The sequence below is a fragment of the Hippopotamus amphibius genome, chromosome 4 (genome assembly GCF_030028045.1).
Source record: "Hippopotamus amphibius kiboko isolate mHipAmp2 chromosome 4, mHipAmp2.hap2, whole genome shotgun sequence".
Lineage (NCBI taxonomy): Eukaryota > Metazoa > Chordata > Mammalia > Artiodactyla > Hippopotamidae > Hippopotamus > Hippopotamus amphibius.
In genome coordinates, this window is record NC_080189.1 from 64,851,309 (window position 1) to 65,139,666 (window position 288,358).

General features: G+C 35.1%; 2 protein-coding genes and 1 long non-coding RNA gene across 12 annotated transcripts; 1 reads left to right on the forward strand and 2 right to left on the reverse strand.

Moving 5' to 3' along the window:
• Nucleotides 1-16,317: 16,317 nt before the first annotated feature.
• Nucleotides 16,318-23,315, reverse strand: NDUFA4 (NDUFA4 mitochondrial complex associated). The gene is made up of 4 exons (XM_057733708.1): nucleotides 23,149-23,315; nucleotides 21,687-21,775; nucleotides 20,923-20,983; nucleotides 16,318-16,535 (listed from the first exon to the last, which is right to left on the reverse strand). The coding sequence occupies exons 1-4, from the start codon at nucleotides 23,188-23,190 to the stop codon at nucleotides 16,479-16,481; spliced, it is 249 nt and encodes an 82-aa protein (XP_057589691.1). The 5' UTR covers nucleotides 23,191-23,315; the 3' UTR covers nucleotides 16,318-16,478.
• A 20,508-nt stretch (nucleotides 23,316-43,823) lies between these two features.
• On the forward strand, nucleotides 43,824-231,872 carry PHF14 (PHD finger protein 14). Of its 10 annotated transcripts, XR_009053119.1 has the most exons (21): nucleotides 43,824-44,300; nucleotides 44,780-44,890; nucleotides 52,129-52,919; nucleotides 59,241-59,385; nucleotides 70,160-70,319; nucleotides 75,164-75,275; nucleotides 78,552-78,689; nucleotides 92,358-92,504; nucleotides 93,294-93,564; nucleotides 93,873-93,979; nucleotides 95,114-95,209; nucleotides 97,070-97,170; nucleotides 99,365-99,496; nucleotides 108,340-108,508; nucleotides 122,472-122,522; nucleotides 122,643-122,764; nucleotides 124,681-124,766; nucleotides 162,679-167,195; nucleotides 167,542-167,566; nucleotides 170,803-170,832; nucleotides 171,592-171,622. XR_009053119.1 is itself a non-coding variant. In XM_057730901.1 (19 exons), coding segments are annotated over exons 1-19 (2,877 nt in total). In that variant the 5' UTR covers nucleotides 43,824-44,299; the 3' UTR covers nucleotides 231,753-231,872. The 10 variants fall into 10 exon arrangements, 4 of the variants coding, with proteins under 4 accessions (XP_057586884.1, XP_057586886.1, XP_057586887.1 ...); XR_009053118.1 differs by having other exon boundaries at nucleotides 167,542-170,832; nucleotides 171,592-171,688; XR_009053120.1 differs by lacking the exon at nucleotides 167,542-167,566 and having other exon boundaries at nucleotides 162,679-163,840; nucleotides 170,806-170,832; nucleotides 171,592-171,620.
• Nucleotides 195,997-208,486, reverse strand: LOC130851072 (uncharacterized). The gene is made up of 3 exons (XR_009053122.1): nucleotides 208,408-208,486; nucleotides 208,051-208,225; nucleotides 195,997-196,099 (listed from the first exon to the last, which is right to left on the reverse strand). It is a non-coding gene; the product is annotated as an uncharacterized LOC130851072 (long non-coding RNA).
• Nucleotides 231,873-288,358: the final 56,486 nt, after the last annotated feature.

Consider the following 288,358-nt stretch of genomic DNA (forward strand, 5'->3'; position numbering starts at 1 on the left):
TTGGTCCGTTACTACATATTTTGCTGAGTCTGAGTGCATCCTATTTTCTTTACTTGCTTCTTTGGAAAAAAAAAACAAAAGTAGAAAACAGAAACCTCTCATCTCCAAAATGAATCCTTCCATCCATTTGGCCTTTCATCAAAACTCCTCTCTGTTCTTTTTCCCTTCTCTCTGGTATCAGTTACTCTGGGACACAGAACTGTTAATGAGAAGGTTGATTAGGCAGCAAGAAATCAAAGTGAAGAGAGATAAACAGTCTTGGGGAAATTTTTGATCAGTGAAATATGGAGAATTGTCCTTGCTCTTCACCAAAGCCATCTCTATGGTGATGAAAGCAGTTCTTCTCTCCAGGTTCCCTGTCACTCTCTCTCTGAGGCTGCTGGACTAACCAGTAGATTCCTGGACTTTGGCCTCCCTTTTCTAGGTTCTATACTCACTATCACCTTCTGTTAATTAATTTCCATCTAGAGAGAAGTAATATAATTATGAACTGGCAAATTTTTTATTTACTAGAGTATATGAAGTTGCAATTTAAATTATATTACAGCTGTTTATATTTGATATGATTCGTTTATGCCTGGAGATTTTATCTACACTGTATCCTTTTCCTCATTTTACACTCATTCCTCAACCTATTCCATAGAGATTGCTCTTCTTGCAATCTGCATGTTGCCAAATTTGATGGTTATTTTGTTTTTTTCTGACTGAAATTTTCAGCAGCAATAGCAAGATTCACCACCACCACTACTCCTTCTTAAAACAGTCTCCTCCCTTGGTGTCCATTATACTACACTATGTTTCACCGAACTGCATCTTCTCAATCTCCTTTCCTGTTCCTCCCTCTCTACAAAATCTCTAAATGTTGGAGCGTTTCCAAATTGACACAGGACTTTTCTTCTGTATCTGTACTTTCTCCCTATTTTTTCTTAACCACTACCTTATCTTACAATATCATCAATATGTTGATGTCTCATAAATGTATACCTCTCCAGGTCTCCAGAACCACATATCCACTTGATACACCCACTTGGATGTCCAACAAGTATATCAAACTAACTGTCCAAGCAGAATTCTTGATTTTTCCACAGATCTTGTTTCTTTCCAAGTTTTTCATAGGTCAGTAAAGGGTACATCCACACATTAGGTTGCTCAAGCCAAAAACTAAAGAGTCATCCTTGATCCTTCTCTGTCTTTCCCCCCTTACAACCATCACCAAGTCCTACTGCTGCTGCTAGTTGCACATTATATCTAAAATCCATCCTCTTCTCTGCATTCCCATTGCCACTGCCCTAAGCCAAAGTCCACTGTGTCTCACCAAGATTGTTAAAAGTGTCTTCTAACTAGTCTCCTTTGCCTTCGTTCTTGCCCTCTTCCATCCATCCTCCAAACAATAATCAGATTACTCTTTGTAAAACAAAAAGCAGATCGTATCACTTACTGAATAAAAATTTTTCTATTATCAAAATGAAGTCCAAACTGCTTACCCTGGCCTGGCTCTTGCCTCCTCTCCCACCTCTTTTTGTAACAATTTTCCCATAGCTACACTCTGGCCATACGGGCTCTATTTGGTTCCTCTTCGAAGCCTCAGTGTCTTGGCACTTGCTGACACTTGTGGCTGTAAAGCTATTCCAGCTCTTCCCTTGGCAGCTCATTCCTACCCTTTAGGTTTCAGCTATATGACTTTCTCACAGAGAAATCCCCTTATGATCCGATTCAAAATTCTTCTACCTCTTCTTTACCCTCTCTTCTTGGTCTTTGTCTCGTCCCCCTGTTTATTCCCCTCATCGTGCTTATCACAATCTATAACTGACATATTTACCTGTTCATCTACCTCCTCCAATAAGAGGGTCATCTTATGTCTACATCCTTAGTCTCTATCACAGTTTTAATCCCTCAGCAAATATTTATTGAATAAATTGATAGATGAATAAATGATTGAATACGATTCTGAACTTATACTCCAGTAACTGATAGACTTGGAAATCCTTGGTTCATTCTCACATTTGCTGAGCTCAAAAAGAGCAATTTTTACAGGTGGCTGATTTGCATTCATGGTATATTCTCCAAAATTTCATTCTCAGAGAGTTGCTGACCTTAAAATTCTACATGTATTATTTCCACCACCAACATGCATATGTATATATACTAACTGCAACCAAGAAGGTACTTGTTGCTAAATTTATACTTCAAAAGCAGATCTGTTATCTTTTGGATCTGACTTATTTTCTTGGTTTCCTTCTAAACATCTGCTTTTATCATTTCTATATTGATTTTATTTTTTATTTGTACAACTTTTTATATGTTTTAATATCTTAAACCACCACAATTTCATTTATATGCTATGATCTGATCAGCTGCTTATCAATCCATTTTGTCTTCTTCCTGGGCACAGAACTAGTGTGGTTGTTCTTTACGCTGTTCACTAAATGTTTCTGACTCTACCTTACAGACACATTGCTGGTTGCTCTTCTCTGCCCACTTTGATTTTAGACAATGTTATCCGACTGACTTACACTGACCAATGAGAGGAAGGAGAAGTGGCAGGTGTCATTACTAGGCGGATGCCTTAAGAATAAGATTTCCTTCCCTACTGCAGTGATTGTGTCGGGTGACCAGCCACCTCAATTTTCCCAGAACTGAGGGATTTCCCGGGACACAGGACTTTCAGATTTAAGATCAGAACAATACCAGACAACTTGTTCTGGTTTGACTGGGTTCGTGGGAAGCAGGGTTTTCAGTGCTAAGTCTGGGAAAGATCCAGACAAACGAGAATGGCTTGGTCACCCTAGGATTTTGGAAGAAATTGTATAGATGAAATCTCCACTAGCCTTGATTCCTTACCGATTATTATGAACAAAACCTCTTACCCAACCCACACTAAGCATGTAGCATGAAAGAAAAATAAATTTGGTTTTCTTTAGAAAGCCACTGAGATTTGGGAGTTTTTGTTTATGTAGCATAATCTGGCCTGTCCTTAAAAATGCAAAAATTAGTACCCACCAGTCAGATGCTGCCATAGCAACAAAACCTAACAAATGTGGCACTGGGTTCAGGCAACAGGTGATGAGGAAACTCTTTTCAGAGGCTGAAAATATGGTTGTCCAATACTACTCCATCGCAAAACATCTGACAGACCCGCCACCTGAAATAACTTAGGTGGAAGATTATATACCTAATGAACTTGTGATCCTAAAGGAAAAGGTTGGAAGGAGAAGTTTAGCAACATGTTCCAGTTGGTGTTGCCTACATTCTACGAGGTATCACAAGAAAATGAGAAGCTCAGAAAAGAATTGGCTGGTAATAAGCAGAAATATATGATTTACAGAGAATGTAAAAATTTAGTGATTTGTAGGGTTGAAAGAGATAACTCTCTTCAAACCCAAATAGTAAAAGATAAAACAGAGAATTAAAACTGATAAAACTGAGACTCTGGCAAAGATCAAAGCTAAGGTTTGTGAATAAACAGAGTTGACACCATGTATATGATTTTAGTTAGTCAAAATGACCCAAGGCAAAAAATTAAGGCTATGCTTCTGCCACTGATGTCTGCTAAGTCCAAGGTATTCCAGTTAAGGTGAAACACTAAGAGATCATAATGAGATGAGAGTGAGAGTAACAGAGAGAGAGAGAGAAGCAGATGATGATAAGAAAGAAAAGATATATAGTAAACCTAAGTATGTCTAGAAAAGAACTGTAGGTGTGTGATAGGCATATAAAAGTAACTGGAATCAGATTAAATGCCTATTAAGTTTACAAGAGCATTTTTCTGTCAAATAAATCATGAGTCTAGACTAGAAATATCTGAGACTTTTTGAATCTTAGAACAACCCCTCACCTCCAACCTTCCTCAACAGAAAATAGGGTGAAAAAAAGCTACTCAGACTCCAGGGAGGGCATATCCTCCAATGTTCATTTTAGGTGAGACCAAGAGGAATGCTGCAAAGGAAGATTCTTCAAAAAGGAAGACTTAAGAGACACAGAGAACAATGGACTGAGCAGTACCTCCCAGAAAGTAGAATTACCCAATCAAGGGACATTCCTTATCCCTAGGGTAGGGGACCCTTATAACATGGAGAGATTTCAGAATTTTAATGAACCAGAGACTGCTGTGTGTTTCCATTCTTCTTTTCTGAATAGGCATGTTTATTGGGGTTATCCTGTATCCTATACAATTGTATATTATATATTATGTGCAATGCAGATGGTTCATCTTGTAGTTCTTAAGTCTCTAGATCAAGAGAAGCTATATTCAGACCTAGCTTAGAAATAACTACACATCACTCCCTGATGTAGAAACTATTATGTATCATGCAGGGATCAATCCCAACTTTGAATATGACCCATATTGAAAACTTCCTGCCAAGTAACATAGGTTGGACTTCGCTAAATTCTATTGTGTTAAGCCATGAGGATTTGGGGTACTATGGACTGAATGTTTATGTTCCCCCCAAAATGTATATGTTGAAGCCCTAAACTCCAGTGTGATAATAGTTGAGATTGGGCCTTTGGGAGGTAATTTGGCTTAGATGAGGTCATGGGGGCAGGGCTCATGATGGCATTAGTGGCCTCATAAAGAGACACCAGAGTTTGCTGTCTTTCCCTCTGTCATGTGATAACACACAGAGAAGGTCATACACTAGGAAGTGTTTGCACCAGAAACCAACGCATGTAGGCACCTTAATCTCAGACTTCCAGCCTCCAGAACTGTGAGAAAATAAATTTCTGTTGTTTAAGCCACCCGTCTGTGGTATTTTGTTATGGCAGCCCGAGATGACTAAGACGGGGGGGGGGGTTTCTGTGTTAACAAGTAATATTTCCCTAATACATACATATAATATAAATTATTTTTAAATAGTTTTTCAGTTGGGCTTTCTGATTCCAATGTCTCCTCTCAAATTCACCACGTACAACTATGCCAGATTAATCTCCCAAAAGTAAACCTCTGATTATGTCCATCATAAACGCTCCTCTTCAGCTACCATATAAAATCAAATCTTATCTTTTCTTCCTTTCTTGATCTGTCCTCAACACACATTTCAGTCTTATCTCTGACTACCAGCTTGCATACCTCTTGCTATAAACCCTTATACCTTATATCCCTATTTGTCACTATCCAAATATACCTTTTGTTTTCCTGCCTCCTACAACATATATCAAAAGCAGGTATGAGCCATGAAACAATCACCAGAGTAATTAATTAAAGAACTGCATTTGAGTTCTCTTCTCTCTGCACTCCCTTCCCCACTTCACCCCCTTATCCTCAGCCACCTTCCCACAAGCAGCATAAATCACCAGGAGATAATGAAATCTGTGGTGAGGAGAAAGGATTATATTTCCTCCTCCATGAGGCTTGGCCTTTTAGCACAGTGGTTAAGTGTGTGTGCTCTGGTGTTACCATTCCTGGTTTCAAATCCCATTTCAGCAATTTGTGTTCTGTGTAACCATAATTTACTTAACTTCACTACTCCAGTTTATTCATCTGTTAATATAGGAATAAAGTACCCAAAGGCAATGAAAAGAGCAAGCTACAGTTGAGGCAAATTTAAGCTATTCCTACCAGGTTGTAGATTTGCAATGCGAGATTAATTTCTCAGTCGCATCAGGACTCAAAATTATCAGCAACCCCTGATAAGCATAGCTGAAAATAGAGGGAATCTTGCCAGAGAAGAGGCATGGTGGAAAAAGAATGGACTTTGGAGCTGTCTTTCCCTCTGTCATGTGATAACACACAGAGAAGGTTATACAGATGTAGATCTGTATGTAGATCTAGATTTAAATGCCTGCTCTTATAAGGTGGTAGTGTGAATTTGAATCACTTATTCAACCAGCCTCCCTGAACTTTATTTTTTTCTAGTGGAAATGAGTCAAATAATGGCAGCCCATAGGACTGATGTGAGAATAAAAAGTGAGATAACCCATGTAAACAGCCTTGCACATTTAAACAAGAGCTCCCTTCTCTCCCCTTCCTATCCATTACAGAAAGCAAGAGAAAAATTAATCTTCCTAATTCCTTAAGCTTTGCTTTTTATCCATAGCAATCTGATTATTCAATATTTCTCCATGTTCTTTGCTTCCTAAGCATTTCTTTCCTAAAAGCATTTTATTAGGCTTTTGCTTTTAAGAAGCAATATAAATTAGCTAAAATGTCTTTCTGTTTTCTTTCCAGTGAACAAATTCTCACTGCAATCTAAAAAATAAAAAGCACTGTATTTCTTGCAATTGTTTATGATCTGTGATCATGTTTACAAATTGATATGCCAGCAAATATGAAACTCATTTTCTCCTCCTGGCAACATTTAGTTGAACTCAAAAATTATACTTATTTGAAAATCAAGTTCAAAACTAGAATTAAAATTATATTTTGTACCAGTAATATGATCTATTTTGTTTCCTTGTTTATGGACCTAAAACTTAATAATAGGCATCTAGTTCTTATTTCTCCATGTAGTAATTTATTCTCACTATCCATTAGGTCCTTTGTTTTATTTGACTGCAGTAAGGAAACTAAAAGAAGAGGACATTTTATGCTCACAGTCATTTTGTTTCAATATGAAAAATAAGTTTATAAATTTATTCATGACTGTTAGGCACTGTGGGATTCTAGTAAAAAAGACGGGGTATATCACCATATTATAATGATAAACTAAAAATGCCTATATACATTATTTTTCTAGAGTAATTCAAATTAGTAGCTTCCATCTAGAAACATCATATAAGGTGTCTATGTGGTAAACTGTTGGTAATTAGGGTTTTTCAATAGCTATCTTACTGCTGTTTCATATATGAAATCTTGGGTGCTTATAAAAAACATTTTATTGCATTTTATTTTCATTTTAATAACCTATAAGCACTTGAGTTTTCACTTCTAAACATTCATTCAAAATTCTGCTACCATCTACAAATTAACTTATACTATCACTCAGAAAATGTCTATAAATCAAAAGCCTCTGCAATCACATTATGTTCTATATATTCAATCAATGAATACTTGCAGGTCTATTAAATGCAAACACTGTCAGGCCCTGGAGATACAATGATAAGCAAAACAGATACAGACTCTGTTCTCAAGGATACAAAGAAAACCTCAGTGCAGCACTCAAGACGTGTGAAATGGGGAAGTAGATTTACTCATAAAGTTTTTGTAGCTATCATAAATATAAAGTCCATTGCCATGTGTTATGAGAGGTGCAAGGGGGAAAAGAATTGCAGATTGGCTGAAAGTCACAGTCTGGAATTTTTTAACCTTCCTTTCCTTTTTTCTCTTCATTTTGTTTTCTTTTTTTTTCTTTTTTTTTTTAGAGCAGTTTTAGGTTCACAGAAAAATTGAGAAGATGCAGAGATTTCCCATATAGCCCCTGCCCTGACACATGCATAAACCCCAGCCCCACCAAAATGGCACATTTGTTACAATTGATGAACCTAAACTGACACATCACGATCATCCAAAGTCCATAGTTTACATTATGGTTCAGCCAAAGTCCATAGTTTACATTATGGTTCATGCATGGTATTCATTCTGTGGGTCTGGACAAACATATAATGACAGGTATCTATCATTATGGTACCAAGCAGAGTATTTTCAGTGCCTTGAAAATCCTCTGTATTCCACTTACTTATCCCCTCCCCCATACCCTACCCGAATCCCTGGCAACTACTGAACTTTTTACTGTCTCCATAGTTTTGCCTTTTGCAGAGTGTCATCCAGTTGGACTCATACAGTATGGAGCCTTTTAGATTGGCCTCTTTCACTTAGTAATTTGTATTTAAGATTCCTCCATGTCTGGGGCAGGGAGGGTGGGGGGGAATCGAGGGGGGGGCGTCAAGGAAGGGAGGGAATATGGGGATATGTGTATAAAAACAGTTGATTGAACCTGGTGTACCCCCCAAAAAAATAAAATAAAATAATAATAAAAAAAAGATTCCTCCATGTCTTTTCATGGCTTGATAGCTCATATCTTTTTAGTTCTGAATAATATTCAATTGTCAGATGTACAACAGTTTATTTACGCATTCACCTACTAAAGGACATCTTGGTTTCTTCCAAGTTCTGACAATTATTAATACAGCTACTATAAATACCCATGTACAGTTTTTCTGTGGGCACAAGTTTACAACTCTTCCAGGTAAATATTAAGGGGAGAAATGGCTGGCTCCTATAATAAGTGTATGTTTAGTTATACAAGAAACCCATCAAGCTGTTTTCCAAAGTGACTGTACTATTTTTTCTGGTTTTTTATTCCATTTCATTAATCTACTTGTCTATTCTTTTCCAGTAACACACTTGATTACTGTGGCTTTCTAGTAAGACTTAAAGCTGGGTACTATCAGTTTTCCGACTTTGTTCATCTCCTTCAATATTGTGTTGGCTATTCTGATTCTTTTCCCTGTCCATAAAAACTTTAGAATCAGTTTGTTGATACCCACAAAACAACTTATCAAGGTTTTGACTGGGACTGCACTGAATCTATAGCATATGATGAAATACAGTTAGTATTATTTTGAACAAACTGTTATCTGTTAAATTACGAAGAAAAATTAAAATTATTTTACCTTCACTTATTCCTTCTTCCATGTTCTCCCTTTCCTTTAAGTAAACCTAAGTTTCTCACCTACATTATTTCCTTTACCTGAAAGAACTTCTTTTCAACATTTCTTGCAAGGCAGATCTACTGGCAAAAAATTCCATCAACTTTGGTTTGAGAAAATCATTATTTCTTCTTCATTTTTGAATGACAGTTTTGCAGGGCACAGAATTCTAGGGTGGTGCATTTTTTTTTCTCAAAATATTTTAAATATTTCACTCCACTCGCTTCTTGCTTGCATGGTTTCCGAGGGGAAGCCAAATGTAATTCTTACCTCTGTTCCTCTATATGTAATTGCTTTTTCTCTGGCTTCTTTCAGGATTTTTTTTATCTTTGACTCTCTGTAGTTTAAAAATGATATGCCTAGGGTTAGTTTTTTGGTATTTATCTGCTCAGTGTCCTTGAGCTTCCTGGATCTGTGAGCTAGTTTATGACATTAATTTTGGGAAATTCTCAGTCATTACTATTCAAGTATTTCTTCTGCTCCTTTCTCTCTTCTCCTTCTACTTCCATTACATGTATGTGTGTAGTTGTGCCATAGTCCTTGGACATTCTGTTGTTTTTTTCAGTCTTTGTTCTTTTTGCTTTCCAGTTTCAAGGATTCTATTGATATATTCACTAGCTCAGAGATTTTTTTTCCTTAGCTCTGCCCAGTCTACATAGAGCCTATCAAAGGCATTCTGCATTTCTGTTATGATGTTTTTGATCTCTTGAATTTCTTTTTGGTTCTTTTGGCTGGATGGTGACTAAAACCAAGTTCTATGTGATTCAAACTCCATTCTCTTTTTTCTACATGATCCTGATTTTTAACTTAGTTTCTGGTGAACAATTTAAAAGAAACACTTTATAAAAGAGCAGCAGTTTTCATATTTGTATAACAATCTAAAACTATATTGGGGACTTAATTTTGTTTAACTAGATAGGACATCATTGTACTGTAGCCCCCCTCAGGAGTTGTTCAACATCATCACTTCATCCCATTTTCTCTCCCCTCCCTAGTTCCCACTTCCTGCCTTCCAGCTGCCTTAGGTTCTAAGAGGAATTTTTTAAAAAATGAGAAAAGTAAATACTAGAAAATAGCTTAATGATAGTATAAGGTTTTCAATTAGTCACATTTTGTTGAGTTTATTATTCTACTATGAAATATAAGGAGAAAATGAACAAAACTTTTCTTATTTGAGTCCACTCAGTGATGTGCTGGAGTCAGTTCACATCAGCTCTCAAGAATTAATTCTTCTCATCTTTTTCCGACCTTTGGTCAATAAAAACTAGATGGTACCTTAAATTCTGCCACAGTGGATGTATTAGTTTTCCCATTGCTACTATAACAAATTACCATGAATTTAGTGCCTTAAAACAACACAAATTTCTGTCTTACAGTTATACAGGTTAGAAGTGCGTCAGTTCTCATTGGGCTGAATTTCTTTCTGGAAGCTGTCAGAGTCCATTTCTATAGATTTTCCAGCTTCTATAGGCTTCCCACATTTCTTGGCTCATGGCCTCCTTTCTCCATCTTTAAAGCTAGCAACATTGCATTTCTTTGACCATTCTTTTATAGTCACACCTCCCTCTGACTTTCCTCTTCAGTCTCCCTCTTTCACTTTTAAGGATTCTTCTGATTACACTGTGCCCTGAATAATCCAGGATAATGTCCCTATTTTAAGGTCAGTTGATTACCAACATTAGTTTCATGTGCAACCTTATTTCTCCTTTGCCATATAACCAAATATATTCTCAGGTTCCAGGGATTAGGAGGTGGACTACTCTAGGGGAAGGCATTAATCTTCCAATCACAGAAACTGGCAAGTGCTTAAAATCAGGATTTTTCCCCTTGGAGAGCTGGTTGTTAAATATTTACCTGCACACCACTGCTAGAAGTAATCATGAGGGAATATGAGACAACCCTTATAAAAATTATAGGATTTAATTTAACAATTTAGCAATTTAACAGGATTCTTCTAACAAAGTTGCTTTGTAATTCAAGATGTTGAAATATACTACATAACAAGGAAGGATAAATTACTCTTTGACCAGTCTAAAACAAATTAGGTTTGCAAAATATCTTCATTAAGGATGGATTAATATGGAGTCTGAAAATCTTGTGTAGTATTAAAAAGATTTGGTTAGAAACAAACAGAAAAGATTATTATAGCGGATACAAGCTGTTGCCTTTTAAGACTAAAAAACAATAGCAGGGAAGAGACCTGAAATAAAATTTTCCAGAAGCTATTTATCATTCAAATAGCATAAAAAAAATTCTTTCAATATCAGGCATGGATTAACTCAGCATCATTTTCAACCAAGGAGAGATGACCTACATATCAATATTTTAATTCACTGAGTCATAATGCAAATCAGAGAGGATGGAACATTATTATAGCATGCTATGTGGGCAGGCATTGCTTGAGCAAACCTAGGGAGAAACATAAATCACATTTTTCAGACTTACAGCTCTGGTATAAAAGGGGGTCACCTTGTCTACATGCTGAAATCAGTGATATTTGCAATAAAGAATTATTTGATCAGATTGTTGGTATTTGGATAAGCTTTTACTCAGCAGTCCTTTTCTTTCCTTTAAGTTTTATAGAGGGCTTTTAGACATTTCCCATTAAAGTTTCTGATGGAAGGAGAGAAAGAAATGAATTCCAGTTTTTATAATAGTTAATATTTAAGTAATACTTATTCTGCCAAGAGATATACTAAGCCTCTTACATATATTATTTAATTCTAAAGACAACCCTATGAGACAGGTCTAGAGGGTCAGGGAATGAACTTGAAGTCAAATTGTCTAAATTCAAAGCCTGGTTCCACCACTTCCTAGCTAAGTTTGACCTTGGGCATATTTTTATGCCTTGGTTTCCTCATTTGTCTAAAAAAGCGGGGTGGGGTGGGGGTGGGGTTGCTGGTAGAGTACTATCTGCCTTACAATGTTGCAATTAGTAGTAAATGAAGTAACACATATTGTGCCTGGCTCAATAATGTTACGCATTATTATCATCAGTTTCATCCTGATATGAGATGCCTTCTTGTCTTTTTTCTTTACCTCCTACCTAACCAAGAAAAGTGAAGATTCCCCCCAAAGATGAATTCTACCAGCCACCCTAGAGCAAAGGGACAAACTGTTACAATGGGAAATACTAAAGTCTTTCAAGTGTATGTATAATTTCTATACATACTTTTACTGGATTGAATATTTAAATTTCATATTTAGAGGTTCTGTTTGCTCTACAGCAACTGCTATTTGTTAAGATAACAGGTTCCTGCATACCATATTTGAGCAATTTTGGAAAAGTGGTTATAGAGTAACATTCTAACATATCCTCTTATACCATTAAAAGCAAGCGTTGGATGTATAAAAATGTTTTCTGTGAATTATTTTAGTTATGCTGAGCATGCATTGGAAAGAAAAGAAAAAAAATGGGAAAAAAGAAAATGGATATTTTTTGGCAATGGTGACTATGGTTTGTGGATTCTAGGAAATTTTTTTTAATAAAAGGAGGACATATCTTTTATTTGTGCTTGTGCGTAATTTTTCCTTTGTTAAGATTCATCCTGACTGAAATGTTATGAAATAAGAAGATAGGCTTCAAATACCAGGATAGATGTTGTTTTAGTACCAACATAATGCTCTAGTTGGAAATTTAAAAGACCTACTAAATCATCCACTGGGGGTGGTGATGAAGTAAAGCTCTGAGCCCTTTCACTAGAGATGTTTCATAATCTCCAGTTCTGATTCTCTGCCTCTATCAAGAATCACCTGTAGCCACGTAAGATTAGCCACTCTAGACACTTGATGAACTGGTTCTTTATACATTTAACAAATATTTCTTGAACACCAGCTATATGCCTGGTACCATTCTAGGTGCTGAGGATACATCAACAAATGAAACAGACAAGAATTCTTGTCTTCATACAGCGTACATTTTAGTGGAAGGAGATAAACCAAAATAAACTAATTACACATTAGACAGTATACTGAGGTGAAAGAAAACAAAGAAGGGAAAGGAGATAAAAGTCATGAGAATGAAGTAGGGTGTGAAATTTTGGACAGTGAAAGCCTCACTGAAAAGGTGGCACTGGAACAAAGACAAGAAAAAAGTGAGAGAGCAAGGCATGCCAATATTGGGGGAAGAGAATCCCAAGCCAGGAAAGGGCAAATGCAAAGCCCTGAGGCAGGTAGAGAATCTAGGATATCCCCTTGGTGGTGTGGGAGCAAAACAGAGAAGAGTAAAAAGTAGAGTCAGAAGGTTTTCTTTTTTAAGTATCTAACTTTTTATTTATTTATTTTTTATTAGCTGTGCTGGGTCTTCATTGCTGTGCACGGGCTTCCCCTGGTTGTGGCAAGCAGGGGCTACTGTTCATTGTGGTGCGCAGGCTTCTCAGCGTGGTGGCTTCTCTTGTTACGGAGCATGGGCCCTAGGCATGTGGGTTTCAGTAGTTGTGGCACTCAGGCTCACTAGTTGTGGTTCACGGGCTGTAGAGCACAGGCCCAGTAGTTGTGGCACAAGGGCTTAGTTGCTCCGCGGCATGTGGGATCTTCCTGGACCAGGGCTCAAACCCGTGTCCCCTGCATTGGCAGGCAGATTCTTAACCACTGCGCCACCAGGGAAGTCCCAAGTGTCTAGCTTTTACTGAGTAAAATATGGAAACGTTGGGTTTTGAACAAAGGAATATATTAAAGATTACTTTGAGTTTTGTAGTAAAGATCACTTTGGCAGCTGCATTGAGAACAATCTTTAGACAGGGAGATGAGCTGAGACATTATTTTAATATTCCAGGTTAGATGATGACAGCTTAGGACCAAGGTGACAGTGGGGGAATTGTGTGTTGAAAATAATGAGATTGTGGGCATTATTCCGAAGGTAGAGCAAACATAATCGATACATTTGATATGGAATGTTAAAGAGTTAATGATGACTCCAAGGATCTTGGCTTCAACTACCGCAAGGATGGTGTTCCTATAAACTGACATGTTGAAAACAGTGGGATTGAAGATTGTAGATGTGGGAATTGAGATGTTCACAAGTTCAAATTGGACATGTTAATCTGAAAAATTACTTTGGACAGCCAAAGCATGGTATTTGAAGACATGAGACTGAATGAAGAGAGTTCAGAAAGTGTTTTTCCTTTGGGGTACTCCAACATTAAAAGCTCATGGAAATGATATCGTATATTAACACATATATGTGGACTATAGAAAAATGGTACAAATCAACTGGTTGCAAGGCAGAAATAGAGACACAGATGTAGAGAACAAACATATGGACACCAAGTGGGGAAAGCTGGGAGGGTTGGGGGGGAATGAATTGGGAGATTGGAATACCAAATTGTACACTCTAAATATATGCAGTTTATTGTCTGTTAACTGTATCTCAATAAAAGTTCTTAAAAAAAAAAAGCTCACGGAAATGAAGGTGGATCACCAAGAGACTGAGTAGAAAAGCCAACGATGTAAAAGGAAAACAAAGACAGCATGTTGTTCTAGACAGTGAAGGAAGAAAATATTTCAAGGTTCTGGGTCAACTGCTACTACTAGGTTAAAGTGAGTAGTGATAATTAACTTCTGAATTTAGAAACGTGGAGGTTACTGATGCCCTAAACAGAAGCATTTTCAGTTGAGTGGTAAGGGTAAAACCTGATCAGGGTGGGTTAATAAACTTGAAACAAGCAAAATTCAGTGTAATTTTTCCTTGGCTTTTGTTTCAAGTACCTACTGGGAAACATCTGTCAATTCTGAAAACTGCAATTTTTCTAATACACATAAATGCTACCCAAGACAACATCTGTATTGAAGGGCAGCTTTGCCTGGTGACCTCTTTAAGATGAGGAACTGACAAAGTAGTCTGTTGTATATTTATATAAGCAGCACAGTAAATGCATATTTCTAAACAAATTCATTTAAGGAAAAAAAAAAGCATGTTATCTTTCCTGGCAGCACTGATATCTAATGCAGTCCTAAATGATAGTCAACGTCCACTGCCACTGCAGTTTCTTGAATAGCAGTAATTGGGTGTAACAGTTTCTTCAAGACATATATCTCATGCCAAATTTTACATTCAGTTTTATGTAGGAAAGTCCAGGAAAACTGAACACAAAGAGATTATTTAAAGTTTAAGAATTTTAAAAGATCCATACAATTGCCTTCAGTACTAGAAAATGCTATTACTAACAATGCATTTATTCAGAACGCTTAATAAAATGTTTGTCTTTCAATTATCTAGCTATTTATAACTAAGGTCTGTATTTCTTTACACAATTTTAAACTTTTGAGGTAATTTCTACCAAAGCACCTAGAGTGGTTCCCAACATGGGTGGGAATGGGGCAATTTTGCCCACTAGGAAACATCTGGCAATGTCCGCAGGCATTTTTGGTTTTCACAGCCTGGACGGGGGAGTGCCACTAGCACCTAACAGCAGAGGATAAAGACGCTGCTAACTATGCTAAAGACAGGCCACTACCACAAACGATCCTGACTCAGAAAGTCAACCATGGCAAGGCTGAGAAACTGCCCTGAAGATTGAAATTATGCAAGAGACACAGGAGCTTAAAGTATGGACAGGTAAGTAACTGATATGCCCTCTACAGTCATTTCAAGACTACCTGGATTCAAATACCGTTGGTCTTCCGCATCCATAGACTGCGCATTCATGAATACAGAGGGCTGACAGCACTATGCCATATTATATAAGGAACTTGAGCATCTGTGGATTTTGGTATCTGCAGGGTGGGGGCGGTCCTGGAACAAATCCCCCACATATCAAAGGACAACTGTATCCACATTTGACTAACAGAATGAACTTGAATAAATTAAATTAATCCAAGTCTTGGTTTCCTCACTGTTTTCAAAAAAATTTTAAGTATTTGAGCTAATCCACGTAATTGAAACATTTAATTCAGTTCCTGACATGTAAAATGTGCTATTACGTTGTAAACACAAAGTATTTATAACATATACCTATATATTAAAAACCAAAGTTGTCTCACTAAATTCCTCAAGTTTCTAATAATGTCATGATTTACACACATCTATGTGGAAACTTGATATATGACATAGTAAATTCTTGATTAGCCATCACCAAACCCAATGAAATGTTTTGCTCATTCGTTCATTTGAGATGAATCTAAAAGTTTAGAGCCATGTAACAGGTAACATGAATATACACATTAATGTTTTCTCTTACCAAATTCCAATTCCATAGCCCATTCTTAAAGAGTTAACTCTCTCACTCAGAGTTGCTACTATCATACTTCCTAGCCTTTGAAAACCTGCCAAGACTCAGCAGACGTTCAAGAGCTCTTCTTGGCCACTAGTTCCATAGTTAGTAGTGATGGACTCAGATCCAACTACAATCCCCAGCCAGAACACAGCAACTGACAACCTTGAAAATCTTCAGCTAAGAGAATTACACCGTAAAAACCAGCATTAACAACTGCACATACTTCAACATCAGCCAGTAACAGAAAGCCAGAGGTTTTCATTTTGCCAATGCCAAAGAGGCCTGAATAATCTTCCCAATCTATCTTTGATTTCCAATTCTAGTTCTTAAATATGCCCTAGTGTTACCAACGGTCTATACACAAAATCAAAGTGTTTTATTAGAGCAGCTTACATTTATTTTCAAATTACATGAATACACAGAAATTCAAGAAATTCCTTAAATTCTAATAGTTTATTTCCTATACCCTAAGTTATAAAGTTCAGAGTAGCATTTCAGCATTAAATAGTGACACATATCAAGTTTCAGACTATTTATTAATCAGTGTAAACCCCAACACAGTACACTAACATGATTTCGTGCATTTAGAGGGGAAATATTTCCTGGTTAAGTGGAAAATTGTGCGGATGGCTTCTGGAAGACCTTCATTTTAAGCAGCTTTATAGTGAAACATTTCATTTAGAAGTCTGGACCTTCTTTCTTCAGTTTGCTGTAATCTACATTCACTGAGTAGAACTTGGAAAAGAAAAAAGACATTTTAGATAATTAATCAAGTACAAAAAGATGGTACAGAAGTTTAAGATTATTTTTATTCAGGTTTCTACAGTAACAATTACAGACATGAATTTTGTAGTAGGAATATTTAACAATATAAAAGTCATTCAAAGACATTAAAATTCCAGTCCTTTAATAATGGTTTTGGTACGGTAAAAATATTCAATCTTCCTCAGAAGAGCAGTGTTAGAATAATCTGTTGGTCGGAACCTATAAAAAAATTCTTCTATTTCAAGGTGAATAATTATAAATTTCTTCTGATATATACTTCCAGTTAATGTTTTTACTTCTGTCTCCATTACCTACATGGGTGAATCTCCAACAGAACAGAGAAATACCAATTACCATCCCTATTTGGTCAGCAAAGTGCTATAAGATGGGAAAGATTTGTAACAATAAAGATCAGCTACTAATATAAAGTAATACTTTGCTGTGTGTTTGTTTCCGTAACCTTTTAGATAAAAACTGGCCTGCTTTGATGGTTTTTCTTTCCATTCTCTCTCTCACTTAGATGTTTCCCTAATTTCCTAACCCAGGACGCATCAAAATCAAATTCGCACCTGACCACCTTTGGTACAAAAGTTTTAAACTGTAGTGTATTTTTGCTTTTAAATAATATTGTACTTTGGAAATTTTATAATTTCCAAAAATTTCCTTATATTCAACTTAAATTCATTTTAGAAATATATCTTACTATCATTGCTTAAAAAGCCTGCCTCTCTCAACAATTTTTAAAAAAATGATTTATATTTGAAACTGCTCTAGAATCCCTACTGAGGAAACATCAGGATTTGTACATAAGCCCATATAAAGCTATAATCTTGAGTTTACTCATTCTTGTGCCAAATAACACTGAAGAGGCTGTGCTATAATTACTTGAAGACTGTGTTATTTAACTCCAAAAGAACCAAAGCTGCAGAATTATCATCAACATTTTCTTCAGTTCTTAAGCAAGAGGCTCATAAATCTGTGTCCATTATTTCTTCAAACCCTTTTATTTCTCCAAACATACCCTTCTTCATCTCTAATTGAAAAATTCTTATTTTATTTGACTTTTAAAAAAAGAAAAATTCCCAGGTTGTGAAGCTTACCCTTGAGATACATACATGGACTTCCATAAACTTTATAAACACAAAAGTATGAATCTGACATAAAGCAGTATTTTTTGTTCTGACAGTGTTCTCCTATGAAGTAAATGAACTAGATAGACTTAAAAAAGAATCTAACTCTATCATCTCTAACATATTAACAAAATATTAAGGGGAATATTTATAAAAGGAACTGCAGGTTATATTTTAAGAAATAAACATCTGTTTGGGCTCTTCTAATAGATCCCAGGCACTGCAGGCAGAATGCTTTATGTTTATTATAATTATCACAACCTCACTCATTCTTATTTTATAATAAAGAAGCCACTGAAGATCAAGTTATTTGACTTGCCAGAAGCAAGATCAAGCCCCTACATCCAAGCAGACTGGAAAGGTCACAGTATCTTTGCTAATTTTCTCAAAACTAAGCAGGCTTCTGATGTATTTGCTTTTATTCGGTGCCACATGCCAGTATCAATACACTCCGTTGAAGTAATTTTCAAATCTGCTTTATTTTTCAGCTTCCATGTCCCCATTCCCTTTCTCAATTTAATGGTGGGTACCTTGAAGCTTTCTGGAACCTGGGAAGGCACAACATATTCTGATCTTGGCTTTGGGGCATTTTATTCAGTTGAGAAGAGTTGCTAGGCCTTTAATGCTTAAATTCTATTTTAGTCCCCTCTCTTGTTTATATTAGTTAGCTTCTGCTGGATTGTGAAGTAGCGAAAAATAACCACCAAATCTTAGTGGCTTACAAGAAAGGTTTATTCTTCATTCACATTATATGCCATTTATAAGCTGACAGCTCTGTGTTCTCTTCATTCTAATCCTTGGTGGAATGAGTAGCCCTTAACTGTCCATATGGTCTCATGACAGATGGAAAAGAACAGTGGGGGAACTGCACACTGGCTCAGAAGTGGCAGATATCACTTTCCCTCACTTGATTTGCCAGGGCAAGTCACATGGCCAAAAGTGATGTTACCGGGCCAGAAAAAAGATTATCTTAGGTGAGGAGAAATGAATGACAGAGAAAGAATAATCTAGTCTACCTCACTGTTTGGGTTTAGAAGCAGTAGTAACCATCATCCACTCCAGGCTCACAAGTTTCTGGACTTTGTCCCCTTTTATTTCTGCCTGCAAACATCACAATTCTTCTAAACTCATCTCTTGGCAAGTAGAGTGAGCAACAGTCCACAAACATCCTGTTTTCCAAAAGTCTTTTTCTATAACAAACTCCTCAGGCACATAGTCTACTTTTCAAGTTACAGCAGTTGACACTTTATCAAATATTTTGCTATTATATGATTCATTTTTGCAGGCTCTAATACCAGTATTAGCTATTCAAGCCCAATCTATGCCACACACATCAGATTTCTGTTGCAGCAGTGTTCCATTTCCAGCTCACATGGCCTCATACTGTCATGTGTTATCATGTTCCAAAATACTGGTAATTAGCTTCATTATCATAATGACCCTGGGAGCTTTCTGAACTACATACCCAGAGACTCCAACACGCTCTTTGGTGGAAGGACCAAGGCCTGGGTTTTTTTTTCTTTTCTTTTCTTTTTTTAAAGTTTATTGGATGTGGAATCATTTACTCCAAAACGGACTTAAATTTATAGGAGAAAAAATAGGATGCCTGTGCATCATTTTTGAGTCAAAATGTGACAGATTAGATGGCTACTTCAGCTTCACCAGTGCATTTTTATTTGTTTCTTGTAGCAAGATCTGTTTAGAGATTTGGAAGCCAAATTATAATCAGAAGGCTGAGTGGAAAGCTTGGAATCAGCACAAGGTGATAATTATCTTAAAAGTTGTCATCAGTAATGATAGCATCCATCTCCATCAAGGAGGTATATCTGCTAAGGGATCCTGGACACTCCTTGGTCAGGACACTTCAAGAGTGCTCAAAGAAATTGCTATTTTTTGATGAAGCACCCTGGTATAGTGAAAAATTCATGTCAATTTATATACCTTAAATGGGTAAATTTGTATGATATGCGAATCATACACTAATAAAGCTGCCCCCCACCCTTTTTGGCACTGTAAGGATTTTTTCTTTGTATGCAAAAATTTCACACTTAAGTAAGGCTGTCTGGGGAACTGATGGTCTCAAATTTTTGACAACATGGATGGACCTTAAGGGCATTATGCTAAGTGAGGTAAGTAAGACACAGAAAGACAAATATTGTATGATAGCACTTAAATGGAATCTAAAAAACCTGAACTTATAAAAATATAAAGTAGAATGGTGGCTACCAGGGGATGGGATATGGGGAAACTGAAGATGTTAAAGGTACAAACTTGCAACTAGCAGATCAACAGGTTCTGGAGGTTTAATGCACAATATAGTAAAGTTCAAAGTTGCCAAGAGACTAGCTCTTAATTGTTCTCAACACAAAAAAGTGATAATTATGTAACATTAGCTAACTCTACTGTAGTAACCATAGTGTAATACATAAAGGTATCCAACCAACAAGTTGCACACCTTAACTTATACAATGTTACATGTCAATTACGTATGAATAAAATAAATAAATAAAAGTAAATGGCCTCAGTCCATGAAATCATTATTTGAAAGAGTAGTTTCACAAACCAGTTTTCTAGACAGCTGTTAAAAAGTTTATCTAGGTTTATGGTAAAATATAAATTTCAACTACTACTAATTCTCAGCTGAATTTCTTCCTACTAATTCTCAGCTGAAATAAGTCAACCATACCAAGAAGAAAGAACAGCCAACCAAACCAGCCACTAGATCAGTGCTACTCAAAGCATGGTCCATGGACCAACAGCACCAATATCATCTGAAACCTTATTAGAAATGCAAGTTTTCAGTTTCCACACCAGATAAACTGAATCAGAAGCTCTGGGGGTGGAGCTGAAGAATCTGTTTTAACAACCTCTCCAGTTGATGCCTATGTACACTGAGGTTTGAGAACCACTGCACTACACTACCCAAGACCGAAGAAAATGTTAAACAAGAACTATACTGTCTCTTTCTTTTCTTAGTCAAATCAGTAGAATTGAGACATTGTCTTCATTTCACATCCACAGTCTAAAACCTGTGAATAAAATCCTTAGAAAAAATATTTATTAGAAAAATATGCCATTTTAATTTCACAGAACAATCTAGCAATTCTTCTAATTTCATTATAACAGACTTTTACTTGCAGATTCAATTTCAAAAAAAAAAACCTACCTCATGACATAATTTATCAAAATACACTTTTCAGCAATTCTGAAGCAATTTTGTAGCTTACCTTGTACTGATCATTGGGACCCAGTTTGTTCCAGGGTTCTGGGTTATTCTTTTTGTCCCAACTGAAAGAAATAAAACATTATAATTGTTTAAGTAATAAAATACTATTTAAAATAGTCTTGTACTCAAGAAGCTAACATTTCGAATAGATTAATCCCATTTCTTATCAGGTGAAGCACGGTGTTATTTTCATTATGGAGTTGAAATAGAGATAGAATCCATAATAAGCAATCTCACATAATCAATTTAGAAAAAGGTACAACACAGAGCCTCCTGGGGCAGTTGTCCTTGTCCCTATCCCTGTGACAAAAACTTGATACTTGGCTTTTACTAATGTTTTCTATTTCATCAATGAAATGATATACAGAAAAGTGTATAGAATAACAATGAAACAACCTTTTCCATGCCTGCTCTTTTACAACTTCAAAAAGAAGCTTTCCCTATTGTGGAAAAACAGGCTAAAAACATTTAAACACAGCAACAATCCTCACTGTTTTATAAAAACGATTATTATTATCTCAATCCTCACATTACAAAATAGGTATTAGCAGTTCTACTCAACCAATGAGAAAATGAGACTCAGAGAAATTTAGAGAATTTCATGAACCAGAAAAAGTAAATGACAATAGAACTGGGATCTGAACTTACTGTATGACAACAAGTTTCAGGTTCTTTCTACCACTTGATGCTGCCCCTCTAGAAAGACTGTGGCGTCTAAATCAGTTTGATAAACCACCAAAGTTCTAAACATTTTTAAGCACTCACCTGACATCTGGATTGAACATTGCCAGGCGCAAGACATACAGTGCTGCTCCAGTACCTCCCGCTCCAATAAATATGAAGAGGGGGATCAACTAGAACCAAAAACAAAATAGATGAGAATCAAGAGTCACCTCAAATACCTACATACTGATAGAAATAAACAGACTACAGCAGTTTCTACACATTGATTCCCAAGTCTCAAACCATCTTTTTATTTTTTGAAATAAAAAGCTTTATTGAAGTTTAATTTACATACCATAATTCATTAATTTCAAGTGTGAAACAATGATTTGCAGTAAATTTATAAAGTTGTGCAACCATCCCACGAAACAATTTTAAAACATTCCCATCACCCCAAGAATCTCTCTCATGGCCACTGCAGTCACTCCCTATCCCCAGCCCCAGCCTCAGGCAACCTCTAATCTGCATTCTCTCTCTATAGATTTACCTTCTCTTCAAACCGTCTTTTTAATCTTGTTTTAAAATGTGAAAAAAGACCTCATACAAGATTCCCTATAACTATGTTCAAAAAACAGAAATGGAATTTCCGAAGAATGTAAAAATAATTCTGGTTTAATGTGGAAAAATTTATATTCAAGTTTTAAACTTCCCAAGAAAATATATTGTCTTCTTCACTTAATATTTTTATGCATCACTCCCATTAAATTTCCCAGTTTCTTTCATCTCAAGGCTTGAAAAACAAGCTCCTGACAAATTTCTTAAGCTTGCTTCGATATAGACGTTACGAAAAAATTCTGTTAAATGAAGAGTCTGAATGAACAAACAGAAACACACCTATTATAAATGCCGGTTTTACGCGAAATCTCTGAAGACTTATCAACGCTTAATGCGTAGTTAGGCAACTTAGTTTAACACAAAAACTAAAGATTGCGTAATTGAGTTTTAGGACCACAGCATGTTGATGTGCAAGAAGAAAATGCAAGATATTAATACAAAAGAACTCAACTGCGATTAAACTCCGCACTACCAAAATCCCCCAAAATATCAAGACGTCAAGACAAACAGGATTCCAAGATCAGAGACCCTCATATTTGCTTCAAGGCCTGGTGGTGCAATGCAGTGATTACATGACTCTTAACAGACAGCACAACAAGTAGGGTACCTGACCTTTCCTTTCCTGGTCGCTAACCCTCACAGCGCACAACTATACCTCTCGGTCCAACCAATCTGCAAGAGGACATACGCCCACCCCACTGTTCCAACATTTTATTTTCCTTGAGAGTATCCCTCACCTTCCGTATGCCAGGCCAAACCTCACAATGCAAGGCATGGAAGGTCAGAGCTCAAGGTCCTGGAGCAACCAGGAGAATAGGACAAAGTGAAGCAGGGTCCACCCGGGAGGAACGGTCAGGGACTGCGAAGGAGGAAGCTCCCAGGAGACTGAGGCAGCCGCAACCTGAAGCAGGAGGGACATGTTAAGACACTGAGAAAGGGTTTAACTTACGCTAGGATGCTTCCTGGCCTGACCGATGATCTGGCGGAGCATGGCTGCGACACAAGCCTCGAGTCCAGACGCAGAGAACAGCAAACCCGCAAGGCCCGGGACTAGACGATCTCAGCGCCGAGAAGGAGCAGACTTCCAAAGTCACCCAGGACCTCCTACCTGAAGGACCCCTGGCTTGGAGGACGGCATGCGGCAGGAGGGCCCGGATGCAGCTGTCCTTAATAGTGCCTGCTTTGATCCAATACCTCTCGCGTCCGCTCTAACCTGCCGAGCCAACCGCGTGCAACTGCAAAGCGAAACATTTTCATTCCTATGCTATGCATACTTCTGACGGGCAACTTTTTGCGTCAACACTAGAACCCGTCCATTGACTATACAGGCACTTTCTCGGGAGGCCCCGTGTTTAAAGCGGGGGCGGGCAGGCGGACGCGCCGGCCTCCCGCTCGGCGAGCCGGGTCCCTCTGCCAGGCTCCCGCGAGCCGGGTCCGCGCGCCGAGGCGCTGGGCGCGCGCGTGGCGGCCGCGCGCCGGCCGCCCTGACTGCCGCTGAGGGAGCTGCGCCGCGCCTCTAGCTGCCGAGAGCCAGGCGCCTGGAGGGCAGGTCGAGTCTCTAGCCGCTAAGGTCAGCGACTGCGGTTTAAAACTGCTGCAGCTGCTTCCTGGCTTTGACCGTCATTTACGGGCAGAAGTTAGAAACCAATAAATGACTTAAAGATGGCAATAGTGTTGTCCGTGTGATCTGTAAACAATTCCTGGTTCTCGTTCAAGCGTTCAGCGCTACGAAGACCTTTGCGACATTGCCACTATCCCCTCTCCCTGGACCTGAAATTGCGGTCTAAAAATGTGTTTTTGTTGGTCGCGTCGCTACACATACTCTTTTCCAGTACCCCAATACAATTGTCATTTATCCGTGTTTTTTTTTTTTTTTTTTAAATCCGAAAATCTTCCCTCGGACAGGCTTTAAGGGACACTCTGAACCCCCTCCAACCTCATACATAGCTTAAAGCATCAATCAAATGATCCCACAAATAATTGGACCTGGAAAGAATAGGAAAAGTCTCCTCCGAAAAAGTAATGTTAGACCTGAAGGAGGAGTAGACGTTAACCAAGTGAAAAGGAAGGATGCAGATGTACAGAAGAGAGATAACAGGTGTGATGGCCTGAAACTAAAGAGACCTTTTGAGAAGCTGAGGAGTTCTGGTATGGTTGGAACTTGAAGACGGAGAGCAAGGGGGGAATCAGATCTGCTGGATCAATGGTCATGTACACAGCATGGGTTTTATGCTCAGAGCATTAGAGAGTTAAGCGAAGGAAGATGTTGTGGTTTTAAATGATTGCTTTGTCTATGAAGAATGAATGAGAGGAGATAAACATGAAAGGGGAGGGACTGGTTAAGGAGCTGTTGCAATAGTCCCTGTGAGATAATGGTAGCTTGGACTGCTATAGGGAATGCCATGATGAAGAAAAGATTCCAGAGATATTTAGGAGGTAGCGCCAACACTTGGTGATTGGTCAAACAGAGGGGAGTGGGAAGAGGGGAGAGTCCAGGATAGTTTCACAGGTTCAGTTCCAGCTGTGTGGATTTTGATGCCAGTTATTTAGATAAGAAACAATAGAGAATGATGGATATGTATTTACATAAAATCCAAGTGGACTTATGTAGGGCAGAAAGATATAAACTAGGACTCAGTTTATTTATTTATTTAATTTTTACAGTGCCACTTGGCTTGTGCTATCTTAGTTCTCCTACCAGGGATTGAACCAGGGCCCTCAGCAGTAAGAGCATGGAGTCCTAATCACTGGAAAGCCAGGGAATTCCCTAGGACTCAGTTTATTAATGGGAAATGAAGCCATATGACTGAATGAGATTGTTTAGGGAGGGAAGGTTCAGTGACAAGGGAGACAAAGGACACAGAGCTGGGGAATGCCAATATGCAATGCTTAGGAGAGGAGATATGGTCAGCAAGGTAGGAAAAAAATAATAAGTGGTGATTATTAAGATGACATGTCATGAAGCTTATGAAGACTGGTGTCTTTTTCATTGATTCAGTAAATATTAAGTACCTACTCTGCGTCTGGCACTGTTCTAACTAGGGAGATAGCTGTGAATAAAAAAATTGTTCCTAGTGGAGTTTACATGCTGATTGGGAAGACAAACCATAAACAAACAATTAAAATAATTTTAGAGAGTAATAAGCCAATAAAACACAATAATGAGACAGAGAAGGACATGGGGGAGTGGAGAAAAGAAGTTTACTTTAATGAGAGTGGACATGGAAGGTTCCTCTGAGGAGGTAATATTTGAGCTGAAACCTAATTGAAAAGAAGGAGGTAACCTGGTGAAGATCTGAGGGAAGAATATTCCATCTGTCAAGAGAAATGGTTTTGAGATTTTAAAAAATAATAAATAAAATGCTCAAGGGAGGCCAGTGTGGCTGACCCATAACAAAATGAGATCAGAAAGGTTATAAAAGCCTCTCTGACATTGACCTTATAAACTATGGTAAGGAGTATGGTTGTGTTAAAAGAAAATATCAGCACAAAAATCATGAAAATACTTAGAAGTGAACACAGAAGCCTAACAGCAATAAGTGTAGTTAGGCTTTCATTAAAGATATTAGAAGAGGAAGACCTCTCCTTGCAATATTTTATTTTTAATGATAACACTTGGTAATAAAATAAGTAAGTAGACATACAAGAATGCCACTGTTAATAAGAAAGTAAAATCTTACTCTTTTGTCATTGACTTAGTTTCTAGAAGTAATAATAATATAGGTAGTTAAGTGATGCCTTGGGAATTGTTAACAAAATAGGGTTAGAGAATATAAATTTCATTAAAAAAATTTTTTTTTGGCCATGTGCCTTGGGGGATATTTGTACCCTGACCAGGGACTGAACCCGGCCCCCCAGCAGTGGAAGCATGGAGTCCTAACCACTGGACCACCAGGGAATTCCCTAAATATCATTAAATAATTAACAAAAATATTCAATTGTGAAAGCTTAAATTTTGCACATTAAATTTAGGAGAGTCTGTGACCAATATTTTAAGCAGAGATTGGAAGATGAGAAGTGACAGTCTGTAAAAAAGAAGCCATAGTAGAATATACCTGTTGTAAAAACAAACTGTAACTTTAGAAGTAAGATTGGTATGTGTTGTAGATTATATTGTGTACAAATGCCTGCTGCCTCTCCCTGGAAGGGGATATCACTTACTTGCCTCATTAATGTTAGGCTTGATAAGATGACTTGCTTTATTCGCAAATGAAATGTGAAAGTAGCATGTGTCATGCACAGGAAGAAGATTTAAGAGCCAACAAGTGCCATGTTCTGTCTTTTCTCTCTACCACAAGATCAGCATTGTTGTAGATAGAGCCTTCTGTGTCAGGCTGGAAACTACTTGGAGCAGATATGTTCCTGACCTATGGAGGACATGTACTGAGAATGAAAAACAAACCTTTTTTGTTGCAAGTCACCAGATTTGAGAGTAGTTTGTTACTGCAGCATAACCTAGCCTACTGTGACTAATACAGAATTTGGCACTGAAAGTGTGGTGGTGTATTATTATGATAAAAATCCTAAAATATGTGACATTGGATTCAGGACCCAGCAACAGGTGACAAGGTAACTATTACCAGAAGCTAGGAGGATGGCAGTCTACGTTATGCAGTGCTGGAACTTTTGGTGAAACATTTCTCAATTAATTAGAAAGCAGTTAACACCCCTGATGAACTCAGAGCTTTCAGTGAAATGGCAGGCAAAGGTTATGTTAGCAATATGTGTCAGTAACTCTTGGCAACAGTTGACAAAGTAGTACAAAAAAAGGACTCAAAATAATTGATCAGTTTGCAAGCTATAATGATAGAGAATGGAGCATCTAGAAAGTTAGAGGAAAAAAAGAGGGAGATTTGCTTCCATGTAGATGATATAGCCTGAACAAGACAGAAGAAATGAACGTTCATAGTGTAAGTGCAGGATGTGTAGAAGGAATTGAGATGAGTTCAGTGTGATAGGAGCTTAGGTTGCATAAGGAGGAGTTATAGAAAATGAAATGGCAAAGGTTAACCCAGATTCTTGAGAAGTTTAGATATGGAACTTTATCTTTTAGGTGGCAAAGATTCGTGAGTTTTATATTAGATGTAAAACACAGGATAAAACAACTACAGGGCATAATAATTTAATAAATGAATTGGAGCTGTTTTTTTTACCATTCCACTCTGAAGACATGTGCCCTCTAGATTTCTTGTTCCTTTAATTTAATTTTGTGGACAATTTAAAAATACCAAAATATTAATTGTTCAAATTAAATGCAAGTTGTTCAATGAATAAATCTAAAAAATCTAGGCAATATGTCAGTAGTAACCCCCCCCATAAAATTATTTCTCTTGCATGTTTTCTCTGAAGATTCAAGCCCAGAAAATTCTGGAAGGTATAGTAATTATATGTTGTTATTAATGTGTGACAGTAAAGAAATAGCTTCTTTAGGAAAGAATAATTTGGTAAGTGAGCCATGGAGTATGACTATATTAATGCAAATTGAAAGCACAATCTTATATTTTTTACTCTGTTTGCATTTAGGCATTTAATTATTTTTCTAGCAGATAAATTGACAGCCAGAGTTATTTTTCTGATAACACAAATACAAATTATACCTTCACTTATTAATAAAGATTCTGCAGCTATACTTAATCTAAAAATAAATACGTTTTTCCACTAGTATCGTGGTTGCTTAGCATAAACTGTATTTAATTACAAAATTTCTATAAGAAAAATGAAAACATATTTTGGTCTCTGAAAGTTTACTTCCACTGTTATTAATCTCAAAGCCTCACATACTGTCATCAGTTTAAATTAAATACCTGAAGCATTTTATGTACAAAATTCAATGAATACTGAAAAGTAAAGAAACTCTAGCAATTTAAAATTGTGGTACTTCTTTTCACTGAGACCTTCTGGTTAAATAATATTTTAGGAAAACTGTGTACTTACAATTTTTGGAAAATTATGCCATGCACTGAGATCTTTAAATTATAGCATTTTGAGAATAACTGTGTTCTGTTCTTCTTCTGTGTTGCCATTTATTATCTCTATGTAATTTCTATCTTTTCTATGAATCTGTTCTTTCAGTCATTTGTTCATTCACATATTCATTAAACATATATTAAATACCTACTGTGTATTGTTCATCATGCTAAGTGCTTAGAATAAAAATAACAGTGCTGTCTTTCTTCAACATCTTGTAGTCTAGCGGGCCTGGGAGTATAATTATTACAAAGCTTTATGATAAGTGCTACAATAGACACTGATATATAGCTTAGGTTACTTGGTATATAGTGTCCTTACCATGGTTAAGAACATAAATTCAATTTTGGAAATGTTGAGTCTAGGATATCTATGAAATATCCAATCAGAGATGCTCTGAAGGCCGGCAGAAATATCACTCTTGAGCTCAAGAGAGAAGTTTGGTCTAGAGGTACAATATGAAAGGAAAGGGCACGTATGTGAGAGTCATGGGAATTGATGAGCTTGGCTACAAAGAATGGGTAAGAAGGAAAGTATAAGGAGAGAAGAGGGTCATTGCTGAAACTCTAGAGAATGTGAACAAAATGAGGACCAAGCCAAGAAGGAGTTAGAACAGAGAAGTTAGAATGAGTCAAAAATGTAGGCAGATATATCCATCAGAGTTCAACCACAGAAACAGAGCTTCTAGGATATACATATGTATAACAAGGGATTTATTATAAGGAACTGACATTATGCAATTGTGGGAGCATTGTTTCTTATTGCATCTTGAAGTCAGCGGGAAAGGTAGTCAAGGAGGGAAGAGGACATGAAGCACAGAAGCAAAGACACATTAGAACCTATGGGGATGGGTGGCACCCATGAGGCCAGAGAGACTGCATTGGTCTCTCATTGCCTCCAAACTCTAAACTTCAAGGATGTGGGTGTCCTGCCAAGGATACTAGAGCCTTTTGTCACAAAACTAGACATAAACCTAGTTCAGGAATGTGGAAACTGAAGGAGGAATTTGGAAAGAACAGAAATTCTAAGAGCTGCCCCAGGAGATCTCTTGCGTTACTCCTCCTTACCCTCATTGAGTTGTATTATCCCAATTTCCCCTTGCTAATCAAAGTCAATTACCCAAGCTAAAAGAGTAACCTCCCATATGGCTATTGATTGACTGGAATGAAGAGCCCCAAGTGTCCAGGTGGCAGTCTCAACTTCCAGTTTAATGGAATCATTGCTCTATGTCCTGACTTTTCTTGAAACTAAGTCTTCTAGACCTGCAAAGCTGCAGTTGCAGGGCAGTCACAATTCACTAGTGGATTAGTAGGCAAAATAATAAGAGCCACTCCCATATTGTTTTTCACTACTGTCCTTCAGGGTCAATCTAAAGTGGAACTAAAGTGCTACAGCTGTCTATTTGATATTGATAGCATTTCATACAGAAACATCTGTAAACCAGGCTCAAATATTTCTTCCTCAGTTAACTGGTCAAAGTGAAATGGATAGGTGTGGTTTCAAGGGCTCCGAGGAGCCTGGTCCTTTATGTCTAAGGACAGAAAGAATTCAGCGAGAGGCAAAGTGATAGGTAAGAAGTAATTTATTAGAATAGGATGCTTGTGAGGGAGGCTTACAAGCCGGCGGGCAAGAGGATACCACGCCGAGAACTTAGTGGGCATAGCTTTATAATCAAAGAAAAAGTGGGGAGGGGAAAAGGATCTTCTTTGTCTTTCTTGAGTTGACATCATATTTCCATCATCAGCTCCTCCTCCAGGTTGGGCAGGAGAGTTTCTTGTCCCTACATGGTCAAGCCAGGACTGTAAAAATTATTTCAGGTCTCTGTACAACGAGCACCTTTCCATAAATTATTGTTTTTTTTTTTTAATGTGTGCAGAGAGCATGTCCTAGGGATCATTAACTTTCTGAGCTCACTGGGCAGGATGTGGGTCTCATGCCACCATTGTTTTATTGTTTTGGGGCATGTCTTGTGCTTGTGTCACATGGTTTTGTTGCTAAGCAAGCCTGCCTGGTTTTGTGGTTAAGCAGACCTGCTTTCTTGAGTAATCATTAGCTTACAGGGGTGTCCCATACTTTTTTCTATTTACAATCTCCTAGTGGGATTAACTATTTAATCACCTATCTTTTCGCTTTACTCTGTCCCTATCAAAAGTGAGCACTCTATGTAACCATAGGTGCAGGCTGAGAGGGGAGGGAGCATCATTGCACGAGTATAGAATATAGGCATCTGTAACACTTACATATGCAATTTACTTATACCTTCAGGACCAGCTCAAACTCATCCTGTTTTCATTCGGTAATGGAATACAGCTCTGCATGTTCTGTCACAGCTTTGTTGGTCAGACGAAACCCAGTTCATGATGGATAACTCAGGTAGCATGGTAATTTGCTTCAAGTACCAACAGATCTGCTAGGCTATTTTTTTTATTGAAGTATAGTTGTTTCACAATGTTGTCTTAGTTTCTAGTGTACAGTGTACAGTGATTGTTATATATGTATATAACAGAGTATATATATATACTTTTTCAGATTCGTTTCCATTGTAGGTTATTAAAAGATATTGAATATAGTTCCCTGTGATATACAGTAGGATCTTGTTATTTACCTATTTTATATATAGTAGTATATATTTTTTAATCCCAAACTCCTAATTTATTCCATCCCCCGCTTTCCCCTTTGGTAACCATAAGTTTGTTTTCTATGTCTGTGAGTCTGTTCCTGTTTTGTAAATAAGTTCATTTGTATCATTTTTTTTAGATTCCACATGTAAGTGATTTCATATGATACTTGTCTTTGTCTGACTTACTTCACTTAGTATGATAATCTCTAGGTCCATCCATGTTGCTGCAAATGGCATTATTTCATTCTTTTTTATGACAGTAATTTTCCACTGTGTGTGTATATATGTATATATATATATATATATATATACCACTTCTTCTTTATCCATTCTTCTGTTGTTGGACACTTAGTTTGCTTCCATGTCTTGGCTATTGTAAATAGTGCTGCTATCAACATTGGGGTGAGTGTATCTTTTCAAATTAGAGGTTTCTCTGAATAAATGCCCAGGAGTGGGATTGCTGGATAATGTGATAACTCTATTTTTAATTTTTTAAGGAATTTCCATACTGTTCTCATTGTGGCTGCACCAATTTACATTCCCACCAACAGTGTAGGCAGGTTCTCTTTTCTCCAAACCCTCTACAGCATTTGTTATTTTTAGACTTTTTCATGATGGCCATTCTGACCAGTGTGAGGTGATACCTCATTGTACTTTTGATTTGCATTTCTCTAGTAATTAGCAATATTGAGCATCTTTTCATGTACCTGTTGGCTAGTTGTATATCTTCTTTGCAGAAATGTCTACTTAGGTTTTCTGCCCATTTTTTGATGGGGTTTTTTGTTTTTTTTGATATTGAGTTGTATGAGCTGTTTGTATATTTTGGAAATTAAACCCTTGTCTGTCACATCATTTGCAAATATTTTCTCCCAGTCTGTAGGTTGTCTTTTCATTTTGTTTATGGTTTCCTTTGCTGTGCAAAAGCTTATAAGTTTGATTCAGGCCCATTTGTTTATTTTTGCTTTTATTTCTTTTGCCTTGGGAGACTGACCTAAGAAAACATTCCTATGATTTATATCAGAGAATGTTTTTGCCTATGTTCTCTTGTAGGAGTTTTATGGTGTCATGTCTTATATTTTATTTTTTAAGCCACTTTGAGTTTATTTTTGTGTATAGTGTGAGGGAGTGTTCTAACTTCATTGGTTTACATGCAGTTATCCAGCCTTCCCAGCACCACTTGCTGAAGAGACTATCTTTTCTCCATTGTGTATTCTTGCCTCCTTTTTCAAAGGTTGTGACCATAGCTGTGTGGGTATATTTCTGGGCTCTCTATTCTGTTCCATTGATCTATATGTCTGTTTTTGTGCCAGTACTATGCTGTTTTGATTCCTGTAGCTTTGCAATATTTTCTAAAGTCTGGGAGGGTTATGCCTCCAGCTTTATTCTTTTTTCCTCAGGATTGCTTTGGTAATTCTGGATCTTTTGTGTTTCCATATACATTTTAGGATTATTTGTTCTAGTTCTGTGAGAAGTGTCATGGGCAATTTGATAGACATTGCATGAAATCTGTAGATTGCTTTAGGTAGTATGGCCATTTCAACTATATTAATTCTTCCAATCCAAAAGTATGGGATATATTTCCATTTCTTTGAATCATCTTCAGTTTCCTTTATTAATGTTTTATAGTCTGCATATAAGTTTTTCACCTCCTTGGTCAGGTTTACGCCTAGGTATTTTTTAATGCCATTTTAAAAGGGATTTTTTTTTTTTACTTTCTCTTTCTGATATTTCATTGCTAGTATAAAGATATGCAACCAATTTCCATATATTAATCTTGTATCTTGCTATGTTGCTGAATTAATTTAGCAGTTTTAATAGTTTTTGTGTGGAGTCTTTAGGGTTTTCTATATAGAGTATCATGACATCTGCATATAATGACAGTTTTACTTCTTCCCTTCCTATTTGGATACCTTTTATTTCTTTTTCTTGTCTTATTGCTGTGGATAGGGCTTCCCATACTATGCTGAATAGAAGTAGCAAGAGTGGGCATCCTTGTCTTGGTCCAGATTTTAGCAGGAAGGCTTTCAGTTTTTCACTATTGAGTGTTATATTGGCTGTGGGTTTGTCATAAATAGCTTTTATTATGTTGAGATATGTTACCGCTATACCCACTTTGGTGAGAGTTTTTATTATAAATGGTTGTTGAATTTTATCAAATGCTTTTTATGCATCTATTGAGATGATCATGCAGTTTTTGTCTTTTCTTCTGTTGATGTGGTATATCACATTGCTTGACTTATGTATATTGAACTGTCCTTGTGACCCTGAGGTAAATCCAACTTGATCATGGTGCATACACTTTTTATGTGTTGTTGGATTCAGTTTGCTGATATTTTGTGGAGGATTTTTGTATCTATATTTATGAAAGATACTGTCCTGTAATTTTCTCTTTTGGTAGTGTCTTTGTCTGGTTTTGGTATCTGGATAATAGTGGCTTCACAGAATGACTTTAGGAGTGTTCCCTCTTCTTCAATCTTTTGAAGAGTTTGAGAAGGATCAATATAAGGTCTTCTTAGTCTATTTTGGTAGAATTCCCCAGAGAAGCCATCTAGTCCTAGGCTTTTGTTTGCAAGGAGTTTATTTTTCTTATAGATTCTATTTCACTTCTAGTGCAGATTGATTAGGTCATACATCTTAGTTGAAGAGCAATTTGCCTGGCAGCTGAGACCTGTTGCAGGGTGCTGCCAAAAACTAGTAGCTTTTCAGGTTACTCAGTAAACGGGCCAGAATAGCACCCAGATGAGGTTAATGTTACCTCCAAAATCTAAAGAGACCCACATGGTATTATGCATTTTTGTGATAAGAGGAACCAAACGCAGTAACAGATCCCTCACTTTGAAAGGCTATCTTGACATGTCCCAGACCATTGGAACCCTAGAAATTTCACTGAGGTGGCAGAAGTCTGATTTTTTAAATCTGATTTTACTTCCCACAATCTAGCTTACAATTATCTTACCAGTATGTTAGAGTAGGTGTTATTTCATTTTTACTAGATCAAATCAATATGATACTAAAAGTGTAACTGGTCAGCATGATTCCTTGTGGAAAAAAAGAGAGAGAGATGATCAAGGACACTGCTGCCAAGTTGATATATCCCTCAGGTGAGACAAAGTGTATTACTAATCAACAGAAAGCAAACTGCTTTTGACAGTCTCTCATAACAGCAATGGAGACAAAAACATTCTCCAGTCTAAGATCAAGGTGCCAGCAGATTTTGTTTCCGGCGAGAAGCTTCTTCTTGGCTTGAAGATGGAGGACTTTTCACTATGTCTTCACATGGTGAAAAGAGAGTTCTGGTCTTTCTTCTTATGCTTATAACAACAGTAATTCCATCATGGGGACTCCACCCTCATTACCTTTCTAAACCTAATTATCTCCCAAGGGTCCCATTTACAAATACTGTCACACTGGGAGTTACAGCTTCAAAATATGAATTTCTGGGGGATATAAACATTCATATGCTGTTCAGAATAGCTACCGACCTTTCAAGGGAGAGAGAATTCCTATGCTGCTAAATGTAACCATAACATTGAAAAAAAAATCTTCCATATTTATAAAAAATTAACCTCATAATAAAACTTGACAAGTTGTCCACCCATGCTTTCTTTAATCCCAACCAGACTAATTACAGCAGTTTTATCGAAGAAATATCAAATTCCTCAAAATGTGGGTCCCTAGTAAAACATTATGAGCTAAAATTACTTGATTTTAAAACCGTTCACAGACTTGAACTTCTAAGGTTGGCATATTAGGTTATGCGGACAATGCAGACTATATTTTTCCGTTCAAAAATGTTGAAGAGTGTAGTGGGTTGAACAGTCTCCACTAAAAATTCATGAACACCTGGAACCTCTGAATGTGAACTAACATGGCAATAGGCTCTTTGCAGATGTAATTAGTTAAAATAAGGTCATATTGGATTAGGGAGGGCCCTAAATTCAATGATTGGTATTCTTATAAGAAGAGGAGGGAACATATAGACACAGAGGCACACAAAGAAGGCCACATGAAGATGGAGACAGAAATAGGATTTATGCTACAAATAAGCACAGGAACACCAGGAGTCACTAGGAATTGGAAGAGGCAAGGAAAGTTTTTCTCCTAGAGCCTCTGGAGGAAACATGGCCCTGTGAACACCTTTATTTCAGACTTCTGACCTTCAGAACTGTGGGAAAATTTTATTTTAAGCCACCCAATTTATACTTGCAGTCCTTGAAAACTAATATAGATTTTGGTACCAGAAGTGAGTTGCTGCTGTAATAAATACCTAAAAATGAGTAAATGTCCTTGCATTGGGTAATGGGTAGAAGCTGGAAGAATTTTGAAGTGCATGATAGAAAAAGCCTATAATGCATTGAAGAGACAGTTGGTATAAATATGGACATCAAAGGCAGTTCTGGTAATGTTCACATGGAAGTGAGGAGCACAGTAGAGAAAGTTTCTATCATCTTGGAAAATATATATATTGTCATGAACAGAACATTGGTAGAAAGATGAAGATTAAAGGTGCTTCTGGTGAGGTTGTAGAAAGAGAACATGTTCTTATACATTGGAGGAAAGGTGATCTTTGTTGCAAGTGGCAGACAATTTGACTGAATTTTGTTCTATTGTTGGGTATGAAGTAGACCTTGTAAATAGTGAACTTGGATATTTAGCTGAGGAGATTTACAAGCAAAGTGCTGAAGGTACAGCCTTGTTTTTCCTTGCTACCTAAAGTAAAATGCAAGAGGAAAGAGATAATAAAGAGAAAAATGAAGGTAGTGCAAGATAGTGCCCAATATATATGAAATTGAAGTCTTGGAGATTAGGAGATTAGAGAAGAAAAAATATTTGGAGCTATTATAACAAAGATTATTTCAAATCTGATGTAATATATCAAACTAAAGATTCAAGACTCTCTTCAAGTACCATATAGAAGAAGAAAACCATACCTAAATACATTGCTGATGAGAGTTTAAATTGGTACTACACTTTGAAAATCTGTTTTCTATTAAAGTTTAATATTTGAATACTATATGACCCACTAATTTCACTTTGAGATATAATCCCAACAGAAATGTGTGCTAATGTGCACCAAGACCTGAGCAAGAATACATACAGAATCATTATCGTAATAGCATATACTGGAAAGAGCCAAAATGTTTATCAAGGGTAAATGAAAAATAAACTGTGGTACATTCAAGCATGTGCTTCCACAATGCAAAGGAACTACAACTACACACAACAAAGGTGATCCTCGCGAAAAGGAAACCGGAAACAACACAACATATACTGTATGAGTCCATGTACATAAAATTTGAAAAAAATAGTGTTAGACTGAAGATAATGACTATTTATAGGCTGTGGAGGGTATTTATTGAGGGGGCTCAAGAGAGACATTTTTGGTCTTGGTGTGGATGGTATTTATAAGGGAGTTTTGTTTCTTGATCCTTTCATCTGAATGTTTAATTTTCACTTTCCTCTGATATTTTCCAATAAAAGTTGTTGTTTTCTTTAAAAAAAAAAACTGAGTTGTGTAGATTTAGAACAATGTTAGGGAGTTTGCTTATGTACTGTCACTTAAAGACCTGATGTATTAAAAAGAACAGAAGGTATCATTTATGTGTTCTTGTTTGTTTGAAAGCTTTGCCACCTTCTGAGTTGATGACATGAAACCTCCTGTCTCTAACTAACCTTATTTGTCTGTCTAACATACAATATTGTACACTTTATGATGTTGCATCACTGATGCTGTCTTTGCCCATCTGCTTTGCTTTCTTGGGACTTGCCCCTTGTGAAACTCAGCCCCTAAGACTGCCATTCATATGCACTGAAACGTAATTAAATATCTCGGCTTGTCTAAGAGCTCTAATACATAGCTATTATAGCAAATATTGAAATACTCACCTCTCACTTTCGTCTTTTCTCCATGCAGAACAAATTCTGATAACATTTCACAGTATCATGTTAGTTTAAAAACAATCTGTTACAATGTGGATGAACCATGAAAACACTATGCTAGGTAAAAGAAGCCAGACACATGACACATTTTTTTATTCCATTTGTATGAAAAGTCTAGAATAGGCAAATCCCAAGAGACAGATAGTAATTTAGTGATTGCCAGGGTCTATAAATAAGGAATCAAGGAGTAACTGCCAATGGGTTTGAGCTATCTTTCTGTGGTGATGTTATAAATGTCCTAGAATTAATGGTGATGATTGTACAACTTTTGAATATGTTAAAAACCATGAATTTTACACCCCAAAAGGGTAAATTTTATGGTATGTGAATTGTATCTCAATAAAGCTATTATAAAAACTCAACCCTGAGCTAATCATCTTTTTTAAAAAAGTTAATCTTATGTCCAGACAGATGACTAACTGGCTAGGGCACAAAGATAAAATGAAAATTTATTTTCATAATGATCTTTTGTACATTAAACTTTTTTTACTGTGTGTACATGTTATCTATGAAAAATTAATTTTAAAATTACAATATTATTCATTTTTTATATATGTGGAAAGTTTTTACTCTGTAATACTAGAGCAGATCCTCGCTGCCTTGGAGAAACTTCTGTAGTCAGTATATTTTACATAATTTAAAAGGTGATTATCAATGAACCCTTTATTAGAAAACATTGAAATTATTTTAGAAGTTCCCAGTCATCCAAAGTTGCAGTTGAGAATTCTGATTCAAACCTGACTTCTATTCCTTTGTAGACATTGTTTTTTCTCTGTGGAAGCATTTAGGATTTTCTTGAAGCTCAGATATTTCAACCCCATCTTTTTGTACTTCATCAATATTGTTTTCTCCTGAATATCTCTGAAAACATTAATTTTTGCAAGATAAAATGAGCCATGGACTCTCTGCAAGGAATACCCTTAAGGGATTGCAATCGATAGCCATTTGGCTAGCTGCTGAATCCAGTCCAACTCAGTATTTCTTATTTTCATCCTAATAAAATAATTTTCATTCTGTCATGGCAAGCACTTGTTACCAAACGCTTGCCTTCAACAGCCACCTTATTCCAGGTGATCACATTTAATACTGTAACAGTTTTACCACTGCATCTGTATCTTATTTTCCACTGGTAATGAAGTCATTACTGCCTTTTGACAAACACCAAATCAATTAATAAATCTTTAATTCCCATTGTTAAGAAGTTTTTCTGAACACCTTTCTGTAGTAAGCACTGTACCAAACAAGAAAGGCTGAAAGAGTGAAAGTCAGTGATCCAAAGAGGCTTTTAGTTCTAAGATCACACAATTGTAGCTGTGATCAAGAAGTCAGAAAACAAAGTGCAGCTGTTGCTGCTAACTTTTTCCAGAACTGGTTTTCCACCATGACCATATACCTTTGAAACTGGTAAGTTAGGTGCCAGAACATAGATTCCATTTTCATGGATAATGGATCTTGTTTAGCTGCTGCTACCGCCAAAAGAAGATGGTTTGTGCCTCCTTTTCACCTTCTAAATCTCATGATATACATAAGAGACCTGACATATACGAATTATATAATTGTCTTAAAGGTTTTTAAAAATTTAAAACTTCTCATGTTGGTAGTTTTACTTGAATATTTATTGATTCTTGGTTGTCTATGTTTCTGTATACATAGATTATGTGGTTTTGGTAGCCAGAATGTATATATGTTGCCTTAATAAAAAGTCCTATTCACCTGGCAGATGATGAATGTAAGTACTGTTTATAATGTCCTTGCTCTGATGGTTGTAGTGGGTGGGAAGAAGATCAGTGATATAGGGAGGGTGCATGTGAGTAGGCTCTCCTTTATGGTTTATGAGTGTTTTATATGCTGGATCTTCCTATTTCTTACAGCAGTTCATGACATTGGTTTCATTATCCTTCTTTCTTCTATAACCTGGTGCCCACTCTGGTAATTTCTGGAATCAGACTTCTCACTTAATAAAACTGAGCTTGAAGTTACATCCTGGGGAGAAACACTGTTTCCAGCTCCTCTGAAAACGGATTGCTATGTGGCTTTTTTCCTTCTTATGAGTTACCCAGCCTATTATCCAAGTCCTAGTTCTCACAGGTCTCATTGCTCTCATCTGAGGGTTATGCAGAGACTTTCCTGGAAAAACTCATTTGTGTCTCATCTCCTTCACCTGGATGAAATTATTCACTTTTTAGTCAGGTAGGTTTTGTTGGAAATCTGAACCTACTTCCATAACTATCAACATTCTTTTCTAGCCCTCAAAAGTTTGCTTGTAACACTCTTCTAAGATTTATATAGCATTATTATGGTTTTATGGCTTTATTTCTATTCTTATATATTTCTTGTGTGATTTCAGCAAAATTTCGGGAGGGTGGAAAGGTAATTGACATGTTCAATTACTCTGCCAGAGCTATTATTCTTAGGTTTAAAACAAACTGATTTCTACTTTTCTGGGTGCTTAAAAAACCAATGAGGATCTACAGCTTCTCTCTCAAACCAGATAAATGCAATTCAATTTTTTTTCATTTCTCTTGTTTTACTTTTCCCGAGCACCCCATCTCTGTATCTCCAAATAGCTTGGATTTGGTTGCAATCATTTTGAATTATGACTTCTAGTTTACTTATCTTTGCTTATTAATTACATTAAAACCTACGATTTTAGTATCAATAAGTATTCACATTTAATTATAACTTTTACTTTCCTTTCCTTTTTACAGCATTTTTTGCCTTGTATGCCCTCCTCTTTCTTGGATTTTTTTCTCTCATTTTCCTGGAGTAATTTTGGAAATAAGTTACTTTGTCATTTACTTCTCGAAAAATTTTATTTAATGAGAGAGGTTATTATTATCATCTCCAGATTCTAAATGAAGAATCAGAGGCTCAAAGAACTCTAGTTGACTTTTTAAAGACACAGAAATTCAGTAGAAAAGCTTTGACTCAAACTCAGTTCTCCAGACTTTGTTGTCTTTTGTTTATCTGTTTTTTTCCTACAGCAAGTGTCCACAACAACAATATGCTGTTTATATCACTATCTTTTGTAGGAGTAGCTTGAAGGGCCATTTCTAAATATAAATCTGCTTTTTAAAATTATTGCTGTTGCTGCTTGTACAATCACATTCAGCTTGCATAGCTGAACAAATTGTGAATATTAACAGTATTCTTCGGCAAAATACTCTATTAAGACTGTGGCTGCAGATGTTAGGAAATAATTGTTCTTATAATATGTGTAGTAATGCATGAATACCTCAAATTTTAGTCTAGAACAAAAAAAAGAAACATGATGGGTTATATAATAAAAATATTTTAACAAGAATATAGCAAATCATTACAAGATTCAAAATTTTCTGAGTTAAGAATGCAGTGATTTATCATGAGTGCCTTCAAAATGTACAAAAAATTTATAGGAGATGATATAATAGCAGTTCATAAACAATACAAATTCTTTATCTGACATAAATATAATATTAAGTAATGCAATATCTCTAATGAATATAGATGCAAAAATAATCAACAAAATACTAGCAAAAATGAATCCAATAACATATTCACCATGACTAAGAGGAATTTAAACCAGTAATGCAAGGTTGGTTTGACATATGAAAATCAATCACTGTATTATTGTGCCATATTGATAAAGTGCAAAAACACATGATCATCTCAATAGATACAGAAAGAGAATTTAATAAAACTCAAAACTCAATCATATAAAAACAATCAACAACCTAGAAACAGAAAGGAAGTTCCTCCACCTGACAAATGACATCTGTGAAAACCCACAGCTAAATATGATTAAATAGTGAAAGACTAAAAGCTTTCCAGAGAGAGAATTCAAGATGGCAGCATCGGAAGATACTGAACTCACCTCTTCCCATGGACACAACAAATCTGCAACTACATATGGACTAATTCCCTCTTAAAGAGACCTAAAAACTGGATGATCAGAACTTATACAACAAAGAGTAAGAGGACAGCACTAAGATGGGTAGGAGAGGCAGAAATATGGTCTCACCAAGGGAAAAAAAAAATCACACCTGAGCCATGGTGATCCACAATCAGGAAGGATTACAAAGGTACAAATCTTTTCCCTGAGGAGCAAGGGATTTGAGCTCCACATTAGGTGTCCCAACCCTTAGATCCTGCACAGGAGAGATGAGCCCCAAAACACCTAGCTATGAAAACCAATGTGGGGGGGGTGGAACACATCCAGGAAAACTATAAAACTGGAGGGTCCATGTGGGGACTCGCTTGACCCAAAATACAGCACAAAAACACCAAATTAAAAAGTGTATGGGACTTCCCAGGTTGTGCACTGGTTAAGAATCTGCCTGCCAATGCAGGGGACATGGGTTTGATCTTTGCTTCAGGAAGATCCCACATGCTGCAGAGCAACTAAGCCCATGTGCCACAACTACTGAGCCTGTGCTCTAGAGCCTGTAAGCCACAACTATTGAGTTCATGTGCCACAACTACTGAAACCCATGCATGTAGAGCCTGTGCTCCACAACAAGAGAAGCCACCAAAATGAGGAGCCTGTGCACCACAATGAAGAGTAGCCCCGACTTGCCACAACTAGAGAGAAAGCCCGAGCACAGCTACAAAGACCCAACACAGCCAAGAAAGAAAGAAAGAAAGAAAGAAAGAAAGAAAGAAAGAAAGAAAGAAAGAAAGCAAGCAAGCAAGCAAGCAAGAAAGAAAGCAAGCAAGAAAGAAATTTATTGAAAAAAAAAAAGTGCATGGACCACAAGTGAAGGAGGTACATTTAGTAAACTTGAAGTATCTACCAGAGAAGCAGGAACTAATTGGAATATTCCCCAGGTACTGAGACACTGGCAGAAGCCATTTTTGCAATCTCAGACTACCTTGCTAATGCCAGCACTGAGAAGCACCATTTTGAAATGCTCCCTTTAACTCTCACCACCAGGGATCAAACCTCACTGAGAGCCCTGCCCAGCCCTGTCCCTTGGCTGGGCGGTAGCTTTGCCCATCAGCATTCTGCAGCAGTCATGGCATCACCACAACAGGAGGGTGCACACAGTCCACGTAGGGAACACCCCTAGAGCACCTGGCTCTGTTGGCCAGACAGGATCTTGGAACTGAAAAAGGACATTAGTGGAAAAACTAGTGAAATTTGAATTTTGCTTAATTATATTATACTAATATAAATATATAAAAACTAATTGTTTTGTATATGTTCCAAGGTTATGCAAGATGTTGACATTAGTGGAAGCTGGGTGAAGAATATACACAAACTCAGTATTATCTTTGTGCATTTCAATAAACCTAAAATTACTTCAAAAGGTTAAAAAAATGATTGCTAATAGTTGATGGCCAGGAGTTTGGAAACTTGGAAAGAACTCTCATGCACTCTTGGTGGTGATATATGTTAATACAGCCTGTTTTTAGAGAACAATTAAGCAGTATTTATAAAATTAAATGTTTTATGTAATTTCATTTAGATAATCTACTCCTAGGATTTTCTCTTATAGAAACTTGAATGCCAGGTTTGGAAATCTCTCTTTTCCCTTTTAAATAATTCAGAATAATTCCTCCCAATGAATGTAGGAGGTTGTCAGAGAGTGGAACATTTGGTTTTATAATTTCAGAGCTGAAACAATCCATAGTATGATTTATGTTTGAAGCAGAATGGAAGTGAAGTTCCTGGAATGGAGTTGGTTAAAAATCTAAGTTGCTAGGCTTTTGATTAGAGAAATAACAGATCTGAAAGCCAGTGGGGAACATTAAGGACTGGATGCCACCTTTGGATGCTGAGAAAATGAGTGGCTTCCATTTGAGGGGGCTGCAGGGTAGCTTTCCACTCTATACAAGGAGGTACAAGAGTGATCATTGAAAGGGAAAAGCATTTACTAAGGTTTTAAAATTTTGGAATGGAAGTTTCCTCAGCATAATAGAAAAGTTTGAGTGGGTACACAGCAGTGGTAGTTAGGGTCAGGGAACTAAAGGTTCAGAGAGATTGGAGGGTCAGAGAGATTACATTTTCAGCAGCAATGAGGAACACAGAAATATGAGTTTCTGTGGGAATGTCCTGAGGCATTAGAGGTAGCCTAGCTTTCAGGAATCTAACTAGTCACACTCTCTTTGTTCTGGTCATTTGCACACGTCCTTTCTTTGGTCTGGAACCTCTGTCTCTTTCTCCTCCCTTCCCCAGCCCAGTTCAGACACTATGTCTGGATCTAAATATAACTTCCTCTAGGAAGATTTCTCTTCTCTTAGAATGTGTACTTTTTCTCTGGCAGCCCTTTTTACAATAGATAGCAATTGCTTACTGACTTGTATTTTCAACTATACCTTAAGCTCTGGCACGGAAAAGATAACTTTCTTACTGAAGGTTCAGCCTCTATGTAACCATCCCGTAAATTGTACTACCTATTTACTAATTTTTCAGATTTATGTTATAAAATTTAATTCCAGTTTACAAAAGAATTCAACACGTTTTCTTTAAAGGATAAGCGCCACTACTGCACTGTATGATTTGATTCCTATATATTTCATTTACAGTCCTCTGTAACACTGAATTTCCCCATATTACAAACATTTCCACTCAACGTATATCTGGGAAATAAATGAATGAATTGAATAAGCTTCATTCAAATCTTCCTTGATCTTCATAAACATTTTAAAAGTATTAATACTGCTCAGATTCTAACATTTTAACATTGTTTTTTAAAATAATTAACCCGTATGTGAATAAACGTGGCGTTTGAGACTGTTGGACTGACAAATCCGAAGTACATACTCTCTTCATATTTTTATGGATTTAAAAATTCACCTTAAAAAAGAAATTATCTAAGTGTATGCAAGACACTATTCCATATTCATGGGGAAACGAATCCTGCTCTGTCCGGTGAGAAACAAAAATCAGCCTCCCACGGATTTGGACTGAGGGCCGAGCCTCAGGGATTGTTGGCAGAGAGTCTAGGAAGCCTCCCTGTCCCCGCTCGCACTACTCAGCTCATCTTGGCTTCCTCTCGGCTTCCGTTCGGCTCCTTTCGGCTCCCTCCGGCTTCGTTCGTGTCCTCCTCCCTGAGGGAGAGTGGCGGCGACGCCGGCGCACGCGCTCTCAGCTCCTGCTGCTCTTAGTGCCGCTGTCGGCCTGGTGTTTTCACTTCCTTGTCTTCAGAGCTGTATCCGGGTCGTTGCTTTCCCTATTGTTTTAGGCAAGGGCCTCGGACTGTGTAAATTCTGGGTCTTTTGTTGCTTTTGTTGCAGGCTAATAAAGTTTTTCTTTCTTTTATTTTTTTTCTAAGAGTTTTAACGGGGAAAATAAACACCCCAGGGCTGCCGGGCTGCCCGCGCCGCCTGGGCCGGAGGGCGCCTTCGGCCGGGGAGCGCCAAAGGCAGGCGCGCGAGCGGCCGGGGTCGGTTCTGCGAGGACCAGGGGCTGGGGGGCGGGTGGGGCACCGCGCGGCTGCACCTGGGGCGCCCCGGTCTGGTCCGCGGCGCAGCCTGTTTTTCATAGCCGCTTTTGGACTTGCTTCCTTGGTCTCAGTCCTCGACCTCGGCGCTGCCTGGGCTCTCGCAGCCTCTCCCTAGGTCTCCTCCAAACGACCGTCTCGGATTCCTTAGTAAGTGTGTCAGAGGCGTCCGCGGGGAGACAGGTCCATTTCAGCCCTTCTAGAAGTCAGGGCCGGCGGGAGCAGGGCGGGGTGGGAGGGTCCTGCGGGAAAGTGGACTCTTCGTGAACTCTCCCCCTCCACGGTCCGTGGGAATGAACGTAGCTTTCTATATTCCCTGGGCTTTGCATTTTCTATTGACTGTTACGATGTTTAAGTGAGGCATTACGAGCGAATCTCAGAAGCAAAGATGTTCGAGAGGGCCAGTTTCAATTTTGGTCGCCCTGGATTCGTATTTGCTGCATCTTGTGCCTGGAGCTGCCCGGCCCTCCCTAGCCAGTGTTCCCATCCTAACCTTCCCCCACACCTTTTGCTGAGAACTGAATTAAGACAAAGGGTTGCACCACCTGCACGAGGTCATCTCAGCATCGCAGCCCTCCGCTGTGCTTTGTGTGATTATAAATGACGATGTAATGTTTTTCTCTTAACAGTGGATCGCAGCTCCAAGAGGAGGCAGGTCAAGCCTTTGGCAGCTTCTCTGCTAGAAGCTCTCGATTATGATAGTTCAGATGACAGTGATTTTAAAGTTGGAGATGCTTCAGGTAAATGTTTCCTTCTCGCTTCCCTTTTCCCAGCTTTCTGGAGTTGGGCTGATTTTCAGACTTTTCATAAAAAGAATCATAATTAAAACGCCAATATAAAGTTAAAGCACATAAATTTTAACGTGTCCATTTGCTTTCTTTAAGATCGTATCACTAGATATTATTACTGCTTCTGTTTTTGTTGATACACAGATAATTATCAGAGGTCTTATTCCAAAGATGCAGTAATATTGTAAATAAACTACTCCGCCATAAAAAACAAAAAGACACAAAGATGCAAAGGTGTTTTCTCTGTTCTTTACTTTAAAATATATTTATGCTTATTTTATGGACAGAGGGGGAAAAAATCTAGAGATATCTTGAAGTAGAGTAACATTCTGAGAATAATATGAGCCATAAACAGCCAGGAGTAGAGATCTCTTTTCAGATCACTTCGCACCCTCTGAGGGGAGTTTTGCTTTTTGTTTACTAGCTCCTTTACCAGAACAGAATTGACCAAAGTAAAAAGCTGTACTTTGGTAGGTGCTGGGCCTTGCGGACTGGGCCTTTTAAAAAACTGAGGTACAGAGCATGCGTGCTTGCTCGTTATATTTTGTGATTTTAAAATCAATTAAGCTTCTTTAAAAAAGTCATATATTAACATTGTGCAAAGTTTAAAAAAGTATGTTTTTTAATCTGTTTATTGTAACACACATATATACATATAAAATTATGTTTAAATATTTTATGTGAAAAATAAATACACGAACAAGAAAAATTACTTAATTCTGCCTCTTTTGACAGAAATTTAAAGTGAAAAATTAAAGCCCTTTCAATTTTATGCTTTTAACAGTTTTAAAATATTTTTCCAGAGAATTTTCAATGCTTAGTCACATCTCTCTCCCCTTTCCTCTGGTTTTTCTTTTTCTTTTTTTTCCTGCTAGGTATAGTAGGAAGGGATGAAATTTGGTTGCGTTTTGTTACTGTTTTACTTTTAATGGCATCAACAAGCAGAATTTGCTTTGTGATTTACTGAGAACTTTTTGTTTCCATAATCTCATTTAATTTTTACAGTAACTCTGTGGAGGAGATATTTTACAGATAACAGGGGCACGGAGTTTAAAGAATTTACATGAGGCCACTTAGGCCTAAATGGGAGCTAATCCAATTCTTCTGACTCCCAACATTTATAATCTTTTCATTGCTTAGATCCTAAAACTAGATAGATGTAATCTTAAATTGAAACTAATTACTTACTGTATCAAGGTGACTAATTGAGGTTACTTCCAGCCATCAGAAGTTAAGTTTATCTTGATTAATTTTTTTAAACCTTTACTTCTCAGCTCTTTCATCTCCCATTTAGTTAACTGTTGTTTGGTACTTCCAAAGAAGTGAAAGAAAGGGAAGGTAAAGGAAATAAAATTCAAACCTATTTTAGGGTTCTTGGTGAAAACCTTGGCAGGAAAGAATATTCTTGGCTAGAATGTAGCTTTGGTTTGTCATGGTTGAGGTTGTAAACTGACAAAAATTGTTGGGTCTCAGAAGTTATGTGACTTAATTTGAATACTATTCGGGAAAAACTCCAAAGCTTAATTTCTTTAAGTATTCCATAATACTTAAAGTATTTTTATTAAAATAAATCCTGACTTCATATATAATTTTTTCTTTGTTTATTTAGATGTATCACTTCTCTTTACAAGGGTTAAAACAATCTAATGATACAAATTACTTTCTCAAAATAATTTTTGGTATCAAGCAAATTAGAGATTCCTAACCTTGTTAAATCTTAATCATGGTTGATGAAATTACCGGTTACTTGTGAAAGTGGTAGAATGAGTTTTGTTAGGTTGAAAATTTTTTTTTAAATCTTGTGAAAGCTCTCAAAAATGTATACTTTCTGTTACCTAGTCTGCTATACTTGTAATTTACTTCCTAGGCCCCAGAGGTGACAAATTTATTTGTATAGTTCTTGTATTGTTATCATAACTGAGAGTTTAGAGAAAATGATTTTGTTTGAAATAGGTAGTAGTAGAAATTGAATCGTATTTTCCACACTTGGTTAAGGTGCATTGTTGTCTCCCGTAGCTGAGATGTTGGCTTACTCTAGATTACCAGTGTTTGCTGTTTGAATCCTATCTCTTCTCTGTGTAAGGTATTTGGACTCTTACAGGCAATAAGACATTAGACTTAACACTGTTTTTCAAACATGTCGAAGTTATGAAAGTAGGGCTAAATAAGCAATTAAACTGGAGGTGGAGAAAATAATAGCTAAATAATAATAATCTTTAATAATAGCCAGTAATAATGTTCTTTCTGATCATAGCTTCTTTCAGAACAGTCTGTGGAAATGATTAACTCAATGAACTACTGACTTCCTTCAAACATAATGTTAAAATGGTTAGATTGGTGACCCTCAATTTTTAACTGGATTCTGTGCATCAGTTTCTTCTGATTTTCATTTTGAATTCTGAAATTCTGAGTATAAAATTTCATATTTCTGTTTGGCTTTAAGAATAAATATAGACATTTCTGAAAAGTTATTACTCTTGCAGGTAGACAAAATTTTATTGTGCTTCTCAGATGATAAATTAGGAAAAAAATATTATTCAAAAATGACCTGCCAATAATGATAATTATGATAATCACTTGCCAATCAGTTAATAACCATCAGGTTCTACTTTTAGAAAATTGTGAACTGAAAATAGATCATCTTTTATCTTTAATATGAAAATAGGGGTAAATTTCTCATTTTTGATTGAGGACAGTCAATAAATATATTTTCAAATTAGTCCTAAAACAGTGTGTAAGTGTATTAGAGTTATGGTGGTAACCACCAGAAGAACTGTATGTAGAAAAGTTAGCCAGTACCATATGAAATTATTAGCTTTATAGGTTTAAGACAGTTGATTATTGGCAGTTTTATGGTTTGGTCTGGTTAAAGTGGTTATATTTGAGACTTGGACTTAAGATTAGGGTTAGGATAGGAGACATTTAAGATAGGATTGACTACATTTAGTAATCTGGTACATAAGTGGAATGATTATGAAAATTAGTGCATATATTACTTTTATGAAACATGGCAAAATAGCAATGCTGTGTCTCCCTAACCGCCTAGCCAAGTAAGAGGGTCAGCATTAGATCTTGAGCCGTAGATAGTTTAATTGGTCCAAATTGCCAGAAAACAATTTAACTGAAAGAGTCAGGCTGAGACATTGCCTTGGGAGTATTTTGTGTTTAACTGATTTTGACTAAGTGGATCAAGATATGTTCATTGACTAACTGTAGCTTTGTTTAAATGCACTTTGCTGGACGTTACAGTGAATTCGCAAAGAAATAATGGTAATATTAGAATAATTAAATAAAAGAGCAGATAGATGTTATAAGGCATGATCGATCAGTTGTGTAGTTCAAGTCTTTCAGAGGAGATGGGACTACTGTAGACTGGATTGATTTAGAATGATTCTTTGAGGAGATGGGAGTCAAACTAGGAACCGAAAGAGAAACAACCTAGGTGGGGGAAGCATTAGGTGTTAAAAGTGTGGAGGATAGAAAACATCGTTTATGTATGGAGATCAGGATTTGAGTAAAAGAATAGTAGAAGAGATGAGCCTGGGAAAGTAGGATGAGCTCAAATTGAGGCCTTACATGCTAGACCAGGGTTTCTCAATCTCAGCAATATTGGCATTTTGTGTTGGTTAGTTCTTTGTTGTGGAGGCTTGTCCTTTGTTTTGGAGGATGTTTAGCAGCATCCCTGTCTACTACTTGACTAAATGCCAGTAGCATTTACTGTACCTAACCTCTACCCCAACCCTGCCCTTCTGTGGCAGCCATTGTCTCTAGGCATTGCCAAATGTTTTCTGTGGGACAGAGTTGTACATACTTGAGAACCACTGGCCTAGATTTACTCAGAAAATATAAAATGACACAGCTAGAACTGGACTCAGAAGTAGAAGATGAGTTGGGTTGACTGACTGGCTTTTTAAAAAGAGATATAGATTAGTTAAAATGTTCCCAAGATGATAATTGAAGAACTAGTACATTGGTGACCTGTTATCTGTTGTACATGTTTATATTCCTAGTAACTGTTGCACCAGATCAGTAAACAGAATAGTTAAATAATTAAGGTTGATGAACAAAGATAATTTTTTATATTGCAAAGCTAACATAAAACTGAATTAAATCATATTGATTTTATTATTTATCATGGGGGAAACAAGCATTGAATATTGTGAAGGGATTCTTGAAGGTTGATTTCTGATTTCTATAACTGTAAAACATTTAACTCTGTTAGTTGAAATAGCTATTGCTTGGAGAGGTTTTGATATTTTGTGTGAGAAAGGTCACCTTTTATTTAACTGAGTAAGAGGCAGGGATTTCAATTTTAAAGATTTTTTTTTAATGTAAAAATGTTTAGTGTAGACTTAAAATTAACTCTCTTCTTATGCCTGATAGCTATATTTGAAATAGCTAGTTTATTTCTCGAGTCTATTATTACTTTTTTCTTTGTTTTAAAGTTGTAAGAGTGATGGATTTGAAACACTGAATTTGTAGGAATGGGAAATTTTTCATTACAGCCTACAAGGAGACAATTATAGACAGCCAAGGACTGATTTTCTCATTGTCATTATTATGAAGTAATGCTGTAACTAAATATTGTTGATCTCCATCCCTCAAGTGCACATGTACTAAAAAGAAGCTATGACTAATCAGTTGAAGAAGTTATTTTTCAGAAATCAAAGAAAGATAAAATTTGATATATTTCTGATCCCAGCAGTTGGAATATGGGTAATGTGTTATATTTGGAGAATGAAGGGTTAGGTAAGCTAGTAGGATTTAATTTGTGGAAAAGTCTCACATTCTTCTAATAATGTTAACAAATACAAAGCATTTAAATCTTTGCTTTCTATTCAGGCATGATAACAAAACAAAAACAGAATCGAGTCTAATTTCCTGTACTTTTAAAAATAATTGATTGACATTGGCAACAACAACCAAAACAAAATCGCGGAAATTCTTGACATTCTGTAAAATTTTCAAGTAATAGCAAAGTTGGATTGGTCTCAGTTTTGATCTGGAGTCCACATTTGTACCCCACTTGATTGTTCTGTTGTATCTACTGTTATGTTTTCATTGGTAAAAATTATTAGGAGTATTTTTTAGTTAAGAAAAAATTCTGCAGGGTTAATCCTGAAGAAAAGTTCCTTTTCTCCATTTCCCAGCGCTCTTAATTAGAGCATTGCTTGCAGGATGTGCCAGTTTCCTTTTGTCAGTGTCCACAAAGACCCATCTTTGTCTTAGAAGCGTGTGGTCAAATTATTTATTATATCCTTATGTAAAAATATCTAGGAACTATTATTTTTTACCAAAGGTATATTTTCTTGGTAGCTTGGGTTTAATTGTTGTGAGTGGTATAAAAAAAAAAATCACTTTTTTCTTAATGATTTGTAGAGCTGTTGGACTGAAAATAAGTCCCCTATTTGTAAGTGATATTGAGTTCACACTTTTTGAAATTTAAGAATCTCACAAATCCAAAGATGTTTCCTAAGTTTGGCATGAATTTATTTGATGGTAAAACCTGACTGCAACTGATAGGAGTTTATTTGTTGTGTTTACTTATCATATTTGTAAATATTTATACTTTTCACTGCAGTTGTAACGTATTTGATTACAGTATAGTACCATAGACGTCACTGGAGGTGTTAGTGTAATATGTCATTCACACACCATGCTACATTTCTAAAATTCTAAAACACATCTGGCTCCAAAAGTTTCAGATAAGGGATTGTTGGACTACATGATACTGCTCTTGTGTCCTTTGCAAGATTGTTCAGGGTGAGAGTTTTTTCACAACAGTCCCAAATAAGATGTCGGTACCTTTATGGTAATCTTGAGATTGACAGTGATTTTATAGGTTCAATCAACATCCACTAAATGTTAGTCTGTATTTTTTATATGATTTAACTTGAAGGATATTCTTTATCAGCCATTCATAAAGGATTTCTGAGATATTTTAGAAACCAGATACTAATTACAGACAACTTTTTTTTTTTACTTTAAACACCAGGTAATTATAGAGGCTAACGCTGGTTGAATTAACAGAAATTAAAATGGTATGGAAACGTGAATTTTTTTCACCATTTTATTATTACCCTTTTCTTGGTTATAGGTGCAAAATATTCATCACCCTACAGATTTTACTATTGATGTTGGCTACGACCTGACTATGACTGGTTTGTTTCCCACTTCCTCCTGCTCCCCTTCCACAAATAACCCTTTCCACAAATATTTTAGAGTTTTATTTTTTGATTATGTGTAAAGAGGATTAGAATGTTACTGAATAGTGTTGGTCTAAGAAGGCCTGAGCTGCCCTTGGCAGGAATGGAAGGCACTTGCTAGAAAGCTTATGGTCCTGCATGAACTTTTTAATGTCCTCAGCCTATCTTTTTAGTGACTACTGTGCTTACTCATTTCCAAGATGGATTAGTTTTTTTAAAATGCATTAATCTCTTTCATTCTAGAGGCTGTGGTAGTTACTGCTTAGAATTTTTGGAAATTTAGGTAACTTTTGTTGATATGAACAGTATCCTAATAAGCAGAAAAATTGATAATTTATCTTGCAACTTCCATTTTCTGTGCCATTGCTATTGTCTGTTTTTCACTCGTGTATTTGGTGCTCCTAAAATTGATTGGTATGTTAGGGATGTGGTACAAGTTGACTGTCATAAATATCTATGTTCATTTTGGTGGGTAAAGAGTGAGGTAAATGAAACAGTTTTTTGGGTCAGATTTTTCTTGTTCTGAATGTGACTCAATGCATGTAAGTCCATATAATTTATGAAAGAAAGATGTAAGAGAAGAACAATTTGGTCTGTATTATATTATCATAAAATTGATTAAAACTAAGTGCTCAATTTAAAAAGAAGCACATTTACTTTTAGACAGAAATTGCCTCTAGGGTACCAAGTATAGCGTGAGATGTATGACAAAAAATAGTGATCCTTGTTTTAAAGCATATTTTAGTTTAGAATTACATATATTCATCTTCATTAGTGCTATTCTGAACTAGAACCATTATTCCAACTTCATTGATTTATTATTAATCAGGTTGGGAATGTCTACCATTCTTTGACTTAAATTTGTTTATATTGTTTTGCAAGTTATTCACAAATTTTGGTGGTTTCATTTGTGTCAGCGTTGTGTGTGTGTGTGTGTATGTATATACATATGTGTGGTTTTTTTTTTTCTCATATTTTCAACAGATTCTGAGGGGAGTGGTAATGGAAGTGAAGATCCTTCAAAGGACAGTGGAGAAGGTTCCTGTAGTGATTCTGAAGAAAATATTTTAGAGGAAGAACTGAATGAAGATATTAAAGTAAAAGAAGAACAACTTAAAAATTCTGCGGAGGAAGAAATACTTTCATCAGAAAAACAGTTAATTAAAGTGGAAAAGAAGGAAGAAGAAGAGAATGCAGAAAGACCTAGAAAGAAGAAGGAAAAAGAAAAGGAAAAAGAGAAGGAGAAAGAAAAAGATAAAGAGAAGGAGAGAGAGAAGGAGAAGGAAAAAGCAACAGTATCTGATAATGTGGCTGTGTCTGCTGCTTCTACCACACCAGCCACAAGTCCTCCCGCTGCTAACACATCTCCTTCCGTCCCCACTACAACAACTACAGACGAACAAGTCAGTGAGCCAAAAAAGTGGAACCTTCGTCGCAACCGACCACTTTTGGATTTTGTGTCCATGGAAGAGCTGAATGACATGGATGACTATGACAGTGAAGATGACAATGATTGGCGACCCACTGTAGTAAAAAGAAAAGGGAGATCTGCATCTCAGAAGGAGGGAAGTGATGGAGACAACGAGGATGATGAAGATGAAGGAAGTGGGAGTGATGAGGATGAGAATGATGAAGGCAATGATGAAGGTCACAGCAGCCCTGCCAGTGAAGGGGGTTGCAAGAAGAAGAAGAGTAAAGTTCTTAGCAGAAACAGTGCTGATGATGAGGAACTGACCAATGATAGCCTGACACTATCTCAGAGCAAGAGTAATGAGGTAGATCAACCCAATTTTTATGATATCTGTCTGTCTGGGGAAAAGGGATTTCTTCTCTAAACCATTCTACCCGTTATATTAAGTGGCTTCCTTGAAATCCTGTTATAGACAGCTGTGGGAGTGAATGAGCACCCTAACTGTAACATTTATTCATTTGGTCAGCCCACCTTTTTTGAGTACCTGCTGTCTGTCACCGTCCTCAAGGAGCTCACAATCACCGTCCTCAAGGAGCTCTGTCTCTATGCTTAGAGAAATATTTCTATGTCCATACCCTTGGGAAATGGTAGTTTTCCTTTCCCTTTTCTGTCCTCTCACTCCGTTGATCGTAGGACTGCTGAATGGTGCTGAGTGGAGTATGAAAACAAAGGTCATCTTTCTTTCGACTTAGTTATATCCATATCCGCATAAAGATTTAGACTTTTAGAATACTTTTGAGCAGGGCAACAGACAACTTAATGATTGTCTCAGGCTTTTAGAGATTCATTTTAAAGGTTAATTCCTGTTTCAGTTGTAGCACCCATCTGAATAGTCACCAAACTTTGCTTTAGATGTATGGGAGTAAATACAAAATATATACTTACATATATTTAGTGAATAAGTTTTCTCTACAAAGAAATGAAAACAAACATTTCTATCCTAAAACAAACATTACTATCATAAAACTACAGTAATGACTCAGTTCTTCCACTTGAAGTTCTACTACTGAAAGTTAGGTTTATCCATTGGGCCCAAGATGCAACATTCAAGACTCTTCAGTCAAACACATTTGTGTCTCATTGTCTGTGTGTTTATGTATATGTTTTTTTTTCAAAAGAAAGATTGAGTTGTCTTACATGTAGATGTACGTATTACATCACATGTAGAACTATAATAATAAAGTCTGTCATTCCATTAATGTGTTTATAGTCATAAAAATTCACTTTAACAAGCACTTATTTTTTGTTTTTTCATATTACTGAAATAGGTTAAACTGCTAGAAAGATTTTCATTCTATGCTTTATTTGTTCTTTTACTTTCTTCTGTTTACAAGTTTTACATAGCAGTGATTTTCTATTTTAAGTTTAATTAAAAAATTTGCTCTTCTACCAAATTAATATGTAGCAGATTAAGAGGTGTTAATATGTCAGTAGAGATGAAGCAGTAGCTTATATTTTAGATTATAAACATTGGTTAACTTCTAGGTTGCCCATTTTCTTGAGAAGAATGTTGCCTGATTCCATTGCTTTCCTGATTCCTGTTTTTAGGTAAAGGAAAATTGTCATTTGGAATATAATATAGTATAATGATGTAGCACAGACAGTTACATATTTCCAATTTAAGGAAACAAGTATGGAAAATCTAATCGTTCATACTTGATTTAAGCGTGTATCCAGTTTATTTTATAGCACTTAATACTAATCTATATCTACTGACTAAGTTTACCTTTGGCAGTGTCACGTTCTTCATTTTTATTAGCCTGACATTCACAAAAGGAGGCTGGCTAGTGATAGAGGCAGTATGGATTAGATTTATGCTAAGGTATGAGAGAACACCTGCATATGTCTAGAAATTTGCCATGTAAAATGTATATAATTACCCATTTGTTAATAATTGTAATATATAACAAATGGCTTATGAGATTGTAGACTATTCTTTATGATGCGTTTAAAAACCACATGTGCTGTTCAGTGTTTTCCCTACTAAACAGAGGAGATTCTAGTAAATAATGGGACTCTATTTATTTAGGTTAACAGTCCCAAAGGAATGAGATTTCAGAGCATTCCTTGGATAAGTGCCTTGATAAAGTTGTCAAGAAGGTGGTTCTTATAGTAACTAAATTAATACCTTTTGTGTTAATTTATGTTAATTTTCCTTTTGCTCTACTCTGTGCAGAAATGTAGAAGAATTTATAGAAGTTTAATTTTCCCTCCACAATATTCTACCTGAAAGCTTGATAACTGGTTTTTTCCGAGACTGTTATTCAAACTCTTTCATAATTTTTGATGATTCTAGTTCTATGTAAATGTCACTCAAATTAGCTATTAAATTTTAATAAAAAACTAGTCAGTTGAGATTATTTTATATTTCTAAATTTCCTATTCATGTAATCTTGGTTTTGTGAAAAGATGACTAAAGATAATCCTTGTTGTCTTCTGGCCAATGTTTGTATTTTAATCTTCCTGGCTATTTTAGGTAGTGATACCTTGCCAAGTGTTCATTAGTTAATATGTATATATTTGATTATATTTGAGGTTTTATTTTCCTATGCTTTTACTTTGTTTTCAAATACTACTTTGTAGTAGAGATAGCTGAAAATGTGGTTTTAGAATACATGATAGAATTGTATTTAGTCTGTAAGCAGGCAAATTTTTTCTTGACTATGTCAGATGCTTTTGTAGAGATATGGTTTTGGATATCATATAAATGATGCACAGGAACTTCACAATTTTGAAATTTCTTAGGGTAATTTGACATTTTTTTTTGAGTGCAGGCCTTTTATAATCATTGGCTCTTAATGGTCTTACCCACGCCTGTGCTGTAGACCTTGAAATGCTCTAGAGCAGTGGTTCTCAAAACTTTTTGGTTCAGGACACCTTCATGCTCTTAAAAACTGAGGATCCCAATTATTATTTATATAGGTTATATCTTTTGATATTTGTGATTGCCAGTTGAAACTCAGAAATTTAAAAAAGAGATAGATACACATAAGTTATTAGATTGATGACACTGTCCCATGTCATATAACGTCTGGAAATGTTTACCATACACCCATGAGAGAGAGTGAAAGGCAAATATCCTTAGTATTTACCTTTTGGATCCCCTGAAAGAGAGTTCCCCAGACCATGCTTTGAGAACTACTGTTCTAGAATTGGGCATTTGATAGCCTGCATTTTCTTTACATGGGCGTATACCTTTGTGAATGGTATTATGGCATTTTTTGTCTTTAGTGCAATCTGAACAATCCCCTTGGAATATGGTTACATGTCTTTTTCAAACTCTTATCTTGAGGTTTTTGAGATTCACCAAGATTATCTTTGCCTTTAACTTTCTGAAATAAATTTTTTGGGGAGGGCTGTATAGTATTTTCAGATAATGGTTCCCATTTTCAAGACTTTGAAACTTGAGCTTTGGATGAGAATTAATATATGATAGAAAATCATCTCAGTAGAAGTTTCCAGATGGAAGTTTTTTGTTTTGTTTTTTTCATAAAAGGCTGTGTTATGTTAAGTGGGTTAGATGTCTTGCCATGTGAAGAAGTAGCAATCGTCATCTGAATTTTGCTAATTAAAATGTAAACATTTTGCCAAAATTTGTAAATAGCTATTTCTTTGGGCAGCTTCTGACTTATCATTTTTTTACACATTTCAGAATAAAACAAATTACTCTAAAGCCTTAAAAAAAGTCAACTTGTAACATTGTACAAAAATTACTTGAGATTCTTGAAAATTTAACCTTTAAAAACTTGGAGGAAGAACTCTTGGTCAGACTTCTTGGTATAATAATTTTTTCTCATTTTCAGAGCAACAGGATTCTTTTAATTCTAGTTTTATATGAAGGGTGCTGGAATTTCCTTCTATAAAACACACATATAACTTAGAATTTACCCTGTTGTATATGTTATTTATAATAATCTTTGTGAAATACATATATAAATGAACATTAAACGTATTTTAGAGCCCATGAAAAACATTGCACAATATCATTTTTGGTGTATATTTTAAATCCCAAGGGGAAAATTTGTAAGAAGTCACTGATTTATTACTATAGTGCCCCATTTAATCTTATCATTACCATTAGATTCCATTAAATTATTCCACAATAGTAAAGTTATACCTTAGATGTGCCATTCAAACCCATTTTCCCAATTTCTATTTTTATTTAAAAATCATATTTTCAAATGATGTATTTTGTGGTAAAAACTTTAGCTTAAATATTTTTTCCGAAAACTTGAAAAATGAAACATGTCTTCAGAAATATGCTAATAAAAATTGATACTGAATTGACTTTGATGTTCTGATCATAAGTGCACTTCAACCCATGTTTGATCTATTGAAGACAACTTAGATAACTTTTTAAGAGAATGTATTATTTAGGTCTTCCCATTGAAACATTGTCAGCCATTTGGTTAGGGTAATATTGTAAGGGCTCTAGTTTCCCCCATTTCTCTCTTTGTGTTTAATTTCTAGTAAGAGTCTCAAATGATGGGGATCAGAGGGCCAGAATTGCCAGTTAATTTTGTTTCCTCTGCCTCTAAATGATAATATGTGTAGAGAGAAAATGGAATAGGGATATAATTTAGACATTTACTGTTTTTCAGAGCAAAGCGGACAAATAGGAAAATAATAGAATTAGAGTTATCTGTTGATGCTAATTTTTCTGATCCATAGAAATTTCTTGTTTCCCACATGGGTAAACCTTTTTTCAAGGGCCGATTCATTATCGTAATATTGGCAGAGCCCATAAACATGAGCAGCCTCTCAATCGTCAAATTCTGGTTATTTGCTAGATTTTTTTAACCTAGATGTGGTATTCTAAGAAAAAAAAATTTTTGGACTTGCCATGGGAAAGTATTTATTTTGGACTTACCATGGGAAAGTACCAGTGCTCATTGAGGCTTATAACCTTTCTTTTGGGGTTCCAAGGAAAATTCCCTAGTGTAATAAATGGTCAGCTCATGTTTCTCTTTTTGGACCACCTACAAAGAAGTACAGAGGAAAGGAGAATGGGATTGAACATTTATTGAGTACCTAGTATGTCTCAGGAACATTCTTGCCATACATTATCTTGTTAATTCTCACAACAACCTGATGAGGTATGTATTATTTTTAGCATCCCGTTTTACAGATGCGAATACTTCAGCTTCAGCTTCGAGGTTCAACAGCTATTAAGTGAGAGCTGAGCATGAAACGGAAGAACATTTGACTTTAAGGCAAATGCTGTTACATTGGAAGCTTTGCTTAATGGGATGAAAATCTAGGCAGATTTTTGTTTTGCTCACTGCACTAAAGTACTTTAAAACATGACTTTTTAGCAAGTTTTAACCTTTATTTGCTAGCCATGTCAGAAGCCCCAAGCAATTGATACTTTAGTTTTGTAACAAAAAGGGGCAAAATATAAAATTTAAAGTACTGGAATTCTCAAGAGTAATGATGTTGCCTCCTTGTTAACTTTTGCATTCTTTTTTGATCTTTTTTAGATAAGCTGCAAGTTTAGATTTATTACACAGAAAATATGTTAAAAGAATGGTATTAATTGTGACAGTCAAGTGTCATTCAAATGTTATTTACAAATTGCTTTTGAAATGCCTCTAAATGTTACTTTTGGATATTGGTCAGTTTAAAAGGATACAGAAATATAAAAAAGTTAATATGAAACTATATTTTATGAATGTGTGATATGGAACTAATTTAGTTTGTTTCTGAATATGGTTAGGTTCTTAAATGAAAATGTGTAGACTCAAGTGCCATCTTTTATTATAATGTTAAGCCCAATGTGTTAAACATGACAAGATTCATTATCTTGATAATTTGTCATTTAAAGTTTAAATTCATAATGCAGAAGGTTTAAATTAAATGGAGCACACTCTTCCCTTTATTTTTTTAATATTCATTAATACATCTTCCTTTCTCCTTTTATATTACAGTTAACTAGGTATTTTTATTACCAGTTTTCACTAGATATTTCTTGACATAAACCTAATAGAATACCCTGGCTCTTATAGCAATCAGTCAATCTGGATTCTTTTTTAGATGGTTTTCTGTACCTGTAGACATAGATTTCCTGAGCATGCTTTCATGGATCTGTCATCCAGTGGTTTGATGACCCTGGAAATTCTGGATTCCCCAGCATTAAAGGAGTATAGTCTGTAACTATGACATCGCATACATATTTGCTTATATGTCATCTTGAATTGATTTTTTTTTTTAACTGTTTAATATGTGTGTGTCTTGTCTCCCCTAGGTAGGATTATAAGCTTCCTAAGTGTAGGAAACATGTCTTATGCTTTAAAAACCCTATATGCTTTAATATATAGGATTAGTAGTTGCTTGTGGGTTAATTTTTCTTTTCTTGTAGTTTCAGGGGTCAGAGTATATCCAGGATGGCAAAGCAGATGAAGAGTTGTTTGTTATAAGCTTGGTTTTATATTTCTTAGTGGAGAGAGAATATGGGACTTGCAGAGAAATGAAAAATTAGAGAATATGCTTAGAGGGTCCTTTTGAAATTGTTAAAATAATTGAGTATGCAGCATAATTTTGGAAATGCATAAAATGATTTAAGGTGAGAATTTTGTTTATTAAAATTACCTTTTAAATATGTGGTTTTCTGATATTTTAATATTAGGACTCGCTGATTCTTGAGAAGAGTCAAAACTGGAGTTCTCAAAAAATGGACCATATTCTGATTTGCTGTGTTTGTCTTGGAGATAATAGCGAGGATGCTGATGAAATAATTCAGTGTGACAATTGTGGCATTACAGTCCATGAAGGTAATTTTGCTTTGTTCTGTTTTCTTGTAGAAATGGCTAGATGACACTGCGTTTATATAAGTAATATCAGCTGTGTTACATATGTACTATACTAAGGTTTTTCTGTAATATTTTATGATACTTGAACTGAAATAAGACATACTGAATTTTGAAAGTATAGTGGGTATTATTTTTCAGATTATGTTCACTTAAAATGTGTTTCAAAAAAATTAAAATAGGTAATTACTATGTGGAATCAGTATTTCTTTGAAGGTCAGTGTTATGATATTTTCCTTCATGGCATTATTTCTAGTTTTTAACTGAAATTTAGATATAGGAAAAAGCCTAGTATGTTAGTCTAGTAGAATGTATTATTTAAAAAGTTACAGTTGAAGTTGGGTGGTATTATAGTTTCTTCTTTCATAGTTATAATTTTTGATTTTGAACTTGAAAAGAGAGTTTGTAGAGCTTGACTTTTAAAATCTGAAATAGGAGCCAACGTAATATGTTGAAAGTGTTTTTCCTGATTATGAATTTTGAACCTTTTTTATGTAACTTTTTTGTTGTAGTTTATGTCAAAACAAATTTTAAATAATTTCTGACTTACAGAAAAGTTATGAAAGTAATACAGAGAATTTCCTTATACTTTTCTCTCATGGTGAAGAGTGACATTTTGCTGTATTTGTTTTATCTTCTCTCATATAACAATTTTTTCCTCATCTCTCTGAGAGTAAACTGTAGACAGAATGTTCAGTTCTACCCCTAATACCTCAATGTGTATATCTTGAGAACAAAGAACACGGGCATTCTCCTACACAATCACATAATTATCAAAATCAGGAAATCAGCTAGAATACTATTATCTAACCTACTGACTATATTCACATTTTGCCAGTCATCCCAATATGTTGATTCTAACAAAATAAAACCCAGGATTATGAATTGCATTCAGTTATCATGTCTGTTTAGTTTCCTTTAATCTAGAACATATTTTGAGTCTTTGTGTTTCATGCCATTAACATTTTTGAAGAATACAGGCCAGTTCTTTTATAGGATGTCCTCAATATTGGGGTTTTCTTATTTTTTTTGTGATTAGGTTCAGGTTATGTGTTTTTGGCAGGAGTGCCACAGAAGTTATGTTGTGTTCTCAATGTATTATATTAGGAAGCATGTAATGTTTATTTGTCCAGTTGCTGGTGATGTTATTTTGATCACATGGTTTAGAGGGTGTCTTCCAGGTTTCTCTGTGGTAAAGTTATTCTTTTTCGTGTCAGTTAATTTTTTCTTATCAGGGCTATGACTACCACAAAACAGTCTTTCTTGTGTCTTTTGCCCTTACCTGCCTTTCTGGTATTATAGCCCTCCTTCCAAATAGTTCTGGGTGTCTGCTGGACTTGTGAGACCTATGGGGCCTATGCTTCTTTAACCAGTCTTCTTGCCTTCATATGAAGTTCCCCTCCCGTGCTGATAAGACTTACTGTGGGAATGTCTTCTATTACTGTTATTCATTCATTTATTTTTTTCAGAAATATTTGTTTAGTACCTTCTGTGTACTATGCATTCTGTTGGTTTTAGGCATGTAAAATAAACAGAATATAGACATTGCTGACCTCATGGGGCTTAATGTATAGTAAGAGAGAGAGGAATGAAAACATAAAACAAAAGTATATCAGAGACTGGTCTGGACTATGGAGAAAAATAAAGCAGGAAAAGGAATATTGGGAATGTAATGAATGGGATTGGTTGAGTGGGTAGGTGGAAGTTTGTATTTGTAAAAGCTTATAAGGAAAACCTCTCTTGATAAGGTGATATTTGAGCAGTGGATGTGAGTGAGCAAGCCATGTGAATATTTGGGGAAAGAGCACTCCAGAACAAGTAAGTAGTGGGTGTAAAGATGTTGAAGTGAGAACGTGTTCGTAGTGTTTGATGACATGGAGGGTAATGTGGCTAGAACTGAGTGAGTGAGCTGGCTAGTGGTGGAGGCAGAGATGGGGGCAAACCAGGTGAGGCCTCTTAGGTCATAGATTTCAGATTTTACTGTGATGGATATGGGAAGACCTTGTGAGTTTTGAGCAGAGAATTAATATGATTTGATTTATGTTTTGGAAGGATCACTCTGACTGCTGGGTCGAGAGTAGACTGAAGTGGGTCTGAAGTGGAAATCAGGGAGACCATTTAGGAGACCATAGTGATCCAAGAGAGGAATAGGTTTTGAGGTAGAGAGTAAAGTTTGGTTTTAAATTTTTAGAGTTTAGGTAAAATATAGGGGCTAGCGAGATAAATTTGGGGCTCATCAGCTTGCATACGTTATTTAAAACTGTGAGCCTAGATGTGCTATCTAGGGAGTAGAGTACCATAAATCTCCTGGGGACCAGTACCGTGTACAAATCAGAATGAACCCTCCCCTCTGACCTCTTGTCTTGTTTATTTTTATTTATTGAAGTGTAGTTGATATATATTAATTTCAGATGTACAAAATAATGATTCAATATTTATAGATTATACTCCATTTAAATTTATTACAAACTGATGACTATTTTCCTATGCTGTACAGTGTATCTTTGTTACTTAATTTTATACTTAGTAGTTTGTATCTCTTAATCTCCTACCCTTATCTTGCCCCTCCTCTCTAATTTCCCCACTTTTTTCTCTATATATTGCGTCTGTGCCTCTTTTGTTACCTACATTTGCTGTTTTATTTTTTTAGATTCCACATATAAGTGATACCATAGGTATTTGTCCTTCTCTGGCTGACTTATTCCCCTAAGCATAATACTTACTCTCTAGGTCCATCCGCATTGTTACAAATGGCAGAATTTCATTCTTTTTAATGGCTGAATAATATTCTGTTGTGTATACCTGATCTTCTTTATCCATTCATCTGTTGATGTACACTTAGAGTACTTCCATATCTTAGCTGTTGTAAATAATGCTGCTATGAACATTGGGGTGCATGTATCTTTTCAAATTAATGTTTTTGTTTTCTTTGGATATACACCCGGCAGTGGAATTGCTGGATCATATGGTAGTTCTATTTCTAGTTTTTTGAGGAACGTCCATACTGTTTTCCATAGTGGCTGTACCAATTTACAATCCCACCAACAGTGTATGAGGGTTCCCTTTTCTCTACATAGGGTTCCCTTTTCTCTATATCCTCACCAACATTGTCTTTGTCTTTGATTTAGATTTGTACCTCTTGATTTCTTAGTATGAGTTCTTTCCCAATAGATTCTTGTTGAAATGAATGTAGATTTCTGGAAGGGCACCCCGTTGATTCTACTGATGTATCTAGAGCTATTGAAGGCTCATAATGAGACCTGTGCCTCAGATGAATAGTCTTAATCATGGCAAATCTACTTTCTTTCTAAGGTAGCTTTGATTTTTTTAGAAACAGCCAAAAAGCCTTTATGAGTCAAGGCAGACAAATAAGATTATCAAACTGAATGGTAATTTCATTTAAGTCAAAAGCAAGTTGTGTCTATAAAGTCATGTAGCATTTTTTTTTCTTGTATTATTCATTTAACTGGCTCTGATGGTATTTGAGCATTTGCTAATGATTGCTCATTTTTCTTCCAAATCAGGGAACTATTTTTATTATGGGAGAAGGAAGAAGGGAAGACAAGGAAAGGGAAATTAGTATTCCTGAGTGGGATGCTTTGTGGGCTTTTTGAGAGCAATCTAATATGTGGAGAAAAGAAATAGGGAAAACTGAATAAATAGAGAAACTGAATAGTTTTCTACCACTTTAGGTGAATCTTTATGTTATGGTATAATTGTCTTTTTGGTAGTATCGTGAATTCTGTGAACTTCAGATATGTTCAAAGTTAAAGAAGCAAATTGTAAATCAAAGTAAAAAATAAATCTTGAGTTTTTTTTTTTTTTTTTTTGTCACTGCTTTCTTCCTCTAGTATAGTTTTCCCTTTCCCTCACTAATTTTGGAGTTTCTGTTGTATGATTGTGATTATATAATTCTCTCTCCCGTTCTTAGTAGCTTTTCTTAGTAGTAGTATTAGAACTAATATCTTGAAAGATTCCTAGTTTTGGAGATTTTAAATGATCTGTTTTGGTTTAGGGGAAAAGTGTTATTAAACATCAATGTATTTTTTTATAAGTGTAATGAATTAAAGTTATGATTAATATAGTGTTCTAATAAAATCATTATTCCCTATTTGTCAGTAAACATTCCAAATATGGTTTTTGGGATCCTTTTTAATGTTATTTCCTATAGGTCATTTTTATCTGACTACTAGTGCCAAAGATTCCTTTACCAAATATAACTGTTTGTTTGAGGAGGGCTGTTTTGATGTGGGTCAAGTCTTACTGACACTGTTATGCACTGTTGGCACCCCATATTAATTAGAACCTGGGTTGAAAAAATAAGTAATGACATGTGACCTGGTCCAGATAACTTAGATTTTTTATTTTTTGTCTTTTTCCAAGGTGGACCATGTTCTTACTTCTTTTTAACTTTTGTCTTCCTCCTCTAAAACAGGCAGCAGCCTCTCAGAAATAAAGTTTCAATCCTTCTGTTGTTTATCCAAATAGGAGCTTTTATGAGTACTTAATTATTTTAGTTTTTAAGGTCTTTCTCACTATATACCTGAACTATTGCTGCATCTGAAGTAAGTAAGGTTTAAAAAATGTTCTAGACTTCATTTAACTTTTAGATTAAAATGTCGCTTTTACCTATTCCAGTAGTTTTTAAAGCTTTGCTACTCAAAAGTGTGGGTCCAGGGATCCACAGCATTAAGTGGTAGTATCTGTATCACCTGGAAACTTGTTAGAAAAGCAGAATCACAGGCCAGGTCTCTGACCTTCTAAATCAGAATCTGTATTATGACAAGATCCCAAAGTGTTTCATATGTACATGAAACCATTAGCTCCATTGATTATATAAAGGAGTGGCTCTGCAGTGCTTACCAGGGTATCTACATTTTGGTATTTGCAAGACTGCCATTGGCTACATTTAGCACCAGCATAGTCAGAAGGATAGAGGAGAAAAAGCACAGCTTGCCAGCAAGGCAGCCTCGCACCTTCCTCATTGTGAGTCTTTGTAGTAGTCCCTACAGCAAACAGCTCACATAGTCATGTGGGAGCTAACATCTCATGTGCATACACATACAGAAATATATTTAAAAAAAAAAAAAAACTAGTGCTCAGTAATATGCAAACTCCTCTTGTACCTTCTATGCCTCTATTATCACTATGGTTCAGTCCTCCACTTCCCCTTCCCGCTATCATCCAGGATATATTCACATATAGTCTCCTTTAGTCTAAAACAAATTTTCTGTCTTTTTGTGTCATTTATGATGTTGATGTGTTAAAGAATCTAAGCCAGTTTTTAGAATGTCTTGTAGAGTATCCCTCAATCTGGATTTGTCTCATTTTATCATGATTAGATTTAAACTTTTTTTTTTTTTGGTAAGAGTACCATGATGTTTACTTACCATTACATCACATTAAAAGACATGAAATACCAGTTTGTTGCATTGTTGGTGATATGTTAAGGTGGCGTCATCCAAACCTCTCCATTTTAGAACTATATTTTACTCTTTATAAGTAATGAATACCTGTGGGGTAATGACCTTGAGACTTTATAACATCCTATTCCCTAACAGCTTTATACTTAGTGGTTTTAGCATCCTTGCCAGAGTCAATTATTATACACGTGGCTGCAGGATGGGCATTTTCTAATTCTATCATTCCTTGTACGTTTACTATGCAGCATTTGTTTTGTAAAGAACTCCCCTTTTTTCCTTTTCAGTATTACTGTGGTCTCATACATTGTTATCTATAACCTGATTACTCTTTCTGATGCTTAACTTGTCCAGATTTGACCAGTGAGAACTCTGTCAGGCTCTTACACGTGTGTGCACGTGTGCATATGCATGTTTCCGCAGTCCCCACCCTGCAATAAATAGGTAAATAAGATAAATCTCATGGAATTCCTCCCCATATAACTCACTTTATTTCACTCATGTCTTAATCTTGAGATTCTTTTTGTATGAGTACATATGGGATATGTTATTATTTTTTTAATGGTATGTAGTTAGCTATAGGATGGTTCAACCATTTTTGTTTCTAGTTTTTCACTTATGTATAGTGCTTACAAATATGTCATATATATTCATGTAGTAATTTCTGTAGGATAGATTCCTAGAATGAATCAAAAGGTAAGTACATTTAAACTTTTAACAAGCTTTGCCAGATTGCGCTTCAAAAAGACTGTATTTATTTGTATTCATAGCAACAGTGTACAAACTACTTGACAGCTCTGCAACACTGTATATTAGTAATTTAAAAAAATCTTTTGGCAGCTTTCTCTTAATTAAAATACATGTTCACCTTATTCATATTGAAGTTTGGTATCTGTGGCCATTTTCTTTTTTTTCCTGTTACTTGCTGTACATTTCTCTTGTCATTTATTATCTTTTTCTCATTGACTTCTTGGAGTTCTTTTTGTTTTTTAATGTTAATCCTTTCTCTGTATGTGTTACAACTAGTTTTCATCCTGCAAATACTTTTTCCACCTTGTCCTGTACCTTTTAGCTTTGTAGTATTTTTCACTGTTTAGAATGTTAATTTTTTATACAGTCACATATGTAGATCTTTCTCTGCTACTTTTAAAGTTCCAAAATGAATTTTTGTCTAAAATTAATGAATTCAGAGGAAGGGAAATTTTCTAAGGCATAACAGGAAGCTAGTATTGCTAGTTTTTGTGGTTTTGGTTTTGCTTTTTAATCTGGTGCCTAAGTGACAGACTTCCATATTGTAGCAAAACCATGCAGCTTTTCCTTAAACATTTCATGGTTAAACATGAACTTCTTAAATGTTTTATTTTAGAGAAAACTAATTGTCCATCATAATATATTGCATGAATAGTAAATAAAATGTGAGAACTGTAGAATAGAGAGAAGATAAATGATTTCTAATAGTCCTAATATCCAGACAACCAGTTAGTGCTTTTGTGTATTTCCTTTATCTTTTTCTTTTTCCCTTTTTAAAAAGATATGCTTAAGTAATTATAATTTAGATAGTTTTTTAAGTTCAGATTTTGCTGAAAGGTAGTTTTCCAAATGTGCTTATTAAATGTATAATGTCTAACTACTTTTCAGAGTACTTATACTTCATCTAAATGTAGATAAATCTCTTTTCTTTTTGGGTTGCAACTTGTCACTTAGTATAAGCACCTTTGTGACAAGATCTTGTAACTGACTTGTAATAATAGGTTACCCCTGACTGTGATGTCAGTTATCCTGATGTATTGATTGTACTGTGTCTAAAGAAAAATGTCACTTACATGTCATAGTACATGACTGAGAATTAGGTAGTGCACTTGCCAGCAATGCATTAAATAAGGTCTATTAAGAGATGTTTTCCCCCCATTTGTTTTTCAGTCTGTGTTAGCCTAGCCCTAGACTATTTTTATTTCTTAGCATATGCAAAAATATATCCTTATGAGTGTTTACTGGGTAGTAAAGTATATTCAAGTTATAACCATTTGGACTTTATATCTTAACAGGTACGTTGGCTCTTTTATAGTTTAGGATATGTTTGTGAGAGGTATCATGCATAAGTTCTTTTCTCATAAAAAACAATATTACACAATTTAAAATCTTATTTTAGTGGGTTTTGCAATCAGAGGTCTAGATATAGGATGTTAAGTACAGAAAAAAATGTTTAAAGTTTTAAAATAGCAAATTTTGTGTTCTTGTTTTTTTCTTTTCTATATTGAGAGATAGTTAGGATAGATAAAAACACTTACTGCAGATGAGGTAACTCAGCCTCAGAGATGTGGTTTGTCCAAAGTTACATAGCTAGAAAGTAGAACACTGTAGGTGTTTTGGTCCCCCATGACAAGTTGAGTGAGGAAAATTACCACTGATTTGGATTATACATATTCTTGTATAACTCAAAACAATTGTAAACACATTATTTTTCATTAAATATGATTTGTGTAAGTTGCATGTACAGCTCAGAGGTTGACTAATTAGCTGTAGAAACATGTTTTCTGTTTATCCATTTAAAAACATGAAAAACCTATATGAAATAAGTTTTAGATGGGTGATGCCTTAGATGGGTGAAATAAGTTTTATGTATCTATAAATTTTTTATTTTGTATATTTATGCATATAAAAAAGACTTCTATAATATTGAAGGTGTACTTTTTGCATCTTTTACTCAAAATTAGATAGGTAGAAGAGAATAAACCTTGTTTTATGGTAGGTTAAATTCTATTTTGTATGGAGGAAAGAAAAAGATTTAAAAATGTATTTAGTCATTAATTAAAATGGATCAGAGTGGATGTGAGTGCTAGACCTTTGGTTTAGAGCTCAGTAAAGCCAACAGGTATGGCAGAGAAATATGGGAAAAGTGGCAAGTAAAGAACTCTGCAAAGGTGGTAACACAGTATGGATCATTTTTCAAAGGCTGTGAAGCTGAAGGAGAAATACCTACTTGCTGGTTGTTCTTTGAGCTTATGTGATGCCAATCTTATAGGTTACAAAGTAGGAATTTCCTAGGAGAGACCCTCAGAAATGACTTAGGTTGTCTGTAGGTAGTTGAATCATTATGCAGATGTTTGTCAAGTATGTGGTATATTCTTTAAAAATTAGAGTTGAAATTTTGTTTTATTCTAAAAGAATGAACTGCTGTGATTTACCTGGATATTGGTGAATGAGATGGATAAAATGGATAGTCACTTGGGGGTTTTATTATCTTGGGACTTTGTGGGAATCCAAAGGAAAGAATTTGCCTCAAAGGAATATTATTTTGTAAAGAAAATAGATTTTTTCCTTGTAGTATTACATAACCTTTTGAGAAATCAAATTGATTATTTTTATTTTTTTATGATTTTTCTTTGAATAAAATATTTTGCTTACTGTCACCTTTACTGAAAAATGTTCTTCTGTTGGTGATAATCAGTAATAACTACTCCCAAGAAGAAAATTGTATTTTTTTCATTTTATAATTTATCATTAAAAAAAGTATCTAAACATAAGTGATGAAGATGATAATTACTACCAAGCACAATTTAATGACATTACAGAAATTAATATGTGATTCCTTTTTTTATCTTGTACATGATAGTTTAGCTCCTTTAAAATCTTTTCTTTCACGTTGTATCGTATGACTTTCAAAGTATGTTAAGAGTCACTATTATAAAGCCTTTGAATAACATAACGTTGACAGTAATTAAGGGATTTGCTTGAGGCAGCTTATGTAAGTCATAGTTGCAAACACCTTTTTAGTTTTCTGCCTAGTAGGATATTTTAATTATAATCTATATGGAGTGGTACTACTGTGTGAATAAAATACTCGTGACTGTTGACCTATTAACGACATCTAGTAAATTAATGTTGGTACTTTAAGATTATTTATTAGTGTGTATGGTTCTTTTTCTTTCTGGGTGATTTGTTTGATTCAGTGTTTTTTACTTAATTGTTTTAAAAGGCATGTCTTTGGTGGTTATGAGAAGACACTTTTCAACAGGCTCACGTTGTCTGTGTAGTGCATAACCAGTTCCAATAATCACACAATCTTACATTGGATGCATATAAACTTACCTACATGGGGAAGCCTTTTGAGAGATGCTTGTTACTGATATATGTTTCTTGTAGTGGTTTTTTTTTTAATGGCTTCAGTTTATTGGAGGGTACTTTGAGTACTTAGTGCCCTTTAGAATTTGGCACTAAGACTACCCTCTTAGAATAAACCTGGTCAGAAGTATCCTGGGATGCTTGATAATAAGTTGTCTGTAGAAGTGACCTTCTTGAGAGGTAATAAATGTGTTTTAGGAGATCAGAGAAATGCCCAAGCCGAAAGATGATGGGCATACATTGAAACTAGAATTAAATTATTTCTCTTAAGTATGTTTTGTCATGGGGGCAGTGTCTTTCTTTTTAGAAAAAAGTTAGATAATATGAAGTTTGTGTTGTATCCAGCATTAAAGTAAAAGAAAACTATTTAGGAGTGATGACTATTGTAGTCATCAGGGAAGTACTCCTTATTATAAGCCATCAATAATAGTCGAATGTAAAGAACTGTGCTACATTATCTTCTTTGTTTGGTATGTTCATCAGGCTATTTAAAAAAAAATTTTAATGACATTAGCTGCTTAAATAATTTAACCCTCAGAATATCGAGTTATCAGTGAGTGAATGAAAAGAGGCTTCATTTCGGTTGTAGATACATTTTTACAGAAGATAGAAGAAACTCACTTGTCTAAGTCTAGTCTGAACAATTCAAATTGTTCTGTAGCCTTAATTTATGTGTGTGCTTGTTTCTGTATTATTTTCCTTTTACTAATACTTACTTTGCGTTTATGGTTATATGAATTTTTGTTTTAATCTGCCACCTCCAAAATTAGATCAGCGGCTTTTTGTTTGTATGTTTTGCATGATCATGGTCTTTTAAAATATATAAGTGTTCAGTACAAAGGGAGCTCAAAACTGTTTACTAATTAATAGTTCCTAGAGTCAATACTGATTTCTTTTAAATGAAAACTCATATTTTTATGTATTTTTTTAATTAAAAATTTTTTTAAAGAACCATAAAATTTCTCCCTTCTGTAATGCTTTCAGTAGGTTTAAAACTATCTTAAAGAGTCACTTATTTCATTGCATATACTGTGGTAGGTGAAAAAATATTTTTATAAAATGATTTCACTTTGTTTTGACTTTAATATGATTCTTATAAACCATTAATTTTTCTCTTTTTCCTTTCCCTTTTTCTTTTGTAACTTTATAAATGTGAATTTAAAAAATAAACTCTAATCATACTTTTTTTTCTTTAGGTTGTTATGGAGTTGATGGAGAGAGTGACTCTATTATGAGTTCAGCTTCTGAAAACTCCACTGAACCTTGGTTTTGTGATGCCTGTAAATGTGGTGTTTCCCCTAGCTGTGAACTATGTCCCAATCAGGATGGAATTTTCAAGGAGACAGATGCTGGAAGGTTGATGTCATAATTCTGTTGGGTTAATATGCCTGCTTTATAATGCATATGCTTCTGACTGTTATTCTGTTTATGATTTTCTGAGTTACTGTCATTTGATTGCGTCTTTGTGTCTTTTTGACATAGTGTAAGTGGACAGGAGGCTACAGATCAGGGCAAGGAAGAGAAGTGATCATTTATTGAGTATCTGCATTTGCCTTTATAACCCATAATCCCATTAAATCTTGTAATGACCATATGATAAGAGAGATGGTAAAGTTTCCTATTTTATAGGTAGTACTTGAGGCTCAGATCATTACATTGTTTTAATTTGAACAAGTCCGTAGTTAAATTTGAACTCAGATCTGTTTGACTTCCAAGAGTATATCAGGAAACAGAACCCATACGGTGATTTTAAAAGGGGATTAAGAATTTAAACATTTAAAGCATTACTAAGAATTCTTTAAAGAATTACTAAGAATTTAAAGAATTTAAATTTAAAGAATTTAAGGAATTACTAAGCTGTGATAAACAGTAACCATAAGATATAAAAGAACTCTAAAGAGTAATACTGTAGGGATGAGGGAGAGTATCCAGGGAATGACAGACTTGGAAGGAAGACACCTTGCCCAAGGCTGGGGTTCAGGCCTTTTTAGAGAAAGCATAGTTCTAGCCTCCTGGATGGCAGAGATGTTGGCTGGTTTACCTGGGCCAGTAAGTGGTCTGCAGTTCTTGGCAAGTGGGTGGCTGGGCAGTGGTTTGAAGCCTGGAGTGTGTGGTGTTTGTGTTGAGAGGGCCACAGAAAGGTGATCTCCAGCCTGGGCCTGCAAGGTCACTGAGGGATGATGCATGTGGTGGGGCAGAGCACTGCAGATGTCCTCTTCCCACTCTGCAGAGAGGCCCCTTCCTCTTACAGTGCCTTCTACCACTCTCTGCTGAGACACTTAGTATCATGCTTACCATAAAGGAGAAATGCTGAAGGGACTCTGTCTGTTACTACAAAGCAGATATTGAAGGGTGGATTTGAGCTGAGAGGCAGTAAATTGATAACTGGCACAAAGACCTGTGTTCTTTTCACTCTGTCCACACGCATCTTTATTACCACATTTGAGCAGTTGTCACCATCATAGTGTTGGCATCTTTCATGTTTTTTCCCTGGAAACTACCAACTGGGGATGGGTGACTGATATGCAAGAGTAGTTCCTAGCCTTTTATATTTTATGGAACACTACTTACCCTCCTCCCCCATGTAAAAGGGGGTGCTCAGTTTTTTATTTTGCTATCTATGTATATTGCAGTATTTTTATTAAACATTTAATATTTTAACTAGAACAACAAAGTAACCTATACAAATTATCACCATTGTTTTTCATATTTTAACATTCTGAAAAGGATATGATACATTTTATACAAAAATAAAGAATAGTCTTTTAAATTGAATATATTTTATTTTAGTAAAGTAAAAAATATTTTTCTTATTTTTCTCATTTTTACCTTAATTGGTGGACAGGCCCTTGAGAAGTATTGCCATATAAGATTGTTGGGATAGCATAGAGTGTACCTTGAAATCTTGGGGAACCCTGTGTGTTGATGTCTAGGAAAAATGACTAAAAATGTTACCTCATTGCTCAGCCTAAAATAAAACATATAACATTATTTGATGTATTGACTTGAGTCTGTGGTGTGTATCATGGACATGGGCATTATTTTATGTTTGGAGTGACTTTGGCCTGGAATTGGGGAATTTAATACAACATTAAAAGTGTGTGCTTTCAAGTTGGACTGCCTATATTTGGATTCTGGTCTTTTCTTACTAACTGTAATTTTAGGCAAGTGGTTTAACCACTTTATGCCCCAGTTTCCTAGCACTTTTGAGAGGATTAAATGAGATGGTTTCTGTAAACAGTGTAGTTTCTGGAGCATAATAAGTGTGTAATATCTCCTTAGTTCTGCTGCTGCTGTTACTACTAGTGCTTTTTATTACCAGTGTTATTCTCTTTACTTAAGGTAATCATAGAATACCAATTGCATAAATTCTTTCTTAGTAACTCTTTAGTCTTGAGAGTTGAAATTTATGGTGATAAATTGTTGTGAATAAGTATGGTAGCTTTGGAAAACAGAGCTTCCTTTTAGGGAAGAGCATTTATTTTACCATTTTTCTTGTCAATAATTTGAAGTTTCTGTTGAAAAACTACTCTAAAGCAGCTCTCTTATCACACTGATACATAATACATACTGATACATAGTCCACAAAATAACTTGTAAAGTTTTTTCTGAATGAAGAAAAGGGAGGCCTCTTTAACCATTTAGTTTTACTGAGATATATATGTATTGATTCCTGTGAATCTTAACATATATGTAGTCACCTCCCTTGGTGATGCAGCCTGGCAAATTTTTTTATACTATTTGAACATCTTATTTGTATTGATGTCCACGCTCAGCTGTAGGCTGCTGCGAAAATTACAGGGGTTGATACAGTTTGAAGGCTGTAATACTAGCTTGAATCAAGGCAAAAAAAAAGCCAAGAAGATTTGACAAGCTATTTAGTATTTTAGCTTAAAATGGAAAACGGATGAAAAGAAAGAACAGTGTATGGAAAGAATGAAAAAGGTTTTGAAATTGACTTCTATTACATAATTTAATTAGACTTTTCCCCCTCTGTTTCTGATGGGAGCCACAAATTCTGCAATAGAAAATGATGTGATTTAATGTGAGAAGACCATCAGTACATTCTTATTAAATTTTTATTTTTTTTCTTAGGGAAAGTATTTTATCCTATCTTAGTAGTATTATAAACCTGATTATAGGAAGTATTAGACATAGCTTAATATAATAGCATACCACACCCTATGCTGCAAGCATTTCACATACATCATTGTAACTTCCAAACTGCCTGCATGGTGCTCTGTTCCTAGTAGACACTTAGTAATTAATTGCTGAATGAATAAATGAAGGAATGAAAATAACATCCTGGAAGTGAATTTTTTAATATGTTATAAAGGCACTATAAATACAAAACATTCCAAAATCAAACTTGATTAATGAATGTAGTTCCCATTCTGAAACGAGTTTTTTGAGAAGTATCTTTCTACTTAGTTTGCTTTATTAAAATATGTAAATTTAAAAGAATCTGTTAATAGCTTCTATGCTACAATGACAATTCTGATTCTTTGTTTTTTGGTGGTTTTATGGGATGCTTGTTTTCTGCTCCTTTCTCTAATCAATGTCTGTCTTCATAGCTCTAAGCAAAAAGGATGGTAAAGTAACAAGGAAGATTATTCCTTTTTTGATTTCTCAATTTGTCTTAATTACAAGATTCTAAAGTACGTGCAACTAAACAAATGAACAAAAAACTGCATACAACAGATATTAAAAAGGACCAAAATTGTCTCATCTGTTTGATAAGTATTTTAATAAAGGCTCAAGTTGGCATCCTCACATGAGTGGTTGGGGGAAATGGTACACTTGTGCGCCAGTCACACTGAAATGGCAGTTTAAATCTGGAGTACTTGTGTGACTTGTACTAAAACATTTTAAGAAGGTCAGTATGAAGCAAGCAGCCAGCTGTTGGGTTTATCAAAGATAAACTCCTACAGAGTACAGCGGCATTTAATACACCAGTGGAGCATGAAAAAACTGTGCAAATTAAATTGAGAAAGCAGCTGCTTGTTGAAGATATGTATCTTTATATTGAATGCCACAGGATGCATTTGGGAGGTTGGATTAAAACATTTTATCAAGAAAATCTCAGAACCTTGGATTTTCTTCCCAATAAAAAAAGATAATTTTTAAAGATTTGTAGCTATTTCCCCCAGTACCTCTATAAAATGATTCTTAGTCTTATTTCTTTAAAACTCATACTGCATCACAAAACAGAATCATGTAGCAATCATAGCCTCTCAAGCTGTGATAAAGCAAAATTTGTTGTTAATATTTTCACAAGGTTAAGAGATATTTGCCATCTCATTTGTACCCTCTTTCTTGCAGAAGTGATAGACATCTGTTTACATTTCAATATCTAGTGATCCTGTATTTTGTTTGATTGTAAGCAAACAGAAAGGATGCCTAATATATTTTTAAAATGTTCAGAGCAATTTTTAAAAAATGGAATTAGAATCAACTCCTATTTATTTTTTCTGTTTAGTATGCTGAAACTGTGAACATTCTTTGTTTAATGTTGTAGCACCATCCAGACTCCAAAAAATAGTTGTATGTGGGGCACAGACGTTTTAGTACATAATAGGTTGTATGGTGAACAATGAGACTTTCTTGTATTATTACAACTGTTAATGTACACTCTTCTAGCAATCATTTCCAGCCTAGGAAGAAAAAAAGTTAAGATGCACACCAAAAATTGTTTTAAAATATGTCCTTAAGGATTACCCAGTAGCTTTTAGAAAAAAGTAACCAGAGGGAGCAATTTTATGTGATTAATGCAGAGGAACTTCACAGCTTTTAAATTAGAATCCTTAATTCTCAGAGTGCTTAAAATAATGAATGTGAATACCTTTCCATGCTATGAAAATGATGTTTTGTTTCATTTAAATAGTGGTTTTGTGCAAATATTTAAGAATAACAGATAAGTACAAAGTGTGGTGAATTTTAAGTGAAAAGCAATTATAGTTAACTCTCGGCTTTGGCTGTGCTGTTGGAAAAGTAGAGCTTATTGCAGTCCCTGTTTCTGTAAATGATTATCATTGTGTAATAGGTGTTCCATATTCTTTAGTTGTGTGTCTGAGATTCTGAGATCTGATCATAAAATTCTTGCAGTAGTTATATGAGATGGCACATATTTTACATTTGTTTTCCTGGTGGGCATTTTATCAGAAGGTTTGATAGCAAAATCATATCTTTTCTCCTTATAGATGGGTTCATATTGTTTGTGCCCTGTATGTTCCTGGTGTAGCCTTTGGAGATATTGACAAATTACGACCAGTAACACTAACAGAAATGAACTATTCCAAATACGGCGCCAAGGTGAGACAAAAGTGTTTTTGATTGTCTAAGAGAAAGTTTTTACTTGTTAGTTTACATGACTTTTTTACTAATGTCATTGTTGACTACAGAAATGCTTATTATTAATTATGCTATTGGAAGGCAGCTCTCCAATAAATAAATCATTTATTTAATAAGTAAATCATTTATTATTGATAGTAATTTTCCCAGAGAGCCAATAATATATACATTCTTCCGTGTATTTGTAATTTAGTATAACCTGTAGGGTAAAATGGTAGTAGGTGCCACTGCTGTTTTCCTGGTATTTAGCACACCAGGATCCTTAGTGTATAATGAATTCTCAGACCAGATCCTTATTTTTTAACCAGTTGGATCAAATACAAACTTAATTTCTGACTTTACTTTTGAAGTAGAATTTATTAAAATTATGAAAAGAGCACAAGAAGCACCCATCATTTTACTCAAATTTCAAAGACTGATTTTATCTTTATGACTACATAACCTGCCTAGCAAATGATTCTCAGCCTCCGTAGTTTATAAATAGGTTTTTAAATATGGCTGAGTTTTAGAATTATAGGTGATAAGATTACCCACTTATGAATTTAAACTTAAATATATAATTATTGCAAACATCTTTAGAATACTAGAACTAATTAGGCACAGATATAGTCTCTTTCCATTAATGTGTTTTGGACAGTTGGGAAGGAAGACTCTTGAAGAGCATTAGTAACATATTGAAGGTGGGGTGGGAAACATAGATTGTTAGAAATCCTGATTTGAAAATTTTAAAATTTGACAGTTTTTGCTGTTATATCCAGAATATCCTTCTTAGGCTCTAACCACTACCCCATCTGTCACCCTCTGCTCTCCAATAATCTTGTGCTTTAGTTTGGGTAATTGCCACTTCCCTGTCCAGAATTAGATAAAGCTTCCAGGCCCTAGTATTGAACTTAACTTTCCTGGTGCTCAGGTAATTGTACACTGTCTTGTTACCTTTCTTAAATGCCTTTAACTATAATTAACAAAATAATAATTTGTCTACGTTTTCTAGTTGAGTAGGAGTAATGCAAATTACCTAGTCCACCACTGTTGGAAATGAAGGTTACTACTTTTTAATAGCAGTTTCCTAATTCACGGGCACAGAACCTAGAGGGAGTAGCTTCCATCATTTTTAATAAGCTCATGTTATTACCATAAATATGAATCTAAAAGCAATTAAAAAACAGTAACCAGATATTATTTCATGTAACTGAGTCCAGCAGTGATCTTTGGAGTGAAAAGGAGAGTCAATAAATGTATAATTATCTGCTGATTTTTTTAATTATCACTTTTGTTTTGAAGTATTACTGGGAAATGGAGTCAAAAAATTACATACTCTTTGTAGCTCATCTGCAAAGTCAAGCCCAGTGCTGTGAATTATACCTGGGACAGCTCTCTAGATCACATTGTCCATCCTTTTCCTAATCCTGATTACTTTCTCCCCTGTATTCTCAGTTGCTTAGTTTCCTAGCATTTTAAATGATTCAAGCAATTGATGAAGATTCTGTTTTCTTTGTCAGATTGTTCTATAGTCTTTTAAGACTTCGTTGTCAGAAATTTTTTCTTTGTGTTCCCTTGCCCAATTTCATCATATTACATTAATTACTCAGGGAACTATCCTAAACAATTTTTTAAAATTAATTAATTAATTAAATTTATTTATTGGCTGTGCTGGGTCTTCGTTGCTGCACACGGGCTTTCTCTAGTTGCTGAGAGTGGGGGCTACTCTTCATTGTGGTGCACAGGCTCCTCATTGTAGTGGCTTCTCTTGTTTTGGAGCACGGGCCCTAGGCGCGTGGGCTTCCATAGTTGCAGCACATGGGCTCAGTAGTTGTGACTCACGGGCTCTAGAGCACAAGCTCGTAGTTGTGGCGCAAGGGCTTAGTTGCTCCGTGGCATGTGGAATCTTCCCAGAGCAGGGCTCGAACCCATGTCCCGTGCATTGGCAGGTGGATTCTTTACCACTGCGCCACCGAGGAATTCCTATCCTAAACAATTTGATTCTGTTCATAGTATTGACATCCTTTAAATAGTTTAATTTCTCCATATCTCTCTCTCCTTCTATCTCTTTCACAATTTTTTTGTTTCGTGTTCAGATTATTATTTGCTGATATTTTATACCATGCATATACTATTGTTGGTGGAAAAAGACCCTTAACTAGACAGTGGAGTGTCAGGTGTTGGCAATGTTTTCACATCTATACCCAGAGTCCTATTCTTGATGTTTTTATTCGTTGCTGATACATCAATTTGGTGCTGTGTACCAAGTAGGTACTCACTAAATGTTATAGTATTAAAATGTTTTTAAGTGTCTGTTGTAACTTTTTTATTTTATTTTTTTAAATGTTTCCCTCATATTTAATTTACGTAGAATACACTTACTAAGCAGTTCTTCCTTAATTGTCTACTGGCACTCTTTCACAATTTAGCAGGTTTTTATGGGAAGGTTCGTATTACCAGAGTAGTATGTATTTTGAGACTGGGTGCTGTTTGTTTTTTTTTCTCTCTGTGGTTTAGTTAAAAGCATAAAAAAATAAATTGGGGCAGTGGCATTTGGGGTAATTTCAACAGTTTATGCCTTTAGTTTTGCAGTTTTCCCTTTGTTTACAGAAAGAATGTAAATAATTGGCTATATTGTGTATTACTACCAATTTCACAAAATTGTTTACTTAAGATTACTTTTAATTCTCTTAAATATATTTTAGGAATTCATTCTTTCTTTGGTTGCAATGCCTAGATCTTTTGGTGAATTTTCTCTGTCTTCTTATTTTCTTAAATTTTTCCAAGTAGTAAATAATGTTCAAATCAGGGTAGCTTCATGGTTAAGAGCGTGGACTTTAAAGTAAGATTATCCTGGTTTGAAAACTCTCCTTACCTCCATTTTCTCACGTGTAAAGTTTTCTCATGTGTAAGGGAATAATTATAGTACCTCTTCCACATGTTATTGTGGAACAGAGTATCAGATGATTACATATGTTAATATTTGTAAAGTGCTTAGAATAGTGCCTAGCACATGGTTAGCCCTCAAGTAATATTAATAATTATTATCATCATTATTATATCAGTGGAATTTTGGTCTTTTAGAACTATATAGAGAATTACTTTTTTTCATAGAAATGCTTGGCTTGCCTGCAATTATTGTTTGTATTGATATACTATTGGTTCACTATTTGTATTTTGTACATGCTTTATATGAGAATGCAGTTTCTATTCTGGAAATATTTTTACTCTGAGACTTTTCCTGTTATTCCATTGTAGGAATGTAGCTTCTGTGAAGACCCTCGTTTTGCTAGAACTGGAGTTTGCATTAGCTGTGATGCAGGAATGTGCAGAGCCTATTTCCATGTGACCTGTGCTCAGAAGGAAGGTCTGCTTTCAGAGGCAGCAGCAGAAGAGGTAGGTTTATTTAAATCCATAGTTGGTGAATATGTTTATAAGAGCTTTCATGACTCCATTATATCCTACAACAGGTATGCATCGTAAAATAAATTTACAAATTTAAAGCCTTTGTCTAGGTCACTGGTCTAAAACTTTAAGAGTAAACAATATATGTGAGTTGTTTTGAGTCTTAAAGCTAGCCAGACATTTAGAAAACATGTTTAAAATTTTATACTGAAATTTAACTGATAAAAAGAAACATAATTCAAGGTGTTTTAAAGCATTATAATGTTAGCATATTTTATATGAGAATCTGAAATTGTATTTGAGTAATAATCTTGCTCTGTTACTCTTTAAATAAAATCATTACCCTGTCTTCAGTCTTCAGTATTTACATTTCTCTTTCTTTACAATTATTTTTAATTCTAAAGTTTTCCTACCAGAAATTTAGATTAAGCATTCAGTTGTTTTCAAAGTATGTTTGGGGGACTCTTTAATATTCTTTTAAGGTCTTTGAGGTTAAAACTGTCTTCATAACAGTATGAAAATAGTATATACTTTTTCTGCTCTTAACTTTCTCACACATAATAGTGGAGATTTCCAGAGATTATATAGCTATCTTCTTTAATGTCAGCTATCTAAATATTGAAGAGATTTGTAAAAATGTAAAAGTGTGCCACTCTTCTCACTAAATTTTTTTGTGTGTGTAAATTATAGTATCTTTCATAAAAATGTTATTTTTGTTAACATCTAATGGGCATATTGTTATTTTAAAAATTACTCAATTTTAACTTCTAATAGGCTAACTATAAATATAACTCACATAAGCTCTTTGGGGTCCTCAAAACATTTTAGTACTGTAAGGAATCCTTAGGCCAGGTTTTGTTGATCCTTTAAGCTCATCATTTAGGCAGGTAATTGAGTGTTCTGTAATTCTTACTTTATATTTGGGATATATTGTTGTGTATATGTGTTATGTTCCATCTTTTATTGGGTAAATTTTCATGTAAAATATGTTTTTTATGTTGGGCTTTCATCTTTTCCATTTATTTAATAGAGAGGAAACAAGAAAGATAATCTGATGAAGAAAATTTGTTGAGCAAATTTTGAAGGAAATATTTTATCAACAAATGGATCCTATTGAAAATATATTTTGGGTACATAAATCTGTCTTTGTGTCAGTCTCTCATTCTGATGAATTTGATTAACTGAAGAGGGGTACTAGATGACACAGCATTTTCACAGCTGTTTGGTAGACATACAGGTACAATTATAAAACAGGGTTATGTGGATTAGTCATGGCTATAACTCAGGATGGTGGGCAGAAGTTCAGAGAGACAATACAAGTAAGACTCAGAAGACCAGATAAATCTCAGTGAACACGAGGATCAGGGAATCTGTAGGTTAAGGTTATACTCCACTTCTGGAAAACTTTTGAGTTTTGCTGCCAGGAAGGTTCCTCTGTAGCCATTTCTTTTAGAACTTATTGAGAGAGCTTTGCCTTTTATACTGTGGTAGTTTGGGTGTTTTTGTATAGTACCATACATCATTATTTTTGGTAGACAGTAGCCATTTAACTAATGAAAATGTATGAAGTAACCATGTATGGGACAATGGAGTATAAGGGAGCCTATAGTGATTTAAAGAGTGTACCCCCACATCTAAAGGCATTCAAATTGAATTGAAACAAACAAAACACAATATTACACTAAATAAATAGTTTGCAGTCTGTGGTCTCTATGTCTATATCTTTGGGCTAATCTGGGGAAATTTACAAGGAAAGTTAAATAAATCAGGATGTGGAAACTGGGCCTGAGCTTTTTCCTTGCCTTGCCCCCTCCCTTGATTGGTTAGGTGGGAATTCTGGATTCTGGAATAATGAAGTGTGACTTTTCTCATCATTTGCTGTCTTGTTCAATGAACTCTTTTTTGGGAAATGATTTAAAGCATGTTTATATATGTTTATGGTTTCCTCTTATAAACAGTTAATAGAGTTGGAAAATAGTGTAGATTTCTGAACAGTGCTATAAAACCCAAGACTTAGCATGAATCAGTATCAATGAGGTTTGCTCTTGACAGTAAGCATTCTGTTAAAATGAAGTTCTTGTCTACTTCTCATGGTTGTACTTCTGTAGATTAAGATTTATGTAATATATATTTGATCAAGAAACTAATTTTAAGCTAAAATAGATTTGTTTGTGGGTATACACTTGTCTTCTGTTTCAGTTTTATGACATTCTAGAAAGCATTTTTTTTTTTTCTTTTTTAAAGACTGGTTTATTAACTTGGATTTCTTACTTCCTAATGGCTGTTTTACATAGGCAGTAAAAGAAAGGTTGAAAAAGATAATAAATACCTCAGTTTCATTCAGTGACATCATACACCTTAGCATATTTTTCATGTCTTGTTATAGCCTTCTGACATACTACTTTATCTTATTGGTAAGAATCCATTTGAAGTTTCTATTCTTTTTGACCCACTTTGTGAAAATTCTAGATTATTTAGAATATTTAACCATGTTATGACACAACATATTATTATTATTAAAACTGAGCTATAGCATGGGGTCAGTTATGCTGACTGAAACATATTATTATGGTTCACATCATATTGTTAGCCTTAAGGTTTCTTACATTTCCATATAACTACCATATTTAAACCATATGGTTGTTTCTTCTGTGATAAAGTATGATTTTGGTACTGTGAACATTGTTATGATTTGTTACCATGTAGAAATTGCCTTTGAAACAATATAATTTATTGATTTTTTTCCCCCCACAACCTTTGACAGTGGATTGAAATCATTCATGGATTAAATTTCAAAGGCTGAAATTAAACCTTTGTCTATTGAACTGATGCCTTAATATTGCTAGAAGAACCAGGGTTGGTAGGAATGGCTCTTGGTAGATCAAAACTTTTTAAATGAATTCATCAAGAAGTTATGTCACATAAAGTTAGAAATTATAAGATCTTTAGTGATACCTTTATGTGGCTGTGTTAGGCATTATTTTAAAAATTATTCTGGATGAACTCTGTGACGTTACTCAGATCACGTTCTCTCCTGCTTCACATCTAATCTGTTAGCATATTCTGTGATCAAAGTATGTCTGGTATATGTCCAAATTCTTCATACCAAATTCATTGCTGCTACCCTAGTCCAAGTCATCTTTTGTCACCTGGGTTAATATAACAACCTCTTAACTCTTTCTAACCTTGCTTTGCTAGAGCAGAGGGTGGCAATTTTTTACTGTAAAGAACCAGATGGTAAATATGTTAGGCTTTGTGAGCCTATGGTTTGTGTGTAACTATTTAACTTTGCAACTGATTATGAAAACAGCCATAGACAATGAACATGGCTGTGTTCCAGTAAAACTGTGTTTCCCAAAACAGGCAGCACCAGATTTGGCTTTCAGGTCATAGTTTGCCAACCCTTTTCTAGAGAATAGAGGACATTTTCAATAGCAGCTAGTATTATCCCATTAAAATCTAAGTCAGATCTGGTAACTCCTTTGGTCAAAACTCTACAGTGGCTTTCTCTCTGATTCATACTAGTTTCTCTGCTGATTTATAAGGTTCTGTGTGATCTGGCTTCACGTTACCTCTCTGATTTCATCATTTCCCCTCATTGACCTACTTGCTTTAATGAATGGCATGGTGAGCTCCTACTCGGGGCCTCTGTACTTGGTACCCTGCATGGACTGCTTTTCACCCATACGGCTCACTCCCTCACTTTTTTCAGGTCCTCATTTGATGTCTGCTACTCACTGTGGCTTTTCCTGGTCTAAAGTTGCAGCCCCCTCCCTCCCATGACACTTTCTATTCCCCTTTCCCGCTTTATTCTTCCCTTTTAAAAATACCTAACCACCCTCTAATGTAGCTCTAGTAGTTTTCTGGTAGTATCTTTAGGATTTTCCACATTCAGCATCATGTCATCTGCAAACAGTGACAGTTTTTATTCTTTTCCAATTTGGATTCCCCTTATTTCTTTTTCTTCTCTGATTGCTGTGGCAAGGACTTCCAAAACTATGTTGAATAAAAGTGGCAAGAGTGGACATCCTTGTCTTGTTCCTGATCTTAGAGGGAATGCTTTCAGCTTTTCACCATTTTGTGTGATGTTAGCTGTGGATTTGTTGTATATGGCCTTTATTATGTTGAGGCATGTTCTTTATATGCCTACTTTCTGAGGAGTTTTTACCATAAATAGATGTTGAATTTTTTCAAAAACTTTCTCTGCATCTGTTAAGATGATCATATGGTTTTTATTTTTCAGTTTCTTAATGTGCTGTGTCACATTGATTGATTTGCAGATATTGAAAAATCCTTCCATCTTTGGAATGTCCCACTTGATCATGGTGTATGGTAATACGTGTGGTTCTTGTTTATCTTCTTTATTGTCTATCACTTTCATTAGGACATAGATTCATGAGGACAAAGATTTTTTGTTCTTATTTTTCACTGTATCCTCAGTGATTAGAATACAAGTTGAGGGATGAATCCCTTCTATCATTCAGCTTTTATTGGATCAGCTGTTTAGCATTTAAGGTCTTTTTTTTTTTTTTTAAGATTTTATTTAAAAAAGAATTCTAGGGTAAAATTAGTTTTCAAACCATCATTTTGTGTATAGTGTCTCACGTATTTGATTTCCCATTTTTCCTTGTTTTGATTTCCTATTTACAGGTGTTGCCTGAGGATATTTCCTTGGCACATTTTCTTGTGGTATTAGAATAACTTTATTCATACACATGTCTCTTTATCTCTGGTTCGCATAAGTTGATGTTCACCGCTATTAAAGTGTGTGTTAGCAAATAGATCACTTTCACCTTGGTTATTCTCTAAGAATCTTATTTAACCTTTATTTGAATTTTGACTGTAAGAAATATGATTTATTTGGAATATATACAGAATATCAACTACTCGAATATTCTATATAAGCCGTATTATTAGAAGCTTATGTACCTGGACAAAAGTATTTTGATTCTTATTATTATTCCTTTTGTTGATGTGTGCTTTTTACATTTTTGTTGTTGTTGAAAGCCTTACTGATTTCTTTTTTCTTTTGTGTTAACTGGGAATGCTCATCAGCCTATTTCTCAGCACATTACGTAGTGTTCTTTCTCTCGGTTCTTAATACTAGGTATAGCTGTGTGTTTGCTTACTAACTGGTTTATGATATTGTGAATTATGTAACTGTATTAACTTCTTTAATTTTCTGGAAATTTCAGAGCCACATTTGGAGTCTACTACCAATGTGCATGTGGCCTCTAAGATAAATGTTTTGGCTGTTCATCTTCTTGATGTTGTATCCTACCTAGGCTTTTGGCAGCAAGTAATAGAATACTTAACTGCTGTAGCCTGAGTAGTTAATGTATTAACTATCTTACGTGACAGGAGGCATAAACATAAGTAGTTCTGGGATGGTTTCAGCAGCTCAGTGATCGAGTCTTATTTATCCTTCTATTCCACCAACATCAGTATTTTTTCTTTTTAGTTCCTAACCTTGTTGTCTCATGGTCTCAGCATTGCTGGAATAGCTCTAAGCACTGAAATAGAATTCAAAGCAAAAGAGAAGGGGAAGTGTTCTCTTATTATTAGGAATGAAAAATTTTCTCATATGTTCACTTTGGTAGATATTCCCATCATCTCATATTAAAACAGTCATTATGGCCATTGTTAGCAGTGAGATAAGTTGGGAAGGGGAAACCAGGCATTTTCAGATTCTGTCAAAGAAAATGGATTTTACAAAAAAGGAATATGTTCGAAGGGAATGACTCGGGGCAGGTGTCTGCAGCTAACAGTTTGCTACAACTTGTCTAAGAAGTTGGCAGTTTATTTTCCATTCACTGTAGCTCATTCATATACTTAGACCAAACGGAGTAGTCTTTATATCAGGTATTAAAAGAAGGAAAAGAAGAATCAGGTGTTTTGAATAAAAGAAAGGAACAAGTAAAAAATATCAGCTTTCCCATTTTTTCCTTCTTTGCTTCAGAGTAGAAAAATTCTTATGTTCTAGGCCTTCTTTTCTTTGGGTCTGATCTGTTACCTGGACTTTGCCTTTTAATAGTGTCATACCCTCTCCTTCCAGCCTCCCTCATCACAGTGGGATTGGCTTCTCAGTAGTCCTTCCTTTCCAAGGCTTTTTTTCTCATTGGCTTTTTACCCCAGTCAGAGGGTTCAAGTTAATACTGGCTCAATTACATGTGTTTCTTAGGGAATTAAGTTTAATAAATCAGAACATTGTTTAGTCAAGATTATTAAGTTATTTTTGATTTATGTTACATTTTTATGTCAAAAGAGATCACCTGTCTAAACTCCAAACATTAGTATGGCTTTAACATCTATTAGTCAAGGAAAGAAAACAACATTCTACATTGAAAAAATAATTCCATGGACTGAATAGTACTGGCTTTATGTTTTATCATCATAGCCCCAAGTTAGTTCTATAATCTTACATAGAACTTTAAGGAGTATTCTGTATGTCTGGGCTTCATCTTATTTTTCCCTACCTCTTTTCTCCCTCATTCTATTATTCAGTCTCACCTTCCAAACACACAATCTACAGTCCTTACTTAGTTTTTAAAGTTAATTAAAATTAAAATTATCTTATACTTTGTATATTTTAATAAGCCACCTCAAATCCTTTTCGAATAATATAATTAATAAATAACCTATAGGGTAAAAACACACCAGTCTTGTTTTTAATAAAGTGTTTATATCATTACTTTTGAATTAACTTTGTGAGTTTTGTATCAGTGTCTAACTTGGATATATACCGTAGACCATATTTTTATCTGCATTATGAACCACAATTGAAAATAATTAATTTGGAATGGTTCAATTAAGCATAAGGAAATATAAAATATAATAATAATGCAGATGGGTAATTGTTAAATATGTGCAGAGCAGAGTATTAGGACTTTCCTAGATAAACTGATATTGGATAAGTTGAGCTTTAACTGCAGAATAAATTAACATAGGTTAACTCTTTGTTTTAACATATATGGTTAAAGAATGAAAAGTACAATTGGATACTTTATATCCAATTGTGTTATAATCATTAAATTATATGTATTTTCATACCAGGAAGAAATATTATGTCACATTTTAATCAGCTTAACATAAATAGTTAATACCTAATGTTTTTGTGGAATATAATGCCAAAGGATAATTTTGCTTTCCTGTGCAAAGCCTTATTTTTCTGTTAGCTAGATTAGTATTAATTTTTTATATAAAAGGTAAAGGTAAAGATAATATTTTAATGATGGATAAAGAAACTGCTATATATTTTTAAATAAATATAATTTAAATACATAAAAAGACAATATAAATTTAGATTTAGTTCACCTTGGTTTTAGACAGCCATATTTTGCACACAATGTGTATGAGTGTTTTCAAAATTAATGAAATACTTAAGTCATAAAAGTAGAAAAAGAACAAGTGGTAAATGCCAAATAGGAAAAATATACCTTCAAAAATGAGATCAAGTTGAATACAGATTCTTAGGTAGACCCCAAATACAAGATATCAATAAAGCTAAGTTGGTTGCTTTCAGTTTTTATAAGAAGAAATACTAAATAGCTATAGACATAGTTTTGTTTATGGTTCAGAGATATATAAAGGACAAAATATGTACACTGTCAAATTTTTCTCTTGGTATCTAGACACTTGGCATTTGGGCATTGAATTTGCATGTAAAAATTTTGTCTGCAAAAGATCTTAGAAATTTCAAGTACTAGAATAAGCAATTAAGAAATCTTGCTCAGATTTATTGTTCTTATTCTTTGGTCTTCATCATCTAGGTGTTTCAGATTTGAGTACAAGACTTTAAAAAAGAAATTAAAACTGTATGTTAAACAAGTTAATCATAGAATGCCTGATTTTTTGTTTTGTTTTTGCTTTTGTTTTCCTTTTTTTTAAATTAGCAACTTCAAGTATATCAACTGGAATAAGTGTTTTATTTTCTGTTAATAAAAATGAATTTTAACTGCAGTTGAGAGCTGACAGAATTATAACAGCAAGCATTTGTGGAACATAACTATAAGGAATAAGTCCTTACTGAATTCATGTTCTGAAACTTAGTTGTGTTAAGGGGTGATCTAAACTTTGTTTAGCAAACAGTGGAATTTATATTCAAACGTAGCTTCATAGTACTTGGTGAAATCAATTAATCATGATTGAGGGCATGTGCATATGTGCAAGACACTAAACTCTAGGTATAGAGGTGGAGGAGTTTGTCAGAGAGCATTAAAATAGCTTTAAGTCACAGTGTCAGCCTAGATGGGGATAGATAGTAAACACAACAAAATGTTAAGCAGTCTTATGAGATGGCATTAAAAGATGTCACAGGTGCCTCGTATGAACAAAAAGTGGTGTAAATATGGAAAGAAGGTTCCCTGGAAGAATCGGAAGCTTCAGTGGACCTTCTTGACCTATCTCATACCTTTGAACTATTTAAGGATTACCGATTAATGTTTTTTACTGTCATTCATTTGAGTATGTTTATTCAACAGATACATTGGCCTACTGTGTATTTGGCATTGCTGTAGACCCTGTAGCGATAACAGTGAACAAAAACTGTGCTTTAAGGTAGCTTATATTTGAGTGGCGGGTGGGGAGAGAACAGATAGTGAAAAAGCAAAAAGAAAAAGAAAAAAAATTGTGGTAAGTATTGTGAAGACATATAAAGCAGGAGATAGTGTTTAGGGAGTAAGGGAGGTAGGGCAATGTTATTTTATATGGGGAGATCAGAGAAGAGCTCTCTAATAAGATGACATTTTATGGAAATATGTAAGGAAAATCGTAGGGAACATATGTTTATTTGAGAGAAGAGCATTACAGGCAGGGGGAACAGTATACAGAGGCTCTGAGGTAGGAACATGCTTGGTTTGAGGACCAAGAAGAAGACTGGTATGGCTGGTACAGAGTTAGGGACTGGCATTCTGTAAGAGGAGAGGAGAAGGTCATAGAGGTGGCAGAGAGCTACATCATGTAGGGCCTGGAAAAACATGAGAATGACTTTTGATTTACACTCTGAGTGAGATGGAAATCCATAAGAGTTACAGAGACTACATGTGAACCAACTAATGTTTAAAAGCACTACTCTGATTATTGTATTGAGTACAGACTGTAAGGAGGCAAGGGTTGAAAGTAGGGAAACCAGTTAGAAATTTTACTGCATCAGGTTTTAGAATGGAGGTAATGAGAAATGACAGATTTTATAGGTATTTGTTGAAAGATTGTTTGTGGAATATAACAGAAAGAGAGGGGAAAAGGGTGATTTCTCTTTGGCCTGAACTTCTAGTGGAATGGAGTTGTGATTTACTGAGGGGGAGCAGACTGCAGGAAGAGCAGATTTGTTGCAGGAGAAAAGGAAATTGAGGACAGTTTTGGACATGTGAAGTTCAAATGGCCTATTAGACGTGTAAGTGGAGACATCAGGTAGGTAGTTGGTTATCAGAGTCTGAAGTTTAGGGAAGCAGTCAAGGCTAAAGATATAAATTTGGGAGCTATCAGGATATAGACAGTATTTATGGTGAGATGACTAGATGAAATTACCTAGGTTATAAGAGTAGAAGGATATGGAAAGAGGTCTGATGACAGTCATAGGGCTACCTCAGGATTCAAATTTGGGAAAATAAGGAGGAATCTACCAAGGAGACTGAGGAGGAGTGATGAGTTAGATAAAAAAAGAACTAAGAGAGGTATTTCAAAGAAATGTTTCAAAGAGGGAGTGAGCAGATTGTGTCAAAGGAGTAAGATTGGAATTGAGAAACGGCCATTGGATTTGGCAAAATGAAGATCATTTTTCACTTGACAGGAGCTTGTTGGAGTGGCTGGGAGCAGTCAGTGAAAACTTAGGAGTAGAACAGAAATGAAGATAGCTAATATGGACAGGCCTTTAGATTTTTCCTTTAAGAGGAGCTTAGAAGTGGAACAACAAATGGGAGCCCAAGGAAGTTCTTTTGGGTATTTTTAAAGGATATTACAGTATGTTTAGTGTGCCACTAGAGAGAAAAAATGTGCAAGAGAGGTAGAATTACCGGAGGGAAGAGGGGGCGGGATAAAATTGCAATTGAAGGTTAACCTTAGATAGGAACAATGGGCATTTTACCCATAGTAACAGATTAGTCAGAGGATATGTTTAGACATGCAGATAGGTTGAGTTATATGGTGATTGGAGGTTGTGAAAGTTCTCGTTTCTTTGCTTTTCTCCTCTCTTCGAAACCCTTTCCAGTGAAATAAATAAGGTCATCATCTGCAAGTTAGGAATAGGGAGGGGATATTGAAGATTTGAGAGAGCCATAAAGCTGTTCAATAATTACCTACAAAAATGGAATGTAAATTTGTTTGGGAATGTGTTCAGCAGCTCAGGTGCAGCTGCTCAACTCTTTAATAGGGGAAGAGTTGGTTTTACCTGTGCTTTAGGTTTTTTCAAATGAAGCTAGATGAGGAAAAGAGGAACAAGTGAATTGATAACTCCATGCAAAGAAGAAGTAATTAATTGATGGACCATGAAATAATCAGGTAAAGAGGGCAATCTTGTGCATGGGCCCTCAGACAGTCAGAAGATAGAAAGTCTATACATTGGAGATCTGAAAGGTGTTGAAAACTTGTTTAAGTCTTAGAGGGAGTGATCAGGAAAGATAAAAGATGATGCTCAGAGAATGATATTTTAGGTATTGAATTACGGAAAGAGTACAGAATCTAGGTACAGTCATGGCAATTAAATGGCTGAGGTGAGGTGGACAAGAACATTGATGGTGGTGTAATTGAGAAGATAAATATGATATGCTCCTAACTCATTTTAGTATTTACACTATTCTGATTGCAATAAACAGTTCAATTTTATTGATACCGATAAAGCATCTCTATTTTCTTAAAAATACACTGTTTTTACAAGTGCCAGTTGGTTCTCAATGTACAGGACTCCCAGTAGTTTCTTTCAGTTTCTATTCCTTTGATCTGCTGTATCAGTGTTACTCAGGGAGCTTTGTTTTTAAAAAAAAAATTTTTTTTAAGATTCTAGAACAAATCATGCAATCCAGAGGTCCACAACCTAAATTTGAACTGTAGATACATTTTGTTTGGTAAGAATAGAAAACCTTGAGTGGATGGGGCATTCCAGTTTCTCAAAGTTCTCATAGTCCCTACCATTTACCCTGCACCCCCCCCCCATTATTACTTTTGTTTTATAATTTTCCAGCATCTTTTAGGCCCCTTTACTCATTTGTGTTTATTGGTACTGTTTCTCAAGGCATTCACATTGAAAACTCTTTGCCTTAGACCTACTGAATCACTATCTCCAGAGTTTGGCTTTGGGCAGTTCTGTTTGGAAACTTCCTTAAGTAAATATGATGACAAGTAGTGGTTGAAACAGACAGATCTTACTTACTAGCGATGGATCTTGGGTCAGCAACTTAACCTCTTTTGTTTTCAGTTTTCTATCCATAAAATTGATATTAAAATAACAGAACCCTCGTGGTAGTGATAAAGAATACATGAGATTGTATGAAAAAAGGCACCTGTGCCTGGTACATGGTAGATATTCAGAAAAATGTTTTTCTTTTTCCATTTTCCTTTGGGAGTAGAATCTTGAAAGTTTGTCTAGGCAAGTTGAAGGGATATTCCAAGTCAACCAATGCATTTACTAGGACACTGTTTTAAATGTGTCCTAGTAAACAGCCATTGACTTAAGCAAGGAAGAAGTTGAATTCTTTCTACAATTCCAGACTGATGTGATATTCAGGGGAGTTTGGTTCCAGGGACCAGGTGCCTTCTTACTTGTTGCTTCATCTTCCCTTAGTCTGTTGTACTTTCTTACATGGTCAGAGGTGGTTTATCACACCTTGACTGGGTTCCACGCCACTGAAAGGAAGGAAGAGAAGGTTAAGAGTAGGCAGTTTTCTTTCAAGGGTATGGTTAGAAAATTTCAGAAACCTCATTGGCTGGAACTTATCACATGGCCATATCCAGCTTCTGAGAAGTCTGGAACAGATTTTCCAGCAAGGTCATCATGTACCCAGTAGAAACTCAGAAGATTCTAGTACTAAGGGAAAGAAGGGGAGGATAGATGTTAGAAGACAGTGGCTTCTGCCAGTTAATATTTGCTTGGTATATCTGTTCTGTTAATCCCTTGGTCATTCTAGCCTTAGACTCATGGTTTATTGTCCCCCAACCCCAAATAATGAAAACAAAAAAATTACCTGGGCTACCTAATCCCTTTCTGGTCCCATATCTTTATCGCCAGAAATGACTCGTCTTTACCAAGTCAGAGTCTTGGTCCTAATACTTAACTCACCTATGCAAGCATGAATCCTATCTCTGATAACTCAATTTCAACCTTACCTACTACTTTAAAACAGTAGAATAGTTCTCCAGTTCATTTGACTACGATTTAATGTATTCTTTATTTCCACTTAGACTTGTCTGTCACCAGGATGTAGAGCATGTTGTGAGAAAGCAGCTGTGTGTGTGTGCGCGTGCGTGCGCGTGTGTTAATGCAATCTCCTGCCTGCATTTTTGTATTCATTTGTGTACCTATATGGATTAGTTATTGTTAAATCTATTTTACTAATGAGTTAACAGAGACCCAGAGGTACTTAGCAACTTCTTTGAAGCCACAAAAATCAGTAAATCGTGGAGACAGGATTTATATCCAAGGTTTTATATTTCCAAATTCTGTGGTCACAGTGTTTGCAGTGCTATGTTGTGACATCTGTGGATATCACAGTACAGAATTGCATCATATGCTTTTTTTTTTTTAATGTTAAAGACACTTTTATTATTTTGATGATTTCTCTTTTTGTACTTTCTCATTTGTTTCTTTTCTTAGTGTCATGATTTCTCTTTGGGTTGTAAAACCCCACATTACTAAGAGACTAACATAATTTAGATAAAAAACTATGGATAGCTTATCTTCGTTTTTGCCTTTGGGACAGACCTAAAGAATGAACTACCTGTTATTTTGCTGGCAGTCACATTGCAGATTACTTTTTTTGACTACATATTTACAATTTCTATTTTTGGTAATAGATTTCTTTTTTTTTTGGTACCATACAATTTATGAATAAACAAATGTACCCATTAAGGTAGTACCATGAAATATGACTGTGAGAGAGCTGTGTTTCCATTTGAGATTTTAGGGCTTTGTAAAGAGTTAAAGGGAATATCTAAAGTGTTTTATTGACAACGCCTGACCTTCCTAATCCATTTTTGTCCCAGGTAGAATCTGTCTGTGCATTTGTAGTCAGAAATGCCCTACTTATCTGTGTTGGCTACTCCTGTGTTTTCTAGAATTTCTATTGTTTTATAATATTAATCTATGTATGCATAACTTTAATATTTAATGATGGTTTCTACCTAAGATTATTAAAATCTTATTTGTTTTAAACAGTGATTTTTTTTTTAAGGGAACAAGTATAACTAAATGTAATATCTAAGATTTGATTTCAGTATTTTTAAATCCACAAGGCCCTTTAAAGAAAAAAATTGTTAACTTGAATTTGGTATACGGGATTGTTTCTCAAGCGGCAATTTTTATCATTATGTATAAAAATTACTTTTGTAATTTATTTTAGGAATAAGCAACACTATGGGATATTCTTCAAAAAGGAAATGTCTCTTATGGCTGTGTTTTTTATGACCCTTTGGAGTAAAAGTGTTCACTTTCCCCCCTGTTTTTTGATATAGGATATAGCTGATCCATTTTTTGCTTATTGTAAGCAACACGCAGATAGGTTAGACAGAAAGTGGAAGAGAAAAAACTACTTGGCTCTACAATCCTATTGTAAAATGTCTTTACAAGAGAGAGAGAAGCAACTATCACCAGAAGCACAGGTATGGGATTCACGCCAAAACTCATGTTTTTTTCTTTCAAGATTATAGATTTCAGGGAATTCCCTGGAAATCCACTGGTTAGGACCCTGCGCTCTCATTTCTGAGGGCCCGGGTTCGATCCCTTGTCAGGGAACTAAGGTCCCACAAGCTGTGCAGCACAGCCAAAAAAAAAAAAAAAAGCTTATAAATTTCAAATCTCATGTGTCTTTGCCAATGACATGTGAATTATAATTGTGAAATTTGGTTAGTTACCTAGGAAGTAGATTGTCATTATGGTAAATAGCGAGTATTGTTTGTGGTTTAATATATTACTTGTCATCTAGTCAACAAAGCAGTCATTTATAAAGCATGTTTCCAGTACATTAAAGAATACGGCTTAGAGGAAATTATTCTATCAGTGCAATATGTTGACCACATCTTTTTTCAGTCTGTTCTAATGTTCTTTTCTGCAAAGAGTTTGATTAGTTTGCCCATCATATAAAATGTATTTTTATGTAAATTAAGTAAATTTATGAAGACTAGTGCAAGGCTAGTTGAGAAGAGAAACTTCAGCTTAATCATATTAGTTTTTGACAACTCTGATCATAGACTAGGACAGTTGTTACTAGGGGTAGGCCTGGTTTATTGTAACCCAAGAATTATACAATATACCTTAAGGACTGTGGATAGATACAAATTGCCTTGATATAGGAAATCTGGTTATCCTTACTTTTTCTAAGTGTAGAAGTAAAAATCATGAGTATGTTCCATTTTGATATCTTTTAAAATTTGTATACATTTCTTTTATAGGCAAGGATCAATGCCCGGCTTCAGCAATATCGTGCCAAAGCAGAACTAGCTCGATCCACCAGACCCCAGGCCTGGGTTCCAAGGGAAAAATTGCCCAGACCACTCACTAGCAGTGCTTCGGCCATTCGTAAACTTATGCGGAAAGCAGAACTAATGGGGATCAGTACAGATATCTTCCCAGTGGACAATTCAGATACTAGTTCTAGTGTGGATGGAAGGAGAAAGCATAAGCAGCCTGCTCTCACTGCTGACTTTGTGAATTATTATTTTGGTCAGTATAGACACTGATGCGTGCACGTTTTCATTGAGAACAATTTGCAGATGGAAATATTTGATATGCTGTCAATTTTTAGAAATTTACTAGCCATGTTACATATATCAAGTAAAAGCATGTTTGTTTTCCTAATAAGTTGTGGACTGTAAAATGCTGTTAATGTATTTGTGAATAGAGTTTAAAATGTTTTAAATAACGTAGCTTTATCCATGTAATCATCCCTATGGCTAGCTTCTTCCTTTGTGTATTTTGTATATCAGCCTTTATTTTCTACTGAAGTAACATTGGTTATTTAATTTACATAGAGAGAAATATGCGCATGATTCAAATTCAGGAAAATATGGCTGAACAAAAGAATATAAAGGATAAATTAGAGAATGAACAAGAAAAGCTTCATGTGGAATATAATAAGGTAAGTTGGCTATGAAACAAACAACGTAGTATATTACATCTTACTGATGCTTTCTTTTGTGATTTTATAGCATTTTTGTGTCTGTTTCATTTTGAAACTCCTCTGGAGTTTGTACAACTTGCTTACAGCTCCGACCCCCCATCATCACCATCACTGGCACTTCCTGAGTGCTGCGTGTGTGCCAGGCACAATTTTGAGCGCTTTCGCTTGTATTAACTCATCTAATGCTCACTTCAGGTTTATAGTGTGGCTTATGATTACTGCTCCCATTTTTCAGAGGAGTAAACTCTGAGTCCTAAACAGGTGAAGTAATTTGCCCAGGCTCACATAGGTAGTCAGGTCATAGAGTTGGGGGTTGAGGCTTAGCCGTCTGACTCCGTTCCTTATTCCCAACCACTGTACTACAGAACTTCACTTTTTAAGTTGTAGGGAACTTTAAAACTTATTTTGAAATTACTGTTTTTTTCTTGAATTGTTTTGTTACTTTTGATTAAAAAAAAACCCAAAAACTCCCAATTTAAATTTCCCTTCTACCTCTTCATTCTAAAGATGAGGAAGATCAAAAAGAAATATATACAAGCAAGTTGTTAGGTAATAAGTAACATGAATATATAAAACCAGGATTGACTTGTTGATAAATAACATTTTAAGTGATAAAAAATTAGTAGGAAGTAAATTTCCAATAATTAGCCACGCTATATTGAAAAGAGTACTGGGGTTCAATTAAAAAGACCTGGGGATTCATGCTAGTTTTATGATTTTGGCCAAGTCACAGAAACCTTGTGATCCTTAGTTTTCTTTCTGGGAAAATGGTGGGAGTACATCTTGATAGACTCACAAAAATTAATTAGCAGAATGTTTGTGAAATTATATAGTAAACTGTAATAGAATACATAAATGTAGGCATCATTATTATCATTAGTAAAAATGCTAAAATAAAAGAGAATGCTTACATTTTGTTGGTGCTGCTTAAGTAATTGGAGATCCTCATTTTTCAGTGTATTGTGACTTGAATGCATTAAAAACATATGGAATATAAATATAGATATTTTTGGACACTGATAAATTATTTACATTTTCACATATTTCACTGTATATTTTAAAAGTTAATGATTTGAGTTATTTATATTGTAGCTATGTGAATCTTTGGAAGAACTACAAAACCTGAATGGAAAACTTCGAAGTGAAGGACAAGGAATTTGGGCCTTACTAGGCAGAATCACAGGGCAGGTTAGTTTCTTTCCAATTGCTATCTCCTCCTCTTCTTGCTCTCTGTGTGATTTCAAAGATCAGATCTCTATTACAACTGTCACTCCACTAACTGAAGAATTCTGTTTAATCAGGGCCAACTGATCCTCTGGGATAATGATTTCTGCCTCAAATACATCTAGAACTTTGGAAGCTACCTACTGAGAACCTGTAGCTTAATTGGGTTGTTTTAACAGCTATCTTATTTGCAGATTTTTTCATTCGCTCTAATTGATTGACCTGTTATTTGTGATGAAGCTAAGATTTGAAGCATGAGTTACTTCTACCGTGTTCTTCTGCCTCTAATGTAGCAGTTTTAGTTTCCTTGCCACATTTCTTCTGTCCTGTTCTTGTGCTATAATTAGATTTTGTTTTTGTTTTGTTTTGTTTTGTTTTTTTGGTGTGGTAGGGAGTGTGTGTGAGAGTAAAATTTAAAAGAAAAACTGGAGAGGTTTATTTTCTTTTGATTTGGTTTTGAAACGTGTAAGAAATGGTTCTTGAAGCTTTAATGTAAAGGTGTAGTTTTCCCCTTCAGTAGCTATTATTGTAGTTATGAAAAAAATTACTTTATCCTTGAGCATATTTGGCCTGTTAAAGTTCTTGGTATTGAAAAGAAGCAGCATTGCCAAATGGATTTCTTTGAATGCTTTTCTTTAGTACTGTGTATATAATTCTTAAGAATTCATTTGAATAATTTCAGTTATTTTTTTTAAGGATGATGGAGACTCACTGTGGTCCTTTCACTATGAAAATAGTTTTATTTATGAAGGAAACTTTTGAAAGAACAGATATTTTTCATTGAACTTGTCTTAAAGGTTTGCAGAGAATCAAATTCGTTATACAATTTGCGTACACAAATTATTTTAGAAAGTAATACATACTGATATGTATTGTGTCATGCTAGCTCTGAAAATGCTTCTTTTGTGAACAAGATGTATGTGGCTTGTATTATAATGAATAAGAGTATAAAAGGCGAGAATGAGTAGTTGCATATGGAGAATTGACCTTTGTTTCTATTGGTAGGTTGTTGATGAATTTTGGGAAGATGATGGTGTTTTATATGTTATATTTAGAGATGTTAATGCAAGCTATTATTAATTTATTTGGGAAGCTAGCATTATCTTTTGGCTTGATTTGCAAATTTGTCTCATAAGAATCTCCTATTTAGTATAAAACAATATCTATATAAAAGAGTATTTTCATTTATTAAATCACTTGTAACAGAAGTGCATGAATTTCCTTATGCAAATGTAAAATATACAGCAGAAATAGAATTCATTTGTACCACTTGCAGGATACTTTTTTCCAGTTGGTTGAACAAATGCAGGCCCACCAGGCCACTGAAAAATGACTTTGATAGATGGTTGCTGTCTGAGAAGCCAGCATACTACAGATTAGTAGAAACCCAAAGAGGATCTAATTCTCTTTGTGGAGAGTTTGGTCCAATAAGATAATTTTTCTAATTAACCTTTGGAGCACCAGTGTAGCTGGAATGTTGAGGAGAATAAACGGCCTCAATATTCTTTTCGTCAAGTCTACTTTTTTTTAAGTTCTTAAATTCTTGTTCTTGTCTTTCACTTTTAAAGCTAAAGTAGAAGTTTAAGTTTCATAATGTTTTAGCGGTCCACTGAAAATTGATGAAAGTATGTAATTATAGGCTTCTAATGGCAGTAACTGTGAGACAGAAACTCATTTTAGTCCTTTTTGCCAATATAAAAGCTTGTAAAACATTTCCCCCTCACAATCCTAGCATATTAGTTGACTTGAGTCGCGCACAGAGGAAAATGTTGCTTTATATTTTTTCTTTAAAACAAAATAAACTGCATTTGTTCAAATCAATAGAAGTTGAACATACCAGCAATTTTGCGAGCACCCAAGGAGAGAAAACCGAGTAAAAAAGGAGGCACACAAAAGACATCTACTCTTCCTGCAGTACTTTATAGGCAAGTAATGAAACTATGACAGATTAATTTCATGTATTTTTAAACTAATACTTTTTAATAACAAGATGCTTCAAATATTTGTGAATGAATAATGTTTATGTTGGAATTTAAGTTAAATGCATTTGAAGTTCATTTTATTAATACCTTCATCAAAGATGCTTTCTAGATTGAATGATCATAGAAGAGATTTTGCTCCTCTTTTAATAAGATGAATCACTTTTTGTATCCTTTAAGTAACTGGGGCTATATGTGCATATGCTTCATGGAAATGAACAGTCCTCTTTGGGGAATTGGAAAGTGACTTTAAATAATGTAGATGATTATTTTCTTAAATAGTTAAAACAATATATTAAATAAATGGGCATTTATATTTATTTTACTTGAATGAGTTTGAGAGGTTCACATGTGTTTTTAGGTGGTGGCGGGTATTATAATATAGTGAACAGTGGTGGATATTGAAGAAAAGTTTTACATTTGAATTGGTCTACATTTTTTTCTCTCTGTGCTCAGTTGTAATATTTTCATTCCCCCAAATATTTTCGTTCTGGGTTTTTTTTTTGGCTCAGTATTTTACAGTGTTCACCGTTGTAGCAATTTTACATTGTTATTAAGACTTCTTTCCATACTTCAGTAGGTTTGGATCTTACTTTCTTTTCATGTAACTAATGACATTAAGTGAGAAAAGTTTAGAAGATGCTAGTATGTTTTTGTGTGTGTATACACACACAAATTATCTATTCACATACACAAGTATATATGCTTATGTAAAGTTATAAATATTCTCCCTACAACCTCTTTCTTTCTCAGAAGTAGCAGCAGTAGCAACAATATCAGTCTCTATAATTACTGTCTATTCTTGGTTGGAGGCTCTCTCGATAGGTAATAGCAAATAACTTCCCTGAAATGTAGGAAAAGCCCACTAGTGTCTTAGTGCACTTTGTGAAGACTAGCACCTTCTCAGTCTAGCTTTTCTAAATAAAATTGGTTCATTTAGAACCCTGAGGCATATCACTTATTTATGCTTCTGACTTTTTATCACTACAGTTCATTTTTGTTTCAGAATATAGTTTAAGTAATTTTCCATTTTTACTCTGAGCAACTTTGAGACCAAGTACTTGTTATTGTCATCATTGTATATGTGTGTATGTGATCTTTTTTTTTTCTGGGATTATTTAAAAATTCAAATGTCATTGCTGTTTCTGTACATGTGTGGATCTTTTAGGTTCTCAACAACTTTTTCCTCACCCTTCACGTTCCTAATATAAATATACCCCAGATTTTTAGGTCATGGTGTTTGTGCTCTCAGGAGTAGTTATGTTGTCCTTTTGCACAAGAAAAGTTGGATTTCTTAAGAACAAACAAAAATCTAAAGTAATGGTAACAGGGACTTCCCTGGCAGTCCAGTGGTTAAGACTTTGCCTTTCAGTGCAGGGGCTGTGGGTTTGATTCCTGTTCGGGAAGCTAAGATCCCACATGCCTTGCGGCCAAAAGACCAAAACATTAAAAAAGAAGAAGAAGAAGAAGCAGTATAGTAACAAATTCAAAAAAGATTTTAGAAATGGTCCACATCCATAAATAAATAAATAAGTAAATAAATAAAAAAAATAACAGCAACGACAATAGTAAGATTTCCCTTTTTTTCCCCCCATTCTTTACAATAAATATCAATTGGTATATTTTTAAGACTCAAAGCCTGGTTTTGTAAAGAGATGTGTAGCTTATTTACATGTTGAAGGTTCTTTGAAAGATTTATAATTAATGGTAGAAAATAAACTGAATTTTGTTTGTGAAGTAACTTCTTTTATGTTTTAGAGAGGTAGAAAATTGAAAAATTTTTTTTCTAATAATTTGTTTCTAGAGGAAAATTGGTTTAATGTTAAATGGGCTTTACAGTGATAATTAAGATAGATGATGTTAAAATAAATATCTAACATATGCCCTTCTCTGAAAAGTTTGACTCCAGCAATATTTTAAATTTATACTCAATCCAAGCTATTTTCCTACATTCTCAAAAGTATTCTGAACTAATAGTTATTGACATTTATACATGTGTTATGAAAAAATATTTGATTTCAATAAAAGAAATGTTAAGTTAATCATGGTGAAATTTTGCAGTTTTAAAAATATGCTGTAAATTAACTGTTCACTATGATAATTATTATTCTGATCCTTTATATTCTGCCTTTATTCAAAGCTGTGGAATTTGTAAGAAGAACCATGATCAGCATCTTCTTTTATTGTGTGATACCTGTAAACTCCATTACCATCTTGGATGTCTGGACCCTCCTCTTACAAGGATGCCAAGAAAGACCAAAAACAGTTATTGGTAAGTAAAATGGAGAGGATTTAGATGTTAGCACTGCTTTGCTCTTAGTTTCAGCAGTGTAAGATTCAGTGTTATATCATATTGCTTTATAATAAAGCTTTCAGTACATTTTTAATTGATATTCTTATAATTTGCCAGTTTTATTGAGATATAATTGACAATTAAAAATTATATATTTTCAAAGTTTACAGCTTAATGATTTGATATATGTATACATTATGAAATAATCACAATCAAGCTAGTTAGTACATTTATCTCCTCACAGTCATCATTTTTCTGAGAACACGTAAATATTTATTATAGCATTATATAAATAAAGATGTAGCAGTTTTTTTGATAAATGAATTTTAAGTTGATTGAGGCTATTTTGGTATATTAGCAATGGTTTCTGAAGGCATGAATTCTGTTTAGTGTGTTTATAAGTCTCTTGCTTATAAAATTTTTTCAAATGCTTTATTTTTGTTTTGAAATGGAATGAATTTATCAACAATTTGTCTCCATATTCATGCTTTTATTTGTAATTTAGCATTTTATTTCTAAATTAGTGTCACCAAAGACTGCACTTCTGGTATTTGTCATTTGTTGCTAGATGTATATTTAAGTTCAACCGTTCTTTGCAAATCTAGAAACATTTGACATATGTTTCTGAATTATGTTTTTCATTAAATTAGGCATGTTGAATCACTACAGGTGTTTGATAAAAGCTTATGATATTTATAAGTTTTATTCTTAATTTTAGCCCAAGGGAGAGAGAGATGTTCAAATTCTAGTAGATTGATTTCATATCGGAAGAATATAGGCCATGGAAAGCTTTGGAATGAACATGACTATTATTTTTATACAAATTTTATACAAATTCTAGTTTTAGAAAAGACTGGACCCCAGATTTTTAAGGGGTAATCTATACAAAAAGGTGTGTATTCTTCAGACACAATAAAACATGTTTTCTGACCTCATTGTTTTATTTCATAAACCTGCCTCTGTTCATTTTATTAAGAAGCTCACATTCTTTTACCATTTTCACATGGTTTCTTTTTCATAGTGTTCTTTTATCAGTTTGTCTTGAGAAAGTCGTACTGGTTAACTCTTTTCAAATATAGTGGAGGGTATTACTTTTGATATAAAGAGAAACTGCTGTTGCTTATTAGAATCCTAGCAATGTTAATAAGCATTCTATGTGGGTTTCTAAGTTGAAAACCCGTTTGGTAGTCTCCAGGGCCAGGGAGCTTTGTCATCATCTTGAAAGTGGAGATGTGCTTTTCTCTTCTTAAATGAGGTTGTTAATTTGTCTAATACTACTCTGCTTGCAGAGCTTTATTTTCCAGTGTGTGAGAGTTTCTGGAATAAGGTCAGATGAAAGTGCATAGCCTGGGATGTTTTAGTGAAAGCTCTTCCCAGAGAACCTAAGCTACTTAGGGATCTATACCCTGGTTGCAGTGTTTTAAAGTAAAAGTAGAAGCTAATATTGCAAAGTGAGGTCTTCAATATCTTATAGTTTCTAGTGATCAAATTTCCTTTGGCCTCTAAAATCAACTTAGCTTTGCTTAGCAATTAATTGGATGTATTAATTTTGGAGTAATTTTTGAAGAATATTTTTTCTTAAGTGCTCTCAACTGTGGGAGGCAGTTTTTACTTTTTGCTTTTTTAACATTTCCAGTTTCTTTTTGAATCTATATTAGAGACAATAAACGCTAAAAAAAAATTCACCTTCTAAGTGCTTTTTACCATTAACTATGCTTTTTAGTTTATTTAAATCTGTATGTATGTGAGAAAAACTGTGTAATGGTCTACTGCTACATCTTTTCTCCATTCTGTTCATGATAGCTTAAAATTGACCATGGTTAGGAGTATTCATACCACAGAAACTGGCAAAAGCTACAGATTAGGACTTTTGCCCATATTTACTATCACACTGTTGCCTAATTTCTCTTTTAGTCTCTACTTAGTTTTCAGTCTTTTACTTAAGGAAAGAGGTCCTGTTACTGGACATTTATTTCATGACTAGTCCCTAGTTTGGGGCTTAAATTTCTGCAGAGCCCACCGGTATGCATTTCTGAATGTCACCAGTTTCTGCTTTTGCTGTCTTTATGCTGTGCAAGCCTGTGTTAACACCCTTACTTATATATCCCTCTTAGGTTCACTGCCAGCTAGAGTTACTGTGCAGTACTGTATATTGCTTTATTTCTCAAATGCCATATTGTGCTTGATAGACTATCCTAAGCAACTGCTGTGCAGCTCTTTCTTCCAATATCAGCACTGATTTCATGGAGATACTAGTTCTAGATCTGGATGCTTTCTGTTTGGTCCATTCCACAATAGTTAACTGTGCTACACTGGACTGATTTAAGACATGTGACAACAAAGAAGAGCTAGATAAAGCTACAGAAGTAATTATTGGTGGAGAATAGGGAACTTGAGTGAGTTCATGTTAGATAGACTTTTTAATGAAATAGAAGTAGTCTGTTGAGAGGGAAAGGACCTGGAATAATGGGGGCTTGAGAAGAGATGAGATAGTTTGCAACAGTTACTGTAGCAAAAAAATCGGAAGTAACTGACTTGCTGAAGCTGCATTGCAAGAATGTTCAGTGAATTTGTTTAGTAAGTGTGATTAATTGATTTTTCTCCAATAATGCTGAACTGTCCCGGAGCGGAAGAGGGGAAACCTAGGGATTTATTAGGTTAGGTTAGAGGTGGGCAAATCAGATGAAGAATATTAGGTGGGTGAGGCATTTGGCAGGGGATATAGGGGTTAGTGAAGGTGTAATCTAGGCTCTATTTTGTTTGTACCTACTCCCAATGTTTGAAATGTGTTTTATTTCACTTTTAGTTTATGTGATTTTGGTTGGTTTTTTTAAAATATGTAATTTTGAACACTACCTTACATTCTTTCTAAGACAAGTCTGATAAGGTATAAACAGTAAGTGTTTGACTCGTTAGAGTAGTTCACATAGTAAATACTTTAATTTTAGGTTACTAATCTTATGTTTCCACCACCTATCTGATCAGAATTTGTCTTGCATTTTCTAATCATTTAAAGAATATTGTGAAGAGTATTACTTGACAGAGAATTGAGTAATATTACTTAAAAAATATTACTCATTTAGTATAATGTCCTCGAGGTCCATCCATGAAAAAATACTATGGTCTGAAATCTTTGAAGACTGAAAGAGGTAATCTATAAAGGAAAAAAAAGTAAATCATAAAGTATTTATAACATTTGGGAAATAGAATATTACTGGATTTATTGTTTACAAATTCATAAAATCTTTTTTCTTTTATCCTTTTATTATCTGGATATACTTTTATTTATTAAGACAAAAAGAAAATATATAGTACAAACCCTTCTATGAAGAATTTTGCAGGTAGTTTTTTCCCCCATGTTTGTCTTTTTTTAATTTATTTTATTGGCTGTGTTAGGTCTTTTTTGCTGTGCACAGGCTTTCTTTTAGTTGCGGTTGAGTAGGGGCTGCTCTTCATTGTGGTGCACGGGCTCCTCATTGCCGTGGCTTCTCTTGTTGTGGCTCATGGGCTCTAAAGCACAGGCTCAATAGTTGTGGCACATGGGCTTACTTGCTCCGCGGCATGTGGGATCTTCCTTGAGCAGGGATCGAACCTGTGTCCCCTGCATTGGCAGGCAGATTCTTAACCACTGTGCAACATAGGAAGCCCCCCATATTTGTCTTGATAATTTGTCTTCCTTTTCTCACATTTACTCTTTTTTGTTGAGATATAATTGACATCTAACATTTTCTTAGTTTTAGGTATACAACATAATGATTTGTTATAGGTATATTGTGAAATAATTACCACATTAAGTTTAGTTGACATCCATCACCACACATAGTTACAAATTTTTTTTTCTTCTGATAACTTTTAAGATCTACTTTCTTAGCAACTTTCAAATATACAGTACAGTATTATTATCTATAGTCACCATGCTGTACATTACATCTCAGGAGTTTTTATTTTATAGTGGGAAATTTGTGCCTTTTGACCACCTTTACCCATTTTGTCACATCCCCTCCCCTTGCCTCTGGCAACCACCTATCCGTTCTCTGTATCTGTGCGTTTGTGGGGATTTGTTTTTGTTTTTAACATTTCACATATAAGTGAAGTTATGTAGTATTTGCCTTCGACTTATTTCATTTAGCATAATGTCCTCAAGGTCCATCCATGTCGCAAATGCCAGGATTTTCTTCTTTTTTATGGCTAAATAACATTGCATTGTATATATAGACCACATTTTCTTTATCCATTTATCTGTTGACGGACACAGGTTGTTTCCATGCCTTGGCTATTGTGAATAATGATGTAGTGAACATGGGAGTGCAGATATCTTTTCAAGATAGTGATTTTATTTGCTTTGGATAAATACCCAGAAGTGGAATTGCTGCATCATATGATAGTCCTGTTTTTAATTTTTTGAAGAATCTTTATTACTGCTTTTCAGAGTGGCTGTACCAATTTGCATTCCTACCAATAGTGCCTGAGGTTTCCCTTTTTTCCATATCCTCAGCGGCACTTGTTATCGCTTGTCTTTTTTATGACAGTCATTCTAATAGGTTTGAGGTGATATCTCGTAGTTTTAATTTGTATTTCCCTGATATAGTTTTATATAGGCATCTTTGAAATTTTCTCTAAGAAGTGGGGAAAACATGGGGAAAGGCTTAGAAATAAGAAAAAAAACTATGGTGTAAAATCTCTGAAGACTGAAAGAGGCCAAATAATATTACATTGTATGTATATGTGACATTTTGCTTAGCCATTCAGCCATCAGTGGACACTTGGGTTGCTCCTATATTCTAGCAGTTGTGAATAATGCTGCCATGGGTGCATGAATTGAAAGAGACTACTTTCAATTCTTTAAGTATATTCCCAGATTTGGAATTGGTGGATTATATGATTATTCTATTTTTAATTTTTTAGGAAACTACCATATTGTTTTCCAGAGTGCTGTATCATTTTACATTCCTGTCAACAGTGCAGAAAGGTTCCAAGGTTCCAATTTCTCCACGTCCTCAGCCACACTTATCTTTTTTCTTTTTTTTGATAGTAGCCATCCTAATGGATGTGAGGTGGCATCTCATTATAGTTTTGATTTTCTTTTTCCTGATGATTGGTATTGTTGAGTATCTTTTCATGTGCTTGTAATATTTGTGTGTCTTTGTAGAGATGTTTGTTCAAATCCTTCTTCAACATGTAAATTTACAAGCCAAAGTTGCAATAATACTATCTTTTAGGATAATTTTTTTAGCATATTTGTATCTTATGTAAAAACCAAAAAGTGGAGTTATAAACCATTGTTACAATAATACTAGCTTTTATAATTCACATATTAATCTTTATTGAGATCTTTATTTCTCCACATAGCCTTGAGTTATTCTGTAGTGTCCTTCTCTCACCCCTGTAGGATTCTCTTGAGCATTTCTTGCAGGACAGGTCTAGTAGTAATGAATCCCCTCAGCTTTTATTTGCCTGGGAACGTCTTGATTTCTTCCTCACTTTTTTTATTTTTCCTAGTCAATCTCATTTTCTCTTCATGTAAACAGATGTTACAAGTATTAGAGATTCGAGCTCTGATTTGGAGGTTAAAAAAATTAGCATAGCTAGAGTTAAAACAGTGGTTCTAAACCCTTGATTCACATTAGAATAATCCTGGGAACATTTAAAAAATACCAATACCTGGGTCCCACTCACAGAGATCCTGGTTTAACTGGACTGAGGTGAGACCCCATTATTAAATTATTTTAAAAGGTCACCTGGTGATTCTGATGTGCAGCCATAATGAGAGCCAGTGAGTTAAATTATAAAGCTAATTTTTAAAGTAAGCTTCGTACCCAAGATTACTACAAACCTCATTTCATTTCAGATAAATCACTTAAGAGCATGACTTTAAAAAAAGAAAAGTTGAAAATTGTTTCTCATTTGTGATTCTAGGATAGCATAGTCGAGCTATGCTTTATTCTGAAATAAAGCAAAATAATTTTAACATCACAGGAGGCTTTCTACTAGTGTAATCATTGGGATCATATTCCCTCCAAAGGAAAAAATAGGAATACTGTTCATGGTGAAACCATGTTTCTGCCAGTAGCAACACTTTCAACCTGTTTTCTGACCAGGTGCCCTGATCAGCAGTCTCTTTACTGTGCAGCATAGGTGAGGCAGGAACAATCCAAATCATCCTGAACTCTGGTCCCACAGCTGTTTGCAGTTGGCTAACTGGCCATTTGAAATGTGTAATAAAACCCACATCTCCTTAGCAACGAATTTTCCTTTTTAAATTCTTTTTACATTTGTGTGCGTGGGCTAGTGAAATGGTGTCTCTGCAAGTGAGTATTGGAATCACTAAAGATTTCTGATTCTTCACATTCACAACAAAGTAACACTGCAGATTCACTGTCTTCCAAATAAGAGCTTGAGGCGCAGGGGCTGGAGGTAGTGCTGGGGGTAGGCGACTGCTGGACTGTGACCATCTAGGCACTGCTGAGCTGTTCCGGGCAGGGCATTCTTGTCCTGAGTGTGGGGGGTGGGAGGGTGACGGAACTGGGATGGGGCAAGGGGTGTGGGGTAGGGATGAGGGGCATGGGGAGGAAGAGGAGGAGGAGGAGGCTGCGTGAACAGCCTCAGGCTCCACACCCGCCACCGGACTCTTGAAGACTGAGGTGCCGGTAGGGCGGCTGCCTGGCGGGTGGTCGGGTGGTTCAGCAGCTCTTCCTCACTTTTGAAGGACAGTTTTGATGGACATAGGATTGTTGGTTGACTTTTTTTTTTCTTCTTCTACCACTTTAATTATATTGAACCACTTCCTCCCAGATTTCTGATGAGAAATCCACTGTTGGTTTTATTGAGGATTCTGAACTCCCTGCTTTCAAAATTCTCTCTGTATATTTCTCTGGAAAGTTTGATTATAATGTGTCTTGATGTAGAACTCTTTGAGTTTATTTTCCGTGGCATTTGTTGGGCTTCTTGGATATTTATATTTATGTCTTTCATCAGATTTGGAAAGTTTCCAGTCATTTCTTCAAACATTTCCTCTACCTTTTTCTCTCTCCTCCTGCTGGGACTTCCACAGTGCAAATATTTACCTGCTTGTTGATGTCCCACCTATCCCTTAGGCTGTGTTTACTTTTTTTCAGTTATTTTTCTTTCTGTTTCTTAGACTTGATAATTTCCATTGTCCAGTCTTCAAGTTTGCTGATTCTTCTGCCTGCTCAAATCTGCCTTTTACACCCTGTAGTGAATTTTTCATTTAAGTTATTGTAGGTTTCAGTTCCAGAATTTTGTTTTGGTTTATTTTTAGGTTTTCTGTCTCTTTACTGATATTTCCATTTTGTTTATACACTGTTTTCTTGACTTTCTCCTCAACCTTCTTTAATTCATTGAGCATCTTGTAAATCTACCATAAAGTATTTTTCTCATTTAACTCTTTGTTTTTTCCATTAAATGGTCCATACTTTCCTATTTCTTTGTATGCCTTGTGTTTTTTTGTCAAAAACTTGGTTGTTTGAATTTAATAATGGAAATAAGATTTCAGTTTTGCTGAAAATGAGATTCTCCTCCATCCTCGGCTTGCTGTGTTTTTCAGTTAATTAATTAATTAATTAATTAACTCATGTAGTGGGCTGTCTTTGTGCTGGGAACGTCCTGAGGTGCAAACTTACAGTTTTCTCATGCCTTTTCTGAGCCTTTCTCGGGGAAGTGTGGTCATTTAAAATGTTTTCCCATATATGCACTTTATTTTGAATGTCCTAGTTGTAAATGTCTGGTTCCCAAAAGGGTAAAAAGAAAAATGAAGGTAGGGAATAAAGTGTACCAGTCTTCTAAGTCCTAGAAGTCATTTCAGACCAACAGGTAGGGTTTGCAATAATAGGAGAGGTCACCCACCTCTTTGTCTGCTGTCATGTGATGAGAAACAGCAATCAGTGATCAGAGCACAGATCCCCAACATTTGGAGGGCAGGGTTCATTTTGTCCACCCTGGCTCTTAAAAGCTGTGATATGCTGTTGCAGGACATGTGCACAGCTGCCTGCCGTGTGGCTTAGGATGGGGGATAGGTAGCTGCTGCTTTACTAAGAGCTGAAATTGACCAAAATTAACTGTAATTTACCTGTACCAGCCTTTTCCAGGAAGTTGCAAGCCTTCAATAGACTCCAGAGTTCCAAAATAGATAAATCACACAGATCCTGCTAGTGTAATTGTTCTCTAGGTGGAGATTCAGATTCCTATTGCTTTCTATTCTGCCATCTTACCCCCATATTTTTAAAAATGCTACTTTAATACATTCTTTTCATAAATAATTTATATCTTTTTCTTTTATACATAGTGTGAGCCACTAATCAAAATGATCTTTTTTTCCCAACACTTCTTAGTCAACTTTTGCAGAGTTTTCTTAGTTGGTATATTCAGCATAGCTTGCCATTAATTAAGATTCAAGGATATTACAGCTGTGACAAGGAGTAGAGTCAGGGTCAATGAATGACTTTGATTTTCTGGTGTCAGAGTATATGTCACTTAAGGAAAAATCATGGTTTTCTAAGGGAAACTATCTTTTTAATGAGTACTGGGCCTCTTATGTTGATTCACTTAAATGTGGCAGTATTACATGTGTTTTTATTATAGTTCTTAGGGATACGTGACATTGCTTTATACATTATACTTGTTACTCTTACAGGAATATATGTGCTTTTCTGTATATATAGTCATTGTATACCCTATGCTCACATGTTCCTGTGTATATTTTTATATATTCTAAACAAAAACCTGAATTTTGTATTTATAGAAGCCATAGCTAATGCTGGAAGGTAAAAAATAAATTATGAACTTATATTTTTTTCTTTATGTAGGCAGTGTTCAGAATGTGACCAGGCAGGGAGCAGTGACATGGAAGCCGACATGGCCATGGAAACCTTACCAGATGGGACCAAACGATCAAGGAGGCAGATTAAGGAACCAGTGAAATTTGTTCCACAGGATATGCCTCCAGAACCCAAGAAGATTCCAATAAGAAACACGGTAATTTATTCCCTAGTTACCATAATTATTACAAAATTCTGAGGTCAAAATTTAAGGGGTGAGAAAGACAAAAGGTAAACTTAGACTCAGTAGCCAATGAAAGAAACATGTATATTTCTATTAGTTACTCTTGAGAGTTTATTTTTTTTATTATGAAATATAGCAATCATACATGAGAATGTATAGTTTTTTTTTTTTTTTTTTTTTTTTGGCACACGGGCTTAGTTGCTCCGCGGCATGTGGGATCTTCCTGAAGCTGGTATCGAACCCGTGACTTCTGCCTTGGCAGGCAGATTCTTAACCACTGTGCCACCTAGGAAGCCCGAGAATGTATAGTTTATATATTCAACATAAAGCATAACAATAATGAAGACCCATTGTGTTCACAAACCCACTTCAAAGAGAACATTACCAAAGCCTTTGAAGTCACCTTTGAATCCCTCAGCACTCACTTTACCACCCATCTAGCCCACAGGTCTCCTCCTTTCTCAACTTTGTATTTCTCATTCACACCTTTTTTATATGTATTGGGTTGGCCAAAAAGCTAGTGTAGGTTTTTTCATAACCTAACCTCTTACAGAAAAACCCGAAAGAACTTTTTGGCCAACCCAATATATATGTATGTGTGTATGTGTTCATAAGTGATACATAGTTTTGCAGGGTTGAATTTTGTATAAATGGAGTCAAACTTTTTTTCCTGTTATTTGATACTTTGACCAACATTATCTTGATTTGATTCATACATGCTGATCTATGTAATTGTAGTTCATTTATTTTCATTGATATGTAGTTTTGTATTGAAAGAATAGATCATTATTAATTTATCTTTTGTTCTATAGTTTGGCAGTTTTGTTATTTCCATCTTTTTACTTTTATTATCAACTCCATTTAAAATATTTTCCTAAAAGTCTCCTGCAGCATGGTAACAAGGAGTGTATAGCAAGGAATGGATTTGCTTAGTTACAAGATCCGCATCTTCAGATTTGCTAGGTAATTCCAGTATTTTCCAAACCAGTTTACACTTATATCAGCAATGAATAATGTTACTTTTGCTCCCAAACTTGTTTTGTCCAGTGTTTTAATGCTTTCTAGTGTGATACATGTAAAACAGTATATGGATATTTTATTTTGCATTTCCCTCCATACTTAGATGACTTAGAGCATCTATTTATATATGTAAATCTGTATTGGTTGTATTTCCTCTTCTAGGACATGTATGTGCAAGTCTTATTCAGCTTTTCTATCAGGTTGTTAGCCTATTTCTCTTTGAAAATTCTTGAGATCAGAGTTTAAAAAATTTCTTCCAGAAAGCATTTATGTTTGTTATTACCAGGTGTCTGGGAGCTTTACCAACTTAAGACCCAGGTAGCCTGAATTAAGAACTAATGTCTTTTCTGAGGTCTGTAGAAGAGCATTTAGTTGAGGTACAAATGGAGTAGTTGTAAAGCCATTTGGTCATTAGACAGCATAGTTGGGAATACGATACTCTAATCTGATACCAGAATAGTCATGTGTCTTTCCATAGCAGTGTTATCTATGGGAAGCCAGGTATATCCACTTACTAACTCATGAGACTGAGTTCATTCACATTAAATATTACACTTAACACTCCTTTCCTTTGCACTTTCCTTTGGGTGTGAACAGTTTTTCTTTTCAAGCTTGTGCAAGAGTGTAGGCATTACTTTTGTCATTCACAGTGTAATAGTGTAGAAGTTAATAAAATGTTTGAAGTTCATTTTACTTTGAGGAAATCGATATTTTAAAAAAAACAAACAAAAAAAATAAAAAAATTAGAAGTAGCATATCAAAAAGTCCACTGACAGCATGTATATGTTTGAGCTGCCAGTATATGTTTATTTTGCTGTTCTCTATTTTGGTTTGGTTTTTTCCCCACCAAATTGAGTACTATGAAGCCTGCTGTGGGAAAAAAGAGTGTATGTTCTGCATTGAGAGTGAAGTTGGAGAAGTACATAGCGGTTTTCTTTACTATTTTTTTTCTTCCCTAGCTAGTCATTCCAAATCTACCTAAAACATTTGGCATACTGAATCTCAGCTTTTTTGATGAAGCAACAAATATCTTTTTGACTTGTTCACTTGGTTTGATCAATGTTAAGAGAGATGAGCCCATGGACTCAATCTTTGTGCTCCAGCAAGGCTGCTAGTAGAAAAATGGCATCCACATTTTCCTGCTGACAGGCAGTTGCCATTTATCATGGTCAAAGTGTGCAGCGGGGAATAGAACACGTTGTTAAACTTTAATATACTTTTATTGTTTGGATACTGAAAGTCATTTTTTATTTCATTCTAATCTTATTTCCTTAATAAGGATTTATAGAAATCTGAAGGAATACAGCATATTTTGAGACAGTAGATTTAATAAGAGATAGATGCTTTTCAAAGTGAGTAGTCTCAGTATTACTTTTTTCTCCTAGATTCTTTTCTATCCAAAGTTATAAAAAGGTGAGTTAGAAAAGTTGCTTGAAAAAAGTTATAGCACTAAAGATTTAGTGGTTTGCTTTTTTAATGGGTTAAAAGAGTTATTTATCTGTGTAAGAATGAAAATAGTGTACTTTCAGAAAATATCCTTGTACAAACATGGAGATTGTGTGTCATATTTTAATGTTACCTCATATTTAATTGTTAGGTTACCATCAGTGTTTTTGAAATTTATCATTCTGAATGTTAGAATTATTTTTAAATTGTTTTAACTATAAAAGTAATATGTGAAAACTTATTGTAAGAAATTTAAAAATTTAATTTGTCTCCTTTGACTCTTCTCCCAGTATTCCCCTTCTCCAACCCAATTCACAGGCCTTGAATCTATCTTTATTATAAGGGTACATATTTTGAACTTTGATTATCTGACATTTTTACAGGCATATCTGTCAAAAAATAAGAAAAAAAATGATGAATGAGTCATATGGAAAAGTATCAGTAGCATGGGGATAGTTCAAAAAACATAGAAATATTCAAGTATTAATAAATAAAAGAGGAATGATCCGGTTTTAGAAAATTCTTCACATATTGTTTCCTGCTCCAGAGATAAGACTTTGTAACATCTTCTTTGACTGGCTCACAAATATCCCATCTCTAGTATTTTAGCATCTTAGTAGCCATTATTCTCTTTTATTACTGGATAGAAATAGGAGGATTAAGTCTAAAGAAGAAAAGGGGTTGGAAAACATGTTTTTATTTAACCTTTACCTGTTATTTACCATGTATTTTATATTTATTCAACTGTCATAGCTACCCTATGAAGCAGTTACTAATATCATTGCCATTTACAAATGAGAAACTGAGGTAGAGGATTTAAGTAACATATCTAAGGACATACAGCTTCAGAGTGGTAGAGCCAGGAATCAAATTTAGCTAGCTCCTGAGCCTAAACTTTGATTTCATTAGGCTGCCTTTTTTGGTTGCCTTTCTAGACAAGATCACTAGTAATTATTCCTGGCATTTCTTGGGATAGAGTCATAGGATCTTCATGCTTCCAACAGCTTAGTGACTAAGGGTTTGGTCAGGAAAATGGAAGTCACTTTATGGTGAATCATGGCCTTATACCACTCAGCATAGCTGAGGGCATGGATATCGAGAAAGCTGTCACCGTAGGTTGTAGGAGCTCTGCTGAGCATCAGAGAAACTGTCAATGAAATATCTATCCTGAAGCACCAGGCAAGTGGTAGGAACTGACTTTGGGTCAGAGAACTTGACAGTGAAGACCCCAGCCTGAACATCACTGATGAGTAGGTAGAAAAGTCAGAGTTTGTGGGGAAGTCTGCAAAGCCTGCCAAGACTGTGAAGTGGGAGCTAATGGAAAGGTCTGCAAGGCTGCAGCATCTGAAAAAGCCAAGCATCTGACTCACATGACCTCCTGAGATAAAATGGCCTTCACTTTACTTATCTGCTTCAAATATGAGGTTCCTGACATGGAACTATACAGGGAAGGGGACTGTGTGAAATGTGGTTTCCAGCCTTAGACAGAGTAAGCAAGGTGGTGGTGGTATGTGCCAGATTGACCAGTCCTTTAGCAAAAAGTCACTTAATATTGCAATCATTTAATTTTTTCAGATAAATAGATGTGCACATTTTTTAAGATAGCTAATTTCTCATTAAATTATTCCTGTGTTAATGAAATTTTGATCATTAGCATATTGATTAAGAGGTTTTTTAAAAACTTAAATAACATTTATTTAATTAGAAATATATATGGATATGACTTCTAATTATGCTTGAGAAGATAACCAACTATTTAAAATGCAATGATATTCTCCTATCTAGGACAGTTTTTTTGTAGCATTATTCTCTTTAAAAGATAAATGGTACAAAATCAAATTCTTGAGTGTTTTAGGCAGCATGAAAACCTGTAAGATAGCATAGTGTGTGGTGGAAAGTACCAGGACTCGCACAGGATAAATTAGAATTCTAGTTCATACTCTGCCAATAACCCTTTATGTGGCCTTGGATGAGTAATTTAACTTACCGTGTTTGTACTCAGTATCCTCACTTACAAAATGAACTAGATGATCTGCAATCTTTTCTAGAACCAAAAGTCTCTTTTTGAATTTCACAGTTGTATTTACTTTTTATCCCTAAGACTGTTTATGGGAGGGTTAAAATATACACATTGACATTCTAATAATCTGGAAGTGGTAATACATTGTATTTATACTATACTTCAGGGTTTTTAGTTTTGTTTTGTTTTTAAAGGTTACATTTGTTGGTAACCTTTAGTTTTTCCTTCTGGCAGTTACCTTTATTATAATCATTGTCTTCTGAAAAAATTATATGAATGATTCCAAGAAACACATGTCATCAAGTGGGCCATCAATTTTGTATACTGCAGGATGACTTATTTTCAAGATTTTATTTTTTTGATATTTTCCTTTTGCTTCATTTACAAGTGACATTCGATTGTTTTACTTAACCAGTTTTATACGGACTTTATTGTTTAAGAATAACAGAACTATGCTCTCTGAACACTTTATGAACTTTTAAGCAATAGCACACTTTTTACTCTATTACTGGTCTAAGGCTTGTAGGCAGGAGTGAGGTGGATGCTGAAGGAAAGAATACAATCAGACTGTCTCACTAATTAAATTTTGAGGATTCTCATTCATTCAGTTTATTTTTAAAGAGAGGAATGAATAGTTTTAAAAATAAATTATTTGCCTTGCATTTTATTTTCAATTTGTTTAGTGTCTTTGAATCTAAGACTCCATATGGTCAGACATGTCAGATAACTTCTTAGATATTTTCTCTGAGCCCTCTCTCCTCCAGCTCTAATGTGAATTGATTTTTTGTTATCCTTGAACTTTGTCTCATCATCATCCTGGAAATTCTTTTTAACCTTTGATGAGTGGAATTTCCTGTTGTTTGCATTTCAGTTTCTTTTTTCATTTAGTCCCTTATCTTGATAGGGCAGTGCTTTCAGTGACTTATTCAGTAAAGATTAATGAGAGGTAAATTTTTTGAGATCTTACATGTCTAAAAATGTTTTATATTTCATTAGTTATTAGGCTGTGTATAAAATACTACGTATTTTTTAAAAGCATCACTTGACTGACTTACAGTATTGCTTTCTGCATTTTTAACTTTTTCTTTTTTTCTTCTGTTGAAACTCTTAGGATTTTCTTTTTCTGATTTAGGACGAGTATGTACTTTTATTGTTTCTTTTAATAGCAGATGTTCTTATTGCATGATTGCAAAGCCTTCTTTTATACCTTTATGAATATTAATTATATTTTCAAAAATTTTTTCTGAATCACCGTCATCATTGTCTGTGTTTCCTCTGGTTTCCTTATTTCTATTCAAGTTCATCTCTTTCATGTTGAAGCTTTCAGATGCCTAGGGATCTTTGGATGTCCACTCATATTTTGTTCTAAAAAAGGTAATTAAGTTTGTGTAGAGCTAATAAACCCATTGTTTTCCCTGTAGGGTGATTTTATGATCTGGGGGTTTTTTCTTTGGGAACCCCCTAAATGTCAGTATCTGTAGGTTTTTTCCACATTAATTCAGTAGAAGTATGCTCTCATCTCCTACGTGGTAGCTATAATTTTGACTGTCAGACTCCTGGGCAGGTGAGGAGAAAGGGGCTAAAGGTCTCATGGTCTAGAAAGCAGAATTGCATTAAAGCTTCCTGATTTCTGTTTGCTACCTCCTTGCTCCCTTCTCTGTGCATAACCCTTTGTACAAAGTCTGTCTGGTTCTTTTTCTCCAAAGATTGTGCCTCCTGTGTCCTGTGGGAGAGGGGTAATCTTTTGACTGCGTAAGGAGGGAGTGAAATCCTTATACCTTTATGTTACTAAAATTTAACCCAGAGTAGCATTTTATTTCTTATCTGAGTTTGTGATTGTAATATACTTAGGGATTTTGTTTTTCAGGCATTACTACTGTTAAATGCCCCATTTCCATCTATAGAATGATAGCTTTAATAAATTCATTTAGTGTATACATTTGATTTCCACAGTGTTGTAGGCAGAATAATGCCTCCCCTCCCCTGCAAAGATATCCATATCCTAATTCCCTGAACTTGTTTATGTGTTACCTTACATGGCAAAACAGGCTTTGCAGGTATGATTAAAGTTATGGACCTTGAGATGGGAAGATGAAGCAGTATTGTATGGGCTCAATCCAATTACATGAGTACCTAAAAGGCAAGGACCTTCCCTGGCTGTAAGTAAGAGGGACATGTGATTGCAGACAATGGGTCAGAGATATGCAGCATTCCTGCCTTTGAAGATGGAAGAAGGGGGTCATGGACCAAGGAATGTTGGCAATCTCTAGGAGATGGAAAAAGCAAGCAAACTGATTCTCTTCCTAGAGCCTCCAGAAAGGAATGCAGCCTGCCAACACCTTGATTTTAGCCCTGCGAGGCTTATGGTGTATCATTGTGGTTTTGATATGGATTTCTTTGTTGGCTAATGACACTTGATATTTTAAAAGAAAAAAAATGATGCAGCCCCTTGTCCCTTTCTATTATCTATGCTATGTTACATAGTGCAAAAATGATGTTCTAGTTGGACTCTTAAACAGGTGAAAAGTGACAGATTGTAGCTCTGTTGTAAAGCATTAATTAATCCTCTGTCATTATTGTCATCCTTCCTCAGTTTTAGCTCATATGAACTAAGAAAACAAAACCTAATGTGATAGTATGATGAAGTTCTAAAAAAATACTCTGAGAAGTAATTACTTGAAACAGTATTCACATAGCACTATTTTGTTTTGCTGCCCTTGTCACAATTGTAATTACATTTTTTGGTATGTTTATTATACCAGTATAGTAAGTGAATGAACAGAGACTCTTTATATAATAAAGACCTGGTCATTTATCTTTAAATATTTAAACTTCTGTTACATGAATGCTAGGATAAGTTCAGATAGTAAAACTGGGGCCAACAATTAGAACTGTCTTATATGGAACGTGCTGCCTTGTTATCTGGAATAATAGAGGCTGTATGACTATGAGGGATATTTTTGGAAGGGCTTTCTGCATTGGATAGAGAGTGCTATATGAAATAACATTTGCTTTTAATTTTAAGATGTGTGAAATAGTCATGATTAAATCTAAATTCATTTGACCTCAATATGTTGTGGGTTTCTTATTTGCATTTCTAATCCAATAGCCATCTTTCTTCTCATGGTTACTCAGAGGCCTGCTTATCCAGGTACCTCATGCCTTCGCTTACAATTCCAGTATCTTGTCTGGATCCTGTGTTTAGTTATTTTAGTAATGCTGTTGCTACTGTCCTTGATTTTTTTTATCCTCTTGCCAATCTGAACTCTTTCTTTTTCTGTTCCTGCCTGAGGGTTGTTCAGCGTCACAAGTAAGTGTGTTCCTTTGAAAATTTTTTTCCAATTTGTTAGGCATTTTCTCCATATCCATCTTTAGGGTGAATGTAGTTTTATATCATTATTAAGGGCATTAAAATTATGACTGACTTAAATTTAAGAACAGTTTTGATTATAGTGAGAATTTGAAAGATCTGAGCAGTATGTGACTTTGTTTTTATCCTTCATGTTAGTTGCACTTACTGTATTTATAAATAATTATCCATTTAATTGTTTGGTATCCATAGACTCATGGACCTGAAACTATAGAATTACTCTGAAGGAAGCCTGGGATGCTTCTCTTTAAGAACCTTGTTACTTAGTTTCTCTGCTTTTTTTTTTTTTTTTAAATGTGGAGACTTTTCGCTTGCTTTTAGGCAAGGATATTACTTTTGAAGAAAATATAAATTAGCTTACCCATGTTCCTTTTGAAGTTACTTTAAAGTTGATGTTTGTACTTTTTGGCATATTTTCTAATAACTTTAATGTAACTTGAAAGCTTTCAGATTTTCTTTTCGTTTTCTTTACACTCTGTCATCTGGTGACTTTTCATCTTTTATACAAGTGCCAAAGGGACTTGTTGGGACTATCTTTCCATAGTCTTTTACACATGGTGAATCATCTTCTGCTCTCTTTGAAGTTGTCAGATCTTTCTTTCTGTCTCATACATTTTTATATTGTTTTATATATCTCCTGTTTTGGGAAGATAATTGCAATAAAAAGTCAAAGTACTTTTTAGCAGCTTTGACTGAAACCATATTGTTTTTCAGGATGCACCTTTTCTTATAGATCATTATTTTGGAAATAGACTTAAACACATCGTTAATCTGTTTTCCATTTTATTTAACACTACAAATCAATAGCCTGTTACAAGTGGCAGTCTTCATCTGAGAGATAATCAAATATCCTAGTGTCTGCTTTCATTATGTTTGTTTTTAAAATAGTTTTACACATATGCAAAGTAGTATCCTATTTAACATAGAGCTTCCGTCCTGAGAATTTGAAAATCTGGGATATGTTTCACATACATATAGTTTTTTAGATGCTAGTTTAGTAGAAATACAGAAACATTTGGATTCAGCATTACTGAAATAACTAAAGTCTACTAGGCATTCATTGTGCCCATGTCTTAATTTACTTGTTATCTTTATACTGACTGTTTTGATTAAATTAATACAGTTCTGGGAAGAGAGGGTTATTTGCGGGGGCTTTAGATATCAGAGTTATTATTGAGTTTATTATCAGACCCAAGGTGACCTCTGAAGTACTGAACAGATTATATAACCTGTGTCTGTCATAGATCCTTAGAAGAAACCCCTAGCAAAAAGTTTCGTGGTGAACTAAACCATATTTAACTTATTTGGAAGCTCACTTGGAAGAGATCCACTGTGGGTGTCCTTATGTCAAGTAGTCTCATTCAGAACCCAAGGGCTCCTGCTATGCTTTTTGCCTCTTGGAAAGTCATCATTTTTATTTACTTCCAGGAGTATGAAATGAAGAGAACAAGGATTAGGCAGAGCTTCAGGATTTTACCTATTTCGAATATGCCATTATCTATGAGAAGGGTTTTATAGAAACATTTATTATGTAAAATATATCTTTTTTATTTTGTGTTTTTAGGCTTATGGTTATTTTAATTTATAGTGTTAGCGAAATTGGTCATGATATTCTTTTTGTTTTCCACCTATTTTCCTAACCCTGTTAATATAGATTAGATACAAATAAACTCTACAGCCAGTTGACAAGAAGGGAAAACACTCATTTTTGGTGATCACCATTCCATCTGTTGTATGTTGATAGCCAATAGAAACAGATGGTGCTTTGTTCACACCTTGTTTATATATAAATAACATTCCTCTTTTGAATATTTTATGAACTATAATATATGATTATTTTCAATATATTGTTTTATAGTTGGAAAACAGATACTTATGTTTTTAAGTAAATATACATATGTATACACATACTGTATGTATATTTCATTGACACATTTTGAACAGTTGCCAGACAGCCCTGACATTTATTCCTCAGCATAAGTCTGAAGATATTTTAGCTTGACCGAGGTTTTCAAGGTTTGACTTAAGTGTCCTAATTAACATTGAATTTGGAATTTTGCTCATAAATAAGAATTTTCTCTTTATTTTATATATAAATTACATAGGAAGGCATTCTTTATGTTTCATCTAACCACATATGGTTTATTTATTGTCATTTGTATAAATGTTGATTTGTCATCAAAAAGATAAGTGTTGAATTTAGAGAAGTTAGTGTACAAATGAATGTGTGAAATCCATCTTGGTGTTATCAAAGATGTTGAGACACTGTCTTTTAGTTTTAGGTTTGGTTCATCTGTGAAAGGAATCATTCTAACCTTGGGAAAATCATCATGCATCTGACTTAATTATAGATTAAAATAACCCAGCTCTAAAGAATTAATTAAAATTTGGTAGATGTTTTCTAGTCCAAATGAGTGAAGTTATTGAAACATTTCATTATTTGTTTCAGATGAATAAGCTATTAAAATGATGCCTGTAGCTAAAAATGTTTTATTCTTTCCTAACTTAGGTACATTGTCTCTAATACCATGCCCCTTTTTGTGGACAATTTTATTACCTCCTGTTTTCAAGTAAATGTACCAAAGACAGGTAAAGGGTCAGGTGATCTAAGCAGCTCAGATTGTCAGTGTTCCCTAAGCAAATGAAGTTCTTAAAAAATAAAAAAGAAGAAAAGAATAGAAATGTGTCAAGATTTGGAATGATTTTCAATCTTTCATTTACTTTTAATAGTTTAATAATTGCAAAAGGAAGCACAATTTGGAAATCTTCAGTCAGTCATTTGGAATGTCTAGATAACATATCTGTGTTAAGTTCTAAAGCACATACTTGTTAAATAATTTTTTTCCTTCTTCCACACACTGTGTTCTCCCTTCTGCTTTTTTAATCTTGCTTCTAAAATAGTGTCAACCTCAGTGTATACCATGAAATGACCACCTGGTTATGACTACTTCTGTACATCTAATTTGGGGCAAGCTCTTTGATTACTGAAATTTGTTGGATGAGCCAAATGGTTTGTTTGTTTGTTTGTTTTTTCCATTGTTTCTCTCTCTTTTTAACTCCCCTTACATTTTCTGATTCATTCAGGCATACCATGTCTAAGGTATCTTGTCTGTTATGATTGTAGACAGGTATGAGTTATAACAGTTACAGTTGCTGCCACCTCATTAAAGTTAGAGAAAACCCCCACAATTCTCAGCATTTTATTTTCTTGGGTGGAGGACTTGATATTATAAAGTGTTGTGTTTGGAATAAATCCTCTTTAATTTTGAAATACTGGTTGTGTGATAAATGCTAAAGAAGCTTCCTGTAAGTTATTTTGGTAATGGATCATGTTAGTCATTGTATGTATAGGGTGCCAAATTGGGTAGAATATAGTGTTAGATGAGGTATTTAGATCTCCTCTCCATTGGGTAAGTTGTCTCATTTACTTGCTTCAAAATAAAAAAGCTCTTCATTTAATTATCGCAGTGTTATTTAAATATTCAAGTGGGAGTAAGAGATTTGCTCTCTTATGATTTTTCTCATCTCTACTTGGGATTAAATTATTAATCTTGGATTTGTCATGTGAGAAAAATCGCTGAACTGAAAGTTGAGAAACTTAGGTTTGACGTTTACCTCTGTCAGTTATCAGCTGTGTGATCATCAAGTCACTTCCCTGGCCTGCTTTCTCAGAGCGCTAAGATGCTGCAATTTCATATTGCTTGCAACAGCTCTGTTTTCCTGGCTAGAAATTGTTTATGTTGCTTATGTTTAGTTATTTGAAATTACTGCAAGGAGTACATCAGTGATTACCCTTTTGTAATATTGAGTTGGCCAAAAAGTTCATTCAGGTTTTTCTATACCATCTTATGGAAGAACAAACTTTTTGGCCAACCCAATACATGCAGTTAATTTAAAATGACTGTTTTAGTTAACTATACATTTATTCATTTTTAAAATATTTCTTTAATAAAATATAATGAAAAGGAATTTATAAATGTAGAGATATGTAATTACGTTATTATGTGATAGAATGATTGTGTGGCATTATGCTTTATGGTGCTAATTGCAGTATGGGTATGAAAAACTTCCAACTGATGGACTCAAACCAGATGTTCAGAGATTTAAAGTATTAATAGAAATGGTAAATACACATCTTCAAAATAATTGGAAACGTGAACTTGGAGCATTCACATATATACTTCAAAAAGTAATTCAGTGATTAGATGATTCAAAAACTAGATGACTCAACAAAAGGTGGGTTGAATGAAGAGAAATATGGAAATGTGTGAAGGCCTGTTGAGCATTCTTTAGATGTGTATAGAACTAAAATAAGTAATTTGAATATTTTCCCTTTGATATTGGTTATTAATTTTGATCACCTTATTGAAATGGCTGTATGCACAAATTATGCAAATTGAAAATAGATTACTAGAGAAGGGAACAATAATATAATTTACCCTTTTTGTCAGTTGTTTTATCATCTGTATTATCTAGTGTATTCATTTGTGAGTTTCAATCTAAACACATTATTTTATTAAAACAAATTTATTGAATTTTTATGTAATATGTATTGTATTAAGTTTAATTGGGTCTAGAGAGATGAATATGACGTGATCCTTACTAGTTTTGGGGTAAATTGTGTTGGGGGACAGAAATTGAAGCAGAAAGGAAAGAAATGTCACAGAAGGGGAAGATGAACATACAAAGAGCTAGCCATCAGGTTTTAATTAGAACTTGGATAAGTGCCATCAATATTAAGGACTGTTTTCAAACTTTAATGTGTGTATGACTTACTTGGGGATCTTGTTAAAAGGCAGGTTCTAATTCAGTGTGTTGTTAATGGGCTTGAGAGTCTTGATTTGTAACTCCCAGGGGATGCCAGTGCTTACAAATCATGATTGATATTTTGAGGAGCAAGGCTTAGTACTAATTCTTTGGAAGTAAGAATAGATATAGGGCCTGCATTTAAAACCTTTTCCTAGGTACAGTCTTACTTTTTCTTCCTAATTTCTTCTATAATGTAATTAAAACATACTTATTGGCAATATAAATGTAAATGAATATGTAGTCTATAAATTTACTTGTTTTGAGTGACTGCTTTAGTCAACTCTTGATTATCTAGGGGCAGGTTAAACAGTGTGCAGTTAGCCAGGGCACTATATAACAAGTGACTTGGTATTGTGCATAATTGAAATGACGGTAATTTGAAAAACATCAATATTTTTTATATTGTACAGCAATTCTCTTTAGAATCATTTGGTACCTACTGTAACGTGGGAATGTTCCTTAATGAGTCAGACTGTTTTCCTTGCTCAGTTCCTGCATTCAGACAAAATAATTTTGGGGAGTGGTGCCTCCTTTCTCTTCCAGTCTCTAAAAAGCAGTGATCTTCACATGGGGATTATAAATCTCCAGAGGCTGTGCTGCATGAGTGGAGATTTTTAACGTACTGGCTGCAAATACTATTGTACTTATATTACTTTCAAACATGGATGCCATCTTTCAAATGGGAAATGTGTTTGAAATGTAGGATATAAGTTTTAAGTAAATAAGCTTAAGTCACTTATACCGTGTTGTTTTTAGTTTTATTTTAACTAGGATTAGGAGACACATGAGACATTTGCCTCCCACTTTTTTATAGCTGTTAAAGATTGTTCTTTTATGTTACTCAAATGTGTTTGTGTGCATGCATGCACACACACATAGGCATATGATAGATGAGAATCCAGGTTTAGCATTTTAGCTCTAGAAGTCTATCTGATAAGTTAAGAAAATTTAAATGTTCAAATCATCATTGTGTGACATGCATGAGATATTCAGAAATCTTCAAGCTAATTTTGTAGAATTTATTTTTCTTATCAGATGCCTGTGTTATTTAAAAGTAAGGCACCATCACTGTAGAGTATATTTAATTTATCATGTTTTTATTTCCTGTGACATAAATTGTAACAAAGTGCAATAGAGCAGTACAACATTAATTAGAAATACTAATTTTCCAAGTGCTTTAACCTAAGCAATAACATTTAAGAGACTCTATTTTTGTTATTAATTAAACATTAGATATTTTTGTGGATTTTTCTTTTTTTCTTTTATTTTAGAGAACCAGAGGACGAAAACGAAGCTTCATTCCTGAGGAAGAAAAACATGAGGTTGGAATAAGTTAAGCATATTTTACACAATCTAAATTTGAGAAACTTTCTTGCTTAAAATTATTTCTGTTTTCCTCGTATTCTGATTTTATGTTTTGTTTTGTCCTCCCTTGCATGCAGGAGAGAGTTCCTAGAGAGAGAAGACAAAGGCAGTCTGTGTTACAAAAGAAGCCCAAGGCTGAAGATTTACGAACTGAATGTGCAACTTGCAAGGGAACTGGAGACAACGAAAATCTTGTCAGGTAAGCTGGATGCTCAGACCTTGTCTTTAGGGGATTAAGGCTCCATCTTCATCATTTTCTCATCACAGATATAATGGGGAAAAAATCACAGTATAGGACCTTTCTTAAAATCTTATTTAGTGGAAACAGTACTTTAGAAACAGGTTTCATCCGCTTAGTAACTTAGTAACCTGCTACTAATCATGGTTATTCTCTGGATTTAGATGTAATTAAGAGTGATAATCTGGATTTTGAATGAAAGAGAATTAATTTTCCCTTGACAAGAGAAGTTGACTGTGCTTTGTATATAGAGGCCACAAAAATATATAATTTGATCCAAACACTTTGTGTTAAGATTATTGTTTTATGTCATAAAACAATGAAATTACTAAGTTCTGTTAACATGTTATAAAAGTTAAAGTTTATTAGCAGTAATGATAAGACACTTTTTATTGACAAGAGCTTCGTTAGCACTTCCTTATCATTTTTCAAAACAATGTGTTAAATGCTTCTCTCTTATGAAATAAAGAAAGGTGAAAAGATGGCCTAGAAAGACATTTTTTGTTTTTTATTTTGTTTTCTTCTTTGTTTCTTTGTTTTGTTTTGTTACTTTTTTTTTTTTTTAAGTCAGACATAATTCTAATCAGGAGTCTCAGCTGGTATGGCACAGTGGCTACTCCTGAGGGTCCAGAGACTGCTAATTTTAGCCATTTGCGTCTCTTGCTGAGATGAAGAAATTGCTCAAAGCCCTGGGTGATATGAAAGGGAGGGGGGTGTGGTCAAAAGAAGACCTCATCTAAATAAAAGAGGTATCCTCTTTCAAAGGACAGTGACACAAAGAATGTTTTAGTATGTTGTGGGAACACTTTCTGATTTCCTTAAAAAATTGTCTTTTGATAAAGCCCTATTAAACTAATTCATGGCACAGAAATTAAATGTTTCAAAAAGAATAAGTTGATAAAAATGTGTATTAATACTGTTATAAGATTTTAAATATTTGCTTCCAAAATGTCGTTTGTCATTGAAAGTATAATTTGTTTTAATTCCTTAAGTAGAGGCATGTGGTTTTAAATTTCATGAATTTTTTATACCATCATTGAAGAAGATAATGAGAGTAAAAATTCCAGTGAAGAAACACAAAGTTCTTCAACAAAGTTGAGAAAGTCTATAATATTAGACCACTGTTTTTTGAAATAGTTTATGTAGAATATCATGAGAGCTCTCCTGGAGGTTAAACTCGTTTAAGTTTAGGGTACATTAGTTCTAATATCAGAAGATATACATTAATAATTCTGACTGCAACATAATTTTCTGATTTATGTAAAAAAAAAAAAGAAATCCCAAGCATAAGCATAACATAGTGGAGTGCATAAAACAACAAAACAATAAAAATAAACAAAAAAAATTATAAAAACAATCTTACATCATGAACAAAAATTCAGTCTAGAAGAAAATTCACATGGGGGTTGAGGGTGGCATTGTGGAGCACAATTATTTTGAAACAATAATTAAAAGCTTAGGAGAGCTGGTTATCCTCTTTTTAATTTAAATATCTACCTCTAATTTATTTTTTTAAGATAGTAGGTTGATTCAGGCCTTTTTGCTATAGGCCCTATATGTTTTTGCCAGGATTTTATTTTATTTATTTGCTCATGTATTTGAAAGAAAGAACCTAGAAAATAAATACAACTTTTATTTTAAAAACCACTTTATAACAGGAGCATCTCCAAGACACTGCATTATAGTTGTCTTAAAAAAAAAATAGGTAGCATCTTTCTTCTTCGATTCTTGATAAGATTTTTAATTAATATTAGCCTTTCCTCTCATTTAATTAATTCCTGTTATAAAAATTTCATCCTTAATTGCTTATTAAAATATTCTAGTGTCGGATTTTTGTGAAAGTCTTATGGAAGGTAAAGATATTTTTGTTACTCCAGAAATGATGGATATACAAAGTCTTCTTCCTTGGTTTTGCCTTGTTAAGAAGATAACATCACAGATTTTCTGCAAAGGTTTTAAAGAGGTAATGAAGAGGGAATTAAATGTTTTATAAATATTATATATTAACAGTGTTTCTGAGGAAAAAATAAGCTGGATATAAAGCAGTGCCATAAATGTTTTATGGTTATAATGTGATTGTTCTTTAAAAAATGTATATATATTATATATATCCATACACACACACACACACACACACACACACACACACACACACACACACACATTCAGTTTAAGCACATTGCTCTTGGGTTAAAGAAGAATTTTATGTAGAATTTCTTATGTTTAAAAAGGTACTCTTATAAGCTGATATCTGCCATTTCCCCTAACACATCTCTTTTATTTTGTAATTGGCACCATCATTGTTTGCAAATCCTCCTCAAAAGTCCACACTTTTATGATTAAGTTGCATCTTAAAATATTATGTACACATGCCATTTTTTAACTTTAATTTTAAAACATTTTAAATTAGACTTTAGTTTCCCTAAAGATATATTTCAGTGCTTGATCATTATATTTATTATGTATGTCTATTAAGTTCTCTTATAAAATTAAACTTCTTGGGTCATAATTTAATTAATCTTTTATTGAATATACTGTATTTTCTCAGGTTCCTTTGAACTAATGTACATGACTCATTAAAATCAGCTGTTTAGCAATTTGATTTTGAAACCACACTTCTCTATGTAATTCAGGCTATATTAAAAGTTTTCTCATTTTTTCCTTTTTTCAGTTATTTTTATATGTGTATATGTTAATTTACATGTGTAATTTTGTGATATTACTAGGAAATTGCATTCAGTTTATCAGTTAACTGTAATAGTAGGTTCCAAATGTTATTTTCTGTTTTGCCTTTAAGTTTTTCTCAGGTCTTTGGCAAGTAATTTAGCATTTCTGTGTCTTAGTTTTTTCCTGTTGTACTTGATCAGAATCATACTGTGCTCCATTACTGGCTTTGTGAGTAATTCTGTATAAAATAGTAGGGCAGTGATACTACTTATTAATTTAAAGAATACATATATGTGGGCTGTGAAATCAGGGTTCCAGTTGGCAAATACTTTATGGTAATAATATAAATGCATATTTTTTACCTTTCAGAGAATGTGCGTGTCCTGTTTTTGTATATAATTATTCCTTCAATATGGGGGGACAAAAAAATTGAATTTGTTGAAACATGTTCCCTAAAATGTTTAGACTAAACTATTTCCACTAAACATGGGAAATACGAAAATTACCAAGGTCTTAAAGAGAATGATGGTTTACAGTATCATGTGGATTTTTTTTTTAAATAGTGCTTTCTTTTTTGCCATCTACTTTTTAAACTTAATTAAAATTTATCTGGAAAGTTTCCAGTTGAAAATATAGTCCTTTATGTTATTTAGTGCAATTAAATGCTAAAGGCCAAATTGAAACTGTCTTGAAATTGTTTGGTCTTTTGGGGTATTTATCTCTTTGCTATGGATGTTCATTGTTGGAGGTACTTTTGAGCCCTTAGTGATATCTTACTTGGTTTTGCTTCCACAGTTCCTGGGACATTTAATGCTCAGTAAATGCTTTGTAAATGAATGACTGTGCCACATAAGTAGTGACTGATTATTCTTTTTGAATTAATAAAATCTTTTATTATTATAATTTATTCCTAGAACAAATTGGTCACTCAGTAAAGTATTTGATGAAGATGTTTAAAAGGCTTAATAAAGGAGGATTACTTTCATGTTGCTGAAGAGTAGGGGGTAGTTTTTTTCTGTGTATTAGGTAAAGAACGAGGAATCACAAATTTGAAGTTAGTTGATACATTCATGTGACAGTAAAGGAAATGATTCTTCTTCTTGAACATATTTAATTTTCTAAAGATAGATTTTAGAGGTAGGTAGGCTTTTCTTCTCTGTAAGTCTTTATCAAATTATCAAATTAGGAGTAAGATCAAACTTCTAGGCCTCAAATTTTATCTTAACTGTGTAAACTCAATGTGACACATTTTATTACTTAATGGGAGATAGGAGGGAGACAAAAGGTCTCCTAAAACTAATAACGTTAAAATCCATTGGTCCTCTTAAATAGCATCTTTAATTTTATCTTGTGGCTATTACTTAGAAGCATTGAGGGTAAGAAATGATCTATGAAGCTATTTTACTTTTATAGCTGAGGCTACACCATTAAATGTTTGCTATATTCTCTTCCCTATTTGAGTATATGGCAAATTATATAGATATTGAACCATTTTGGTTACAAGGTTAGGATGTTTGGTGTGTTAACAATGTTGTTAGCACTTTTATTTATTTCACATTTTAAACATCTAGCTTCGGAGTGCCTTTCCCAAAACCAAATTTGATGGTATCATAAGTTATTAGGAGTACCAGCACAAATTCATATTTATTAGATTTTTATAGCAAATATTAGTGTCTTAGATAATTCAGATTTTTAATTTTTTAATTACCTTTCCTGTTATAACTGGTATGGGGGCTTATAGATTGCCTGGGTCATAGTAAGGGGTGTTTTCTCCCAGAGATTTGATTAGACTAAGAGAGTAAAGCTTAGTTGCAACTTTAGTAACTATATTCACAGAACATAAGATCACTTTAAATATATTGTTTTAAATTACTTAAAAAAAAAATGAAACCTAGTTTCATTTCTTTTACGAACAATTAAACAATTAAGATTGTGTTTGATAGATTGCTTAAAACAAATAGAATGACTTATTTTAATTATACACTTCCCAGTTTACTGTTTCTGTATACAGTCAATTTATCACACAATAATCACTCTGATAAAATTTGCATATTCATGTAGGAATATCAAGTAATTGTAAAGTGATGGTGCAAATGTGTTTTATTTGCATACGTATAAATTAGAACTTAGAAACAAATAGAAATTTTAAAATGATTTGTCTTGTAATAAATTTCAAATTGTTAACAGCATTTCCTATACAAAGACATTTCTGTCTAAACTTCTGTTTCTATTCCTTACTTTTACCTAAAATTTCAAGGATAGGTTTTAGGTTTTCGTTTTGTTTTGTCTTGTAACCCTGAGTCAGTGATTGGTATAGCACAAATTACTGTATTCTAAAGGATTGTTTCCAAAAGCTTAGATTTCTATTATTTCTTTCAACTGTGTGTGGTAAAATGTATCCCCTCATATCACCTTGATGTGCTGTGAGATATACCTCTTTCCTCAAGTTTCAGTGCTGTTAGCTCTCATATATGTTTCACTTGGCTTTTCTCTCTTGAAAGTATGACCATCCTAAAGGCATGGTCTCTGTTTTACTATCTTCATGGCTCCCATGTTCTTACTCAGAGTCACTGAGCAAAGAGCAGCTCCCCATGGTGGTTAGTGGCTTACACACTTCATAGGATGTTGCGTTAAGGAATGATTGGCCAGATATTAAATCTTCCTAATTTTTATTTTTAATATAAGAAGATTTAAAATAAAAATCTGATCTAAAAATTTAGATTTAGTATAAAAGGCAAAGATAGAGTAGCATATCAAGATGTCTCAAGAGACATATCTACTTCCTGTAACTCATAGCCTGAGGAAGTACACTGCCTAATTCTTTTATGTGAATAATGCTAGAATGTATAAAGAAATCAGCCTGAGCATTAATTAATGAAGATATTTTTCGCTCTTTTTTTGTCAAAGATAAGTAGGAAAAAAAGAATATATTACAGCTGTTTAAAGTTTCATAATGTATCATCATCCCTGATATGTTTTTTTAAATAGGTATTTTGGCAAAATATGATCTTAGTAATTTCGGTGTAGACAAAAAAATTAAGTCAAGTAAGAAAAGTGGCTGTATCTACATAGAAGTGTAATTACATGTGCTTTGTTTTAGTGTTTTTAAATCTAGACTGTGTAAACTACCTAGAGAAACAATAATTCAACTTCCCAAAAGTTGTAAATTCTGAATTAATGATGAAACAAGCTTTAACAGTATCATGGAAATATTTTTTCACTTATTAAAATGTATTTGTAAATTGTCCAATTTAGGTTTCAGGACAATATATTTAAATATTTGCTCAAGTTTAAAATATATAGGAAGTAGTTTCGGAATTGCTAACGCAAAGCACTGCAAAAATTAAATCTACTAAGTGCAATAGTTGTTTGATGGAGGGAGTGTGTGTGTGTGTGTGTGTGTGTGTGTGTGTGGTAAAAGTTACATGCAATGAAATGCATAAATAGTAAGTGACTAAATTGGTGAATTTTAACAAAAGCATGCACTCATGTAACCCCTATTTCTATCAAGATATAGAACATTTTCATCACGTCCCAAAAGCTGTGCCCTTTCCTGGTCAGTCTCTCTTCTCAAAGGCAACCACTTTTCAATTTTTTCCCCCTGTAATATCCTCTTGTAGAATTTCATATAAATGGCATGTTTAGTTTTTATTTGATGTCATCCATTTTAATGAGTATGTAAGGGAATCCCACTGTGATTTTAATGTGCATTAGGCTGAGATATATTGATGTTTAGCACATTTTCATGTGCTCACTGGCTATTTGTATATCTTCCTTTGTGAACTAATTCTTTTGCTCATTAAAAAAAAAATCAGATTGTATGTTTAGTATTTGAGTTATAGGAGTTTTTAATATATTCTGGATTTAAGTTCTTTTACAAGTACATGGTTTTCAAACATATGCTCCTTATCTATGACCTGCCTATTCATTTTCTTAATGGTGTTAGAGCAGAAGTTACTAATTTTACTAAGTCCATGTTTAGCAACTTTTTCTTTTATGATTATTGCTTTTGTTTTCTGTGTAGTCTTTGCATTAGTCCAAGTCACAAAAATTATCTCCTTTGTTTTATTCTAGAAGCTGTATGATTTATCTTTTATATTGAAATATGTGATTCACCTGAAATTAATTTTTGTTTATGGTCTCAGATAGAGTTAAGGAAGATTTGTTTATTATCCCATGTGGGTTTCCAGTTTTCTAGCACCATTTGTTGAAAATGCTTGCCTTTCCAAATTAAGTTGCTTTGGTTCCACTGTTAAATATCAATTGACTTTTTAAATGAGGGTCAATTTCTAGACTTTGTGTTCTGTTCTGTCAAGCTATGTACTTATTTCTATGCCAGTACGAATTGTCTTGATTATTGAGGCTTATGGTAAGCTCTTTTGTTGTTTTGGATCCTTTGCATTTTCATATGAATGTGAAAAAGAGCTTTCCATTTTCATTAAAAAGAAGAAAGTCTGGGTATGATACAAAAACAAAACAAACATAAAACCAACCCACAGGCAGCAACAACAACACAAATATATAAGTTGGACTTCATTCAAAATTAAAAATGTTTGTGTATCAAAAGAAATGATCAACAAAGTGAAAAGGCAACCCACAAAATGGGAGAAAATATTTGCAAATCATATATCTGATGAGGGATTGAAATCAAGAGTATAAAAAGCACGACAAATCATCCACAACAACAATGAAAAAAACCTGATTAAAATGAGCAAAGGACTTGAATAGACATCTCTCTGAAGAAGATACACAAAAGGCTGATAAACACATGAAGAGATGCTAAATATTAATCATTAGTGAAACTCAAACCCACGAGATACTGCTTCAAACCCATTAGAAAGGCTGTTATTAAACAAACAAAAATAGAAAATAAGTTTTGGGGAGGATGTGGAGAAGGAATTTTACTTCTGAGTATATACCCAAAAGAATTGAAAGCAGAGACTTAAAGAGATATTGTACATTCATATTCATGGTAGCATTATTGGCAGTAGGCAAATGGTGGAAGCAACCCGTGTCCATCAGTGGATGAATGGATAAACAAAATGTGGTATATGCATGCAGTGGGATATTACTCAACCATTAGAAGGAAATTCAAACACATGCTATAATATGGATGAACATTGGAGACCTTATGCTGAGTGAAATAAGCCAGTCGCAAATATTGTATGATTCTACTTAATATGGGATACTTAGAGTAGTCAGATTCATAGGGACAGAAAGTAGAATGGTGGTTGCCAGGAGCAGGGTGACTGGAGAGTTAGTGTTTAATGGGTACAGAGTTTCAGTTGGGTAAAATGAAAAAGTTCTGGAAATGGTTGGTGGTGATGGTTTCACAACAGTGTAAATATACTTAATGCCTAAGAAATGTACACTTAAAAATGGTTAAAATGGTAAATTTTATGTATATTTAACCACAGTTTTTGAAAAGAAGCCTACTGGGATTTTGATTAGCTTTGTGTTGAATCCGTGGATGAATTTGGGGAGCATTAACATCGTTTTCTGATCCATGAACTTGGTATATCTCTACATTTATTCAGATTTTCAGATATCCATTCTTTTTTCTCGTCAGTGGTTTTGTGGTTTTCATTGTAGAAGTCTTGCATGTCTATTATTGAATGTATTCCTAAGTAATGTTTTTTGATGCTATTGTATAAGAAATTTTTAAATATGATTTTTTTTTAACTGTTTATGCAAGTGTTGAGAGCAGCCAGGTGTTGAGTTAGTTAATTAGGATCACAAGCCAAGCTGAAAGTTACAGTTAAAATTATTTATTTGTTGCAGTAGTATAAACAAGAGGCCAAACAGTAAAGATTGCTGGTTCCTCACATGTTGCATTCTCCCCCACTGATAAGGGTCTAGTGGATCAATGCCGACATGGGGAGAGGGTAGGGCATTAATGTCACTACTGAGGCAGCCCTGGACAGAAGGCTCTTGCTGTTTAATGGCCTCAGGGGCTGGAGGGGAAGAAAAGGAGAAGGGCTAGGAAGTATAAAAGTATTGAGTCAGTGGAGAAAAGCATCTTTAAGACCCCTCAATAAGGAGATCTTGGCAGAGGTGCATGAGCAGTGTTGCAGTTAGCTTTTCCATCTGCCGTGGATGGAGGCCTCAAAAGTTGGATCAGCCTTACAATTCTGGGAGAAAACTCTCCTGGTCATGAGGTATTGCCTCTTTTATATATGTATTCTTTCTTTCTTTTCTTTTTTTTTTTTGGATTTCATTTGCTTGTGTATTGATAAGGGTTTTGTGTCTCTGTTCATGAAAGTATTATTCTTTTAATTTCTTAAGTCTTTATCAGGTTTTGTTATTGGGTTATATTGGCCTTCTAAAAGGTGTTATTAGTAAGCTGTTTTTTTAAAAGCATTTATTGATTGATTTTATTTCTTCATTGAATTTTCATTGACTTCCTCAATGAAACCATCTGGACCAGAGTTTTCTTTGTTGGGAGGTTTTTGGTAATTAATTTGATTTTTTTTTTTTTTTTTTTTTATGGCGCACGGGCTTAGTTGCTCCGTGGCATGTGGAATCTTCCCAGAGCAGGGCTCGAACCCATGTCTCCTGCCTTGGCAGGCGGATTCTTTACCACTGCGCCACCTAGGAAGTCCTAATTCGATTTTTAAAATAGGTAATAGAGCTATTGAAATTGTTTTCCTTTGTCTTAGGTTTGGTAAGGTCTTGTTTTTCAAGCAGTTTATTCATTTCATTTCAGTTGTCAGTCCCTTCTTTTCTTTAGTCATGCTTATATTTTGAATATACAACTATTTGGTTGAGATTTTTCTGCTTCCTATAATATTTCAGATCACTTTGTCTTCTTCCTTCTAAGACAAGGTCAGTATTTTCTTCTTTCATGTATCCTTCCAGACTTACATGATCCCACAGTGATCTTTTTCTTACTTTGATTGCCCTTGGGACCCACATCATGCTGTTATCCACTTGCTCGGAAATTGTCTGTGAATTTTTACTTTTTTCACCAGATTAGGCCAGGGCTTCCATTTAGTCATGATGATTTTCATAGTCCTATACAATATGGCACAGGAAGTTAATTCAGAGTAAATGCTTGTTAAGTTATTTACTGATGTGTTGCTAAATCTTATGCATTACAGCTTTATACATTGAAATAGTGTAATCTCTTTGAGGGCAGAGGCATTTCTTTAAGTCCAAATAGATTTGTTTTTTCATTTTTAATTATTAAAAACAGACTTTAAAATAGTATATACATGTTGCAAACGATGACAAAAAAGAGCAGGTAAATAATGGTTTCTGATTGACTCTGATTACTTCACTGAGAGTAGGACAACTCAGTCCAAGCTTGTCACTTGCCAGTGCTGGCAAGTCACTGCATCTCTGTGGATCTCAGTTTTCTTATTTTAATGGAGATGTCAGGCTATATCATCTCTGAGGTCTAACATAACTAGCTCTGATATTCAAAGGTTATGTGATCTTCCAGGTTCCCTTATCCATACTACCTATTTGTTTACATTCCATCAGAGGCTCTCCTGTAAACGTATACTTTCAGAATCTCTTTCTAGAGTACTCCATAACTATGTAGAATATGATTATTTTTCTTGTTTAAGTCTCTTAGAGTGGAAGCCATTCTTGTTGCCCTTTCTCTCATTTAGCTGAAGAGAAGTAGAAAATAATTCCTTTGATAAAGAGCAAATATTTCTTTTCTTTTTTAAAAAAACTACATTGAGATCTAGTTTTCATACCGTAAAAATTCAGCCATTTTAAGTACAGACTGTAATAATTTTTAATAAATTTATAGAGGTGTTCAGCTATCACTACAATCCTATTTTAGAGAATTTTCATCAGTTTAGACAGTGCTGTGCCTGTTTACTGTCAATCCTAGCTCCCACCCTCAGCCCCAGACAACCACTGTGAGTGTTCTCATCACTGGTTCCTCAGAGCCTATTCCTTTCCTGATCCATTTTTTTTCATCTTAATATTACTCTTATCCATGTTTCTGGTTAAATAAAATTAGATTTTTCTCCAAAAAAATTTTAATGCACTAAAGGCAACAAAGATTCTTTGCTGGACCAAACTTAAGTCAGGTTACTGAACTTTCTTCCAAACCCATCGGTATATTTCCTTATAAAGTCCAGTTTTATCAAGAAACCTGCTACATCAGTTAAACCAGAACCTCCCACCCTTGGTATTTGATCACCCTAGATATCTGATCAGGTTCTTCATCCTCTACCATTCTGATCACCCTGGCCTGTCTTAAGCAAAAATCCTTTTAGGTCAGTTTAGCCAGAACCCCTTTAGCCCTAATGTTTCTTCCTATTAATATCCTATCCACTGATCCCCACCATGCTCTTTGGTTATAAATTCGCACTTGCCCATACTGTATTCAGAGTTCAGCCCCGTCTTTCTCCATATAAAATGCCATTGCAATGATTCTTTTTTTTTTAATAAAGATGTTATTTATTTATTTATTTTTTAAATTAATTTATTTTATTGGCTGTGTTGGGTCTTCGTTGCTGCACACAGGCTTTCTCTAGTTGCGGCGAGTGGGGGCTACTCTTCCTTGTGGTGCACAGGCTTCTCATTACGGTGGCCTCTTGTTGCAGAGCATGGGCTCTAGGCACATGGGCTTCAGTAGTTGTGGCACACGGGCTCAATAGTTGTGGCTTATGGGCTCTAGAGCACAGGCTCAATAGTGGCGCACGGGCTTAGTTGCTCCGCGGCATGTGGTATCTTCCTGCAGCAGGGATCGAACCCGTGTCCCTTCCTTGGCAGGCGGATTCTTACCCACTGCGCCACCTAGGAAGTCCTGCAGTGCCTCTTAAATCTATCATGATGGTCCTAAATAAAGCCTGCCATACCATCTTGAATAACTGTCATTGAATACATTTTTTTCTTTAAGAAAGGAATTTCTAGTTAAAGGGATGCTTCTAATTAGAGTCTTGAAATGTGAAAAAATTATCCCATTTTTATTCTTTCTTCAACCTGATATTTCACATTGGATGTTTTTAAAACAAACCTGCTAAATTATGTGAAGAGCCTAAATGTTATTAAATTTTAAAATCTTTCAACATTTGGGGAGACAGTTTTATATAATGAATAAGTGTGGGGATTTATAGCCACTCATCTGGGTCTGAAACCTTTTTCTGTTATTTTGAGCTCTGCCCTTTATGTTCCCTGTGGCTTAATTTCTTTATCTGTAAAATAACCGTAATCAGTATTTAGCTAACCCATAGGTTGTTGGAAGATTAATTGAGATAAATACAAGTAAATGACTTTGCACAGTAGTTAGGGAATTGTAAATGCCCTATATATGCAGACAACAACTGTAATAAACCATGTAGATAATGCCTACTATGGGTCAGGTACCTCATGTGTACATTTTGAATCATTTAATCCTTATAGCTACCCTATAAGGTGGGCAATAGTATTATCTCCATTGAATTGATGGGGAAACTAAGGCATAGAGAGCTTAAATAACTTCCTAAAAGAAAGTAGTGAAACTGATATTCAGATTCAGGCAGTCTGGCTCCAGAGGCTATGCTCTTAACCGTATACAGTCTCAACATACATTCACATTTCAGCTAGAAATGTAGAATAAAACTTACCTTTGATAAATGTGTTTGTTTCAGGCTAAATGATGACATCCCTTCCAAGATCATGTCTGATGTTCTGTTTATTTTATGGTTTTCAAGACTATATTTGATGATCTTTGGTACTGTAGTGCTATAATCTTTATGCTTCTAACTATGCTGTTTGGTTTTCTTTGATAGTAAAAGATCTTAATAGCTACTTTAGCTTTTTAACTTTAGATGTTACTAAATTATTCTTTATATGTATTTTATATTAAATGAAGATCATAGCACTCATAATAAACCTGACCTTTGTAGACGTTTATCTCTGACACATTTGTTTTTTTTTTTTAATTTTTTTATTTTTTGGGGGGTACACCAGGTTCAATCTTCTGTTTTTATACACATATCCTCATATTCCCTCCCTTCCTTGACTCCCCCCCCCCCCCAACACATTTGTTTTTAAGAAAATATACTCTGTCCTTTTTTAGGGGCCAGTTACATCTTTTAAAATAACTTTAAGGTTGAAGGGTATATGGAGAAAAAAAGATTGAAGGGTATATGAATATAATGTTTACATTTTATTTATGTTATATATACATACATACATATTAAAATGATGTGTACATAATTCACACATATGACGAATAAAACCATATATATGCATTGAAGTTGCTGTTTGTGAAAATCTGTTATGCCATACATTTTTTTATCTTTTTGATCACTAGTAATTTTAATTGTGGTCACCTGTTTACTAAATGCTTTTGTCATCCCTCTGTCTTGAAGAACAATACACATTGCTCTAATTATAGAAGAAGAAATCTGAGTGTATAGGCACAATGATATGAAATTTTAGAGAGATGAATATTTGTATTAACTACCAGTTGTGGACAAAAAAAAGATCACAAGCACAGTATATTTGCATTTAGTAGATTAATTTTTGAGAATAGATATACCTCAGATATTGTCAGCCTCTTGATTACCTGTGATCCTAGGGTTTTGTTTTCAGAAGAGAAGTCATTTAAATGAGTAGAGCAATACAAGATAATAGACAAAGAATTACAGTCCTTTGAAATTTAGTGAGTTTAGCAAATAAGAACATTGTCATTTCAGAATCTTCATAAAATAAATGTCAGTTTGTTCCTTAGTTGAGAAGTTTTGCTTCAAGTTGTTTCTTTCTTCAGCATATGTGAAACTGAGACTTAAATCTCAGAAATACACAACCTCAGAATTATGTAACCTTTGGGTGATCTTGTTCAGGTTTTAAAATGTGTGTGTGTGTATGTATGTGTATTACTTATAACATTGTTGTATTTGAACAAATGCTTTCTTATGATTAAGGATAAAAATGAGAAGACATCAAACCTCATTTTTTCCCTCATTTCACCCTATTCACTTATTCTTTAGATGTGATATGTGTCATTAGTGTAAGTCTGATTTTCTACTTAATGTTGTTGACATACATGGAGAGGAAAATCAGGAATATAATTTTCTTGCTTATTAAGGGCAATCTCTCTCCCTTTTTTTTTCCAGCAGTGGTAGTGCCTTTAATATTTATCTTAATAGGCTCAAAAAATGAATCTCACTTGACAACTTAATTAGGTAACTAACCAGGAGAAATGGTGGAGAGAGTATAGGCCTAAAATTGGAGGTTGAAATCTGTGTCACCATGAGGATGCCGATAACTTTTCTGGAAACTGGTTATCTCATTGGTAAAATGAGCATTGTATTAAAATCCCATTTAATTTTCACATTCTGTGATTTTATTATACCATAGGAATGAAGAAAAAGAGAAAGAATTTCTGGGATTCTGAATTATTTACAGCATAAACATCCCATCAGTGGTGCTATTTTTTATTGTATTATTAACACATTTTTCTGATTTTGATTTCAGTTATGTATTTTATAGGTCATAGCCTACCAGAAACATGAGTTAATTGTAAGGCAGCCACTTTTCATTTTTTTACTAATTGAGATGTAGGTTTGGAGGAATGGTTTATAGTAGCAAATATTTTCTTTCAATCTGAAAAGTTTTCTTTTTTCTTCTTAAGTCTATAAACAAAATATTATAGATTGAGCTTTTAAATAGACAAACATATTTGCAGATAAAAATGACATGTTATCTGGGTATTTATAGCATATCTCATATTTACTGTAGCTCTTAATTGGTTTACATATATGATATATGGTTTCTTTTTAATTCTTTACACTTTTAATTCTTTGTTTTAATCCTTTTTGTGAAAGTTTCAAGGAACAATTACATTTATCCTGTACTGGAATTAATATTGTCAGTTTCTGAGTCAGCTCTTCATATTACATTGCAGTTAGTAGGATTTAAAGTTAAAGACAATATACCTGTATAGAAAAGGCTCCCATTTAAAAGGAGTTTTCTTTAATTCTGGCCTCACTTTCTAGACTGACCTCATGTATTATTAAGAAAATACACAATCAAAAATTAGGTTGACATTGTGAAATGCCTTGGTAGCTGGCTTTTACCATTGTACGTAAACAGTGCAGTTATTCTAAGTCACAGCATCACTTTCAGTCAGATAACCACTAAAATCACTGCACTGTGGATTCCTGAAAATGCCATAATCCTTCAAATGCCACATTAAACTGAGAGAGAAAACCGTCAGTAGTGCATGCATGGTTATGTAGAAGGATGAGCCATGAACCAAGTGAAAAGATGTCCTGGAAGAATAGTAACCTTTCCCTTGATGTGTGCATTTCCCATTACATTTTTGACACAAAATGTTGCAGAATGATTTAATGGTGGCATTTTGTTTTGCTGACTCCTTTTTTTCATTAAAAAGAAACCAAAGTTTAGGAAAGGAATGTAGGGGAAGAGTGACCAAGCACTGAATTCTGTTATAGGGAATCTGTTTTCAAAATAAATAAATATTTTTTTCGAAACGTGACTTTTACCCCTTTACATTTTATGTTAACTGTGATATACAAATTGTTTAGTTCTATTATATCTTTAAAACAATGTTGTTTGTTCTTTAATTTTTTTTTCTCCATTGTCCTCCCCTCTTCTTTTTCCTTCCTAGTTACAGTTGATTGGAAATGACATGTCAGTAAATCAGGAAAGCTTTGTTTAGTAACTACATAGACCTCACCTATTACATGTAACCCAGAAAGTGTCCTACACCTTTTTGTCACTTTAGGTGTATATTACTAGAGTTGATTTTACAGGGAAACAAAGTATGAATAGACTCACTGGTCTAAAAGATCAATGCCTGTTAACTTTGAGAGGACACATTTCTATTGGGAATGAAGTAATAAAGTTGTCCCACAAAAAAACTAGTATAAAGCTTTTTTGCACCTATGAAAACATGCTGAGAAAGAGAGGAAGAGAAAGTAACTTGTCAAAATATATTTAGTAAGACTTTTGCAGCATTGGACTTTCAGTTTCGGTGTTGTTATGGAGTGCCTGGATATGGGCCCCATCACACAGTTATTTAAAAAAAAAACAAAAAACTTGGGAACTTATTTTGCAAATGCATATTTCTCAAAATCTCACTTTTGAAAAAAAGATATATCAGGTAGTGTTTGAGCCCGCTCTCCCAACGCCTTGGATTATAGGAATATTCATAAAAGGTGCAATTTCAACTAAAGAAATGGAAATTTAACTTGGAATTTCTCATTCAGTATGCCCTTTCTCCCAGCTAACTTTTTTAAGAGGAGACTATCGCTCTTTACGAACTCTGTTGTGTCCATTATATATATTTAGTTTCCAGATGGACTTTAATTCTGCTCCTCTTTCTTCCAAATGTCTCAAAATGGAAGGGTTTACATTGAGTTCAACAATTCTTTATCCTCAAACTGTGACCTAGATCAAAAGAACTAATCACAACATATGTAATGTGAGTATATATCCCCATGTTTTCAACTAAAAATGACTCAAGGGCTTTGTTAGTGATATAATTAAAGTATGCCTTACTGAACAAGTACCTTTCTTTTTCTTTCCTTTTCTTTCCCTCTTCTTTTCTTCCCCTCTGTCTCTGCTTCTCTTTCTCTTCTTCCTTTCTCCTCCTTCCCTTCCTCTCCCTTCCCCACACCCCCTCTCTCTCCATCATCGGAAACCCAAAAGCCACAGAAATTTGTTACATAGAAATATTCTGTTTTCTGAAAATTCACACGTGATGGGAACTCTTAGTATAGGATTACCCAGTAGGATAATTGTAAAAAAACAAAAACAGTAGTAACCAACAAAACCAATGAAGTTGTAAAATAATGGGTAGATTTAAGCAAGTAAGGAAAAATAGAGCAAGAGATTCCAGAAGAGAAGAGGGACTTTGTGAGCATACTCAGGAAGATGGGAAGTCCTCTTATGGCAGTAGGTAGATTCAAGCAGAGATCTGTGCAGAATTATTTGACATAAAATAGCACAATTTTTGGTTATTTGGGGGGATTATAACATTGCATAAGATATAAAAAGATACTTTATAAGATGCTATTTCCATAGCTAATACTATTTGTTAAAAATGTAGTTAAAAATAATTACAAAACATAAACATGTTCATGGAGAAAATACATATACACATACACATATATTCTGGAAAATACATAAATAAAAACCATCAGTAAAACTAATGTTTTGGCACATGCATATAACCTTTTGGAGGTACTGGCATACTGGATTAGAACACATTAATTTATCAGATTTTTTTTTAAGTACCAAAGCAATATAAGTTGTTTGTAATCACTTAAATAATAAGTGTATAGAGGAATGTTATTTTCACCCTATTTACTCAAAACCCTGCCCGTTTGAGGTAACAGACCTAGTTTAGTGTATAATCCTCCATATTTCTTTCTTCCAAGTGCAAACAAAATATTCAAGGCCTTTTGGGTGGCCTCCTCCCTCTCTCCCTTTTATAACTTTTATAGGCTTTACTCTGAAACTTGTTTTGTTTTGTTTTAAACTGGAGAACACGTAACGGACTTTCTCAGTAAGTATAGAACTAAACCAGTCTTTTACATAGCTACAAAATAATGTGGATGTACCATAATTTATTGTAGTATTTTGCTATAAATGGAAATTCATAGTTTTTTTTCTGTTTGATTTCTATCCCAAATTGAGTTTGCTAGACCAAAGTATATGCATATTTTACATTTTAATAGATACTGTTATTTTATTTCTCAATAGACAAGATTGTGTGAGGATGTTATTGCTTAAGTTTTTAACAATCTGGTGGGTAGAAATTGACATTTTGATTTTATTTTGTGACTGCCTGTGAGGTTGAGTATTCATATATTGATTAGCCATCTGGATTTTCTCATCAGTGTCTTGTCTTACCATATCTTGCACCTCTTTATCTACTGAGATGTTTTCTCTTTTAAAAATGAGTTTATCGCGTGTCTTTGTATAAGTTGCATATGTTTTCTTTCAGGTATTTTGTGTGTGTGTTTATATGCGTGCTTTGCTTGCTAATGGTACTTTTTGCAAAATTGAAATTTTAATTTTTATATGCTGTGATATTTATGTCTGAAAAAAACTAATATGTGTTATTATGACATAACCAACTAATAGCTCATATATTATTTAGAGAGGCAGTGCATATTATTTGTCTTTGCCCTTTAGATGATCTATGTGCATTTTGCTTGAAATGGTTTTAGAGATATGCTAAGATACTATATCACTTAAAAATACTTTTTTATTTTACATTTTGGCATTAGCATAATATAAAATGTTATTTTGCTTTACTAGTATATGTCAAATTCTGTTGATTTAAAAACATAATTTGTTTTTCAGAGACTATTTTGTGAATTTTTAAGCATTGAGAGTGCAAATTTTCAAGCATGTTGAAGATACTTGTCAGTGTTGTAACCGTTTGTATAGTGTTTTGGACCTTGAGGAAGTTGAATGCATGTTTGGTGATTGGACCTTCAGGAAGCTGAATATATGTTTGGTGGTTGATTACAGAGGCAAAAATTATTCTTTTCATTGAAGAAGTCACTGGTAAACTGAATTGCTAAATTCAGTGGCTTTTTAATTTTCTATGTACTCTTCGTATTTGGTCTCATTTCAGCATTTAACAGTGGTCACCAACGTTCTTTCTTAAAACTTTTGGTTTTCATAGTTTCACTGTTTTACTCTAGTTCCTAACAGTGGCAAAACAGTGGTTAAAAAACACTTGTATTTGGGAACCAAGTTATTTGGGTTCAAATCCTCAACCAATAGTTATTAGTTTTGACTTTGAGTTAGTTATATAATCTCTGTGCCTTAGTTTCCTAATTTACAAACTGGGAATAGTAATCATTCCTACCTCATAGAATTGCTGTGAGGATCAGATGAATAGAAATAGAGATTATATGCCTTCATCAATTCCTGTTAGTGTATTACAGTAACTGGCACCTTCACTGGTTTGAATGTCTCCAGTCTCCATCAAGTTGTCTAAAGAACTTGTTCATGTTGTACTTATATTTGTCCAGAAGCTTCTCATTTCTTACAAGGTAAATCCACAGTTTAAAGCATGGCTTCTACAATCCTCCAAACCTGACCTCAGTTTTTTTTATCTTCATTTCAGTTACTCACAGCTCCATATAACCTAGTTTTCCGTCCCAAAACTTTCCTCTTAGTTTCATACCATCTTTCTTTAACTTGCTCTTATCTAAAATGATCTCCCATTTTCTCTGGAATGAGGCCTTCTCAATCATTTATGTTTAGTCTATATTTCTTGGTCTCTCCATGCTCCTTAGTTTATAAGTACCATTTCATAATAATTAAGTTGATTTTAATATTCTCAGTTCCAGGCTCCATACTTATCACATAGTATATCCTTTACATAGCTGAAGAGAAAAAGAATCTACAGATTTTAATTAAAATATTTGTATTTAATATCTTAAAAGTAACAGTCATCAGATATTAGTGGGAACTTGGCTTAGTTACATTATTTTTATGTACAGAATGTCGAAGCCTTATTTAGATTGGGATGGTAGTTTTTGTCATACTTTAATTCGTGTGGTAATTCAGTTGATTTTTTTCTTCATGGCTGTATTCTGTGAGTTAAGATACATTTAAATTCTTTTTTTTTCTTAAGCGCTTTATTGGAGTATAATTGTTTTACACACTTGTACCAGCTTTTGAGGTATACTAAAGTGAATCAGCTGTATTTATACATATATCCCCATATCCCCTCCCTCCCACAATTCCCTCCTGCTCTCCCTGTCCTGGCCCTCTAAGGCATCACCCATCATCGAGTTGATCTCCCTTTGTTATACACCAACTTACCACTAGCTATCTAATTTACAGTTGGTAGTATACATATGTCTATGCTACTCTCTCACTTCGTCCCAGCTTCCCCTTCACCCCCCGTCCCCCCAACCCCATGTCCTCCAGTCCATTCTCTGCATCTGCATCCTTATTCTTGCCCTGTCACTGGGTTCATCAGTACCATTTTTTTTTTTAGATTCCGTATATGTGAGTTAGCATACAGTATTTATTTTCTCTTTCTGGGTTACATCACTCTGTATGACAGAGTGTGGGTCTATCCACCTCATTACATATAGCTCCATTTAATTCCTTTTTACGGCTGAGTAATATTCTGTTGTATATTTATGCGACGTCTTCTTTATCCATTCATTTGTTGATGGGCATTTTGGTTGCTTCCGTGTCCTGGCTATTACAAATAGTGCTGCAATGAACATTATGGTACATGTTTCTTTTGGGATTATGGTTTTCTCTGGGTATATGCCCAGTAGTCAGATTACTGGGTCATATGGTAGTTCCATTTTTAGTTTTTTAAGGAACCTCCAAACTGTTTTCCATAGTATCTGTACCAATTTACATTCCCACCAACAGTGCAGGAGAGTTCCCTTTTCTCCACACCCTCTCCAACATTTATTGTTTTCTAGATTTTTTGATGATGGCCATTCTGACTGGTGTGAGGTGATACCTCATTGTGGCTTTGACTTGCATTTCTCTAATGATTAGTGATGCTGAGCATCTTTTCATGTGTTTGTTGGCCCTCTGTATGTCTTCTTTGGAGAAATGTCTATTTAGGTCATCTGCCCATTTGTGGATTGGGTTATTTGCTTTTTTGGTATTAAGCTTCATGAGCTGCTTGTATATTTTGGAGATTAATCCTCTGTCCGTTGCTTCATTGGCAAGTATTTTCTCCCATTCTGAGGGATGACTTCTTGTCTTGTTTGTGGTTTCTTTCACTGTGCAAAAGCTTTTAAGTTTCATGAGGTCCCATTTGTTTATTCTTGATTTTATTTCCATTATCCTAGAAGGTGGGTCAAAAAGAATCTTGTTTTGAAGAATGTCATAGAGTGTTCTGCCTATGTTTTCCTCTAGGAGTTTTATAGTGTCTGGCCTTACATTTAAGTCTTTAATCCATTTGGAGTTTATTTTTGTGTATGGTGTTAGGAAGTGTTCTAATTTCATTCTTTTACATGTTGCTGACCAATTTTCCCAGCACCACTTATTGAAGAGGCTGTCTTGTTTCCATTGTATATTCGTGCCTCCTTTGTCAAAGATGAAGTCCCCATATGTGCTTGGGTTTACCTCTGAGTTCCCTATTCTGTTCCATTGATCTTCCTTTCTGTTTTTGAGCCAGTACCATACTGTCTTGATCACTGTGGCCTTGTAGTATAGTCTGAAGTCAGGAAGCCTAATTCCACCAACTCCGTCTTTCCTTCTCAAGATTTCTCTGGCTATTCGGGGTCTTTTGTGTTTCCATACGAATCGTAAGATTTCTTGTTCTAGTTATGTGAAAAATGCCGTTGGTAATTTGATAGGGATTGTGTTGAATCTGTAAATTGCTTTGGGTAGGATAGTCATTTTCACAGTGTTTATTCTTCCAATCCAAGAACATGGTGTGTCTCTCCATCTGTTTGTATCGTCTTTGATTTCTTTCATCAGTGTCTTATAGTTTTCTGCAAACAGGTCTTTTGCCTCCTTAGGCAGGTTTATTCCTAGGTATTTTATTCTTTTTGTTGCAATGGTAAATGGGAGAGTTTCCTTAATTTCTCTTTCTGCTCTTTCGTTGTTAGTGTATAGGAATGCAAGAGATTTCTGCACATTAATTTTGTATCCTTCTACTTTACTAAATTCACTGATTAGTGCTAGCAGTTTTCTGGTAGAGTCTTTAGGGTTTTCTATGTATGATATCATGTCATCTGCAAAGAGTGACAATTTTACTTCTTCTTTTCCAATTTGGATTCCTTTTATTTCTTTTTCTTCTCTGATTGCTGTGGCTAAAATTTCCAAAACTATGTTGAATAATAATGGTGAGAGTCGGTATCCTTGTCTTGTTCCTGTTCTTAGAGGGAATTCTTTCAGTTTTTCACCATTTAGAACGAGGTTGGATTTTAGTTTCTCATATATGGCTTTTATTATGTTGAGGTAATTTCCTTCTATGCCCATTTTCTGGAGAGCTTTTATCATAAATGGATGTTGAATTTTGTCAAAAGCTTTTTCTGCATCTATTGAGATGATCATATGGTTTTTATCCTTCAATTTGTTGAGATGATGTAACACTGATTGATTTGTGTATATTGAAGAATCCTTGCATCCCAAGGATAAACCCCACTTGATCATGGTGTATGATCTTTTTAATGTGCTGTTGGAGTCTGTTAGCTAGTATTTTGTTGAGGATTTTTGCGTCTATATTCATCAGTGATAGTGGCCTCTAATGTTCTTTTTTTGTGACCTCTTTGCCTGGTTTTGGTATCAGGATGATGGTGGCCTCGTAGAATGAATTTGGGAGTGTTCCTCCTTCTGTTATATTTTGGAAGAGTTTGAGAAGGATGGGTATTAGCTCTTCTCTAAATGTTTGATAGAATTTGCCTGGGAATCCATCTGGCCCTGGGCTTTTGTTTTGTTGGGAGGTTTTTAATCACAGTCTCAATTTCCATGCTTGTGGTTGGTCTGTTCATATTTTCTGTTTCTTCCTGGTTCAGTCTTGGAAGATTATATTTTTCTAAGAATTTATCCATTTCCAGGTTATCCAGTTTATTGGCACATAGTTGCTTATAGTAGTCTCTCATGAATTTCTGCAGTGTCAATTGTTACTTCTCCTTTTTCATTTCTAATTCTGTTGATTTGCGCCCTCTCTCTTTTTTCCCTGATGAGTCTGGCTAATGGTTTATCAATTTTATCTTCTCAAAGAGCCAGCTTTTAGTTTCATTGATCTTTGCTATTGTTTCATTTCTTTTTCATTTATTTCTGATCTGATATTTATGATTTCTTTCTTTCTGCTCACTTTGGGGTTTCTTTGTTCTTCTTTTTCTAATTGTTTTAGGTGTAAGGTTAGGCTGTTTATTCGATATTTTTCTTGTTTCTTGAGGTAGGACTGTATTGCTATAAAATTCCCTCTTAGAACTGCTTTTGCTGTGTCCCATAGGTTTTGGGTTATTGTGTTTTCATTGTCATTTGTTTCTAGATATTTTTTGATTTCCTCTTTGATTTCTTTAGTGATTTCTTGGTTGTTTAACAGTGAATTGTTTAACCTCCCTGTGTTTGTATATTTTACAGTTTTTTTCCTGTAATTGATATCTAGTCTCATGGCATTGTGGTCAGAGAAGATGCTTGATATGATTTTAATTTTCTTGAATTTACCGAGGCTTGATTTGTGACTCAAGATGTGATCTACCCTGGAAAATATTCCATGTGCACTTGAGAAGAAAGTGTATTCTGTCGTTTTTGGATGGAATGTCCTATAAATATCAATTAAGTCGAGATGGTCTATTGTGTCATTTAAAGCTTGTGTATCCTTATTATTTTCTGTTTGGATGATCTGTCCATTGATGTAAGTGGGGTGTTCAAGTCTCCTACCATTATTGTGTTACTCTCCATTTCCCCTTTTATGGCTTTTAGCATTTACCTTATGTATTGAGGTGCTCCTATGTTGGATGCATAGATATTTGCAATTGTTATATGTTCTTATTGGATGGATCCCTTGATCATTATGTAGTTTCCTTCCTTTTCTCTTGTAATAGTCTTTACTTTCAAGTCTACTTTGTCTGATATGAGTATTGCTACTCCAGCTTTCTTTTGACTTCCATTTGCATGGAATATCTTTTTCCATCCCTTTACTTTCAGTCTGTAGGTATCCCTTGGTCTGAAGTGGGTCTCTTGTAGGACATATAGAAGGGTCTTGTTCTTGTATCCATTCAGCCAGTCTGTGTCTTTTGGTTGGAGCATTTAATCCATTTACATTTAAGGTGATTATTGACATGTGTGTTCCTATTACCATTTTCTTAATTGTTTAAGGTTTGTTTTTGTAGCTCTTTTTCTTCTCTTGTGTTTCCTACTTAGAAAAGTTCCTTAAGCAATTGTTGTAAGGCTGGTTTGGTGGTGCTGAATTCTCTGAACTTTTGCTTGTCTGGAAAGCTTTTGATTTCTCCCTCAAATCTGAATGAGATTCTTGCTGGGTAGAGTATTCTTGGCTGTAGGTTTTTCTCTTTCAGGACTCTCAGTATATCCTGCCATTCCCTTCTGGCCTGCAGAGTTTCTGTAGAAAGATCAGCTGTTATCCTGATGGGTTTTCCCTTATATGTTATTTGTTGCTTTTCTCTTGCTGTTTTAATATTTTTTCTTTGTGTTTCATTTTCGTTAGTTTGATTAATATGTGCCTCGGTGTATTTCTCCTTGGGTTTATTCTGTATGGGACTCTCTGTGCTCCTTGGACTTGATTAACTATTTCCTTTCCCATGTTGGGGAAGTTTCCCAGTATAACCTCTTCAAATATTTTCTCAGACCCTTTCTTTTATTCTTCTTCTGGGATGCCTATGATTCGAATGTTGGTGCTCTTAATGCTGTCCCCAAGGTTTCTGAGACTGTCTTCTATTCTTTTTATTCTTTTTTCTCTTTTCTGCTCTGTGGCAGTTATTTCCCCCATTCTATCTTCCAGCTCACTTATTCGTTCTTCTGCCTCAGTTATTCTGCTGTTTATACCATCTAGAGTATTTTTAATTTCGGTTATTTTGTTGTCCACTACTGTTTGTTTGCTCTTTAGTTCTTCTGAGTCCTCATTAACTGCTTCTTGTATTTTCTGTATTTTTTTGTCAAGATTTTGGATCATCTTTACTATCATTACTCTGAATTCTTTTTCAGGCAATTTTCCTATTTTCTCTTCATTTATTTGGTCTTATGGGCTTTTTTCCTGTTCCTTTGCCTGCATGGTGTTTCTTTGTTTTCTCATTTTTGTCTAATTTTTAGGATTTACTGTCTCCTTTCCCTATGCTGCCTAGTAGTAATTCCTCTTGTTTCTACCTTCTGCCCCCTGTGGTGGGGTTTGTCCAGTGTCTTGAGTAGGCTTCCTGGTGGGGTGGTCTGGTGTCTGCTTTCTGGTGTGTAGCTCTGTGTCTTTTGTCTCTGATGAGCAGTTCTGTCAGGTGGTGTGTTTTAGGGTATCTGTGAGGTTAATATGGCTTTAGGTAGTCTGTGTGCTTATGGGTTGGTTTGTGTTCCTGTCTTGTTTGTAGTTTGGTGTGAGGTGTCCAGCACTGGCAGTTTCAGACAGTCATCAGAAGCTGAGTCTTAGACTCCGATGCAGGGTTCTGTGAGAGTTCTCTGCAGTTAATTATCCCTGTGTCTGAGGACTCCCTAGTAATCTAGCATCCTGGATTCAGTGCTCCCTCCCCAGAGCCTCCTGTTTGACTTCTGATGGAGTAGTCCAGACTTCAGAGTTTGCTTGTTCTGGCAATAAAGGGGTTTAAAGAAGACTGTCCAAGCCCCAGACTAATGGCATAGTGTTGAGTCAAATAAATACTAAGTCAAGGAAACACATACATGTATAAGACACACAAATACTGAATCCAGTAGAGCATAAGACACTAGGTAGACCTCACAGAAGATTCCCAGTATGCCATCAGACAATCAAAGAGAAAACAAACAGAATTTCAAAACAAACAAAAAACCACACACACACACAAATATAAATCCAGGGAGATTTTGAAAGCTAGGATCAAGTATAATAAAGAATGAGAGTACCACCAGACAGACTGAAGATTCTCAAAGTGAAATCAGACAATTATGCTTAGAACTAAGATAAAGACAAAAGCTAATAATAAAAACCAAAGCAGTGTGTCATCTGGAGAATAAAGCAACGAAACAGAGCCAAATGATAATATTGGTTATAAGTATATTAAGATAAAATAAACTAAGAAAGGATAGAAGACAGGGCAATAGAAGAGTGTAGTGTGACTGGAAATATGAAAAGAAAAAGAAAGAAATGGAAATGTATAAAAGATAGAGATGAAAAGAAAGTAGGAGAGATATAGTCAGCACTACAGACAACTTAGCTATAAATAGAAATATACAAAAAGGCTAAAAATAAAAATAGAATAAAAAGTATGTTATAAAACGTGTAGATCCCTTAGGACTAAGATCGTAATTAATAAAATAAAATTAAAAAAAAGAAAAGGACTAGAGCTGACCCCAGAATGGACCAGATCAATAGAATTATTAATAATATTTCTGTTTCCTTGGGGTCTCAGCTGTAAGTGTCCTTCTGCCTGTCTTGGGTTTTTTGTATTACTCTGTGACCAGGAGAGCTTCCTTTATTGTTTGTCTGTTAGCACCAGTGTGTGGGGAGAGAGAGGGTACAATAGTGACTCTTTCCCCTGGGAGTGAGTAAGCAGTGGCGCCCTGCCTGGGTCACGGCAGCTTGAGCGGCTCAGGCCAAGTGAGTGACTCCAACTGCGGCTCCTCCCCCCTGCTATGACTCTGCCGCTGTGCCCTGCCTGGGTCATGGCGGCTCAGTCAGCTGTGGCAGTGCCTGTTGCAGAGCTACACCGGTGGCTCAAGTGTAAACAGAATGTCTCCAGAGCTGGGCCACTCTTAGGACTTTTGACTCTTGCCTGCAGGCACTCTAAGCCAGGCCCACCTGGGAGCCTTTGTTATCCCTGACTGCTAGCCATACCCAGAGGGGTCTTTCCTTTGTCCATTGCCGGCTCCATGAGAGAAGCTACACCCGCGGCTTCTCCCCCCTCCTTGTGAGTCAGCAGTATGGAGCCACCGCCATGGCCGCCCATCTTTCCGTGGCAGGCGGATTTCTTCCCTCCTGTTCTCTCAGTCTGTCTCCCCACTGCCAACAATGTTTCTCACCGTAAACCCGTTCTGCGGTTCCCACGTTGCAGCTCCCAGACCCCCTGTTCAGCTGTGAACCGATGTCTCAGTCGGGACACGCTGAGCTGTGGTACAGACCCTCTGTGTGTTTCTCACTCTTTCCCATGTGCCACAGCTCAGCCGCTTCACCCTCTTTGAACAGTCCCGAACGCCTCCCTCCTGACCCAGGGAAATTCCCCGTTGGGGAAGGGGTTTCCCCATCACATAAGAGACGTTTCCCCAAATTTGGCAATCTCCCCTCTGTTTCAGATCCCCCCCACCCCAGGGTGTGGGACCCATCCCTTTCCTTTCTTCTCCTCCTCTTTCCCCGTTTTTTTTTTCCCCTCTGTCCTACCCAGTTATGTCAGGATCTTTGCAGTCCTTTCTGGTGTCGGAGATTGTTTGCTGGTGTTCAGCTGGTTCTCTGTGGGAATTATTGCATCTTTTGTGTATTCCTGATGCATCTGTGGAGAGGGATGCATTCCACGTCCTTCTACTAAGCCACCATCTTTTTTCACATTATTACATTTAAAGTCTTAAATGAGTTTCATTACCCTTAACATTCCTCTTGTGTTTCTAAGGATAGTAGCTACTTCACTGAAATCTGAATTATCTTTATGCTGAAAATATGTATGTTTAGCATTAGTTTTTGCTAATTTTGACTACTTGGGCAATACAGAGTCAGTTAAGTTAGATCTGATCAGGTCATAATCTAATTTTAGTCAGAAATAAGGCTGTACTTTGTTGTGTAATTTTAACAGTCTGAATCTCCTTTCCATTTTAATCTGAAAGAAAATTATTAGCAGGTTGAGAATTTCTAATTTGGCTTCCTGGGGTAATTCCATGGCAACAAAAGACACTATGCACTATGGTTCTTTCTTTATCCCTTTTTTTTTTTGGTTTGTTTGCTTTGTTTTTTTCATATAGTGCCATGTTCTTTTGTTTCACTCCATTGATTGGCATCTAAAGTGTCTTTACCCATGCAGTTAATCCTTTCAGTGGCTCTTGCTGACTTGAATTATGTCTGTGAGCTACTTACCTGACCCTTATTACCCTTCTTACTTGGTAATTAATCTCCAGATTATTTCATCTATGTTCATAGCTTCATTTGTATGTGTGTGCCAGTGTGTGTATGATATACATAGATACATGTGTAAGGCACTAACTCCAGCCCTCTTTTCTGTACAGGGAAAGCATTTTAAATATGTAATAAGAAAATCAACTGTGAATAATTTAGGAAAATTGTGATGATTTCCAGAAGTTGAATGGAGGCAAAAAGAAAAGAAAAAATAAAATATATAAAAATAAAATAAAATACCAATACATCTTTAAACTAACAAAGTTACCCAGGGCTGTTTGTAGGACATATTTCTACATATTCTACATATTCTGGTAGAATACTGCTTACTTCATTTGCTTCAGTATAAAATTTAACTCTGAAAGATTATCATTATTATTAATTTCAGAAGGAAATTTGTATTTGTCACATACATACATGCAGATATATACACACAACAACCTATTTCCTAGCTTGAGCATTTTACAAGTTGTCATATAATTCAAGCACTGACAATTAATAAAAATAACAATATTTTTGACTTTCAGGCATTGGAAAGTATCTGATTTATTTAAAAGTATCTACTTTTATTTATCTAATTTGTAAATATTATATATTTTATATATAATTCTACTTTTTCATTTTAATGAAAAATTTAATTTTCTTACTGTTTTGGATGTGTTAATATGTATTCTTATTTTTATAATAATAACCTTCCTCTTTGGAATTTGTCACAAATATTCAAAGAAAAACTATTTAAAGAACATTTATAGCCATATTTATAGTTGTAAAATTATCCACACCAAAAACACACAAATCCCAGAATAAAAACAGCTTAAACATTGTATGGGAGGGGGATAACAAACTATAGCAAATCAGTAGAACAAAAAATAAAATGTATCTTTAATAGATTGCAAGATAATTGCATAGGAATGAAGAAATCTGTTTTAGAATATAAGTATATGCTATTAAATTGTTACCTATAGATACGTATAGATTGGCAGGGAACAAGAAATAAGCATGGTATTTTTTTTAGTATGGTAGGATTATGCGTGAAACATTAAAACATTTTTTACAAAATTTTAAGTAAGTTAATGACGTTTTAAAATAGAGCCCTAATTGACCACACACCAAAAAATGCTAATTAAATATAGAAAACATAGCTATGATCAGTTGACCATAGGCTATAAAAACCTAACACAAACATTTACTCTGAAACTACCATTTCTTAGGGAAAACATATTCAAATGAAATAAACATGAAAATTCCTTCTCAAAAAAGACACTAAAAGTAGCCTTTGTAAGTTTTTGTGCACATCTTAACTTTAGTTAAGGAACAAAATTATAAACAGGGTAATAGGGTATGTCCACTGAGGTATAAATAATTCATTGATTGGTATATATGTGTATTTTTTAACATGCCTAATTATTATAAATTAGGTCCTTGGTATTGTCTGGTAATCTTTCCATGTTTTCCTAGTAAACTTGAACTTTCATTCCTGACAGCACCTGTTTCCATTCTTCTCATGCTCCTTGTCTCATCACCTTTTCTCTTCCTTCTTCATATTTAGCAAGTGACCTTGTCTCCTGCTTCACATAGAAAACAGAAGCCATCATACAGAAATGCCTAAACTTTTTGACATGGAACCTATAACTTACATATAACCTTATTGATATCCATAGGTACCTCTCTTCCACAACCCTTCCCTCTCCTCTTTTCATAACAGTACAGTAGAAGAGGTGTTCCCTTTACCTTCTGAAGCTAATATTTCTACCAGTGCCCTGGATCCCATCCTTCTTGCCTCTGATTATTTCCTATCTTCAACTTCTTCTTGATTGATTCCTTTCCTTTGGCTTTCAGATCATGGCATTCTCCTGTCTCAGTGGATAGTCCTTTTATAGACTTCTCTACCTCTGCACATGTTACTCTTCCTTAACCTTTTGTCCAAGGTTCTTTTTTCATTTTACACAGTCCCTGGTAATCTCATCTTTGATGTCTTCTGTTTTGTATGTGGAATACTCCCAAATTTTAGATTCTAGCCAGACTTTCTCCGCTTAGTTTCTGAATGGTATAGCAAATGCCTAGCAAGATATCTCCAGTTGAGATTCCATAGGCATCTCAGATTTAATACATAAATTACTGACTCAGTTTCTTACATTTCATAGCAATCTATACCTTCAATCTACTTCTTCATTCCTCCCACCTCAGTTTTGGCCTTTCTACAGTCTTATTTGAGCTTTTGCAAAAAACTTTCTAAAATTTCTCCCTCTTAATAACTTTCCTTTTTCTCCAGTTAATGCATTCATAGCCCTCTTTCTATATCACATACATATGTTATCTATTTGATTAAGTCCTTTCAGAGGATCTCCAGGAAACTGTCAAACACTTGTCGCTTTTATCCAACAAGTACCCTTTACTCCAGCCTACCAAACTATGTAGATTTTCTGACATACTGTTTTAAAAATTCCTCTGTACTTTCCTTCTGCCTCAAATTTTACTGCACATATTCTCTCCCTGATAAATTCCTACTTACCTTTTTGCTTTAATACTCTGTCTTTTTTTGTTGTTGTTAATTCTTTCCTTAACTTGCTGTCTCCTACTAATCAGGCAAAGATTGTCTACTCTGTATGCTTCATTGGCAGTTCATGCAGGCCTCTGTGCTAGTAATACTTGTCACTCTGTATTGAATCTCTCCTATTTAGAGTCTTATACTTTTGTTCACTTGACCCCTCCATCAGACTGAGAATTTAATAGAGGAGTTATACTTTATATCTCAAGTGCTGGGATAAAACTTGGCATACTGTAATCTTTCTGTAATTCTTTGGATGGATAGTTTGTAAAAGATCGCTTGGTTAGTGTGACAGGCTTAGAACCCAGACTTCTTAACTCAGTGTTCATTGTCATACTGTTTCTACAGGTTGTGTTATTAAGTTCTTGTAATAATCCTACTCTCTTTAAAGAGACTATTATAGTGCACAGTTGTGTCTTTGCATGCCTTATTGACAATCTCATTAGTATGTATATATATATTTATTTATGGCTGCATTGGGTCCTCATTGCTGTGCATGGGCTTTCTCTAGTTGTTGTGAGCAGGGGCTACTCTTTGTTGTGGTGTGTGGGCTTCTCATTGCAATGGCTTCTCATCGTGTTGGCTTCTCCTTGCAGAGAACAGGCTCTAGGCATGCAGGCTTCAGTAGTTGTGGCTCGCAGGCTCTAGAGTGCAGGCTCAGGAGTTGCTCCACGGCATGTGGGATTTTCTCGGACCAGGGCTCGAACCTGTGTCGCCTGCATTGGCAGGCAGATTCATAACCACTGCGCCACCAGGGAAGTCCCTATTACTGGTTTTAATGACGTGTTTATACTTTTTAACACTTTTATTCTAGTATCTGGCTGGTTCATCATTTTAGTTGTCATTTTAGAGAATGTAGCTTCTTCTGGGTTAACTGCACAAGTCTTTTCATTGTTTAAATACTGGAAATACTAAACCTTTTGCAATGTCAGGTCACTATAAGTCTTTGGGTTTCCATATTTCCCTTTTGTGACAGCAGTTACTTTTATTCTGTGACATTTTATTCATTTAGTCTGGTCACTTGACTGTAAATTGCATAAAAATTTAATTCTTCATTCATTTCTTGAGCCTTAATCTTCACAGTCACATCTTTTTAAATTCTGCAGCCATTATAGTAGTAGTATTATATCCCATATATGAAACTGCTCACTTTATAAATTTCCTAGATCTTCTTGTACTGATGTTTACTTGGTTGTCTTAAATCGCTGAAAACAATTTTTGATAACCATGTGTGATTTATTGATATCAGACAGGATGTTATCTGTGGGCAAATTTTTCAATCTCATTAAGCCTTTTTTTTTTTTTTGCACTGGTAAATAGGAATCTTATATATAATTATATATATCAGCACACATACACACATATATATACATAAAATATACATAACATTGCTCCCTTTATACTTCATTGCTTAACCTGTAGTATTCTAAGATACACATTAGATTTGGGGGAATTCCCTGGCAGTCCAGTGGTTAGGACTTGGCACTTTCACTGCCGTGGCATGGGTTCAGTCCATGGTTGGGAAACTGAGATTGCATAAGCCATGCAGCGTGGCCAAAAAAAAGAATTAGATTTGGAATTAGATTGTTTTCATCTTGATTTTTATCTTTACCAACTACAATTTTGATTTACACTAGCTTTATTGTTAATAGAACTACAATTAGAAACTAGAACACAATAAGTGAAATAACTTACCAGAGTTTTCAAGAGATTCATTTACTGTTAAATCGGATTTTTTTCTTTTTAAAACCCTGCATATTAGAAAGACAAAAGGTTCTTATGATCTTTGTTCCCTTGCATGTATTATTATCTGAAAATCAAACTGTCAATTCCAGAGTTTATTCTCTTTGCAAAACAATACCTTTTTTCATTTACCCAAATTGGATATTATGATATTTAATTCTATCCTAGGCAAGGGTATGTTGTTATTTAACCAAAGTTTGTTTTATTATACCCTTACTTTAATTCTTTGGTAGATGAAAGCAACAGGAAGAAATTTAGAAAAAAATTAAAAAGTGAATAACCCAGTTTCTTCAGCCTTTCTTTCATAGATACTATATCAGTTATATAATTCTTTATGGTTTTGCTTTGAACCTTATCCGAATGCTCCATGTTTCTTTAAAGGTTGAAATTCAGAATTCTGGAAACCTTTTTTAATGAGGTACTTAATGTATGTCTGTATTCCTACAGTACTTAAGCAAGTTTGAGAAAAATTACTCATGACTATCCTATTAAAAAGTGATTATATGATTTGACTTTAGTATAAAATTGTTCATGTATTCCGTCTGTGTGTGTGTCTGTGTGTATGTCATTTTTTGGTACAAAGATCATACATGAAGCCCAGGGCCCTAAGTGTGATTTAGCTAGTTGAGCACTGTGAGAATTGATGGATTGAACTACATAAAAGTAACTCTTTAAGTATGTTCTCTTCAAAAGATAGCAAGCGGAGGAGGACTTCTGCTTTGAATGAAGTTGTTAGGCACTCCCTGTAATTGCTCAGTAAATCAGATGGACACAGACAGCTGCGCAAGGAAGATAGGTAGGAAAAACTAAATCAAAGGAATTCGGTCACATCCAGGTGAAATTATATCAGTCAATAACTTTCTTTTTTAAGTGACTGGAATCTTCCAGACCCATTTCTTTTGTCAGTTTACTCATTTGTGTCAATTATTAAAGAATTGAAAAATTGCCTGATTATATCAAGAACCTGTTGGGACATGACCTAAAATGTAGATCTTTTTAAAAGGAAAGTTGTTTCATATAGTGAGTGCATTGAACACTCTGACCAAAAATGTATTTGACTGTGCTTTTGAAGCTTTCATTTGTAAAGAAAGTATGGAATGTTTCCCCCCATTCTTTTAAAAAATAAGATTCCTGTTTATGCTCATCAAATTTATTTTCTAATCTATTTAGTATTTATTAAGGATATTAAAATCCATTTATTTGTTCATACATTAAATTGTTACATGGAAGGTATATAAGAGACATAAGAATTGAGAGGATAGTGGGAATATTCCTAAAAGAATGAGGGAGAAATCTTCATATAAACCAAGGTGACATTTGAGTTGGATCTTGAAGTATGAGCAGGTTTCAGAAGGTTGAGATGAGAGGTACCAAATCCTTCAAGAGAATGAATGAATACAATTTAAGACATAGGGTGGGGTCCTTGGAGTCATTTGTGGTGTAGGTTAAAGGTAGATTGGGGCCTGGATTCAGGCTAAAGATTTTGAGTGATAATGGGGATTCATTGAAGGGAAGAGATAATAGAGAGAAGAGTACTTTAGGAGATTGACATTGTGGTGGCCTGTGTGATGAATGAATGGGCAGCTGGAGAGAGACCAGTTTGGGGGCCTAGAACTTGGACTGATGGAAAAATAAATGGAAAGGATTCAGTAGATTCAGGAGACATAAATTCACACTAGAGGTTACAGCAGATAATTAGCCAAAATGAGGAGGCAAGAAAGAAAGGGGAGTGTTAATCCAAACTGTCTGACTTTAAGATAACTAATTTGAAAGAATAGTGATACCAGTAACAGAAAGATTAGTATCTATATTTATTTTTTGGAGAGAAGTACAGTAGGTGAATGGCATCGTAGGGAATTGTGCGGTTTCTTTTTAGGAGTTGTTGGATTAGAAATTTTCAGAATGCACTTAAGTGATTATATATATAGGGAGGAATCCAAACTCTGGAAGTAGATCTGGTAACTGTTACAGATCTGTTTTGTGCAACTTAAGTATCTGCTCCTAACTTTCCTACCTTTATTTAAGTAAACGATTGTGTCTCTGAAGGTTTGGTGAGAAATCATGTCTCATAAGAACAGAGGAACTGAAAGAATTGGGTAGTTGTCCCTGGTTTAGTTGGGCTACAGACTGAGCCCAGAGAAATTGAATTATCTTGTAGGAGATCCTCAAGATGAGATTTTTTAATATTCTGTGGGGTTTTTTTTTAAAGCTTTGTTTTGGTGACCAAAGTATCTCTGTGTATAAATAATACTTGTCTCTGCTTAGTTGAATGTCAACTGGTCCACCTTAAGTAAAGTTGTGGAATATTTGTAATTTGTCTCCTACCTCCCTTATTTTTTTAAGGTTTTGTTTCTATGCCTCTTTCTTTGTGATTTCTTCATGGCAGCTGAATTTAGTCTACTTTAGGCTCATAATCTTTAGGGTATGTTGAAATCACCTGAAAGGCTTATTAAACCACAGAATTTCTGTTTTGGACACACTGGGCTGGTACCCAAGAATTATGTTTGTAATAAATTCTCAGCTATTACTGATTCTGATGATTTGGGGACTGTACTCTGAGAAACACTGCTTTGTTCAGAAGCCCCTTGGCGGAAGCTCTAAGATAGTGGTTCTCAGTTTGGCTAGAGATGCAAGTCACCTGTAGGAAGAATTACAAACAACAACAATAATAAACCCTACTCTTGGAGATTCTGAATCAGGAGATTCTAAATCTAGGGAGTAGGGTTTGGCAGACGCAGAGTTAAGGCTAGCTTAGTCCTCATCTGAAAGTCTCCCTTTCTTTCACATTCTCAAGTTCATTGTTTATCCCCATTGCCTCTAACTCTGCAACTTGTTCAATATTATCACATTGAATAAGAATCAATAAAGTGTGAACATTCCCAAATTTTGGCATGTTTGTCTCTTCCTCTATTTCTGTCTGACAGTCTTTTTTTTCATTTTTCTCTACCCCTGATCTATCAAAGGTGCCATGATGTGAAAATGAAGACTTTAACATTTAAATTTAAATTTAAAGGGACATGGGTGTATGGGAGCGAGTGGGGGAGTATATGTGAATCTTTGTATAGCTACTCAATTTTTCTGTAAACCTAAAACTGTTCTAAAAAAATAAAAGTCTAGTAATTAAAATTTAAAGGCACGTAAGTAAATTTTCCATTTTTGATACTTAAAAATTTTAATTATTTATTTATTTTTGGCTTTGTTGGGTCTTTGTTGCTGCACGTGGGCTTTCTCTAGTTGCGGCCAGTGGGAGCTACTCTTTGTTGCAGTGCCTGGGCTTCTGAGTGTCGTGGGTTCTCTTATTGTGGAGCAGGGGCTCTAGGTGCGCAGGCTTCAGTAGTTGTGGCACGTTGGGCTCAGAAGTTGTGGCTCAGACTGTAGAGCACAGGCTCAGTAGTAGTTGTGGCACGTGGGCTTAGTTGTTCCACAGCAAGTGGGATCATCCCAGACCAGGGCTTGAACCCATGTCCCCTGCATTGACAGGCAGATTCTTAACCACTGCGCCACCAGGGAAGTCCTGAAATTTTCATATATATTTTCAAAATTTTGTGCATTATAAAAATATACTTACAAAAAATCAGAAATATAAAAAGTTTAAATCCCTATGATCTTATAGCATCTTAGTATATTTACTTTTATTCATATAATTTTAATGATTTTGTGTAAAAATTTTAAAAAATATACCTGCTGTGCATTATTTGAAAACTAAGAATATCAGAGTAATTTGAGAACCGTTTTCTATCATAATATTTCTTGATCTCCATTTCTTCTTTCCCATTTTTTCAGCTTACTTAAGACCTTTCTCCGTGTCTACGCTGTTCTCTATGTTATTCTGTACACCTTAGCTGCTTCAGTGTTTCCTCTTGCCTCCTTTCTGTGTTTCTCGCTTCTGATTAGGCCTCCTCGGATCCCACTCTGTTTGCCTTGGCTGTCCACATTTTTTATTGCTAGGGTATAACTGCATTCTGTGGCTCTAATGTATCTTGATTCCTCCAACCTTCTGGGTTTTTCTCTTGCCTGATTAAATGATCTAAACCTGAACTCCCAGTCATTGAAGAAGGTCTACCAGAATCTTCCCTGACTTCCAGAGTAGGCCATACGTTCTCCTGCTTCTTCATCTTCTACTGAACCTGGCTGTTCTTTATTCTCCAGATACCATTATTCCAAAGCTGTCTTGAATATTTACTGAACCATTTAGGGTAAATGAGTCTAAAATTTAAAATTAAATACTTTATACCACTGTTCTTAGGAGTTACTTGGCCTTTCCTAACACTGAGAATCTTGCCTTTATACCTTAGACCTGGCTTTATAAAAAGCAGTGATCAATGATTTAAGTTAATGTCTTCAGAACTAAATTGATGCTATATTGTACATCATGAAGAGATTAGATTCTAAAGAGGAAATTAGAAGATAAACTGGGTCTTGTGAAGGAAACTTTACTTAAAAGTGATATTTTAAGAATGCTTTTTTGTTAGTAAAAATTGGGAAAGAGATGTTTAATATTCAAAATATTTGTATTTGGATAATGAAAGTAGACCAGCTGCCACTGAATTTTTCTTTTTAAGATGGTATTCTGATAAAATTTGGATTGAAAAGAAAATGTTTATTCAACATATTTTTTTCCTTTATAATTAAGTTGATTTGATCATTTTGTTAGACATGTGGAATGGCTAACCTGCCTCACATATTTAATATTCAGTGTATGACATTCTTAGATTTTCAAATCTATATTAAAACATTAAACCTTTAAGTAACTTAGTATGATTTATAAATATTTTTGTTACCAGTGTTTGCATTTTTAAACTTTCTTTTTCTTTTTAAAATAAATGCATTATAGACAAGTAAATTGTGTGTAAAGAAAACAGAAGCCTGAACATGGTAAGCAAAAATTACATAGTGAAGTGTGGTATTTCTGGAGTTTTAGAGTAGTAAACATCATAATTTCTAGCATATATAGCAATGAAATATTTCTCATTTCACTCATTTATTTTTCAGTAAAATTTATTTTTTGTAATTTTAAACTGATTTTCTATTGCAGTGTGTAAATATTGTCAACTTATACAAAAGCAATTATCTATTATATATTCAATTGTTTAGAAAGACAGGAACTCCACCCATAGTTTTGCTACTGGCTAGATGAATGACCTTGAATTAAGTTACCATTATAGTCATTTTCTCATCTATAAAATGAAGGCATCAGCCTCATTTTTTCTTAGATTTTGTAACTTTTGCAACTCAAAGTAATTTCAAAACAAATATTATATTAATACTATACAGTCCTGAAAAGGATCTCACTGTCCCTTTGACACTCGAATCATCTGCTCAGTATCACTAAGCGACAAGAAAAGAGCTACTGCCAGGGATAGAAGTGTATAAGTAACCCATTCCCTCTTGAGGCAGCTCTGACCACTGGCAGTTTCTTTCTCCAAGTGAGCTAACATGTCTCTTCTTAACAATTTCAGTCCTTGGAATCATATAAGACAAGCATAATCCAACTTCTAGTATTAGAAAGCAACTGTATTCTTTTCTGGTTTTTCTTTCTTTTTTTAAAATCAAACATCCTGTTTCATCTGTTCTTCCTATAACAAAGTTTTGTGTTGGTTTTGTGTAATTTCAGACATATAAAATAGACATATTAATGAAATTAGAATTTGTAGATAAGATTGGATATAAATTTTGGAGTTGATGTTGGATTTTGATATCTAGGTAATAATGTATAAGGATCTCATATTTTTAACATTTTAATTGAACCCCACAGAAATGTTAGTCTTTATGAACTAGAAATTAAAATAATGCTAGTGTTAGATGCTTACTATATCCCAGGCTCTATTCTTTGCTTTCTAAGTGTATTATCTCATGTTGTTCATTTTTAACAACATCCTGTGAGGTATGGACATCTCCATGTTGGATATGAGGTAACTAAGGTACAGAGGCACTAAGCATCATAAAATAGAAATTATTCTAATTATATGTTGAAATTGTGTTATGTTAATTATTACGTTTTAGAATGTAGTTTCTTCCCTTCCATTAAATACTGCTGTAGTGTTTGATAAATCTACTGTTGTTCATATTAGTTGCTGAGATTTATAGAGTGCTTATTAAGGGCCAATGTGCTAATGCTTTCCATAGTTTATCTCATGTAATCCTTAAAGCAACTCCATTAGACATATATTGATTTTATCCCTATTTTATGGGTGAGGAAATTGAGAAGTATTACTTGTTCAAGATCACACAACTAAGAAGTGGTAGAATTAGAGTTTTGAGTCTAGGCAGTCTTGACTATGCTGCTTTAGCATATTTGACTACATTGGGGCAAAAATAGATGCTTCTTCTTGTAGGCAGTTCCAGCTATACAAGATAACAGACCATTGTTGTTTGCATCAGGGAAGCCCTTTGAAAATAGTTAATTCCTTTTCCTCTACATTACTTTGTAAGTAAGCTTATTAGAAACATATGGAATAAATACAAAGCCAAGACTTGAACTCTGATATGAAAGACCACATAGTTTTTTGTCCTAGAAAGGTAGTAGCCAAGACAAGTCATGTTGCTTATTCTGAATATTAAGTGAAATTTTAGGATGGAAGGATATTCGTGATAGCTTTTTAGTTTTGTTCAAAGTTAAATTTAGATTTAATTAGAATTTAAAGCAGATTTCTGTGATAGCCTATGTATCTATTGGATTGGCCAAAAAGTTCGTTCAGTTAGTGAATACATTGTTCATTAAAAGTTTTGGTGAAAATGAAAAGTGTCTTTTATTTTTACTTAAAACTGAACGAACTTTTTGGCTAACCCAATATATTCAAATTCCTATCAGCGTTAAATACAAATAGATCTTGGGATTGTCTGCTCCTCTCCATCATTTGTGCATGTAATTAGAAGTTAAATGTACTTTTTTGGTAAATGATGTGGTTGCTTCCTCTTGCATTATGCTTATCTAGTAGTGCCTAACCTGCAGACAAAGCACTTCTCAGAATATCAGATTCAGAATGTGCTTAAAGCTCATCACTTGGAGACTGAAGTATTGAGAAAAGTTAGCACGTGTGACTTCAACAAGGGAATTCAGCTTTTCCTATTTCCTTGTTATTCAAAGAGGGAATTCTGTTCTTTCTGTTTACTTCCCATGTGTTGATAAGTACATTTCTCTGAAAACTGTTTCATGTTATATTCTTTTTTTCTTGTACTATTTTATTTTTCCTTTCTTTGGAGGTTATTCAGTTTAGCATGGTAGTTCTTCTCAGTAGCGCTGTATTTGTCTGTGATTGTGCCACTTTTCACTTTCTTTTTCTCAGTAGAACTTAGAAGCATTAAACACATCTCTCTAATACTTAAATATTGAAATGAACTTTTTCTATGATGTGTGACTAGTTGGCAGTTTCACTTCATCTATACAGATATAAATATCTGAAGGAAAAGATAAAATTTTGTTTACCGCAATCAAAAAAAAGTTACTTCTAAACACTAGGCATCTAAAATTTCTCCTCTGAAAATGTCAATAGGGAAATAAATACAGGAAACACTAAAGAAAGTTTTGAAAAATAAAATGCAAGTGAATGACTTTTGAAAATTAGGCCAAAATTAGTGTATTTATAATCAATGACCAGGTCTTCACAGTGAGGTATATTCTCTTTCACTTTTGTTGCACAAATCCGCTAAAATAGCTAGTTAGGGATATACTTTTCACAATTGTAACCAAACATTTCCAATATAGTCTTCTAAAAAGGAAGGCAGTGTAGGCCCAGGGAATAAGAATCATCTGAAAATTTCCTCCCTGAGACTCTCTACTTGAGTTGAACCAGTCCTGTAATGTACTGATTAGGTGTGCTTGTTTTCAGCATAGTTGCATGCTTTCTCAAGCGTTGTTAAATTGCTGTATTTGATGAAAAATAGCAAACTGCTATTTTTTAAAACATTTATTAATCAAATTACTCATTTGCTTATATAAATACAAACCCCTCATCATTTTTATATTTTCTTTTTTGTTTTAATAAGATAGATTTATTTTGACAATTAAAAGTAATAATAATAATACAAGAGGCAGCTCAGTGTTTCAAATGATAAAATAGTTCCATTTTAACTAGTAAGAACCTTTACAAGATCATGGCATTTAGGTTTAGGGCACCTATCTCTTTGGACCAAATCATATGTTATTTGAATCTACTATGGTATTGTTAGTGTGTTTCATTAGACATAGTGCAGAGCCGCTGTGATCTTTAACTGTTAATGTTCTTTTCTTATCACTTTACTGTGTAGATACCCTTCATGAGATCCAACTCTGCCACAGCTCATCCTCGGAGGCAATCCTGGAAACCTCTTTTATAAGTGTGATTTTAAAAATGTGGATAACACTCTCAATAGAGTACATAAAGTAAAGGAGAACAGCTATCTTGTCCTTCCCATAAGCTTATCACTGCAAAAAGTTGCCTTTGCTTGTCAGGTTTGGATAGAATGTAATTGATTGGTTTGTTACTTGGACTGACAAGGCAGTTAATTTGCCTATGTGGATTTTTTCCTCCTTTTTTTCTTCAACTTTTTTTTTCTTTTTGCACTAATCAGAAACATTTGATATGTGCATTGTTGAAAAATACAAGATAATGTCTTGTCAGAATTGTCCTATTAAGTAATGTCTTCCCCTCTTGCTTCTTTGGCAAATGATATACAGTGTTTGGACTTTCTAAAGAGTTATGGAAGCCTGTGGGACTTACATGCAATGTGCTACTCGTTGTTGAACAAATCTAGTAACAAACAAGAAAGACAGTGCATTCCATTAGTCTGCTATTTTGTTTCATCCAACTTAATACATATATTCATATATGAAATGCTGCATTGGGAAACAACTGTAGACTATATTAAATGTTACTTCTATTCATAATATTCAGCAAAAGTGAAAGACTTGTGAAAGCATATGCCATTTTAGTTTGACTCATTAGTTCTAGTGTGAAAGCACTAATATTATTAGCATGTAGTTTTTACCACTTCAGATTTTAAGATCATAAATGAGGATATATCTGTGTTGATCTCTAGATACTTTTTAGTAATAACCAAATTTATTCAGTCTTTATTGATTTAATACAAACTTTCTCTGTTCAATATAATTTTATTTTTCTCAACCTTAAGTATGAGGTTACAGAATAAGGAGAGAGATACAAAGCTTGACTGTACAACCTGCCAACTGAAAGATCTTCGTCAACATCTGTATCTTTCCAAAGGTTTACAGAATTAAAATTTGATCTTCAAGCTTTAATGATCCAGTTTTAAGTCAACGACAGAAATATGTTGAATATTTCATCACTTCATCTTGAACTGATTTAGAAGAGACTCTTTGCTGAAATTGAAATGCATATATACATGTAAATTGTCAACAAGTCTCTTGGAATTTCCTGATTTATGAATGTGGTTTGGGACATCTTTTCAGGTATAGTGGCAATTGAAAATAGCTTAAACATTAAGAATAGAGTAGGAAATGTTATAGATAATCAAAAGCAAGTGTAAATATAAAGTTGCTGTATGCTAGTAATCTTTAGTTACACTAAGGAACATTATTGGATATTTAATAAAAGTAGTATGTATATAAAATACGTATAAACTGAGATCATTAACTTATTGAAAGATCTTATAACATTGGAGGAAAAATACTAATACCCTGTAGCAAAACCAGTGAGCTTTTTTTAATTAGAAAAAAGACTCATTATTTATTACTGTGTAAGCATGAACAAAAGTTGATAATTATTACTATTGCTGAACTCCAGCTGATTTTAAGAAAAATGGCAGATTGCCATTTCCTAAAAGAGAATATGCTAATACATTGGGACCTGACCCTCCTTTGATATATGGTGAGAAATTACTAGTGGTCATTTTATTTTAGATTTTTTTGGAAACATCATTAAGCCTTGTGGTTTTGGTGTTACTATTAATCAAAATCCTTTCCACCTGGTTCTGTTTAGAATACCATATTATCATCATTCTCCATCTTACACTTCAGTGGTGGATAAGCTGTTCCATATTTGGTGCTAGCCCTAAGAATCTTTGTCGCACATCACAAATACAAACCACGTAATTCATAATATCGTTGGTCCTGCAAATGTGTATTTGAAGTAGAACTTGTAAAGAGAATAGAATAAAACACTTTCTCCTAATAATCTCCTAGACACTCTCATTATTTCCATGGTACAAAGTTAACCCTTTTCTGTGATTGGTACAGTTGTTATTCAAAGGAGATATTAATGTGTATTTTAAGGCAATATATATTAAATAGGTCATATTTTACAGACATATACAAGAGAAAACAGCTTGACAGGTAAATGATGGTTATTTGTCACATAACGGAAAGAAAAAAACACTGAAGTATCAAGAAGTAAAATAACTCAAATACAAGAAGAATGACGTGGCAGTATATAGAGTGGTTCTCAAACTTTATAGTACATCAGAATCACAGGAAGGATTTGTTTAAAAACAAATTGCTCACCTACTCACCTCCTTATTTTCCTCCTCCCTGTTTTCCTCCCTCTTACTTCTCTCTACAGTTTCTGATTAAGTGGGCCTGGGATGAGGCATGAAAATTTGCATTTCTAACAAGTTCCCTAGTGATGCGAATGCTGCTGGCCAGGGACATCCTTTGAGAACCATTTGTATATAATAATTTTAAAAGAATCATGATATTGTGGTTGACATTAATTGATTAAATGTGGCTTTAATTTTGTTAAAGGGGCCCTTAAATTTTCAAAAATTCTTGTTTCTAGATAAAAGATTATAGTAGTTTTATCTACAGCACATAGTTTAACTTCTTTATTATACATAAGTTCAGTTAAACATGTGTTTATTTTGTACCTGTTATGGAGACAGCAATATTTTAGGTACAGAAATGAATCAAGGAACATAGCCTTTTTCTATAATTCACTAATTCCTTTGTTAAGAAAAGATTTGAAATTAGGATTGTTTAACATGAGAACAAAAATTTAGCGTTAACCTTTATCCATTTTAAGTTTTGTAAATGAATTTTATTTATCATTTGTATATCATTGTTATTCATGTGTTTCTTGAGTGTCTATCTGATTTTACATTTATAATGTTAAAAATAGATCACTGACCACTAAATAATAAGAATATTCATACTCATTATCCTATTTCCCTGTTTTTACATCCTATTACTTAAGGAGATCACTCTTTTTAAACGCTTTAATGTTCTTTATTTGACAAAATTTACTACTATCTTACTTGATTCTCAGTATGGGGATATTTTATTAATATTTCATCAAAATCTATTCAAGGAATTCAGAAGGGCCCTGTAGCATAATGGAATATCTTACAATATTAATTTTTCCTTAAGTTTTCTGAAATCATGTTGACAATCAAAACTTATTTAAGAGGCTCAGCCTTAAAGCTGCATGGCATATGAAGGCAGAAATTTTTTCCTTCCTATCTGAGTCAGCATTTTGTCAATTTCCATAATACTAAGGACTGTGATATTTCTGAGATGGACATGCTTTGAAATACTTTTTTTTTTTTTAAGTAAAAATGTAAGCCTCTTTCTCCCAGTACTCAGTCTTAAGACTTTCTGCAGGCTTGCTGATAAGATTCACTGCTGCTCAGGTACATAAGATGTAATGAAATTGGATGCTCATGCTGGGCTTTGTAAATAAAATGAGATTGACCCCCAGCCATTTTCTCATTTATCTGATTTACATTGTAAAATCAAGATCTACACTATTGATTAGAGAATAATTAGTTAATTATGAGCAGGGAAATACAAAGTTATGTGGGGTTTGAGCACAGCAGGTTGTACTGCTGAAAAATTTCCAAAGGCATGAGCAGATGGAGATCAGTTTATTAAAGAACAAAGCAGCCGTGTTTCAGTTATGAAAATGTCTAATCGTTCTCTCGTGCTGTGAAGAGGTTCTTGACCTTATTGTGTGTTTTTACATGAATTCTTTTATTTCGTTTTATTTTTTCCTTTCAGTTTTAGTCTTGTAACTGGCTGCTGCCGATGTAGCAAACTGAATTGATCTTATTTAAGTGATCATTAAATGTGACTTTGAATTTCAATAATTATCCAAATATTTTTCCAGTTTACGTACTTTAATGTGTAGAGAATATTTTTGTCTTTTCTACCACTCATTCATTATTGATGTGATGAAAGTCTGTAGAAGCATTAATGAAAATATGTTCAAGACCTCCACATTAGTCTTTGTGAAATATAATATAAAAGACATTTTGTAATTATTTAGAAAATGAGCATATAGGTGATTTACACTAAAAGTGTTATAAAAAGGAGTAGCGTTTGCCTTTATTGATATTAAATGTTATTCTAATATTGGTAGAATGCAGAGTTTTGTGCAAGCTCATATTATTTTAGAAGTGATTTAACTCATGGGCCACAAACCTGCATTTTATCCATCTGTTAAAATGAATAATTGAAATAATTGGCTACTGTGAAAGAGCCTATCGCTACAGCTTAATACATTTGTGTAGGTTTTTCAGCTGCTAGTAAGATTTTATGTAAGTAATGTTAGTATTCAAGACCAATTCTTTTGATCATTCTTGTGTAGAATTTTTACATAGAAATGATGAAAGTGTAAGAAAACCCAACTCATCAATTCTCTTGATATTTAGTTGTGGGTTTTTGTTTTTTTTTTTAAGTGAACGGATATAACAGTATATATTTTCAAAGTCAGTTCTTTATTTTACTCTATGTAGACTTGGAAGGGATCTAAATCAAATATTCATCGACATAAAAATGGCTATGATTATGGATCAACCTGGTCATAAAACAGGTACATCACTTTTCAAGTCCTGTGTTATGGATTTCTATTCTTCCTGAAATTTAACTGATCATCTGGCTATAACATATATTTAGGAGGTTCACTTAATTTTTTTTAGTTAGTTTTGAAAAGTAGTTATTTAGTGTACTCTCCTAGTGAAATTATCAATTGGGAATTAAGAGAGTTTAAGAAACTCTTTCGAAGACTGGCGTGTCTCTTAGGTGTGGACGGAAATAAATAAGTTGTTTCCTTTTACTTGTATGCATATTCTCAGTAATCACGTAAACACATGACTGGTTGCTTCTATGGATCATAGGACATATGAACATAAATCATTTTCTTCCTCTTCTTTGTCTAGGGTGCTATACTTAACCATATGCTAAGTAAGTATTTTAAATACATATAGAACTGTGTTTATTTGGTCACTGCATTTTGTTAAATGAATATGTAAAAGAACATATAGGTATAGCTGCTTTATTATTTATGTCTGTATCCATTATGAATCTGACACCTAGGAAGTGTATTTAGTAAGAATCTAATTAAACAATCAAGTTTCCTTTTCTTATAAATGGGATTTATTTTATCTCACTCAAAATTGTAATTTTAGAATGTCCTATAGGATAATGTTAATGTGTACAGTTTTATTAGATGTTTAGAGGATATTCTTTTAGCATCTAGTTTGCATTTTATTAAAAAACAGTTTCTTATAGGTTAGTTTTATATTATCTTTTAATATTTTAAGACATCTTCCTATTTAATATGTGTGCTATTGGTATAATTGTTTTTATTACATAAACATTTGTGTTATTGAATAAAGTATATTGTATTATATCTCTGTGCTTTTTGGGTCAATGACTGCTTTTGCACAAGATTTATTATTTTGATAAGTTAAATATGTACTATGTTATGTATTGCAATTATGAATTTATATGTAGGAAGAAGATGTAGAGGTCATAAATAATAATTTGATCAGTAACTGCTTAAACTCTGTTTCAGCTTTTAGATAACAGAATGATTGCAGACAGAGCCTTATGAGTTTCTGATTTTTGAGTTTTTAAAATGATCTAAATTTGTAATTTAGCCATAATTTATTGGCTGACAAAATTTGCTGACCTTTACAAAGTGGTGTGTGTGTACATGAAATAAATAATTCACTATTTTTTACCATCTAAATTTTCTTTGATTTCTAGGATTCTTAATGGCATCATTTACATTTGTCTGTGGTGAATTAATTCTTGCAAATTCTGCTGGACTTCACTTGTATCACTCAGGATGTTTTCGTTACCAGCACATGAAGCTATAGATTTCTTCAGTTAAATATTTTAGTATAGAAACAACTATATTTTTTCCACATGGAAATAATTTTAGTCATTCTTAGAAAAGGCTTATGTTTACATATTTTTTTACTAACAGAGTTATTGACTTCATGATTGGGTTATTTCTTTTTGTTTTTTCCTCTCCTGGATTTTGGCAGTTCCTAAGAGTATTAACTACTCCTTTTTGCTACTTAGTCTTGGAATTACAGTTTTTATTTACCAGTGAGTGAACTATAACTTGAGAGAACTCCTATATCACCCTTGATTCTAACAGGCGAATTCTGCCTTTCCTCTGGAACCCATCACTAACATATGAGTTCCATGTGTAGACTGAGTCATTCTAAAAAGTATCACTAATGAAGGAATTAGTAAGGATTAGGTCACCTCCAAATGGCATATACGTCAACATTATCTTCTAAGAAATCTAGCATATAAAATTTTTCTTTTCCCTTTTGCATTTATTATTGAGCTGAAAGATAACTTGTTTACAATTAATTGAAATCAGCTACAAATTAAAACTATATCAATGTAGCAAACTTGTTCTTAATTTCTTACCTTGAAAAAAAAATATATGTATACACACACACACCAGCAAGAACCACCTTAGTACATGATGGTGAAAGGTAGTGAATTATGATTCATCTTTATATTCATCATAGTGGTTGACTCTAGTTATACACTAGAAATCATAATTTACAAGTTATTGTGGCACAGACTTATAAAGTAAATGTACAGTATTAGGTTGTAGTTTGATATGAACTAGGAAAACATTAATACTATAACTCTTCACCTATCAAAAGCCCAGATTATTGGCGATCTAAACTTGCTTAAAAACCCTAAGTTAAGCAAGAAAGACTATAGTTAACCAAAATTGAGTCCATGTACTTAGTAGTTCTCATTTTCATGTGTTTTTAAACTGTCAGTTTGCACAGTCCTAAGTCCAGTGATCTGGTTTCTGAATTTGCAGTGAATTATTGTTGGGGAAATGCTGCTTAGACAAATAACACTGACAATATCAAAAAGTAGTGACTGATATTTTTCATGCAAGTGAAGACCTATAAAAGTTGAATATAAGAATTCAAACAGAAGAGCAGACTGATTGTACTTATTTCCAAACAGAAAAGGCGGGCATACTGTTAGGCATGTAGCAGCATCTGTTACTCATACTTGTGACCCTGGGATGACAAAGATAGAGTAAATTGTATTTAATGGATTTTCTTGATGAAGCAAAGAATGTGGTTGTCTTTAAATTTCCCATTAAAGATGACTGAAATACTAGTTTCCATGCTTGAAGGAATATGCCCTCAGCTATCTAAAAATCTCAACCTTTTCATACTCGTAAATGCTTATGCTCTGAAGGGTCCTCTATGTGTTTAATGTAATTGGAATTTTAACAATTGAAAGGTAAATAAGTTGAGGTGAGAAGAACATAAAATTGTGTGGGCTTGCCATTTAGTTTTATGTAATTTTGATGTTAGCTATATATTGTCTATTACTTTTTCTTTATATTAGAACAACAGGTATTTAAACATTTTAACTGCTTTTAAATATATTTTTGGATAGTTTATTTACAATATTGGCACAGTAAATGAAGTACTGTTTGTTCTTCCTATTTGATTTGATTTTTTCATATAGCTGGAATTATTATAGTAAACATTTTTATTCAAGTCCATCTCTTTAGTCCAAGCAAAGGTTTGGAAAAATACATACGTTTATTTGGTTATAAGAAGTAAACTGTAGAGGAAGGAGCACGTAAACTTGTGACATATAATTGTGTTTTAAACTTCTTTTTACCTGAATAACTTAGCTAAGTTGCTAAATTTTCTGAAACTTTTGATTTCCAAAATGGGTCTTTGGGAGATTGGGTTTTATAGCATGATATGAAATTTTTACTATAAATGTAGATTTATAGTTCCCTTTATTATGAAAATAAATTGTTTTTCTTTGCATGTTGTTTATCACAACTCCTTCCCCCTTTTTTTGTAGTAAAAATTACTGAATAGTAATTTTGTACTTTAAGTAATATATGTCCTATAAAATATCCTCCTTGCTTTCTTTCCTCAACTTTTTAAGTTTTAAATCAGTAAGAGTAACTATATATAAAGAGAATGTGACAGATTGGTTTGGAGAAAGTATTTTTTTAACTTAAAAAAAAGAGTATAAAGAAAGAGAAGAATATAATCCTTTCTATAAAATGTATACATCTTTGTTATTTGTTGTTAAATTTTGGTCTTGTTATTCCAACTGATGCAAAATTCTTTTTAAAAAACACTGAAATAATACAGATCTTTCTTCATTGTCAGCAGGATGAGATTGTCTGAAACGAAGAATAGGTATGATAGTTTTCTTAGATTTTGTACATCATAGGTGGCAAAGACACTATCAAAACATTTGGTAATAAGCTTTAAAATGTACTAGGAGGTACTTTGAAAAACCAAATGCACTGAAAGTGACAGGTAAATTTTTGAGAAAATTTATATTTTAGAAAATAATGTAAAATTCTTAGAATGGTTTTTATTTGCTATAGATTGTTAGCATGCTATAAACATTAGAAATTTTATTTATAATCTACCTTAACTTAGAGTGATGAGGTATATAAGTTGTATAGAATTAAGCTCAGTGTAGCCTAGTAGAATTCATTAGATTTAAAAAAAATTTTAAATAATCACAATGTATTAGATTAAATTTATAACCTTGAATTATATGTATCTTATATTATTAAATGTTTTAAAACTATCTAATGGGCAAGTGATTATTATTGAAGTTCAAAATTGAAAATGTTAATGTTTGTTAGTTTTGAACACATATGGCTATACACAGATTTATTCCTATGCTTTTAACTTTTCTACTATCAAAATGTTCTGAATGATATTTGTTTTGTTTGTTAATTTTATTGTTTTGGTATTTTGTTTTTCCTAAAACATTAATTTCATGTTTAGATTGTCTTTTTCATAAATATTAATTTAATAATCTTGTCAGCTAAGAATAGAATTAAGTGTTACAGTTGAAATATACACTAGTTTGCTGTTTTTCTCTGAAAACGTTATTTTTTTATATTATTTAAATATACCATAAATCTGTTTACTATGCAGGTGTGATGAATGCAGATTGTGCTACCATTTTGGTTGTTTGGATCCTCCTTTGAAAAAGTCTCCTAAACAAACAGGCTATGGATGGATATGTCAGGAGTGTGATTCTTCATCTTCCAAGGTATGGAGCGAAACCTATAAAAAAAAGTATTGTTTCTCTTTATTTTGATAGCTTTTCTATATCTCACCATCAGCTTCCTAAGTTTAAAGAGAATTGAAATATGAAAGACCAACATTTTAATCTAATGCACTTTAAGAATATATTGCCTTGGTGATTTTATTCCCTTAAGGAGTAAAGAACTCTACTGAATTATATCAATTTTCTATATGAAATATTTTAGCTGTTTTGTTTATTCTCTATATTACTGTAGCATGTTAAATAGTTCTGTAGTAGCCAAAAAAAAAGTCACCCTCTGCTAATTTACCAGCCCCTAGGGAATAACCAATAAAATCCAATTTAATTTTATAGATGACTCAAGATATAGTAAGTATATTGTGAATGTTTTATTGGGTCTGTTCTTTGAGAAAACTAGTTTTTATATCCTGAAAATTTTTTCTGAAATTATTTTAGGTAAGTAGAAAGGATGAAATATCTAATAAAGTTGTTTCATAGTTTATCTCCAAAACTAAACTATTGAAATTGTGTCTTTTAAATATCAGTATTATAACCTTAAATTGTGATGATCGGCATTTTAAGATTATTATGTGTTAAAGTGTGTGAGTGAATAGCTGGACTCCTGATGCTTTGACTCATTTGACATAAATATTGAATATATTTGAACTAAGATAATATGGTCACCTGTGGGTTAATCAAATTATCCTTCTTTAAATAGACAACAGAAGTTAACTGTCTATTGTAATATGGACCTCAAGCCATCTTTCCCAAATGCCACTTAAGAGCATTTGTTTTTCCTAGAGTGAATTAAAATTGATACGGAATTCCTGTCTGATCATAGAATCAAAAATATTCTTTTTATCATTTAAAATGATTTACTCCAGCTTACCACAGAAGCCATCTGTAAAAGTTTATTTATTAAAAACTGCAGAAAAACATTTGGCTGTAGAAAAAAAAAAACTATTTAAAAGGTTTTTTAAATAACCAAGTTTATTACAAATTTTATGTATTTGTTTAATGATTATTAATATAGAATCTTATGCATTTTATATAGTAATCAAGCATTTTTGCTCAAGGTTTTAAACTGTACAATATCAAGAATTATTTTCCAGTTATTTTATTAAGACTAAGATTTAAGAGGGAGCATATTTAATATCAAAAAGTTTTATTACATAATTAAAAAATGCTTTCCAGAAATTGTATTTAAATGAGAAAACAATATTGGTGTACTGTAGATTTTAAATAGTTGTCTTATGGGATTCTTTGTGGTATAATTTTTCTAGGTGTGTTTTTTGTTTGGGGTTTTCTTCTACCCTCAAAAAGCAATCAGGAAAGCAATTTTGAAAAATGATTTAATGCAGTTTATAAATAAGCCTTTTTGCATACATTATTTTGAAAAGGTTTTATACTACCGTAAATATGTAGCATTATATTAAATACAGAGTGCCTTTGTTAAGTTATATAGTAATTTCGGTAATGAACATTGAAAATGCAAGAGGACATTTCACATATGTTGGGAACATACAAAATGAATATTTTGTAAATGCAGTAGGTGTGTGCCAGTGGACACTGAGATGTTCTTGTATTTTGTTTTTCCCTCTCTATGAGAGAATAAGGTCTTTGGACTTTGCATGGAAATCCATCAGGAGGGCACTTTGTTAGAAAACTTGCACTGTTTTAGCTGCACTCTGTTTGACCTGTGATTGAATGAGTACCAGATATAAACAGCCAACATTTTCAAAATTTCATCCAAATATGCTGTCTAACTGCTGAATGTCACAGCAGTTTATTGTAAGGATTACAGCAGTGAAATGGATTTGTATTTTAATCATATCAAGATGAGTTATTGCATACTTCTACTTTTTTCCAGTGAAAAATTAAACTTAATAGTTAAGCTAAAAATTAAGGAAACTTAATTAATTCCCTTGAATATGTTTTGCTCACTTTGAAAACTTTCATTCCTGATCAGCAGGTTACTAAATTTCTGTTTACATTTTCTCTTGTAAAGTGTTTATTAGTATTGGGTCCCAAGAAGAAAACGTGGATAGATAATGTCATGCTTTCTAAGGCAGAAGCTTTTAAATTGAGAAAGCAGTATATTATTAACATCTGAGTCTAGAATATTAGTATCATTTGGGCACCTAAAAGAAATCCAGAATAAAAGGTAGTGTATTTTGCTTGTCTTTCATTCCCCTCTATTTGCTTTGATGGAATGATATTTTTTAGGTAATACTAGGTATATTTGCCATGTTCACATATTTTAATAACATGAAAAGCTAAGGTAGAAGTAGTTACTGCCAAGGGAAAGGAAATGAATCAGTTGCCAATAAATTTAGGTGGGGTAAAGTGAATATAAAATTGTTACAGCCATAAAATATATATCACACTTCCTTTCTCTATGGTAGTCAGTATTAAGTACAAGAAGTCTTAACTTTTATTATAAAAATCTGACTCCCAAGTTAACAAATTATTTATTTTGCTTAGAATTTTAGATTATGTAAGGTGTGGATATATAGTTGAAAATGTGCTTAAAAATGCATTGCACTATAAACATTATTTAACTGTTAACATTGTCTTCAAATTTTGCATACCAGGGGAAACTCTAAAATATTGCCATGTATACTGTGAGCAGCATAACGTATTTGTATGACTTTGTCCTTCAAGTAATGGGCTTTTTGCAATAACCCTTATGAGAGCAAAAATCTTCTGTCACTGATCCTGCCTATTGCTTTTAATTATAGAAATCATAGAAATGAAATTATAGAAATTCCACAAAAGTCTAGTAAGATTCATCATATCTCAATCCATAATTTGAAGCTTTAACTCATGAAAGATAAAATATATCTAAGTATATTAAATTAACAGTATGGGATTAATGATAATAAATTAATGATATTGGTTTAATAATGATTTACCTAACAGTAGAATGATTATTTGAGATATAATTGACTTTAACAATTATATAACATTATGTTAGTTTCAGATATACAGCATAATGATTCAATATTTGTATATAGAATGACTTTTATTCCACAAAAGTATGGCATGATAAGACTTTCACTGCCTTACCAATCCTTCGTGAACCAAGGTAGTCACTTTAGGTTTCATGAAAAAAGACCAGCTACATGGACTCAGATGTATACATTACATGTAACACACATGGAGTAAAAATCTACACACATACAAACACGTGCATGAAACATACTTTCTCCCATAGGCTGTGCTTCAAAGATACTTGACTAAGACAGCAGCTATCTAAGATAGTGTGCTAGGTTTGTATTCAGTGGTGCTAGTTCATTGCTACTGATCACCATGCATTAGGTTTTGTCCCCTTGCTCTTTACTGTGTTGTGAAAATACTGTTGCTAATGAATGCTATATGCCTGGAAAAGCAATGTATTTTATTCTTTCTCTTCCACCTCACCCATCCTTTATTTTTTTCTCCCAAGTCTTTACTATCATCCATTCTCCCAAACCAAATACCTGGAATCATCCTAAAATCTTCTTCATCCTGTCCCAAATAGAAAATCACTTGCTGAGTCTTGAAAAAGTGTGCTTCCTTAAATATTTCTCCAGTTTACTCTTTGATCCTTTTCTCTACTGTTACTGCCTTGATTTGTTGCCTCACTTTTTCCTCGTTCTATCAGTTCCTATTTTACAGGCTATCTAAATAAGTCTGCCAGACTCATCTCCTCTTTTATTTGTTCTCTTCACTAGGGTCCTTCAGAAGGAAATGTTTGTACTTCAGGAGATCGACCAGATGACTAAATTAATTTAACTCTGTATAGCATCCCATTTTAATTTCTATGAGTGTGTTTTCTAATATAAATAACATATTACTACTGTAGAATACATATATAACTTCACACATGTGTACTTATTAAGGTATGTATATAAAATATTTTAGTAGAGTACATCAAAAACAATGTTTGGAGATCATAGTCCCACACTGCTACTAGAGTAATCTTCCTGAAAGTCTTTTTAACATACCACTGCTTTACTATCTGTCAGTGTTCTCTCATCCTCCTACATACCCAGAATATAACTGACAAAATCTGGAAATTAACATTGATACATTGTTACCATCTAATCCTCAGACCTCATTCAGGTTTTGCTCTTTGTCCCAGTAATGTCCTTTATAGCAAAATGATCTAATACAGAATGACTTGTTGAATTTAGTTTTCTTGTTTCTTCAGTCTTTCATCTGGAAAGTCCCTTAGTCTTTCCTTGACTTTCATCACATTGCCACTTTTGAAGATTATGGGGCAGTTATATTTTGTAGAATGTCTTTTACTTTGCATTTTTGTGATCTTTTCTTGTGGTTAGATTTATTTTATGCATCTCTGATAAAAATACCACAGATGTGATGCAGTATGCATTCTATCAGGTGACACATGATTTCAATATGAACCATAAATGGTGATGTTAACTTTAATCAGTTGGCTGAGGAGTTACCTGCGTTACCTGCAAGTCCTCTCCATTCTTTTCCCCTAATTAATAAAGTAGTTTGTAGGGAAGAACCTTGAGACTGTGTAAATATCCTATTCCTTATCAGACTTTCATTTTCTGTTTTCAGTGGGTTATATTGGTTATTATTATTTATTTTGATGTTTGAATTGTCCCAAATTTGGCTAATGAGAGCTACTTCGGGCCGGCTTCTGCTACTTCGGGCTGGCATCTGTGTCCTTTTCACATGATCCCAGAAATCTTTGAGTGCTTCCTTACTAAAGGTGTTCTAGACTCAATTTGTTCTTTCCCTTCCCCTACTCCTGGAACCAGCCATTTCTCCAGGGAGCTCTGCTTCCTTTTAGTGGAGAATGGTATTTAGAAACCAAGATCATTGTACTAGATGTGCTTATTGTTACTGGGATGTTGCTTCTCCTAGGTCTTCACGGTAGACAGAGCCAAGGACTAGATGTATGTATGTATGTATGTATATTCATAGACATACACATTTACATTTCTATTTCTGTGTCTTCATAGATATTGGAAACCATTGTAATTTTTTCCTTTTTCATGTTTGTAACTCAGTGAAAACTGGCTCCCATTATCGTTAATATATGTTATATGATTAATCCCGTGATGTAAAACTAATCTCCTATCACCACCCACTCCCACGCCACATGGACACCTACTTTGCTTGCCATAACGTGATGGCTGGTAGATTGAATTATTCAGGAAGGGGAGAAAGAGGGATCAAGGACAGACTTTTTTTTTTATAAGCTTCTAAAATTATTTTAATGAGCATTCAGGAAAAAGAACCATTGTTTTATGTATGTAACAAATTCTTCAGTTATTAAGTTTTTAAGCTAAAAATTAACATTTTTGCAATTTTAAAACATATAAACGAGGCATTTAACTCAAGTCAAACTTCAACAAATGGATAGTTTAAAATTGTTGTGTACGTACATATAAGATATAGACTTAATATTGTATTGTTTTAAATTTTTACTTTATATTGAAGTAGAGTTGATTAAGAATGTTGTGTTAGTTTCAGGTGTAGGGAAAAGTGATTCAGCTATTCATATACATGTATCTATTCTTTTTTAAATTCTTTTCCCATGTAGGTTATTAGAGAGTATTGAGCAGTTCCCTGTATACAGTAGGTCCTTGTTGGTTACCTATTTTAAATACAGCAGTGTGTACATGTCAATCCCAAATTCCCAATATATCCCTCCCACCCATTCTTCCCTGCTGGTAACCATAAGTTTGTTCTCTGAGTTTATTTCTGTTTTATAAATAAGTTCGTTTGTATCATTTTTTTTTTTTTTAGATTCCACATGTAAGCAATATCATATGATATTTGTCTTTTTCTCCCTGACTTACTTCACTTAGTATGATAATCTCAAGGTCCATCCATGTTGCTGCAAATGATATTATGTCATTCTTTTTAATGGCTAATACTCCATTGTATACGTGCACCACATCTTCTTTATCCATTCCTCTGTCTATGGACATTTAGGTTGCTTCCATGTCTTGGCTGTTGTAAGCAGTGCAGTAGTGAATGTTGAGGTGCATATATCTTTTTTTTTTCCACCTTGATTGGAGTATAATTGCTTTACAATTTTGTGTTAGTTTCTGCTCTACAACAAAGTGAATCAGCAATATGTATACATATATACTCATATGCCAGTGCCACTCTCTCACTTCGTCCCAGCCTCCCCTTCCCCGTGTCCTCAGGTCTGTTCTCTATGTCTGGACTCTATTCCTGCCTTGCCACTAGGTTCATCAGTACCATTTTTCTAGCTTCTGTAAATGTATGTTAGCATAGGTTATTTGTTTTTTTCTTTCTGACTTACTTTACTCTGTATGACAGACTCTAGGTCCATCCACCTCACTACAAATAACTCAGTTTTGTTCCTTTTTATGGCTAATAGTCCATTGTATATATGTGCCATATCTTCTTTATCCATTCATCTGTCGATGGACATTTAAGCTGCTTTCATGTCCTCGCTATTGTAAATAATGCTGCAGTGAACATTGTGGTACATGTATCTTTTTGAATTATGGTTTTCTCAGGGTATATGCCCACTGGTGGGATTGCTGGGTCATATGGTAGTTCTATTTTAGTTTTTTAAAGAACTTCCATACTTTTCTACATAGTGACTGTATCAATTTACATTCCCACGAACAGTGTAGGAGGGTTCCCTTTTCTCCACACCCTTTTCAGCATTTGTTGTTTCTAGATTTATCTTTTTGAATTATAATTTTGTCTGGATATATGCCCAGGAGTGGGATTGCTGTATCATACGGTGATTCTATTTTTAGTTTTCTGAGGAACCTCCATATTGTTTTCTATACTGGTTGTACCAATTTACATTCCCACCAACAGTGTTAAGAGGGTTCTAACCTCTTCTCTACACTCTCTCCAGCATTTGTTATTTGTAGACTTTTTAATGATGGCCATTCTGACTGGTGTGAGGTGGTACCTTACTGTAGTTTTGACTTGCATTTCTCTAATAATTAGTGATGTTGAGCATCTTTTCATGTGCCTTTTGGCCACCTGTATGTCTTCTTTGGAGAAATGTCTATTTAAAGTCTTCTGCCTATATTCCTATTGGGTTGTTTTTTTGATATTGAGCTGCATGAACTGTAAATTTTGGAGATTAATCCCTTATAGGTCTCATTGTTTGCAAATATTTTCTCTTATTCGGTGGGCTGTCTTTTTGTTTCATTTATGGTTTTCTTTGCTGTGCAAAAGCCTTTGAGTTTGATTAGGTTCCGTTTGTTTATTTTTGTTTTTGTTTCCCTTACTCTAGGAGATAGATCAAAAAAGATATTGCTGTAATTTATGTCAAAGAGTGTTCTGCCTCTATTTTCCTCTAAGAATTTATAGTATCTGGTCTTAAATTTAGGTCTTTAATGTATTTTGAGTTTATTTTTGTATATGGGTTTAGAGAATGTTCTAATTTCATTTTTTAAAAATATTTACCTATTTGTCCCATTTTCTTTTTTTAATTTCTAAGATTTTTTTTTAAATTATTTATTTTATTTTTGGCTGTGTTGGGTCTTTGTTGCTGCACACAGGCTTTCTCTAGTTGTGTTGAGCAGGGGCTATTCTTTACTGTGGTGCAGTGGCTTCTCTTGTTCTGGAGTATGGGCTCTAGGCATATGGGCTTCAGTAGTTGTGGCATGTGGGTGTAGTAGTTGTGGCTTGCAGGCTTTAAAGAGTGCAGGCTCAGTAGTTGTGGCACACAGGCTTAGTTGCTCCATGGCATGTGGGATCCTCCTGGACCAGGGATCAAGCCCTTGTCCCCTGCATTGGCAGGCAGATTCTTAACCACTGTGCCGCCAGGAAAGTCCCTAATTTCATTTTTTTACATGTAGCTGTTGAGTTTTCCCAGCACCATTTATTGAAGAGACTGTTCTTTCTCTGCTGTATAGTCTTGTCTCCTTTGTCTTAGATTAATAGACCATAGGTGCATGGATTTATTTCTGGTCTTTCTATATATCCTGTTCCATTGATCTGTATTTCTGTCTTTGTGCCACTACCATATATCTTGATGACTATAGCTTTGTAGTATAGGGAGGGAGATTCAGTCAGGGAGCCAGATTCCTCCACCTCTTTCTTTCTCAAGATTGCTTTGGTTATTCAGGGTCTTTGATGTCTCCATACAAATTTTAAGATTTTTTTTTGTTCTAGTTCTGTGAAAAATGCCATTGGTAATTTGATAGGGAATGCATTGAATCTGTAGATTGTCTTGGGTAGTATAGTTTTGACAGTGTTGATTCTCCCAGTCCAAGAACATGGTATAGCTTTCCATCTGTTTGTGTCATCTTCAGTTTCTTTCATCAGTGTCTTACAGTTTTTGGAGTGCGGATCTTTTGCTTCCTTAGGTAGGTTTACTCCTAGGTATTTTATTCTTTTTGATACGATGGTAAATGGGATTGTGTCTTTAATTTCTCTTTCTGATCTTTTGTTGTTAGTGTACAGGAATAAAACAGATTTCTGTGTATTAATTTTGTATCCTGCAGCTTTACCAAATTTATTGATGAGCCCTAGTAGCATCTAGTAGCATCTTTTCTGGTAGCATCTTTAGGATTTTTCTGTGTATAGTGTCATGTCATCTGCAAAGAGTGACAGTTTTACTTCTTTTTCAGTTTGCATTCCCTTTATTCCTTTTTCTTCTCTGATTGCTGTGGCTAGGACTTCCAAAACTATGTTGAATAAAAATGGCAAGTGTGGACATCTTTGTCTTGTTCCTGATCTTAGAGGAAATGCTTTCAGCTTTTCACCATTGAGTATGATGTTAGCTGTAGGTTTGTCGTATATGGTCTTAATACGTTGAGGTATGCTCCCTCTGTGCCCACTTTCTAGAGGGTTTTTGTCATAAATGGGTGTTGAATTTTGTCAGAAACTTCTTCTGCATTTATTGAGATGATCATATGATTTTTGTTCTTAAATTTATTGATGTGGAATATCACACTGATTGATTTGGGTATATATTGAAAAATTCTTGCATCCCTGGGATAAATCCCACTTGATCATGGTGTATGATTCTTTTAATGTATTACTGGATTTGGTTTGCTAGTATTTTGTTGAGGATTTTTGTGTTTATGTTCATCAGTAATATTGGCCTGCAATTTTCTTTTTTTGTGGTATCTTTGTATGGTTTTGGTATCAGGATGAGTTTGGGAGTATTCCTTCCTCTGAGATTTTTTTGAAATAGTTTCAGAAGCATAGGTGTTAACTGTTCTCTAAATGTTTGCTAGAATTCGCCTGTGAAGCCACCTGGTCCTGGACTTTTGTTTGTTGGGAGATTTTTAATCACAGTTTCAATTTCAGTACTTGTGATTGGTCTGTTCATATTTTCTGTTTCTTCTTGGTTCAGTCTTGGGAGGTTGTACCTGTCTAAGAATGTCCATTTCTTCTAGGTTGTCCATTTTATTAGCATATAGTTGCTTGTAGTAGTCCCTCATGATCCTTTGTCTTTCTGTGGTGTCTGTTGTAACATCTCCTTTTTTGTTTCTAATTTTATTGACTTGAGCCCTCTCCTTCTTTTTCTGTATTAGTATAGGGCACAGTTCACTGTTCTCTTTTTTCTAGGGTATACTTGATATAGATCTCAACAACTTCTGTGTACTGAAACATCCCAAAAGAAAATAACTTGTATTTTGACATGGTTAAATGAACATATATTAATATAAATATTTCTTTTAAAAGGACTCCATCCAAGTGATATATATTCACAGGTGCCACTGAGAATTTAAATATACCTCACATATTTTACAGCGACTGCCAGTTATGATTCTAGCTTTTCACCCCTGTTCACACTCTGTTTTGTGAAAAGCCAAAGGGTGTACATGACAGGTCATTGTCTGAATACTACAAGATGAGCTGTCTTAGCTTGAAGACCTCCATTTGGTTCACTCTTATTTGATCTTTCTAGTATAATACTCTTTTTTTTAATATACAAATTAATGTATTTGATTTGTTTATTGTCTGTGTTGGGTCTTCGTTGCTGCACACAGGCTTTCTCTAGTTGTGACTAGCGGGGACTCCTCATTGTGGTGGCTTCTCACTGTAAAGCACAGGCTCTAGGCGCGTGGACTTCAGTAGTTGTGGTACATGGGCTCAGTAGTTGTGGCTCACTGGCTTAGTTGCTCCACGGCACGTGGGATCCTCCTGGAGCAGGGCTCGAACCTGCGTCTGCTGCATTGCCAGGCAGATTCTTAACCACTGTGCTGCCTAGGAAGTACCTATGGTACTCTTTTTGAGTGGTAATAAGTTGAATTCATATGCATAAAAATCTCATTAAATCCTTATGAAAGATTTTCTGGAACTACAAATGCATGACATACTAGCTCAGGCAAGTGTGGTACTTTTTGATCATCATTTGTATTAGAAATCTGTGAGTAGGGAAGTATGATTTTTTTTAAATTTTTGTTTTATTTGCCAGTTTTTTTGCATTGAGCAACTAAAATTCTGTAACTGAAATGCTTGTGTCAAAATGACATAGATATTTATTATCAATTAAAACAGTCACTGAGAATTTTGCCTCTTTCAGAACTGAACAGTACAGTCTCTCCGAGGAGCATCTTGCCACAATACGTTAAAGAAGCACATTTAATTGAACCTGGTGATACTGGAAATTGAATGTCTGAGTTTTATGTATTATGAAGATTTATGAAAAATATAAAATTAAAATGAATTATCCTTTAAAGTTCTTCTAAATTTGAATCATATAACTGACCCATAAAAAAGGACTTTTTAATATTTTAACTATTCATTTGACCTCTGGGATTTTATCTGGCATTAGGTTAGACTTTAAGTTTCTAAATTTAGCACTGTTGACAGATAAGTCATTTTCAGGTAAAACTTATACCACTTAACTGTCTTAATTCAGTATTCTTCTAGGACTTGTGTGACTTTAAAGGTTATAGCAATATGTTTTATCAAGTTTTACTGAGTTTTGGTTTGCCTTTTTTACTGATACAGTTGTGTAAAGTCTGGAGAAAAGTTGTTCGTACAGTATCCTAAATTAGAATCCCATAGAACAAATCTGTGGTAGTTTGTAGACTGATTAAAAGTCTGAGAATTAAAACTGTGGTGTGGTTATCCTTGATGATGGCTATAGTTAAATATTCAAACTTTAGATTTTCTCTTTTCTAGTGTGTGGTATAAAACCCAAACCCTTCCAGTTGATCTTGTACCTTGTCCTAGGCTAAGTTTAGTCTGTTGCCGGTTGCTCTAGCATTTTCCCCGGCAGGCACAATTGTTTGTGTAAATGTCTTTTAAGTCTTAATTCTAATAGAGTGCTGTACTTTGAGACTAGTAACAATATGTTGTGAATTCAATAAAAAGTAATAGCCATTAACAGTTTAAACTAACTATAGTTGTTACTGTGCTTAAAAAAAAAAGTGTTGTTTAAATTGAATGTTTATGTGCTGAACTGAACCTTTTGTCATTATTGCCTGCTCAAAAACGTTGTTTACTTGATTGACCTAGATATGTTTTTGAATCCGATCTCTAGGTAATATTTTTACCAAGTAACAATTGTCAGCAAAACAAAGATTGTTTATGGTTATTCTTTATAACTGAATTGGAATCTATACTGATCTGTTAGTTTTGTAACCTAGGGTGATTTTCATGGGGACTGTGCAATACACATTAAGCACATTGGTATATTCCAGTAAGTCATGGTGAGGTAGTCCTTAAGAATCCTCTCAAAAACAGGATTTCTTTCCTTCAGGTAAAATTTGTCACTGTTTATGACATACATTTTTATATATCTCAGCATCATATTTACAGAGAAAGAAAATGATCGGAACCTCTAAAATTATACACGTTTCCTGTATTAATATTTTGAAAAACTGTAAAGTTTAAGTTACACTTTCTACTAACTGGGAGAAACAAGCCATTTTCTAATTCAGGTGGCATGTGGGCTTGATGTTTTTACATAGAGTGCTGTAAACCATGCTATGGAATACCATAGGATGAGAAACTGATTCATAACTGAGATAAATAATCAAAATACAGTACGGTGCCATATATAGGAATACCTTTTGGAGCTCACTAACTTTATGCTATCCTTTCTTTAAAAAATTTTTTTATTTTTATTTTGGAGGAAAAGTTACTAAAACTCTGGTGGCTAAGCTGAAGGATATTTCATTACAGCTTTTAAGAAGTTGATAATATTTTTACCTTATTAACCCAGCATTTAAAATATTAATTTGGAGTTATATAATATACCAAGAAGGAATGTAGAATATATTATTTAAGTAAAGTTATTCTAGTATTCATATGTAATGTGAATGTAAGAGACATTGTTCATTGCAAAGAGATGATCTTAGCTGAATTAGGAGAGCCCATTTTCAGAGTTGTAAAAATAACACCTGAATAATAGGAATGACTTAATTCCTAGTTTCAAAAAACAGAGTGAGAGCCCATGTATTCTGTAGAGACAGATAGTTTCTTATTTAAATGTTTAGTTTTACCGTCTCATCATTTTGTAGAATTACTTATCTCTTAAAAAGTTGTCTTTCTAACCTGTGTATTGTTGTGTAAGAAGTGCCCTTTTGGCTAAAACTTAGACTTCTTTAAATCTAAGCTAAGAAAATTAAAAGTGTGAACTCTGATAGTTGATGAAATTGAGTTCTGAAATCAAATATATTTAAGCATTCTAATCTTGATTTTCTACTAGGATCTTATCAAGGTTCATAGGAAACTACAGATTAGGGGTTAGTATGTTTGCTATGTTACATTTTAACACACATTTTTTGGCATCTCTCAAGTTAGGATGTGTATCTATAAGTTTATTTAAGTGATAATATTTATTTTTCTGTAAAAATTTGCCATTAAATTTACGCAATTATAATCTGAGGCATTGTTGAGTAAGAAAATAGAGTAAAATATACAGAAAGTCGAAGTATACAGTGTGATGTAGAGGAAAGAGCTTTATGAGCTTTGAAAAGTAGTAAACTGAGTCCAGATATTAACTATTTACAGTGTTTGTGACCTCCAGCAAGTGGCTTCACTTCATTGAGTTTCAGGTTGCTCATCTGTGAAAGGTTTGATGGCAATATTTAGAATAATAGAGGCACTCAGTAAATGACACGTTCTTATTCTTAAAAATAAGCAATCATTTTAGCCACAGAGAGGAGAGTTCAAAATCAGTGATAATGTTCTTATTTTTGAAATGTAAAAAATCTTTTTTAAAAGTAATCTGAAGACCAGTTTTCTGTGTTTTATTTTTTATCTTCGAACATACCAAGTAAAAATCTTTCTTGTCTCTTTCAGAGTTTCACAGTAAATAGAGTAAGGTTGTGTCTAACTTTTTCATTCATGAAAAGGTCCATTTGTTTTAATTTCTTGCTGGAGTTTAAGAGGCAATAAAAGCTATTTTTATAATTAATCTATTTTTAAACTAAGGCTGTTATAGCTTTCCAAACTTTTAAAATTATGCTATAAGGCATACTTATAAATTTATTGTATAACATTAGCAAATAGTTGGTATTTTTTGTGTTGATGGCAATGACTATTTCACATTAAATATAGAATTATGGTGTTCTGTGAATCGCACAGATCATATACTAACGTATTTATTTTATAAGTAGAAGTCATGATATTTAGAAAGTAAAGGTTTACTATTATATTTAAATCCAGTCACTGGCTCTACCAAGTACTGAATAATAGGACAAGACATAACCAATATAGGCAAAAGTTCCCTTTTAGGGAAACTTGTTTTTAACTGAAGACATGTTTGTTTATAGGTGAAGAAATATCAAAGAAATTTCCCATAGATCAGAGGGGTATTATTTCTGTGTGAAGGTCATGAAAACTATAAACTGGAAACTGAAATGAAAGTAAAAAGTAAATAAGATAAAATTTAAAAGTAATGTGAACCACTGAAGACAGCTGTACGATAACTTATGAATTCATTTTGTCAAGGTGTATGCAATTTTTGATAACAAAAGATTCATCAAGCCTAATGAACAGCTTTTAGAGAGCAGGCATAAATATTAGTAACACATCCTTTTATTGTATAAATGTTTGAATACTTTTAAGTATATGGAAATGTGAGAAGTTTTGGGCTAGCACTTTTACATTCCTTGTGGAATCTGGAAATTAAGGTTATTAATTTTTAGGGCATACTGTATAAATACATTTAGAATGTCATAAAATGATTATGTGCCTTCAGTATGTCTTATAAGCATTTGTGCCAAGAGAAAACCTCATTCTTAAGTAAATAAGGAAATTTTTACTCATTCTCAGATGCTGCTAATGCCTTTCTTTTAAAACTGTAGAATCTCAGTATGTGCTTTTATATGTATGAGTTAAAGGGCATTGATTTATACATGTAAGTTCTTAAGAACCCTATCTTTACAGCCCATACCTCTCTCTGCCGCCTGCTCCCTTGATTCCCAGTGGAAGAAACCATTAATAATATATTTTTGTAATCATAGCATATCAATTTCTCTGTTTATCTTTATGTTACTTTAAAAGTGGAATACCACTTTCTGGGAATGTCAAATATGCTGTTCTTAACATATTTTCCTCTGGTAAAATGCTAAGGAAGGCAAATTGTAAGACTGTGGTTCACACTATCCTCCCGCTGCGCCCTAGCCCCAGCATAGTCCAGTCCTGCTCTATATTAAATTATTCGCTTCAAATACATATAGCAGGTACATCACAGTGCAGGTTCATGCTGAACTTGTGGACCCACCGTATCTTTTTTTATATGACTCTCTCTCCCAGATCCCAGGGCCTTCAATTCCACAACCCTAGCCTTCCAGGGAAACCAGCAGAATAGACAGTGTCCAACTCTTGAGTACACATATTTCTGCCTCTTCTTCTAGCTAATATGTAATGAGACTTATTAAAGTCCTTCAGTGGAGAAAAAAAATTATTAGCTTCATTCTCATTTTGACAGGACCGTATGAACTACCTTTAACCAACTTTAATAGGTTAGGTGAACACATTATTCCTCTTGTGCTTAATTTATCAAAAAAATTTTTTTTCATCTTCTGATTTACATCTGAACTTGAGATTTTCATCATTTGTCAATCTATGTAGCTCAAATATCAATGATTTCTCCTCAAAGTATAGTCCGCAGACCACCTGCACTAGGATCGTCTAAAGTAGTACTGTTAAGTAGGCAGTTTGGAAGGCCCATGAAGATCTGCTAATTCAGTATCTCTGGAATGGTGCCCAGGAATCAGCATTATTATAAGCACCACAGGTGTTAATTATGCTTATTAACATTTAAGAACCACTTCTTTTGACCCTAATCTCTTTTTAAATTCCTAACACATAGTTTTGTCTTTGAGCGAAGTGTTCACTTACTGTACCTACAGGATATCATTCAGTCTCAGACTTCTCTCTAACAGGATTTTCTTTCAGCCCCACGGGCAGATTCAAGGTAGATTGATGACATCTGATTCAGGTTCAATACTACAGCCTTTCAGGATTGCTAATATCCTGTATTCCCTTTCTTCTTTCCAAGTTCTGGATTGTCCAGCAATATCTCAAGGATCTTTGAGCTGTAGATACAGTTAGTCCTCCTCAGTCTTCGTAAATTACTGGGCTTCATCTTTTTTCTACTTTTATGTGGTTATTGATACTGTTGGTAACTTTTTTTTTTACAAGCTTCCTTGTCTTCATTGAAACTGTTCTCTTCCTGGTTTTCTCCCTTCTTAGCAGACTTTTTTGTTTGTTTGTTTCTTTTGATCTTTTTGATAAGCTTCTTTGGCCTGTTTTCACAGTCTCTTCTCACTCTGAAGGTGAGGGTAATGGCTTCCATACCCAAAGCTCACACTACCATACCGATTTTGCTACTGGAAAACCTGGAATTTAGGATTTAATGATCCATTACTTTCTCTGAGCTAATGTTGATCAAGAGAGGGACTTTCTGTGTTTTAAAATATTATCCTTTAGTCTAATAATTAAGACATAATATAGTGATAAATTTACCAATAAGTTTTAGCTGCCCATTTCCACTAATAGTCAGTCTCCTTTTACTATAAAGCTTAAATAGTATTCGTTTAACTAGGAGACTACCTCAACTTGATCTCCAAGTGAAATATTAGTGTGGAGATATGATTAAATTGATATAATTGAGGTGTCAGACTCTATTTGAGTTTTGTTTAACTTTAAAGCTAAAGAGTAATAATTCAAAATTGCAGATTTTTAGTGTAATAAAACTAATATCCTTTACATAAAATCTTGGTTTAAAAAAAAATTCTTCTTGCTCTTTCTCTCCTTTTCTCTTTTCTCTGACTCTACTTTTCTGGAGAAATTTGAAGTCAAAAAAAACCATAAATTGTGTGTTTTTTGATTGCTTAGAAATGTAACATGTGGTTATTGTAAAATATTTGGAAAATTAAAAAAAATATTTAAAATTACCTGCAATTATAGCACCTAAATATATTACATTTCTGCTCATATTTCAGTGGTCTATTCTTTGTCAACCTACTCTCTAAAAATTGCAATTATATTATACATTCTGTTATATACTTTTTTCATATAACTGCACTATATGACAATTTTCCATAGTGTTAAATATTCTTTTCTAATGAGATTTTTTAAGTACAGTATTATTTTGCTCATATATATTCTCAGTGTAATTTCTGGGTCAAGAAAATGAACACTTTAAAAGTAAGCAAGTACCCTACTGACCTCGGATGGCCTCAGCCTGCAGCGGCTTGAAGCAGGATTTGATTCCTGGCCAGAGATTGAAGTCAAGCCATAGCAGTAGGAGTGCTGAATCCTAGCCACTAGACCAGTGGCCAGGGACAAGGCCTAGCCCATCATCTGTGTAGAAATGAATTTCCACATAGAGTCAGTAAGTAGTGAAGCAAGGCAAGTGTTTATCAGGAGGCAAAAAGTACAGTATGTGTGGGTAGACACATGGGTGGGCTCAGAGAGACAGTCGTGGCCTCATGGTCGTTTTAATCCCTTGATGGGGCATTTCTTCTGGGTTTCCTTTGGCCAGTCATCTTGATTTGCCTGGATCTGAGTCTGTATTTGGTATATCTCAGGAACCTCCCATGTGTGCGTGTGCATCTCTTAGCCAAGATGGATTCCAGCGAAGAGGCCTGTGGGTAGCCCTCTTACATATCACTTACTACGAGGTGATGCCTCCCCCTTTTGACCTCCCAGGAGCCTTTCAGCATATGTACAGTTGGGAAGATCTCCTTGTTTTTGAGAATGAGGAATATGGAGTCTTTTATCTCTTATCTGGGCAGGGCTCAGCTGTTCTCTCACTCCTGCTCTTCTGGGGTATGTGTCCACAGGGGAGACACTGCAGCTGTTCAGACTGGGGCTCATCTATCTCCTGCCTCACTACTAGCAGTAACATTAGTAATTAACGTTTATTGGGTACCTCTATATGCATAGCATTATCTAAGCACTTAAAATGTATAATCTCATTTAATCCTCACCATAGTCTATATATGGTAGTTACTATTTTTCATCTCCTTTTCTGTGGGTTAAAAAAATTGAGGTTCAAAGAAGTTAAGGATTACATAGCTAATAAGTGGTATAGCAGTGAATCAAACCCAGATCTGCCTGATTCAGGAGCTTGTGTTCTAGAAACTTGTTTTCATATATTGATTTAGGTATTCTCTATTCCTTGTTGTAAGAAGTTCTCAAATTAGATTTTGTCCTGAAGCCATTTTAGATTTTCATCATGTAGAAACTCAGATAATTTTTCTATTATAAATAAACACTACTAGTAATGAGAAAAGGAAAAATACTTTTATTATTAAGTGGGATCTATTTTGGTCTTTTTAATGAATAGGAGACTAAAGCCTGGAGGTAATTCTTAAAACAAATAAATCGATTAAGGATGGTACTACTATAAAGTATTAAAAGATAGACTATAATTCCTCAAGGCCCTTCTTTATGAAATTCAGTGAAGTAAGTGTCTGTGTTTAGGGAGCTGCCGCTTGACAACATAGATGATTTATGTGGACCCGGCAGAATCTAATCTATTGTACTTGGAGGGAGGTGAGGGAAAGGTACCTAAAAGTGAATATTTTTTTTTATTGGGCACTAAGCACGGTATTTTAGCTGAGTCAAATATTACTGCCTAATGGTCGTCATGAGTTGTGAAAGTTTGAAAACCTATACTGTAAAAAGAAACTAAAACCAACCACATTCAGTCTCTTTGCAAAGATAGTTGAAGAATATTCTGATTTGTGCAGTGTCAGCTACTTTATGTATGAACTGAAAGATTTTGTATGTTTTTTTCAGTATTAGCATTATTTTGCAGTAAAAAATTACCTTATTCAAAAACAATACCTTGTCTGTCAGTGGATCAAATGCTAATTATAATGCAGTTTAGACTCATTTGGGTCCTTTTGTTAATTCTTCTCTTTGTTAACCAAAGAATATGAAATTATTACCTCATGTATAAAAAAGTTTAAACATGTTTCTCTCCTTGACAGATAAAGATTCATGTAACTGTTTTTATTCCACTGTATTTCCACCTGTGACCTAGCTCAGCCATCTACATTCTTTTGTGATTTTAGACTTCTACAAGTTATTTTAGCCAGCTTCAATGTATTGTTTTCTCTTTTCCTCTGGACCATATTCATATGCTAAATTTAAACTCTGGTCACCTAAGATGCAATCTATTTTAATGTTTTCTCTGAAGGTCTCTTAAAGGTTTATGTTGTAGTATTATATCGTCATTGAAGTTAAGTTGGTTTTTTGTTAAATGTACCTTCAATAATGGCTACAAATGATTATCTGCTTCGCTGGTTTGAAAAGTCTCTAAAGTATGCTTATAGAGGTTAAAATTTTTAAGAATCACTTTGAAAAGTTCAGACTGCATCAGAGCATTTTTTATCAGTTCACTTTTGTGTTCCTGAGGGACTGGACTGTTTTCTCAACTTCTAAAGACAAGTGGTATTCTGTAAACTGCTTCTAAAATCAGTGTTTTAAATATGGCTTATAAGATATTCGTGAATGAGTTTCCGAAGCATAGACATATAGATAGTCTAAAGCAAGTCATGAACATGAGATATTTCAGAATTATTTTCTTATTTTAATGCAGCAGTTTCAACATACACACACACCAACAAAAAAGAATTACTTAATGACTCAATTCAAACTTTGTTCCAGCATCCTGTCCTTAGTTTAGTTTTCATTAATCAACTTTTCCTCACTTCATGTCATCTTAAGATTGTGAATGAAGGAGATATCTTTAGAAAACTATTTTTTCTTTTAAAGAAGACAAAGTGACATAAAATTTAGACATGTTCCTACCCTTTCCCTGTGACATGTAATGACGATGTGGAAGCTTTAACCTGTTTACAGCATAAATACTATATTAAGTACCATCTTATCCTCCATTTCTTTTTTCACTGCTTCTCTTTGAGTTCTACTACTCATGAATCTAATTTTTCCTGTGAGATAAACTTTCTTTCTTCATGATTTAGCTGTTGCCAAATCCCCAGATTTTCTCTTTTTTCCTACTCTTTCTCTCCTCATTTTTCCCAGACTTAATGAAAGCAGCATTTGGAAACATGACATTATGTATATCTATCAAGTGTATTTGTGTTCCTTCATCAGTAAAAAGCTTCCCTAAGATAGGAACCTCCCTAATAGGGCCAAATACCGTTAGTTGCTTTTTTAAAAAAAAAACTCACCATGGCAATTTGAGGGGAAAAAAAAAATCCTGCAGTCTGAAACTGACACCTTTAAACAAAATTAATTTTAATAAAGAGTATAAAAGGAGACAATAGAAATGGTCTTATCTGTTCTCTATATTAAATGCTTTAAGGACTATCCAGATTACTATTTTTAAAAGACTAATTTTCTTTTTTTATTCTGATCTAAGTAAATTTTGTTCCTGAATTCAAGACAAGATGCAAATAGAAAGTAACTTAATTCTTTCATCCCAGTGCCTTTAAAGAAGCTCTGATGGATTTTCTTTTTTTAGAGTGACTCATGGTTTTTACAGTCTTCTGAGGTATTAGTAGTCTTCTCTTTTAATATCAAAAATCTAGTTCAATTTAATGTCAAGGTTTCAGTCTCTCAACCAGTTCAAAGCTTCTCCTCTCGCCAGCTCAGGCCTGCTTCAGACTGGTAAATCTATAGTTTGGAAGGGGCACATACTGAAGTTTGACTCTGGCCCCTGCTCCCTTTTGTGGTTTTTTAGTGATTTCTCAGTGCTAGGACTTTCCCACCTGCTTGTTCCCTTGAATTGAGAGATGTGTTCTCTTGTGGGTTAGCTATAACTCATTTTCTGAACCTAAGTCTCTTTTGTCTCCTCTCTGATTGCCATCACCCCACTCCAACTAGGCTGTCCTCTTTGTCTAGATCCCTTTCTAGACACAGAGTCTTGCTCTCTTTCTCATTTGTCTTAGGTAAGCACACACAAACCCTTGCCCTGTAAGCTCAGAAGAGCAGTCATTCCCCCTGCAGCCCTGCTTTTTTGCTGCTCTGCCATTACAACTAGATAGACATACCAACTCAGCTCTGTGTCCCTCAGAACTCTCTAAGGGACGAGTTCTCTGAGTACTCTTCAGAAGCATCTCTAACCAGTCTCTGTGTCCCTGAAACACCTGGGGGACAAAGACTCTGAATACTTTTCAGAAAGACTCTCTTATATAGGGACTTCCTATAGACTACCTCCTTTAAAGAAATCCTTGCTCTCCAATCTCACCTTTCCTCATTCTTCAGGCTTCTCCTTTGATGAATTAACAGACCAATCTTTGTGTGTGTGAGACTTTGAAGAAAATATTTTCTGAAGTATTTTATCAGTGTATATCTTTTTAAAATGAAATTTTAGACTGTTTATGAGAGATTGAGACATAAAATGTCACCTGCGACATAGTCCTTTACTGTGAGAATGTCAGATACCCTATCATCATGACTCAGATCATCTTTTTTCTTGGTTCTGCCACTTCTTCTAATATTTTCTGCCAGTTCCTGAAGTCTTCTCAAGACCCCCAGGAAATCATCTTCTTTCTGATTTTACCCCCTTCCTGCTTTGAAGCTATGACTTGGCATTTTAATGGATACTTATAAAAAACATTCAAGCTCTCTATTATAATTCCTCAGCTTTCTCTGGATCCACTGTGTTGTTTCATCTCAATTTTTTTTTTCCTTCTGACTAGAAATAACTGAGGGAATTTACGGACTTAGGTTCACTACAAATTTTACGCCTCCTAAGTTTAACCAAGCCTCATTGCTCTCTTTTGTGAGCTTCTTATCAGATTTCTTATAGCAGTTACTTCAGATATTTGCCACATATCTCAAGTCTTAGTTTTATTTACAGCACCCTCGTTTTTTCTAGATGACTGTCTCTTACTTCACTGAGGAAAAAGGGGCCATGCCCTTATCTCCTCCCAACCTTAGAGATAGTCTTTGTTACTTTTCCTACTTCAACCTTTGTTACTTTCAGAATACCTCAATCTCTTATGTCTTTTCTCAGAAGAAAACAAAAAATGTCACTTTTTTCTTCATTCCGAAAATCTTTCTCTTTAGAGTCTGTTTCTGTTCTCATTAAGCCATCCTACAAAGTTTTCCGAATCAGTCTTTTTGAAACAGCACTTTTCACATGTCCTTCCAGGTTAGAAAACTCAAAGAAGAAACTCTTCATTGTCCACTACTGTAGGACAGACAATAGGGTTTTATCCCTGACTTTCAAGGCCATCTATAATCTGGCCCCTTGCTAATATTCTGGATAGCTCTGTCTCTGTCTCTCTGTCTCCCCAGCTCCCTCCTTCCTACCTTCTCCCTTTTACAGATATCATCAGGGTGTCATGCTTGTTTGTTTGTTTAATTAAATGTTCAGCTTAAATCCTAGTTTTCCCAACAATCCATAGGACTACGCTAAAATTCTTTTGCATTTTGCTAGAATGTTCATTTGACATTTGGCAAATATTTCTTTGTATTGTTATTCATCTTTTTATGTGTAGGCTGTTTTTACCAGCTAGATTGCAAACTCTTATGGCAGAGAATATTTTTTCGTAATTCCTTGAAGACAAGGAACCTGAATGTTACACGTAATTTTTTCAACGATAGATTTAAAATTGCTCCCGGTGGTTCTTCACTGCTAGCCTATTTCCTATTTGTTGTTACTGAAATTATTTTTTTAAACTTTCATTTTGCTGAATGGCAGTAGAAGTGGTGCAGATTCTAGTTTTTCCCCTTAAATTCCCAAGGCTATTTGTTGAACAACAAATGGATGTCTAAAACAAATTTCTGCCAGCCATGACCCAAATATGCAGAAAAGACCTTGAATAAGAGACATAAGAGAATATCTATTCAGCAAGTTTAAGATAATATCCTTTCTTAGAATTGTTTCTGTCTAGGTCAGTCAGCATTTCTGTTAACATTTAAAAGTACCTGTTGATTATAGTAAATTTCCTTGGAATAGAAATATAGTTTTAAATTAAAAAGAAACTGTCTCCTCCAGAATGAAGAACACTGGGGTTGTCTAAGAGTTTAAAACTAACCTGAAAGAAAATGTCTATTTTGTATTTTTGTACACAACGTTTGATAAAAATATAACACTTGATAAAAAACAGTAACTCTTATTTATATGGATATTTTCTTTGTCTTGATGGACCTACCAGTATATCTGCAATAGGAACCTCATTTATTGAAAAAAATCTGTATAGTATTCAAAATGTATGCCACATACTGTACTAGGCGCTTGAGATATACTAAAATAATCAGACATAAATCTGACCTTTAAAAATTATGTTCTAGTAGGATAGATAAGGCATGTATAGATATAATTATAGGATTTAAAGTGTTAATATAGGATTTAAAGTGTTAATATAGAATTTAAAGTGTTAATATAAGATTTAAAGTGTTAAATGCTATTAGAAGGTACAGGTAAACTACTGGGAATTAGAAGACTAGAAACATTGCTTTCAGATCCAAGAATCACAGAGATTGTGGATGATGTGTCATCTGAATGGAATTAGGAAAATTAGGTTGGATTTGATAGGAATGTAAGTCAGGATAGGCTAAGTTAAGCAGCACACACACAAAAAAATCTCAAATTTTCAGTGAACTAACACAAGTTGATTTCTCATGCAAGTAACATGTCAGTACAGAACAACTCTGTACGTCATAGTTACTTGAGGACCCAAGCTGATGCCAGGTTTATTTCTGCACATGGTCCAAAACACTGTAGCAGGAAATATGGCAAATTATAGAATGGCTTTTAAAATATATCTGGAAATTGACACATTTACCTCCACACAAATTACATAGTTAAACCTAATGTTAAGAGGCCAGAAAAGTATAATGCTACGATATTTCAGAGGCCTTTCCAGTGTTTGAAGCAAAATAGAGAGAATCCTTGGAGAGACAGAGTATGTGTACAATTTGTATGGGGGAAACTGAATAATAATTTGAAAAGCAGTAATTATACTACTAATAAACACTAATATATTTAATTTTTTTTTTCCTTTTTGCTCTTTTTAATAGACTTTTTTGGAGCAGTTTTAGGTTTACAGAAAAATTGAGTGAAAAGTACAGAGTTCCCTATATGCCCCCTCATTCTTACCCCCACCGTTATAATATATAAAACTGTTGTAATTCTTTCCCTTGTTATTAACATCCTGCATTCATGTGGTACATTTGTTACAATTAATGAGACAATACTGATACATTATTACTAGCTAAAGTCCATAGTTTACATTAGGATTCACTCTTTGTGTTGTGTATTCTATGGGTTTTGAAAAATGTGTGACAGCATATGTCTACCATTACAGTATCATAGAGAATAGTTTCCCTGCCATAAAAATCCCTTGTGTTCCATCTATTCGCCCCTCCTTCCCTCCCCCTAAACTCCTGGCAACCACAGATCTTTTTACTGTCTGCATACTTTTGCCTTTTCCAGAATGTCATGTAGTTGGAATTACATAGTACATAGCATTTTCACATTGGCTTCTTCCACTTATACATATGCATTTAAGTTTTCTCCAGGTTTTTTCATGGCTTGATATCTCTTTTCTTTCTCTCTTCTTTTTTTTCTTCTTTACATTTTAGGTTCACAGAAAAATTGAGTGGACAATACAGAGAGTTTCCAAATACTCCCTGTTCCCACAGATGCACAACCAGCCTCCCCCACTTGTGACATCCCGCACCTCAGGGGTACATTTGTTACCATCGATGAACCTGCACTGACACATCATTGCCATCCCAAGTCCATAGTTTATATTAGAGATCACTCTTGGTGTTGTACATTCTGTAGGTTTTGACATATGTATAATGAATTATATCCATCATTATAGTAGCATGCAGAATACTTTTATTGCCCTAAAAATCCACTATGTTTCACCTATTTACCCCTCCCTCCCTTTCCCAAACCCCTGGCAACCGCAGATCTTTTTACTGTTTCCATAGTTTTGCCTTTTCCAGAATGTCATGTAGTCGGAATCACGCAGTATGTTTGGATGTACCACAGTTCATTTATCCGTTCACCTATTGAAGGAGAGAGAGACAGTGTATAAGTACAATTAGTTTGTGGTATATACAACAATCTTGGTTGCTTCCAGGTTTTGGCAATTGTGAATAAAGCTGCTGTAAACATACATGTACGGGTTTCTATGTGGACATAAACTCATTTGGGAAGAACCAAGGAGCATGGTTATTGGATCATATGGTAAAAGTTTATTTAGTTTTGTAGGAAGCTGCCAAACTGTATTCCAAAGTACTGTACGATTCTGCATTCCCACCAGCAGTAAGTGAGAGTTCTTGTTGCTTCACATCCTTGTCAGCATTTAGTGTTGTCAGTGCTTTGGCTTTTAGCAATTCTAATAGATGTGTAGTGGTATCTCATTACTGTTTTAATTTGCAGCTTATTTTCTATCTGTATATCTTTTTTGGTGAGCTGTCTCCTCAGATCTTTTGCCTATCTCTTATATTTGGTTGTTTTCTTATTGTTGAGTTTTAAGAGTTCTTTGTATATTTTGGATGCCCATCCTTTATCAGATCTGATACAGATACAGATCTCTGCGTCTATGAGTTTGTTTTATTGTGTTTGTTCATTTGGGATTTTTTTAGATTACACATGAGTGAAATGACAGAGTATTTGTCTTTCTCCATCTGATTTATTTCACTTAGCGTAATACCTTCAAGGTCCGTCCATAGTGTCACAAATTGCAGGGTTTCATTCTTTTTTTTTTTTTTTTTTGGCCATGCCATGTATGGCGTTTGGGATCCTAGTTCCCTGACCAGGGATTGAACCTGTGCCTCCTGAATTGGAAGCTCAGAATCCTAACCACTGGACCTCCAGGGAAATCCCAGGATTACATTTTTTTATGGCTGAGTATGTATGTGTATATATGTGTGTGTGTAGATGAAGATGATGTGATATATATATATGTATATACACCACATCTTCTTTATCCATTCATCCATTGATAGACACTTAGGTTGCTTCTGTTTCAGAAGTTTTAATGTTAATGAAGTTCAACTTAATTATTTTCTCTCATGAATGGTGCTTTGGTGTTGTGTCTAAAAAATCATGGTCAAATCCATGGTCACCTAGATCTTCTCTTGTTTCTTCTAGGAGCTTTATATAAGTTTTGCATTTTACATTTAAGTCTCTAAACCATTTTGAATTAATTTTTGTGAAAAGTATAAGATCTGTATGTAGATTCTTTTTTTCACATGGATGTCCAAGTGTACCAATGCCAATTTTTAATGTTTAAAAGTCAATTACTGGGCTTCCTAGGTGGCACAGTGGTTAAGAATCTGCCTGCCAATGCAGGGGACACGGGTTCAATCCCTGCTCCAGGAAGATCCCACATGCCACATAGTAACTAAGCCTGTGCGTGACAACTATTGAGCCTGCGCTTTAGAGCCTGTGAGCTACAACTGTTGAGCCCGTGTGCTGCAACTACTGAAGCCCACATGCCTAGATCCCGAGCTCCACAAAAGAGAAGGCATGGCAACGAGGAGCCCGCGCACCACAATGAAGAGTAGCCCCCACTCACCACAACTAAAGAAAGCCCGCGCACAGCAAAAAAGACCCAACACAGCCAATAAAATAAATTTTTAAAAAAAGCCAATTACTTTCTTATATCCAGCAATGAACAATTGGAATTTGAAATGAAAAACAATACCAGTTTCCTCAGCAACAAAAAACAAAAACAAAAAATGCTTATTTGTAAATCTAACAAAATGTGTACAAGATCCATATGAGGAAAACTACAAAGGAAAAAATCAAAATCAAATGGAGAGGACTTCCCTGGGGCGCAGTGGTTAAGAATCTGCCTGCCAATGCAGGGGACACAGGTTTGAGCCCTGGTCAAGGAAGATCCCATATGCCACAGAGCAACTAAGCTCATGTGCCACAGCTCCTGAACCTGTGCTCTAGAGGCTGTGAGCCATAGCTGCTGAACCTGTGCTCTGCAACAAAAGAAGCCACCACAACAAGAAGCCTGTGCACCACAACAAAGAGTAGCCCCCACTCACCACAACTAGAGAGAGCCTGTGTGCAGGAGCGAAGACCCAACACAGCCAAAAGTAAATAAATATTTAAAAAATCAAATGGAGAAAGAAATCAAGGTCAAGTGGAGAATGAAACCAAAATCAGATGGAGAAACATTCCATGTACATAGATATAAAGACTCAGTACTATCAAGATGACAGTTCTTCCCAACTATGGATTCAGAGCAGTCCCATTCAGAATCTAGCAAGTTATTTTGTTGATATTGGCAAACTGATCTAAAGTTTATATGGAAAGACCTAAGTCCTTGAATAGCTAACACAGTACCGAAGGAGAAGAACAAAGTTGGAGGACTGAAACTATCTGACTTCAAGACTTACTATAAAGCTACAGTAACCAAGACAGTGTGATATAGTCAAAAGAATAGGCATATATCAATGGAACAGAGTGGACAGCCCAGAAACAGACCCACGTGTATATATATAATCAACCAGTGTTTGGCAAAGAAGTAAAGGCAATTCAATGGAGACAATGTAGTCTTTTCAGCTAATATGTTTTTAATGCAAAGCAAGTGGTTGGAAGGGTAGATGGGGACCATATCATAAAGGTTATAAATATTATATTATGAATTTGTAACCACTGAAGTTCTGTTTGGTGCCCTTTAAAGGATGTTAGGGATCAGGAAAGGAGATATATCATTTAGACCAGTGATTCACAAGCCGTTTCAGTCAGAGATTTACATAGTTCGCTACATATAACCTAAAGGTTTTACAGAATAAAGAGCATGCTAATATTTTTTGTTTTTTTCTTTTTACACTAAAACATGCCGATCAGTCTCCAGTAAATTGACTTTACTACCACTTATAGCATTAAATAATTTGAAAAACATTCATCTGGTCAAAGTGCTTTATTTTACAGTTAAGGGAAGTGAGACTCAGAGAAGTAACCTGTTAATCTCAGGTTTACACAGCTAGTTTAATGGCAGAGCAATGACTAGGTTAGTGCCAGTTAGTGCTCTTTCTACAGTCATTTATTAATCTATCACTGGACACTTCAGTAATTTTTTTTAAATATATAATTATTTGTTTGGTTGCACAGGGTGTTAGTTGCTGCTCGCTGGCTCCTTAGTTGTGGCATGCAAACTCTTGGTTGTGGCATGAATGTGAGATCTAGTTCGCTGACCAGGGATCGAACCTGGGCACCCTGCATTGGGAGCACGGAGTCTTATACACTGCACCACCATGAGTTATTTTATATTGTCATTAAATCTGTGCAGTGATTAAAAACAAGTTTAGTGCTAAAATATAGATGTCTGAAATCATTTTGCAGAATCATGAGTAAACTCAAACTGTGGAAGGGTTCACAGTGATTGATTAGGTAGAGCAATGTACCGCCCTCTGAGTAAACATTGTCAAAGACTGAGTGCATTCTTGTGTTGTATATGTGTTACATGAGTGCTACGTGCACATAAATGTGCTGGTTTGTCTGCTGTCACTGGAACCCAACCTCTGGCTTTACTTGACACACCATTCTAAGCCTCTGAACTTGATTTTATCCCTTCCCTCATCAATGTCCCCCATTACTACTTCTGCTACAAACTATCTCCTAGAAAATTATTCTCTTAGATGTACTTGGTGTCTTTTTACTCTTAGTCAAATAGTCTCCTTTAAGAATACACGTGGAATCAAATTGTGTAGGTAACTGTGTAAACTTGGGCAAGTGACTTAATGTCTCTATACCTCATTTGCTCACTTTAAAATGGAGACAGCCATAATAATACCTGCTTGTTATGGCTTTTTTTTTTTTTTTGACTCTTTTATCAGCGGTTTAGAGTCTGGTAACAATGACAGTGAGCCTGACTAACACCTAATTCACTTTTCTATTTAGTTGCACAGGAAAAAGAAATGAAATAGTTTTCACTAAGATAAAGATGAAACATACATTTGTGTCTAGTACTTCTGAAACACTGAGAATAGCATATCCATTGTGTTTTTATGGTTTTCTTTATATTTTCTTTATCTGAGGATCATTTAAAATTATTTTAATAGAATGTTGGCTTTAACTGTATTTCTTTTAAGTATTCTATACAATTTTAGAGTTTTAATCTAGTGTTAATGTTTTATATGTTTTTCACAGTATAGAAACATCTTTTTTTCCTTTGAAACTCCAGCTTTGTTAAAGAGCAACAATTTCCTGCATTGGTAATGTTAAGTGTAACTTTAGCTTTCAGTTCATCCCTGCGGTTAAGTTTCCAGAGCCTGCTGTAAGAGATAAACTCATTGCAGATGAAGACAGCATTCATTTCCTTCCACCTCAGGCCACACAGAATTGATTGAGGTAATAAAATGACAGCACCTTGTAATATAGTGAAGGCTCTTTAATTCGAAAACCAGTTCTAGCCTGATTCAGAGCTTGTTTAAAGCTAATTTATAGCTTGCATAATTTTCAGCTGGCCGACCAGGGTAAAGGATGATATATGAAAACTGATAAAGAATTAACTTATGATACATTCAGACCTGTCTTATTAAAGTCAACTGGTATTATAAAACGGAGCGGGGGATGGTGGCAAAAAATAATTGGTAATCTTTTAATTCACATTAGTAACATTGTTGACAACAGTTTAAATTTCCCATTGTCTTATTTCAAACCTAGCTTCTTGTCCTTTCTTTGTCAAATCAGTTCTATTTGCATTTCTTATAAAGTCCTTCATTTTTCATCACATATTAAGGTCCGTGTGAAGCTGAGTACAGTTAGCAGCTGTTGTGCCTTCCACAGTGTCAAATCTATGCCACGGTGGCAGTGCTGCTCCTAAATAGTTCTGTCTGTCAGCATTTTAATTACAAATAATCTTTTTCAAGGTGCACGCTGAAAGGAATTAGAGCTCTTCATTTTTATTTGGGCTGAAAAATCAGGATTAGGCCTTTTGCCTTTGTGGGCTGTTTTTGTCACTTTATTCTAGCATATTTATTCCCTTTTGACGCACAAATAATACAGCTACGATAGTAAAGTATTCTGTACTATGAATGAAGCCAGATTTTCATAAATTTCATGTCAGCATTTACAAGTGAAAAGTGGATTACATTTTCCTTTTTAATGTTTAAATCTTTTGCATGGTCATTCGTTTTTCCTTGAAAAACAAAAGACAAAAGCAATTATATTCCAATAAAGAGCTTAAAAAAAAAAGATAGCAGTGGAGGATGGGCATATTTTTTGCCATATTCCATTATTATAGGATCCTAGAAAGTGTTGAAAACTTTCAGAAGTGCATTTACCATTCTTAACCATGTGTATCATGCTTAGTATATTGCAAATGTTTTGTGTATCGAGGCTAAAAAAAGCCAATAGATATAAATATAAGCTTAGATATATGCGGCTAAGAAATTTTTTTGTTTCTTCAGGGAAACTTGTCTAGATATCTAGTTAGGTATTAAGATGAAAAGATTTCGGTTAGTCTATGTCTTTGGAAAACGGTCATAATTTTAGTTACTTTTTTGAAAGTTATAAGCATATGTGCTTATTTATAAGATAATACATAAAGATGAAAATAACTATCATTCAGGGAATACCACTACTAACATTTTGTTATTTTTTCCATGTGTATTAAGATCTTAACATCATATGACATATGCCACGCATTCTCAGTGGGGGGCAGTATCATTCCAAGAGGGCAGAAATTGGTTCTTGCAGGAATGAAAAACCAAAATTGATTGGTTTGTGACCATCCGCAGCTTAACCTTTTCTGATAAAAATCTTATTTTTAGTGTTTAATTTCTCTCAGATTTTCTTGTGTATCACACAAATAGTACTGACATTGAGTTCACGGAAAATATGCAAAATATATACATGATCGATGCTACAAAACAATGACAAATAGCTGGTTGTGATCAGTTGACTTTCAGTCAAGTGCTTGATCTTCCAGTTGTCACACAAAGTGGTCTGCGTGTGCCTATTGGTTGCCATTGACTATCCTGTGGATGTTGTTTCTGCTTGATCTTTGGTGCTGTTGTGTATAACTTAGGTTTTGAGAATTAAAAATAGAATATATTTTGTTATCTAATATCACAAAAAAAATTTAACCCATTATTAGTTAGGTGCTGGAATGAGAAAATTTTGACAATATATGAATGATTATTCAGCTTGCTGGGTTACCTTCTCTTATCAAGCAAAAGTTAAAAATGATTTTTAAAATTTATTTCAGTTACTTTTGCTAGAAAAATAATAGTTTGAATGATTTGTTAAGACTGGATCTTACGTTGTTTTTCTCATGTTTGTGTAAACTATAATTTGCATATGTAATGACATAATTTGTATAAATAAGTAAAGATTCCTTAGCAAATGTAGTTATATAGTTGTTGCATATTAGTAACTTTTAATTTTTAACTTAAAAATTGTATTTATTCATTCATAACCTTTAAGTATATATCAAATAAAAAAGTTAAGCTTTATACTTACTATTTTTGTATAGTATACAGCTATACATAAAGCACATAAACAGATATACAGTATATCTGTGGCATTAAAATTTCATGAGGAGGTAGTTAGGAAAAAAATTTCTAAAAAGACTCTTCTGGAGGGTTGCTAATAAAGAAAACCAGCTGAGAAACACTGGCATCAGTAGCTTTTATCCTGCTTTTTCCCTTAATATTACATAATATGCATTAAAAGTTAATTTTAGGGCAAGGTTTGTGCCCTGCACAAAGTGGACTTGATGCTAAATTGAGAAGTACATAGTATTCACCTGTGTTAGCACCATGTCATTATAATCAATTATGTTAGAGATTTCATTTGAAGTGATAACCCATAAATGCTGATAACCCACAAATATCCATGCAGGGCTAGACCACATGCTGATTCTTGAGACAAGGAATTATAAATACCAACTTAGAGACCGAAACGTTAGTCTCATTAAGTCTAAGTCTCAGCAGGATCCCTTTGTCACTTTTTTTTTGTTTTGGCTGTGTTGGGTCTTTATTGTTGCGCACAGGCCTTTTCTAGTTGCAGTTAGCAGGGGCTACTTTTTGTTGCGACACGTGGGCTTATCATTGGGGTGGCTTCTCTTATTGCGGAGCACAGGCTCTAGGTGTGAGGGCTTCAGTATTTGTGGCACATGGGCTCTGGAGCGCAGGCTCAGCAGTTGTGCTGCCCGGGCTCAGCTGCTCCAGGGCATGTGGGATCTTCCTGGACCAGGGCTCAAACCCGTGTCCCCTGTATTGGCAGGCGTATTCTTAACCACTGTGCCACCAGGGAAGTCCCAGTTTTGAGTAATTTAAAGCAAAATTTGTCCTTAGCAAAGAATTGACTTATTTTAAAATTATGGGTTTATTAACTAGAGACATATTAAGAGAAAATGTTTTAAGTAATTTTTGTTGTTACTGTTATTAAAAAGTAATCATTTATGCATATTTAACCTTAGAGTCACTGTGTTTATTTCAATGTATACTCACTTATTTCTTCTGGTATTGAAGTAGTTAATAATGACAGTATCATTTTCATTGTATAGCAAGATTAATTTTATAAACTCTGCTCTCTATTTGAGTAACTCTGTTGACCTAGGGGAGAACATGATCAAGTTATCCTAATTAAGTAAACTAATTGTCACACTCTTATGAACTTCATACTGAGAAGAAATTAAAGACAGAGAAATCATCAGCCTTTGGTTTGAAGTGAAATTTAAAGAATTTTACAAAGTTGTATATTTAAATGAAGAATGTATGTATTTTAAACTAACCCTAAAGGATAGGTAATTTACAATGTTAGAAGGCAAATGTCTGGAGTATACCAAGCATTTAGTTTTGTTTTGAAAAGAAGTGAAAAATAAATTACAAAAAATGAAATATATGACAAGTAGTATTTGAGTCTTTTAAGGTACAAAAGGTATAGTAAATGTTTCTGGAGTTGATGAGAGTTGAGTAACATTTTCCATAGGATATGACTTAATGTACTTTTCCTAATAATGTACTGATGCATCAGTGTAATCAGTAAGTCCATACATTGACTTATACATTCCTGTCTGTGTGTGGAGATGACCTGGCCTATGAAGACCCCACACACATGCATATATATGATCATACACATACGACCTTCTCATACCCCTGTACACATCCCCACATACATTCCTACAGATGTTCCTACACACAACTCTACACATTGCTCTACACACACACCCTACTCTTTATAAGACTGTATCATACACACACTTTGTACATATACATACACACTCTACACTAAAACAAAACTCACTTTATCCTTACTATGTGTGATGTACCCTGTTTTTTAAATTAAATTTCACCTTTAAAACAACTCACTAAACCCGCATTTCATCTAGACTAGAGCTTGCTGTTATAGTAGATCCTGACTGATACACAGGCCTATGTTTTTGCTAGGTGTCTATGTATGTGAATAGAGATAGAGACGAAAATATATATAATCTAGGAGGAAGTAATATTTTGCTTACATTCTTAATTTTGTGTAGATGTTTTTCAAGCTTTTGTGTTGTGATCTTTCCTTGTTCCACAATGATGAGCTATAGATTTATAAACTTCCTTTTTTTTTAACCATACAGTGGACAAACTATGAGAATATTCTATGTATCAATAGAAGTATTTAAAGAAACTAGAAGTTCAAGCAAAGAGGTTTAAGTGATAGGATTTGAAAGAGGTTTATATAATAGGATTGATATTTCTGTACTTTATGATAAAATGAAAGGCTTTGTGCTGGTAAAATGGCAGTACATTGCAAATTTTGGCATTATCTGAAATTGTTTCCAACTACTTGCTGACACTGAGAAATGTTTAATTCCTGGGAAACATCTCTGGTACAGTCAGTCTTGTCATAAATGTCAAGAAGTCAATACTGTTTTCTGTTAAGTTTATTATCTGTGAGTTAACCTCTTTTTTTTTATATGTCAGTTTTCGTAAAACTGAACTTAAGTAAAATATGCCTGTGGAGCATCAGGTTTATAATGATATAGACCTGGATTTGAATACCTGTTCCTCCACTTAGTAGTAGATTTGCCACTCTGGGGCAAATTCCTTAAGCCTTCTGAGTTTGTGTTTTCCTCATCAGTAAAGTAAAGTAACATTGTGTAGGCAAGAGAATAATTTCTGGCCCATTAAATTCTCTATAAATGGTAACACATATCATCGTGATTATTATTGTTGTTGTTATTGTTACTAATCTCATGTTATTTTTATCCAGGTTTGTGAGCAAAACTAAACTATTTTGTTGCAAGTGTATTTGATTTTCCATAACCCAAAGGATAGGAGATGCCTAAGAACTTAAGAGTAGCTCCTTATATAATAGTTGTCAAAAAAGATTGAGAAAAATAGGATCATGTATATTGGTTATAGATTTACAACCTATGATTGCTAGATTAACATGGAATCATATAAGGAAATAGTAGTATTCACATGTTTTTTCAGCAGAGGATTATATGGATACTGTATTTTCTAGCATCTCAATTTTTAACTCAGGCTCATAGTGTTGAATTTCATATGATATTAAATTATTGCTAATACAAGAGGTCAGTAGATACTGCAGATGTGCTCAGACTTACCTAAACAAGTAATGTCTGCCTTAAAAATTCAGTTTGTTAGAATTATAAAGCATTTACCCAGGGAGAGAATTGGTTCCCCAAGGTTATTTGAGGAAAAATATCAGTTTCACCTTGAGTATTATTCGTAATAGTTCTCATTCATTTAAAATAGTGTAATCTTAGAATTTAAATCTAGAAGTGACTTTATAATGTTATAGATCAACTGGTCAAATTCTCTTAGACCTCTTTTTCCCAAGGTTATCGCTAGTTAAGAAATCTGGAGGTTGTGAATTGTCGAAGACCCATGATAATTAGCAGGGCCATCGATAAGGACTTTGACTTCCTATCTCCAAGTCCTTTGGTCTTTCTCCTGCGTAGTACTAATGTCCAGTGCTTGTTTATGTTCAGTTGTGGTTAAATATCCTACAGTGCCTATATAATTCCCAAATATTATATAATTTCCATGATTATCTAATTGGGCTTATAATGTTTGGCATATGTAGACAAAATAAAAATATTTTCATATCATTTTAATATAAAATGTTACTTTAAAATTTTCTATGCATTGTGTTATATAACAGTCTGAATTTCGTCAAGAGCATAATATGATACATGGTTCTTCCAGGAGGTTTAATTTAGGTACAGATTTCATTCTTTGAAATTATCAGCTTCATTTTGCATCAGCGTAGTATGTGAATCTCTGATTATAGGTATTTTTGCGTTTCATTTTTTTAAAACCTAGTTTGAAGTTATTTCCGGCGCCTGTAAGTTTTTATGCCTATATCACTTTATTAATGATACTGCTGTTTCTACTTGATACTGCCTTCTCCTTTCCATGTAGTCTCCCCAGATTTAAAACTACTGATTCATGAAAGGAAAAAAAATGCTAGCATATTTTCCTCAAATTATCATACCATGAGAATTGTTTGCCTATACAGTTTTTGGTAGTTACCGTTTGAATGTTTAGATATCAGAAATGGCAAAGTAAAGGAATAATATATTTAAACAAATAGCTTCACTGTTTATTATTTTTACATTAGGATTTCTTGAACTTTGTTTTTGGCATGGGTTGGGGTTGGTTTGCTGCTACAGACGCTTATCATTAAAGCAAAGTTTTATTGAGTTTCCTCCAAAATGTGCTATAGAGAATGACGTTAAATCTGTTATCAATGCAAAATCATGAACCACAAACACATTATCCTAAACACATAAAATTACAGATTTTTTATTTTCTCAGTAACTTTAGGTATCCTTAAATTTAAAGCTGATAGAAATACTTGATGCCCTTTTCTGTTCAAATTGTGATAGAAATAGCAATTATTCACTGCTCTATAATGGATCATTTTTATCTATATCTCATGTCTGTTCTGTTTATATAGAATAAATATTTATGTTTTCTCATTTTTCTCAACTAAGAGATACAGATAAAATAGGTTTGAAGTACCAGCTATAATTCATTGCTTGAAAAGAAAGGCCTTATACTGATATTGTGTGTAAGAGAAAACTAAATCATTTCAGCAGCAAGCTTATAACCAAGATAACATCAGCATTTTCCTTCTTGAAAATGTATCTTCCATATATTAAAGTAAGGAAGCAGTATTTTATTAAAAGTAGTATGAGAAGCTCAGCCCGTCATCACAAACCTAGCTTAAAGAAGATCCTGTTATGTTTGATAGGGAAAAAATAATGGTAAGATTTTGTTTTAATCACATGTTCACTATACAAGATCATCAAAAAAAAACGGAAACAAAAACAACAAAAAAAAGTGGAATAATTCTTATGTTGATAGTTTATAGTTTTCTACTTTAAGTTCTCAAAACCAAATTATTATCCTACATAGATATACAGTGATAAGACAACATTAATGACTTAATGGCTAGTTGGCTGATGTCAAAAAAAGTTATGTTTGAAAAATCTAGAATTTTCTGTACTACTCATACACACAGTGTAGCCCTGTAGTTTAATACTATTAGCATTTTTTTGTAGTTAAGTATTTGGGATAGGAACAAGCTATATAACACTTGATCTGCATTACTTAAAAATTAGGAATTAAAAGGTATTAGTTCTATTTGACATGCTTTGTGAGTTCAGATTATATTTCTTGACTTGCACTTGATGTTGCCTTTTTCTAATAAAAAACATTTTATTGAACTATGGTCTGTATACTAAAATACATCCTTAGATAATTTTTGAAGATGGTGTGCTACAGTAATTTATAAATAAAATATGTAAACTTCATTTGGTGTAAATGTTTATCAATAACCATGTAGCATTAATTACTACTTTTCATATTGCTGCTTATCTATTGTGTAAGGAATTAGACAAATTAAGAGCTGCGTTTTTAAATGTATTATTTTGTTCTAATTATGCAAGAAATACATGTTCGTTACAGATAATTTGAAAAATACAGAGAAATGGATAAAGAAAATAAAAGTCATAACCTACTTCCCAGGGATTACCACTGTTGGCATATTGGTGTATTTCTTTGTAGCGTTTCTTCTTGCCTTCATTTTACAAATATTTACTGAACCTCTTGTAAGTGTAGGGCCCAGTAATAGTTGCTGGTAGTACTGTGGTATCCATGAAAGGATGTAACCTATGTCCTCTTGATGTTTTTAATCTAAAAGAGAATATAGACAAATGAGATGAAAACTATGGAAGAACTCAAGATACTGTTAAAAACCAGGAGCAGTGGAAATAACCTGGTTTGATAGGTCCCAGCAAATATTCTTGATATTTTTAGAATGTCTTAGGAATCTTCCCCCAATTCCTCTACTATTAGAGGCATATGTTCTTACTTACCTGTGCGTGCTCGTGCGCTTCCTCCGTCTGGCTCTCTCTCATGTTTTTAAAATTCCATTGGCCATTTCAGTGAGGATCTAGAAGAAAAAACAATTCTTGTCTGCATATACCTTCATATCTGAAAAATGAATATTATTTTAAAACCCTTGTTGTATCATTGTCATTTCTACAAACTTAAACTGAAAATGAGCTAATTTCCAAAATGTCTACAAGGCAATTACTTCACTATGAGCAGAAAAGCATTTCCAAGTTATTTTTCCAATAATATATATTATTTTTATGATAATATAAATATATAAAATATGCATAGTATGTAATATATAATAAAATAACAGTATAATATATTTTATAAATATATAAGCTATGTTATAATTTGTATTATATATAAAAAAATATACAATACTATAAAAAGTTGCTGATTCACTTGTTACAGTTTATGGAAGTGTTTTATTTTATCCAGTTTTAACACTGCCATTCTCCTGAAGCAGCACAGTTTTATAGCATTTTGTAAAGAAAGTTTTATATTAATATAATTTAATCAAAGAACTGTTTTCCTAATCAAATAATACTGTGCTTTGTTTTTATCATCATGAAATATTCTAACGCAAGTGAAAACTAACATGTATTGTAGATATATGTGATAGTGCTGTGATCCCTTCATTAAAACAGTAAATTAACGATGCCATAAAACACTAAGCCTTTTAATTTTTTCCGATTTACTTCTATTTTTTATTCTATTTTATGTGTTATACATGACCATACTTTAAACTTGTGTTAGTATTAGAAAGTAAACTAGGGAAAATATAAAAGCATATTTCATAGGAAAAAAATTTCTTTAAACCTAATGGCAAAGAGGCTCTTGCATGTGTTGAAGCTAAGTTCTTTATCATGAATTATTATTAACTGTATAAAATTAATTCTGGTATTATTTTAGAATGTTTCGTTGGAAAATCTAGGCTTATGACAGCATGTTTATGATGTTTCTAGTACTTTACGGTCAAAATGTAAGAATTCCTATAATAGAATATTTATTTACATGTTACAGAATTATATTTTGAAAGTAAATAATTTTGGTATGACCTGAGACTTTATATTTGAAACTAATACCAGTGGAATATCAGATAGAAAATATCTTAGTTCCTTCAAGAAGAATCTCTTCATTTCCTTTGACATGTTTTAACATTTCCCAGCCTTTTGGAGAACTTTACCTCATCCCTTCTCCAGTTATTGTCCCTTTCTGTACTACAGCAAAACTTCTAAATAGTTGTCTATACTCAGAACCTCCATTTTCTCTTTTTCCTCCAAAATTGGAAATGTTTATAAAAAATAAGTGAAGGAGTACAGAAGTATTATCTACCTCCTGATTACAGTCATGCAGAGTTAATTTTCAGAATACTAAATTGAAATTGGGAAGATCATTTTGATTTGACTATTTATGATTGAGTGTGTAAAGGAACACATATGTACTTGTTTTTAAAAGCATTTATAGAACTCTGCTACTTGTGAAAGTTTTCCTTTCATACCTACCTTCAGCTCCATATGCTCATTTCCAGCATGACTAGGACATGTAAACCTAAAAGGAGATACTGAAAAGGTGTTCTATTTACAATAAATGCAATAGACTCGCTCTGTGCAAATCAGTGCTGCAGTTGTTTTTTTGTTTTTTATTCAGATTGAAAGTCTGAGACCAGGAGAGAGAATATATCATATATTATTTTTAGGGAAGGGATATTTTTATGCTGCAGGAAAGGCTTGATTAAAATAGGAGATATAAAATATAACACTTAACAGAAAGCCCAAAGAAATAGTATAGTCAGCAGCCCAGGCTACCAGGAGTAATTTTAACATGATTCTTTTGGTCTTTCCATCATAGTTCAGAGATGGCAGCTTTAGCTCCAGTCGTTACATCTTTGTTCTTGAAATTAAAGAGGAAGAACAAAGTGCAAAATGACATCTCCCTCTTTAAGCTATTTGATTAGGCTTTGATCACTATTAATCCACTGCAATAGTTCTTGTTAAGATCACTTACTATCTCTTTCTTAAACTAAATAATCTTGCATCTCCTGAATCTTATCTGACCTCTCAACATCATTTGACAATGTTGACCACTTCTTTTTTCAAACATTTTCTTATCTTGGTTACAGTATAAGATCAGTTCAATTTTTAGAATACCTATGTACACACAGACACAAAACCTCACCAACAGTTTTTGCTTTGTTTTTATGCATGCTCTGTTTTTGCCAGCGTTTGATTTAAAATCATATTGATTCATTATGGTCATTACTGACTCATCATGATAAACAGTTCCAGACAGCAACTTAGGAGACTTGAATTCTGATTCCATCTCTACTATTAAGTAGCTGTGGGACCCTGGGGAGGTCAATTATGTACTCTAAGAATGGCTTCTCTATCAGCAGAGTAAAAAGAATGGATCAAATGATCCATCCTCTGAGTAAAATACCTTCTGTCTCTAAAATTTTATGGCTTTTAATAGAGAAGAGTGGTCTGGAAAACCATTGAAATCTGTTGTAACTTATCTTGGCATCTGACATCTTTTGAATGTGAATTGCTTGTTTAATATATTGATTTGCTCTTCTTAGAAATACACATAGTGGGCAGTATTCTTGCCTTAATCGGTTTTGAAATTTAGAGAGGTAATTAGAAGAATATGGATATAAAATTTAATAGTTGTCTTGAGTAATCTATATTGTTTTATTTTTTTGTTACCTACCTTTGATTTTCCTCATATTGTAAATAGAGGTACTCACTGAATTCTCTTACTGTTTATAAGTGTTTCAGTTGATTTTCTTGACATTTCCAGGTATAAACAAATAGGGGTGGTTCTACCTCCTCTTTCGTAATTTTATACTTCATGTCTTTCTCTTGTCTAATTGTGTTGGCCAGTATCTCCAAAACAAGATTAAATAATAATGGTATATTTGTCATCACCTTGACTTAGGTGGATTGTTTCTAGTGTGTAATGCTAGCTTTTGAGCTGCAAATATGTAGTTTTAAGAAAGTATAACAAATAAATACGTGAAATATAATATTGAAAATGGGAGTTGCACGAGTATAATATGACGCCATTCATGTAAAATGTTAAAATATAAAAACATACCAGGGAGTGTTTAATGTCCAGTTCAGTGTATTGGTCACATCTGGTAAAAAGGAAGAAAGAGGAATGGGATGCGGAAGGAATATCCAGAAGGCTTCAATAGTGTTTTAGGTTATGGTTATGATTATTGCTATGTTTGCAACATTTTATAACAAAATAATTTGACTTGCTGAAGAAACATGGCGGTGGCTGTTGAGGAGCGATAGAGAAGGTAGGAGGCATAAATTGAACTCACTTTTACAATTCAAGTGCAAAATTTCCTGAGAGCAGGGATCAGCTCTGTTCTCCTCTCTACCCTGAACATGTGCATAGCATGTAGTAGATATTCACTTAATAATTTTTGAATGAAAAAAATAGGGGAAAGAAATAAGGATATTTTTCATTAGTTTTCCCTATTCCTTCTTTCTCTTTGAACTTTCATACACATCATTAATTTTTTAAGTAAAGCTTAGTTTAAATAAGGCATATAGATTCATTTTGTATATTAGAAGCCTACATTTTTTTCTAAATGTAGAAAATGTTACCAGGTTTTCCATATAGCTTTCCAGAAACCAACATATCATTACATATTTATTGTGATGTGTGAAACACGTAACACAAATTAGTTATGGGGTATACTGGTTACGTGCTGAGTCCTAACAATGAGTCATGCTACCTGCATTCAGAGGAGGCAGGATGCTATCACAGTCTCAGATGCCTGCTGTTGCTCAGTCATATTCCTGCTTTATCTTTCTTTTGAAATTAAATATATCATATATCAACAAGACATTTCAAACTGTGATGAAATACAGAGTATACAGCTTATTTTTTATTTTAGAAGGAAATTGGAATGAAAAGGTCACATTCTGTTTATGCATTTTCTATGATAAAATATATGACAATAATTTTAAAAGTTAAGAAAAGTAACCATTTTTAAAAAATGCTTTCATAATTCAATGGAGAATTAGAAATTTATGTTTCCTGGGTAATCGTTGAACACCTGTATTAAGAAAATTAGCAACTTTCCAAAAGTTTAACGAATTTTAATTGAACAGTGTGGTTGCCACATAAGGTGGCTATGAGATCATTAACTTTTATTTTCTAATTTTTATATATTTATAATTTGATTTTCATTAACAGTTGCATTTGTCAAAGTTTTGTATTAAATTTAATATTATACCAGGATTTTCTTTTGAGAACCTTCAGTTTGAACTCTCAACATTTCCAAGAGCTTCCAAGAGTCCTTCATAGACCTACTTCTCTAGAGGCTTGCGATCCTTCTTAAAAATAGAGTCTATTTTTTCTTTCTCAGAAAGTAAGCTTTTGTGTTAATAGCTGTCAAAGAGTTGAGAAAGCCACAGACCTTGATGATAAACCCTCTTTACACAAGCTTATTTAAAGACAAAAGAGGAGCCATCCCAAGGTAATGGCTGAATTTTATGTTTTTCAGAAATTGATCCTTGTGACATTTTCCCAATACCCCTTTTTGTTCCCAACTATTTCTGTATCCTCATGAGATTTAGGAAATATAACGCAACAAATCCTAATATTGTCAGAATGCTCGAAAAAATGAAAAGGCAATTGGTATGTTTATAAGGATTTCTATAAATAATCTTCAGGGAGCAGAATTGCTAAACAGTTGGATTTAAAGATTGCTTTTCAATCATTTCTGCAAGACAGACTTAGGATCTTTTGTATAACTGAGTAATTAATGTGGTCAGTATCTGCTGGGCAAAAATTGAATTACTTTGGAAAAATATGTGAAGTTTAAAGTTTATTGATCGTGAGCAATTCTGCTTGTCTGTGTGGTATATTGAATATTGGAAAGGGAGTTCTTTGGAGTCAGAGCTGGGTTTAAATCCCAGTTCCTCTTATATTTTTAAGTATGTGATCAAGGGCAGTTCTTTAATGTCTTCAGTTCTCAATTTTCGAAATGGGAATGATAATACTTATCTTGCCTGACATTTGCTAGGATTACATACAATGCATGTAAATACTCTGTATTTAATAAGTACTCAAAAAGTCAAAACTGTGTGTTTGTATTTAGATACATAGTAGGGAATTTATTCATATAGTCAAGAAATAGTAAATGAGACAGTGATACAATAGAAATGACACAACTTCTGAGGATATTGTGGTTAGCAAGACAGAAAATCTGCTGTCATGGAGCTTACGCTCTAGTGAAGGGAGTCAGATGATATATAAAATAAGCAAGGAAATGATCATTTCATTGTGATAAGTATTTTGAAGAGCAATCTGGTTGGTGGAAGGAGAGCTGGTTCCATGCATGAAGTCAGAGAATTCACTAAGACCGTATAACAAAACAAAAACAAAAACAAAAAAAAAGCCTAAGCGTATAAAACTAAAGGCAGAGGAAACAGCTAGTGCTGTATGTTCAGGAATCAGAAGGAAGACAAGCATGTTTGGAGCTGGTTAAGCAAGTTGGAAAACCATTCAAGATGAAGCCAGAAAGGTGGGAGGGGCCAGTTAATAATAGAACTTTATAGGCCATGGCAGGAGCTTGGATTCTGCTGTAAATACAGCGCTATTGGAGGGTTTCAAGCAAAGGTAAGATGTGATATATCCTCTGTGTGTTACAAAAATTGCTGCCTACTATATGGAGAATAGGTTGTACTACTATAAAATGGAAGCAAGAAGGCTGATTAAGAAGCTATTAGAATAATCCAGGCAAGAAATGGGATAGCATGGACTAAGATGGTAACAATGGAGATGGAAAGCAGTAGCCACGTTTTAGATACTCTGGTGATAAAGACAACATGAGTTGGCTGTGGGGTATGAGAAAAAGAAGAGAATCAAAGAATGACTCCTAGAGTTTACATTTGAGCACTTGGGTGAATTACAGACCAAGAGAAGTATAAGTCTTTTAGGGGAGTTTGGCAGTGGTTGGGGAAGGGGAATCAAGTTTGGCTTTGTACATGGTATATTTGAGGTGCCTCTTTAATAGTTCAATGAAGACATCAAGTAGCAGTGGATATATGAGTTTAAAGCATGGAATATATGCCAGGCTGAAGGTATAAATTGGAGAGTCATCATAAAATAGATGATATTTGAGACCCTTTAGAGCCATCTCTAGATAAGAGTAACAGATAAAGACAGCCATAAAAGGAAGTTAAAAGAAATACAAGATATGGGGAAAATTCAGAGAACTAGGAGAAGAAAATCAAAAAGATGCCAACGTTGTATTGGTAAGAATGCTTTAACTGGAAGTAATAGAAAACCCAGCTACTTTTAATATTTCATACCTTGTATATTCAGAATTGATAATATTAGATGGATATAGGGTTAATTAGTTAAAGATATTTTCTTTGTCTTCTGATGTTATCTGATGTTATCTGTATTGACTTTAGATTTGCCTCTCCTTATCCTTCAGGTCTCAATGTATTTGTCATTTTCAGGAGGGGGAGGAGCTTCTCTGAAACTTTTAGGTCCTTCTAGTAAAACCTTGATAACACTATACCTTCATTGAACATATCATAATTGCAGTTACATAGTTGTTCAAGTAATCCATACTTTTGGACACAGGTTACAAGTTCCATAAGGCTGGGAATCAGTCGGTATTTATTTATTTATTATTTATTTATCTATTTGGCTGCATTGGGTCTCAGTTGTGGCATGTGGGATCTTCGTTGAGGCATGTGGGATCTTTTGTTGCAGCATGTGGGTTTCTCTCTAGTTGTAGCATGCAGGTTTTCTCTTCTCTAGTTGTGGTGCGTGGGCTCCAGAGTGCATGGGCTCTGTAGTTTGCAGCACATGGGCTCTCTCGTTGAGGCACACGGGCTCAATAGTTGTGGTGCGTGGGCTTAGTTGCCCCACAGCATGAGGGATCTTAGTTCCCCGACCAGAGATCAAATCCCCATTCCCTGCATTGGAAGGCAGATTCTTTACCACTGGACCACCAAGGAAGTCCCTGTCTGTCTTATATATGTTTTGTTTTGTTTTCTTTTTAGCACCTATCACAATACCTGGCACATAGTATATGCAATCAGGGAAGAATGTATAAATGGCTTTTGTAGCTCTCTGAAAGCTCTTTTCAAATAGGATTTTTAAATGTCATTGTATGAAATATTTTTTTTCTAATGTCTTATAGCCTAGGTTGTGGAGTATTGAGAAATGTTTTATACTTATAGATAGAATAACTGATTGGTCATAGAAAACATCAGTTAACTAAATACATTTTCAGGCAAGCTTTATAAGTGATTTGGTACTTGCCACATGGCCTACTTTTTGGAATCATTTAAGAACATATCAGTACATGGTTTTCATTATGGTAACACTTCAAAGCAAAGAGTTTAAAGCATTTAATATTTTTCTTTAAAAAGCAAAATAGCATTTGTACGATTATCTGTGAATTCAAGATATGGAAATGTGGCTGTTATATTTGACACTGATCATGAAATACCACTATTAGAGAAATTTTTTGTGTGGTATTTTCTAAAATACTATTTTTAATTTTTCTTGAAGCAAAATCAACTTTCTTTTCACCCATGAAAAATTAATGTGCCATAAGAAATATGTTACTTGGATGTCTAATGAGCTATTAATTTCCAATAAAACTCTGAAGATTAATGGGTTCACTCTAGGGAAAATAGCATTCAACTTGAAATAGAGATTCGAGGCAACTTAATCTGTTCACTTAGGAGTAAAGTTTTTAAAATTCACTTTCTAAACATAAGTTTATTTCTCAAAGGTGTAGTCAGTTGATATTGATTTAATAAAAGAGTAGTTAGTATAAGTTACATTGAGAAGTATTTGATTTAAATATTCACCATACCACTCTTTGAGCATGCAGGAGGGTATGTTATGTCAATGTCATACGCCAACTCTAGAATATCAATCATTAAAAAAAAAGAAAACTCTCCTTATGTATTGTCATGGTTTAGTTTTCTCTCTTCACATTTTATGCCTGATAGACTTTATAATATAATTCCTCCTTTGCACTGTAATTATATGCCTGCCTGTCTACCACATTGGAACACAAGCTCCTCTAGGCAGCAAGACATTTCATTCATCTTTGTTATTTCCAATATCTTTCCCAGTGTCTGACACACAATCATTGTTCCATAAATTTTTGCAGGAGGAAGAAAGGAAAGATTCAAGGAGTAGAATTTACTTCAAGAGTTAAGATTATCTTAAAGGATAAAATGCTTAATATGAGTCTCAACAGATGAAATATATTCCGGACTCTTCTAAAATGAGATTATTTTACCATAACAGTTGAATCTGGTTCTAATGCTTCTTAAACTTCATGAATCAGCAAAACACGAAAATGAATTTCATGTGTGAAACTCACTCAGTATTACTGAATGACTTTATGATTTTATTAGCAAGCAGTAAATACTTATTTGTAGTGTGGAGTCTGTAATGAGCTCTCCATATCACAGAAATGCCAAAGCTCTGTTATTCATAACTCATTACCTCTGCATGCTATTTTGGTAAGAAACTTTATTTAAACATAAGTATACTTATTTCTAAATCATCTAACAAAGATCATTTGTCTGTTTTTACTTTGGGGGTTGAGATAACTTTGATTTTAAAAGCACTGCAAAAATTGTATAGATATTATGAAGTACCCAGCTTCTCCTTATGATAATGTCTTATGTAATAGGACAGTTATCAAACCTCTAAACATCAAATTACATAAATAACATCATTTTCATCAAGGGAGTTTCTGTTACCTTTCACTTTTTGAATGTCTACTACCTCTTCTCTAAAGTAGCACTAAGATTGTGATACTACCATTTGTGTAAATTCTTTTTATTCCTTTGACAGTGATTTGATAAATATGAATTATAACTGTCCATTGTTTAGAACATCAGAACTCAGCAAAGGAAATATAAAGTTTTGGTATTTTCTCGTATTTTTTATTATGGCATCAGTTAAAATGGCCAAAGATTATGCTTTTTCTAATGGCAATAGAGAAGTTAGTTTGGGTAAAAATTAACTGTAGGGCTTAACTAAGTCAAAAAAATTTTTTTAATTAAAGTATAGTTGATTTACAATGTTGTGTTAGTTTCAGGTGTACAGCAAAGTGATTTGGTTTCTCATATATATATACACACACATACACTATATATACTTTTTTTCAGTACTTTTTCATTATAGATTATTAAAAGATATTGAATATAGTTCCCTGTGCTGTACAATAAGTCCTTGTTTATTTTACATATGGTAGTGTGTATCTGTTAATCCCATACTCCTAGTTTATCCTCCCCCTGCCCCTTTCTCTTTGGTAACTGAAAGTTGTTTTTGTTTTTTCTGTGTCTGTGAGTCTGTTTCTGTTTTGTAAATAAGTTCATTTGTATTATTTTTTAGCTTCTACATATAAGTGATATCATATGGTATTTGTCTTTCTCTGTCTGCCTTAGTTCACTTAGTATGATAATCTTTAGGTCCACCCATTTTGCTACAAATGGCATAATTCTTTTTTGTTGATGAGTAATATTCCATTGTCTGTATGTACCACTTCTTTATCCATTCATCTGTTGATGGACACTAAGGTTGCTTCCATGTCTTGGCTACTGTAAATAGTGCTGCTGTGAACAGTTGGGTGCATGTATCTTTTCAAATTAGAGTTTTTATCTTTTCTGGATATGTGCACAGGAGTAGGATTGCTGGATCATAACAGTAATTCTAGTTTTGTAAGGAACATATACTATTTTCCATGGTGGCTGCACCAATTTACATTCCCACAAACTGTGTAGAAGGGTTCCTTTTTCTCTAAACCCTCTCCAGCATTTATTATTGTAGACTTTCTCGTGATGGCCCTTCTCAGCAGTGTGATACCTTATTGTAGTTTTGATTTGCATTTCTCTAATAATTCGTGATGTTGAGCATCTTTTCATGTGCCTGTTGGCCATCTGTATGTCTTCTTTGGAGAAATGTCTGTTTTGGTCTTCTGCCCATTTTTTGATTGGGTTGTTTGTTCTTTTGATCTTCAATTGTATGAGCTGTTTGTATATTTTAGAAATTAAGCCCTTGTTGGTCACATTTTTTGCAGATATTTTTCTCCTATTCAATAGTTTGTCTTTTCATTTTGTTTATGGTTTCCTTTGCTGTGCAAAAGCTTGTAAGTTTGATTAGGGCCCATTTGCTTATCTTTGCTTTTATTTCTTTTGCCCTGGGAGACTGAGTTAAGAAAACATTGGTATGATTTATGTCAGAGAATATTTTGTCTATGTTCTCTTCTAGGAGTTTTATGGTGTCATGTCTTATAATTAAGTCTTTAAGCCATTTTGAGTTTAATTTTGTGCATGGTGTGAGGGAGTGTTCTGTCTTCATTGATTTACATGTGGCTGTCTAGCTTTCCCAACACTACTTGCTGAAAAAACTGTCTTTTCTCTATTATATAGTCTTGCCTTCTTTGTTGAAGATTAATTGACCTTAGGTGTGTGGGTTTATTTCTGGGCTCTCTGTTTAGTTCCATTAATCTATATGTCTGGTTTTGTGGCAATACCATGCTGTTTTGATGACTGTAGCTCTGTAGTATTATCTGAAGTCTGGAAGGGTTATACCTCCAGCTTTGTTCTTTTTTCTCAGGATTGCTTTGACAATTCTGGGTCTTTTGTGATTCCATATAAATATTAGGATTAGACGAGATCAGGAGCATTCAGGGTGGTATAGCCATAAACTAAATATTAGGATTATTCGTTCTAGTTTTGTGGAAAATGTCATAGGAAATTTGATAGGGATTACATTAAATCTATAGATTGCTTTGGTAATACAGCCATTTTAACTATATGAATTCCTCTAATCCAAGAGCATGGGATATCTTTCCATTTCCTTGGATTATCTTTGATTTCTTTTATCAGTGTTTTATAGTTCTCAGTGTATAAATCTTTCACCTGCTTAGTCAGGTTTATCCCTAGGCTTTTTTGTTGTTTGTTTGTTTTTAAATGCAGTTGTGAACAGGATATTTTTTAACTTTCTGATATTTCATTGTTAATGAAAAGAAATGCAATAGATTTCTGTATACTAATATTGTATCCCATTACCTTGCTGAATTCATTTATCAGTTCTAATAGTTTTTGTGTGGAGTCTTTAGGGTTTTCTACATAGAGTATCATGTCATCTGCATATAATGACAATTTTATCTCTTCCTTTTCAATTTGGATACCTTTTCTTTTTCTTGTCTAATTGCTGTGGCTAGGACTGCCAATACTATGTTGAATAGAAATGGTGAGAGTGGGTGTTTTTGTCTTGTCCCATAATTCAGTGGGAAGGCATTCAGCTTTTCACCATTTAGTATTGTATTGGCTGTGGGTTTGTCACAAATGGCTTTTTTCAGGTTGGCCAAAATGTTCATTTGGATTTTTCTGTAAGATGTTACAGAAAAACCCAAACTTTTGGGCCAACCCAATATTATATTGAGATATGTTCCCTCTATACCCACTTTGGCAAGAGTTTTTTATCACAAATGGATGTTGAATTTTATCAAATCCTTTTTTCTGCTTCTGTTGAAGTGGTCATGTGATTTGCCTTTTCTTCTGTTGATGTGGTGTATCACATTGGTTGATTTGTGTGTATGGAACCATCTTTGTGACACTAGAATGAATCCAACTTGATCATGGTGTATGATCCTTTTTCTGCATGGTTGGATTCAGTTTGCTAATATTTTGTTGAAGATTTTTGCATGTATATTCATCAAAGATATTGGCCTGTAATTTTATTTTCTTACATTGTCTTTTCTGGTTTTGTTATCAGGGTAATGGTGGCTTCATAGGAAATTTTGGGAGTGTTCTCTCATAGTCAGTCTTTTGGAGGAGTTTGAGAAGGATCAGTATAAGCTCTTCTTTGTATGTTTGGTAGAATTCCCCAGTGAAGCCATCCAGTCCTGGACTTTTATTTGCAAGGACTTTTTAAAAAATTACAGATTCTATTTTACTTCTAGTGATTAGTCTGTTCAAATTATCTGTTTCTTCTTGATTCAGTTTTGTCAGGCTGTATGTTTCTAGAAACTTGTCCATTCCTTCTGGGTTGTGCATTTTGTTGGCATGTAACTTGATAATATTTTCTTAGGATTTTTTTGTATTTATACAATATTGGTTGTTATTTCTTCCCCTTCATTTCTTATTTTATTTGGGCCCTCTCTGTTTTCTTCTTGGTGAACCTAGCTAGAGGTTTGTTGATTTTATCCTTTCAAAGAACCAGCTCTTGGTTTTATTTATTTTTTTCTATTGTTTTTTAATCTATTTTATTTATTCCCTCTCTGACTTTTATTATTTCCTTCCCTCTGCTATCTATAGATTTTGTTTGTTCTTTTTCTAATTCTTTTAGGTGGTAGTTTAGCTTGTTTATTTGGAGTTTTTCTTATTTTCTAAGGAAGGCCTGCATTGCTATGAACTTTCCTCTCAGAACATTTTTTGCTGTGTCCCATAGATTTTGTATGGTTGTGTTTTTATTGTCATTTATCTTGAGGTATTTTTTAAATTTCTTCTTTCATTTTATCGTTGACCCATTGGTAGTAGCATGTTGTTTAGTCTTATGTAATCTTTTTTTTTTTCTCCTTATTTCTCTTTCTGCAGTTGACTTGTTTACATGCCATGTGGTCAGAAAAGATGTTTGAAATAATTTCTGTCCTCTTAAATTTGTGGAGGTTTGTTTTGTGTCCTAGTGTGTGGTCTGTTTTAGAGAATGTTCCATATGCACTTGAAAAGAATGTGTATTCTGGTCTTTTATGTTGTAATGTCCTATAGATATCAGTTAAATCTAACCGTTCTGTTGTGTCATTTAGAATCTCTCTTGCCGTACTGATTTTCTGTCTGGAATATCTGTCCACTGATGTCAGTGAGGTGTTAAAGTCTCTAACTTTTATTGTAGCCCCATCAATTTCTCCCTTTATGTTTGTTAGTATTTATTTTATGTATTTAGGTGCTCCTATATTGGGTGCATATATATTAACAAGTGTGATATCCTCTTGTATTGATTTTTTTGTCATTATATAGTGTCCTTCTTTGTCTTTCTTCTTGCGTTTTGTTTTAAAGTCTATTTTATCTGATATGAGTATTGCTACCTTCGCTTTCTTATTTCTATTTGCATGAAATACCTTTTTCCATCCCTTTACTTTCAGTCTGTATGTGTCTTGCTCCCTAAAGTGGATCTCCTGTAGACAGCATATTGTGATTTCTTGTTTTATTATCCATTTTGCCACTCTGTTTTGATTGGGGCATTTAGTCCATTGCATTGAAAGTACTTATTGGTAATTATGTATTTATTGTCATTTTAAACCTTGTTTTCCATTTGATTTTGTATTTCTTCTTTGTCCCTGTCTTTTTATTTTTCCTTTTGTGGTTTGATAGCTTTCTTTCGTATTGTGCTCAAGTTCCTTTCTTTTTTGGTTTTTATGAAGCTGTTGTATGTTTTTGGTTGTGGTTATTCTGGTTTTCAAGTGTGTTAACCCATAAGTTTACCTGCTTGCATGGGATTGGTAGTCATATAAACTGAAACATATTCTAAAAGATCTACATTTTCTTACTTCCCTTCCCCACATTTTGTGATTTCGATGTCCTATTTTACATCTTCATGTTTATTCTTTTGCTGTTCATTGTAGTTATAATTGCTTTCACAGAATTTTTTTCATTTGTTTTTATTCTATGTACTGGTTTATTTAAGGGATCTTCAATCTTTGTATATATTTGCCTTTCCTGTTGTGATTTTCCCTTTCCTGTACATTCTTGTTTTTCTATTTAGAGGAGACCTTTCAATACTTCTTTTACAGTTGGTTTAGTATTGCTATGTTCTTTTAGTTTTTGCTTGTCTGAAAAATTCTTTATCTCTCCTTCTTTTCTAAATGATAATCTTGCTGGATAGAGTATCCTAGGTTCCATGTTTCTCCCTTTCAGGAATTTGGATATATCTTGTCAGTCCCTTCAGTCCTGCAAAGTTTCTGTAGAGAAGTCAGCTGATAGCCTTATGGGAGCTCCCTTGTAACTCACTGTTTTTCTCTTGCTTTATAATCCTCTCTTTAACTTTTGCCACTTTAATTATGATGTGTCTTGGAGTAGGTCTGTTTGGGTTCATCTTGTTTGGGACCATCTGTACTTCCTGCACCTGGATATCTGTAACCGTCTTTAGGTTTGGGAAGTTCTCAGCCATAATCTCTTCAAATATATTTTTGATCCTGTTTTCTCTTTTTCTCCTTCTGGGATTCCTGTTATGTGTAGATTGGCATGCTTTGTATTATGCCATAGGTGTCATATATTGCTTTCATCTTTTAAATGTGTCTTTCTGTCTGCTGTTCTGATTGGGTGATTTCTGTTATTCTGCCTTGCAGATCACTTATTCATTCTTCTACATTATTTAGTTTGCTATTTATTGCCTTTAGCTCAGTTTTCACCTCAGAAATTGAATTGTCTAATTTTGATTGGCTCCTCTTAATGGCTTCCAGTTCCTTGTTACAGTGATCCACATTTCTATCGATAGTCTTTCTTAATTCCTTCAGCATTTTTATTACCTCCTTTTTGAAATCAGGGTCTGGTAGACGGGTGAGATCTGTATTATTGCTTGTTCATTCAGGGGGATTCTTTTGTTTTTTTAATTGGCAGTAGTTCCTCTGCTTTTTCATTTTACTTATATTTCTCTGGCTCTATGAATTTAGGAGAAACAGTTATCTACTGTAGTTGAAAGGTCTGTTTTTATGTGTGAGTGACCCTGTGTAGACCATGTGAGTCCAGTATTGTTGGTGCCAGGGTTGTTTTTGGTATGGATGCTTGCCAAGTCTTTCCTTGGTGTGTGTTGGCCCTTGTCTCATTGATAGAGGGTGCGTTTGGTGTTTTGGTGACCAGAGCCTGTGCTGGATGTTGGGCGGGGCGTCCTCATTGCTCTGGTTCTCACAGTCCTGTCAGGGATAGGGTTTGCTCCCCAGTTGTTGGAGTAGAAGCCTCAGATCCATTTCTAAGCTGGGGTGGGACTGGAGTGCTCTTTCTGGGAGAGGAGCCACTGCATGTTCTTCCCCAGGAGCTGTCTGCCAGGACATGTGTGATTCTGTGATGCTGCCTGTCACCTAGTGTGTGTGGCCACAAAAGTCACTGTTGCTGCTGCTGCACTGAGGGGCCACCTCTACTGCAGGAGCACTGGTTCAGATTTCAGCCCCGCCTCCACGTGAGTGCCCACAAAGTTCACAAAACCTGTGGCTGCAGGATCCATGCCCGGCTTTGAGCACACTGATAATGAGGCTGCTGTGGTAGACCCTCACCTCTCCCTTACTAAATTGACAGTGGGGATCTGCCCTCCATCCTGCGCTCACCCCCAGTTGCTGCCCAGGCCACACTCCAGGACCTTCAGCTGTCTCCCCACAGCCAAACTGATTCCTCTCCCTAGGTCTGTCCACTGAAGCCAAAGTTTCAGCACCCAGCCACTGCACACACCAGCAGGTGCATGTCTCCAGCTGGGAAGTGCAGTGAGGTGGCAAGGACTATCTGTGCTGGTCTCTCTCTACCCTGGGAGGCCGCAGCCCAGCTCCCACACTCTCCTTTGAAGCTCCCCCTGTGTTTCAGCGCATTTCCCAGCTGGTGAAGGAGGTTCCTAGGGGTGCAGGTCCTGTCCCGATGTCTTTTCCCTTTTCCCTTCATCCTGCCCAGTTACATAGGGATCTTTTTTGCAGCTTTGGTTACATGAGATCTTCTGCAAGCTTTCAGTAGGTATTCTGTGAGAATTTTCCCATAGGTGTATTTTTCATGTATTTGTTACAGGAGGTGAGCTCCACATCCCTCTGCTCCACCATCTTGATCTTCTCCACCGAAGTTCTTTTAATATATATAAAATGCCTTTTAGATCTATGTTGCATTAAACTCATCATTGTATTGCAAAGGATAAGCAAAATGCTGTCACATCTTATTGAAGAGGGCACTTCTTCCACAATGGTCAGTTCCAGTATCAATGGTTATTGCTTATATTAATAAATAAATAAAATATGCTACATAATAAGCATTTTCTAGCTTGTATAATGAATTAAGTTATGGCTGAATAATTTCTAGTCATAAAACAGTGCATGTACGGCTGGAAATTTTAATGAGCCAATCACTGATTTTTATACAACCTAGAAGTTTCTTAGCTATAGAACTATCATTTGGTGAGTCTGTATATCTCAAACATTTTATGTTTGCCTCATTTTTACTTGATGGAATTTTTTAACTCCTGGGAATTTAAACCTGTATGTGTATGTTTAGAACAAAAAAATAAAACAACATGACTTTAGAAATGTCTCTTCTCCTTGAGTACCTATGGGAAGAGTAGAAGTTCGTATGTATTGTCTTTAAATATTAGCACATTTGGGATTTTTGAAATATTACATTTAGTGAATAATAGATGATTTACACAAAAAATATTCTCTAAAGAGCCTCTTTAAATGTTATATCTTAATATACCATAAGCTTTTAATTCATATACATTGGACTTGTGCTATTTTCATTTGAAAATATACTTATTTTGCCCCATTATAGACCTTGAGGGGTTTTGTTTCAGTTTTATTTTTTTCTATAGTCAGTGCTGACTGCATACCAACTTCAAAAGCAGATAGCATTTTTTCTTTTTCTTCCAGTTTAATTGAGATATAATTGACATACAGCACTCTATACATTTAAGGTATATAGCAAAGTGATTTGGTTTATATACATCATGAAGTGATTATCACAATGTTTAGTGAGCATATGTCATCTCTTATAGGTGCAAAATTGAAGAAATAGAAAAAAGAATTTTTCTTGTGATGACAATGCTTACGATTTACTCAACCACTTTCATATATAACACACAGCAGTGTTAATTATATGTATCATGTTGCACATTATATCCCTAGTATTTATTTATCTTATAACTGGAAGTTTGTACCTTTTGATTGCGTTCATCCAATTCCCTCCCCACTTCTCCTCACCCTGCCCCATAACCCAAATCTGATCTCTTTTTCTGTGAGTTTTTTTTTGAAATTTAATTGGCCTCCAGTACTGTTAGTTTCTGTTAAATAATGTCGTGATTCGATGTTTCTGTATGTTTCTAGCTAATCATCATAAGTCTAGCTACATGTGTCACCATACAAAGATATTACATAGTTGTTGACTGTATTCCCCACAGTATACATTTCATCAAAAGCAGGTAATATCTTTTAAACCAAAATGTTGTAGATGAAGGAAAGTTAGAGGCCTCTAAGTTAATTTCTAGTGTACACTTCTAGGCTCATTTCCTAGATATTTGATTTCTATCAGGGAAGGAAAATTTTTTTTATCTTTAAGATCATAGGTTCTGCAGGGGTTATCAAACATATGCCTTATACAGGAGCTCATCTGTCAGAGAAGAAAAGAGAATGACGGTATTCTTAGCCCCAGCAGGTTAGCACCATATCTTAAACACCTAAAAATTCACATTATGAAAGTTATACTTTTTTCATATGTATAGGAAGATATAAGCTTATAGAATTAGCTTTATACTTGTTAAGTGTCTACCCTAACTCATACTTACCATCCATCATTCATTTTCTTTTTTTTAAATCCTATTTTGCCAGACTTTTACCTTCCACTCACTGTTCTTCCTTTCCTTTACTATAAATATGCCCTCCCTAGATGGCTGTACCTATCCTGAGGGCCTCCCCAGGTCATAGAGATTCTCTCTTGATCTCAAATCATACATGGGAAATCCAGAGTCTTATTTTTAACTGTCCCATTTCCATGCCACAAAAAGCTACCACAAAGAAGTAAAAAGTAACAGGAGGAAATAAAGACTTAGAAAAGCAAACCTACTCTACTAGATCTGCTCCAGAATCACAAATTGAGAGATACAAGTGATTGCTCAACAAATGAAATTGAATTATTCATATATACTCATACATGAAATTAGAAATTTATTACTGAAATTTATTACTTTTTATCTATCTACTTGCTATTAAAATAAAGGGCAAGATTTTGGCAATATTAGATAATGGGATATTTCTTTGATTAACTCTCTTTTGTTTGAGTCACTAAGTAGAGAAAAAAGGTAGAAATTCACAAAATAACTCCGTTGTGTTTAACAGCATATGTGAGCTAAGAACCTCCCAGGTTACTTTAATTTTACAGTGTAGCCCTAGACTTTCTAATTAAATATGCAGCTTCTTTCATAAGAAAAGAACCTCGTATGCTTTTTACTGTAAATTTAATTAAGCATTTCTTGTAAGTTCATTTCAGTATCTAACATGGCCCACTAAAGTTGAGATTCAGTTGTAAAATGGTAGATTAATTGCCTTTTGTATTAAATGAAATAATCTCAAATATGCAACATCAGGAAATTTAATTGTAGCCTTCAAGTGCTTATTCAATGCATTGGAAAACTGAATGCAGAAGTACAGAAAAAAGGGCCAAAGGTTGTTAAATGTAGCACATCACACACATTTTGCACTTTACTTAATGATCCAAGTGTTTATTACTATGAAGTAAATGCACCATTTAAAGAATTATAGTGGAATTGTAAAACGTTAAAAACTCTAATTAATTTTAGTCTGCAGCATGCAGCATGCTCATTTTTGCCTAAAACATTTTCATTATTGTCAGTATTTTTCCAGCTGTTAAGATAAATTTTTTCCTCATTGTGCAGCATTAGCGTATTTTCCGTATTAAAAGCACAATCTTAAATGCTGTTGAAATTTACATCAGTATATATTTTAAATAAATAAAGGAGAGTAGTTTTTGACCACAGATCAGCACAGTATATATTGCTTTTCTACACTTAGTGTACAGCTAACATAACAGGTTTAGTGTGTCTTCATATTTTTCACCAGAAGCTGTATATATACTACAGTTTTAAAAGGGCCATTATTAAAGCATACAGATAATTTCAGCTATTAACTTGAATCCAATTACAGTGACTTTTCTCTGATTAAAGCAATATTTAAAATCTAAAGAAAATATCATAAGAAAATAGAAATATTTTTAGTTAGTGTTTAGTTGTACCTTCTCACTTCTACTATTGTACCACCATGTGTGTTTGTATGCTGTAAGTAGCAAATTCAACAAAGTAAAAACAACTGACATCATTCTCTTTGAAAACAGACTCCCATTATGCTTACTTATTTCTGGAAAAAAAGCTTATGTTTTCTGATTGTGAAAGTAATCCGTGCTCAGAGTAGAAATGTAAGAAAAATACATGGACGCACAGACAAGAAAATAAAAATAACAGTATCACCATTATAAACATTTGAGGTACTTAAGAAAGGAATTTTAAGTAGAAAAATGGAAAGCAAACTATTTTAGCTATGTATTCTCAATATAGAGGCTACAGGAACCTTTAATTTTCTTCCACATAAAATCTTTGTGCATATGTCATGCTTATTTTGAATTTTAAAAACTTTCATTAAGTAGTCATTTCTATTTTGTTTTTTAAATCTATGTTGAGATAATTTTAGAGTTACAAAAATTTGCAAAAATAGCACAGATAATTCCCATTTGCCTCTCATTCAGCTTTCTGTAGTGGTATTACCTTCTATTGTTAATTATTTTATAGTATGTTTATCTGATGTTTTCTCATCATTAGATTGAGGTTCATGCATTATTGGGAAGGCTACAACAAACCAGAATTAACGTGCCCTTTTTACTGCGTCTTACCAAAGGTTTAATGTTAATATGTATTACTGGTAATGTTAACCTTGATCATTTGGTTAAGCTAGTGTTTGACAGATTTCTCCACCAAAAAGGTACTCATAAGGTCATCTTTAAAGATATAATAAAATAATGGGGAAAGTTTGTCCCTTTGTATAATCCAACATTTAAAAGAAATCATTTAAAACTTGACAGTCTGTAGGGTAAATACAGAGTCATCTGTATTCATAGACTGTAATTTGGGTCCAAATATTACCTGAGCAGTAGAAATTCCAGCTGCTAAAATAATTGCTCTTTGTTGGGAGTTGGTTACCTCAAGAGACAAGAAAAGCAGGATGGATAGGTGTTATTAATTGACATCAATTCTTTGAACTATTGTAAGAACTAAGTCAAATTTATAAATAAGGAAAAATTGAGGTCCTCCTTTTCCAGATTGATGCTGCAAGCTGAATAGTATTTAAACAGAATCTTGGGGTTTCATTTAGTGGTAAAAGGGATCCAGTTTAGATTAAATGGCCCTGTTTTTACTTATTTCTCTGTTAGAATAACTTTTAGTCTTATGTTGCCACCTGGAGCATTAGCCCATAATTACATGCTCCATGTGTGCCTAGAAATTATCATTCTCCTCACTACAACAATGCTGTCAGTGTACAAAGAATAGGAAAGCCAAGGAACCACGTTTAACTCTTTGGCATTATGAGTGTTACTGTTATGTGTATATTCCTGAAATTCCACATGTAACTAGCAGATCTGCAAGATTGCTATGATCAGCGTGTTTTCTGGAGTATAAATTAACAAGCTTAAACATTAAGAGCTAAACCTGTCTACTTTCCAGTAGCCCCAAAGGGTACATTTTCTTGTTGGCTGCTTCAGAACACTTCATGAAACAAATGTCAGACTTGTCAGGGCTGTCACTAAGAAAATGATCCGTGTACCAAGGGTCTTCTTTCACTGGGAAACAAACAGATGTCTTATCTTAGGAAAGAGTGACAAAAACCTGCCATCTATCAGAAGAAATTTTTGCCTGCCTTTAATATCCAGTAGTGAAGAAATACTTTGGTAAAAAAAACTTCCTTTCTTTGCAGTTTCATTCATTATGCAGTCATTTGTGAATGATACTTGATTTGCTGCCTGAGTTATTTTAATGATTTTATTAATCTTGAACTGTTTATAAAGTTCTTATAAAAATTGACATGTACAATTAGAAACACAAATTAGCACTTCCAAAAAAACAAAAAGAAAAACCAAAACAACTTCTAAAATCCTTTCTGGAACTTTATTAGATCTAATTCTGATGTTTTGTTTATAATGATTAAAGTCTATTTCTATTATTTTTATTATTTTGATATTATACTATAGCAATTATGATGTGTTGGACTCTAGCAGTGGAATTAAATGCCTTCTCTGCCCCTCCTTAGTCCTTTTCTATATCCAGCTCACAGCTATTTTTATACAAAGGAAGAAAGAGATTGTATCTTGTTGACTTACACAAATAGTTTAAAGGCATAGAAAGGCAAGATATTTTAAGACATCTCAGCATAAAGAAACTTTGTACCTGTCCTGAACAGGAGGCAGTATTAGAATAGACATGCATTTATTAACTATACTTTATCACTAAGAAAAACTCAGCAACAAAAAGACTGACATTATATGAAGAATGTGGCTTAGTTATGAAAGTAAATACTATAAATAATTCCTAGTCATCAGGGAAAACTAGGTAACCAAGCTTGTTAAACCAGTAAGTCATATTGCTGTGGGAACTTAGTAGACTGTCCACATGATAAAGGCTCCAATTTTTTTTCAAAAATTAAAGAAGATGAATTTGATATGGGTGATTTTTGCTGATGTTGCTTCACTTATTTCTGTTTTCATTGCTGTTTTAATAAATTCAGAAGTGTAACTACTGGATAAGGAAGGATACTATGCTTTTCCAAATTACAGACCTCTTTTATTTTTTATTCTGCTGTTTCATATAGTTTAGGAAACACTTACTGAACTCCAGCTATATAGTAAATGTGCCCTGTAGATGGTAGGAATATAAGATAAAGAAGTTAAAGCCCTGCCTTGAGCAACATATAGACAAATTCAGTGCTACCTAACAAAAATTTCTTGCCACCTTTATCTGCTGATTTAACACTTTCTGTCAGTACTTCACCTGAAGAAGACAGTTGAAAGTATGGAATGGGATTTCCTTTTTATTAGGTTAAAATTAAAATGTAATCTCTAGAGACTCTTAAAGTAGAAACTGCCTGTTCGTTAATAGATTTTCAAGAATCAGTTGAATATAATACCTCTATTCAGTAGAGACAAATTGGAAAAAAAAATTAACACACAGTGGCTATTATGCTTAGAAAAATATATTAAAATTACATTGCCAAAATTGATATTCAGAACCCCATCTCTTGCATCCAACATACCTGTAATGATTCAGGTTGATTGATTATATTGATAATTTATTTACTTTCATGGTGTTGACAAGGCTAAATCACAGGTGCTGCTGAAATTTAGAGACAGTGTATATAAAGGAAGCTTTCTCCACCTTAATGTTTATGGGCGAGTGTGTAGTTTTTCATGGAAAACAAATATATATACATTGATTTGTATTGATAAAGTCAGTTTACTAAGCAAACTCAATAATCATTGAATTGAATTGAATTTGATTTTATAAGAAGATACAGAGATACAAGGTGATGTGTGTGGTGATACTGATATTCTTACTGTTGTCCAGAGATACTTTAGAAATTAAGATATTCATACTTTAACTCAGTCAAGACAGTGTTTTTTACTTCAGTTAATAAAAATGAAAGGCCTATCAGAAATACTAGGAAAGCAAGACTGCTTTGTACTTGGATGTTGTTGAAGGAACATGCATGATAAGATGGCTTATAAAATATAAGATGGAATATTTTTCCAGATTCTCATTATTTATACTTTGGAGGTCAGCATTTAATATTGAACACAAGATGCCTTTCATTCCTATGGAAGCAGACATTATGATGTCTATTTACTCACCACCCACAGGAACCTGCTATAAATTAGGAGGTTACCACTTAGAATTGAAAGTGTAGAAGAATGTAAGCCCTGATGTGCCCATTTTACAGTTTCCTATTTTAGAGCTGACTGAGCTTCAGATAACATATGGTGGCACAAGTAATTGGAAAATTGGCAGACCTGTCAAGAAGGTATGCTGGATGAGACAAAAATGCCATGCTGGAGCACATACAGTGTCCCAAAAGTTAAATTTACTATTTTTTATCAAATAGTGAACTAAAAATATCTGATTGACCCCCTAAAAAGGACACTTTTTAGTAGCAGGTGTTTCTAAAAGTAATGTTTAGGTCATTGATAAAATAAGTGCTTTCAAAAACACAGAAAATTTTAGTCAACATGTAGTATAAAACAGTCCCACTGTAAATGTTAATATTTAAATATAAATGTTTAAATGTTACATAATTGTGCCATTTTGTTTATAGCCTTTCCCCTAGGATTACTGGAATCTTGATAGTTAATTCTCCAGAGAAATGAAGTTAAAGTGTATTAAGTATAGGTGATAAAATGCCCAAAAGTTTACATTTTAATGTTTTCTAAAATTTATTTCACAGGAAGATGAAAATGAAGCTGAAAGAAAAAATATATCTCAGGAGCTCAACATGGAACAGAAAAATCCAAAGAAATAAAGGATTTTCTGTAGTGTTTTGAAAAGTTTGCAACTTACGTAGTAGCAGATAAAATTTCTAATTGTAAAATGTTAAATTGTAAAATCTAATTTGCAAAATGTTCTCAATAAAGTCGTTGAAAATGAAATAGGAGCTTACATTTGGAATTTGTATGATTTTTAAGAGCAATTTAAACTTATATAAAAGACCCTTAATTTTTTTTTTTTAATTCTTTACTGAAATTTGAGAATAAGAGAATTTTATCTGTAACCCAAGTGTTAACACATGTGGACAACCTAAAAAAACCTCTGAAAGTCTTTTTTCCCCTTACAGGTCTCTGTTGTCTTCTTCAAGGACCTTAACAGAATTCCAGTTATTAATATAAAGTCCAACATAGTTCAAATATGAACAAGAAATGCTTGCATGTGAAAACACTGAAAACCAAGCAGTGCCACAAGATGAAATATAGTTTTCTGATTTCATCAACTTATGTATCACATAATACTCTAGAATTTCAGGTAAAGGCTAAAAAGAAATAATTTAACATTCTCTGTGGCAGAAGTAGTACCATGATTTTGAATTCATATAATATTCACTAAGGACCTAGTATGCGCTGGGCCCTACATAATTTTCCTGGACATTTCAATAACAGTTCCTTGTCTGTATTGCTTTGGCTTAGGAATTTTCTAAAATTCGTTTGATTCCTATGTTTATCAGAGTTCTCAGTAACCAGCCATTTTACTTTCCGTGCTTCTAATCCTTAAGCTATCATTTGCCAACTTCATCAGGAGCAAAAAATCTACTTGCTATTTGCAGGGCCAAATGTTTTTGGCAGATGTCTTTGATTATTTAAAGCAGAGTCTCTTAAAATGAGAAGCAGAACTTTGGAAGGCTTATAAGAGAATGCCAGCATACACTTCTTCCCTGTGAGAATGGAATCTGTGTACTTACCCTGGAGCCATAGTTTTATCACAAGCATCTGAGGAGCTCAGTAAAGGTGTGACAATGGGACAGGCTGGCAGCTATGATAGTGTAGGCTGAAATGGGAAAAACTGCAAGTAGGCAAGATAGAAAATTCATTGATGTATAGCCTCAAATAATGTAACTATGAATATCAGGAAAACAGCTATGTCCCACGGATAGGACTCCCTATGGATGAATTTTGAAGCTGACTCTGAGCCAAAGAAAAGCCTGAGAAGGCATGTCAGCGTCTGAAAGAGGCCTTTGCAAATGCAAAGGTTAATTTGATTTTTTTCCCATTTTTTTTTCTATTTTTGGAATAGATATTGGTCTATTACCCATATTCATTTAGATTGGAGTTACATTAGTGGTGTCATTTTTGCAGAGTAACAATACATGATTCATATCATTAACATTTATTACATTATGTTGTAGGTACTGTGCTAAACAGTAGGTTATACCACTTATCCATATTAACATATGATAGTTTTTATTTTTTTTCACTTTACCAATGATGAATCTAAGGCTTAGAGGAAATGAATTAATGTAGCTTGTAATTGGCAGAGCCAAGACTTCAAACCCAAGCAGTCTCACCCCAGAATATCACATTTAATCATTGTGAAATACCTATTAATATCATACCTCTTTCAATTCACTATCTTCCCCCAAAATGTACAGTCTTTCTTGTTAGTACCTTATTTACCATCTGCTGCCTCCCCTTTAATTATTTTTCTTCCCTAACTTCTTCTCCATGCTTAATTCAATTTAAAAACTTTGGCTTAAGTGAAATAATTAACTACCATTCCATCTCCCCTAAAACATGAAAATCCTGCTTTATTTTTTTATATTGAGTTATAATGGAACAATAAGTATGGAAGTATCTTACTGCTTCTCTACAACTTTTCAGTACCTTTTTGGCCATAGTTTTCAGTAGACTATTTTGTTATTAGTGTGCTGTCATCTCATCTCTTAATACTTTCATTTCTAAAATAAGTTGAGAAGCACAGGGACACTCAGCCACCCAACAGGCTTTTTAAATATTTATATTTAAGTAATACCTTTAACAATCTAAAATCCCAGTTTTCCTTTTTAGAAATATTTAAAAATATTTATATACCCGTTGGCTTATGGACAATGAGTAAGAAAGTAAATCCCTGTAAATTTCCTTTAGGGAAAATTTGCCATATGAACTTATCAAATTTTTAGGGTTTATACACTTATGCCATAAGTGTATATACATAAGTCTTGTTATAATGCTAAAAGATTGCCCACATTATATGACTGATTAAGCTGGTCACTTTATTTGAATCAAATTTTGCATATTATGTATTTTTTTGTATAGAGTATAACATATTGTATTAGCTCAGGTTACTATAACAAAATACCTCAGGCTGGTTGGCTTCAAAAACAGAAAAATGTATTTTTTCACAGTTCTGGAGGCTGGAAGTCCCAGATCAGGGTTTGGAGGGTTTTGGGTTCTGGTGACAACTTTCTTCCTGGCTTGCAGATGGCAGTCTTGCTTCATCCTCACAAGGTCTTTCCTAGGTGAGTGCACACAGAGGGCAAGGGAGCTCTCTGGTCACTTCTTATAAGACACTAATCCTATCAGATCAGGACTCCCAACTTTATGACCTCATTTAAACTCAAGTACTTCCTTATTCTAAATACAGCCATACTGGGGCCAAAGCTTCAACATGTAAGTATTGGCAGATGTGGGGATGGGGGTGGGGGGGCGGGGGAGGGGACATTTAGTCCATAACACATTATTTAAATAAGTCCAAATGCCTCTGTTACAACAATTCTAGTTAAGGAACACTAGAGTGAAGTCCCAATGAAATGTTTATGGCAATGTGAATTATATATATTTAGGATCCTTAGAAACATTAACAACTGGAATATGATCTAAGAACTGATTTCTAAAGAAGACAAGCCACTGCACAAGTATATATGTACCTGTTTTATCTCTACATCCCCATTGCTTAGCTTGTTTCCTGACCCATACCTGGTGTAACACTGCCACTAAGTCAGCCTGTAACTAACAATATAGAATACCTGAAGGACAAAAGTTATTTATACTCCATGATGCCTGTATAATATCCACCCACTCAACTGAATTGTATTTTCTTCATGTTAGTTATTGAGCTCTACATTTCTTCACATTTTCAAAGAATTTAAAAATAATAAAACTTTTAATCAGTATTTGTCTCTATCATACATCATGAGAAAAAAAAAAAAAAACTGTGTTCAGAGTTCTACTCTCTCACATCTGTGAAACACACAGAAAAAGTAGGAAGAGGTGTTATGCTGTCCTCAAAAGAAAGTTGCTGGGCACTAAGATGCCCAAGTTCTTAAACCATCCAACAGAACTTTACTGGAACCTACTATATGCCATGCACTGTTACTGGGGATTCATAACAAACTCCCTCTGCTGTCACTGTCTTGAAATTCTTAATACTTTTTGAGAAAGGGATCCCACAGTTTTACTTTGCACTGGGCCTGCATATTACATAGTGGGTACTAACATATTGCTTTTACTCTCTAAATCAATTTTATTGGAGTATAATTTATATACAATAAATGTATCTTTTAAATTTGCAGTTCAATAAAGTTTGATAAATGTAATATCTACATAATCACCACTTCAATCAAGATATAAAGTACTTCCATCACTCCAGAAAGTTCTCTTGTGCAGTTTTGCAATCATTCACACACCCCTACTATAGCCATGGATTTGCTTTTTTTCTTGATTAGCTTGCCTGTTCTAAAGTTTCATGCAAATGGAATCATTTCATATGTATTCTTTTGTGTCTGGCTTTCTTCACTCAACCAGGTTAGTTTTGAGATTCATCCAGGTTATTTCATGAATCAGTGGTTTATTCCTTTTTATTACTGAGTAGTTTTTCATTGTATGAATATGCTATAATTTGTGAATCACCATTATGTGAATATACCATATGTTGCTGGACATTTGAACAGATATTATTCAAAAGAAGATCTACAAATGACCAATAAGTATATGAAAACATGCTCAACATCATTTAGTTATCTGGAAAAAATTCAAGTTAAAACCACGAGTGACTACTGTATACCCACGGAAATGTCTGACTGTGTTGTCCAATACAGCAGCTACTAGCCACATGGAGCTATTAAGCACCTGAAATACAACTAGTCTGAATTGAGATGTGCTGTGAGAATAAAATATATAACCAATTTTGGTGACAGTATGAAAAAAGAATGTAAAATAATTTTAGATTACATGCTGAAAGGGTAATATTTGGATAATTTAGTTAAATAAAATATATTACTAAAATACATCACTAAAACTTCAACTATTTTTACTTTTTTAATGTGGTTCCTAGGAAACTTGAAATTACACGTCTGTAAATTCCATTGTATTTCTACTGGACAGTCATAGGTGATAATTTAAACTCTGATAATGAAGTATTGGTGAGGTTATAAAGCAACTGGAACTCATACCTGGATTCAGGCCCACAGAAACTCTGAAATAATAATTGTGTTGTTATAAGCTGCTAATTTGTGGTAATTTTTATGCACCAATAGAACTCTAATAGAGATATTATATAAAAGGTTAAGCATGGATCGCTACTATTGGCAAGTTTGGCATTCAGCAGTGGTAACCAAATCAGCCTTCAGGAGTAAACACTAGTATTATTTTCTATACACAGCCTTCATCCCTGCAGAGTATCCATTTTATTCATGAGCCTATTAAAAAAGCAATGATGGAAAGAGGCAGACTAACAGCTAAGGGAATTGGCATCGTGTCCACCTGATTACTGGTGCAAGTATGAAATGGTACACCACTTTGGAAGAGTTTGGAAGTTTCACATGAAGTTAAATATACCCTTAATATATGACCCAGTTACTCCACTATAGATTTTTACCCAAGCGAAATGGAAAGATATGCCCACAAAAAGATTTACATATGAACATTTTAAACAACTTTACTCATAATATTCATAATAGCCAAAAACTGGAGGCAATTTTTTTTCTTTTAAGTAGAAATTGTACTTCATGTAATGATTATTCTTTTCAGAAACCATTTGTCACACCAAGCTGAATAGTATGGTTCACAAAATTAGAGTGTAATCCTTGATTTTTTTTCAGAGATATTAGATGTATTCTGCAATAGTGTTTGTAACAACACTTTAAAAGTAGTGACTGTACAAAAGATGCTAATGAAAGTTTAAAAGGAAATTAAACAACATACAAATTTTTTTTTAAATTCAGCATTCAAAAAATAGTGCGATGCCTTATTTGAAAACATTTAATGTAGTTAAAGCTTTTTAATGATTTCATGTTCTATTTTAATGATTTTTCTGATGACCTTTGCACTTGAAAATACATTGAAACACAATTTAAAAATTTTAAATCATAACTTCATCTTCTGGATAAATTCTATTCATTTCCCTTGGGATTGGAAAGCTTGAGTGAGGGGGAAAGCAAGATGTATGCTCCAGTTGCTCCAACTTTAAATGTCTACGAACTGCTTTGAGTTTCAATTGTCTATGAATTTCTTTGAGTTTTATTTCCACACACATCAAATATTATACCTTGCTCTTTCCAAGGTATAACATTCCCCACTCGTAACTTTCTGATCACCCAGATGAAATGAGGTGGATCTAGGTAGTTTTGCTTTTCTAATACTTTTTGGAAAGCAATAATTTTATTCTTATTGTGTGTACGTGTGTATTCTCTCTGTAAAACAGTCACTAAGACTCTTCTCTAAGCTTACACATTTGGAGGCACTTGAAATAGCTGTACGCTCCTACATCTGTTATGATTTGTCTTGTTTTTCCGAGCTGTAACAAATTGTTGCTCTTTAAGTTGAACGTGTACAAAACAAAAAAAGGGAAAATGTTTCCTATAAGTGCGTCTCTCCCATGGCTATGTAAGATTTATTCCAAAATCCGCTGAGAAAGAAGAAATAAGTTCAATTACTTGCTTTGACATTTTCCAATGCCTCGGATCCCTGAGGCCTGCACACATTTCTGCTGGTTGGGTGCACTACATGGAACTGGAGCAACTTACTCCTCTTGAGAGTAGGCTAAATAATATTTGCTCTGAATAGTGAAGGTTGATTAGAAACCCTCTCCATTTCATATTACCCCAAGAAAAGAATTTTTAAATAGGCGTGAAGGAGCAAATTTCATCCCCGTCCCAGACTATCCCGAAGAATCATAGTAGGTAATAAATGTCTCCCCATGGTGAATTCAATGTGGAGTCCTGGGTTTTGTTATCTAGAGAGAAAGTTAAGTGCTAACAGAAACATGAAAACACATGCAACTATGGTATAATTCTTACTTGTTTTAAAAAAACGATTAATTTCCTTGTTACAAAGCCAGCTAAGTAGGACCCTTTAAAACTGTTGAACCATGAAAGCCATTTTCCTTAAGGGTTTTCAATTTAGGAACAGACTCATGAAATTTATGCCTTTAATGAGATATTCTTTGCCTGCAGTCAAGATGAGAGCTAGATCATTGGTTTCTCAGCATGACACCTGTGTGTTCTTGTGTGCACTTGATATCATTAGGCTCATAATACACAGCCAACATCACATTAACGTTTGAAAGGTTCCCTTTTGTCTCTTAGTTTATGTCTTTAATTTACATCTACGGCATGCTAAATATCTCACCCTAGAATATAAGATATACTTTACCTGTATTGATATTGTCAGTGGAGGAAAAAAATTCCCATTTTCATATCCATGTTTCAAACCACAATCAATCAATAGATATGGTTTCCAGAAAACAATAGATAATCGAATCAGATGTTGTATGTGTAAGCCTGAATATGATACCCTTCCTTGTTCATACAGAAAATGTGGTTGCCCTGATGCAGTTCCAACCAGTATCATTTTTAATATTGAGTCTAATTCTAAAAGTGATACAAGACAATTGTTCCTTTTAAAGATAGATGAACCCTTTCAGGATATTCAGATTTCAGGGCAATGAGAACAGCAGCTTATTAAATAATATCAGAAAGTGGTAATAACCATTGTAGAAATCTATAATTTTATATTCCATGATGAAAAAACACATATGAAGGAGTTCTGAAGAAAGAATCAAACCTGTTATTTGCAAAATCTCATTATTTTCTAACATTACACAATGAAATCCTATGATTAAGGAACCTAATCATTCAAGTTGTATTCTTAAATTTGTACAAATGCTTGAAAGTATTTTATCTGTAAGTTTATGATCCCTGTATCATTTATTATCAGCAGCAATTTCAGATATATGCAAGAGTGGAGAGCAGAGTACAATGAATCCCCATGTACTCATAACTGAGATCCAACCATTATTAAGATTTTGTCATGTCTGCTTTTTCTGTATACTTCTTCCTCTCTCTCACCAAATTGTCCTAAAGCAGATCCCAGACTGCAATACTTTTTAGCATATGTTTCTCTCCCTTAAACAACTCATTTCTGATTGAGATATATTTAATTTATACATGTTTTTCTATGACAGATGCACATTTTGTTTTGTTTTTTAATAATGAGGCAATAGGTTAATATGGTAATGGAAGACGATAACAGCATATTTTGCCTCATGCACTTCAGTCCACAATTTTAGTGAAATTTAAAAAAACATTTGTATTTTTTATAATGGTGATGATGTAAGAAACAGAAATTATACAGCATCGCAGTTCACATTTATGTTTCTGCACCTTAGGCAGAGAAAAAAAACTAATCAGAACTGCAAATCATAAAGGAGAACACGTTTCAACGTCCAGAGCACTGCTGGACCAAGACAGCTTTCTAATTATACTAATAAGAGACAAAACTGGTGCATTCAGCAATGCCTTCAAAAATGTATTTTGTCAGTAAAAATCAAATTTACAACTGAACGTTGGTTCAAGGCTCTCTCTCCCCCTCTTTTTAAGACAATATTTTTGGAAAGTATTGATCTGAGATTTGAAATTTTACACTTGATTATATCTAATTCTCTAAGTTGGGAATAGTCTTATGAAAAAAAGGTTTTAGTAAGCTGTTTGTCGTCATTGCCCTTAGACACACCCAATCTGTGAGTTCCTTCTTCCTTCATCCCAGCCCAGGTCTCTCTTCCCTGAGGAACAACTTGCGCTCAAGACCTTTCCTTCACACCTACATCTTTCCTAGACTCCTCTAAACTCAAGCTCTCCTTCTGCCCCCGCCCCCAACCCACGATCTCTTTCCCATGGAGTTCCACATTCTCTATTCAGTTATATCACAAGAGAACAGCTGACGAATATGGTGAATGAGTTCTTTGTGAGTCTATTAGTCAGGCTAGGCTAGGCTAGGCTGTGGAACCAAACAATCCCTGAAACCTCAGTGTCTTAAACCAACAAAGGTTTACTTCCCACTCACATCACCGTATGATGTGGGTTAGGTGCATCTTCTTGGCAGTTCTTCTCTAATAATTTATATGTTCATATTGCAAAGTTCCCATTTCAGTGTTCACCATGAGCAAGGAGGGAAGAGACAGACACAGAAAGAGAGAGAGAGAGAGATTCTGGTTCTGGTGGAGAAGACAAAAAGGGACACAGAAAATTGTCATGATTAAGTGCTGCAGTGGAGGTTGATCAAGGGTGCTATAGGTCAAGCTAAATAAGCCCAGAGGTGGAAAAAGCACTCCATAAAAATAATACTTTGAGTCTCACCTTGAAGACCTGGGATTTTATCAGAAATAGTAGTGGGAAGTGTGTTTCAGAGACATGGAATAGCAATATGCAAAGGTGCAGAGTTTTCAAAGGTTAAAGACAAATCAGTGTGCCTGGATCCAAGAGAATGCAGGGCAGGAAGTGAGAGAAGCTGCGTCTGGGAAGATAGGATGAGGTTTTCTTGTGAAAGCCTTTGGGTCTTTGCTAAGGCATTTGGATTTAGCTCTACAGAATTCGACATACATTATTATCAAATGGTGATGAGCAACTAGTGGTAATGGCTGTACGATATTGTAACTAATGCCACTGAGTTACACACTTCAAAATGGCAAATTTTGTTATATACATATTTTTTGTCTCAACTTAAAAAACTAAGAATATACCAAAACCCACTAAATTGTGTGCAGTTTAAAAAGATGAATTGTATGGTATGTGCATTATATCTCAATAATACTTTTTTTTTAACTTTGGGGGCTTGACTTAGCCCCCAAAATAATAAAATCATATGAGGAACTTTCAAGAAAACTGAGGAGCCCCATCTAAAGATCAGTTAAATCAGAATCTCTCAGGGTGGGGCAAGCATCCAGCAGCTTGAGAACTGCTCCAGGTGATTCTAATGTGCAGCCACGGCACAGAATCACTGCTGTAGGCAATAAGAAACCACAGAAGAATTTTAATCAAGGGAATAACATGATCAGATTTGCATTTGAGGAACACGGATCCCTAGCTTTTCTGCTCAGATCTTTCATTAGCCACATAAATGTGTTTAGAGACTTTATTCATAAAAGCCCAAACCTGGAAACAACTCAAATGTCCCTCAACTGGCAAAGGGATAAATAAACTCTGGTGTATTCACATAACAAAATACCAGTTAGCAATTAAAAAAAAAAAAAAAAAAAAGCCCACCATCTTGACCATGTTAACTCTGTATTTCTGCTGCCTCAAACTCTATTTGCCAAGGCAGAATCTACCCTTATTTCCTTTTGGGCTTGTCTGCTTGCCCAGCGAAGCAATGTTACTCTCTGATTGTCACTCAAGCCAGAGACCTCTTTCATTTTTCCTTCGTTTTTAAAAGTTATGATGTACCTATAGTAAAACTCACACTTTTAATGTACAGTCCTGAGTGTTTTAATAAACCATACAGTCATGTAACCACCATTATAGTTAAGACAGAGAACAGTTCCATCACACCCCAAAATTCCCTTGTGCCCCTTTATAGCCAACTTTCAATGTCTCCTCCCCACACCCAATCTCTGGCAGCCACTCTTCTGTTTTCTCTTCCTATAGTTTTACCTTTTCAGAATATCATATACATGGAATGATACAGTATGTAGCTTTTTGAGTGGAGCTTCTTTCACTTAAAATTGTTCATCCATGTGGCTTCCTGTATCAGGAGTTTATTCCTTTTTATTTCTGAGTAGAGATCTTTGGATGGATGGACCACACCTTCCTCACTAGTTGGGAGATATCTGAGTGGTTTTTTGGTCTTGATTGTGAATAAAGTTGCTATAAACATTTGTGTACAGATCTTTGTAAGGACATGATTTTCATTTTTCTTGGGTAAATGCCTAAGCGTGGGATTGCTGGGTCATGTGGTAAGTGTATATTTAACTTTATAAGATGCTACTAGAGTGTTGGTCATAGTAAGTGTAATATTTTATATTCCCACCAGCAATATGTGATGGCTACGGTGGCTCCACATCACATTCTCATCAGTACTTGGTTTTTTGCTTTGTTTTGCTTTGGCATTAGCCATTCAAGTGAGGATCTCTTGTGGTTTTAATTGGCAATTCCCTAGCGACTGATGATGTTGAACATTTTTTCAGGTACCCATTTGCCATCTGTATATAAGCTCTGCTGAATTGTCTGTTTAAATCTTTTGCCCATTTTTCTATTGGGTTGTTTGTCTGCAAAGTCATTTTTTAATGTGCCTGCTTGCCTTTCTCTAGCTATGACTAAGGCAGTCCGTTGTTCCTCCATTACAATAATCAAATTTTCTTTTCTATCATTAAATATCCTTTTAGGTCCTGCTTTCTGGAACTAGTAGCATCCTCTTGTTATATTCAGTCACCCATCTTTCCTCACTTGAGGCCCTTCTCTCACAAAGCATCCTCTGAACTCCCTTCTTCATCTAATGAAGTTTTTATCTCTGTTCTGTCCTGCTCTGGATAATGCAGACTTCCTCATCGATACCCATGGCTCCAAACCTGCATTTAGCCAAGGCTATTGTGCATTGTCTTTTCTTTCCCCTCTGTTACCCCAAATAGCCTTTGCCCCCTCCTTTTCCCTTTCCATGTTGAAAGCTTTTGTCAAATGTCTGGAAATCCTTTACTGAAGGTCATACTTAAAGAACAGGCACTATGTACATAGGGCAGCTTGAAAGCTGGTGAGCTCTACCTCAAGAGGCTTTGATAGGAGAATCCTCCAAATGTCAGCACCTCTGATTCTTTTGTGTGAGGCTGGCCAGTTCCTCCAGGAAGAATGCTGTCATCTCCATCTTGGAACTGTATGTCTTGGGATAGTACTGCAGGGTCAGGGAGCCAGGGCTTTCATGGGGCTAGAGAGTCTCATGGCCCCTCATGTATACTCACTCAGCCTCTGGAGGTCAGTAGGGAGTCTCATTCTGTCCTTATGAGAACCTGCCATCCCTCCATCTGGAGACGCTTTGGTTTACTGTGGGCTCTCTGGTATTGCTTTAACTGGAGGAGCAATCATCTGACTATGTGGGTTGGGGAAGTGCTCACAGACATCTGTTTCTTATTTATGGTTTTTTTTTCCCACATCCCATTATGCTTGGTCGTTCCATTTCTTGAGTTTTTAATAGGGTTTGAGACCCATACTGGTTGATTCCCATCCCTCTTTACAGGCACCAGAGCCTCACCTTCTCTGCCTAGCTAAGAGAGTTGCCATTCATTATGCTTTTTCCATTGTTCTAAATTTGACTTTATTTTTCTCCTTGTCCTTGTGATTTCAAATACTTTTATTTCTTTACTGCATTTTTACTGGATCTTGGAGAGGCAACAGAGAGAAACATGAGTTCAGTCAACTATTTTTAAAACAAAAAAAAGTTCTAATTTTTAAATATAATTTTCACAGGGTTGTTGTGAAATTTCTTAGATACAGTTTGTAAAGAAAAAAATCCACACAAGCCTATTTATGTAAAGGGAGATATTATGTGTGAGTACAGGGATGTCTCACAGAATTCAAGTGCTGGAAAGCTTCAGACAGGCTGGAATGGGGAACTGGAAAGTCTTCAAGAATCAGCGTAACCAACTGGCAGCTTTCCTCTCTGTAGTTTTCCACCTATTTTTCTTACCTAAAATTGGTTCCCTTTTCTCTCTTATATATAAAAACTTTCTGAATACTCATCGACATAGGTTCTAAATTAACTATAACAGGCCCCTAATCGTCTCACTGCCAGGAATTTCTACTAAGGAATTCTAAATTGTCCAGTGAGGTAATCTGATTGGCTTGTCAAGTCACATGATTTCCTATATCCAATCAGCTGAGAGCAGGGAGTGGTAGGCTACAAACATTGCAAAAGCTAGGACCTTTGGAAGGAAATATTTCTCAGACCAGGGGTACTAAGAGTTTTCTACTACTGTGAAGATTAAGTAATATACATGACAGTGTTCCAGTCATGATAAATATTAAATAACTTCTTTTTCTCAAATAGTTCCAAATGTATGGAATATCTTCTCTATCACATCATTTATAATTTCATTAAAACACTTTACTTCCAAATAAGCATAAAAGGTATTATAATCTAGTAAGAAAAGAAAACGAATGCTAGTAATAGTATCCAAGTGGCTCAGAGAAACTACACATGGTGATGAAAATGCAAAGCAGGAAGATATGCTGTCTACAGAGGCCCAGAATGAGACAAACACTCAGATCAAGACCTGAAACTTCCTAACGTGCGCAGAGCAAAGTTAAAGTGAAGACTACTGAACCAGACTATTAATGGATTAAAAATATAAATGAGGCTGTCCACAGGAGAAGAAAGTTTTATTGGAAAGCAGGTCTAAATCTCAGGAGGGGTGGAAATGAAATATAAAAGAGGAGGCAAAAATCTATATAGAATTTAGTTTCATTTTAGAGCTATTGTGGTTTTGGAATAATATTACTTTTCCCAAGAATCACATTTTCAAGGACACTATATAATGGTATTGTGATAACAGAAATGACAGAGTTTGGAATACTAAAGATAATACAAAATTAGGGAAATAACTTGATTTAAAACACTCAAAGAATTGGAAGATTTTTAAAAGGATAAAATCAAGTGGAACATCATTTCGAAAACTTTGAGAACCAAAGTTAGACACAGATTGGTCTTTAAGTATTCTGAGCACACAGGGAAGATACAGTTCTCTGGCTTGTAAAGGTTTGCATTTTCTGCAGTTCACTGAACAGACAAAATGTCAGAGGGACATCTTGGCTCTTGGTGTCCACAGTTTATATTATAAAACATCAGAGAAGCTGTGAGCTTCCCTTAAAGAACAAAACAGAACACTGCTACCTACAAAACCCGCTTGCTCTGTGCTCATTCAGCACCTGCTCAGTGTCTTTTTCCTTCTGGTTTAGTGCATCATGAGCCACGAATTACATTTACCCTTTCATGAGCTGGGCTAGAGTTACGGGCTTGGGAGGGACGAAGAAATGAATTCAGCCAACAACCTGATTGAAATGAACCCTTTCCCAGTCAAACATTCAGATGAAACCCATTCCTGGATAACACCTTAATTTCAGCCTTGTAGGAAACAAAGCAAAGACTACCCAGACTCCTGACCTACAGAAATTGTCAAACAGTCAATGTCTTTTGTTCTAAGCTAAACAGCAAAGATAGTTAATACAATCAGTGCTTTCAAAAGTATGTTTATTCTGTTCCATTGATCTTCCTTTCTATTTTTGTGCCAGTACCATACTGTCTTGATCACTATGGCCTTGTAGTATAGTTTGAAGTCAGGAAGCCTGATTCCACCAACTCCATTTTTCCTTCTCAAGATTGCTTTGGCTATTCGGGGTCTTTTGCGTTTCCATACAAATCGTAAGATTTCTTGCTCTAGTTCTGTGAAAAATGCCATTGGTAATCTGATCGGGATTGCATTAAATCTGTAAATTGCTTTGGGTAGTACAGTCATTTTCACGATGTTGATTCTTCCAATCCAGGAACATGGTATATCCCTCCATCTGTTTATGTCATCTTTGATTTCTTTCATCAATGTCTTAAAGTTTTCTGCATACAGATCTTTTGCCTCCTTAGGCAGGTTTATTCCTAGGTATTTTATTCTTTTGGTTGCAATGGTGAATGGGAGAGTTTCCTTAATTTCTCTTTCTGCTCTTCCGTTGTTAGTGTATAGGAATGCAAGAGATTTCTGTGCATTAATTTTGTATCCTGCTACTTTACTAAACTCATCAATGAGTGCTAGCAGTTTTCTGGTAGAGTCTTTAGGGTTTTCTATATATAGCATCATGTCATCTGCAAAGAGTGATAATTTTACTTCTTCTTTTCCAATTTGGATTCCTTTAATTTCTTTTTCTTCTCTGATTGCTGTGGCTAACACTTCCAAAACTATGTTGAATAACAGTGGTGAGAGTGGACACCCTTGTCTTGTTCCTGTTCTTAGAGGGAATTCTTCCAGTTTTTCTCCATTGAGAACAATGTTGGCTTTTGGTTTGTCATATATGGCTTTTATGATGTTGAGGTAATTTCCTTCTATGCCCATTTTCTGGAGAGCTTTTATCATAAATGGATGTTGAACTTTGTCAAAAGCTTTTTCTGCATCTATTGAAATGATCATATGGTTTTTATCCTTCAATTTGTTGATATGATGTATCACGTTGATTGATTTGCGTATATTGAAGAATCCTTGCATCCCAGGGATAAACCCCACTTGATCGTGGTGTATGATTTTTTTAATGTGCTGTTGCAGTCTGTTAGCTAGTATTTTGTTGAGGATTTTTGCATCTATATTCATCAGTGATATTGGTCTGTAGTTTTCTTTTTTTGTGACATCTTTGCCTGGTTTTGGTATCAGGGTGATGGTAGCCTCATAGAATGAGTTTGGGAGTGCTCCGCCTTCTGCAATATTTTGGAAGAGTTTGAGAAGGATAGGTGTTAACTCTTCTCGAAATGTTTGATAGAATTCGCCTGTGAATCCAATGGAACAGAATAGAGAACTCAGAAGTAAGCCCAAACACATATGGGAACCTTATCTTTGACAAAGGAGGCACGAGTATACAATGGAAAAAAGACAGCCTCTTCAATAAGTGGTGCTGGGAAAATTGGACAGCAACATGTAAAAGAATGAAATTAGAACACTTCCTAACACCATACACAAAAATCAACTCCAAATGGATTAAAGACCTACATATAAGGCCAGACACTATCAAACTCCTAGAGGAAAACATAGGCAGAACACTCTTTGACATACATCAAAGCAACATCCTTTTTAACCCACCTCCTAGAATCATGGAAATAAAATCAAGAATAAACGAATGGGACCTCATGAAACTTAAAAGCTTTTGCACAGCAAAAGAAACCATAAACAAGACTAAAAGGCAACCCTCAGAATGGGAAAAAATAATTGCCTATGAAACAACGGACAAAGGATTAACCTCCAAAATATACAAGCAGCTCATGCAGCTTCATACCAAAAAAGCAAATAACCCAATCCACAAATGGGCAGAAGACCTAAATAGACATTTCTCCAAAGAAGACATACAGATGGCCAACAAACACATGAAAAGATGCTCAACATCACTCATCATCAGAGAAATGCAAGTGAAAGCCACAATGAGGTATCACCTCACACCAATCAGAATGGCCATCATCACAAAGTCTGGAAACAACAAATGTTGGAGAGGGTGTGGAGAAAAGGGAACTCTCCTGCACTGTTGGTGGGACTGTAAGTTGGTACAGCCACTATGGAAAACAATTTGGAGGTTCCTTAAAAAACTACAAATAGAACTACCATATGATCCAGTCATCCCACTCCTGGGCATATACCCAAAGAAAACCATAATCCCAAAAGAAACTTGTACCATAATGTTTATTGCAGCACTATTTACAATAGCCAGGACATGGAAGCAACCTAAATGCCCATCAACAAATGAATGGATACAGAAGATGTGGCATATATATACAATGGAATATTACTCAGCTCTAAAAAGGGATGAGATGGAGCTATATGTAATGAGGTGGATAGAACTACAATCTGTCATACAGAGTGAAGTAAGTCAGAAAGAGAAAGACAAATATTGTATGCTAACTCACATATACGGAATCTAAAAATGGTACTGATGAACTCAGTGACAAGAACAGGGAAGCAAATACAGGGAATGGACTGGAGAACTCGAGGTATGGGAGGGGGCGGGGGGTGAAGGGGAAACTGAGAAGAAGCGGGAGAGTAGCACAGACATATATATACTACCAACTGTAAAATAGTCAGTGGGAAGTTGTTGTATAACAAAGGGAGTCCAACTCGAGGATGGAAGATGCCTTAGAGGACTGGGGCAGGGAGGGTGGGGGGGAATCGAGGGGGGGGGCGTCAAGGAAGGGAGGGAATATGGGGATATGTGTATAAAAACAGTTGATTGAACCTGGTGTACCCCCCAAAAAATAAAATAAAATAATTTAAAAAAAAAAAAAAAAAGTATGTTTAGTTGGACACTACTCTCTTATCAGGCTCCATAAAAGGAAAAAAAAAAAGATTTCACATGCTAATCAGTTTGGGGGATGTTGCATTCTATATCCTCTGTCCCCTTAGAGGGTCACAGTGCATTCTGGAAACACAATGAAGAAACTTTGTTAAATCAGAGATAGCTTATTTTTTTTTTCCCATTATGGAGCCCAGCTCCCTTTTGACTTTTTAACTTCTAGTAATATCTTACAATACTAGTTTTCAAATTGTCACACCACAAAGTGGCCGTTGCAAATAGCAATAGCCTACAAACTGGAGAACACATCCCCTCGGAGGAACATCAAGACCTGCAATAGGTACTTGCATGTGGTACTTTTGAAAGCATCCATTTCCAGATTCTTGCTTCCTTATACTCTTTTTCTCAAACTCACCTACCTGGGAATACTCCTGGGGAGGAGTCTTCAAGTTTTCCTTTTCCACATTACGAAAGAAAGGCATCCTCCCATCCATTCCTAATAAACCCCTGGATGACAAACAAAAGGACAATTGGAAACACTGGTGTCCACGTTGAGAGAGTGAATGACCAGGAGATTGGGTATCACACTGCAGGAAAGCTAATGGAATGGGAGAAACTGATGTGGCCATCTTTGAAAAACTCAGTGTGCCACGAAGGGGCAAATGAATTTATAAGTAAAAGTCTCCTCATAGGTAATTAAAGCAAAATGAAAAATGTCCAAGGATAGGACTAGGACATCCCTGTGACAAATAAAAGCCACAGGCCTGAGCAGCTGCTGCTGAGCCTCTCTGCGCATGGCAGCAAGTCACGAGGAAAGCAAGAGGCTTAAAAAGCCCTGGGGTTCACGCATGCAGTCAATTCTTAGTGCAAGTCAGGGAGGGAGTGGGTAATGAGGGAACCCTGTTCAATGCCAAACATGTTCACATTAAGTCCTCACAACCACTTGAAGGTAAGGAGAATCATTACCGATATTTTACAGGTACAGGAAACCATACTCTAGTGAGTTGTAAACCTAGGACTTGAACCCAGATTTGGGGCCCAAAGTCCAGTGTGCTTTTGACACCACACCATTAAGTGGGGCTTCCTCACTCCAGAGGGAAGGCAGCTAACCCTTTTGTTTCCACATTTAAGGCAATACTAAAGTGTAGTTCCTTTATGGAGATTTCACCGCTGTGATGGGGTTTGGGGAATACTGGGGTCTCAGAATGATTTAGGGACAACTCAGATCCTGGAGATATAAGCTATTCAAGCTGCGTTCTGAACTTGCAAGCGTGATGGCAGGTCACCTTTTATCTCATGAAATGCCTGTAGAGAGAATGATGAGATGCTGGTGATTGGACAGTACTTATCTAATAAATAATGATGTGGCTGAGAAATATTTATAGAAACTGAAAAGGCAGCATCACTTAAATGATGTAAATCATTGTGGGACCTGTCATACCAATTTGACCTTGTTTGACTTTGCTTATCCACTCCGAAAAGTGTGTTAATAGAGCACATATGAACAGATTAAGTAAGATACCTAAGCGCTTCATTGTCTCTGAATGAAACACACCAGGAAAAAACAATGAGGAGGCAAATGGTAATTTTCCCAAGAATTTCTCTTATAAGATTTAACACAGAGGCACGTATAATCTATGTGCATAAATTTCTTGCCCTATGGCCTATTCTCAAAAAAAGTAGAGATGGCTTATAAAATGCATGCAGTAAAGTAGAAGAAAATAAACACAAATAAGTAAAATCAAGAACAGGAAAAATATAAGTTAGGAACCAAGGTCAAGACTGGAGGAATGTAGAATGCAGGCAGGTAGGGTCCACTGAGTTATTAAAGTCGAGTCACAAATTTCTCTCTGAGCTTCCTGGAGGCTAAGCAGCTAGAAATTAATGAATAGACTAACAGATTTTGATATGTTATCAGTAGGAAAAATGTATTTTCCATTAGCTGTCTAATTCTTTAATACTTCACACTAAATATTCTTTGTAGGTGTAGTTTAAATATGGAAATTTTGTGGAAATAAAGGTTTTGCTAATTAAGAGGAAAGGCATAAAGAAGTGTGTTTACCAAAGTGTTTCTCATGATGAAAACTGATGGTTTCAAAAAACATATTATGATAAGAAAGACAGTTTCAAAGAGTTCCCAGGTTAATCAGGAAAAGTAACCAAGGGCCTGCTGCTTTGAAGGTTTAATCCAAGATGCTTATCCAGCCTCTTTGTTGAACAAATCTTGCAAATAAGGCCTTCTCAGAAGAGTCACAGCATTTTCTGTGGGAGCTTGAAATGTCAGCAGAACAGGCTTTCTGATGATATTATGCTGGCATAACATCCTAACAGTTGGGGTGGAGGTGGGAGAGAAAGATAGTAAAATTGTTTCATTGCCCGATTTTTATGCTATACTACATAACAGCTTTTCTGGCAATGACGATAGGTATAACATAACGAGAAAGCAAAACAAAGAAACCAAAAAGAAAAAAGAAAAGAAAGCTTGAAAAGAGCCAGGGCACAAATCATTAGTTCTTAATAATTTCTGGGGTTAAAGGATACATTTCAAAAGAGAATAAAATTATACTGTTACATTCAATTCAAAGGAGAATCCAAAGAACAGACACATATACAGATCAGGAATATTGAAATGAATTTTCAAATGAACCCATACGTGGCTTTTCCATGAAGAGGAACTCTGCCCCTCCACCAGACAGAACTCATTTGCATGTCCATAGACACGTATGATTTGCTTTTCCATCAATTGTGAAATAACTCAAAGGCAATGAAAGGCTAGAATCAGATAAACCCTAGAAAGTTGTCTCTAAATAATGCAGTTTTCCACTGGAGACACCTAGTAATCTTATCTGTTTATTCTGAATTTCTTACACTGGTAAGTGGATATGACCTCCATCCTGTTCACCCCACTCGCAGTACTGAACTTCGGGGCATTTTGGGGCATATGATGCTATTTGTCTTACTTCCTGGAATTCATAAACAGAGCAGTGGCCTTCAATCTTACTTGAAAACAAAATAGAGGGTCCTGAATATAGTACTATCGTTCTGTGGACCCTCAATATTTGCCCTAATAACAGATCCTTAAATGGCTCCTTTTAACCTAAAATTCGATAATTGGATGAGATTAGTCAACGTGTAGAGCTCATCAACATCAACAAATGTCTTGCAGGAATAGTTTTGTAATGCTGCAATTTCAAAATAATGCTCTAGTAACAACTTTAATTTTAAGTATTCAACAAAAAAATAGAATTCATCAGAAATTTCCTTTTGCCAGGTTTTTCCACTAGTAAAATACATTTTTCATTCACCAAACTCATCTCCTCCTCCTCCAGGGCACACAGCTGGGCTGTGTTCTCAGCTTCCTTTGCAGTTGAGGGTGGCCGTCTTGGCTGAATTCTGCCAAAGCAATGAGGGCAGCAATGATTGCCTCACTTCCAGGCCCACGGCTCCTCCCCAATACCCAGCTCCACCAGCTGGACACAGAGGACTGAGATACATAGGAGGGAAGGAGACTTATTTTGAAAGAAGCCTTGGTTCCTGAATGACCTTGAGCTTTTGGACTTTGTATGAATGAGAAATAAACACATACTGTAGTAAGCCTTAGAATTTTATGATTTATTTGCAATAGCAGTTAGTAAGCCAGTATTACCTTAGCTAATACACATCCCAAATTTCTTTTGAATCTAAATTTTTAAAAATAAGCAATATATTCACATTGTTTAACAACCAAAACAATATAAAAGGTGCACATGGTCAATCTCACTCCCACCTCACTTCTGTACATGCTGTTCCATGACCTCCTCACCTCTGCCTTTTAGTAACCTACTTTAATAGTTTCTTGTATATATTTTCAGTGCTCCTTTATACATATATACAAAAAGTACAGACATTTCTCCAAAGAAGACATACAGATGGCCAAAAAGCACATGAAAAAATGCTCCACAACACCAATTATCAGAGGAACGCAAGTCAAAACCACAATGAGGTATCACCTCACACCAGTCAGAATGGCCATCATCAAGAAATCTACAAACAATAAATGCTGGAGAGGGTGTGGAGAAAAGGAAACCTTCTTACACTGTTGGTGGGAATGCAAATTGGTACAACCACTAGGGACGACAGTATGGAGATTCCTTAAAAAACTAAAACTAGACCTATCACATGATCCAGCAATCCCTCTCTTGGGCATATATCCAGAGGAAAACATCATTCAAAAAAATACATGTACCCCAATGTTCATTGCAGCACTATGCACAATACCAAAGATGTGGAAGCAACCTAAATGTCCATTGACAGAGGAATGGATAAAGATGATATAGTATATATCTACATGGAATGTTACTCAGCCATAAAAAGAATGAAATAATGCCATTTGCAGCAACATGGATGGAGATTATCATACTAAGTAAGCCACAAAGAGAAAGACAGATATCATATGACATCACTCACATGTGGAATCTAATTTCAAAAAATCATACAAATGAACTTATTTACAAAACAGTAACAGACTCACAGACTTTGAAAACAACTTATGGTTACCAAAGGGGAAGTGTGATGGGGAGGGATAGGTCAGGAGCTTGGAATTAACATGCACACATTACTACATATAAGATAGATAACCAACCAGGACCTACTGTATAGGGAGCTCTACTCAATATTGTGATAACCTATATGAGAAAAGAACCTGAAAAAGAATGAATATATGTATGTGTATAACTGATTCACTTTGCTATACACCTGAAACTACACATTGTAAATCAACTGTACTCCAATAAAATTTTTTTAAAGTGCATACACATAATACATGTGAATAAATTCTTTGCTTCCCTCGCTAGCCCAAAGGTAGCATACTATTTAAACTGTCTCACATCTTGTCTCTTTCATACCTTTTCCCTGAGCATCTGGAACCTTGCTGGTTCCAAACCTTCTGAGTCTGTATCTCAGGGCACATGGGTGCATCCCCAAGGGGGCAAAGGAGATAAAGACACCCATTTTCTATTATCATTTGGCGCTCAGTAACATTTTTCCATCTCAGTATAAATTTAGTATGCTACCCACAGGGGTTGACCTATGCAGACTTAATCCATGACCTTTTCAAAAGCTTATTCAATCTGCATCACCTCAAATCATGACTTAAAAAGATGCAGGGCAGAGTAAAAGTTGTTTGGTTGCTCTATCCTTGAAAGTGGGCGTGGGTACAGGTCTAGTCCTTCAGTTTGTAGATTCAGACTTAGTTTGATGTATTAGTCTGAGGACAATCAGATGTAAAGCATGATTGACTCATGATAAACAAAGCTGATGATACTGATTGTGCCTGTCCAAGGAAACACCCATCTTGAAGCACATGATCCCAAACTGGATCAATCATTTCATTCCATCCCTGGGGCATCCCTCACAAATGAGCAGCTAATCCAAATCTGAACAATAGGAGGCGTGCTGTAGGATTTTCTCTGCTGAAACTAGCAAAATAATTTCTTTCTTCTTTCTTGCTTGTGATCTGTAAGGATAGGACCTCAGAGCTGCTGGTATCTTCCCAGATGTAGAAAATCCCCAAACAATAATGAGAACAGAACATGGAATTCCAAATTCCATATCCTGAAGGCCCTAAAGCAGCCCCTGGTGCCTGAAGTTCCTACTTTGTGAACCAAATGGATAATTTTCCAGGAAACCCCTTTCATTTAGCTTATGATGGGCTTCTGTAAAACTGAGTCCTGACTACACACCAGACTCCTAAGCGTTTGTTTTATAAACTAGACTTTCACTTTTAAAATTTATGCTAAGAAATATAACTGCCAAGCAGACTGGGATATTACCGTAGGCTGGTTAGCTGCTTCTCTCCCCCAGAGGGCAGCCTATGTGGGAAACCAAATTATGATGCAAAGGTTGCTTTGCAAGTGCAATGTCAGGATAAAAGGAGTAGAACCATCTCAAGGGACACTTTCTATATCCCGCGGCACTTTAGGGACATAATGCCTGTTAAGTAGGGCAGAGCAACTCTGCCAGTTAAACAAGGCCCCATTGCCTTGCCTAATTTCTTAGAGGCACACTGGCAAACTCTTCTAACTTTTCGCTTTAAAATGTCTTAACTACTAAATGATCTAATCCCGCCATCGGGTATCATGTGGTTTTAAACAGTTCTATGTCTTTGCTCATTGCCCTAACTACCCCCCCACCCCCACCCCACATCCATCGCCTCACTGCCACCCACCTCCTTTCTCTCCTCTGGCTGTAGAAATCCTCCTTAATCTTCCAGAAATTGACGCACACATCAGTTCCTCTGTGAGGCATTCCGACTTTTGCCCAAATTAGACTTTAATCCCACCCTCTCCTGCATTTCCCTTTAGGGCAAATTGCACTCATTTTGCAGTGTCACAATCTGTGTTTGTGTTGTGTCTCCTTCTGGACTGAATTCTTTGAGGACAGGGATTCAACCGGACCCATGCTTTCTGATGCTCATTTTTTAGCATACTCCACTGCAAATAGTAGATGAGTAAAATATATGTTGAATGTTAGGTACGTTAGCATGAATTACTGCAGTTTTGGTTTTGTTTTACTTATAGGGTAGTGTATTGCTCAGAACTTTTTTTGTAACATCTGACAGAAAGTAAACCTAAATTAAAAGAGTTTGGGGTAAGGACCCGAGAAGCAGTCTTGAACAACCAAATGACAGGAAGAGCAGGAACACAGCTGAGGCTTGAAGACAACTGGTCCCAGGGGCACAGGCATCCCTGAGACTTCCCTCTGTCTTTGGTCTCTGCATCTCTCCCCACATACCACTGTGACCAGCTTCTTCCTCTCACTGGGGCTGCGGGTGCTGACCTCCTTAAAGTTCTCCATCTCATAATGCCACGGACCCACAAGGAACGGAAATCCCCCAGCTTGAGAGGCAACATTCCTGAAGGAGTGTATGGGACTATGTGGTAGATTGTTTCGTCGGTCCCAGTTCTTCTCCTGAATCTTTATCCTTTCCTTTTGACTGGGAATTATTCTCCTCACAAGTGACACATCACATATCCCACTCCTTGACTGTGTCTGGATGAGGTACAAACAGCAGTGCGCCGATTCCTAGTCCGGGCCTCAGAGTCTCTTTTGTTTCTGTGTGTGCTCTTGCTCTTTGGCTCTTCCCTAAGAAGGACATGCCCAAGCCAGCCCTCAGGTCCCTGGAGACACATGGAGCACAGATCCCCCAGCCCGGTACAGCCTTTATCGGCTGACCCCAGCGGACCCAGCTGCGTGAACCAGCTCAGCCAAGGTCATCAGACACACCCAGCTGAGCCCAGCCTCCACCGGCCAACACTTGTGTGACCCCCCTCCCCCCCCCCAGCTCAGGGAGAATACAAGATTGTTGTTTTAAGCCACTAGGTTGTTTACTCAGCATTTTTGTGGCAATAGCTAATTGATACAAATCAAGTCTCAGCTTTGCAACTTTACAAATACGTGGCCTCCAACCATCTGGATTTCACTCTCCACTTCTGAAAAATGGAGATAATAACAGTACCTATATTGTAGAACTGTTGTGACAATAAACAAAATATAAAATGTCTGGCACATAAAAACCATTAATATATTTTGTATTATTGTTACTGTTTCACAGGCTCATCCACAAACAATTGTAGCCAGGGGGTGGGGAGGAGTCCGAGGGATTGACCTGGTGTGGGCAGGTACCCATCTCTTGGGCAGGGGCCCATCTCTTGGCCAGTCACTGTGGACAGAGGGGTTGAGGGTCTGTAAGAAGAGAGCAAGAAGCTCTCATTCAATGAGACGGTGGGTGTTATGGAAGGAACTCCCAGAGGACGAAGATGCTGATTTCACATGAAGATAGGAGGTGAGGGGGACAGACAAAACAGGGAAAATGCACCCAGTACACTGTAGTTATTTATAGAATCATAGTTTCTCTGGCAAACTCTGAATCACAAGAGATGGCTTCAGATACCTGACACAGAGCAAGCGGCATGGGTGTATGCTGTCTCTTCTATTTACTAGGTATCTAATCTCAGGGATTACTAACTTAGCTCTGCTTAAGTTCTTTGAATATTGGAGAAGCAAACAGTAATTCCCATCTCCCAGCCTGGTTTTAGGAATTAAAGGAGATGATATATGTCAAACAAGTGGTAGAGTACATGACATATAGCAGGTACTCTATGAGTGGTAGCTATTGTGACTGCTGTGATTCTTGACTCCTTCTGTGGCATGCTGTTTCTCATTAGCCTCCATGATTGGAGGTGACCCTTCATTTCTGGGGCTCTCTCTGCTGACTGTAGCCTAAAGCACACCCTATTAAGATCATGTGTATGATGAGGTCTGAATGTGAGCAAGGTGCCTTCATTCTAACGCAGTTAATGATGAACATGTGCACGTCACTAGTTTTTCAAAGGTGATGGACTCAGAAGAAACCTTGTGATATCTGATCTGGAAATCCTTTTTTTGTGAAGAATCTGAATTGCAAAGCTGTTATTAAAACCTGCAAATAATCATCAGTGGTGAATGTGTGATGTCAACTGCCCCTCACCCTCTTTGCGTCTCTTTGGCCGACACTCCTGCCTGATGCTGGGAACTGGTGAGCAGCTGGCTGTGCTGGGCTGGAATTAGCATATGCCTAGAAATGCATGTTCACAAATAGACTTTTGCAGAAAATTGCTTATTATTCTTGTGATTTCAGGAAATAAAGAAACACCCCAATTAACTCCCAAGCCCAGAAAAAAAGAAGAGCAACAAGCAGTTTTCTTCTGGCAAGAAGAAGGGGAGAAGCGAAATGGATCCAGGTTGCCTGCACAAGGTCACAATCTGATGGAATGCATTTGTCCCTTCTCCAGCCCCCAAGCCCAGCAACAAATAGACATGACCTCCCTCTTGCCCAGAGGAAGATGAAGGTGAGCCTCAGGGGGCTGGCCTTCCTGGGCACTGGAAGCAATTGTCCTTTGTCACACCAGCAGCTGGTGTCAGGAGATGTACTGGGGAAAAGGGAAGTTTGTAGTAGTTGAATGAAAGGATTCACCCTGAGAGGGAGATGCACAAAGAAAACATATCATGCCTCTCTGTGGAGTTAAATAAACTGCCAGTCATAATTGTAGATATATTCTCCAGATAAATTAATAATTTTCATCCCAGTCTGCATATGTTTGAATGCGTGGTATATTGGAGTGAGCCCAGGGAGACGGGGAGATTGTAAGTGAAGTGCAGTGGGCTAGTTTGTTCTAACATGTTGCTGAATGTCAGGAAAGCGGGATCCTGTGCACGATGGGTTGTCCTGGTGCTTGGCTATTAGTTCAACAAAGGCAACGGAAAGATGTAGGCAGGCTCACGTGTCCAAAGAAATACCACTGCACTTGCTATCCTTAGGGAAAAGTGGTGAATTCTCAGACTGGGAAGGGGCCGAAATGAACTGTGGGGGTGCTGTGATGAGAGAGAATCAGTAATCTTGGCACCCGGAGAGTATTCCAATGGCCATGCGTGGAAGACATGATCAATGGCTATATTTGAAAGATCTTGATTGTAGGTAAATTTACTTTCCCATCATGAGTGCCATGCTATCAGAAAGACAAATTAACTTAATGTAAGTGACTTAGTGCTCCCTTATGAATTACTTTCCAATTGTTTTTAATAGCATCTCTTTATCTCTAGCGCAAGAAAACACAGTTGACCTTTAACAGCCACTTTTATAAATGAACCCAATTGCAGTCCAGCTTTTCCACTTTCAGATCTCTATCTCCTGGCACCTTGAATCCAAACTCATCTGAATGCAGGCCCAGCTGTCTTTCTAATGGTATCTCTCCATTAATTAAGCACTCTGTGCTTAACAGCTTGCATGCCAGCAGCTGTAAAGGATGAAAAGGCAGTTCTCCTTTAATCTACAAATATTTATTTTCTTTTGGGGATATTGGCTGGGAAAAGATTGAGTGTATAGAGGAGGATCACCAGCTTACAGAGAATGTGTGTGTTGAGGTGGTTTCCTGCTAAGTCGCATCAGGTGCAGCTAGGAAGCAGGAAGGCTGGCTCCTAATCCCTGCAATCATAAATTATGAAGTGCTGGTTAAACAAGCATCTTCCTCCAGCTGGGCTAAGGAATGTGTCTGTATTCTCTGAGTATTTTAATGCGTGCATGTGAATGCGTTTACAGGAAGGAGTGAATATAACTCACATAGACTTGGACTCTGATATTTATGGGATCCTGTCTGCCCAGGAGCCGGGTCATGGCCTGCATATTCCTATCTCGCCACAATGCATTATGGGACCCTCCTTGGTTCATTTACATTTTTCCTTGTTTCTCAGCCTCATTTATCACTGAACTACAGAAACTGTCCCGGAATAATGAAATAATAGGTTGAAAGTTGGACATAGGATTAGATTTTTCAAAATGTTTCCTTAAAATACAGCAGTTTGTGTGTGTGTAGTGGAATAATAAAAAATACAGATAAGCAAAACTAAGGGAATAAAAGGGTCATACTGCAAATATCTAGAGACTGAACAGTCAACACCTTAGTGTTTATCTTTCCAGATCATTTTTTGTCTTTTGGAACACACACACACACACACACACACACACACACACTTTAGTTAACAATGTCTGTTTTTCCACTTCAGTATATCTTCATCTCATCGAGTACAAGACCATATTCACATTTTTATAATTGTCTCAAAAAGGTCTTTTAAATCCAATTTGCCCAAACTAGGATCCAATCCAGAACCACACATTATCTTTGTTATATCTCCTAAGTCTCTTTCAACCTAGCCTGATACATCTTTCCATGCATGAATGTGGTAGAGCAGACTAGTTGTCCAGGACAAGATTCCACAGCTAAGTTTAGGACATTAACTTCCCTCTGCTTCCAGCTGTGCTGTGCAGGCCTAAAGCTTCTAAAGCATGAAAGAAGGCCCTGGGCAAGAAATAGAGAAGTTCACCTAGCATCTGTCCACTCCAGCTGCAGTGAACTCCAGGTGGGCCAAGGGGATGTGAATTGGGCACCAGGAGCTAGAGCCCATGATATGAATTTGTCTGTACTTTTCCCCTTATTTTTCTCCTATGTAGTATTATTCAGCGTGTTATTCTTTAGGAGAATTTCCTATAGACAAAAAGTTATCTAAGTCTAGATATAGTTAAGTTAAGCATTTTGAGAAAAAGAATGGTTTGCTTACTCTTATTTACATATGCAAAGATGTACTAATATCTTTTATTTTATTTCCCAGAAATTAATTCATCAGTCTTCTACTGAGCACCAGATATTGAGTGAGGTGCTGGTAAAATAACCCTGCCCTTAAGTTTAGCAAGTTTTGAAAAATAAACTATTGTAGTGTTATGGTAGAATTTTATATGGAGTGTGGTGTTGGGTCAGAGTGGGGAAGTGATCAATTCTTTCAGGGTAGTGAGGAAGGAGGTAGAAGGAGAGAGACAAATTTTCATTAAAGCAGTGATGCTTGACTTGGGTTTTGAAAGATGACTAGATGGGAGGAACATGTTTGAGGTTGAGTTATATTAGGCACAAGTGTTATATTGGCAGCAAGGGTTATAGGCATGAAAAAGGAAAACTTTTTTGGGAAACTGAACAAGTTCAGTTCAGTTGACTGGTGAGTGGGTGTAAAGCGATAAAACCAGAGTTGGAAAAAGAAGAAGGGACAGATCATGGAGACCCTGCATGTTAGACTAGATAGTCTTCACTACTGATTTTACATGGAACGTTCCTGGTAGGAACACAGATGCTCAAATGTGTTCAAAATTGTTAATTTTGGAGGACACAAAACTGTGATGTATAAAAACCAATAACCTTTTCTAGAAGGCAGCTCCAGGGGGTCATTACAGTTTAGTTAGTGAAAACTCTAATGCATACCTTTTACTTGATTTGCAAAATGCAGCTATGCAGTAACTTCTTTTTGGGTCATGGATTTGCATTAGACGTTAAATGTGTGAAATAGAAGCAACTTAGGAGAAATACTGATGAGAAGTAAGATTGGGGTCCTCTAGGCCTCTGTTTGCAAGAGTTGATAGGCATTTCAGGAAAGTAGGAAACAGGAATGGAGGTTTCCAAGCCAGGTCTGTTCTAGAGCCTTATGTCAAGTCCCATAAAGAGGAACTCGAGGCCAAGACTGACAGAGTTGTTTCCATGAGATACTGTGAGGCAAGGGGCATGGCCAGAGTTCCTTTGGTGGCCAGGGGCTGGAGGGCAGCATGGTGTTGGAGAGAAGCACATTCTTCTACTTCCTCAGGAGCACAGGACCACACTAGCTTCTTGAAGTTTGGGAAGATCAGGAGGTTATCCGCTTGACAGAGACATTCAAGTTCCTGCAGTAAACATGGCTGGTAGGACAGCATCTCCAAGGGCCTTTGCAGGCAGTAGTTACAAAGGAGGAGGCTGGAGTGGATGTTGCCACATAACTCTGGCTGGAACTGACCACTTGGTATAGGAGTACTTTATAGTGACCCTTTGGAGATTCCACGTAATAATTAGATCAGACTTTACAGGGGCTGCATAAGTGGATGGAGTCAGTGTCATTGAAACTAACGTTAACTTAGGTATTTTGAGTCCCACGTGTTTCCCCAGTGGGTAAGGCCTGGAAGATGCGGGTTACAAATAAATAATGGTAGACCAGGAGTACGACTGGTGGGGTGTTGCAGTTCAGGACCCTTGGCTGTACCTGAAAGTCTCTCTGGCCTGTTTATTGCACTGCTGTGTTGGTGTCCATCTTGTGGTCATATCCTCCTAAAATGTGTACTATTATTATGGATTATACTGTGATGGTTAGAAGTACCTCAAACTTGAGACATAATCATGGTAAGAGCCAGTTCTATTGCTGCATCCACCCTTTGTTGGCTGGCTTATCTCATGCAAGTATTGATCACTGCCAGGGAAAGAGGCTGTATATTCAACCCCTTCTGTCAAAGTGAAGAGATTTATCTGAGAACAAGTAATGAAAGGAGGCAGGGAGAGGGGAAATATGGCCAGGAATCAGCTACACTTGACGAGACAGTGATGTCTGGAGGAGTCAGTGACAAAAAGGAGAAAAATCAGAGGCACATCACTCTCCAGCGCACAGCCAGCAGCACCCCAGGTGAAGTATGATGCTGCAGGCCACAGAGTGCTACCTTCCTAACTGGGCTACGTAGGGCTCTCATGAACAAGCAGATTTATTGTATTGTCATTGGTGCATCATTGAGCAGAGACGATGTAAGGAATTGTGGGTAATAGGTTTTTGCTTTTTCTCTGATGGAAGCCAAAAACTGCCTCCTTTATCTCAGCAAGCAGGAGGCTCAGAGACAGAGCAAATTGGAATTTATACATACACTGATTATGTTGCTATCCTTCCACATTTTGTTACCGTATGTTTGACTTCTGTTGTTACAAAAATAATGGAATAAAAATAACACAAACTGCATCACACATAATGACTAACCTTTATCGTCTGTCTTTTCTGCTGTTCCTATATTTTTACACAGACTCTACTAATATTTATAACATTTTAAATTATTGTGAGCAAATAATAAAATACACCTGGGGTTTCCTTTTTGAGATTAAAAGAGGGAGAGACCCAATTGTGACGACATGGATGGGCCTGAGGCATCATGCTAAATGACATAAGTCAGGCAGAGGAAGACGATACTGTATGATCTCATTGATATGTAGAATCTAAAAATGCATAAACATACAAAAAAACTCCCAGACTCCTAGGTGGTTACCAGAGGCGGTGTGGAGCTTGGGTGAAATGGGTGAAGATGGTCAAAAGATACAAATTTCCAGTTACAAAATAAATACGTCCTGGGCATGTAATGTACAGCATGGTGAGTATAGTTAATAATACTGTACTGTATATTTGAGAGTTGCTAAGAGAGGAGATCTTAAAAGTTCTCATCAAAGGAAGAAAAAATGTGTAATTCTGTGTGGTGATGGATGTTAACTAGACTTATTGTGGTGATCATTTTGCAATATATACAAATATCAAATCATTATGTTATACACCTGAAGTGAGTATGTTATATGTCAGTTATACCTCAATTAAAAAAAAAAGAGGGAATGAGCTTGACGAGATGGAGGGAGTGTGTTCATGTACACTGTCAGTGGCAGAGTCACTTGGTGCTCTGTTTTGCAGGGCAGTTTAAATTTACAACATGCATTTCCTTTGATCCTGCAATTTCACTACTAGAAAATTTTCCCTAAAGATATACTCATACAAATGTGCAAAGAAAGATGCAAAGATGATCAGAAAAGCACCCTTTAGAAGTAAAAAAAAAAAAAATTAGAAACAACCTAAATATTGGTCAGTAGGGGATTTGAGTAAATGAATTACAACGCAACCTCATGATGAAATTACTCAGCATTAAAATGAGTACTGTGTGTTGGAAAAGCCAGGTTTGTGGAGTATGATTCCATTTGAAAAGTGTGTGTATATGCTTGTATATGCCTAGAATATATTCGGAAAGGAATGAAAACTCTGAACAATCATTCAGGAAAATGTGACTGATGGGTGTTTGTAGAGGTGGAAGTTAGATACTGATGTACAAAAAATACAACATTACCAGCATCGTTAACTTACATAAATTTTAAACACGAAAGTAAAAAACAAAAGGGAATATAATTTCAGGATTTTTTTTTTAACACAACCTGCCTCAAGATAGGCGGGAGCCCCAACGGACAAATCCAGGTACATCCCTGTCATGTGTTCTTATTCTACATATCCCTCCTCAGTGGGATTTCTCCTCCCTCTTTTAAATTTCAGTATAATTTTTAGAAACTGTAAAATATGTCCAGGAAAAGAGAAAAATAAGTTGAGTAAAAGTGGTTGTGTTAGGGAAAAATACCTGCAGACAGCCATCAACCAAGACGAAGGCACTGTCTACTTTCCACTACCCTTCATGACTGGCTGTTTCTGTTTGAGGCTACTGACAATGCTGTTTTGGACAAACTCATGGTTATTTCAATATTAAGCTCTCAAGAAGTTGGGGGTGGAGTCCTTCTTAATTTTTCTCCTGTGTAAATCTCGCAGGTGAGGGGAACCAGCATGTTTCAGAGGGAGAGCATCTCCAGTTCTCCATAGGAATTTGAGCTGAGAGACCACCACATCCTGAGGTGTCACGTGCTGTTTGGTATCATTTGTAAAGAAAGTCTGTGCACAAAGCCTATACCTCACTAGCTAAACTGAACTTTGATAAAATGACCACTTAAATTGACCACAATTCTACTCCATAGGCATAGGTGAGCATTTTCTGTGTCTCAGACCCTGCTAGATGCTGGGGATATAAAGATGAAAGTGCATATTCTTATGGAATTTACAATCTAGTTGGAAAAGTAAATATATGACACAGAAGTTACAATATAGCATGTTAACTCCAATGAAGTGAGTGGGTCTAAGGTACAGTCACCAGAAAACACACACACACTGATATTTATAACTGAGAAATACATGCTCACCTTAGCTTTTTAATTTGGCTGAAGGAATCTACCACACAAGCTTTTCTCAGGGCAAACTAAACAGTGTTGTAAAATCACAAACTAATTGTGGGGACAATGGTTTTGGGGAAAAATAAACCATGATAGAATTTTGTGACTGCCCATTTTTGAAATGCATCCTGTATTCATTCTTAAGAGCTTCCCTATTACTCCAATTAAAATTGCAATAAAAGTCAGGGTCCTCTGGTGTTTTCCAAATCTATTCACTGAGAAAAAAATTTTTTCTTCTGAATATGGTACAAGAAACAAACAATTAGATTTGGATTGTTCACAGAAATTTATTAGGAAAATTTGAAGCAAAACGTAGAAGCTATCAGTGAGTAAACAAGAGAGCTCTTGACATTCTCAACAACCAGAAGATTTTTCCTTTCCATCCTAAGACCTTCCACACTTGTCAATTCCATTTACTTTTAATTATGCCACATGAATAAGTCACATGGAAAAACAATAGATCTGTGTATGCTAATTATGTGTTGAAAGACAAATAGATCCAGCAGATTAAACTGAACAGGAAACATGTGTGCATTCTTCATTTATTTTTGTTTGGCTGTCTGTTTTAACAAACACGACCCAGATTTACTTTAGCAGCAACGTAAAAGGAGAGCCAAAGGAATTCAATAGGTAAATCTAGGGTTATGTTCAACTAAAATAACGGAATTAAAAAAAAAAGCCCAAAAGTTGTAAAACATTTTTTTGCTCTCTAATTTGTTATAGGGGCCCTCTAGAATGTGAACTCTTCCTTGCTTTCCAGAAGGCTTTGGAGTATGCCTTGCGCCATCTGCTGGATGGTATTAAGGTTTGCATAAGCCATCCAGATTTTCATGCAATGTCTCCTGTACTACTGACCAAGGCAGAGTACCCTTTTCTGGCCTATAGCATTTTCCTCTGAATATGTTTTATCTTCCATCTTCACTGCCAGAAGGATGGACAGATTAGGTGATTTCCATTTATATTTTCAAATCTGATGTGTATAAAATATGGCCGTTGCCAACAGATGAGATTTAGGGATGGTGAGTGAAAGCAGAGACTTGATCCTCTCCATCACATGCTTGTTTGGAGGGTGATGTCCTTAAGCAAGGGGCAGAGAAATAGACGGAGAAACTAATCTACTAAAGTCTTATTTTATTTTTCTGTATCCTATCAAGTATCTTATAAATAAAGATGTCTACATTGTTTATTCTGACAAATGAACTCTATGTGATATAACAATAGGGCAAAGAAAAAAGGAATTAATAAAATAATGAATATTTAAAATATTAGGTCTATGGAAAGATCATCACTTGAAATTGTGATTGATAATGTATTATTCTAGGATAACTAGACTGACTTTGAAATCAAATCATTGTCTAAACACCTTATGAAATTCTATCACAGAGTGGGATGAATTCAAAGACTATTTCATCATTACAAATAAACAAAAACAAATCAGCAAAGCTGCAGAAAAATGCCCAAAGGACATTTTCTCATTGGATGAACATTGTGAGGTCTTATTTGTCATGGATTAACTATTTGGTGTATTTCAGATTTTGAAATTGCTGGAGCATCCCCATGGGAAACAATATAGCCCAATAATATAACAATTTTCAGGGTAAAGATTTTTCCATCATTTCTTTCTTTAACCCATTTGCCATTACGCATGCATTATGGTGCTTGTGGCCGTGTTACCTGTATTCCTAACCATACTTTAAACCTAGAAAGCTTTAATACTTCCCATTTAGCCAACCAGCCCTACTTCAACAAGTTAGGAAAAGAAATGCATTTGAAACACTGAGTCCCTGTTGTACAAATTGTGGGGTTTCGTGGAAAACACTGAGCCAAATAGAAAGCCAGCATTTTACTCTTTTATGTATAGAATAAAAGGTCAGTGGGATTGCCGCATAGGGGAGTTCACAGTTCTAGAGATGAGGGACATACAGAACTGACAGCTTGCTGTAGTCTTGTTATGCAAGATCAGTTACTCAAAAACAGATCTGATAAATCTTACATTTACTTCCTGTCTGTCACTGAGGTTGGGCACTCTAACAGATGCAGATGACAAGAGGAAGGCAACTGTAACAAAATAGAGCCTTGCATCTCTGGGAAACCTCTGTCACTGCCCTTTGCATTTAAGCTCAGCGCTGTGTTCCATTAGAGAAATCGTCCAAACACCTCTTCATCTCTGAGCTGAGTTGATCCAGAAAAGGCTGAGTTCCATGAGACTGGGGGAAAATAGAATGTGCATAAATAACTATGGGTGAAGACTCTGGAATGAGGCCACTTCTAAAAGAGGTTTGTTATTACAAGAGCCCCTAACTTATTTAGGAGAGAGTAATAACAATAGAATGTAAGAAATAAATTCCATCATCACGATGAAAACCGCTGCCATTGGCAACTTTTAATATCAGTCACAGTACCTCAGAAGGCTCTTCATTTGTACCAAGAAATGATGGGAATGGAAATTTGTCCCTTCCTTCACCAGATGGAACTGAATGAGTACCGTAGGCCCTCATTATTTATATATTTTGTATTTGTGAATGTTGGGGAACACGGAAATCTATATTTTTAACAAAATTCCCAGGTGATCTCTATACTATAACATTTTAGAACACAGACTTAGGCTCCAAAAGCAGAAGCTTACCCATTGGCAAGCTGTGGTCAAATGAGAGTACGGGCATAGCCTCCTTTTACTTTCCCTATCCCTTGTTTCAGAGGTAAACACTTTTAATGTCTGGGGTTTGCTCAGTCTGTGAACCTCCAAGGCAGAAAACAAAGAAAACACTGGGAGGTGCTCTTCTTGGAAGTCATTATAGATACTCTGGAGCTCAACTTTGGGAAGGCCTACAAGAGTGGGTATGAAGCTGCATTTAGTCCCCAGCTACTCCGGTCTGCTCTGTCTCACCTTGGATCACGGTCTTTATGTCTCCAAGGCTCTGCTTCTTGAAGACAAATGGGGAACGATCCCAATATAGTCAGTTCACCCATCTCCCCTTACGTGGCCCTCCAAGATGTTCCCTCTAGCCTCCTATTCTATCACTCTCCCCTCACTTACTTTGCTCCATATGCATGGGTCTGCTAATTTGCCCTTGAACAGGGGAAGCTATTCCTGTCACAGGGTCTTTGCACTTGCACTTCCCTGGATCTTCGCACGCTTGGTGAGAGATCTCATTTGATTTAGCTCTTTGCTCATATGTTACCACTCAAGAGACCTTCTCTGGATGCTCAATCACTCTCTTATCGTCCTGTTTTATCCTTTTAAAAAAATCCTTCTCATTGATACTTGACATTATATTATATGGTTCTTTTTTAAACTGTCTTCACCCCAATACTCCTCCTCAGACTATAAACCTCATGAGGAGAGAGACTTTGTCTTGTTCATCTCTATATTTTCTGCCTCCCATGAAAATGCTTGGCACATGTGAGTTCTCAATAAAATGACAATATTTGTTCATAAAGGGGTCTTTAGAAATCCTTTGGCCCCACTGTCATTGCCATTCACCTAATAATGAGAATCCAAAATTTGAACAAGTTACTTTATGTTGCATTAATAAATGCTCATATTTATAATATGTTAAAATTAATATCAAGATATTAACACAGAACAAAGACAGTGCAAAGCACTTATGTGAATGCTTCCTGGGAAAATAGTTTTCCTGTTACAGAAGGGCCTAGAAGAGGGCAAATTAACTGGACATGTACATCTGGGGGTTGGAGGTGTTTTGAGTGGTCATAGGGTATTTCAGGATGCAGGAACAGCACAAACACAAGTCATATTTTTGGAAACTGGGAATAACTTCAGGTGACTAGAGATAAGGCAGGAAGTAGAAAGAAATGAGGGTAGAAAGATAAAGCTAAGTTATACATAGCTTTGTCTATTATGCAAAATACTCCACTCTCAATTTTATTTGGAAGCAATGGGGAAAATTAAAGGCTTTTAAATGAAGATATAACATAATAGTGTCTGTGTTTTAACAAGATAATACCAGAGGTGAATGGCATGTGGAGTAGAACAATTCTGTTGTCATTAATGAGGAGAGTTAGGTGGAGTCAGGGAAATATGGAAGAGTGTGAGGTGGTGGCAAGGAGGGAGGGAAAAGAAGAAATTTTCCTGAAGTAGAATCAGTAGGATTTGGAATCATTTTGGGTGTAAAAACAATGGCTATGAGCAACCCACTTAATAGCTCTGTCCTTTCCTTCGGGTGTTGGGCAGTGTAGAACCCTACTAAACAAAAAAAATGCTTCAGAATGATCAAAGAAAGGGAAAACCGTTCTCCCTAGTCTTGAGGAATAAACAGTGAGAATACAGAAAACCAATTGTTAATGCATCAGGCAACTTAGGATTTATTGCCACAAGATTTAGAATTACTCAGATACCTGGTAGGTTTCTCTGAGAGAGATGCATAGCAAAATGAATACAAAGCAGAGATTTAAAGGAAGATGTCAGAAGATAATTAACTTGAAAACAGTGAGACTTGAAACAAATAACCAACAGGAAATACTGATTTAAAATATGCATTTATATTAACTAACAATATACCTATTCAACCTTCATTAAGATAATTGTTAGAAATACCTCCTTTGAGTCAGCCAGAAAGTGCATTATGGTTTTCCCATAACGCACTCAGATGTAACAATAGAATTGAGCACTCATTCCCAGGCACTTAAAAAAATGAAAAAGGAACAGAGACTTACTTAAAAAGTGGCAAGGGGGTCAAGTGGAAATAGTGGCAGCAATCGCCCACCCTCGTCTATTGCCTGTGCCATGACCAGACAAGCTCTCATCCGGGGCACCTTCCGCTGGAATGCATGAGACTGGTGAAGAGCACAGGGGGGTTTGGTGTGGGTTTTTTTTTTTCTGATCCAAAATGTTTTATTTTTTTCTCAACTACACTGAAAAAATGTTGACTTATATTGGAGCAATTTAGAAACATACTCAGGCACAAAATGGAAACAGATTACATTAAGTTTAATATGTGTTACTAGGGTACCTGCTAAAAATAACATCGCAAAGTTTTATACTTCGTTGAAAGGGTTTTAGCGGCTGTCATGTGTATTGTATCTACTTATCTTTTTTAAAAAAACTTTTTATTTTATATTGGAGTATAGTTGATTAACAACATTGTGTTAGTTTCAGGTGTATAACAAAGTGATTCAGTCATACATATACATATATATGTATTCTTTTTCAAATTCCTTTCTCATTTAGGTTGTTACATAATATTGAGCAGAGTTCCCAAAGGATTAAAGACATAAATGTGAGTCTGGACACTATAAAACTCCAAGAGGAAAACATAACCAGAACACTCTCTGATACAAATCGCAGCAATACCTTTTTCGATCCATCTCCCAGAGTAATGGAAATAAAAACAAACATAAACAAATGGGAACTAATTAAACTCAAACGCTTTTGCACAGCAAAGGAAGCCATAAACAAAACAAAAAGACAACCCACAGAATGGGAGAAAATACTTGCAAATGATGTGACAAACAAGAGATAAGTCTCCAAAATTTGCAAACAGCTCATGAAGCTTAATATCATTGAAATAAAAAATCCAATCAAAAAATGGGCAGAAGACCTAAACAGACTTTTCTCCAGAGAAGACATACAGAAGACAAAGAGGCACATGAAAAAAATGTTCAACATCACTAATTATTAGAGAAACGCAAATCAAAACTACAATGAGATATCACCTCACACCAGTCAGAATGGCCATTATCAAAAAATCCACAAACAATAAAGGCTGGAGAGAGTGTGGAGAAAAAGGAACCCTCCTGCACTGTTGGTGGGAATGTAAATTGGTACAGCCACTATGGAGAACAGTATGGAGGTTCCTCAAAGATGCAGGTTTAATGGCAGCTCCTTGACTGAGACTTGGTAATGGCAGGTCCTCTTATCAAGCATCCCACTCATGAGGCAAAGGGAGGGGCACAGAGCAGCAGAGCTGGGCTTCTAGGCACAGGTGCATAGCATGTCAACTGCAACAAATCGGTGATCTAAAATGCCCCCCTTCCTAGCTTCTGAATATCAGAGACAAGAGTTTATTCCTCAGTGATTATGCATGGTTAAGAACTACTCAGAAAACTGGGAGCTCAACTTATTTCTTTTACGTATGAGGATAAAGTTCAGTAAGACTTAGGCACTTTGTCCTCATCATTTTTCATGGTTAGGTTGTACTCATCATTTCAAAAGTATCTCAAATTCACCATAAATTTTAACAAAAACAAAACTCAATATCCAGTAATAATATATCCAATACAGTTTTCCTTGCCTTTTATGGTGAAATAACTCTCCATAATTAGGCCGATTGCAAATTTTCTCACCTCCCCCAGATAGATTGGCACAAATAAAATCTTGAGAAACCCAGTGTTCAACTATCAATTATTGCTTGCATTTTAGATGGCCAAACACAATATATGGAGTGACTAACTGGAATCTTCAACTTTAGTATTCACATACAAATTTTCCCAGGAAACCTTTTTTGTTCATCTCACCTGACCTTCACAAAGTACATGTGTGCTCTATTAGCTCTTAGGTTCAGTGATTTCCAAGCCAGTCTCATTGATCTTTGACTTCATAAAATACATGCTCAAGATGCCATATAGCAATCAAATAAATATTCAGGAAATGCTCTTCTTTAATTCATTTCTTGGTTTTATAAATAAGTTTTTATGTCTTTTCTAGTCTAGTACATTAGTCAGTCATCTGTAGCTAGCCTCAGAAACTGAAAAAAATCCCCTACTTACATATACATATATGAGCATATCAATGGTTCCTTATTTTCATAAAGATCCACTGCATACTTTAGAGTGTCCTTGTGACTATTATTGCTAGCAGTATTCCAATTGGAATATTTGTCTTGAAATTATATAGGAAGATTATTCTGAAGGCTTGGAGATCATGGGATTAACTGTAGAAATATGGCTTAGAAAAATAAAGGACTGAGTTAGGTCAGTAGGGTAATGGGATCTAACTGGAGTCTGAGCATACTGGTAAGTCAGAATCATTTTGTAAATGATTCAATTGCTAGAAGTCTTGCATTAAATAGAATTTAGAACAATAAACATTGTGTGCAAAGGATAAAGCAGGATAAAGTCCATATACTACTTCAGGAAGCTTATTGTCCAATATGGGCAACAGACTTCAATACATTATACTCTAGCAAAATGCATTACGTGGTGATTATCCCCAAATGAGGGATAAACAGGGTGCTATGAAAAGGTAATCATTCTTAACAATGTAATTAGGAAACACTTTATGAAGAAGACGGCATTGGAACAAGGCTTTAAAGACATGGGAATAAGAACTGAGGCTGATGGAACAGCTCAACTGTCATATCCAGGTCAGAGATAATGCAGGGCTAAAGGAGGCCACAGGGAATTGAGAAGGAATCAGAGGTATATTCAGGGAATGGCCTGTCGTTGAATGGGGCTTGTGTGTGGGGTATCTGTGACTAGAGTTTCCATCCTACTTGAGAGAAAATCAGAAGCCACTTCTATGTGCCAAGAATGGCAAACATAGGACCTGATTTTAGGTAATTCTACTTGACTTGGCATTTTACAATTCTATATGTCAATCCAGGTCGATCTGCTGATGATACTGAATAATTTTCTGGTCCCCAGTGATACTGTGGGAAGGTACAGTTTCACATAATTGCATGGCATCCATTATGAACATTCATTTCCTTCAAATTTTTTAATTGAGTGGCTGTTAATTGCTCTCCTCACACCGTGGTCCCAGGTATAATCACCGGTGGTTGCTCTCACTCATCAATAATGCTCACTGTGTTGCAGTGAATTCATCCATGAATATTTTTTGAAAAACTCTATTAAGTTTCTCTTATTACATTGGAAAGACCAGCCCCAAGAACAGACGTTTTGCCTGAAGTGCAATCATTAATTTTGCCCTTCTTGCTGAATATCTCTGATTCTTGTTTTGTAAATTCCCTGCATTATCCTGGATGTCACCATAGTCTGAGATGACACATACAGGAGCAAGGTCCACATTTGGAGGGCCACATGTACTTCCAATATACTCTTTGTAAGAGTGATGGTATGGGGACTTCCCTGGTGGTGCAGTGGTTAAGAATATGCCTGCCAATGCAGGAGACATAGGTTTGATCCCTGGGCTGGGAAGATCCCACATTGCCACAGAGGAAGTAGGCCCGTGCACCACAACTACTGAGCTCGCATGCTGCAACTACTGAAACCCACAGACCTTGAGCCTGTGCTCCACAACAAGAGAAGTCATTGCACTGAGAAGCCCACACACCGCAACGAAAACTAGAGAGAAAAGCCCTCGCACAGCAACGAAGACCCAATGCAGCCACAAAATAATAAAGAAAGAAAGAAAGAAAGAAAGAAAGAAAGAAAGAAAGAAAGAAAGGAAGAAAGAAAGAATGATGGTATAGGTGGTCACCCCTAACTCATACAGAGAAACCATGTTCTGTTTAATAAATACATTAAAAAAATACACATCAGTGGAAGTGGAAGTGGAAAATAAAACTATCCCTCAACAAGGCCATATGGCCATTATGACATCACGTCAAGGAAAAGAACATTCAGGGGACTGCCAGTAAGACACTGCCTCAGGGTAAGGACTGTGGTTGTAAGTCCCTTTGTGAAGACTTTTGAAATGATTAGGGTACCCACTAGATCCTTTTACATGGACAGAAGAGTTCCTACAAAGATTAAGGTCTTGGTTTTGTAGAAGCCGGAAAACTCTGAAGTATCTGTAATTGAGTCCCTAGAGAGAGGCATATTTCAAAAAGAATCATGGGTGTCACATATTGATATTTTGGTGCAACAATGTTTGGAACTTACAACATTTTTTGAAAGAGCCATCTTGGGAAAAGCATTGCCAGCCCAAACTAAAAGGCTGAAATCATCTGAGACATAAAAAGTTCTTGCAACTCCCATCTTTCCTTAGGCAAGAATCAGTCTGGGAGAAGTACTCACTGTTTAGAAAAGGTAAGTTCGTATTACGTTTATCCCATTCCTGTTCTGCCTCTGTATGTTGGATGTGTGCTGGGTAGATAACCTGTCTTTTTATTGTGGGGCCTCTGGATGAAGAACAGCTACATTTAGACGTGATGTAGATCACAAGGTCCTGGACTTTGAAGCTGATGCTGTGACTAGATGAGATTTTGAGGGTCCTCGGGATGTCGCTTAGTGTGTTTTGTATGTGGGAAGGATCTGAATTAGTATAAAAAAACATAGTTGATAGTAATAGTTTGTGTGGTTGCTCAGCAAAAACTCCTGTCTCCCTCCCACTGCCTGATTGATGCTACGCTTGGCCATGTGTCTTGCATTAGCTAGTGGGATATTTAGAGATTACATAAGCAAATGCTTGAAATGTGCTTGTGTGGTGGTGCTTCTATCACTGCCACAAGAAGAACATGTCCTGGGGGAGCCTGCTGGTCCCAGGCGGAAGGAGATGTGTAGAACAGAGCTTGCTCAGCTTCCCAGCTTCAAGTTGTCACCTTAGTTAACTCCAGACTTATGAGTATGAGAATGAAAACTTACCACCTGTCATGTCACTGAATCTGGGGGTTATTTGTTATACATCAATAGATAACTGATGTAATGCTATATCCCAGGCACTAAGCTAAGCACTTCATCATTTATCAGTCTTGTGAGCTATATTATTAGCTTCATTTTGCAGGAAATTGGAGTTTAGAGAAGTTTAGTAATAGAGTGTAGCTGATAGCCAGTCCTGTCTGATTATAAATCTTTTCTCTTTAACCCTATCAATACCTTTCAATGTTTTGGAAAATTCAGTTTTGATCCTTTTCTCCCACCTCCCCTGACCCAGCTTGTAAAGAATCGCTGCTTTTGGATGAACATACTCAGTGGGTAAGACAAGAAGGCTTTCTCTCTGCCCACTGCTGTTTCTGACCTGAGTAGAGATGACACTAATCAGGGCTGGCTGAGTTCCCAATGGTGCAGCTGGCAAATTTGGTTTGCGGCCTTGTAATCACCCCCACTTTATGTTGCTATTTCTTTTTCCAGTGAAGTGTATTACCCCTACCTTTCAAGTACATTTTTTATTTGGGTCCTTCTCAAAAAAAAAAAAAAAAAAAAAAAGATTTGAGATATTTACTTTGAAAGGAACTCATCAATACTGTGTACTCTTGATCCTAGTTACTTGCATTTTAATCTTATCTCTAAATGAAGATTGTGAGGGCTGGAGAGAACCTCTTCAGCCCCGAAATACTGTCATAATTCAGTCTAGCCCTGAAGGGCAGGAAGGAAAGAGAAGAATGGTAGACAGTAGGTTAAAGGAAAGAAAGAACGAAATGTAGATTTGAGATCACTTTAAGTGCTGGACACTTTACATGTGTTCTGATGTAGTATATAGCCCCCCTGGGCAGAAACTGCCCTACTGAAGACATGTTATAAGGTGTTCTGTACCCCTTTCATCTTCTTTTGGGCTCATGGACCCATTTCCAACATATATGTGGAGGGCTGCCCACATAATATCAAGTAATTCTAGAACACCAGCAGGGGGTCTGAGAACTCAACTCAAATCTGAGCCTATCTGTGGGTAAAGACCAAATATATATTTATTATAAATCACAATATTACAACCTAGTCTGAAAAGTGGAACCTTGGCTAAAATAGTCAGATAAGGGTCTTTCTCTTGCAACCCTTCTCACCAGGAGAAATCACTTACAATTCTTAGAAAAAAGTCCTTTTAATTGTTTTGTAGCAAACGATGTCTTATATTGAGTGGATTTTACTTTTAAATTTCTAGGTTTTTCTCCACTAAGGAAACTGATACTAGTCAAGGAAAAAATTTCCCCAAACCTCACTTGGGACAGAATCTTTTTATGCAATGTAATTCATGACTTCCTTCTGGGAAGATATTAGCATGGCTAATAAAATACTAAGCAATTTTCTGATAAACTTTATGCGAATTAATGGAGCTAAAATTTGTTCTTGGAAAGCCTGTCACCCATTCTTTCAAGAGTCTAGTGATCTTTTGCTCTTTTCTTTTTGTATTTTATCTAACAAAGTCCATTAAACATTTTTCTGTTTCTAAAAATGTCAGTACGAAGACTAAATCTTAGCCTGCTGATTAAATTGGCCTCCTAACAACAAAACTATAACCAAACAATTGCCTGTATGTGTAAACAGCAAGATTATAACCAAACACATATCTATGACTAAATTTCTAATATCAAAAAAATGGTTTAGCATTTGTCTGGGCCAATTCTGCCTCTCGTGCTGCTTGAGGCTACTTATCCTCTTTGTGGTTCACCCTGTTCTTTTCATGGGCCAGTATCTTGGTGGGAATGGGGGCTGAATTCAGCCTTGGTGGACCCCATGTTACATAATAATATTTGCAAAGTGCCTGGCATGAAATAGCTACTCAATCAATGTTGATTTCTTTCCTTATTTATTCTGCTTTTCCTTCCTTCCTTTTTCATTCCCTCTGTTCAGGGCAACCATTACACGCAACTGGCTTTAGGGCAAGAAGATTTCCTCTCCAAACATTAGTCTCTCATCCTCATTGTCTGCTCATAAATTTTCACAATTTCCACTCTTAGTACTGCCTTTATGCTTTTAACAGAAGTCTGTTCTTTCAATACACTCCATTAATCACGGAATGATTTACTTTCTCTCTGTGTGGCTGACCCTGCAGGTTGTTTTTTATTGAAATTGAACATGCTTGTTCCTATTCTATGGGTGGAGGTTGAAACAGGTGTGGGGATGAAACAGGTGTGGGTATTTTGTTCTAATCTCTTCAACTCAAAGAACAACTTCATGGCTGAGGTCAAGCTGAGCGTAGAGGCCTCCCCGCTGGGCAGAGATGTGGCTACCAGGACCTTTCTGTCTGGCATCATTAAAGCCTACCCCTGACAGCAGAAGCCCAAGGTTGTCCTTTTCCCGTTTCATGCCCCCTATGGTGTGTGCAGGCTAAAAATCACACTTAATCACTGCAGGAAATCTGAAACATGGGAACAAATATCTTTATTTTGCAGAGGGGAGAGCAGATTCTCGAAGAGACGAGGTCAGTTTTCCCAAGGTCATACGGCGAGTGAGTGGAGGAGGGGGATTCCCATGCTGGCTGACCATGGAGTCCATGTGCTTTCAGTACACATTCCAGTACCTGCAATGCCAGACATGCTGCCTGAGACCTTGCTATACAAATACGGGCTGCAGACCAGCACTACTCGCATCTCCTGGGAACTTGTTAGCAATACAGACTCTCAGGTGCCACCCCACAATACTGAATCAGAATCTTCATTTTTACTGAGATTCCCCAGGTGATATGTACACATATGAAAGTTTGAGAAGCACAGAGATAGGACATAATATGCAGCTACTAAATAAAGGCATACTGAGTATAAAAGTAATTTTTAAAATATGTAGGAGAGGTCAAAAAGTTCTGAAGTCAGTCACTTGGGAGTTCTAAAAGAGACCAAGAGAACGGATGGAAGGCAATGTGCAAAGAGTAAAAGAGAAGAATTTCTCTGCTTTAAAGTTCAGACTGAATGAGTCAATTGGGAACTAAGTAGGATAAAGGGAAAAACAACAATATCAACTCAATATTTAGGTAAATGGAAGATGCATTTAGGATAAACTTAGGAAAAAACTATTAAAACTTCCAGACAGAAGAAACAGAGACATAAGTTGCAAGAAGAAACTAAAATAACATAAAAATTCTGAAGGAAATATATTTGAACCTAGAATTTCATACCCCGTGAACCTATTATTCAAAGACCATAGCAAAATAAACATATTTTCAAACATAAATGTTGATTCACTTAGGATTCTTAGTGCCAGGTCACAGAATTGTCTCTATCAAGTTGAAGCAGAAAAGGACTTATTAAACAATGCAGCCAGAGGCAGGAGTACTCACCCACACCACCAGACGGAGTCAGCAAAAACCCACAACACTGGCCATTTTACGCTCAGTGCCTGTGATTCTAAGATCTGACATGAGCAACCCAGCTACAGCCCCCAGAGAAATCTGATGCCCTTAAGATTGTGCTTCCCCAGAGACCAGCTCTCTCTGCACATGGCCTTCACGTGCAGGTGCACGTTGCTATCTCTGAGTCTCATATGGGCGCATCCGCTTGGCAGAACTGAGGTCCCATGGAGATACCTAGCTTCTGGGGGGTTGGAGCCATAGTTTCCAGAAGACAGACTCTCAAGAACAGGAAGGCAAGCTAGAAGAGGGGTTGAATCAGAGTTGAGTGAACCAGATTACAGTGTTTGACACTCAAAGGCTCAAAAGAGTTTATAATTAATAAACTCACTCTGAAATAATTATACATACCACAGTACGGAGCAAGAAAAATTTGAATCCAAGATGAAAAAAGGATTGCAAGAAGTATGGTGGTAAAAGAAATTAGTGTTTAAAGTGTGTTTAAATGTGTATTAATTTAAAAATAATTTGGGTCAAAAATTTCAATCTATATCAAAATATAAAATAGGTGGCAAGACGGAAAAGAGTTCTTGCTCTTATCTTGTTAGGTAGAAATGTTAATACTGATTAATTTCAGACATTGTTAAAATTATGTTTCAGTATGTGTGCTAAAAATGTATGGATACTCACAAGGAAAATTAAAAACAGAACGTGTGTAACTTTTAAACAAGTACAAGAAAAATAACACAAAGAAAACTAAATTAACCCCCCAAAATTTAGGTAGATTAAAAAAACTAGATCAATCCAGCAAAAGATAGATAACATTTCTCAAAAGACTAGAAATCTTGGGAATTGAATGTACAAAATGAGAAGGGAGGAATAAATCTAAACATGTAGGTAATCAAAATAAATGCTGGTGTGTTGGCCTATCTTTTGAAAAACAGATTCCTAGATTTTAAAAACCATGCAAGAAAGTTTCAGAATAAAGGGATATTTAAAGACGTACAAGCAACTTGTCACAAAAAGAAAGTATAACAATTGAAATAATAGACAAAATAAATTCAAGATGAAAAGTACTAAATGGAGAAAAAAAAGATAATTAATATTGATAAAAGGAATAATCTACCCAAAAGATCTAAACTTCTACCCCCATATTGTTAAATGATTACCTACCTAACTTGTTACTTAGATTAGGAAGAATTTATAGAAAATTATAGCATCGAGGGCTCAAGTTAAAAAAATGGAACTGATGTATAATATTGCAGAAATACAATATTTTTTTCTATTTAGAGGAATACAGAATCAGTGGCATACATGCAGAGCATGAAGGGAGGAAGAAAAATCCTTAAAGTAAACAGAACAAAGTTCATTAGTAGAGACAAACTATGTAGGTTCTCAAACAAAAAAATTCAAACTGCAGCTGACCTGGCCCAAGAAAACCAAGTCTCCCAGAAGAGATCAATACAACTTGAACAGCATAGGAAGAAAAAGACTTCCTAGTTCCTGAGCAGGAACTAGAGGTTTATATAAAACGTATGGCATTTATCTATACTTTCAATATTTATGCCTTAACTCATTTATTTATTTTACTTTATAGAAAATGTATTTGGTTCATAGTCTAGAACGTAGCTTCGTTTTACTCAGTTGATAAAACTATCACTGAAATTGAATAGTATTTTTAATCCCTCAGAATATTAATTCTTACCGATTGCATGATTGAATAAAATGTTCTTTCCACAAAGAAGGCTGTAGTGTAGCCAGTCTTGATTTTCTTTGTATTTGAAACCTCTTGTTTCACAAGTGTAGTTACCCACTCTGGATGGGATATAGACATTCAAAGGGTCAAGCTGGAATTTACAGTCATTTAAGTAGTTTGGTATTTTGGTAGGAAAAATCATATTTTTCCCAAAGCCACGTTATACTCAGAAAATTCGAAAAGTGTTTTGGCGCTTGCAGTTCTTAGAGCATCTTCACCTGCACGTCTTTGATAGAAGGGATTGGCTTGGTCTGCAGATCTTCCCTGGGACATTTTCCCTTCAGATTTATTGCTTAAAGTTCTGCCCCTTAGGGAGTCGTTGTAATCAAGGGACATAATTTAGTATCTACTAAAAATCAGAGCATAGTAAAAGTTTGTATTCTCATTTCCTTCATCTGAGGACATCCATTTTTCCAAGTCCCTTGTCAACTGTGACAAGTAGTGATTAAGAGGGTGGATTTTAAAATAACATACACTAGCACGTAAATCCAGGCTCTGCTACTCAGTAGCTATGTGAATTTAAGCAAGTCATTTCCCTTCTCTGAGCCTCACTTCTTGATTTATAAGGTATGCATAATAGCAACATTGAATTTGCAGAATCAGAAAATGAGACAGTGAATGTAGTACATTAGACACAGTGTTGCAATAGATGGTAGATATTATCAATACAATAAGTGTCCTTGGGGGGAAAATGTTAGCTGGGAGACCTGCTAAATATCTTTATTGTTGTTGATCTGTTGATGGTGAACATGGAGCATTCACCGTCTCAAGAGAAAAAACAAAATAAAATAGAGGATTAGTGAGGTAAGCTGGAGACATTCACCTGTAAGGACCTTAGTGTTGCTTGCAGGTCTCATCAGAGGTATTTTGACAATATGAAGCTAAAGCATTAACGATAGGGCTTCGAGGGCAGCATTTCCCCTTGCAAAAACTTTTCCAAATGAGTTAACTCAATCATTTCCTATGAACCAGGCACTCTTCTATACACTTGGGGCATATCAGTATATAAATTAAACCTGCTAGGTTAGATATTTATATATTAGAATGGCCACTGTAGCATAATTTATGTAATGGGTATGGCCTGAAGTACAAATAAAAACAGAACTTTTATTTTTTAAATACAGCCCAATTTGGTCACTTCTGTACCAAATTGGCAGCAATTGCAGTAAATCTATGGTGAGAGGGTGGAAGTCCCTCTTTCTTCTGAACTGTGCAAGAAACACACAGATTCAGTCAGTCCAAAAAAGCTTTTACAGCTTCCAAAAACTTTGTGGTGAAAGAATGAGCAGCACACTCTGTTTACAGAGACTTTTCAGCTGCTGTTGTCACGGCTGCTCTCCTGTGGCGATTCTGAAGCCAGCCCCTTCAGCACAGAGTGTGTGTCAGGCAGCTGCCATGAGCGGGACCCCCATGCTGGTTCAAATTCTTGTGTGTGCCCAGTGGCTCTTTGAGAAAGGGAGCCCCAGTTTGAGTATTTTTCACAGAGCAGAGCGCTCCACGTCAGAGCATTAATACAATTCATCTCTAGGCACTCGGATTAGGGGTAGTTTCAGTTTTTTCACTTTGCTTATCTGTAATTTCTAATTTTTCTTTAAGGACATGAATTACGTGTATTAATTTTTCAAGCCAAGAAAAGCCTCTTTTAAAGTGAATTTTATCAGTTGTAGTCAACGTGACATTCCTCTTCTAGAGCTGACTGAGAAAAGAAGATTAGGCATGGATATTCATTTAAAAATCCTCAGATCAAACTTTGCCTTTATGCACTAGTCTTTTATTCAACAAATCATTTGGCACACAGGTTTTGTGACAGGGAGTCAAGGATAGTAAAGAGACATGGACCTACCCTCATGGAGTTTACTGAGTTGTCACGGGGTGCTAATGAAGTACGTGGGTCTCTTTTGGTTGCTCTGGCAAAGTAAAATGCTGTCTTTCTGCTCTGGATGTGGTGGTTCTGCCATTAGAAGGCTCCAAATGGTATACTTGCCAATCAAGTGTAAAGAGATCCTTGAACTTTCAGATGGGTGTTTACACAGCGGTACAGAGCATGGTGGACAGATGCAAAGGGGAGAGGCAGTTCCACCTGGGCTCTCATCCTGGTTATGTCAGTGATTCCTATGTGACCTTGAACTAATTACTTAATTCAGTCTTCATGGTTCAGTTTTCTTATCTTTAGGTAGGGAACCATAATAAATACTTACCTTGAAGGGATGATGTAAACTATGTGGCACAATGTAGTTTTCCATAAAGAGTGTTAGTACCCACATTACTGCCACCTGGATACCCCTGTTCATGTAAGGGCTGGGGTGAGCCCACCTCCTTCCTCCTCAAATCTTTCTCTGGTAGGTTTCGAGAAAATAGGACTCAAGCTATGTGTACTGAGTTAGCCCATACCACAGCTTGCTTCTTTGCTGTCTCCTAACAATTGCTTTCTTTGCTGTCATCTCAGAAAGCTTCACACACTGGGCACTTCTTCCCTTACTAATCCTAATATAAGGCTGCTGTGTCCAACAGATGTTTACTGATGATGTGAGTAACATAAGGGGAACAACACAGCAGAATCTGAATATGTGATATTGCTCTTAAAACAAATTCCCAGGTCTCATGGGGATTAGGGATTTCTTGCTGTCATCTTTGTCTGTAGGTTCTTTTGCTGCCACGTTACCAGTCTTTTTGACTAAGACCCTTTTCCTGTCTAAGACTCCAGATGCCTGGGAGTACATCTGATTTCTTTATTATACAGAACAATTTGGTCTTCATCTAGATTAAGCTTCTGGTCTACTTTTGCATATCTAAAAAAGAAACTAGTGGCTTCTGTTCAACAAAATAATCCTTAAATCAATTCTTCATTTCTTCTAGAATGTGAAAGTTAAGGCAGAAATTCCCCTCTATTTTAAGAGAAAATTTCCTCTTATGTTAAACCAGCTACCACTGTTGTTGTTTCTGCCACACTGAAGCTAGATTCTCAGAACAGGTGGCTTGAAAACAATTCAGTAGACTGGGCATATTCCTCCAAAACCACTTCTCTAACTATACTTATGCTTTGAGGTGAAACTATAAAATCCTTAATTTAATTGAGCTTAAATGGTTGTTTCTCCATTATTTATTTCTGTGTTCATTTTTGTCCAATGCCTCGCAGTGCTTTCACAAAAGAACTTCATAAATTTAATTTGATTGATAACTTCCATAGGCCGCATAGGTACCAGAGCTGAAATAAAGCTAAAAGCAGGGCAGGTACTCTGTTTCAATAGTGGTGAGTAAGAGGAGTGAGGGATTACTTTGAAAATTTTATTGCCAAGATCGTTTCAACAGCTTGAAAACAGCTGATAAACACCATAGAATAAAAGTATTGAAGTCCTTTCTTGAGTGAGACCTGTTTGTCCAGATAGGATTGGGTGGCTGCCAGTAGGTGAATCGAATGTCAATTGGGTTTATACTGTAGGAGAGAATCTATTCTAGCTGTACTTGGACTGGAAAAACGGAATGAACTAGTAAAGAGCTGTTCCACAGCCTGCCCCTCTTTCAAAGAGCCGAGGAAAACCTGCTGAATGCCAGATTATAACAGGGTCAGGGTTGTGCCATTACCTATTAGCAGGAAAAGAGTAATCATTTTCTCAGCATTAAAGATAAGACTTTCTGAAGAATACTGCCCAGATGAAACAAATGCAAGAAACAGATATGTATGTCTTGAAAACTCAGTGGCAGAACTTGAGCAAAATTCATAGCCTCTGGGTTTTAGTATTAACCTAGGGGGATGTTGGAAAATAACCATAGATTCCTTAGCCTATTTATTTCAGGTTACCTTTTTTTTTTTTAAAGCTCTTTATTGGACTATAATTGCTTTACACTGTTGTGCCAGTTCTTTCCTGTACACCAAAGTGAATCAGCTGTATTTATACATATATCCCCATATCCCCTCCCTCCCGTGATTCCTTCCCACCCTTCCTATCCCACCCCTCTAAGTCATCACCCATCATCGAGTTGATCTCCCTGTGTTATGCAGCAGCTTCCCACTAGCTATCTGTTTTACATTTGGTGGTGTATATATGTCAATGCTACTTTCTCACTTCATCCCAGCTTCCCCTTCACCTCCCACTGCCCACCACATGTCCTCAAGTCCATTTTCTACATCTCCACATTTATTCTTGCCCTGTCACTGGATTCATCAGAACCATTTTTTTTTAGATTCCATATATATGCATTAGCATACAGTATTTGTTTTTCTCTTTCTGGCTTACTTCGCTCTGTATGACAGTCTCTAAGTCCATCCACCTCACTACAAGTAACTCAATTTCATTCCTTTTTATGGCTGAGTAATATTGCATTGTATATATGTGCCACATCTTCTTTATCCATTCATCTGTTGATGGGCATTTAGGTTGCTTCCATGTCCTGGCTATTGTAAATAGTGCTGCAATGAACATTATGGTACATGTATCTTTTCGAATTATGATTTTCTCTGGGTATATACCCAGTAGTGGGATTGCTGGCTCATAGGGTAGTTCCATTTTTAATTTTTGAAGGACCCTCCAAATTGTTTTCCATAGTGGCTGTACCAATTTACATTCCCACCAACAGTGCAAGAGGGTTCCCTTTTCTCCGCACCCTCTCCAGAATTTATCGTTTCAAGATTTTTTGATGATGGCCATTCTGATCAGTGTGATGTGATACCTCACTGTGGCTTTGACTTGCATTTCTCTAATGATTAGTGATGTTGAGTATCTTTTTATGTGTGTGTTAGCCATCTGCATGTCTTCTTTGGAGAAATGTCTATTTAGGTCTTCTGCCCATTTGTGGATTGGGTTATTTACTTTTTTGGTATTAAGCTGCATGAACTGCGTGTATATTCTGGAGATTAATCCTTTGTCCACTGCTTCATTGGCAAATATTTTCTCCCATTCTGAGGGTTGTCTTCTTGTCTTGTTTATGGTTTCTTTCACTGCGCAAAAGCTTTTAAATTTCATGAGGTCCGATTTGTTTCTTCTTGATTTTATTTCCATTATTCTAGGAGGTGGTCAGGTTACCTTTTAAGCCTTGAAGATTCTCATTTCTTTGTGAATTACAATTTCAATCGTAATAATGTTTTAAATGAAAATAACTTTATATTTGGGAATATATTAATAAAATATGCACATATTCAAATATTCAGGCAATAAAATTATTTTGAAATAGAAGGAAAAATATCAACCGTAATCTACCATCAAATATAATTATTCCTACACTACATGGTGTATGTCTTTCCAGATGATTATACATATATGAGAGAGAGTGAGAGAGAAAGGGGAAGGGGGGAGAGAAAGATAAATACAAAAATGTATTTGTTTATGCATTTTTCTATACTTACAAAATGAGACCATACTGTACATGTTGCTTAACAGGTCTTTTTTCATCTATCGTGTATCATGTATCACAGCATCTTTCCATGTGAATAAATGTACATGTAAATCATCTTATTTAATGGCTGCATAGCATTCCATTATATGAATGTACAGCCATGCGTTTAGTTAATTTCCTATTCATGGGTATTTGGATTATTTCTACTTTTTGCCTATTGTAAACAATGAGGTTGTTATGGATTAAATTATATATCCCCCCCAACAAATTCACCTATCGACGCCCTAATCTCCAATGTGACTATAGTTGAAGACAAGGGCTTTAAGGATATAATTAAGGTTGAAGGAGATTATAACAATGGGTCCCTCGTCCAGTAGGACTTGTGTCCTTAAGAAGAGGAAGAAATATCAGGGATCTCTCTCTCCCTCCATGCCTGCACAGAGGGAAGGCCATGTGAGGACACAGTGAGAAAGTGGCCGTCTACAAGTGAAGGAGAGAAGCCTAAGAAGAAACCCAGCCTGCCAGCAGCTTCACTTGGATTGCTAGCCTCCAGTACTGTGAGAAAATAAATTTCTCTTGTTTCAGCACCAGATCTGTGGAATTTTCTTACGGGAGCCCTAGCAAATTAAGACCGTAGCCCTCCTAATGGATGTGAGATGGTATCTCATCGTGGTGGTAATGTGCATTTTGCATTTCCCTAATGACTAGTGATGTTGAGCATCATACACAACAACTTAAGCTTTTGATTTATATTAACAATCTGTTCTCCAGAAATCTTTTACCAATTAAAGCTCTTAACACTAGTGCCTCATTTGCCCTCTCCAACACCCATAGGTGCCATTTATCATGTAAGTTTTGAACAACGCTGATCACAGACAGGGAAAATGTTGCTGTAAGCTCTTTGATTGCAATTAAAAGGTGCTGCATTTCTTCAGTATTATACACGCCCTGAGTAGGCACTAAAAATATACTTACTGAAATGAAAGCTATATTTTCAAACATATAATTGATCTTTAGAATGATTACATGAGGTTAAACTGATCTGATTATTTTCTATCTGCATTCTCTCTGCCTCTCCTAAGAACTCCTACTTCCCAAGTGTTTCATGTGGTCTCCCATCTCCCTACAGACTCTTTGATGATATTTAAGTTTACTTATCTCATCCCTAGTTCATTTCATTTTCCTTCTGTTAACATAATCAATAAATAAGTTATCTTTTTCTAAGAAAGAAAGAAAAGGAGAGCAAGAAAGCATGTTCTTGGACTTCCCTGGTGGCGCAGTGGTTAAGAATCGGTCTGCCAATGCAGGGGACACAGGTTCGATCCCTGGTCAGGGAAGATCCCACATGCCACGGAGCAATTAAACCCATGCGCCACAACTACTGAGTCTGTGCTCCAGAGCCTGTGAGTCACAACTATTGAGCCCACATGCCACAACTACTGAAGGCCACGTGCCTAGAGCCTATGCTTGGCAACAAGAGAAGCCACTGCACTGAGAAGCCCCCGCACCAAAATGAAGAGTAGCCCCCGCTTGCCGCAACTAGAGAAAGCCCATGTGCAGCAACAGAGACCCAACGCAGCCAAAGAAAAATAAATAAATTTATATATATATATATATATATATATACATAAAAGAAACCATGTTCTTAATTGAGGAAGCTCACATCTCTTGAACAAGGGCCCAAGAATTCACTGACGTTGCACTGCATCCTTTCCTCACAATTAACATTTCTCTTTCTCTATCCCATTAACTTTAAAGAGACAATTCCACCAATAAAATCTACGAATAATATGCTCTTCAGTGAGGAAGTGGATGCTTCTGGGTAGCCTTCCATTCATGCCTTGCCCCTTCAATCTTAGATTTTAGTGACTTTTTTGCTGCATCTCTGACTTTCTGATAATATAACTGATAGAAAGAAGAAGAGAACTTTCAGGCTTAGACCTTATCTGCCAAAATGTCCTGGCTTGTGTGGAAATTGCTTGGAGATTTCCTTCTCACTGAACTCTGTATCCTACCCTGACTTTTTGTGCTTTTCTAAGCAAAACAAAGAAAAGGCGTTCAGTTTCTTGCTTTCTTGGGAACATAAAATAAATAAATAAAAATTCACATGTTCTATTGGAATGAAAAGGAAGCCATAAAATGGTTCAGCCTGCAGGCATACATAAAAACACAAAAAACATAACAGCAAGCAAACATAATCTTTTGACAGGGCATTGAGAGAATCATCGTCATCCACCCTCCCACAGATAAGAAAAGGAATAGACACCTCATATAAGTGGAATCATGCAGCATTTGTCTTTCTGTGACTGGCTTATTTCACTTGGCATAATATCCTCAAGGTTCACCTCTGTTGTTGCACATTGCGGACTTTTTTTTCTTTTTAAAGGCACAATAGGACTTTCCTGGTGGTACAGTGGTTAAGAATCTGCCTGCCAATGCAGGGGACACAGGTTCGATCCCTGGTCTCAGAAGATCCCACATGCCACGGAGCAACTAAGCCTGTGTGCCACAGCTACTGAGCCCGCGCGTGCCTAGAGTCTGTGCTCCACAACAAGAGAAGCCACGGCAATGAGAAGCCCGCGCACCGCAACAAAGAGTAGCCCCCTGCTTGCCACAACTAGAGAAAGCCCACAAGCAGCAACAAAGACCCAATGCAGCCATAAATAAACAAATAAATAAATGGCACATAATATTTCATTGTGTGTGCATATATATATATGTATATATATATATTTCCACCTTCTCTTTTTTAAAAGGCAGAATATTCCATTACATGTATATATATAAATATATACTACCTTTTCTTTATTCATTTATCTATGAACATCTTATGCTTTCAGAATCACGTTTGTCTAATTCTATTGATTTAATTCATTTTGCTTTTACCACAGACCAGAATCACAATATATTTTTCATCCCAAATTTCTCCCTCTTTTATATGGTAAGTTTTCATCCTGACAGTACTGCCCACCTCATTCTAAATTTTCTTTCTAAATGTATCTTTCTCATGTACCATAATGTTCATTGCAGCACTATTTACAATAGCCAGCACATGGAAGCAACCTAAATGTCCATCAACAGATGAATGGATAAAGAAGATGTGGCACATATATACAATGGAATATTACTCAGCCATAAAAAGGAATGAAATGGAGCTATATGTAATGAGGTGGATAGAACTAGAGACTGTCACACAGAGCGAAGTATGCCAGAAAGAGAAAAACAAATACTGTATGCTAACTCATATATATGGAATCTAAAAAAATGGTACTGATGAACCCAGTGACAGGTTAAGAATAAAGATGTAGATGCAGAAAATGGACTGGAGGACACGGGGTTGCAGGGGGGGGATGCGAAGGGGAAGCTGGGATGAAATGAGAGAGTAGCATAGGCATATATTCACTACCAACTGTAAAATAAATAGCTAGTGGGAAGTTGCTGCATAACAAAGGGAAATCAACTCGATGATGGGTGATGCCTTAGAGGACCAGGACAGGGAGGGTGGGAGGGAGTCATGGGAGGGAGGAGATATGGGGATATATGTATAAATGCAGCTGATTCACTTTGGTGTACCTCAAAAACTGGTACAGGAGTGTAAAGCAATTATATTCCAATGGAGAGCTAAAAAAAATGTATCTTTCTAAAATTTTTTTTCCTTATACATGGAGCTAACATCTGAACTTTCCATATTCATCTCACTTTTTTACTTAGTTAAAATTTTCCTGTGAGGTGTCTTTTGAGAAATTAAGAAGAAAAAAATGAAAAAAAATTTTGGTCAATGAATGGTTGGAGAATATTAGAAGGGGCCAAAGAGTCTAAGCTCATTTGATATAACAGGCCTAATAAGCAAAACACCAACTTGAAAAACTGGCATGTAAATGTGTTAGGGAGAAGATGTAAATGCTTAGGAGAAGAAAGAGACCAAGAAAACAAACATATAAGAAAAATCTGTGACGGATGGCAACAAAGACCCAGACGAGTCAGAACAACTAAGCAAAGCTTAGTTCATCAACATTGACAGTAGCTATAGGAGGGCAGTCTATAGATTTAAAAAAAGATGAACATTTCAGATATTTTATGTTGTCATGTACAGTTTCTTTAAGTATTGGTTATTCTACTTAATAGTCAAATTTTACAAAATATTACTCAAATGAAGAGGTTTGAGCTAAAACAATTTCATTGTGTGACATTTATGGAGTGTCAAGCTGCAATTATTTGTGATGAGATATTTAAGCACATTATTTAAAACGTAATATTATTATTGGATTATTGGTTGCAGTATGGGGATTCTTAGTGGGTTGAAGCAGTTTGCAGGGTTTAATGAGATTTTCTATTTTTCTTTCATTCATTCATTCATTCATTCAGCTTTTAATAATACCAGTATTGCTTGTTTTTATTTCAGTGGGCTGTCAACAAACAGTCCTTAGAAAAGAAAAATGCTGCAAGGATGCTTCAGCCTTAAAGTGCTGTTGCAAATTGTCTTAAGCATTTTAGGATCATCTCTTTTTTCTGTTCAAATTCCTCTTTATCCTGTTGCCTGCTCTGTCTTAAATGGTAACGTTGAATTTCTTTTTGTTTGCCCACAACATGCCAGCTAAGTACCGTGCACGCCAAAAGCACAACTATCTGCAGAACAACTATCTATGAAAAAACCCAAAACCTACCAGGAAAGACCTTCTACCACTAAAGAAAGACACGAAGGAACCACAAAGAGAGGGGCAGGAGGGGCAAACTAGTGATATAATCAAGTCCTATACCCTCAGGTGGGTGACCCACCAGCTGCAGAATAATTATAGTGTTCCCTCTAAGGAGTGAGAATTCTGAGCCCCACATCGGGCTCCCCAGCCCAGGGGTCCTGCACCGGAATAGGAGCCCCTAATGCCTTTGGCTTTGAAGGTCAGTGGGGCTTAATTTCAGGAGTTCCAAACAACTACAAGAAATAGACTTCACTCTTAAAGGGGCACACAACACCTCGCATGCA

What these genes read in the sequence shown, in the direction of transcription:
- PHF14 (XM_057730901.1), top strand. An exon ending in AGATTCCAATAAGAAACACG is followed by an intron (nt 108,509 to 122,471) that starts GTAATTTATTCC and finishes CTTTTATTTTAG; the next exon opens with AGAACCAGAGGACGAAAACG. An exon ending in GTGATTCTTCATCTTCCAAG is followed by an intron (nt 171,710 to 231,677) that starts GTATGGAGCGAA and finishes TTTATTTCACAG; the next exon opens with GAAGATGAAAATGAAGCTGA.
- NDUFA4 (XM_057733708.1), bottom strand. Translation starts at nt 23,190, where the DNA reads ATGCTCCGCCAGATCATCGGTCAGGCCAGGAAGCATCCTAGC. An exon ending in AGGCCAGGAAGCATCCTAGC is followed by an intron (nt 21,776 to 23,148) that starts GTAAGTTAAACC and finishes TTTTGGTTCTAG; the next exon opens with TTGATCCCCCTCTTCATATT. An exon ending in ATGTTCAATCCAGATGTCAG is followed by an intron (nt 20,984 to 21,686) that starts GTGAGTGCTTAA and finishes TATTTCTTTCAG; the next exon opens with TTGGGACAAAAAGAATAACC.